At 43.2% G+C, this 288,358-nt stretch overlaps 2 protein-coding genes across 3 annotated transcripts; both read left to right on the forward strand.

Moving 5' to 3' along the window:
• The first annotated feature begins 38,484 nt into the window (after positions 1 to 38,484).
• On the forward strand, positions 38,485 to 163,983 carry RAC2 (Rac family small GTPase 2). Its single transcript, XM_089681938.1, has 7 exons — positions 38,485 to 38,638; positions 92,195 to 92,266; positions 98,279 to 98,396; positions 112,943 to 113,005; positions 114,295 to 114,454; positions 132,625 to 132,758; positions 163,735 to 163,983. Exons 1-6 carry the CDS (start codon positions 38,604 to 38,606, stop codon positions 132,753 to 132,755), a joined length of 579 nt encoding a protein of 192 aa, XP_089538064.1. The 5' UTR covers positions 38,485 to 38,603; the 3' UTR covers positions 132,756 to 132,758; positions 163,735 to 163,983.
• Positions 163,984 to 164,621: 638 nt separating this feature from the next.
• On the forward strand, positions 164,622 to 197,252 carry SSTR3 (somatostatin receptor 3). Of its 2 annotated transcripts, none has more exons than XM_089681939.1 (2): positions 164,622 to 165,033; positions 192,177 to 197,252. In XM_089681939.1, the coding sequence occupies exon 2, from the start codon at positions 192,703 to 192,705 to the stop codon at positions 193,912 to 193,914; it is 1,212 nt and encodes a 403-aa protein (XP_089538065.1). In that variant the 5' UTR covers positions 164,622 to 165,033; positions 192,177 to 192,702; the 3' UTR covers positions 193,915 to 197,252. The 2 variants fall into 2 exon arrangements, with proteins under 2 accessions (XP_089538065.1, XP_089538067.1); XM_089681941.1 differs by having other exon boundaries at positions 164,622 to 164,908.
• The last annotated feature ends 91,106 nt before the right edge of the window (positions 197,253 to 288,358 follow it).

Genomic DNA, 288,358 nt, shown 5'->3' on the forward strand with positions numbered 1-288,358 from the left:
ACTAATGCAGATGTATCCCAACAAGGGGGCTGGGAGAACTAGGCTGCAAACTGGGGCAACAATGTGTAATGTCCACAACTATGTGCAGGTAGATAGCTGATATGATGGAACTGTCAGTGTTCACTCAGTCAATGGGTGTATGGGACTTTCTAACCCGATCAATGATGTCCGGCAGATTGTAGCCGTCCGTCTTTCTCTGCAGATGGGGTCCCCACAGACTTTCTGGTCCTGTTTGGGTGTCACATCTGGTCTCCTGCTAACAGATTGGCTCACTGGGCAGCATTGCAAGACTGATGATCAGGAGGCTCTTTCCACTCTTCCTCTCCTCTCTCCAACTCCGGCTCCGTGGTCTTGTTCAGCACTCCAGCAGTCAGCACACTTCCTTCTCTCTTGATCTCCCTTCTCACACTTCCTCCTCTGCAGGGCTTTCTTTTTCCAGCCGGAATGTTGTTCCAGTACCTTTGGTAGCCCTCTCCTCTTCAACCTATCATGTAGCACATTAGCAAGTAGAGGAAGTTTTCTGCACAGCTCACTTCCTCTACCGGCTTCTCTGTACTAGTGAACCATCTTGAGTCCTAGCATTGCAGCTGCTTGTGGCGATTCAGGAGGCAGTTTCCAACCCTGCCTGCCGCCGCTCCACTGACATTGTTGCATGAAGCCAACAGTTCTGATAGGCAGAGCGCTCCAATCGTCACACTGCTGAATTAAAAAAAAAAAGAGCCCGCTCACACCAAATACAGCGGTGGTGGCTTTCCTGAAGAGGTGAGAGAGCTGTGATGGGAGTGAGGGGCAGAGCACTTCAGAGAGTAAATGTTGACAGAGAGGAGAACTGTGAAAGTGGGGGTTTGAGGAATTTGTGCAGAGGAGAACTGGGAAAGTGGAGGGGAATCTGTGCAATGAAGAGAGCTGTGGGGGATCTGTGCAGAGAGGAGATCTGGGGGAAAATGTTAGCATAGAGGAGAGGTGGGGGGTTAAAGGGAGCAAAGAGGAGAGCTTGAGGGGGGGGAGGCTTTGGGGGAATTTCAGCAGAAATCCTGGGGGAGGGGGATTTTAGCAGAGAAGAGAGTTGGGGGGAGGGGGATTTTGCAAAGAGGGGAACTGGGAAAGTGTGTGTGTGGTACTTTGAGGAGAGGAGAGGTGAGGGAAGGGAAATTGCAGCTGATAGGACAGCTGGGGGGCTTTGGGGAAATTCGAGCAGAGAAGAGAGCTGTATGTGAGAGAGAGAGGGGGGGGGCGGGTAGCAGAGAGGAGAACTAGGAAAGTGTGTGTGTGTGTGTGGTGTGTGTGTGTGTGTGTGTGTGTGGGGGGGGGGGGGGCGGGTAGCAGAGAGGAGAACTAGGAAAGTGTGTGTGTGTGTGGTGTGTGTGTGTGTGTGTGTGTGTGTGGGGGGGGGGGGGTAGCAGAGAGGAGAACTAGGAAAGTGTGTGTGTGTGTGTGTGTGTGTGGGGGGGGGGGGGGGATTTATACAGAGAGGGGAGCTGGGGGGAATTTTAGCATAGAGGAGAACTGGAGGGGAATTTGTGCAGAGAGGGAAGCTGGGGGGAATTTTAGCAGAGAGGAATTCTGGGGGAGGGAAATTTTTTGCGTTCGATACTCCTGTGCCCTGCACTCAATAGCACCATTGAGCTATATGTTACATATTCCTGACCCCTTCTCTCTGTATACACAGCATTAGGTTGCATATTCCTCAGCAAAAGGGATGCTTAGCATTGAATCTAAATACTGTCTCTTTTGCTGATTTTTTTTTTTTTTCTGCTCCCCACTTGATACAAATTTCTCACAACTGCACAATACACACTCTTGAGCCCTATACTTTGTGTGTTACATATTCCTGAACCATGTGCCGTGTGTGATATGCAGTTCTAAGCTTTAACTTACTTTTATTTGGTGCCGCTATACTTCTCTCCCTTAAGGAAGGTGTGGCTGGGGGAGAGTGTGGCTGGGTGGGCTGGTTTGAGTGTGGTTGGGCAGGGAGTTGGCCAGGGAGGGTGAGTTCCTACACCTACTTTTTGACAAAAAAAAAGCCCTGCTCCTCTTTCTCCCGGAGTTCGATATTTATATGCACCCAGCCCACACGCTACCTCCCCTAGGAAATGCAGTCCCTGGGTGATCTGCTCTCCAGTTAAGTCCTGCTGTTCAGCATACAAGTTCCAGAGGGCTGTTCTGCCAAGTGTGAGTGACCCTAAATGGCAGGCCGTCATCTAATGTCCATTTTAATATACTACATCTAAACACCATTTCAATAGGATACATTAGTCCACGGCAGTATGCAGTTCAATCTTGATAGTAGTGTCTGAAAAAAAAGAGAAATGTAAAAAAGGGGAAAAACTCCTGAAGAGGAGAAGTTCACTGCCTTAGGACACTAGCAAAAAAGGAATTTTCACAAAATGAGTAGGTTTATATGAGCATGCCCCTTAAGGGTGGCCTTAGCAAAGCTTTTGTCAGTGTTCTGTCAACTGAAGGTAGCTTATATCTAACATATCTAGGAATACAAGTCCTGTGCCCTGTACTGTATGATTAAGATGCAATATTTAACCAGCATGAACAAGGATTGTGCTGTGTGGTGCCCAAAGCTGTCACACAGAGTGGTGATACCGCCTAACTAGGTGACAGCATTGTGAGTGAGGCAGCAATCTGCTGATCCCCTCACTCATTTCCAGCTTAGTGCCAGAAGTAAACACTGCATTCATGTGATCACTAGGGAAACCTTACAGAGGGCTAACTTGTCCTCTGTGTTGGGCTTCCAGCAACTGCACAATGAGGTCTTCCAAGATTTAGGCAACCATTTCAGACCCAGGGAGTCCATAAATAGTCCCTGCTGGTTCCCCTAGTATGCCCACAATGTGTGAGGTATCCAGACAGGGCCAGTGCGCATGCTGCCTATGAAAAGATAGGCCCCGTGCAGAGAAAGTGCCCGTTCACATCGTAACATTTGAAATAACTTTGCTTCCTATGGTGCCTGTTCACATACAGTCAGGTCCATAAATATTGGGACATCAACACAATTCTAACATTTTTGGCTCTATACACCACTACAATGGATCTGAAATGAAACAAACAAGATGTGCTTTAACTGCAGACTGTCGGCTTTAATTTGAGGGTATTTACATCCAAATAAGGTGAACGGTGTAGGAATTACAACAGTTTGCATATGTGCCTCCTACTTGTTAAGAGATCAAAAGTAATGGGACAATAGGCTTCTCAGCTGTTCCATGGCCAGGTGTGTGTTATTCCCTCATTATCCCAATTACAATGAGCAGATAAAAGGTCCAGAGTTAATTTCAAGTGTGCTATTTGCATTTGGAATCTGTTGCTGTCAACTCTCAAGATGAGATCCAAAGAGCTGTCACTATCAGTGAAGCAAGCCATCATTAGGCTGAAAAAAACAAAACAAACCCATCACAGAGATAGCAAAAACATTAGGCGTGGCCAAAACAACTGTTTGGAACATTCTTAAAAAGAAGGAATGCACCAGTGAGCTCAGCAACATCAAAAGACCCGGAAGACCACGGAAAACAACTGTGGTGGATGACCGAAGAATTCTTTCCCTGGTGAAGAAAACACCCTTCACAACAGTTGGCCAGATCAAGAACACTCTCCAGGAGGTAGGTGTATGTGTGTCAAAGTCAACAATCAGGAGAAGACTTCACCAGAGTGAATACAGAGGGTTCACCACAAGATGTAAACCATTGGTGAACCTCAAAAACAGGAAGGCCAGATTAGAGTTTGCCAAAAGACATCTGAAAAAGCTTTCACAGTTCTGGAACAACATCCTATGGACAGATGAGACCAAGATCAACTTGTACCAGAGTGATTGGAAGAGAAGAGTATGGAGAAGGAAAGGAACTGCTCATGATCCTAAGCATACCACCTCATCAGTGAAGCATGGTGGTGGTAGTGTCATGGCGTGGGCATGTATGGCTGCCAATGGAACTGGTTCTCTTGTATTTATTGATGATGTGACTGCTGACAAAAGCAGCAGGATGAATTCTGAAGTGTTTCGGGCAATATCTGCTCATATTCAGCCAAATGCTTCAGAACTCATTGGACGCCGCTTCACAGTGCAGATGGACAATGACCCAAAGCATACTGCAAAAGCAACCAAAGAGTTTTTTAAGGGAAAGAAGTGGAATGTTATGCAATGGCCAAGTCAATCACCTGACCTGAATCCGATTGAGCATGCATTTCACTTGCTGAAGACAAAACTGAAGGGAAAATGCCCCAAGAACAAGCAGGAACTGAAGACAGCTGCCGTAGAGGCCTGGCAGAGCATCATCAGGGATGAAACCCAGCGTCTGGTGATGTCTATGCGTTCCAGACTTCAGGCTGTAATTGACTGCAAAGGATTTGCAACCAAGTATTAAAAAGTGAAAGTTTGATTTATGATTATTATTCTGTCCTATTACTTTTGGTGCCTTAACAAGTGGGAGGCACATATGCAAACTGTTGTAATTCCTACACCGTTCACCTTATTTGGATGTAAATACCCTCAAATTAAAGCTGACAGTCTGCAGTTAAAGCACATCTTGTTCGTTTCATTTCAAATCCATTGTGGTGGTGTATAGAGCCAAAAATGTTAGAATTGTGTCGATGTCCCAATATTTATGGACCTGACTGTATGTCCGGTGCACTGGTGGTGAGGATTCAGTGAGGGTTGAAAAAGAGTCCTGTCCGATTTCTGAGCAGTGCGGTCCAGTTCAGGTGCAGATTACAGGCTATTGACGTCTATGAGAACCGGTTCTAAACCACATATATGTGAACAGGATAAAATCCTGACTTAATCCTGTCCTGAACCTAATGTAAACCTGACATAAACCACTGAACAACTACTGTGCCAATTAGCTGTGAAACCTGAGCTTCAATCCACACCGTACATGTGTAAATCAGCTCAAAGGTTCCTGAAGAGTAGGGATGTAGGAACAGTTCAGAAAACCACTGGAAACTGCTGTAAGGGTGTGTGTGTGTGTGTGTGTGTGTGTGTGGGGGGGGGGGGCTGTTCTAGCCTGCTTCTGGTCTTGGTGCAACCTGTAGAGCCATAATAGCACTCTAATTAGAGGCTAAGGGATGTTTATCCAGTTGGCGACCGCCTCCTGTAGGTTTAGTGCTACAGGGCAACCACCCTGTGCAAAAATCACATACTGTATATACTGTACATGATCTGCACTCCCGCCATGTGCCCTCCAGTCCAGCGGTGCTGTGATGCAGTGCAGCACCAATCAATCATCAGATCCAGGTCAATGATGTTTGTCCTGGACCTGCTGATCAGTTGTACCTAACCAGAAATCATCCTGTGCCTGTGTACAGAACATAGGCACAGGAAATAATGCAATCTTCTCTCCCGGAGCCCTTTTTGGTTCCAGAGAGAGAAGAGAGAACATCTATGCGAGTAAAAGCATCACACCTTATAATAAAACAACTAGTTAATCAAATTTAACCTGCTGATCGCCCCCCCAGTTAAACCTTTCACTGCCCCATGTCATTAGTACAGTGTACAGATTATTTTACTGATCACTGTATTAGTGTCATGGCGACTTCAGATAGCATTAGTGTCAATTAGCATCCCTCCCAGATAGCGTCAGATTGCCTGCCACACTATCACCATCAGATTTTACCCTTTGATTGTTAGGAACACTCTCATGTACACACTATAAACCTCCATTAGTAGTATAATGTCTGAACGAATTAATAAGATCTTTAATTAGATCAGAACTATACAAGCCAATACCAATAGTATAGTGTCCCCAAAAATGCAGTGTTAGCAGGATCAGCCCCAACACCTGCGTTTAGCCCATACACCCCCCCCCCAACAAGCGCAGTGTCAGTAGATCACTGTCACTTCTGATACATTGCGCACAGAAATGCAGCATTAGCAAGATGAGGGCTGATCTCTGCTAGCACTAGCAGGTACTTTTTTTGTAGCTGTTCAAGCAGTCCCTAGCAGCCAGGTTTTTTTTTTTCATGAGTCGCACTAGGTACCTGTAAAGATTAGTGGTCAAAATGTTCGAAGAAAAGTACACTAGTGAAGAGGCCTACAGAATTCTGAGTATGTCAGATGAGAGTGAAGGGGAAGCCTCCTTGACAGAATCAGGCTCAGAATATGAACCTGTAGAGAGCAGCGGCACCCCAACAGATAGCTCAGATGGAGAAGAGCTCCCTGCAAAGGTCAGACATACCCAACCCCATGCCCAGGTTGCTGAGGTGTTAGAAATGCACAAGGATTCTCATCAAGTAGTTAAAGAACACTGCTCAAGTTCACTGCCACTTGTAAGGACTGAATATTTGTACTGTTTTGTCACAGAACTGTAACATGCCTTACTGTACATTATTATTATACAGTATTTATAAAGTGCCAACAGTTCACTCAGCGCTGTACATTACAAAGCGGGACAGAACATGCGACAGTACAGTAACAATACAATGCGATACACGAGGGGTTCGAGGGCCCTGCTCTTTCAGGCTTACAATCTAGGAGGGATAGTGGTACAGGAGGAGATAGCTGTGGGGGATGGAGTGGTAGGAAGAGTGGAGGAGGTCTGCAAAAAGGGGGTGGGGTAGGCTTCCTTGAAGAGGTGAGTTTTCATGGTACGCCCAAAGGAGAGGAGAGTAGGTGATAGTCTGATGGGTTGGGGAAGGGAGTTCCAGAGGATGGGTGACACCCAGGAGAAATCCTGGAGGCGGGCATGGGAGGAGGAGACCAGGGAACTAGAGAGAAGGAGGTCTTGTGAGGAGCGGAGAGTGCGTGTTGGGTGGCACTTGGATATTAGGTCGGTGATGTAAATTGGGGCAGTATGATGGACAGCTTTGTACGTCAGTGTTAGGATTTTGAATTTGATCCGTTGCGCAATCGGAAGCCAGTGGAGGGATTGGCAGAGGGGGGTGGCGGAAACGGAGCGGTTGGTGAGGTGAATGAGTCTGGCTGCCGTATTCAGGATCGACTGAAGTGGGGATAGCCTGTGGCGAGGCAGGCCAGTGAGGAGAGAGTTGCAGTAATCGAGTCGTGATATGAGGGAGTGGATGAGCTGTTTAGTGGTTTCTGGGGTTAGGAACGTGCAAATTTTGGCGATGTTGCGGAGGTGGAGTCTGCATGAGTTTGTTAATGATTGGACTTGGGGCTGGAAGGATAGGTTGGAGTCCAGAATGACACCAAGTACTCTGGCCTGCGGGGCGGGCCTGATAGTGGCATTGTTGGACGTGATGGAGAAGTCAATGGGGGGGGTGGTGTGCGGGCTGGGGGGGAAGACTAGGAGCTCGGTTTTGAAGAGGTTCAGTTTAAGGAAGTGGAGCGACATCCAGTCTGATATGTCGTTCAGTAGGTTTGTGATTCGGGGGGTGAGGCGAGGGGTTGAGAGATAGATTTGTGTGTCGTCAGCATAGAGGTGGTAGTTGAAGCCGTGAGAGTGTATGAGTTGGCCAAGGGAGGAGGTGTAGATGGAGAAGAGAAGGGGCCCGAGGATGGAGCTTTGAGGGACCTCAACAGAGAGGGGGAGTGAGGGGGAGGTGGTAGCGTTATAGGTAACGCTGAAAGAGAGTTATGATAGGTAGGATGAGAGCCAGGAGAGAGCGGAATCTCTGAGGCAGAGGGAGTGTAGTTTTTTGAGGAGGAGGGGGTGGCCGACTGTTTCGAAGGCCGCGGAGAGGTTAAGGAGTAGGAGCACTGAATAGTGGCCATTAGCTTTGGCAGATAGAAGGTCATTGGAGAGTTTGAGCAAGTTTCGGTGGAGTGTAGGGGACGGAAGCCAGACTGTAGGGTATCAAGGAGGTTGTTATCGTTGAGGTGAGAGCTTAGGCGAGTGTAGACTAAGTGCTCGAGGAGTTTGGATGTGAATGGGAGCAGGGAGATGGGTCTGAGGTTGTTCGGGTCATTGGGGTCCAGGGAGGGCTTTTTAAGTATGGGGGTGATGTTTGCATGCTTCAGAGGGGAGGGGAATGCACCGGAAGAGAGGGAGAGATTAAAGATGTGGGTGAGGGAGCATAGGATGGAGGGGGAGGGAGGTCGTAGGAGTTAAGAGATAGGGTCGAGGGGGCAGGTGGTGAGGCGGGCATCAGAGAAGACCTTGGAGACCTCCTCGATAGTAGTAAGGTCGAAAGTGTGGAGTGTTGAGGGGGCTTCAGTGTGAGTAATGTTGGGTGGGGTGGAGGTCCGAGCAGTGGTGGGGCCGTGGGAGAGGGGACGGGGTTGGAGGGAGTTTGAGCAGCGATGAAGTCTCTGCGGATTGTGTCGAGGGAGAGAGTTGATGAGGGGGTAGTTGTGTGAGAGGAGATGGGTTTGGAGGGAGTGTGAGCTGCGGCGATGTCCTTGCGAATTGTGTCAATCTTATTTTTGAAGTGATTGGCAATCTCAAGGGCGGTGAGTGAGGTGCTGGGTGGAGGTGGGGGTGGAGAGAGTAGAGAGTTAAAGGTGGAGAAGAGTTGGCGAGGATTGGAGGAGAGGGTCTTGATGAGGGTCAGGAAGTAGGCTTGCTTGGCGGCGTGGAGGGAGGAGGTGTAGGTGTGGAAGGCAGATTTATAGCGGGTGAAGGCTTGTTGGGATCTGGTTTTGTGCCATAGTCGCTCCAGGGCACGACTGTGTCGTTTGAGAGTTTTGGTGTGATCAGTCTGCCAGGTCTGGAGTGGTCGGGGTCTGATGTTTCGTGTGGTTAAAGGCACTAGTGAGTCAAGGGCTGTTGACAGCGCGTAGTTATAGGCAGTCATAGCCAGGTCAGGGCAGGACAGGGGGAGGATGCTGTCATGGAGTTGATCGGCTGCAGAGTGGAGGGGGCAGGGTTCAGGTTACGGAGGTTACGGCTGGTGGTAGTATGACATTTGGAGGGGTAGGCGTTAGAGGACGAGGAGATAGAGAAGGTAATAAGGTTGTGGTCAGAGAGAGGGAAGGGGGTGTTTGTGAGGTTGTGGGGAGCGCAGCGGTTGGAGAAGACAAGGTCTAGGATATTTCAGTCGGAGTGGGTGGTGGATTGTATGCACTGTGCAAGTGCAAAGGAGGAGGTTAAGTGGAGGAGTTGGGATGTACATATGATTACTTGGGATTATCATCACTTTGCCCTATTGTTTATCATCATATAAAATTAGAAAATTGCAAGAAGACGTTGTCTCGCCTAGTCCTTTTAAATTGCTGCCACCTAGTTAGCCCTGCCCACAAGCAGTAAAGTTGCAGAACTGAATTGTACTGAACAATGTACAACAGTAATCTGTTATAAGTTACCAGTAGTACAACTAGGGAAGTCAATGTGGAGTCTGTATGAAAGTCTCATACTTAACTTTGGCCTTTTGAGAGGAAAGAGTACTTAAATAGGCATCAGAACAAGGCAGAAATAGTCCCTTTGTTGCCTGGCCATTCCACTCTAAAGATACTGAAAGGTGTTTTCTAAGGTCACACAGTGTCAAACTGCCCAAAGACCTACACCTCTATAGTTTCTGGCATAGTTGTGGCAGGATCATTGGTGTTGCAAGGAATCCAAAGGACTTGGGGCACCACTGGGCAATTTTGCAGTGAGCGAAAATGGGCATGGTTAAATTGAGTTGAATATTGGGCATGGCTTAAAGAAGCATGGTTAAATAGTCTAAATCTGCATATGATATAAACAGTACAGTCTGCAGTGCTTGCACCTGCAACACACAGGGCTCGTGCCCACAGAGGTTTTACAGGCATTTGCCTAGCGTACTTTCCCTGTGCTCTCCTGCACCCAGGGAGCTGCACATGTCACATACAGCCTGCCATGCTGCCTGCATGGAGCTGGCGCTGCTACATGACAATGTTAGAACTTCTGATTGGCTGCAGTTCTAGAACTTCTAAATGGCTATAATTTAGATTGACAGAATACAATTACTAAACAGCTGACTGACTGCTGATTAATTGATGCTAGCTGTTTGGGGAGATAAAGGAAGATGTGTAGGAAGCTGAGACAGTTGTATTAAAAAGGAACATATGAACAATGCTTTCCTGCTATAGCTAGAGATGAGCGAAGTATTCAAAAATTCGATTCGACTGATTCGGCGAATTCGTAGAAAAATTTCGATTCGAGTCGAATATATTCGCTGTGAATTTAACTTAAAAAAGGGTGTTTCTAGGCTTCAGAGAGACTTAATATTAGTGCTGAACACTGTACCTTTAATTTAAATGCCCTTGGAGTCTGCTGGGGAAGAGAAATAATACTGTCAGGCAGTATGACATGCAGATGAGTGCCGTCGATCTTAGAATCACCGCACACTTCACTCATTTGGGCAGTCACGGGGCCAAAACCAGAGTGTGGAGCCACAGTGTGGCGGTGGAGCCAGCAGCAATGGGAGGCCATACAGCACCCTATGACAAAAATGGAAACCACCAGCAGTGTGAGGAGACCTGAAAGTGGCACATGGCAGAGTGTGGCGATAGAGACAGCAGCAATGGGAGGCCGTACAGGGACCCATGACACACTCTGGACCTGGCAGCAGCATGAGGAGGCGGTACAGGGGCCCATGGCAGATTACGGGCCTGGCAGCAGCATGAGGAGTCGGTACGGGGGCCCATGGCAGATTACAGGCCTGGCAGCAGCAATGGGAGGCCGTACAGGGACCCATGACACAATCTGGACGTGGCAGCAGCATGGGGAGGCGGTACAGGGGCCCATGACAGATTACGGGCCTGGCAGCAGCATTTGGAGTCGGTACGGGGGCCCATGACACACTCTGGACCTGGCAGCAGCATGAGGAGGCAGTACAGGGGCGCATGACAGATTACGAGCCTGGCAGCAGCAACTTGGACAGGAGGACGTTCAGTTTCTGCACCGTCTGGTGCGTGCTCGCAAACTGTTGTCTCTTGGAAACGGATTCCAAGAAAGACTGCTGACGGAATCCGTGAAGAGGAGTAGCAGGAGAAGGAGCATCTGAACGAGCGGAATATGCCAACAAGCGACAACAGGGGCCCATGGCAGATTAGGGGCCTGGCAGCAGCTATGGGAGGCCCGTAATCTGCCAGCACCCTATGACAAAAAATGGAACCCACCAGCAGTGTGAGGAGACCTGAAAGTGGCACATGGCAGAGTGTGGCGATGGAGACAGCAGCAATGGGAGGCCGTACAGGGACCCATGACACACTCTGGACCTGGCAGCAGCATGAGGAGGCGGTATATAGGGGCCTATGGCAGATTAGGGGCCTGGCAGCAGCTATGGGAGGCCCGTAATCTGCCAGCACCCTATGTCAAAAAATTCTACACACCAGCAGTGTGTGAGACCTGAAAGTGGCACATGGCAGAGTGTGGCGATGGAGACAGCAGCAATGGGAGGCCGTACAGGGACCCATGAGAGACTCTGGACTTGGCAGCAGCATGAGGAGGCGGTATAGGGGCCCATGGCAGATTAGGGGCCTGGCAGCAGCTATGGGAGGCCCGTAATCTGCCAGCACCCTATGCCAAAAAATGGAACACACCAGCAGTGTGAGGAGACCTGAAAGTGGCACATGTTTGGGGCATGATTCATGGCGGATTTAGTCAGTTGTGTCAGGAACTGGTGGTTTGAAATCCAGACTAATCCACGCCTGATTCATTTTCACAAACGTCAGTCTCTCCACACTTTGGGTGGACAGTCGTGTCCTCCGCGGAGTTGCAATACCTCCTGCCGCACTAAACACGCGCTCCGATGCCACGCTACTGGCCGGGCATGACAGCCTTTCAAGGGCAAATTCAGCTAGTTGGGGCCAAAGGTCAAGTTTCGTTGCCCAGTAGTCAAGGGGATTGTCTACCTCGGTTGGCAGGGTGCTGTCCAAGTAGGCCTAAGCCTGTTGTTTGAGGTCCTGCTCCAGGTCCACCTGATGCTGCTGCTGCTGCTGCTGCTGCGGCTGGTTAGTAGTTTCCTCACTAAGCTGGTGAAGAAAGCTACTCATCATCGACTGCAGACTGAGGCAGCCGCTGCTGGTGGAGCTGCCACTGCTCCTACCACCCCACCCCTCCCCTGCTGCCATGGCAGCGGAACGCGAGCGCACAGGGCCCACAGTGTCTGAGGATGGACGTTGGCGCAGACAGGCAGAGACCAGCTGACTACATAGGTGGTTTTTATAGTACGTTATTTTGGCCTCCCTCTCAGCAGGTGTGAAAAAGGCCACCATTTTTGAACGGTAGCGAGGGTCCAACAAGGTGGACAGCAAAAAGTCATCCCTCTGTCTGATGGTTATTATTCGGCTGTCGCTACGCAAGCAACCGAGCATGCTATGGGCCATTTGTGCCAAGGAATGCGAGGGACTCCCTGCCTCCATCTCCACAGCATACTGCCACGGTGCGTCTGGGTCCTCTGTCTCCTCCTCCTCCTCCTCCTCTACCAGATGCTCCTGCTCCTCCACTCCTGTCCGCTGAGTGGAAAAACCACCCATTTCACTCAATAATTCCTGAGCACCAATGTCCTCCTCTACCTCCTCCTCTTCTTCCTGTCCTGCCCCCACAGGGGTCATGTGGCGTTGAGATCTGTGCGCCACGTCTACCGCACCCTGACCAGCCATTGTTAACAGCATTTGTTCCAGGACGTGCAACAGAGGAATGACGTCGTTCATCCCATAGTCCTGCCGACTCACGAATAGCGTGGCCTCCTCAAAGGGCCTGAGCAAGCGCAGGTGTCACGCATGAGCTGCCAATGGCTGACATCTAAGTTACACAGGGAATACCTTTATCCGCTTTTAACATCAGGAAATCTGTGATGGCCTTTTGCTGTTCGTAAAGGCGGTCTAACATATGTAGGGTTGAATTCCACCTTGTTGCAACGTCACAGCATGAGGAGTCGGTATAGGGGCCCATGGCAGATTAGGGGCCTGGCAGCAGCTATGGGAGGCCCGTAATCTGCCAGCACCCTATGTCAAAAAAATTCTACACACCAGCAGTGTGAGGAGACCTGAAAGTGGCACATGGCAGAGTGTGGCGATGGAGACAGCAGCAATGGGAGGCCGTACAGGGACCCATGAGAGACTCTGGACCTGGCAGCAGCATGAGGAGGCGGTATATAGGGGCCTATGGCAGATTAGGGGCCTGGCAGCAGCTATGGGAGGCCCTTAATCTGCCAGCACCCTATGTCAAAAAATTCTACACACCAGCAGTGTGTGAGGAGACCTGAAAGTGGCACATGGCAGAGTGTGGCGATGGAGACAGCAGCAATGGGAGGCCGTACAGGGACCCATGACAGACTCTGGACCTGGCAGCAGCATGAGGAGGCGGTATATAGGGGCCTATGGCAGATTAGGGGCCTGGCAGCAGCTATGGGAGGCCCGTAATCTGCCAGCACCCTATGTCAAAAAATTCTACACACCAGCAGTGTGTGAGGAGACCTGAAAGTGGCACATGGCAGAGTGTGGCGATGGAGACAGCAGCAATGGGAGGCCGTACAGGGACCCATGACAGACTCTGGACCTGGCAGCAGCATGAGGAGGCGGTATATAGGGGCCCATGGCAGATTAGGGGCCTGGCAGCAGCTATGGGAGGCCCGTAATCTGCCAGCACCCTATGTCAAAAAATTCTACACACCAGCAGTGTGTGAGGAGACCTGAAAGTGGCACATGGCAGAGTGTGGCGATGGAGACAGCAGCAATGGGAGGCCGTACAGGGACCCATGACAGACTCTGGACCTGGCAGCAGCATGAGGAGGCGGTATATAGGGGCCCATGGCAGATTAGGGGCCTGGCAGCAGCAATGGGAGGCCCGTAATCTGCCAGCACCCTATGTCAAAAAATTCTACACACCAGCAGTGTGAGGAGACCTGAAAGTGGCACATGGCAGAGTGTGGCGATGGAGACAGCAGCAATGGGAGGCCGTACAGGGACCCATGACAGACTCTGGACCTGGCAGCAGCATGAGGAGGTGGTATATAGGGGCCTATGGCAGATTAGGGGCCTGGCAGCAGCTATGGGAGGCCCTTAATCTGCCAGCACCCTATGTCAAAAAATTCTACACACCAGCAGTGTGTGAGGAGACCTGAAAGTGGCACATGGCAGAGTGTGGCGATGGAGACAGCAGCAATGGGAGGCCGTACAGGGACCCATGAGAGACTCTGGACCTGGCAGCAGCATGAGGAGGCGGTATATAGGGGCCTATGGCAGATTAGGGGCCTGGCAGCAGCTATGGGAGGCCCATAATCTGCCAGCACCCTATGTCAAAAAATTCAACACACCAGCAGTGTGAGGAGACCTGAAAGTGGCACATGGCATGAGAGACTCTGGACCTGGCAGCAGCATGAGGAGGCGGTATATAGGGGCCCATGGCAGATTAGGGGCCTGGCAGCAGCAATGGGAGGCCCGTAATCTGCCAGCACCCTATGTCAAAAAATTCTACACACCAGCAGTGTGAGGAGACCTGAAAGTGGCACATGGCAGAGTGTGGCGATGGAGACAGCAGCAATGGGAGGCCGTACAGGGACCCATGACAGACTCTGGACCTGGCAGCAGCATGAGGAGGCGGTATATAGGGGCCCATGGCAGATTAGGGGCCTGGCAGCAGCAATGGGAGGCCCGTAATCTGCCAGCACCCTATGTCAAAAAATTCTACACACCAGCAGTGTGAGGAGACCTGAAAGTGGCACATGGCAGAGTGTGGCGATGGAGACAGCAGCAATGGGAGGCCGTACAGGGACCCATGACAGACTCTGGACCTGGCAGCAGCATGAGGAGGCGGTATATAGGGGCCTATGGCAGATTAGGGGCCTGGCAGCAGCTATGGGAGGCCCTTAATCTGCCAGCACCCTATGTCAAAAAATTCTACACACCAGCAGTGTGAGGAGACCTGAAAGTGGCACATGGCAGAGTGTGGCGATGGAGACAGCATCAATGGGAGGCCGTACAGGGACCCATGACAGACTCTGGACCTGGCAGCAGCATGAGGAGGCGGTATATAGGGGCCTATGGCAGATTAGGGGCCTGGCAGCAGCTATGGGAGGCCCTTAATCTGCCAGCACCCTATGTCAAAAAATTCTACACACCAGCAGTGTGTGAGGAGACCTGAAAGTGGCACATGGCAGAGTGTGGCGATGGAGACAGCAGCAATGGGAGGCCGTACAGGGACCCATGACAGACTCTGGACCTGGCAGCAGCATGAGGAGGCGGTATATAGGGGCCCATGGCAGATTAGGGGCCTGGCAGCAGCAATGGGAGGCCCGTAATCTGCCAGCACCCTATGTCAAAAAATTCTACACACCAGCAGTGTGAGGAGACCTGAAAGTGGCACATGGCAGAGTGTGGCGATGGAGACAGCAGCAATGGGAGGCCGTACAGGGACCCATGACAGACTCTGGACCTGGCAGCAGCATGAGGAGGCGGTATATAGGGGCCTATGGCAGATTAGGGGCCTGGCAGCAGCTATGGGAGGCCCATAATCTGCCAGCACCCTATGTCAAAAAATTCTACACACCAGCAGTGTGAGGAGACCTGAAAGTGGCACATGGCATGAGAGACTCTGGACCTGGCAGCAGCATGAGGAGGCGGTATATAGGGGCCCATGGCAGATTAGGGGCCTGGCAGCAGCAATGGGAGGCCCGTAATCTGCCAGCACCCTATGTCAAAAAATTCTACACACCAGCAGTGTGAGGAGACCTGAAAGTGGCACATGGCAGAGTGTGGCGATGGAGACAGCAGCAATGGGAGGCCGTACAGGGACCCATGACAGACTCTGGACCTGGCAGCAGCATGAGGAGGCGGTATATAGGGGCCTATGGCAGATTAGGGGCCTGGCAGCAGCTATGGGAGGCCCATAATCTGCCAGCACCCTATGTCAAAAAATTCTACACACCAGCAGTGTGTGAGGAGACCTGAAAGTGGCACATGGCAGAGTGTGGCGATGGAGACAGCAGCAATGGGAGGCCGTACAGGGACCCATGACAGACTCTGGACCTGGCAGCAGCATGAGGAGGCGGTATATAGGGGCCTATGGCAGATTAGGGGCCTGGCAGCAGCTATGGGAGGCCCTTAATCTGCCAGCACCCTATGTCAAAAAATTCTACACACCAGCAGTGTGTGAGGAGACCTGAAAGTGGCACATGGCAGAGTGTGGCGATGGAGACAGCAGCAATGGGAGGCCGTACAGGGACCCATGACAGACTCTGGACCTGGCAGCAGCATGAGGAGGCGGTATATAGGGGCCTATGGCAGATTAGGGGCCTGGCAGCAGCTATGGGAGGCCCTTAATCTGCCAGCACCCTATGTCAAAAAATTCTACACACCAGCAGTGTGTGAGGAGACCTGAAAGTGGCACATGGCAGAGTGTGGCGATGGAGACAGCAGCAATGGGAGGCCGTACAGGGACCCATGACAGACTCTGGACCTGGCAGCAGCATGAGGAGGCGGTATATAGGGGCCCATGGCAGATTAGGGGCCTGGCAGCAGCAATGGGAGGCCCGTAATCTGCCAGCACCCTATGTCAAAAAATTCTACACACCAGCAGTGTGAGGAGACCTGAAAGTGGCACATGGCAGAGTGTGGCGATGGAGACAGCAGCAATGGGAGGCCGTACAGGGACCCATGACAGACTCTGGACCTGGCAGCAGCATGAGGAGGCGGTATATAGGGGCCTATGGCAGATTAGGGGCCTGGCAGCAGCTATGGGAGGCCCATAATCTGCCAGCACCCTATGTCAAAAAATTCTACACACCAGCAGTGTGAGGAGACCTGAAAGTGGCACATGGCATGAGAGACTCTGGACCTGGCAGCAGCATGAGGAGGCGGTATATAGGGGCCCATGGCAGATTAGGGGCCTGGCAGCAGCAATGGGAGGCCCGTAATCTGCCAGCACCCTATGTCAAAAAATTCTACACACCAGCAGTGTGAGGAGACCTGAAAGTGGCACATGGCAGAGTGTGGCGATGGAGACAGCAGCAATGGGAGGCCGTACAGGGACCCATGACAGACTCTGGACCTGGCAGCAGCATGAGGAGGCGGTATATAGGGGCCTATGGCAGATTAGGGGCCTGGCAGCAGCTATGGGAGGCCCATAATCTGCCAGCACCCTATGTCAAAAAATTCTACACACCAGCAGTGTGTGAGGAGACCTGAAAGTGGCACATGGCAGAGTGTGGCGATGGAGACAGCAGCAATGGGAGGCCGTACAGGGACCCATGACAGACTCTGGACCTGGCAGCAGCATGAGGAGGCGGTATATAGGGGCCTATGGCAGATTAGGGGCCTGGCAGCAGCTATGGGAGGCCCATAATCTGCCAGCACCCTATGTCAAAAAATTCAACACACCAGCAGTGTGAGGAGACCTGAAAGTGGCACATGGCATGAGAGACTCTGGACCTGGCAGCAGCATGAGGAGGCGGTATATAGGGGCCCATGGCAGATTAGGGGCCTGGCAGCAGCAATGGGAGGCCCGTAATCTGCCAGCACCCTATGTCAAAAAATTCTACACACCAGCAGTGTGAGGAGACCTGAAAGTGGCACATGGCAGAGTGTGGCGATGGAGACAGCAGCAATGGGAGGCCGTACAGGGACCCATGACAGACTCTGGACCTGGCAGCAGCATGAGGAGGCGGTATATAGGGGCCTATGGCAGATTAGGGGCCTGGCAGCAGCTATGGGAGGCCTATAATCTGCCAGCACCCTATGTCAAAAAATTCAACACACCAGCAGTGTGAGGAGACCTGAAAGTGGCACATGGCAGAGTGTGGCGATGGAGACAGCAGCAATGGGAGGCCGTACAGGGACCCATGACAGACTCTGGACCTGGCAGCAGCATGAGGAGGCGGTATATAGGGGCCTATGGCAGATTAGGGGCCTGGCAGCAGCTATGGGAGGCCCATAATCTGCCAGCACCCTATGTCAAAAAATTCAACACACCAGCAGTGTGAGGAGACCTGAAAGTGGCACATGGCATGAGAGACTCTGGACCTGGCAGCAGCATGAGGAGGCGGTATATAGGGGCCCATGGCAGATTAGGGGCCTGGCAGCAGCAATGGGAGGCCCGTAATCTGCCAGCACCCTATGTCAAAAAATTCTACACACCAGCAGTGTGAGGAGACCTGAAAGTGGCACATGGCAGAGTGTGGCGATGGAGACAGCAGCAATGGGAGGCCGTACAGGGACCCATGACAGACTCTGGACCTGGCAGCAGCATGAGGAGGCGGTATATAGGGGCCTATGGCAGATTAGGGGCCTGGCAGCAGCTATGGGAGGCCCTTAATCTGCCAGCACCCTATGTCAAAAAATTCTACACACCAGCAGTGTGTGAGGAGACCTGAAAGTGGCACATGGCAGAGTGTGGCGATGGAGACAGCAGCAATGGGAGGCCGTACAGGGACCCATGACAGACTCTGGACCTGGCAGCAGCATGAGGAGGCGGTATATAGGGGCCTATGGCAGATTAGGGGCCTGGCAGCAGCTATGGGAGGCCCATAATCTGCCAGCACCCTATGTCAAAAAATTCAACACACCAGCAGTGTGAGGAGACCTGAAAGTGGCACATGGCATGAGAGACTCTGGACCTGGCAGCAGCATGAGGAGGCGGTATATAGGGGCCCATGGCAGATTAGGGGCCTGGCAGCAGCAATGGGAGGCCCGTAATCTGCCAGCACCCTATGTCAAAAAATTCTACACACCAGCAGTGTGAGGAGACCTGAAAGTGGCACATGGCAGAGTGTGGCGATGGAGACAGCAGCAATGGGAGGCCGTACAGGGACCCATGACAGACTCTGGACCTGGCAGCAGCATGAGGAGGCGGTATATAGGGGCCTATGGCAGATTAGGGGCCTGGCAGCAGCTATGGGAGGCCCATAATCTGCCAGCACCCTATGTCAAAAAATTCAACACACCAGCAGTGTGAGGAGACCTGAAAGTGGCACATGGCATGAGAGACTCTGGACCTGGCAGCAGCATGAGGAGGCGGTATATAGGGGCCCATGGCAGATTAGGGGCCTGGCAGCAGCAATGGGAGGCCCGTAATCTGCCAGCACCCTATGTCAAAAAATTCTACACACCAGCAGTGTGAGGAGACCTGAAAGTGGCACATGGCAGAGTGTGGCGATGGAGACAGCAGCAATGGGAGGCCGTACAGGGACCCATGACAGACTCTGGACCTGGCAGCAGCATGAGGAGGCGGTATATAGGGGCCTATGGCAGATTAGGGGCCTGGCAGCAGCTATGGGAGGCCCTTAATCTGCCAGCACCCTATGTCAAAAAATTCTACACACCAGCAGTGTGAGGAGACCTGAAAGTGGCACATGGCAGAGTGTGGCGAAGGAAACAGCAGCAATGGGAGGTCTCCCATTGTCCCAACATGGCCCAAATAGTCCCAACATGGGCCCCCTGGCCACGCTTGACTTTCTGGCCACATAGTCGACATACGGCTACGTTTACTTCCTCGGGCGGCTTGACGAAAAATTGCCACACCGCCGAGTAGGAAACTTTGCCCCCGATACTCCTCACTGGCTGACTGCTGCTTCCTCCGTGCACACCGGCACCACTACTGGCCGTGGTGGTAGGCTGCAGTGGAGCTGGTGCTCTACTCCGTGGCCGTTTGGCTCCACTGACACTGCTTCCACTGACACTGCTGCGACCCTCCTGCTGTCTCCTGGGCAACCCACCGACTGTTTCGCTCACTGCCAAGCTGCCACCCTCTTCTCCTGATGATGCGGAAGAAATTGCCTGATGACGACGAGGCTGCCAAGTGCGATCAACCTCCTCATCATCAAGTAGGGTCTCCGCCTCACTACTAGCCCCCTCGGCTGCGTCTGGGTCAGGAGACAGACCTGTCTCTAGACCGGCTACCGGGCCACTCTCCTCGCCACTACTTCTTCGCCTAGCTGCTGAAAAGGCGGATGTCTCCCCCCGTTCCTGACCGCCCTCTGTTAGCTCTTCCTCACTGTACAGTGGGGCTGAGCCCACAGCATGCGATACTTCGCTTGGTGAGGGAACACCAAAGGACAGGGGCAGGTAGAGGACACGTGATTTCAGTGGGCTAGGTCCCGGGCCATGCCAACTAACGGTTGTGTCTGACGTACCCACCGACCGTTGGCTGTAGGTGTCAGAGGTGACCTGGGAAGAGGAAGACGACCGAGCCAACCAATCGACGACGGCAGGGTTGTCGGTGGAGACACGACCGCTGGATGACACCGGGAGCACTGGCCTCTGGCTGCGAATAGTGCTGCCTCGACCCCTTCCTCTGCTGCCACGTCTGCTCGCTCCTAAAACATTGCCTCCTCTGCCACTCCTCTGCATGTTGTCTGACATACTCTTTAATTAAACGATTATGTGTCCCTGAGTAACAATTCTGTGTCCCTGAGTAACAATTCTGTGTCTGTGCGAGTAACAATTCTGTGGCCCCAAGTAACAGTTCTGTGGCCCTCAGTAACAATTCTGTGTCCCTGATTAACGTTTCTGTGGCCCCAAGTAACAGTTCTGTGGCCCTCAGTAACAATTCTGTGTCTGTGCGAGTAACAATTCTGTGGCCCTAAGTAAAGTTTCTGTGGCCCTAAGTAACAATTCTCTGGCACTCAGTAACAATTCTGTCTGTCCCTGAGTAACAATTCTCTGGCACTCAGTAACAATTCTGTCTGTCCCTGAGTAAAAATTCTGTGGCCCTAAGTAAAGTTTCTGGGGCCCTGAGTAACAATTATCTGGCACTCAGTAACAATTCTGTCTGTCCCTGAGTAACAATTCTCTGGCACTCAGTAACAATTCTGTCTGTCCCTGAGTAAAAATTCTCTGGCCCTAATTAAAGTTTCTGTGGCCCTAAGTAACAATTCTCTGGCACTCAGTAACAATTCTGTCTGTCCCTGAGTAACAATTCTCTGGCACTCGGTAACAATTCTGTCTGTCCCTGAGTAACAATTCTCTGGCACTCAGTAACAATTCTGTCTGTCCCTGAGTAAAAATTCTGTGGCCCTAATTAAAGTTTCTGTGGCCCTAAGTAACAATTCTCTGGCACTCAGTAACAATTCTGTCTGTCCCTGAGTAACAATTCTCTGGCACTCCGTAACAATTCTGTCTGTCCCTGAGTAAAAATTCTGTGGCCCTAAGTAAAGTTTCTGTGGCCCTGAGTAACAATTCTCTGGCACTCCGTAACAATTCTGTCTGTCCCTGAGTATGAATTCCGTGGCCCTAACTAGCGTTTCTTTGTCCCTAAGTAAAGTTTCTGTGGCCCTCAGTAACAGTTCTGTGTCTGTGCGAGTAACAATTCTGTGTCTGTGCGAGTAACAATTCTGTGGCCCTTAGTAACAGTTCTGTGGCCTTCAGTAACAATTCTGTGTCTGTGCGAGTAACAATTCTGTGTCTGTGCGAGTAACAATTCTGTGGCCCTAAGTAAAGTTTCTGTGGCCCTAAGTAACAATTCTCTGGCACTCAGTAACAATTCTGTCTGTCCCTGAGTAACAATTCTCTGGCACTCAGTAACAATTCTGTCTGTCCCTGAGTAAAAATTCTGTGGCCCTAAGTAAAGTTTCTGGGGCCCTGAGTAACAATTCTCTGGCACTCAGTAACAATTCTGTCTGTCCCTGAGTAACAATTCTCTGGCACTGAGTAACAATTCTGTCTGTCCCTGAGTAAAAATTCTGTGGCCCTAAGTAAAGTTTCTGTGGCCCTAAGTAACAATTCTCTGGCACTCAGTAACAATTCTGTCTGTCCCTGAGTAACAATTCTCTGGCACTCAGTAACAATTCTGTCTGTCCCTGAGTAAAAATTCTGTGGCCCTAAGTAAAGTTTCTGTGGCCCAGAGTAACAATTCTCTGGCACTCCGTAACAATTCTGTCTGTCCCTGAGTATGAATTCTGTGGCCCTAACTAGCGTTTCTTTGTCCCTAAGTAACAGTTCTGTGGCCCTGAGTAACAATTCTGTGTCTGTGCGAGTAACAATTCTGTGGCCCTAAGTAACAGTTCTGTGGCCCTCAGTAACAGTTCTGTGTCTGTGCGAGTAACAATTCTGTGTCTGTGCGAGTAACAATTCTGTGGCCCTAAGTAACAGTTCTGTGGCCTTCAGTAACAATTCTGTGTCTGTGCGAGTAACAATTCTGTGTCTGTGCGAGTAACAATTCTGTGGCCCTAAGTAAAGTTTCTGTGGCCCTAAGTAACAATTCTCTGGCACTCAGTAACAATTCTGTCTGTCCCTGAGTAACAATTCTCTGGCACTCAGTAACAATTCTGTCTGTCCCTGAGTAAAAATTCTGTGGCCCTAAGTAAAGTTTCTGGGGCCCTGAGTAACAATTCTCTGGCACTGAGTAACAATTCTGTCTGTCCCTGAGTAAAAATTCTGTGGCCCTAAGTAAAGTTTCTGTGGCCCTAAGTAACAATTCTCTGGCACTCAGTAACAATTCTGTCTGTCCCTGAGTAACAATTCTCTGGCACTCAGTAACAATTCTGTCTGTCCCTGAGTAAAAATTCTGTGGCCCTAATTAAAGTTTCTGTGGCCCTAAGTAACAATTCTCTGGCACTCAGTAACAATTCTGTCTGTCCCTGAGTAACAATTCTCTGACACTCCGTAACAATTCTGTCTGTCCCTGAGTAACAATTCTCTGGCACTCAGTAACAATTCTGTCTGTCCCTGAGTAAAAATTCTGTGGCCCCAAGTAAAGTTTCTGTGGCCCTGAGTAACAATTCTCTGGCACTCCGTAACAATTCTGTCTGTCCCTGAGTATGAATTCCGTGGCCCTAACTAGCGTTTCTTTGTCCCTAAGTAAAGTTTCTGTGGCCCTCAGTAACAGTTCTGTGTCTGTGCGAGTAACAATTCTGTGTCTGTGCGAGTAACAATTCTGTGGCCCTAAGTAAAGTTTCTGTGGCCCTAAGTAACAATTCTCTGGCACTCCGTAACAATTCTGTCTGTCCCTGAGTAACAATTCTCTGGCACTCAGTAACAATTCTGTCTGTCCCTGAGTAAAAATTCTGTGGCCCTAAGTAAAGTTTCTGTGGCCCTGAGTAACAATTCTCTGGCACTCCGTAACAATTCTGTCTGTCCCTGAGTAACAATTCTCTGGCACTCAGTAACAATTCTGTCTGTCCCTGAGTAAAAATTCTGTGGCCCAAAGTAAAGTTTCTGTGGCCCAGAGTAACAATTCTCTGGCACTCCGTAACAATTCTGTCTGTCCCTGAGTATGAATTCTGTGGTCCTAACTAGCGTTTCTTTGTCCCTAAGTAACAGTTCTGTGGCCCTGAGTAACAATTCTGTGTCTGTGCGAGTAACAATTCTGTGGCCCTAAGTAACAGTTCTGTGGCCCTCAGTAACAGTTCTGTGTCTGTGCGAGTAACAATTCTGTGTCTGTGCGAGTAACAATTCTGTGGCCCTAAGTAACAGTTCTGTGGCCTTCAGTAACAATTCTGTTTCTGTGCGAGTAACAATTCTGTGTCTGTGCGAGTAACAATTCTGTGGCCCTAAGTAAAGTTTCTGTGGCCCTAAGTAACAATTCTCTGGCACTCAGTAACAATTCTGTCTGTCCCTGAGTAACAATTCTCTGGCACTCAGTAACAATTCTGTCTGTCCCTGAGTAAAAATTCTGTGGCCCTAATTAAAGTTTCTGTGGCCCTAAGTAACAATTCTCTAGCACTCAGTAACAATTCTGTCTGTCCCTGAGTAACAATTCTCTGGCACTCAGTAACAATTCTGTCTGTCCCTGAGTAACAATTCTGTGGCCCTAATAACGTTTCTGTGGCCCTAAGTAACAATTCTCTGGCACTGAGTAACAATTCTGTCTGTCCCTGATTATGAATTCTGTGGCCCTAACTAGCGTTTCTTTGTCCCTAAATAACGATTCTGTGGCCCTCATTAACAAGTCTGTGTCCCTGAGTAATGGTTCTCTGTCCCTAAGTAACTTTTCTCTGTCCCCAATTATCGTTTCTGTGGCCCTAACTCTGTCCCTGTCCCTAGTACAGAGCGGTCTGCCTCTGTTCAATAACTGCAGGCAAATGAAGAATTCCAAAATGGCCGCTATTTATAGCTCGACCATTACACAGTGCTGGCTGGCTGGCTGCTGATAGGCTGATGCGATCACATGTAGTTGAGGAATGCATTATGGGTCAGCGCGCCTTGTCTGTGCGCCTTCCCAGACATCCCCGCTCCGTCGCCGCACATGTCAGCCGCCATTTTCTGAAAAATTTCGATTCGCGCGTCCGAATTAGGCTATTTTTCGGATTCGGCACGAATCGAAATTTTTCCGATATTCGACTCGAATTCCACTTCGGATACTTCGATTCGCTCATCTCTAGCTATAGCCTATTAAGTTTGACTGGAAATAAAATCACATGACAGGAAAATTGTGGAACAATGTCCCACTTCAAGCCTACAATCTGCTTGATAACAAGAAATTGCTTAGCACTCTACAATCTCTAAAGTACCCCTGATGGATTGTTGAAGGCATCAAAATACCAAGAAGATAATTGTAAGAGAGATGGCTTAGGAGTGAAGGTGTCTTCAAATTTTTCCTGGCCAGAGACTATGCCAGAAATCATGAATGAGGAGGCCAAAAGGAGTTCATGAGGTTCCTAAGAAGTCCCGGTCTAGAAGCAGATTCAGGACGTCTAAAAGAGACAGAATAAATGGTCAGGAATGTGAATAACCTGTTTCTTCTCAGATTTGTACAGTCATTAATATCTCTACAGCAGGAAATGGTCATTTGATTTACTACTATTGTTCTGAACCAATTGGGGGAATGGGAATGCCCTGTTTTTACAAGATTCTACCGGAAAAACTTCTCTTGCCCCCAAAAAAAAGTATTTCTTTAGTGAACACTTCATTTCGTTAGACGTAAATATGAGTTTGAACCTGAAGTGCCATTTACAGATTGACCAAAACTATATCAGACTGCCTCCCTTTAGATGACCAAAACTATATCAGACTGCCTCCCTTTAGATCAAGAGTAAAGCAAAGGCATCTGTGATATGAAGGGTTTTTCATATATTCACAAAGTTTATGTATGCGGATGAAACTTGCTATACTGTAACTGTGAATATGTTGCAACTGAGAGCCCTAAAGAGATATTTGTTGTATTGTAAATAGGGCGAATAGTACCAAAAGTACCTTTCCTCAGAACACTAGATTTAAGATCCCATCTCTGGTATAGTTCAGCACAGGAAACTTTGGTTTTTGGTGCAGAATATTTCGATGCAAGACAGTGAGTGTGCAAACAAAGGGTTTTAAGCTTACATTAGGGAGGGATAGTTTTATGGTCACAGTGAGGGTATGTGTGTGATCTGTATATGTGTGAACCTAGCCTAAAGAATCTCATGGGACACAGACAACAATAAAAGCTAGATCAGATGTTCTAAACTTTCCTTACTCTATGCTGAAGAAAAGAAACATGTTTTCACTGGTGTTCCACTTGAAGATTACTGGAATAATAGTATTTGTCAGCTCATGAAAATACTTCACATGAAGGAAAAAATTTGGTAGAACGTGCTGCATTATGCTCATGATGGGATCCACAGTGAATACAACCAGAAAAGACAGGTAATCTCAACACATACTGCTCTCTCCATTTCTCGCAAAATGTCTGAAATAGTTCATTATTTACTATTATTTTTCAGTGGGTCTCCTGAGGTTAGCTTTTAAAAATGCTTCTAAATATACTCATATACACCTCCAAGATGGCGGCGGGAGCAGACATGCGATAGGAGCTCCTGCGCTCCTAGCCCCAATCCGCTGCCATCCGGCCCGCAGCGGACCCCAGCGGGGCCCCTAAGACACTCCCGGCCCAGCCCGACCACCAGGGTAAGCTCCTGGACCTTTTCCCGGAGCTCCGGGAATCGCGGCCTACCCGCGCACCCGAAGCCGGGGCCTCAATTTTTGCCGCGACCGGACCGCATCGCCGGACACCCGCCCGGACCGTCTCCGCTCTGAATACCGGGTACCACCGACCTGCCTGCCTGCCCAGGGCCCTCCCCATCAGCCCTGGGTCCTCATTGACTACCCTAGACCACCAGGAACAGCAAGCAAGGACCACCAAGCTGACAGCAGCCCAGGACCACCCCCGGATACCTGCATGGCAGCACCACCAGAACGGGTAAGCTGCCAGCACCGATCCCCACAGACCTGCCAGCCTTCGCAGGGCCCTCCCCACTAGCCCTGTGTCCATCCCTGACCACCAGGAATCAGCTCAGGCCCACTGATCGCTGCTCCGCTGCCCAACCCATACGTCGGTTCTGGGCCCACCCCTGGTCACCCTGCACCCAGCTACCGGGCACCCAGCTACCGCCCCTGGACACCCACCGCCCAGCTACCGGGCACCCAGCTACCACCCAGCTACCGGGCACCCAGCTACCACCCCTGGTCACCCAGCTACCGGGCACCCTGCTACCACCCCTGGACACCCAGCACCCAGCTACCGGGCACCCAGCTACCACCCCTGGACACCCAGCACCCAGCTACCGGGCACCCAGCTATCACCTCTGGTCACCCAACACCCGGACCACCCAGCGAATCAAGATGTCGCCCAGCGAATCTCCCGGACCACCCAGCGAATCTCCAGCCACCGAGCCGCCAACATCACCAGACGCTGTGCCTACCAACACCCCCAGACATCGCACCCTACGACCCCTCCACTCGCCGATCCACTGGACCCACTGAAGACCCCTCGGACGCCAGCATACTGCACTCACAGATTGCAGCTACAGAAGGACTCTAATGGACTTCACGGTGATACTGACTCTCCACATCACCTCGCCCTGACCCGTATCCCTTCACCTCCCCCGACCCGAACAGCACTGCACTCACCCCAGCATGCCACCTGCACTTCTCCTCCTCGTCTTCCTCTCCTCCATCCCAAAAATCGCCTCCCTCTACCCGCCCACCCCCCCAAAACAGCTCTACATTGCCCCTTCACTTCTGCCCTCTCCACACTACGGCACTCACCACCTCCTCCTGGTACTCCACTCCCCGGTCGACCCACGTGCCACCACTACCAAACCCACACGCTCCTACACCTCCCATTCCCATGCCACCCTCCTCACCCTTCTCCTCCTCCTATCCGCTGGGGACATCTCCCCGAACCCTGGCCCCTCACCACCTCTCCCCCCCTCCAGGGACCCCCCTGCCCCCGCCAGCCGCCGCAACCCCCTCAACCTCATACCTGTGCGCCTCCTCCCCGCATCCATCCCCCCTCTCTCGGTTGCACTTCTGAACGCCCGTTCGGTTTGCAACAAACTAACTGCCATCCATGACCTCTTTATCTCCCGCTCCCTCAACCTCCTAGCCATCACCGAAACCTGGATACAGGCCACTGACACTACCTCCCCTGCGGCACTCTCCCATGGAGGTCTCATCTGGTCCCATTCACCAAGACTGAGCGGTCACAAAGGTGGTGGTGTCGGCCTGCTCTTATCACCGCTGAGCACCTTCCAGGTCCTCCCTAACCCCCCCTCCCTAACCTTCTCCTCCTTCGAAGCTCACTGCATCCGGCTCTTCTCACCCACCCCCCTAAGGATCGCAGTGATCTACAGGCCCCCTGGATCCATAGCCCGCTTCCTGGATGACTTCGCCGCCTGGCTTCCCTTCTTCCTCTCCTCTGAGCTACCGACCATCATCCTCGGGGACTTCAACATCCCCATCAATGACAACACCCCAGCTACCTCCCAACTCCTCCACCTAACCTCCTCCTTCGCGCTCACACAACACACCCAATCCTCCACCCACATCAATGGGAACACCCTGGACCTCGTCTTCTCCCACCTCTGTACCCTCAACCAGTTCTCTAACACACCCTTCCCTCTCTCCGACCACCACCTCCTCACGTTCTCCACCTCCCCTTCCCCCAACTCCCCCCCCCCAGTGCGCCAAACCATCACCAGCCGCAACCTCCGCAACCTGCACCCGGCCCCCCTCCACTCGGCTGCCGACCGCCTACACGACAGCATCCTTCCACTGTCATGTCCTGACCTAGCCACCTCCACGTACAACGACTCACTATCAGCTACACTAGACTCTCTGGCACCCCTAACCACACGCAACATCAAACCCAGACCACTCCAACCCTGGCAGAACGACCACACTAAACGCCTCAAACGCCGCAGTCGTGCGCTGGAGAGACTATGGCGCAAAACCAGGTCCCCTCATACATTCTCCCTCTACAAATCTGCCTTCCTCACCTACACCTCCTCCCTCCACGCCGCCAAGCAGGCCTACTTTGTTAACCTGATTAACACCCTCTCCACCTGCCCTCGCCGACTCTTCTCCACCTTCAACTCCCTGCTCTCTCCCCCCCTTCCTCCACTCAGTACCTCACTTACCGCCCGCGAGATTGCCACTCACCTCCACAGCAAGATTGACGCTATCCGCAAGGACATAGTCAACTTGCAATCTACCTCCCCATCTAGCCTCCCCCCTTCTATCACCCCCTCATCTCTCCCCTCCTCTGACCTCGCAACGGCACTGCCCCCCACCACACCCAAGGCCCTGCCTACCGTAACCCCCCCATCACTGCACTCCTTCAGCCCTACTACCACTGAGGAAGTCAGCAGAGTCTTCTCAGAAGCCCGTCTCACTACCTGCCCCCTGGACCCTATCCCCTCTCAACTCCTCCGGTCACCCCCCTCTTCCCTCATCCGCTCCCTTACCCACATCTTTAATCTCTCCCTCTCTACTGGCGTATTCCCCTCCCCCCTAAAACATGCGCACATCACCCCCATACTCAAAAAGCCCTCTCTGGACCCCACTGACCTCAACAACCTCAGACCAATTTCCCTGCTGCCACTCACTTCCAAGCTCCTTGAGCGCTTGGTCTTCGATCGCCTAAGCGCCCACCTAGATGACAACAACCTCCTTGACCCACTACAGTCCGGCTTCCGTCCCCTACACTCCACCGAAACTGCCCTCCTCAAAATCACCAACGATCTACTAACCGCCAAAGCCAAAGGCGACTACTCTGTCCTCCTCCTCCTAGACCTCTCTGCGGCCTTTGACACAGTCGACCACCCCCTCCTCCTTAATAAACTACTCTCCCTTGACATCAGAGACACCGCTCTCTCCTGGTTCTCGTCCTATCTATCCCAACGCTCCTTCAGTGTCACCTACAATGGTGCCACCTCCCCTTCTCTCCCCCTCTCTGTTGGGGTCCCCCAGGGCTCTGTCCTTGGACCCCTTCTCTTCTCCATCTACACCTCCTCCCTTGGCAAACTCATACACTCCCACGGCTTCAATTACCACCTCTATGCTGATGATACTCAAATCTACCTATCCACCCCTCACCTCACCCCCTCATTCTCCGCCCGCATCACTCACCTCCTAAACGACATCTCTGACTGGATGTCGCTCAATTTCCTCAAACTCAACCTCTAAAAAACCGAGCTTCTCATCTTCCCCCCAGCCCGCGCCCCCCCCCCCATCCTTTCCATCACTACCAACAACACCACCATCAATCCCGCCCAGCAAGCCAAGGTCCTTGGCGTCATTCTGGACTCAAACCTTTCCTTTCAACCTCATATCAAATCTCTCACAAACACATGCAGGCTCCACCTCCGGAACATCGCCAGGATACGTTCCTTCCTTACCCCAGACACCACTAAACTACTAGTACACTCCCTGATTATCTCACGCCTGGACTACTGCAACTCCATCCTCACCGGCCTACCCCAGTGCAGGCTCTCCCCGCTTCAGACCATCCTGAACTCAGCGGCCAGACTCATCCACCTCACCAGCCGCTCCACCTCTGCCACCCCCCTCTGCCTCTCCCTCCACTGGCTCCCCATTGCCCAACGCATTAAATTCAAATTGCTCACCCTGACCTATAAGGCCATTCACAACACTGCCCCTAACTACCTCACCGATCTGATCCCCAGGTACCACCCTACCCGTACCCTTCGCTCTTCACAGGACCTTCTTCTATCTTGCTCCCTGGTCTCCTCCTCCCACGCACGACTGCAAGACTTCTCCAGGTCCTCCCCCATCCTCTGGAACTCACTACCCCAATCCATCAGACTGTCACCGTCCCTCCTCACCTTCAGGCGCTCCCTGAAAACCCACCTCTTCAGGGAAGCCTACCCCACCCTCACCTAACAGCCGCTGCCCTTCCCTCCTCCTACCACTTCATCCCCCACAGCCGCTTCCTCCGGTGCCTCTACCCCCTCCCTCCTAGATTGTAAGCTCGAAAGAGTAGGGCCCTCTAACCCCTTGTGTACTGTTTGATGTTACTGTTCTGTTTCATGTATTGTCCCCCCCCATTGTACAGCGCTGAGCAAACCCTTTGGCGCTATATAAACACGATAAATAAATAAATAAATAAATAAATGCAAACATGTACATAAACGTGGCTATATGCGCTGTGATATGGGGTAGCTCGGGAACAACTGCCAGCCAGTTTGATAAAAGCAAAACAGTTCATTTATTTGGTTCATGAAAAACAAAAGACAGCTTACTTCAGCAAAAGTCTATAAACAGTCCCAAAAGCTGGTTTCAGAAGCTAAATCATAAGCTCACCACAATCTTCAGTCCCATACAGAGGATTAGGCTCCTCCATACAAGGGTACCAGGCAGGCCACATTAGAGGATCAAGAGCACGTGTCTCAGTTTGTCCGAGAGCTTCCACTTGCCTTACAGCCTGTGAGTCTCTCTCTAAGAGCACCGACCCCCTCACTATTCAGAGGTCCAATCATCTATGCCCAGTACCACCACACTCCCGCTAGCTGGCTGCTATAGAATTCCCACCAGTCTTAGTTACCCATAGCAACTATTTGTTAGACATGACCTCCCGTCAACTTCTCCTTATAGTTAACCCTTCTTTGGTGTCCCTCTTCATCCCCAGGTGTGTTTTACAGGTCCTGTTCTTTTGATACACTGTAATATCTTATTGCTCCCCTTTAGAAGAACTTCAGACTGGGCATCTCTCTCTCTCTCTCTCTCTGGGGCAGAGCAGCTCCTAAGGCTTCACTGGAGGCATCAGTCTGAACAATGAATTCTCTCAAGAAGTCTGGAGCAACCAGCACTGGATACTGACACAAGGCTGTTTTTAGCTCCTGGAAAGCCTTTTCAGCCTTGTCATTCCATTCACCATAACTGACTTTTTTCCCTTTGTCAGGTCCGTGAGAGGGACAGCAACGGTGGCGAAATTGGGGACAAACCTGCGGTAGTACCCCACGGTGCCCAAGAAAGCCCTCAACTGTTTCTTTGTTACTGGCCAGGGCCAAGCCTGGATAGCCTCTACTTTATTCATCTGTGGTTTTGCCAACCCTCTGCCTACAATGTACCCCAGGTACTTGGTCTCTTCCATAGCAATGGCACATTTTTCTAGGTTCACAGTAAATCCCTCCTTCTTTAGAGAGTCTAAGACCGTCTGCACTCAGGGAAGATGGGATTCCCAGTCAGTAGTAAAGATGACAATGTCATCTAAATACACTGAAGTGTATTTCTGATGTGGGCGAGAGGATCTATCCATAGCCCTCTGAAAAGTAGCTGGGGCGGAATGTAAGCCGAATGGCATTCTTTTATACTGGAAATGGCCATCTGGGATAGAAAAGGCAGTCTTTTCTCTGGCGTCTTTAGTTAAGGGTATTTGCCAGTTTCCTTGGTGAGATCTAAGGTGGTAATGTATCAGGCTGGTTCCAACCTCTCTATCAGTTTGTCTACTCTGGGCATCGGGTAGGCATCAAACTTCGATACCTCATTGAGTTTGGGGAAATCATTGCAAAATCGCAGAGTCCCATTAGGCTTCAGCACCAACACGATGGGGCTCGACCACTCACTCTACGATTCCTCAATGATATCGAGTTCAAGCATTTTCTGAACTTCCTGTGCCACTGCTTTTCTATGCATCCCGGGAATGCAATAGGGTTTCACTCGAATTTTCACATTAGGTTCCTTGACAATATCGTGTTAAATGACCCAGGTGAGACCTGGCAGTTCCCAGAACTTCTCTTTATTCCTCTGTAAGAACTCTTTTACCTGCTGTCTTTGTGGCTTTGATAGGGAGTCGGACACTAGGACTGAGTTTTCCCCTAATGGGGACTTAGAACTAACTTTATCCAGGGCAACTTCCTGCTCACGGTCTTTCCAGGGCTTTAGGAGATTTATGTGGTATATCTGATAGTTTCCTCTTCCCAGGTTTGTGTATCTTATAGTTAACCTCCCCAACTTTTTCTACCACCTCAAAGGGCCCCTGCCACCTGGCTAGGAACTTACTTTCTACTCTAGGTATGAGCACAGCCACCCTATCCCCAATCTGGAACTGTCTACGTTTGGCAGACTGGTTGTACACCTTTCTTTGTGCCTCCTGTGGTTTTTGCATGTGCTCCTTGATGAGAGGCATCACCTTAGCAATCCTCTCTCTCATTTGAGTTATATGTTCTACAACTGTCTTATGAGGAGAGGACTCACTTTCCCACGTTTCCTTCACTATGTCAAGAAGTCCCCGTGGTCTTCACCCATATACCAATTCAAACGGGGAAAATCCAGTGGACACCTGAGGCACTTCCCTAATTGCAAACATCAATGCCGGGAGTAGACAGTCCCAGTCCTTACCGTCTTGTTGCACAATCCTTTTAAGCATAGAGTTGAAAGTTTTATTGAACCGCTCTACCAGTCCATATATCTGTGTATGATAGACAGATGTGCGTAGCTGTTTAATTTGGAACAACTTGCACAGATCTGCCATCACCCGCGACATGAATGGGGTGCCCTGGCCTTTTAAGACCTCCTTCGGGAATCCTGTCCTTGTGAACATATTGAACAATTCCCTGGCAATTGCTTTTGAAGTAGTCTGCCTTAGGGGAACGGCCTCTGGATACCTGGTGGCATAATAGAGTACCACGAGGATGTATTAGTGGCCCCGAGCTGATTTCACCAAAGGGCCCACCAAATCCATTTCAATGCGCTCAAATGGTACCTCGATAATGGTCAACGGCACCAATGGGTTCCTAAAGTGGGGCATTGGCGCAGTCAGCTGGCAGGTGGGACATGAACTGCAATAATGTCTCACCTCTGCTGTCACCCATGGCCAGTTGAACTGGTCTGTTATTCGTGCCTCGGTCTTGTCAGCCCCCAGGTGACCCCCTAATGCGTCATTGTGAGCTAGGTCAAGTACTGTGCATCGGAAAGGCTGGGAAACCAGTAACTGGTCAACCACTTCTCCCCTAACCTCAGTAACCAGGTATAGCAGCTCATCAATGACCACAAAGCGGGGAAACCTTTTTTCAGCTTCAGGTACTTGTGACACTCCCTGAACTATGGTAACCTGTTCCCAGGCATTTTTCAATGTGGGATACCTCTTTTGGGCAGAATAGTATGCACCCCATGACACCTCGAGATCAGGATGGGCAAGACTAGAGGAGCTCTCTCCCTCATCCTCCTCGGACATAACCTGCAGAGGAGAGGCTTCCTCTATGTTCTCCCCAGCCATGACCTGCACCCCCCTCAGGGGTCTCATTAACTGGTGGACCATCTGCTCCAGGTGCAACTCTACCAGTGTCCTCTACAGTCTTGTTCTCCAGCAATCCTTGGCTCACATAGTACCAAAGTTCAACAAATAAAGGGCAGTCTCTTCCTATAATAACAGCATGGACGAGGTCAGATACTACCTCCACCTCCTGGACAATCGTGCCACAGGCCATAGTGATTGTCACTGACACCAGTGGGTATTCCTTGGTGTCCCCATGTATGCATTCCACCCTCAGAGTTCTTGCTGCCAGACCCATCTCAGCAGCTGCTCTGATACCCGCAAGAGTTACCATACTTCCGGAGTCCAACAGCGCTCTGGCATGAAGCTAGTTCACCCAAAAGGTCACATTCAAACCCCCCCCACGGTTAGTTCTAGGTGGGCAGCACAGACCATCTGGGCATAAAAGGACATCCTCCGTAGGGCACTACACTCCATGGGCTCCACCTGCAGGAGACAGTGGGCCTGGAGAGTGACACCGCCAGCACAGCACGCTCTCATTCCATCGAGCCAGAGCAAAGCTCTAGAACACTGGGGTGGTCGCTCCTTGGCTCTCAATGCATACCGATCCGTTGCATTACAATGCCCACGTGACTTACTCAGGGTATCGTCATGTGGGCATCGTGACGCAATGCGTCGGTACGCATTGACAGCACTTCTGGGGCGTGGTGACGTCATTTCCGGCGCGGACGCCATATTGGAACACCGAGAACCATGAGTATACACCCATAATATGGGCAAAAGCTGATAATGTTTTTCTGACATGTGAGTGGGCATTTTAATTGCTTTTTTGGAAATAAAATTACTGGTTTACACTATGGAGGATCTCTTCTGTCTTTTAATATGCTCCTGTGGTAGAGACGGCTGTTTGAGTACCTGGTAATTGGAGAGAGCCCAGGAGTATTGGGGTCACTGGCTTACCCAAGAAGGTCTTACTGATGACGTGGCAATTCCTGCAAATACGTGGGCTTCCCATAAAGCAAGCTGGCCCTTGTGGTCAATGTAAGGAGGTGAGGAGGCACTTTAGCCACTTATGGATATCATTACACAGTGTGTGGCACCATAATCACCCCACGTTACCGATTGAATCCACAAGCGTTTTATTTGCATTTTGCACATTACAAGTTGATTCAGTGGACTTTCATCTGGCATGAATTGTATATGTGTTGGACACTTGCACTTGTGTATTAGTTGAGTTCCCCTATAGGGAATCACTTGTCTCAGTTATTCGGTCCCCGTTTGGGGATATTCTTGTTGGGGGGGTTTGTGACAGTTTGTGACAGTTGACCTATATATTTCTACGTTTATATGTTTTATATGCTAATATGTGCTATTGATGCTTCTGTTTAGTTTTACTTACCGCTACACTATTTATTTTTAGATATTTACCTGCTTCCAAATGGCTTTTTTTGTGGCTACACTCTGCCCTGCATCCGCAACCAAATGTGATATGGGGTAGCTCGGCAACGACTGCCAGCCAGTTTGGTAAAAGCAAAACAGTTCATTTATTTGGTTCGTGAAAAACAAAAGACAGCTTACTTCAGCAAAATCTATAAACAGTACCAAAAGCTGGTTTCAGAAGCTAAATCGTAAGCTCACCACAATCTTCAGTCCCATACCGGGGGGTTAGGCTCCTCCATACAAGGGTACCAGTCAGACCACATTGGGGGCTCAACAGCTCATGTCTCAGTTTTCCTGAGAGCTTCCACTTTCCTCACAGCCTGTGAGTCTCTCTCTCTCTCTCTCTCTCTCTCTCCCCCTCTCCCTCTCTCTCTCTCTCTCCCTCTCCCTCTCCCTCTCCCTCCCTCTCCCTCTCCCCCCCCCCTCTCTCTCCCTCCCCCCCCTCTCTCTCTCTCTCTCTCTCTCTCTCCCTCTCTCCCCCTCTCTCTCTCCCTCCCCCTCTCCCTCCCCCCCTCTCTCCCCCCTCTCTCCCCCCCTCTCTCTCCCTCCCCCTCTCTCTCCCCCCCTCTCTCTCTCCCCCCCTCTCTCTCTCCCTCTCTCTCCCTCTCTCTCTCTCTCCCTCTCTCTCCCTCTCTCTCTCTCTCTCTCTCTCTCTCCCTCTCTCTCTCTCTCTCCTTCCTTGACACACCTGTTACTTTCCCTCTGCTGCCATTTAAGCCTCCCTCACCTGGGATTTAACCCCCTTGGGACCAAAGTCCTGGTAGTCTCTGCAACGATCACCCTAAAAAGGGGCAACACCACAAATATCGGGGAAATGTATCTACCATCCAGGACAAACTCCTGGTGTCCTGTACAGCGCATAAACATGGTATGCAAACGCCACTAAACTGACATTTTTTAACCTACGTTTTCTTGCAGTCAGTTTCCAGGGGCCAGAAAAGTTTTTCAAACGCCCTGTGTACATGAGCCCTAATAATGAAGAAATTTACCTCACTTCCTCTTCCAGTAACTGTGTTCACCAGAATGAGAAGAGGAATATCCCCAGTGGCGACACAGATACCAGTTAAACCCACTAGTGTTTTTTTTTATCAATACTTCATACTGGCTGTTCAAAAAATCAAAAGCACAACTTTAGAGGTTGAATGAAAGTTTCTAAAATAGTATAACACTTTTGGTAGACACATCAAAAATGTATTTTCCAGAGGCGTAACTGGAACCTTCAGTGCAAGAAACCATAGAGTTCCCTTGACCCCTAGCCGGGCCCCCCCATCCCCCACAGTGGTAGAATACGAGGGCCTGTTTGCAAGTGCGACCTTTGCAACCCTGGTAGTTCTGCTACTGGTGTCAGTAGTCTTTTCTTTTTATTAAATCTTACCATTTTATTTATTTATTTTACAATTTTATTTTTTATTGATTTTTTTTTTTTTTTTTACAAGCTTTGGCGAAATATCAGGGGTCTAAACACACCTCCTGATGTTTCACCTTTGAGATGGAGAAAAGAGATTAAGGACACAGTCTCAACAGTACAGAAAGAATGGACAGGATTAGCTCTGTACAGAGCTTCCCATTCATTCGTAAACTGAAGCATAGTAAACAGTTTACTATGCCTCAGTTATGAATGAACAGGGTCAGTGATCACTGACTCTATTCATTAAGACAAGGAAGGGGATAGTAAATGACACATTTACTGGCTCCTTCCCCACTACCAATCTTGACACATCCCCAACAGCAGTTGGTGGGAGAGGTGAGGCGGCTTCAGGAGGAAAATGGAGGGGATCGGTTCCTCTATATCCTGCCCTGCTGTCCCTCTTATGTACAAGGGGCATCATGGCCCATTTGGAGCATGGGGCCAGGTTGCAATTGTGACCCCTGTACGTACGCCCCTGGTATGTGCAAAAGATCTAAATAAAACATGTTTAAAGGCCCATTCACATATGCATATGCCTATTTTTTTGTGAACGCAGGTTCTGGCTAGCAGATCTGGCAGAAGTTCCTTCAGAAAATATGCATCTAAAGTACTTGCATTTAGACATATACAATTCTACTTTCATTCAGAGGAATGGCCACACATTTATGTGTATTGATGTGCATTTGCATGTAAACTCTGCAGATCTACAGACGCAGAGGTGGCCTACTTTTTTTTTGCGCTGCTAAATGCAGCACAGATATTCACAGATAGGCACATTCGCGGCTCAATAGTGTTGCGTTTAGATGCGTACAAAACTATGTGCAGTGCACATCTAAACGCAGCTTTTTTTCTGCCTGCGTGAATGAGCCCTTCTAGTCCTTTACTTTTTTGTCACTTGAAGTGGTTCTAAGGCTCCATGCACGCTGGTGTTTTAATAACACTGGTAACATTAGCTGTGTAAAGTCATGGTAAAAACGTGAGTTTTTCAACGTTTTTGCATTGGCGTTTTGGCACGTTTTTTCACGTCTGCGGTTTGTAGCATCTTTTTACCAAAAAAAAATTATTTTTGCTCAAAAAAGTCCAAAAAAGCTGGTTTGTCACATTTTGCAGCGTTTTTACAGCTAAAAAAAGTCCTCTAGAAAACCCACTAGTTCTGGATATTTTTTCCAGTTTTTTCCGGTTTCAAAAAACGCCCCTGCCAAAAAACGCTGATTACAGTATGTGTGCATGGACACATAGGATAACATGCTGGGGAGCTTACTGGCTGTAGAAAAACATGCCAAAAGCCAAAAACAGCCGCTGTAAAAACATGGAGTGTGCATGAGCACTAAGCCCTCATGCACACTTGACGTTTTTACAGCGGCTGTTTTTGGCGTTTTTTTCTACAGTCAGTAAACCCTCCAGCATGTTATCCTATGTGTCCATGCACACATAGACTATAATCAACGTTTTTTGGCAGGGGTGTTTTTTGGCTGGAAAAGAAACCCAGGACTAGTGAGTTTTTTAGCTGTAAAAACGCTCTAACGCTGAAAAATGTAAACGTGGAAAAGCGGGGGAAAACGATTTTAATCGAGACTAAACGCTAATGCAAAAACACTAAAAAAAAGCTGAAAAACGTTTTTTATCGTGACTTTACACAGCTAACATTACCAGTGTTATCAAAACGTCCAGTGTGCATGAGGGATAAAGTTTTAACATTTTTACCTTAATGGATCCCTTGCTCCCCCCCCCCCTTGAAAGGTCATTCACTTTGAATTGCTTTTCAGAAGACAGTGAAAAGAGGTTAGCAGGCATTCAGGAGGTGATGCTGCTACCTCCTGATGCCTTTTTTTTTTTTACTATATTTTTAAGGGATTATGTCGCAACTGTGAGACAAGTGTTTGGCTTGTGGTCACATCGCAGCCCCATTCACATATATGGGAGAGTTTGACGGCCAGTGCTGCCTGTCATATTTTGCATATAGTGTTACAATTGCCAAGTAGTGTTAAAAATGTGCCATGTAGTGTTAAAATTGCAGCACCATGTTGCTTGCAGGTGGGTGGTCGTGGGGATTGTGGTAAAAACGTGGACCACCTTTATTCACTGCCTCCCTGGCCGCCCATGTGGCCAGGGAGTGAACTAAGGCAAACTTGTTTTTTTAAGAATATGGAAATCAGTCATTGCTTTTACAATACTGTTTTTGCAATTGTTTTGTCAAGTGCTTTAAGCCCTCAACAAGAAAATGCTGTAAAAATGATTGTTAATGCTGCAAATATGCAAAAAAACGAAACAAAGTAACACTGTGTTCTGGTGTTTGGACTATTGCTAATGATTTAGCATGATTGGTGCGGAAGTAAACATGAGATATATGTGGCACGCAGAGGGTTACAACTTTAGTTCCTCTATAGTTGAGTAAATATCTTTTCCGGTTTCATAGCATCTCACAGTTGTGGTCTGTGCTCTGTGTAGCCATCCTCCCATCTCCCTCTCGTTAGTTCCTTTTTTCAGTGACAAGTGCTCAAAGGACAAGATCACCACCATCTACAGCCATGCAGGCCATAAAGTGTGTCGTCGTTGGTGATGGGTGAGTAAAAGGTTTTTTTTACATAAATAATGAATGACGTTGAGGCTTTAGAAGGTACAATGATTTACAGTTGTCACACTTGAGAGCCAGGTAGCTTTTTTTCGCCATATTGATCTACTTCCTGTCTGAGTGGCGTATGCCGTGCTTTTTCGTGTTTGCAGATTTTTTTTACTTCTAAGTATGCCTTTTTGTAAATGAGTTACTAATACCATCCAGATGAATGCCTCTAAATGTCTCCATATCTGTCCAACACTTGAAATAATCACTTTACATTCATCATGAAGCTAAGAGTAGCTTTCTGTTCTGTATAGTCAGCCATTTTAAGCCAAAGGTTGCTCACAAGGAGCTTCACAAAGTGTCTTTCAGAAAGCAAACAGTGTGCATACATCTGTATGTTTTTCACATGACCCAAACCATAATTTTGGGCTTACTGTCCCATTGACAATTGAGTTAGAATAAAATCAATAGGTTGCTTCAATTATTTAGTTAATTTAGATGTGTTTCTTAATAAACTCCCTAAATAAGTGCAACTCAGTGCTCTCACACTGCACTGTTGGAAAAACAAGGTAAAACGCATGTGATTTTGGTGCACTTCTGGATGTCTGACTTCAATCATGTACCAGTAAAACATGGACATGACACTCAAAGGGAGCAGCAAAAATGTAACCACAGTGCGTTTGATGGTTTTTGGATGCATTTTCCAATAATTTCAATGGGGAGCTGTGTTTTCATTGTGCTTTTTAAAAAGGCATTAAAAATTCAGCATGCAGGACTTTTAAAAATGGACTGCACCTGCAGCGCATTGGTGCGAAGAGTTCTCTAGGATTTAAAGGGATATATTCTTCTTGTTCTGCTTCTTAAACACCAAATGCACATCAAAATAATCTAATCAGTGTGAACACACAAGGTGACTGTCAATCACATGTGTAGAAGGAATGTAAAATTATAAACACCTTTTTACTATACACAGTGCTCTAGGCCAGTGGTCTCCAAACTGCAGCCCTGAGGCCGCATGCAGCCCCTTGGTTGCCTTTATCTGGCCTTTGGGGCACCTGCAACTGACACCAACAATAGAGCACTATTCCTCCCATTGACACTAGCAGTGGGGCACTATTCCTTCCACTAACACCAACAGTGGTGCACTATTCCTTTCACTGATACCAATGACGGGGCACTATTCTTCCCACTGACACCAATGATGGGGCACAGTTACTAACACCAGGTTATTTTCTACTCCTACTGGCCACTTTTCAGCCCCTCTAAAGTCTGAAGGATAATAATATGGCCCTTTGTTCAGAAAGTTAACTCATAGTAAAAACACATTTTTATGTATTAACCGTTTATTAACTTAATTATTTTAAATATATGGTATAGGAATTATTAAAGGATGATGTCGGATGTGGACGAAGATTATTAGTTACATTTGTTAGTAGATGTTTTGTGGGATATACATTTTGTGGTATTTGTAATATACTTTTTCTTTTTTTTTTTTTTCATTTTTCAGTTTATGTTGAAATGGTTAAGTATCATAATGCAAGAGTAACTGAAATGTTAGTTGTGGACATGTCTTGAAATTGTATCATTTAGGAAATGGAAAATAAAAATATAAAAAAATAAAAATAAGTTTTGAAACTCCTGCTTTAGGCTTACTGGTTAGTATTAAAGTGATTCTAAAGGCTAGACATTGTTTTACCTTAATGCGTCTCCTGTATTAAGGTAAAAAATGTCCGAGTGTTTGTATCACCCCCTCACCTCTTCCTATCGCAATCAAGCGCTGTGCCCAACTGCAGCGGCTCTCTTCTCTCTCTGCTCACAGAGGACACAGAGGCAGCAGTGAGAGCCATTGGCCTCTGCTGCTGTCAATGAAATCCTGTGAGCAGAGAAGGGTGATGGGGCTAAGCTGCACTGTGTGTGTGTCTATATATGCAGACAGCCCAGCTCAGGAGTGAGCCTGTAGGTTCTATGGGGGCACATGCAGAAGAGAAGGAGCCAAGAGTGCCAGTGGGGGACACCAGAAGAGGAAGTTCTAGGATGCTCTCTGCAATACCATTGCACAGTGCAGGTAAGTATAACATGGTTATTATTTTAGAGAAAAAAAGAAAAAACACTTTAAGCTGGGCATAGAAAGATCCCTGTTGAACCACTTGAATTTTGATCTGTGTGGGGCCCTCCCTGTTCAACAGAAGTTGATCAACTTCTGTCAATTGGACATGCTTTGCAGCCACTAATCGGTTTATACTGTACACGGTGTATACTGTTATAATTCAATGTCCCCATGAGAAGGATTCCTCCATCTACCTCGCTTGTGTGGATCGAGGAATCTGGTAGTTTTTTTTTCAGCCCATTAGCTGAACACAATAAAAACAATCCATCTAAGGCCAGCTTTAGTGCTAACTTTAAACCCTTTAGAGTACAGGTAGAAATAGGTAAGTGCAAATACTCCTTTATAGATACTGCATAATGAATACATCAATCCTTAGGCTGGCCATAGATTATGCAATTTTCTTTCCTTCAATGGGGGGAAGGCTCAATTCCTCCATCCATACAGTGAGTAATGATGCGGGAATCCCTCCTGCTGCACTATTGTATTCTGACAGCAGGAGGTTTCCCCGCCATCAGAATACAATGGACACCACCAGCATTGTCAGCTGTCCCTATTCTACACTAAATGTGTTGCTGAGACCCAATCATGAGATCAAACCGAAGCGACTTCAGAATAGGTAAGTATAGACATCTTTCCTTTTACAGATGGAATAGGCTTGTAATGGAGATGGGAGTAGATTTAAACTTAACTTTTGACTTGCCTTCCACTTTAATTAGGCCTGTCCCTGCTGCTTGAAATTAGGAGGAAGTATGACCCAACATGAGTTTTACCTGTCTGGCAATGAAAACGTTAGATAAATGACATGGAGAAATAAGCATTCAGCAGCATACTTTTGGTCTTTAGTAACATGATGATGTAACTGCAGTCAACACGTGTCACTTTTGCAACTTCCACTTGTCCTTTTCTATGCTGCAAGATAGCTCAGGACACATTGACCACATTTGCTTAAGTATGCCAAATTTTATTGTGTCCATACTGGGATTGCCTACAACTTTATTTATAAGTCAATAAGGGTTGGAGTTAAGTAATTCACTGACTTACAGTTTAAAGAGACTGATGAAAACCCTGTAAAACAACAGGAACTATACTTATCTTCCCTGATGGCCCATATGTTGATTCCCCCAACCCCCCTGCCCCTGCACTGCAAGGGGTAAATGCTTGTTAAGGTTAGGGTGTTGCAGAAGAGCCTCTATGATTTATCTACCTCCTCACTAAGGCAGGCTCTGGCATACCATCTTCTCCTGTCTGTGGGTCATCATGTACGATGCAGGGCTATTAACCTTGTACTTTACGTGGTGGAGGAGGGCGGACAAGGCTGGGAGCCGCTTACAGAGGAGGCTGCAGAGGACCTGTCACACAAATTGAAGGAGTCTGCTGGAGCAGGTAAGTAAAAGGTAAATACCAGAGTGTTATGATCCGCCAGGTGGTGCCTCAGGCTGCCAACTGACAGACCTACTCAGAGCGTGGGGTCTAAGCCCGGGCTGTGCTTTCACCAGGGCCCCTGATGGTGGGGATGGACTTGAAACAGTCCCGGGCCAGGTCACGACCTCCGAGCAGGCCCACCAGTGGCTGAGGAGACCTCCGGGGACAGGTACCGGGAGAGCCAGATGTGAAGAGGATGGCGGCCCCAGCAGAATAGTAACGGATCGTGGGCCCGTGAGGGTAAGCGGGGTACAGAATCGGTGGGCAAAGAGTAGTCGGGTCACACGCAGGGTCAGCAGGGTAAGTCAGTCCGTAGAATGGTCAGGGCAATCCGGGTCAAACGCAGGAGCAGGCAGAATAGTCAGGACAATCCGGGTCAATCACAGGAGCAGGCAGCGTAGTCAGGGCATCCGGGTCAATCACAGGGGCAGGCAGCGTAGTCAGGGTCAATCAGGGTCACTAGACGGGTGCAGGAACTCAGGATCACAGAAAGACCTTGCGGCAATCTGTGACAGTGCAGGGCATCTTTAAATAGTGCGCCCTGCACTGTCATTGGCCGGCCAGGACGCGCCCCCGGCTGTCATTGGACGCCTGAGGCGCGCCCGCGGCTCCTACTGCGCATGCGCGGCATCCTGTCAGCTGCGGCTCGCCGGGACCTAGTGCCTGTGTCCCGGCGCGATCTGCCGCCAATGCGCATGCGCGGGGGACGGCGCCGCGATCCAGGGCTACGGAGCCGCAATCCCTGACACAGAGCTTCTTCAGAAGTCTTAAACTATCCTTTGCAGTGCAAGAGGGGCCTACTGCAAAAGCGAATTTTTTGTTGTGCCCTTAGTTGGACTTTAAAGCCTACCTGAAGTCTGAGAAAATACCAATCTAGATTACCATGGTGTGAACAAAAACTTAGGTTAATTCATTTTTTGTGCTCCAGCACTGCCCACTCAAGTCTTTTTCTGGTGACACACTGACGCTGAAGTGGTAGTAAAGTCAGACTTTTCACTTACCTACAGGTAAGCCTATAATAACCTGCAGTCACAAGTTTGAATATCTCCTTGTGCCATTTAGAGGATGCCGATGTGAATATTTCCTAAATGGCACAAGTTTAGGAGATATGCACATCAGCAGGAGCCAATTATGTTACTGTACATACACAGTGCGCTCTGCATTCAGGGCACACTGAGACAAGGGAGTGACATCATTGCAACCCAGTCAGTCAAATGGCGCAAACCCCAAAGGAAGACTAGGTGAAGATGGAAGCACTCGGAGCAGAGATAGCATGCAGCCGGAGGGCTCTGCTTGACAGGTAAGCAGGGGCGGACTGACTATTTGAGCACTCGGGCACTGCCCGAGGGCCCGGGGTCAGTAGGGGGCCCCATGAGATGCCTCTGGTACCTTTCATTGGCTATTACATAGGCTTTTTTGGGTGTGGGCGAGGACACAGGGGCCCCATGGTCCCCTATTGCCCGGGGGCCCCATGAGTTGTCAGTCCGCCCCTGCAGGTAAGTCTGCCATAATGTGCTAGTATTGTATAACACTGCAGGGGGACCATTTAATCAAACTTTGTTAGCGGAGTTTACTACTGCTTTATGGACCACTGTCCTCTGTTGAACAGCAGAGGTCAATCTCTAGTAGTCTGACACAACCCTTGCACAATCACAACTACTGATCTCCAATCGGCAATGCTCACATTGCTGATTACAGGGCAGTAGTTGTAACTGTGCAGCATGAGTGTCAGACCACTGAAGGTAAGCCATTACTCTCCTACTGAGGGCAACAGGCCTTATCTTCAGTATACTGCAGGGAAACTGACTTTTGGAGTCAGTTCTGGAGCAAACCAAATTGCTTAACAAAGGAAATGTCAAAACCTATGTTTTTGACCCCTTGTTAATCTAGCTTTTTTTCAGTCTTCAATGCGGCTTTAAACAGCACTTGTTGATTCTGCAGTATTTGTATAGGCACTTCCTGTCATAGGGTGACAATGCTTTTTCCATGTCTTAGAATTGTGCTCCGGTTTTGTCACCATATCACATGGACTTTCAATATAAACTACACATGGTTTTCTCAACACATTTTTCAAACAATGTCCCCCATTGTCACAATCAGGAAACCACTTCTAGGAAATTTAATGTAGCCGTCACTGAAGTGCATGCATGTAGACAGGAAGTGGTTGCAAAGAGTCTTCAGGAGATAAGCAGCATCAAAGAATAAAAAAAATGGCAAAAAACAGTATTTTATTTAATAAATAGTGCAAACTTGCTGTCCTTCAGTTAGGGTTTACATCTTCTTTAAATGGTCCCCAACCAAATTACTAACATCAGTACCTCATCTTCTCTGCAGCGGGCATCTCTGCCAATTCACCAGATAGGGCCAAGCTAAAGATGAGCTGGTCATTAAGTTGTGTTCTACCTGACCATATAGAATGTGACCTGCATGGCAAGTGCCAGAGGTTATGGAACAGCACAGGTGTTGGTTTCACAGCTCTAATGATATATTGTTGGCACACTGTATGCACAGGACAAACAGTACTAGTAGCTGCCATAGGTATGTAAAAATCCCATTGAGCAAGTGTTACTATCAAAGAGCACAAAGAAACTAAATTAATAAAGAGATTGCATTTAGGTGTGATGTGAACCCTAACAGTGAACTTGCTCCCTTTCGGCCTATTAAATATACCATTCAAATTGTTATCACTGTTTAAAAAGTGCAGAAAATAGTTGTTGGTCCAGTGAAAAATAAAGTGAGGTGAAAACTTCCTGTGGTGTCTGTCTTTGCTGCGCTGTTATCAGTTATTATTGTTCTCAGTTCTCTCTGTGGACTACAGGAAACCTCATATTTTATGGAAACAGGGAGGTGGTAAGAGAGAGAGGGGGGGTTCTGTTGTCCACAGAGACAACTGGGAACAACAATAACCAATAGCAGTGCAGCAAATACCTGATGTGGCCATTTCTGCAGCACTGCCATACTTTAAATTTCTTCTGTCATTTTTATAAGCACACTCTAAAAAGATATTGTATTTTTCAGTTTAAATTAAAAAAAAATATTTTTTGGAGTCAGAAAGTTTTCAAATCTAACTGGTTCCAGGTGAAGTGCAATGTGCCATCATGCTTTTTCCATTTAGGCCCCCTTCCTACCTGTGAGGACCAATGCTGTGAGCTATGTTGCGCGTTAACATGCGTTGCATTAAAAATGTCCATTCATTTGAATGGGCTGGCAACTCACCACATGGTTCTAGAATCGGACAGGAACCTTTTCTGGCTATAGAACTGAACAGGAACCTTTTCTGTTGACACAGAGCACAAGAGCATTGTGGTGTGCCGCATTGTAGGTATGTCGGTGCATTGCATTCCTTGAGGTGTCATTCTAAAAGCTGTGTGCGATTAACCATGCATTTTGGCAATGGCATGAAAATGTGTATTAGTGCAGCAAATAAGTGAGTAGCCAGCTTAGAGATTCAGGTTTTGATGCAAAGGCTTAAAAACAAATGGGTCTCCTTTTGAATCTTTTGTTTGATTTCTGTGGCACAGGGAAAGGTTGAATAACATGTACACCTTTTAAATCTAAACTCCATGCTAAACAAATGTCCAAATATAAGAGGTGTGTGTGTTTATTGTGAATTTCACCGCAACACACGGAATGCAATGCACCTGCTCTGCAGCGCACTACAACACATATTGGTGGTGCAATACGTTCCTGTAAGAGGTTCATGTGCACTTTTTGTCATGCTTATATGTATTGGCAGCCGATATAAAATGATTGTAAGATTGTGAACCTGGCCTTATAACTGCATATATTTATTTGCAAAGCCTATACAAATTTGAAAAAATGTAAACTTGAAAGTTGCATTTTCATACCAGTATTTTTTTTCAGGATTATGCGATTGTACTTAATTGCAATGGTCTGTAACTGCAAATGACTTTGGCTACATGATGAGCACTCTGATTGGTGTGAAAGTCACAACCATATTAGTCGATGAGGATGGGTTGGTGGAGGACATGAGCGACACCAGAGCACCACACCCCGCCTAAGAGAGGAAGCTGCTCATGGCTTGTTCTCTTTCGGTTAGAATTATACTAAGCAATAATATGAGCTGGCCTGCAGCAATAATAGGCTTCTTTATGGGTGAATATTTTTACTTTTCAACAACATATTAACAAAATGTGTAGATTTGATGAAAGTGCCCTAAAGTAGAACTCCCGTTTACATTATTTTACTTCTTTGGACTACTTATCTGGACTAGTAGATGGTGATGAGACTACTATCCTTGATCTTCTTTTTCGCTTATGCTTTGTTTTGCTCATCCACTGATGTCATCCAATCCTTTCCCCTGTAATTCCTGTAATTGCATTAGATTGTACAACTCATTAACACCCATCATACCATAACAACATACCTAAATAATAAAGTAAACACACAACAACGTTTGTACAAAACTTTAAACTGTAGGGTTTAAATAATTCAATACCGGGCAATTTTACACCTTCCTGCCCAGGCCATTTTTCAGGTTTCAGCGCTCTCACACTTTGAATGACAATTGCACGGTCATACAACATTGAAGAAAATGATAAAATTTTAGTTTGGGTACACACAACTAGAGCTTTCTTTTGGTGGTATTTAATCATCGCTGGGGTTTTTATATTTTGCTAAATTAACAAAAAAAGACTGAACATTTTGGAAAAAAAACACGTTTTTCTTTGTTTCTGTTATAAAAGTTTGCAAATAAATAATTGTTCTTCATAAATTTAGGCCAATATGTATTCTGCTACATGTCTTTGGTGAAAATAACTCAAATTAGGATGTATTTTTTAGTTTATAGGAAGGGTATAGAGTTCACAAACTATGGTATAGATCTGAATATTGATCAATCCTGAAGTACTGACGGCCAATCTAATTTCTTGAGGTCCAAGAATGTCAGAACAGTACAGATATCCCCCAAATGACTCCTTTTTGCAGAGTAGACAGTCCGACGAACTTCATAAGAGGCATGGCGAGTTTTTTGAAGTTGTATTTTTTTGTCATAATTTTTCGGAAAATGAAAAAATAAAAAAAATTATTTTCACTAATTTTTTTTTTACATACTGTCATCAGTGCAGTACAGCGTCATCATATATCTGGCATGGCGGTGATCAGGGACACTGACTGGTGACAGTGTGAAAAAAAAAATATATATATATTTTTTTAAATCTTTTATTACATTTTTTTTCTTTTTTTTAAGATTTTTTTTCATATTTCACTATGTCCAAAGTAGTACAATGTTACCATAGTAAGATTGTACTACTTTGGGGAAGTGATTTTTTTTTTTTTTTTTACACAATTTGCTTATAGCAAAGAATTACTTTGCTATAAGCAAGCATTTACCTGAATGACATTGATTCATTCAGGGTTTTTTTTTTGTGCTTAGCTGTGATTTGGCCACAGCTAATAACATGACATGTGCATGTGATTAGCTGTGACCATTCACAGCTAGACACTAGTATACAATGGATGGCATGAAGGAAGCCATCCATTGTATGTAACTGTCATGTGACCTGCTGTGATTGGTCACAGCAGGTCACATGGTACCGGCAATGGGGGCCGGTACTCAAATCTGTCATCGGCCGTGTCCGAGGTACACGGCCGGTGACAGATTGCGCCGCTGCGTGGCTCTGCAAGCGAACAAACTGCACATGTGCGGGAGGACGCCATATGGTGGCCTCCCGGTAGCTAGTACATTTTTCCGGACGCCATTCGGCCATAGGCCGGGCGTCAAATGGTTAAATACATTTTAGCTATGATGTAAATGTTAAACTTTATTACCAAACAGCACAACTGTTTAAAGAGAAGTGCAAAATTAAAAAAAAAAACTATCATACTCACCTAGATGGATGGAGCATTGGTCCTCCGCTGCCTCTTTACCAAGAACTGAGTGATCAAAGACTGATTGCTCAATTCTTGGTCTTCAGTCTGCAGAGCCTGGGATCATCAGTCACTTGCTCTCTGCTCTGCCCCTCCAGAGCTCACTGGAGCACTGGGCTGTGGAGGGGACTGGAGTAGCTAGCTCAGGCTCTCACCCACACACTGAGAGGCTCAGCTGGCTGCTGGTCCAGGCACCTGGGTGGACCCTGACATTAAGGTCAGGATCTCTGCAGAGCTTGTACTGGCTCAGTGATGTAAGCCAAGAGTGGACTTTAGCCTGCTGTTGGCTGAAAATGGATCACAGGAATGCAGATTGAAGTTCACTCCTGTGACCCACAGGAAAAGTAGGGCCAAAAGAGCTTTTGCTTGACTTCTTCCTTAACCATTAACAGACCAATATGCTTGGTCAACAAGACTCAAGTAGCAATATCTTACACCAAACAAATTGCAGTTTAGTAACCACTGCCCATCCACAAAATGTGCAACATTACGTAAAAGCTAGCTTCCAACCTAGCCCTACCTCACCATCATGGCCTAAGCAATCATTTTTACAACCAGAACTGAAATTGTTGATGCAATCTCTGAGAAAATGTACCAAAACCCTGCTAAAGAGACTTCTCATGAAATCCTCCTGTTCGCCATCATAAATCAGCACATTAAATTCACATTTTATTGTGACCTAATCATGAACTGCAGCCAAGTCAAGAAAAACTATGGCACCAGTTATGAGAAAACATAGACGTTGGTGGCAGTTGCAGCTTATTTGTGGACAGAACAGTTTTAATGTATTTATAAGGTCCAAGGTTTTGAACCTGTTCAAATCATTTCCTTCCAGGTGAAGAACAAGGATAATGGGCATAGCCCACAACTTGCAACAAATAGGATATAACATTAACCATCTGTTCCCAATACATAAACCATGCTAGGGAACTTGAATTTAATCAGAATGAAAACCCAGATTTGCTTTGCCAAGAAGATATATGAATGCCTGAGTACCCATACTATTTTCTTTGAACCATAAAAGTGGTTGTAAACCCTTGCATATACCTAGTGAAGTAATTAGCCTCAGATGATACACAGAGATGAAACAAATCCTCCAACAAAATGTATACCTGTTGAACTGCAGTCATGTATTTTCTACAGCCATACAAAGTTCAGAATTTATACAGCTTGTCTGAGCTTTCAGAAAGCAGGGGGCAGGGAGCTGAAGTTACTCTGCAGAGCTCAGTGAGAGCTGATTGGAGGGAAGGAACACCCCCCCCTTCGCACAGCACACAGAAACAAAGCTGAGGCTGTTAATCATGGGTTGTGTGTTGGAGCTCCCTCCCCTGTTGCATTTTTACCTCTTGGGGTCAGGAAAACTGGTCATAAAAGACTCATGTAAATAGCAGAGGCAGAAGAGAGAAATCACACTCGCTGCTTTGGATTGAGACAAGCACACACAATAGAAGAATACATTTTGTTCATATTTCATGGCAGAGGTTTACAACCTCTGACGTGTGTAATACAGTTGTGCTCAAACGTCTGCATACCCTTGGAGATTTTGTAATTTATGTACCATTTTTAAATAAAAGATGAATGAGCAGGCAAAACACATTTCTTTTATTTCTTATGTGATTCATATTCAGCTGTAGGTCACAACAGAAAGGCCCAATCATAAAACAAAACCTGGCAACAGGTAAACAAATTAAATGACCCCTGTTCAAGTCTGCATACCCTTAGTTCTTATTATGGTGCATTGCCCCCTTTAGCATCAATAAAGTCTTTTGTAATAGTTATCTATGAAGCCCCAAATTCTTGCAAGTGGTATAGCTGCCCATTCATCTTGGAAAAATGCCTCCAGGTCATGCAGTCTTAGTTGTCTTGCATGAACTGCACGTTAGAGATCTCCCCAGAGTAGCTCGATGATATTAAGGTCAGGAGACTGATGTCCTCTCCAGAACCTTCATCTTTTTCTGCTGTAACCACTGGAGAGTCAACTTGGCCTTGTGCTTAGGGTCGTTGTTGTGCTGGAAAGTCCAAGAGCATCCCATGTGCAGCTTTCATGCAGAAGAATGCAAATTGTCTGCCAGTATTTTCTGATAACATGCTGCATTCATCTTGCCATCAATTTTTACAGGATTCCCCTTGCATTTAGTGCTCACACACACCCAAACCATCAGTGAGCCACCCCCCTGCTTCACAGTGAGGATGTTATTCTTGTCGCTCCAAACATAGCACTTATGGTTGTGACCAGAAAGCTCTATTTTGGTCCTGTCTCTCCAGAATACAGTGTGCCAGAAGCTATGAGGTGTGTCAAGGTGTAGTTGGGCATATTGTAACCCCGCTTTTTTGTGGCATTGGCACAGCAAAGGCTTCTTTCTGGCAATTCGACTATGTAGTTAATTTCTGCTTAAGTATCATCATATTGTGCTCCCTGAAACAACCACGCCATCTTTTTCTTGTATTTTTCCTGAGGTTACCTGTGGGTTTTTCTTTGTATCTCAAACAATTCTGCTGGCAGTTGTGGCTGCAATCTTTCTTGGTTTACCTGACCGTGGTTTGGTATCAAGAGATTCCCGAATGTTCCACTTTTTTAATAGGTGATTGAATGGTATTGACTGGCATGCTGAAGGCTTTGGATATCTTTTTTATAACCTTTTATATCTTTAAAAGTTCCATTACCTTGTTACACAGTACTTTGACGGTTCTTTTCTGCTCCCCATGGCTCAGCCTGCTCAGTGCATCCATATGAGAGCTAACAAACTCATTGACTATTTATACACAGACACTAATTGCAATTTAAAATCCACAGATGTGGGAAATTACGTTTAATTGCTATTTTAACCCATGTGTGTCAAGTTGTGTGCCTGTACCAAGGCCAAACATTCCAGGTTATGCAAACTTTTGATAAGGGCTATTTGGGTGGTTTCTGTTATCAATATGATTTAAAAAGAAGCCAAAAAACTATGTGATAATAAATGGCTTCATATGATCACTATCCTTAAATAAAAGACAGTTTTTTTGGCATGCTCAGTCATATTTTCAATATCAAAGCCAAAATTTCAATTTGCAAAGAGCAAGATGGATATAAAGCTTGAATCTTGCAACTACCCAAACACTGTTTGCAGGCCTTATGTATTTCCAAATTAGCAGCTGCATATGTTGCACCAATTTTAAAAGAATGAGAAGTATTATTTTGCAGAGCTAAGCCCTAAAGGAGCCAAAGATTTTTTTTAAGGACATATTTAAATTAGGATGCTGATAAAGAATAGCCATCAACATGACAGAAAAAGAAGGGAAAGCCTTACAAATAGTTAAAATTGCTCAATTAGCTCAACTGGGCAATGTAGATGTCATAAGGCAAGAAATTTATAACCACCTGTTATTAAGCTGGCCATACACTGGTAAATGTTCATACGAACATTCGTACAAAAATTCTCAGTACATTAAGTGACGTGATGAATGTTGCTGGAAGGTACTAAATGTAATTTGCTTTCAACATTCAATTTTGGAACAAATGGACTTTACCAAATGAAAACCACATACACTGTAAAAAATGTCAGTTCAAGAAAAAATCTTTCATCTGCTCCTTTTGAATTTTCTGAGCATCACAGTCAAAACGAACGTCAATTTGACTTTCTTAACGATTAGAAAACCAAATGAATGTTCTTAAAACAAACAAAAAAATATCAAACAAAATTCTACTAGTATATACCAAGCTTTCCCTCGCTGATCCAAGTTTAACCTTCCAACACTTCCGTTAAGCAAGTTAATATCTTACCACAAACTGAAATGAACTGAGTGGGAAGACAGTTTTGAATAAAGTGTTTCATATGCAGAATAACAGATTGATTCTGTATCAGTAGTATAACACATGACATGTTGAATGTAATATGGAATCCATTAACAATGTGTAATATGGAAACAAGGCCTTTCAGGAACTGTTCAACCAAAAGTAAGAAATTTATGCAAGATGATTGTGTATTTTTCTAACAAGAAACTCTTGTTAACAGCTTTGACAATGAGTGTGAAAACAACCAATTTGATATATTTCATATAATAACCAAAACCCAACAGCAGAAATACCCAGTTGCATAGGTAATGCTAGTTGTTTAAGGTAGCCTTTTCAACCTGGGTGCCTTCAGGTTTTTTCAGGGGTGTATTGGAAAACTTGCAAAAATATTGTAAACAAGCCAGTGGATGGATCAAGCCCGCTTTTTCATTGTGCACCTTTATAAACATCCAGCCGCTGATTTTCTAACCACCAATTACATGATCGGTTGATTAGGAGGATGTCTGGAGCCTGTACAGTATCCTTGTTTGCCCCTCTGACATGAACAATCTACAACCAAATATGCCTAAGTAACAGAAGCCTTTCAAACTATATACAAAATGTACAAATATATACAATATGGGACAATATCGGAAGCAAGGATAACAGGGACAATGCAAGAAAGAGGGGGAATCAGGACTGGGTACATGAACAAGGCGAGCAGCAGTAAGGGAACAGGATGCAAGGATAGTTCAAGAGCAGGATGGCTCTGGCAGCAAGCAAGGCAATCAAAAGTACAAAAAAATGGCCATTGCTCCAGTGTATAACTGGCCTTCACAGCAAGGAGCACATGGAAGGGTGATGCATGTCAAACAACAAAAGAGAAAAATTCCCATCTCAGATTGCCAACCAGCCTGCAAACAAACTGAATTAACCTGTCTAACAGTATGCATTAAAAACAGGGGTTTAGTTAGCACACATTTGCAAATACATGTGTAAGCCACAGAGCCTCGTCATGGCACCCAGATATTCTGTAGTTCCTAACTCTACAAATTTTGAGAGACCCCATAGTAGAGGCACATATATTTAATGGATAGACCAAGGGCAGGTGGTCCTGAGGGAGTCCACCCCTTGTTAAAGGTATAGCAGTGCACTGGACACCCAGCATGTAGTACAATGGCAGCTAAGGTGTCCAGTGCGCCCCTTCACCAACAATTCAACAGTACAAAAAATGGCCACTGCCCCAGTCTATAACTGGCCTTCACAGCAAGGAGCAAATGGAAGGGCAACGCATGCCAAACAACAAAAGAGAAAAATTCCCAGCTCAGCTTTCTGAACATTCAAAACACTGATGCAAGGTATGTTAGTAGAGACAGGCTTAAATACCCTCCCAGGGGGAAGCTGGGGCCAGGTGGAGCTGATTGCAGGAACCTACTGGCTGCTAAGAGACACCCACTGGTGGGCACCAGAACTGAAGCTTTTCACACAGGGAAGCAGAGTGCCACCAGCAGGTGAGCCAGGTCCTGACAGTTCCAGTACCTTAAGGAGCAGCCTCTGTATGCTCCACCGTGCCCCATTACTGAAGTTTGGAAGCTGATTGAGAACCAGTCTGCCGGGGTCTGGAGGCTGGCTGAATACCCCGCTGCCGGGGTCTGAAAACTGGTTAGGTTCCCTGTTGGTCAGATCCATGAGGAGGCACACCACCGAAAATGTACAATTCATTAGTGCAGCATACATCCCAATGCTGGAATTCTGAAGACAACCGAAGACTTAACACCGGAGTCCTTGGTCCAAAAAGGTACCCTGACACCAAGGTGTCCCATCACTACTGGACCTTCCCCATTCAGGTAGCTAGAGACTGCCACACATTTTAACTGTTACCCACCTCGGGTTCATGAATGCACCTGGGATTACAGAGATATCGTCCAGGTCAGGACAAGGTTCAAATGGAACTCTGTCCTTCCCTAGAAAACCTCTACTACTGGGGCTGTAATAGCGGGTGCAGCTCTCACATGCCAAGTGGGTATTTGGATCTCCCAGAGCTGCAAAAGAAACTCCGGACAGGCAACAGTAGGGATCGTAGAACAGATAGATAACCCAAGCAAGCTATATGACAAAGGAAACCCAGAAGGCTCGAACACATCAGCAAGCAGGAGCTTAATCTAGTCAAAAAAGTCCAGCTGAGCAGCAAGCAGTGAATCAGTATAGTCTGGCTGGGCAGAAGGTAGAGAATCAGCATATTCCAGCTTGGTCTCGGCCACCTGGAAATCAGCATAGTCTGGCTGGGCAGCAGGTAAAGAATTAGCATTATTCAGCTGGGGGGGCAGCCACTTGAGAATCCGCATAGTCCCGCTGAGCAGAGGAGAGTGGGCACCAGCAGCAGACTTGACAGTGGATAGTGGGGTACCAGCTTCAGGCTTGACAGCAGGGCACCAGTGGAAGGCGGAACCCCATCAGCAGGCATAGAGGCAGGCTGAACCCCATTGGCAGGCATAGAGGCAGGCTGAACCCCATCTGCAAGAACAGAGGCAGGCTCAACCCCATCAGCAAGAATAGAGGCAGGCTGAACCCCATCAGCAGGCAGCATGGAGGAGGAATGGACCCCATTAGGATGCATCGTGGAGGAGGAATGGACTCCATTAGCATGCATCGTGGAGGAGGAATGGATCTCATCAGCAGGCAGCATGGAGGAGGAATGGATCTCATCAGCAGGCAGCATGGAGGAGGAATAGATCTCATCAGCAGGCAGCACGGAGGAGGAGTGGATTGAATCACCAGGAGAAAATGTCTTTCTTTTTTTGGTTTAGATGACTGGAGTCTTGCAATTAGTTGCATGGTGCTGACTAGGGTGTACTGGTGATGGAAAAGTAGTGACAGTACTGGGGACCATAGAGCAAAAGGGTAACAGAAGCAGAGGAAGAAGTCTGAGAGATTGCAATGGGTAAAGACACTTCAGGGGGAGCCTTCAATAGGGTTATAATCAGGGGAATTGTGGTTAATAATGGCAGGGATTTGGTATGCAGGAGGTTAAAAACACTCAGTAGAAGCTGTGGTTGCTAAGGGTAACAAGGGAATGATTCTTGATATTTAGTGGAACATCTAACTTTGTGTGAATCATCTAACACTGGGGATAGGATCTCTGACTAGGCTTAGAGCAGAGGCTAAACTTCGGTCAGTTTGCATTTCCTTTGCTGAACAAAAAAGTGCACAGCAGCAACACAATTCAACAGCACTTGTTGTGTACAAGTTGAAAAGTATGTTACAAAGTAAGCTGTGTATTTTTCCAACAGCTATGCTAAAGACTCAACCTGAGGCATATTAGCAGAAAAACACATCATGGCCATGAGATGTAGTAGGTGAAGATAATTCAGAACAAATATGAACCACTAGATGAAAAACTGCCATGATCAACTAAAGTATGTGCTACCTGAATGTATTCCAACACCATTTCACTGGTGTATTCTTTCAAAATCTGCCAGCAAAGATCTATACTCTCCATTGCCAACTTCACATGACAAATAATCTTTACGAGAAGCATCTTGACAAAATACTCAGAGCAAATGGCTCCCAGTTCCCAAGTGCAGCTTATCTGATCATAAGGCTCCATGCACACTGGGTGGTTTAATAACGCTGGTAACGTTAGTTGTGTAAAGTCATGTTAAAAATGTGAGTTTTCCAGCATTTTTGCATTAGTGTTTAGCAGTGTTTTGCCGTGTTTTGTCACGTTTGCATTTGTTTAGCGTTTTTGTTACCAAAAAAAGTCCAAAACAACTGGTTTCCACATTTTACCACATTTTTCAGCGTTAGAGGGTTTTTACAGCTAAAAAAACTCTAGAAACCCACTAGTTCTGGGTTTTTTCTCCAGCCAAAAAACACCCCTGCCAAAAAACGCTGATTACAGTCTATGTGTGCATGGACACATAGGTACATAGGATAACATGCTAAAGTTTATTGGCTGTAGAAAAAAACGCCAAAAGCCAAAAACAGCAGTTTTAAAAACATCCAGTGTGCATGTGGACTTAGTGGGCGTCAGTGTTACATCAGGAGTCACTACAGGAGATGACCAGATAAAAGTAGTTACACAAAGAAACTGGGACCAAACAATGTCTAATGAAGTAAATTTATTATCAATAAGCAAAAAGACATGCACACACCAGCAAATAGTGAACATAAACAAGTGACTGACAACCAAAAATGCCAAAATGTAACAGAAATCTTGCAAAGTAACTGTATACAATATGTACAAATATATACAATATAGTAAGCAAGGATAACAGGAGCAATGCAAAAAAAAGAGGACTGGGTACAGGAACAAGGGGAGCAGTGGTAAGGAAACAAAATGCAAAGATAGTTCAAGAGCAGGCAAGGCAATCAAAACACTGACACAAGGTGTGTTAGTAGAGAAAGGCTTAAAGCGGAGCTCCACCAAAAAGGGAAAGAAGTACTGGTCCCCTGCTCCCCATGAGGAATTGGCGCCTTTGGGGAGCGGGTATGCAATTTTGGCAGGTACCTGCTCCCACTTCCACTGCGACCGCCTAGGCAATCAGAAGCAAAAGTTATCCTCCCTCCCTGTAGTCTTCTGGGGCACGTGACAGGTCCCAGAAGAGTTTGGGAACAATCATAAGGTGCAGCGCTACTCGCGCATGCACAGTGGGCACCTGGCCGTGAAGCCACACTTAGGATGTGAAACCGGCTGGGACAGGTAAGTGGCTGTTTTTTAAAAGCCAGTAGCGACAGTTTTTGTAGCTGATGTTTATTTTTTTTAGATTTGACTGGAGCTCCACTTTAAGTACCCCCCCCCCCCCCCCCCGCTGGGGCCAGGTGGAGCTGATTGCAGGAACCTGCTGACTGCTGGGAGACACACGCTGGTGGGCACCAGAACTGCAGCTTTTCACCCAGGGAAGCCCAGTGCCACCAGCAGGTGAGTCAGGTCCTGACACTTCCAGTACTTCACCAGTAAATCTTTCTCCTGCTGAAACACAAAATATATTTGGGATGAAGTATGAGAATGGCTACACAATCTCCCCTAGAGCCCAATTAACACTTGTGAATGGGATCGTTTGCAACTAGATATGGGAGACCAAATAGGTATTGGAAAGCATTTATTTGCAGCCACTCATGTAATTACTCATGGAACAATTATCTGTGAATGATCAGCCCGGGGCACAGACTGTCTGCAATTACAGTGCATCCAGAAAGTATTCACGGCGCTTAACTTTTGCCACATTTTGTTATGTTATAGCCTTATTTCAAAATGGATTAAATTAATTGAAAATGGCTGTGCGCTGACACTCCTCATCCAACCTGATGGAGCTTGAGAGGTACTGCAAAGAAGAATGGGAGAAATTGCCCAAAAATAGGTGTGCCAAGCTTGTAGCATCATACTCAAAACGACTTGAGGCTGTAATTGGTGCTAAAGGTGCTTCAACAAAGTATTGAGCAAAGGCTGTGAATAGTTATGTACGTGGTTTTTTTTTTTTTTTTTTTCATTTTTTATTTTTAATAAATTATACAAATAAAAGGTGCAGTGCTAAAAAATGTAGATTCGTGAATATGTATCATAAATATAGAGCTTAAAAAATGGTAATACTCAATAAATGATAATTTAATTAAGAGTTCATAAAAACCTCTGGGCAAAACACACCGTAATTATACCTGCGCTTATGTCATAAAATAAACTTTGATAAGCATATAAATAAACAGTTCATCAAACAGGTCTCCTGATGACACTAATACTCCCAATGGACTTGATATTCTCAGATGGTGCAGGAAATGAATAAAATGCGCACTCACCGGTACACTTAGAATAAGCGTGCTGTATCATATACAGGTTGCTTTATCTGGTGTCCCTTGACTGAGCAGATCTGGATACAGCCTGGGGGTAGTCAGCACTCCATTTAGTCACAGGAAAGGGCAGTCAGCCGGGGTTCTCTTTAAGGAGATGCGTGGGTCACCCTCTTCCAGATATTGGGATGGTCATTAGGGTATAGCTGGGAAATTTAAAGTGCTCGGTGCAGAGCAAAATAAAGGGGGATACCCATAGTGCAGTATTTCAAATCATAAATACTTTAATGGTATAGATAAAAGTAAAGGTAAAACATACACTATGGTTCATATAGTGCACAGTAGATATAGCAGTAAAATTGCTTGAGAAAACACTGACCAGTTGGTACCAAAAGGTGACCGCCGGACCTCCGTGATCCGGCGGTATAACGTCTGGGCGTACAGGGCTTCCTTCTTTTATATATTTTTAATAAATTGCAAAGATTTCAAAATTAACTACTTTCACATTGTCATTATGGGGTATTGTTTGTAGAATGTTGAGGAAAAAAATGAATTTAATCTATTTTGGAATAAGGCTGTAACATAACAAAATGTGGAAAAAGTTATGCGTTGTGAATACTTTCTGGATGCACTGTACATGTGAGTGGCCGCAAATAGCTGTGGGAGCTGCCAGCCTTCCATTGCTTTCAATAAGGCCTCCTGCCCGCAGCTAATTACATAATGGTGCAACATCCTTAATAAAGAACACAATAAATCCTCTGTCAGTTGAATGCCGTGGTGCTCAAAGCTGTTCATGGCAAGGATGACTCCATTAGGTGAAATAAGAGAAAGCAAATACCAAGGTTCCACTGAGGGGTCACTCCAGCATAAGGAAATATTAACTCTTTATGTACAAAATATGATTAATCATTTTGGCACCTGCCTACATACCTGCATCCAGCCACAGTCACTACAGGTAGTCACTGACTGCATGAACAGTCACAAATAGCTGTCAGCCTGTCATTGTTTTGCGGTTCTATTCTTACACACCTGTCATTTCAGAGGCAGCAATCCGCAGAATCCTGCCACTGGAAATCGCAGGGTGTACCAATCACCTGTGTAATTCTTAAGCTGGCCATAGATAGTTCGAAGTTCAGCCAGTTCAGCAGGAACCAGCTGAATTTCAATCCATCTATGGCCAGGCTGGTTGGACTGAAGTCAATCTATCCATCAACTTCAGTACAACTATCCTGTTGAGTTTTTTCTTAGGATTACTGTTGCTGGCTATATCTGGAAGCAGTAATCATTGTACTGAACTGCTGGTGACAGCCTGGTCCTGGTGGTGATGTTATGTTCAGGCACTTCTAGGTCAGTCTCACAATCCTTTGCATCTGCCTGGAAGTTACTTAGACAGCGATGTGCCAGTGCAGAGGGGACATCTTGAACACACAGTAACACAAAGACCCAATCCTCCCTGGACACAGATACAGCTCCTGAAGGTCTCTCTGCAGCTCCTGAAAGCTGGAGAAAGAAGACAAGTTCCCTGGCTGACTTCAGGCTCCTACTCGGTACACAAAGTGGCACTAGCACTAATACAGACACAGGGCTCACAGATGTAAATGGAGGTGCAGCTGTTGTCACTGAAAAATGAGAGGAGAATATTTAAAAAATGTTTGAACTGTTCCATCCTCCAGAAGAATTAGCCCTTTGAAGTAGTTCATGAAGAAGATGATCTATTCTGGGTTGGGAGCAGGTGATAAGATTCAAAAGAATGGCTGAAAATAATCCAGAGGTGAGTCCAGAGGACAGATCTAAGGTACCTGCTGACTCCGCCCAGGGACAGGTTGAGGATATACAAGTGAAAAGTTACACCCATTAGCCAGTTGTTATCCCACCAAAAGATTTGTCACCAATCCAGTACCCAGCTGACTGTAGCTCTGCCCAGCAGTTGAGGTAAATCCTCCTAGCAACAGCAAATAGCTTGTACCTGAAACACAAAACAGAAAGGGCCAGAGAAGCCACCCTAGAAAGACTTAACAGTCACCATGGCTCCCTATAAATATTTTAATTAATTAAAAACAAATGGGTGATAGGGGTGACCATCTAATGGGGCCAGGGCCGTCTTTGGGGCAAAAGGGGCAGCTTCCCAGGGCCCAGTCATTGTTGTGAGCCCAAAGCAGCTGCCCCTTCAGCCTGCGATGATAAGTCAAGTGCATTTGGATGTTTTCCCTTCCCGGTAACTTTGTATCCAGCATGGGTTAAGTGTCCATGCAGTGTGCCCTCTACTAGCCCCACCCCATCCCAGACTGGCTCCACCCTCCCTCCTTAGCTCAGTCTGAGTGCACTCTTCCTCGGAGATGTGCTGCACCCCCTCCCCGGGCACCTCTCCTCTCCTGCTGCCGGGTAACTCCACTCTGCAAAGTGAGTTGTGTGTGTGTCACTCAATGACACACTGTTTCCTTCCCTGAGCCTGGCTCTACCTCCTCTGACAACTTTCCTTTCCTTCAGCTGCTGCAGAACGTCTTAGAGGGGGCAGGGATGCTGGGTGTTGTAGTGCGGGGCAGCGATTGTGATCTTTCTACCCTCAATTACCCCCCTTTCTGCCTCTCTCCACCCTCAGCAATACCCACCTCCCACCTCTCCACCCTCAGCAATACCCACCTCCCACCTCTCCACCCTCAATAATACCCCTCAACATCTCCAACCTAAATAATACCCCCTCCTCTCCACCCTAACCCAACAGTTTCCCCTCCCACATCTTCACCCTCAACAATACCCCCCTCCCACCTTTCCACCCTTAACAATGCCCCCTCCCATCTCTCCACCCTCAACAATTCCCCTCATCTCTCCACCTTCAACAATAACCCCCACCTCTCCACTCTAAACATTGCCCCCCACCTCTTCACCCTAAATAATAACCCCCTTCCCACCTGTACACCCTCAACAGTACCCCCTCCACACACCTCTCCACCCTCAACAATACCCCCCCACACACACACATCCACCTCTCCACCCTAAACAATAACTGCATTACTAAAGAAAGAGGGGGGAGAGGGAGGCCTAGGATAAGGTCTCACCCCTTGTTAACAGATTTTACTGGTGCCACACCCCTTATTAACAAGACACTGAAAAACATATGGACCCTAACTAGAAAAAGCTAATGGGGCTTTTTTATAGGCACCACATCAAAATGAAAATATATAAAAAAAATCCACAGAATCCTGCCACTGGAAATCGCAGGGTGTACCAATCACCTGTGTAATTCTTAAGCTGGCCATAGATAGTTCGAAGTTCAGCCAGTTCAGCAGGAACCAGCTGAATTTCAATCCATCTATGGCCAGGCTGGTTGGACTGAAGTCAATCTATCCATCAACTTCAGTACAACTATCCTGTTGAGTTTTTTCTTAGGATTACTGTTGCTGGCTATATCTGGAAGCAGTAATCATTGTACTCATCTAAAAAAAAAAAAAAGCCCCATTGTCATGACGCTCGATGTCACGCTACTGCACCCATATTGAAAAGGTCAATCAAGTAAGAAAAATAGAGCGCCCAACAACACCATCCACCTCTGGGGCCAAAAAGCACAGCAGCCACATAGCTCATCAAAAAAAGCATGTATAGCTTGTAACAAACAGGCTTATTACGTAACATTACAAGGCATATCCTTGGATAGCATAAGAACCATAGTTGACATAATTGCTCCAAAATTGTGCTTCAATCATTTGCCAACACATTTCGCAGGACAATAGCCCGCTTCCGCAGGGAGATATAACATACAATTCTAAAATTATATAAACAAGGCCAAAAATAAGCATACAACATACAACATTAGCATACAAGCTACACCCCTACTCCCCAAACTGGTTATACACACCCAGACTAATAATTAGGGACAAAAGAAAAATATTATATATATATATATATATATATATATATATATATATATATAAAATTGGTCATTTCCAAAGCTAATTTGCTCCAAAGCACTGTACATTTAATTACAACTTCCCAACAAGAGAAATTATATATATGTATATAGATGTCAATAGTATACACACTATGACCAAAAGTAATCCACAGCCAAAGAGTTCCAATCTAGGTAAATATGTTGCATATTGATAAAAGTAAAGGTGCTCTCCAGAGGCATAGCCATTAACTCACCGCCTCTACTAATAGCCTTATATAGCAGACAAGGAGCTCCAAATGATGGCGTAGCAACTGTAGGGTGCATGCGCAACATCAGCACACATGCGTGACGTCACAACGTCCGACGTCATCCCAGCCGACATCATGGTGTCTGACGTCATGACGCTCGATGTCACGCTACTGCGCCCATATTGAAAAGGTCAATCAAGGACGAAAAATAGAGTGCCCAACAACACCATCCACCTCTGGGGCCAAAAAGCACAGCAGCCAAAGAACACCAACCGCTTGGATCCAAAGTAAAAGATACATATATAAACCACATACAACAAAAGTATAAAATGATCATGGTACATAATAATAAAGTAAAAATAACAATACATCAAATAGCAATACATAACACAGGGTACAGGTGGGTGGCACTGCTGGGCACTGATCATCAGTGCCCTGATGATCAGTGCAGATCTGTTTTCTGACAATTGCCGGTTCACGGCAGGACTTTCCTGCAGCCGATAACCGGCAACTGCATTTACTCTGTAATTTGCTGTGTTATTGGACACAGCTGACCATGTGGTAAAAGGCCTCTGTGATTGGCCTTTTACGACATCACGTGATCAGCTGTGTCCATAGGACACATCACAGAGATCGCCGGGTGTGCGCTGCTGAGGGCACGCAGGAGGGTGCGTTCTGGGAGGATGTCATATCACACCCTCCCAGAACTGGACAACCACGCTGTAGATGTCATTCAGCTATAGCACATTTGCCAAGTGGTTAAATATTGATAGGCCACGTCTCCCCACTTTCTATGCCCTTCCTAAGGTGCATAAAAACCTAACAAAACCCCCAGGTAGGCCTATTATATCAGTGTGTGGTGGGCTTACAGAAATGCAATGATGGACATGCATCTAAGACTGCATGTCACTTATTTACCATCTTATACCAAAGATACCATTCATCTGCTGCAAATAATTGAAGATATGCAAGTCCCTGTCAATACCCTATTGGTGGCACTAGATGTGGAAGCTCTGTATAGTAGTATACCGCTTAGTAAGGGCCTAAATGTGGTCAATATGTTCTTGCAGGAAAGAAGTAGTGAGCAGACTGAATTCAACATGTTTGTTCTTGAGATCTTGAATACATACTTAGGAACAACTATTTTAATTTTGATGGTTCCCGCTTCCTTTAGGTACAGGGCGTAGTGATGGGGACATGTTGTGCCCCATCCTATGCCAATCTGTACCTGGGGGGCTGGGAACATCAAATATTTGGGGATGAGTCTCTATCAACCTGTGCCATGTTTTATCTTGGCATAGGTGCATTGATGACATACTCATCCTTTGGGACGGCACTAAGGAACTTCTGGATGCTTTCATTACATATCCAAGGACAAATTAATTCAATCTGTCCTTCAAGATGACGTGTGATTCTGAACGTATTCCATTTTTTGATGTGGAGATCTTTATACAGGAAGATCATACCATTTTGTTAGGACAGGAAGGACGGAACCATGCCTCTACACAGTTCATCTGTGGTGGATGTGTATACTGCCAGTACATTTCCCAGGGCAAAAAACATATGTTGCCAATGGGTAATTCCATGAAGCACGTCACTATGTGAACTGCCAAACTGCAGGCGTTGTGACATCGGCCGTGATGCACCCTATGGTCAGGATGCCGGCATTTGCCGCTCCTTGTCTGCTGCATGAGGCTGTTAGTAGAGGCAGTGAGTTAATGGCTATGCCTCTGGAGAGCACCTTTACTTTTATCCAACATATTTTCCTAAATTAGAACTCTTTGGCTAGGGATTACTTTTGGTCATGGTATGTATGCTATTGACATCAATACACATATATATAATTTCTCTTGTTTGGAAGTTTGGAATTAAATGTATGATGCTTTGGCGCATATTAGCTTTGGGAATGACCAATTTGATTTACCCAGCCTACATTTTTCTTTAAATATTGAATATTTTTCTGTTGTCCCAAATTATTAATCTGGGTGTGTATAACCAGTTTGCGGAGCAGGGGCATAGCTTGTATCTTTTGTGACACAATAAACATTTGGATGATTTGATTTTTTCAGCTTTAAATATGGATATGTGGTTTTGTCCACTTGGCTCACCTTTGCATCTTTGATGGAGGGACCCTCCCCTCTTGGATCCAATGATCATGGTTCCTGTTGGCTTTCTATAAACTTTATGATGCCATCACCAGCTAAATGTAATATATTTAGTCGCTATAGACGTTAAGCTTCTTCAGTATGTTGTATGCTTATTTTTGGCTTTGTTTATTTAATTTTAGAATCATATGTTTTATCTCCCTGAGGAAGTGGGCTATTGTCCTGCGAAACGCGTTGGCAAATGATTGAAGCAAAATTTTGGAGCAATTATGTCAACTGTGGTTCTTATGCTATCCAAGGATATGCCTTGTAATGTTACGTAATAAGCCTGTTTGTTACAAGCTATACATGCTTTTTATGATAAGCTATGTGCCTGCTCAAATATCATTACCACAACTGTGATTTTAATTTTGTTCAATAAAGTTGTATTTTTTACATTTTTGATTATATTTTCATTTTGGTATGGTGCCTATAAAAAAGCCCCATTAGCTTTTCTAGTTAGGGTCCATATGTTTTCCTAAACAATAACTCCCTTCCCTGCCTCTCCACCCCTGGGGTACTGTGTAATGATGGTGGTAGTATGGGGGAGGGGGGACCTGTGTAATAATGGGGGCAGTATGGGGGAGGGGGGACCTGTGTAATGATGGTGGTAGTATGGGAGAGGGGAGACCTGTGTAATAATGGGGGCAATTTGGGGGAAGGGGGACCTGCGTAATAATGGGGGCAGTATGGCGGACGGTTCCTGTGTAATGTTGAGCATAGTATTGGGTAGAGGGTCTTGTGTGATTGGGAATTTATGGGGAGGCCCAAAGAAATTTTTTGCCTAGGGTCCAATCAATTATAAAGACGGCCTTTCATGGGGCCACTGTCCTAGATTTTTCATGGCCTTAACGTTACTGGAACGGGGGTTCTAACTCTTCTCTGCTCGATTCAAAGCTAGAAAAAAAACTTTTGGAAGAACTTACAGTTCAAAGCAGCTGTAAACTCAGACATTGCCAAGCAAGAACCACTCTTTACAATGCAATGAAAGTTTTATTCTCAAAATTGCTTAAAAAAAATAACTTTTTTCAGATTTATTTGGAGTTAGGTGGCTACTTTTGGTCCTCTGTTTCTCTGAGTACAAAAGGCTGGGGGTGAAGCCCTGTTATAGAATGGAACAGAAGAGGGTGCCAGTCTAAGTGCAGTAGCAAGAGCAGTTTATTAAAAGGCAATTGGTAACTCACTTTTAGCTGTAAGAACAAAGCATGGCTCCATGATATAGATCACTTCTGTCCGTAGGCTCGTAAGGTGGATGGTCGGGATGCTGCTGTAGGATGAACACACAGGGGCACTGCACAGAAGTGATGTAATCATGGGCGGAGCAGGAAGCAGAGTGGCATTGCTATGAATTTCAAAGCCCTGCGGCTTCTTCCTCAAACCATCAATATTTAAGCTGCTGTCAGTCATTCGCCTTTAAACTCGTTCTAAAGGCTCAAGGTTTTTTTACTTTCATGCATTCTATACATGAAGGTAAAAAAACTTCTGTGTGCAGTGACCCCTTGAATTTTGCACATCACTGCTGTCTGTGACATAAAATGCTCAATACAATATGCTTACATACAATGAGTGGCATTAAAAAAGAGTGGTGCAAGTACCACTCTTCTACAAAAAAAAATGGAGGAGATGCTGCTCCTAATTAACGGGGGGGGGGAAGCTCCTTTGTTAGTTAGGAGTGATCTGTTCTCTGTTCTATGACTGGGCCCAAGCAGCAGGGTGCTGCAAATAAAGAAAAACTGGGAGACCCTGGAGAACCGAGGGGGAGCTGGGTGAGCTCAGAAAGGGGCATAGGATCACAGAGGTTCTATGCGAGACAGTCTGAGGGACCAATCAAAAGCCAAGGTTATGGGCCTAAGCAGTAGAGAAGAGCCATGTGGCTTAGTATTATTTTTACTGTGCCTCTTTTTGATGAAAACTCCCTGCGTGGCCAACTGTTTTTTTGTTGAACCTTGATTTTGTTTAATAAAAGTGGGCCGACAAGCCCTAAAACACAGTTAGGACTGGCATGGGCTCACTAAAAATGCTTCCACCACTCAGCTAACAGCAGTGCATTCTCTTCATTAAGGTGAAAAACTCTCCACTACTCATTCCGTCCCCCCATCCCCAAACACTTACCTGAGTCCTCTCACGATCCATCTCTGTCCTGGATTCAGCTCTTCTCCCTTCATTTCCTGGTCTCATAGAAGACTCTGAGAGCAGCGGAAGTCACTGGTTACTGCTACTGTCTGTCAAATCCTGTGAGGAGGTGGGGGTGTGGCCAAGCTGCTCTGAGTGTGTCTATGGATGCACATAGCCCAACTTGGAAGCGTGCTCACAAGATGGTCTCCTCAGCACATGGCTTGCTGAGAGGGCACCCACAGGAATGGATGAGCAGACAGCACTGGCGGGGGGCTCCAGAAGAGGAGGTAAGGGGCCGCTCTGTGCAATACCATTGCACAGAGCAGGCAAGTATAACCTTTTTAATTTTAATTATGTAGCACTCCCCCCGTAGGAGTTGTTGAGTATTTGGGTCCCCCTATAGTCCTGTACTATATGCAATGCACATTTCCTTCAGACTTACATCAGGAGACAGTAACCAGCCCTTGAGCTTTGTTTTAGGGGAATTAGAACTTGGATGGGGTGAGGGGTGTATGGGATGCCCAAGGACATTGCCAACAGAGGAAAAGCTCCTTAGCAACTATGTACAAGTCTTTACAGCAAAAAATTCTTCTGGAGAGGTATCCAGCATCTCCTACAGTACCACCCCAGAACGCAAAAGAATCCCCTCCTCATCCAGCTGTACTGGTGAATCCCTGAGCAGGGGATCCAGTACCTGCTATCACAGTGTGAACATTCACATGTAAAAAAATAATCCAAGTTCCCACCAGAGTCCCTCTTTCCCCTTGCTGGCCCAGGGGGTGCAGGTCTACTCACTTGGTCCTTCTCCTGTGTTGCCAGTGGGTCGGTGGCTGCTACTAGGCCTTCTAGCTGGGCCGCTCCTTCCCTGCCACACAGGTGGTCCTCTCTCAGGGGGCTGACAAAGTCTGAAGCTTTCCTCCTTCCAAGGTCTCTCTGCCTGGAGATGAGCTCCCTTCCCATCTGGGCCCCCTTCACAGGCACCTCCATTGCTTCCTCTCTCACATCTTCCACCTGACTCTCTCTCTCTCTCTCTCTCTCTCTCTCTCTCTCTCTCTCCAACTCTCCTCCTTCTGAGCAGGCTCAGTTACTCTGAAAGGTTGTTCTGGCCCCTTGCCAAGCATCCTGTTGGGGATTGGCCAGAATAATTTAAAAGTACAGACCATCTCCTAAGTTCCACCCACTGCTTCTAGGCCGGTCTCCAAAGTGCTAGAGCAGGGGAAAATTCCAGAGGGTTGGTCTGCAGAGCCTCTCAGCTCTGACCAAAAGTTGACCCCTGCTATCTATCACACCCAGGCTGTTACTCAGCCCTAACTAACAACTGGAGTCTAGCCCCCCTAGCTAACTAGGAGGGCATTACAATTAAATAAAAATTGCCTTTACAATCACTTTAAGCAGTATGGAAGGAACAGGGTGGATTTGATTTAAATCAAACTGATTTAAATCACGATTTAAATCACGATTTTAATCACTAGTCAGTAAGGCTTGATTTAAATCATAGTTTTCTACATAAAGACTAATTCTTGCTGGTATAACTTTAATATGAAAGTAGATGAAGATTTTTAGAATAACAATTTTTCATATTAGTTTTTTTTATCCCCAGTTTAATAGGTTAATCATTCATATTTGGACAACTTTTCTGTTGTACTTAGGAAGGAGAAAAATAATCATTACCTTAATAATAACAATTTAAATAGATTTATTCAACTGAAACAATAACATTACAGCATATGTTATTTGCTTAAACAAACATCCATGTTTGTTAACTAATTTGGCTAAACAAAATATATATATTTTAAGAAACTTAGACTGTCAGCCCCTTCCTCCTCACACTTAGTTTCACTTTCTTCTTGTGCAGATCTATTCCACTCCAAACAATCAGAAAAATATTGTTTCTATTCTATTCACTGAACTTCTTGAAATTTAGCACTGAAGGGGTTGATTCTGTATTCATAGGTTTGTAGAAGTTAGGATTAAGGTCTTTTTCTTAACTCTGTTCATGTTATAACATTTTTGCTGTGAAGAGGCATGTGATCTCCGCTGAGTCAAATTCAGTTTTGAGAACTGCAAAAGTAAACCAAGCATCTGTGATAATATCTTGTAGGCAGAGAAACTGCCCAATAATCTTACAAAAACCTCTGGAAGAGCATGACATTGTGAATGGATTAATGGAATTTATTTACCAAAAAAATTCAACATATACAGCCTTATTCTACATAATTAAAAAACTAATCTTTATTTCATGATGGAATAACCTTTGGATGGTAATATATTTTCCTAAAAAAGCATTTTAATCAAAAAAATCCGATTTAAATTAAAAAAAATCAGATTTTTTTGATTTTTAAAAAAAAATCATTGATTTTTATCCACCCTGGGAAGGAATGATTATCTTTAAGCAGCTCTCATAGGAATGGTGGCTGAAGGTTGGCTGTTGTTTGAGTAGAGACAGGGTATGCAAGGAGAAAAGCACCAAAAGCAAAACGTCCAGATTTAATTTTATTCTGACTCTTGTATCATAAAAGGGGCAATTACTATGACCTTTTGAACCATGAAAATGTGATTAGAACATTCTAAATAAAATAAATTCTGGACTTCTTACATTAAAGCCGGCCATAGATGGTTTGAATCTTGGCCAGTTCAACAGGGACTAGCCGAGATTCTAACCATTTATGGGCAGGCTGATTGCACCCAAGTCGACTGTTTTACAACTTGGTACAACCAGCCTGCTGTCTTTTTCATGCAATTAATTCCAGCAGTGATTATAGCTGCTAGCAGTAATTACTGTGTTCTCCTGTCGTAGATGTTTCCCCTCACCCCCCTCACCGCCGGGAGAACACTATAAGGCTAGGTTCACATATGTGCAGGTAGTGCCGCTGCTGATCCGCACAAAAATCTATGCAGCCGCACCACCCGCACAGAAGAATGTGGAGCCGCAGGTGGGTGCTATTAATTCTAATGGCACGCCGCCCGCAAAGGAAATTGCAACCGTACTGGGAACCGAGGTTCCTGTGCAGGGTGCGTTTTCAGAAGAAGTGCAGGGACTTCTTCCCTGCATGTCCCGGGGCACGGGAGTCCATTCAAATGAATGGGCTCTCGTGCCCGCGCAAAACGCGGACCGCAGGAACGCAGATATGTGAGCCAGGGGTAACTGTCTGTGTTGATGTAGGAATCTAGCAATTTTCTTTCCTGCAAACTGTGGTTGCAGGAAAGAAAATCACATTATGCATGGCCTGCCTAACAAAGGCATGTGAGTAATTTTTCCACTTCCAGTTTTGTAAAGGCCTGTGACCAGTTTGCAAATGTCTGCCTGTTTTTGCACATTTGTCACAAGTGTTTTAAACTACATGGCAGCAGAAAAGGCATCAGATTACACCTTACGCCCTAAATATGGTTATAACATGTAACATGGTAAAAAAGAGGGGTTAGCATTTAACAAATGCATAATTAAAGTACATCCAAAGATTGTTTAGCTGTAATTCTCCTGTGGATCATAGGATTGCAGCTCGTTCGCTGTCAGCTGTTGGCTCTTGTCACTCTAAAGTCGGCTGATGTCAAGTCACTTTAAAGTCGGGATCCACCCAGATGTCTGGACAGGCACCTGGCTCAGCCTTTCAGCGAGCCGCTGAGAGCCTGGTCCAGTCACTCCAGCCTCCTCCACAGTTCAGCGCTCAGTTAGCGTGGGGGGAGGGGGCAAAGCAGACAGCGGTCACCGACCTTCACCGCTCTCTACTCAGAGCAGCAGGGAGAATTAAACAGTCAGTGGAATCTGATCGCTCAGTTCTCACCCTTAGAGCCAGCGGAGAACAGATGCAGCATCGGATCGATGCTGCATCCACCTAAGTAAGTATGATTTAAAAGAAAAAAAGATCACTTCTCTTTTATTGAGAAATGTGAACCACAGTAATTGGTATCACTTTTGTCTGATAAAGGGCTCATACACACCAGTGCTGTTGGACTTAATTAGGATTAATCATAAACAAACCTTTGACACGTTAACAGACACAACTGGTGTGATTTTAGTGTAGCACTACCAGCATAGGAGTTGCTGAGTTTTGGGTCCCCCCATAGTCTTGCACAGCCAGGCAACATGCAGTTTCCATATACAGCCTTACATCCAGGAGACAGTAAGCAGTTTTTGAGCTAGATTTTGGGGGATTTTATTAGGCAAGAGGGAACGCCAACTCAGGACAATATTCCTGGAACTATGAGACTGTCTCTTTAGACAGCAAAATTCTCTTTTGGAGAGCTAGCCAGTATCTCCTGGTGTACCATTCCAGATACTCCTTTATCCAGATGTACTGGGTGAATCCCTGGGCAGGGGATCCAGTCTCTTAAACGTTAAATAGAAGACAGTTTCAGGTAGCAAGTTAACCCAGTTTCCCACTAGAGTGCTCCTTCCCCTTTCTGGCCCAGGGGGTGTTGGTCTACTCAGTCAGTCCTCTGCCTGTGAGCTGATGGGTTGGTGGCTGCTCTCAGGCCTTTTGCTGGGCAGCTCCTTCCCTGCTCCACAGATGGTCCTCGCTCTGAAGACCGATAAGGTCATGAGCTTTACTCCTTCCCAGTTCCTCTGCCTGTATGTGGGCCTCATTCCATCTGAGCCCTCCAAGGCTCCTGCTCTCGAGCCTCTCACTGCATCTTCCACCTGAACTCTTCTGCTGCAGAGCAGGCTCTGTCACAGTCCCTCCTCACCCCCGCCCACTGCTTCTAGAATCTTCTCCAAGATTCTAAAGCTGGGGGAGGTATCAGGGAACTGGCCTGCAGAGCCTCTCAGCTCTGACCCAAATTCAATCTCCCTCTGATTATCACCACAGGCTGCTACTCAGCCTCTGACTAACAATTGAACACTAGCTTCCCCTAGCTTTCTAGGAGGGTGTTACATTAGTGATAAATTTCCCTGCAGTATAACTTACAATAGAATAATTCACTGAAAAAAAGGGGAAGTGGAGGTGTTGCTAGATGCAAAACAATTGTTTAGAGAGCATGCAGCTCCTTCATGGCTATTGACTAAAGATGTGTTTAGAATTGATAAGTTAAACTTTTCATGTCCCTCAATTGTTCCAGTTCTGCATTTGACTAGTAACTGGAATTTCCCTTTACAAAGTCTTGCAGTCTAATTAGGTCCTTGTGGAGATGCACAAGTGCAGCATGATTTAATTTGCATTTAAGAGACCCTGTCATCTTGCCTATGTAAAAGCTTTAAAGCCCAAACCCCAACCACTTTACACTTACAGTTGTGTTCAAAATAATAGCAGTCAGACATCACTAACCTGATCAATCACTGTTTTTGGTAGAAATAATATTTCTACATGGCAAATAATTTACTAGCAAGTGTAGTAGAGTAATAGAAATCCAACAGACCCAACAGTCATGACATGAATGCTGCTGATTCTGTGTAATTGAATCACTAATTGAAAGGAGCATGTTCAAAATAATAGCAGTGTGGAGTTCTATTACTGTGGCCATTCATTCTTTGAAAAACAGGTGGCAATTATTGCCCTTATTTAAGGAAGGAAGGCAGCAAATGATGTACATGCTGGTTACAGTGCATTTCTCTCTGAAATTCTGAGGAAAATGGGTCGTTCCAGACATTGTTCAGAAGAACAGCGTACCTTGATTAAAAAGTTGATTGGAGAGGGGAAAACATATAAAGAAGTGCAGAAAATGATAGGCTGCTCAGATAAAATGATCGCAAATGCTTTAAAATGGCAACCAAAACCTGAAAGACGTGGAAGAAAGCGAAATACTACCATTCGAATGGATAGAAGAATAGCCAAAATGGCAAGGACTCAGCCAACAATCAGCTCCAGGAAGATCAAAGAAGGTCTAAAGTTCCCTGTGATTACTGTTACAATTAGAAGACGCCTATGTGAAGCCAAGATATCTGCAAGAAGCCCCCGCAAAGTCCCACTGTTGAAAAAAAGACATGCTGAAGAGGTTACAATTTGCCAAAGAGCACATTAACTGGCCTAAAGAGAAATGGCGCAACATTTTGTGGACTGATGAAAGTAAGATTGTTCTTTTTGGGTCTAGTGGCCGGAGACAGTTTGTCAGATGACCCCCAAACACTGAATTCAAGCCACAGTACACTGTGAAGACAGTGAAGCATGGTGGTGCAAGCATCATGATATGGGGATGTTTCTCATACTACAGTGTTGGGCCTATTTATCGCATACCAGGGATCATGGATCAGTTTGAATACATCAGAATACTTGAAGAGGTCATGTTGCCTTATGCTAAAGAGGAAATGCCCTTGAAATGGGTGTTCCAACAAGACAACGACCCCAAACACACCAGTAAACGTGCAACATCTTGGTTCCAGACCAACAAGATTGACATTATGGAGTAGCCAGCCCAATTCCCGGATCTTAATCCAATAGAAAACTTGTGGGGTGACATAAAAAAATGCAGTTTCTGAGGTAAAACCAAGAAATAGAGAAGAACTGTGGAATGTAGTCCAATCATCCTGAGCTGGAATACCTGTTCACAGGTGCCAAAAGTTGGTTGACTCCATGCAACACAGATGTCCAGCAGTTCTCAGAAATAGTGCTTATACAACTAAATATTAATTAAGTGATTCAAAGGAAAGCAAAATCTTCAAACATTTTTCAGTTTATATAGTGAATGTTTGAGCTTGTAAAGAAGAATACAAACACTGCTATTTTTTTTGAACAGTCTAATATTAACTTTACTTCATTTTTTTTTTAGAGGAACAACACACATTTGATATATTTTTCTTCATGTTTTGATTTGGAATAGAATGTGCAGTGTTCCCAATGCATTTGTGTGTATGGAAATAAAAGCTATTAGAAGGATTTTGAGCTTTATTCACTTTTTTCAACACACTGCTATTATTTTGAACACAACTGTACCTTTGTAGTTCTCCCCCTGTTGGAAGGCTGCTGCAGATATGACTGTTAAAAGTCAAGATCTTACTAAACACAAGGCTGAACCTTTCTTGTTTATGGGAAAACAACAGGAACACAGAGAGACAGGAAAAGACATCATACCCCATGTAGTTTCACAAGAAAGAAGATTCATTCAAACAAAACACCACCACCTAGAGGCAGAACCACTAATTAATTGTATCATATATGAAAATGGTCTTCACACCTATGTTTATATAAACAGCATGCTAAGACCCCCACTCAGCAACTACTTTTCATATAAATTCCATCTTATTTTTGAGTACTGGGCCACCTTGTAGGGTGTACTTACCCAACTGGAATGAAGTGACATGGCAGCTCGTATATTTGAACATGTAGTGGCTGCCACTGATTGTTCATTGTTAGGTAGAAGATCTTTATGTAAGCTATTTCCATGGGTTTGCTTACTCCTTTGCATTCTTTACAAAACATCTGGTGTTAGCTGTTGGGATCTTGGGCAGAATCGATCCCAAATCCCAAATCGCACTGCAGTTGTGGCAAAACGCACCACACGTGTTCGGGTGGCATTCATTTTCAATGGCACCTAAACGTGGTGTGGTTCTGCTGTGATTGTGGTGTGATAAATCGCAGCAAACCACATCGAGTGAAGCTTAAAGCCCAAAAGAAGCTCCCGATCCTTTTTATACAACAAGCTTCGCATGATGTGCTATATCATGATTTATTGGAAGATTCGCGTTCAGGAGAGGAGTGTTTTGACAGCAAAACGGCAAATGCAGCAAAAACGCATGTAAACCTGCGTTAATGCTTGGTATGTTTGGCATTTAGGCATTTTTTCATTACAATGGCCAGAATAACTTATTTATTCTGGCCAATTATATGAATAGACACCCAAGCACTTGATGAGAGTAAAGGTGTGTAAACACAGGTAAACCTGGTACACACATCAGAAGAAAAATGTTTAGAGCAGCTGTTAGAGTCCATTGTGCATGTGCCCTGAGGCCACGAAGCTGGAAGCTCAAGAATGCTCAACAAGCAAAAACCTATTGTAAACCTTGTTCACAGCTGAGGCCCCATTCCAAGCTCAAGAATGCTCAACAAGTAAAAATCTATTGTAAACCTTGTTAACAGCTGAGGCCCCATTCACACTAGGTTGTTTTGAATTGTGGGCAGAATTAAAAACAGTGGCACCTGAATACACAGCTCAGCGATTTGTCATTATAGAAAAGTGTTTTGAAATTGCAGGCAGAAACAGGGTGATTCTGCCCACAATTTTAACATGCCCTAGTGTGAAAGGGGCCTAAATGTGCCACTTGGAGGTCCTACCCATACATAGAGATAAAATATTCACAATCTTTATTGTACAATGATAAAAATCATTAAAAAAATCCAATTTTTATATATAGATCGTATGCAGAACAACACTTATATCTGAGACTGTTTTGCTGTATCTCTGAGCTGTATATATATCTGCAGTGTTTAATATTTTTACTGTTTATGACTCCAGCGGAGGCTCCAGACAATATTTTGAGGGGTGCTGTACTGGTGCTGGGAGTCTTAGTGGGGGAAATCTCTTCGATCCAAAACCCATGTTGTAATAAAAGCAGACATAACATAATGAAAAATGCTTAGTGAGAATAAATACAACCATTCATAGTGAATAGACTAGATTCAAGAATAAATTTTCTTCCCCAAGAAAAATGTCTAATTCTTTGATCTCAGATTTGGAATCTACAGTATAGTGCTTGTCCAACTCTGCAATCCTTCCTGAAATTTCTGGGCTTAATGGGCTTAATGGAAGCCTCTTTCAAGTCAGTTCCATTTGCTCAGGTCTACTTCAGATCGCTAAAGAACAACATTCTGTCATTCTGGAACAAATTGATTGAGTGTCTAGACAAATTCGCCTGCCACCAAACACCAGATTGTCTCTGGGCTGGTGGCTCAGGAATTCGGCTCTGGAAATCCTTTCTCCCACTGTCTTGGAAAATCCTAACAATGAATGCCATCCTGAGGGGCTGGAGAGGGGTCCTAGACATCTTGTTGGTGCAGGGGAATTGGATGAAGTAGGAATCCTGTCTTCCTACATTCTATTGCTCCAAGCGATTTAGTTGTCCACTTGATGCTGGACAACGTGACTTGATGGTCTCCGATCCAAATTCAGTTAGACGATGCCACAACAGAGGTGTACACAGTGCCACCAATGGGGAAGGGGGCACAGGTGGTCCTCTCTTACTGGGCTTGGACTCCATAGAGTAAGCAGCTGGTACCAGCAGGGGCCTCCTGTAGCTCTCTCCTCTCTCCAGTGTAAAGTGTCTCGCCTCAGTCTCCTGTATACAGTATATCCTCCTTGTCAGTGCCCCGTGCAGATCTGCCTGGGGCTTGGAGCCAGTAAGCACTTTCTCAGATCTCAGTATCCTCTCCTTCAGTGGGCAGATGTGGTAGGTCAGGTTGGATTTGTGACCATCTCCTCTCTCCTCATAAAGGTGGCTGCTTTACTTTGAAGATTGGGTGACAGTGAAGAAAAACAAAGATCACAGCCCGGCAAGTGTTCCACCTCCAGCCATGCAGTAGGAGGCTAAAAAGGAAAAAGAGGTTTCCCCCTGCAGGAATATTGTTGCCCTGTCACTACACACTGCTCTTTGCCCTTCCAGTACATATTTCTCATTGCCCTGCCACTACATACTAATCATTGCCCTGCCACTGCATACTGTTCACTGCCCTGCCACTACATACTGTTCACTGCCCTGCCACTACATACTGTTCACTGCTCTGCTCTGCCACTATATACTGCTCACTTCCTTGCCACTACATACTGTTCACTGCCCTGCCACTACATACTGTTCACTGCCCTGCCACTACATACTGCTCATTGCCTATCCACTGTATACTGCTCACTGCCCTGCCACTACATTCTGCTCACTGTCCTACTACTACATATTGCTCATTCCCCGGCCACTGTATACTGTTCACTGCTCTGCCACTAAATACTGTTCACCCCTCTGCCCTACCACTATGTACTGCTCACTTCCCCGTAACTACATACTATTACTGCCCTGCCACTACATACTGCTCACTGCCCTGCCACTGCATACTGCTCACTGCCCTGCCACTGTATACTACTGACTGCATGCCACTGTATACTACTCATTGCCCTGCCACTGCATACTGCTCACTGCCCTGCCACTGTATACTGCTGACTGCCATGCCACTGTATACTACTCATTGCCCTGCCACTACCTACTGCTCACTGCCCTGTTACTGTATACTTCTCACTGCTCTGCCACTACATACTGCTCGCTACACTGCCACTACATACTGCTCACTGCCCTGCTACTGTATACTGCTCACTGCCCTGCTACTGTATACTGCTCACTTCCCTGCCACTACATACTGCTCACTGCCCTGCCACTATATACTGCTTACTAATACCCTTCCACTGTATACCGCTCACTGCCCAGCCACTACATACTACTCCCTTCCCTACCACTACATACTGTTCAATGCCTTGCCATTAAATAGTGTTCACTGCTCTGCCCTGCAGTACATACTGTTCATTGCCCTGCCACTGTATACTGTTCACTGCCATGCCACTGCATACTGTTCACTGCTTTGCCACTAAATACTGTTCACTGCTCTGCCCTGCCACTACATACTGCTCATTGCCCTGCCACTGTATATTGTTCACTGCCCTGCTACTAAATACTGTTCCCTGTTCTGCCCTGCCACTAGATACTGCTCACTACCTTGCCCAGCCACTGTATACTGTTCACTTCCCTGCCACTAAATACTGTTCACTGCTCCGCCCTGCCACTATATACTGCTCACTGTGCTGCCCTGCAACTACATGCTGCTCAATTCCCTGTAACTACATACTGTTACTGCCCTGCCACTACATACTGCTCACTGCCCTGCCACTGTATACAGCTCACTGCCCTGCCACTACATACTACTCACTACCCTGTCACTGTATACTGCTCACTTCCCTGCCTCTACATACTGCTCACTGCCCTGCCATTACAGCCCTGCCACTGCATACTGCTCACCTTCCTACCACTACATACTGCTCACTTCCCTGCCACTACCTACTGCTCACTGTTATGCCACTGTATATCACTCACTGTCCTGCAACTACATACTGCTCACTTCCCAGCCACTACATACTGTTCACTGCCTTGCCACTACATACTGCTCATTGCTCTTTTCTGCCACTACATACTACTCACTGCCCTACCACTATACACTGCTCACTTTCCTGCCACTACATACTACTCACTTTCCTGCCACTGCATACTGCTCACTGTCCTGCCGCTGTATACTGCTTACTGCCCTGCCACTACATACTGCTCACTTCCCTGCCACTACATACTGTTCACTGCCTTGCCACTACATACTGCTCACTTCCCTGCCACTACATACTGCTCAATGCCCTGCCACTGTATACCGCTCACTGCCTTGCCACTATATACTGCTCAATGCACTGCCTCTGTAAACCGCTCACTGCCTTGCCACTACATACTGCTCCCTTCCCTGTCACTATATTGCTTACTGCCCTGCTCTGCCACTACATACTGCTCACCTCTCTGCTATTACATACTGCTCACTGCCCTGCCCTGACACAACATACTGCATACAGATCACTGCCCTGCCATTATACTGGTCATGCCCTACCAATGCATGCTGCTCACTTCCCTGTCCTGCCATTACATACTGTTCACTGCCCTGCCTTGCCACTACATACTGCTCACAGCCATGTGATTACATACTGCTTACTTCACCGCCATGCTAATACATACTGATCTCTCCTCTCTTAGTACATACTGTTACTGACCTGCCACTGAAAATTGTTCACTGCCTTGCTACTGCATACTGCTCACTATTTCACCCTGTCACTACATACTGCTCATTGCCCTGCCACTATATACTGCTCACCGCTCTGCCACTGTATACTGTTCACTGCCTTGCTACTGCATATTGCTCAATGTCCTGCCATTACATTCTGCCCCGCCGCTTCCTACTGCCCCACTCTGCTACTACATGCTGCTCACTGCCCTTCCATTACATACTGCTCCCTTTTTCACCCTGCCACTACATACTGCTCACTGCCCTGCCACTGTATACAGCTCACTGCCCTACCAATATATATTGCTCACTCTCCTACCCTGTCACTGCATAGTGATCAATGCACTGCCACTACATTCTGCCCTGCTGCTCCCCACTGCACCACTTTGCCATTACATACTGCTCACTTCTCTGCTGCTACATACTGCTTATTGCCCTGTCACTGCATACTGCTCACTGCTTTGCCACTACATATTGCTCATTGCCCTGCCACTGCATACTGCTCACTGCCCTGCTCCTCAACTATATATTGTTCACTTTTCTGCCACTACATACTGCTCAATGCCCTGCCACTACATACTGCTCACTGCACTATGATTGCATGCTGCTCACTGCCCTGCCCTGCCCCTACATACTGTTCCCTGCTTTGCCTAAAGGGGAACCAGTTTCTCAGATTCACCATTTCTCAGTGGCTCAGACAGACCATTATACAAGTTTATAATCTTAGGGTCAAAGTTCCTCCTCTTCCTGTCAAATAACACTCTACTAAATCTGTGAGTCCTTCTTTGGCTTTTCTACATTAGCCAACTGTTTCTCAAATAGATTTGCGAGGCTGCCACTTGGTCTTCTGTTTACACGTTCTCTAAATGATACTAGCTGGGTTGAGGCCTTATCTGATGCCAGCTTCAGGCATTAGGTCCTTCATGCAGCTCTGAGCTGCAGGCTACCCGTTTTACTGTATATGTTATGAAGGCTTGTTAATGTTTTATTACTATTGCACACTGCTTAATTGGACTGACTTTGGACATCTCAATTGTCTCTGAATGTATGAATCTTGTGTCCCATAATGAACAAGAAAGAAAGCAGGACTTTTGTAATCGCCGTAAAATCTTTCTTGGATTTCATTAGGGTCTCAACCCTCTGTTTGTGATCCACTTCTACTATTGATTTTGTCTGCAAAATTGAAGCATGCTAGAATTCGGAGGGATTAAACCTGGCTGGCCAACAGGTTTTTGCTTGCCAGTGTCCGAATCCTCCTGTAACCAGCAATATACCCCAATGTCTGAATCCTGTTTCCCTTAAAAAGATCGTTCAGTAAGTACAAAACCTTTTTGTTGTTGTGGGGTTTTTTTTGCTATGTTGTTTTACTGTGTGTTATGTATACAGTAAGCATTTACAGTATGTGTTTTAACCAGACAGGAGCCTAGGTCTTAATTGAAGACAGATATGAAAAATCTCAAGAAGCTTATCATTTTACAGTGAGAGTATCACAAGGGACACCTGCTTAGACATACAGTATATATGGTTTCAACCTAGGAAAGCACATGCTTCAGTTCATTAAGCTATGAAGTGTTATTTGCCATAGCTATAGCTATTTTCAGCCACTTAATTGTTATTTTCAGCTCTCATTTTCTCTCACTGCTGAAAATAACAGATGTTAAGGCAAATTACAGCTTAGTGAATTAAGACTATCCAATAGGATATCTCTGTTAGTCACTGACAAGACTGAAAGGGACACAAACACTTACAGATCAAGACAGAATTTCCAGCACTTCCCTACTTTGTCCAACACTAAAAAATGTTATTAGTTGATTATTAGAAAACCAAAATGTTTCAGAGTTAATCCTGATAACCACTTAAGAGATTGAGACGTAGAAAGATTTTCAAATTAGGTTATCTAGTTCCCTGAATAAGATTGCAGCATATTTAATGATAATTTAAAAGTAAATTCTGGCTAAACTCAAAAATGTTCTGTCTGGCAACCTACCTGCTGAATGCCTCTCATTTTCTTCTTGGCATCCATTATCTGTGCTTGAATTTCCCTTACGTCCTCATGCACACTTGAAGTTTTTACATCGGCTGTTTTTGGCTTTTGACGTTTTTTTCTCCAGCTAGTAAACTACCCAACATGTTACCCTATGTGTCCATAGACTGTAATGAATGTTTTTTGGCTGAAAAAAAAACTCAGGACTAGTGGGTTTCTAGAGGAGTTTTTTAGCTGTAAAACTGCTCTAATGCTGAAAAACGTGTCAAAACGTGGTAAAACACTGGTGTTTTTAGATGTTTTTTTGACCAAAAAATTTTATTTTTTTGGTTAAAAAAATGCTGAAAAACGCAAATGCGTAAAAACACGGCTAAACACAGAAAAACGCTGCTAAACGCTAGTGCAGAAATGCTAATAAAGCTGAAAACTCACGTTTTTAACGTGATTTTACACAGCTAACGTTACCAGCGTTATCAAAACGTCAAGTGTGCATGAGGACTGAGTTTCAAAAATTGTCAGTAAGCACATTTTATGTTCCAAATTTCAACCTGCAAACAAAACATATCAGCATATTCTATGGCCATACATGTGGAGATGAAGAGTTGCACCAAGAGCGAGGGGACCCTGAGATGGGACTAAGTTGAATCCAAACTACTACTGATTGAAAACTAACACAACCTAAAGGTATGAGTACTGCAGCACAGCCCAAATATAACACTGAATGAGAAGGAAATTGGAATTGCACTGTAAGTTGGAGCTTGTACTTTACTGTGCAACTTTATTAAATTTACTAGGAATATATGACAACTAATCCTACAGTAAAAGAAATTGCTGGTTAAGTGAATTGTCTTGTCTGAACTACTTTAGGAATAGAGAATTAGAGTACACTCATACAGTGAATGGGAACTAAATGTAAACCTTCATGTTAACCATCTGGGTGATGAAGAGTAAGAAGAAAAGGGAAGAAGGAGCAGCCAGCTCAGGAAAGGAGATGGTGGCGGTTGGTGACCTAGGTTCTATCGGAGGGATAGATTGGTGCCTGTATGATCTGCTCTTCTAAGCAGCAAGGTCCCTAGGTTAGGGCCCGCTGCATAAGAGAACTCTCCTAAGGACTAGACCTGGACCACAGGTGAGCAATGTCTCCAAAAGTATACAGCAGCTTCCCTTTGTGGCTGAACAAGTAAAGTGATTGTGTAACTTGTGTAAATGAGCTGGTGAAGATAATCTGCACTCAACACGGTATTTCTCAAAATGTCTCTGTAATCCGTTTTGGGACAGATGTCACTGACAACTGAAAAAGACTTTATCCTTCAGGTATGGGACCCCGTGAAGTAATTTTTGCCTCTTGCCATGAGGGGCACTAATGCAGAAAGTAATACCAACATGCTAATACTTTGACAACAGAAATTTTAATATGTCATCAGCATGTGGGTTCCCCATGCATACAGCAAGTGTTCCCAAGCATCTCTCAGAATATTCCTTAAAGCTATATGGAATCTGAAGGCATAATTGATATGGGGCAGCAGCAACGTCATAACATTGTGCCATCAATGAGCAGGAAATATACTACCTGTGTCAGTAGGTAGGGGATTCCTTACAAATATAGAACATTTAAAAGCACTAGCAGGTTTTGCATTTTAGATATGTATAATTTTGGCTTGTGCATTGTAATGATGGCAGTGATTATGAAAGCAATCAATGTTCTGTGAATGACTAGCAGACCATCACTACAATTACTACAAGCTAATGATGTTTTATTAGAGAAGTCTGCCTATCTTCCATTCTACCACCATTAGTAAAAAGACATATTTCACACACCTCAGCTTTGCAGTATGAACATAATGTAAATAATGCAAAAGCTTCATTTTTATGCAAATTACATATATGTAGGTGGATTTTTGTATTGTTTATACTGTTTGCATCAGTTTTGACACTGATGCCATTACCATGTTGTGTCTGTCTGGTCACAATTTGGCACAGAATGAAGACAATGTACACCTAATTATAGTGATCATAAAAGCGGAGATAAAATAAATTATGCTGTGACAGATTGTCTTTGTGGAATGTGCTTTATATACCTGCATAAAAGTGATGGGATAAAATAGAGAGAGCAGCTATAATGACAACACTTAGTGATAAATTTGCATGAAATTGCATTTGGACGCTATTTTAAGGTTTGCACTAGTTTTTCAGTAATACTTCTTGACAATAAGATTATAGAAAGCCTCCCATTCTTTTGTAAGAATTCAATGAACTTCACTGTAATGCAGGCCCCAACTCCCTCACTGGCACCACCATCTTTGAAGATCCATGCGCAAATGTGCCAACGGATTCTGCCTTCAGGACTTGGCAGAGACCTGTGGCAGATCTGCACATGCACTGAGTTTCTTCATGCATGTGTAGGCAATCTGAGATCCAGGAACTTTCACGCATGGGAAGGTGTACAGAAAGTCCCCGCTGGGTCGTATAGGTCTGGCAGAGCCCTTCAGCGCATCTGCACATGCACAGACTCTGGCAGCAAACATACGCTTTTGAGGCACCACAGGCACAGGTGAAAATAACTTGTTTTTTGGGTTGAAGGTCCACTTTAAAACCTTCCAGCTCACCTTAGGGTTATTAAGCCTGAGGAGCAGGAAGGTCTGCCTAATTATGTGACCACTGTGATTGGCTGTCACAGTGGACTCCTGATTTGGAGCCAGTCCTGCTGTTTCACAATCATTAGTATGGACAAAGAGCCGTTTTGATAGTTCATTCTCTGGGAGCACGCTGCAAGTGTACTTTCAGCACAGAAACCACTGCTGCCCATAGCACATATGAATGGTGTATGGGCATTAAAGACCACCCTCTTTTTTGCCACATATATGCATTACGTGGGCAGCAAGAGGTTAAAGTAAATCTCAATCATATTTAAATGACGTTGTTTGATTAAGAATTGTGTATTCTTTTAACAACTACCATTTTTTAAATAAAATACTATTTTCACCTTTTTTTCATCCTTTTTTTTTTTTATTTCAGTGCTGCTGATCTCTTCCAGCACCTTTTTTCAACCACAAAAGTGGTGGTGACTGTGACGGGCATGGTGTCAGAACCCCAGCCTTCTCACCAACTTGTGATCGAAGCACTAGCAAATCTAAAACCGCCCTGCCACTTGCGAAACAATGCCGCTCTCAGCTGCACCATGCACAAAGATTTTCCAGCTCACTGGACCCCAATCTAGGTGCCAACAGCCTGAGAGCGATTGTTACTGGGTCAGGTTAATTACGCAATTAACCCTTCACACTGCCACCACCACCTTTTTACAGAGAAGGAGGAAACTCACAAATCTTAGCAGTAACACTATGATGTTTGAATAAGCGTCTGTATACATACTGTCACCGCAGACAGATGTATCCAGAGGTTTTAAAACACACAGTAGCACTCTTCAGAGACAGGGATTCTTATTTGGCATTAAAGAGTTTAAGAAACAATTCAACACTTTTCAGGATAGGATTTATTACTAAAAAGGTCAAAATGTTACAATAAAAATATTTACAAAAAAGATGTAACCAATATATATATATATAGAGAGAGAGAGCAATAACACAACAGAGAGATAAAAGAAAGAAGTTTAACCACTTGCCTACTGGGCACTTATACCCCCTTCCTGCCCAGCCCAATTTCCAGCTTTCAGCGCTGTTGCACTTTGAATGACAATTGCGCAGTCATGCAACACTGTACCTATATGAAATTTTTATAATTTTTTTGTGACAGATAGAGCTTTATTGTGGTGGTATTTAATCACCTCTGGGTTTTTTATTTTTTCTTAAACAAACCCAAAACCACTAAAAATTTTGAAAAAAAAATGTTTTTTCTTAGTTTTTGTTATAATATTTTGTAAATAAGTGATTTTTCTCCTTCACTGATGAGCGCTAATGAGGCTGCAGTGATGGGCACTGATAGGCTGCACTGATGGACACTGATAAGTGGCACAGATGGGCACTGATAGGCATTGACAGGCATCACTGATGGGCACTGAAAGGCAGCACTGATACATGGCACTGATAGGCGGCACTGACTGGCACCGTTAGGTGGCACTGACTGGCACTGTTAGGCGGCACTGACTGGCACTGTTAGGCAGCACTGACTGGCACTGATAGGCGGCACTGATGTGCACTGATATGCAGCACTGACTGGCACTGATAGGTGGCACTGACTGGCACTGATAGGTGGCACTGATTGGCAGCACTGATAGGTGGCACTGATTGGCATTGATAGGTGGCACTGACTGGCACTGATGGGTGACACTGAAAGGCAGCTCAGATGGGCACTGATATGTGGCATTGATGTTCACTGGTAGGCACTGATGGGCACTGGCACGAGGCACTGATGAGCACTGACTGCTGGCACTGATGGACACTGACAGGTCGCACTTCTGGGGCCACACTGATCATCAGGGCACACTGATCATCAGTGCCCTGATGATCAGTGTACATGTCCCCTCCGTGGAAAGCTGATCATCGGCTCTCCTCTCCTCCTGAGCTGTCAGCGTGACAGCTCAAGAGGAGAGAAATGCCGATAACCGGCATTTCCCTGTTTACATGTGATCAGCTGTGATTGGACACAGCTGATCACATGACCGAGCCGCCATCTTCGGCTCTTTCCACGATTGGTGATCCGCTGTGTCCGAGGGACACAGCACGCCGTCGATCGCCGCGCTGCGCGCTTCCTGAGCCGCGCATGTGCAGTGAGAATGGGAGGACGTCATATGACGTCCTCCCAGAACAAGAGAGCCACCTTGCGCACATCATATTACTATATGGCGGGCAGTAGGTGGTTAAGAAGGTAGAATACTTGCAGAAGTCTTGGTTTTAGCAGAGTTCAAGTGTCCTGAACAAAAGGGTACCTTTCTCCCGAATGTTGGTTCCTGATGTTAAAAGGGAGAATCTCTTCATCCCTCTCTCTCCAGGCATGACAGCTTTTCTAGTGTCCCAGCAGGGGGTGTCTACTAAAGCAAAGGGCCAATCGTCTAATTTGGGGATGGGGGGGGTTAGGCGGAGACCCAGGCTGTGACCCAAATCCCTCCCAAGTTTATACCATGGTCAATAACCTTCCATAGGTGCATGCAGCATCCTAGCCACTGGCAGGTTAATATGCAAAATGATACTTTGAACTTCCAGACACCAAATATGATATATCCGGCTGTGACGGATAACAAAATATCCCTTTCTACTCTCTGGTAGATGTTATCTAGGGGTGTAAGGTATCAGGTGACTCACATTTAAACTGACCTATCTGAATATATGCTTTGTTTTAATGTACCTTGTTCCTGCCGGGATTTATGAAATTGTATGAAAAAGTGGTTTCAAGTGGGATGTATGTTTTACTGCCACTCTGGAATACTTTCATGTACAGTGACTGACAGATTTATAGCTTTACGACCAGGCCAAGGCAAGCTTCTGACAGACATCATGGAACCAGCTAATTGGGTTTACAACCATGAAGTGTATCCAGCTGTGCCCGATGCCCTTGTGACCCCAGCATACACACACCACATGCCAGTCAAAAAAAAGGGAGGGGCACTGATTTGGAGTAAGAATGACATTTGCAGCGCATGATCCAAATTATGGTTGTCATTGTCCATATCTGTGCGCACAATTATCACAGTGACTACACTTTCTCTTTAGGCTACAGACCTAAAGAACTTTGCTAGCTACCATCACCAGGAATCTCCAGGGCCATACAACTCAGTGTGGTCAAGCTCACATGCAGCACTCAGGGGTTCTCTGAGTGGGGATGCTGAAGCTTCAACCCTTCTGGATGACACATGCTATCTGCATGTAAGCAGTTGATTACAGGGGTTTGGGCATAAAACGAAGTTTTTATGCCTTTGAGTTACCCGTGTTAAATCTATTCATGCCATGGGGATTGTTGTATGCAATGTGTAGTCCATTAACAGGCTGCTCAAAGGAAGGGGTTAAGGTTGCTCATTTTGTTCATGGTCCTGCCCCTTTACCCGGGCCCATAAATACAAGAGGAAGTAACCTGCTGAGAGAAACTCTTCCACATTTAGGAGAGGTGCTGTAAGATGTGAGCTCTACTGAGTGGTGTCCATCTCCCCCTTGAAAGAGTATCCAGGTTGGAGTACTGAAGAGAACTAAAGAACTTATGGACTTTGCTCTATTTGAGGAATGAGATGGCGGCCTGAGTGGGAATAGAGAGAGAGAGATAGAGAGAGAGAAAGAATCAATTGTATAGGGACTGTGTTATATCAACTGAATGCTTAGTAAAGGTTCCAAGTTAACTGTAAAGTGCCTGGTCTGAAGTTCTTCTAAAGGGGTGCAATAAGATATTACAGCATATCAAAAGAACAGGACCTGTAAAACACACCTGGGGATGAAGAGGGCCACCAAATAAGGGTTAACTATACGGGGAAGTTGATGAGAAGTCGTGTCTAACAAATGGTTGCTATGGGTAACCAAGACTGGTGGGAATGCTATAGCAGCCAACCAGCGGGAGAATGGTACTGGGCATAGATGACAGGACCTCTGAATAGTGAGGGGGTCGGTGCTCTGACTCTCTTCCTAGCAGTCGGTGCCCCACAACAATTGGAACTGAGTCTGTGGCATGGAGACCCTATGGACCTAGCTGCAGGCATGGGACAGTCAAAGAGTTAACTTGTACACGTGTAGAGATCCATGCTCAGTGCATGGCGGGATCTCAAACTGCCCACTGGTCGTGAGGTGGTAGGATAGCTGGGCTGGTAGAGCAGGATACATGCTCTGTGGTGTCCCCCTCAAAATGCTGCATTTGGTTTTAAGGGGTACACTGTCACAGGAGAAGAGTGTCTTACAACAAGGAGCTTCAAGTTTAATGTGTAACTGTGTAAGGTGAACGGCTCACTTTTAAGTATGGGGTGCCGCATTAATGCTGATCTTTGCATTACCACAGCCCCACCTGGTCCCGGGCACTAGTAACCGTGTGCATAAAGTGTTCCCCATCTACAGGGTGAGTAGGTCCTGCCCACATGCATAATGAACTTGCATTCACCCTTCAGTTTCCAGACTCACTAGAAGAGGTGGCTCACATCTTCTTCTGGTCTGGTCTGAGGTGGCTCACATCTTCTTCTCCTTGAAACTATTTCTCAGGGAACTCTAGCAAAAATTATTATAATGGTAGAATAAAGTACAGTATAAAAACATGTTTGCTTAACTCTGTATTATTAATTAATTCCAAGCAAGAACTGAAATACACCATGCTTCCCCTTTAAAGCTTGTAAATAACCATTCATTTCACAACTATCTTATCTAAAATAGAGGAAATGTCATATCTTTATATCTCATCCACGTGTTCTTTGTTTGTTAGAACTTCCATGTGAGACCAACTGCCATCTTTTATCACACATTCAGTTTAATGCCAACTTTGTGCAGCAGCATAGTGGCTAAATATTAGAGCTCGTGTCTTTCTGTAATGTGGCTCTGGGTTTGATCCCATTCACCATGTGTTTGTGTCTGCCAAGATTTTTATCATGGAGGTTTCTCCTTGAAACTATTTCTCAGGGAACTCTAGCAAAAATTATTATACATATAGCACATGGTATGTTTGAATGATCAGTAAGTGGTAGGATTAATAATAAAAGAATAAATGATGTGGCAAACATACAGTAGCATAATTGGTGCCCATAGCTAATTATCCACTAGGAAGGTCTGGAGGAACCCTGGAATTTTATAGAAACCTGGTTAAGGCTTGGTTCACATCTCTGCAGTTTGCTTTTGAGCTGTTTCTGCAGTGCATTTTGTATTTTTGTACATGTGTTTTTGACACAATTTTCATGCTTTTGTTATGCTTTTTTTGGCCAATTTGGGAAGATTAAAAAACCCAAATTGTATCAAAAATGCAGAAAAAATGCACTGCATGCTTTTCTGCACCATCTTCTTTGAAGTCCAACCAAAAAAATGCACCATTTTGCATTTTAAAAAGTCCCTGACCCTTTCAAAAAATGCAGCAGCTGAAAAAAGCACAGACGTGAGCATGTTCCGTAGGAAACCATGTTAAATGGACTGTAGTGCTTTTCTGCAAAAAGCACTAAAAAATGCATAGGTGTGAACCAAGCCTTAGAAAGACTGCTCTAGGTATCCCAATTTTCTTTACAATCCATAAGCATGTTGGTGTTGCCCATAGTTTACTGTATGTCTACGTTACTGTAACCTAGAGACACTACACTGTATACTTTTTTGTGGCAAAAACGAATGTAATTTTTTATTCTCAATAAGGTGCTGAAATAAAATAAGAACAACACACATCCAGGGTTGTATTCAGACATCAAGCTGCACTAGTCACATTTATATCACACCCAATGCATTAAATTTAAAATACTAACAACCCATCCACAATTCGCCCCCCAGCTACTGTACATCAATAACCTACTCTCAAAATACAAACCAAATCATTCTTCCGATTCCTCCCAAGACCTCCTGCTCTCTAGCTCCCTTGTCAACTCCACCCATGCTCAATTCCTGGAGTTCTCCCAAGCCTCTCCCATCCTATGGAACTCCCTACCTTAATCTGTCAGACCTCATACTCTGTCCACTTTTTTGACGATCCCTAAAAATCCTTCTCTTAAGAGAAGCCTGTCCTGCCCCCACCTTACAACTGTACTTTTATTTTCTCCTTTAGCTCATCCCCCACAGTTATTACCTTTTGTATCATTTGACCCTTCCTTTTAGATTGCAAGTTCTAATGAGCAGGGCCTTCTGTATTGAATTGTACTGTAACTGTACTGTCTGCCATCATGTTGTAAAGCATTGCACAAACTGTTTGTGCTATATACATCTTGTATAATAATAATAATTTCTTTTGTAGATTTGACTTGTGACATGAAAACATTTTAGTAAAAACATATCCTACAGTAGCATGTTGTCTTATTTACGAGGTGGTATCAAAAAGTTTAAAAACTAGTTTTGTAACACGCCAACAGATGGCAGCACAAGGCTGCATGCACAGTCAAGGAGCAGCAACCTTCATAAGTCAGTATGCCAAAAGACATTGTCCTGTGTACATCGGGAGCTGTACAACTGGTGCTATTCTGACCACGTGCATTACCACATCTGCTATTTAATCATGGACTGCAATTTAGAACGAAAAGCAAATGTGAAATTCTGCGTGAAACTGGGCAAAATCGCTGCATCTCCGCAATTATGTCAAAAGGGTGATCTTTGAGCTGGATGTTCATCTTCGGGAAGAGGGCATTTTCGGGCCGCCATTTGTGGGTGCTAAAACTTTCACATAAACCAATTAACTTGCATGTATTGGGATTTTTTTTTTAGTAAAGACTATTTTTTACTGGATATGTTTTATAGCAAAAAGTTACAAAAATGGTCTAGTCAGAAAGGGCGGTAAATCCTCTGGAGGGCAAGTGGTTAATGTTCATCTTTGATGTAAACTCACAAATACCCTGTGCACTGTGATTCATATGTAAGCCTTTGTGAAATATACCATTTCTTTGATGGCTGTACAACTACTTTTCAAAAAACATTAATAAAAACTATTGAAACAGAAATTTTTAAACAAAAGTTACAAATTGAAAATAAGGCCAATTGTGGATAATATTAATAATAATAGTCATAATAATGGTAATACTAATAACAATAATAATGTTTTATTTCTATATTGCCCTTTGCCCTCATTTCTAATATTCCTACTCCTTGTTAATTTACTCCTGTAAATATCATATAAATGACTCATTGCCGTTATGAGCTGTAAATATATCAATGATTCATCACTGTTATCAGTTGTGAATAAACTGTTAGAAAAAATTGCTTTTAGTTACACTGTAAGAATGATATCAGTATCATTCTTCTGGCAAAATCCTAGAAAATGCTTAGTATCCCATATCTCAATGTTGGGAATATTGGGGTGCTCAGGGTTCAGTCAAAAGAATGGTGACATCACTCCCTTTAATACAGACTCATTTTTTTGTACTAATTTTTTTTTTTTTACATGCTTGTTCTTCCTTATTTTTGGTTATTATACTTAAAGTGTCGCTAAACTCTGGTTAAAAAATGTACTCATGTATGTATGCTTCACTTCAAGAACGTTCCATTGCTTTCAGTCCCTTTTTTGCTGGGTTATGCCCCATGGTCTCTCTGTATGTAGGAATGTAGCCACCCTCTCTTACCTACTTCCAAGATGGACCAGGGACTATGGCCAATGAACTCTGAGAAACAATTTCAAGAAAAATAGATTACAGGGCCACTAAGTAGTGGATGTGTATGAATTATTTTGAAGAAGAATATAGTTTAACCCCCTGGCAGTATTCCCGAGTGTAGCTCGGGGTTAACTTTCAGTACCAGAAGCGGTAACCCCGAGCTACACTCGGGATTACACTGCAGCGTTGCTCTGGGATCCCTTCAGCACTTACCATGTCCTCCAGCCGATGTCGGCATCCGTCTTCCGGGTTCTGTTCCCTGTGAGCGTCGGGACAAACTGGGGACAGAACTGGCGGGAAATTCAAAAATGTAAAAATTTGACATTCACTCAATACACTAAAATCTGATAATATTACATTACTGTATCAAAGCATTTAACATACATTTTGTCCCTAGTTTTTTGTCCAGTGCCCTGCCTGCATTTTTACTGTTCTTTCCGCCTAGAAACTGAGAAACGTCCATGGCATCCAAAAAGCGTCCCTTTATGTCAAAAGTGGTTTTAGACCAGCTAGAGAACTGCGGTAGTAAGTTAGAACCACTTGCAGAATTGAATGATAATGATTTGTGGGGAAATTCGTCATCAAACACTGAAAACAATTTTGCAACTAAGCTCAGTGATGTGCGAACTTGGCGCTCTATTTCAAATTTCAGTGTTTTTGGTTTGATTACATTATTGAATGAAATTTATTATTATTAAATAATTATTTTTTATGAATATTTATGATTATTTATTATATTATAATTTATGATTTCGTGTTTCAAATTTTATTGTTTACTAGACTCTTGTTCAGACAGATTTCAGTGTATTATTCCTAAGAATTACAGGCCTACAATAACAAAACAACATATTTCCATGTAAAAAAAAGTACTGCTTTGAGCATAGAAATACTGACATAATGAGACCACTAGGGAGGTTAATGTCGCTTTAATTTACCTCTAAGTGGGGAGTGTGTACAAAGGTTCTCTCTAATGCCTAGAGGCAGGACTACAAGTTCCATGAGCCCTTGTGTGCATTGGTAATGCAAATGGTTGGGTGGATGGCTGGCTGAATGCAAAAATAAACTGAACCATGCTTGGCCAGCTTTAAGAATGCATACATTTGATAAACATTTTCCACCATGCTAGTTCAAATTTTCTTGGCATTGCGGTTGAAAATGAATGTCGATTTGACCCCACTAAAGAATAGAATAATGAATTAACTTTCTAACAACATTCTTATAATGAAGTTCTACTATTGTATACCTAGCTTTAATCCAAAGAACAAAGGTATACCATGCAGGCAAACAATCCAGATCAATCCACAACAGGTGCAGGCTCTGGCTCGCCACCACACACGATGCAATAGGAAGAACGGTCAGCCACACACTGGAGGATAGATGAATATAGTGTGTATTTATTAATCCAAAGGACACACAAAACACCAGGACATGAATACAGGACCTGTTAACGCGTTTCACACAATATCATGCTTAATCATAACGATCGTGTGAAATGCGTTAACAGGTCCTGTATTCATATCCTGGTGTTTTGTGTGTCCTTTGGATTAATAAATACACACTATATTCATCTATCCTCCAGTGTGCGGCTGACCCTTCTTCCTATTGCATACCTAGCTTTAAGCTGGCCATAGACGATTCAAACCATGTATGGGCAGGCTGAATGTACCAAGTTGATCAATCAATTTGGGTACAACCATCTTGCCGGGTTTTACATGTGTTTATTGCTAGTGGCTATTATAGTGTTCTCCTATATGTGTTCTAATATAGTGTTCTCCTGGCTCCCCCCGCCCTCCTGCTGGGAGAACACAATGCCTCTACAGGAAAGATTCCCCATCAACACTGACTGTTGATGTGTTGTGTGTTGTGTTGATGGGGGAATTGAGTGGTTTTCTTTCCTTCAACCACCATAAAATTGTAATGTCTGTTGCTGGATTTAGTATTGACTAAGGCCCTTCTCCTTGCTTAAAAAATGTTGAGATAAGATATCAACCACATCCGTTGCATGCATTGTTTTCAATGGACTAGTAGACCCTTGTGTAGAATTGAGAAGCAAGAAGCAGAGCCCACATAGAGTATACGATAACTAAATATGGCTGCACTTGTGTTCATATATATTTACACACTGTACATAAAAATAAGATGTTTAATATGTAAATCAACACTGAAAAGATAATTTGCATCCATGTGATCACTTTTATATGTGTATATAAATTTTTCCTTTATAAAGATTCCCTTTAAACCTCAAAAACATGCTAAGCCCAACTTTACTGGAGGTCCAAGGTACAAATATACCTAATATTGTTTTCTTTTTTTTTGTCTTTAACAGAGCTGTTGGTAAGACATGTCTGCTGATCAGTTACACAACTAATGCCTTTCCAGGGGAATATATCCCGACTGTGTGAGTATAAAGCCATCTAGTGTCTCTATTATGAACCCCAATTCTTTTCTTGTTCAAACATTTTATTGGGTTATAAGGGTATAAGGCAGATGAGAACATATGGCCCAAGGCCTTATAGCAACAATATGATTAATGCAAACTTAATAGAGCAACCAGTGTAAAGAGGGGGGGAGGAAGAAAGAGGAGAGAGAGAAAAAAAAAGAAAGGGGGGAGGGGAGGAGGAGGTAGGTAAGGTGTGTGACTTCCAGGGTAGGGAGGAGGGTGCGGGGCCGGACCAGTGCTCCAGAGTGTCTTCCAAGGGGGAAGGTATTAGGGAAGAAGCAGCGATTCATCAAAACCTTGAGGGAGGAAGTGATCGACCCAGGGAGACCAGATTGACAAAAATTTGAGGACTGTGTCTGTGATGGTAGCTTTCACTTTGGCATGTATCATAGCCTGTGTCACCTTATTCCGAACCGCCAATATGCTAAGAGAAGGGGTTTTCCAGGATTTTGCTATAATTTGCTTAGCGTAGGTTGTGACCTGCAAGAGGAGCTTAAACTGGAGTTTAGGAATCGAGGGGGGTCGTAAATTGAGTAAGGCGATGTCCAGAGTTGGCGCTAGCGGTTTTTTTGAGAAGGGTAGATAGCATGTGGAAGATACCAACCCAGAAGGTGTGGGCTACTGGGCAGGACCACCAAGTGTGAAGGTATGTGCCCCTCATCGCACAGCCTCAAAAACAGTCTGGAGAAAACCCCGGAGTATATTTAGCAACCCTAGCCGGAACCAAGTACCACCGGGAGAGGACCTTGTAATTCGTCTCAACCGCTACTACATTCTGTGAGGAGGATTTAGTTGCTTGTCATATGTGGTCCCAATCCTCTGGGTTCAGCTGGGGGCCTAGATCCCTCTCCCACTTGGAGACCTATGAGGGGCCAGGGGAGGACTCAGATGTCGAGAGTAGGGCGTAGAAGATAGAGAAGATAGAGATAAGGCAACGTCTGTGCAGGCGCTTTCAAAGGAGGTCATAGACCTAATGGAGCATGAAGTAGCGCAGAGGAGGGAATAAAAGTGTGTTAGTTGGAGGTAACGAAAGATTTCTGAAGCAGGAAGGGAGTGGGATTCTCGAAGAGATGGGAAGGATTTGACACCGGAGTTAGTCAAGAAACGATGGGCTCTAAGGAGGTTAGCTGAGGACCAAAGTGCGAAAGAGCGTGGAGAAAGCCAGGCAGGGGGGAAATCCGGGTTGCGAAAGTGAGAGAGAAGGGGGTTGTGGGGGGATTGAAGGGGGTATCGGGATTTGAGTCTATCCCAAAGCACTACAAAGTGGGAGGTGACTGGGTTCTGGATTGCACGACGGTCAGAAGGATGAAGCCAAAGTACGTTAGCTAAGGAGAGGGGGTCAATATTAACTGACTCTAAAATCACTAATTGCGGAATCTCATGAGATGCATGATACTTTGGGAGTTGCGCTAAGTGGGCTGCTAGGTAATATTTTGCTAAATCCGGGAGACCCAGACCTCCCTTTAACTTTGGCATGTGGATGGTAGTACGGGGGACTCTAGGACGAACAGGACCCCAGATGTATGTGTGGGCCCGGTGCTGGAGCACTCAGGGATAATAAGCCGGGACAGGTATGGGGAGAACCCTGAAAAGATAGAGGATCTTAGGTAAGATGGACATTTTCACTACTGCAATTCTATCCAACCACGCCAGTGGAAAAGAAGACCAATTGTGATCGAACCAGTGGAGAAAACACCAGACGGAAAAAAGGATGCAAGGATGAAAAGATAAAACAAATGTGATCAGGCTCAAGACTGTCAGCTGGCTAAAAGGGGCTACAATAAGCAAAGCCTCCAATATCAAGTGACCTGAGAGGGGAGGTAACAACGGTAATAGATAATACATAACATGGTAAGGGTAACTATAGGTTGAAGGACAAAATGACCTTAGCAACAACAAATGCAAAATTAAAGGCTCAGGCTCAAGGGTAGGCCCCAACAGGGGGAGGTGGGTTGGACCGGGAGACCAACGGAGTAAAGAGGTACTAGAAAGAAAGAGGGCCTGGAGGGCCAAACAGCAGGAAGGTGGTCGTAGAGATGGCCCCCAGGAGGGGGAGGGCCAGAGGTAGGGATCTCAGACAGTGTACACGGAGGAGGTGGGGGTCCATGGTGGAGTATAGTGAAGAAGGCTGATGTGATCAAGTCACGGAAACCAACAATGAGCCAGGCGAGGCTGGAGAAGGATGAAGGTGACTGGAGCAGGGTTCAGTCCATGGAATCCTGTGGGGCAGGTGCCGGAGAAATATAATGCCTGCGTTTGTGGGTATTGGATGGACCTGTTGCTGAAGCGGAGTGGTGGGCTTTCTGGGGCGAGCAGGAAGCAGACCTTCTCCGTGATCCCTCAGGGATGTCTGGGGGAAGGTGGAGCTGGAGGTGATGGAGAGTGTCCAGTAGTTCCTCGGTAGATCTACAAATATAATTGCGGGATTGGTGGGAGAAACGAACAGCAAATGGAAAGTTCAAATGATACGTAATTCCGTGTTGTTGAAGGATTTGCAGGTGGGGTTTCATGGCCCTGCGTTTGGCAATGGTGGCGGGGCATAGATCTTGAAATAATTTGTAGGTATGTCCCTGGAAGGTTAGGGTGCCTGCGTTTCGAGCCGCTTGAAGGATCTGTTCCTTGGTGTAGAAATAGTGGAATTTAACAATGATGTCGCGGGGAGGGCCGTTCAGTCTGGGTGGGGCTAAGGCACGGTGCACCCTATCCAGCTCTAGGCGTTCAATCGGGATAGCATCAGAGAGTTCTTGGAGTAGCGCAGTAGTCATGGAGAGGACGTCAGTGATGTTTTCAGGAAGTCTGCGGATGCGAATGTTTGAGTGGCGGGCCCTGTTTTCAAAATACTCAAGGTGGGAGTGGAGCGTTAGGTTTTCATCACGCAACGCCTCAAGTTCATCTGAGTATGTGTGAACAGCTGCATCCAGGTTGTCCACCTTATGTTCTAGCCCAGATGCGCGGACCCCTAGGTCACGGATTTTTTTAGATAATTTGTCCGTGATATGGTCGGAGGTCTGCTTTAGGGCTCTATGCAGCGTTTTCTCAAATTGTTTGAGAAGGTCATGAGGTACAAGATTAGTGGGGTCAGCAGTAGGTGGAGCGTTAGGTGTCTCCTGGTCAGTGTCATCGTTAGACTCACACTCCATGATGCTGTGGTCTGGATCAGGCTGCAGAGCTGAGAGGGAGAGGGAGCGTGCCTGCTTTTTGGAGCTGGAGCCGGCGCCATTTTGGAGGAGGCACGAGCCAGGGCTTCCTTTATGGGCTACACCTGTGGCTGGTGTTTTGTGGCTCCCCGGACCATTGTGGCCGGTTCCCGGGGTGCTGCTTATGTTGCGGAGGCGTTAGTGAGGCTGGGGTGAGCCGGGAGCAGCAGCAATGAGGTTTTCTCCTGCTGTGGTTCGGAGCCTCAGGCGGACATGTGACCTCTAACCCCAATTCTTTTATTCCTCTTTTCTTAAATGTTAGGTTTGGTCCCTGATTATTTTAAGGCCTCATGCACACTGAGCGTTTGGCCAGCTTTTCTGAATGCCTTTTCCCCTGGCAGGAGAAAACCAGCTTAAAAAAAAACACCTAAAGCCTCATTTTGTAATTGTGTTTAGGCGCATTTAAGGCATCAAGCATTATAGTGTTCAATAATTTCATTGGCCAGAATAATAGTTTATTCTGTCCATTGCAATTAATGAGTGCTCAAGCGCTAAAAGCACCTAGCGTTTAGCCTTGTTACACATGTTTAAATGCGCCTGACCTTTTTCTACTTAAATGCTTTTCTCCTGAATGCGTTGCTGGTTTTTTTTTTGGCCTCTAAACTCTCCTCTTCAAATACACCTATAAACACCTATGTGTGCATGGACACCTAGGCCAACATGGAGGGGCGTTTAGCAGAAAAAAAAATGCTAAATGCCTCTTAAGGCAGCATTTTTTATGCCCATTGTGCACGAGACCTAAAAGTCTAAAGGAAAAGTATTGATCCTGTAAAAAACAAAATGAATTGTGATTTCTAGACCCAAAATGTTAGATGTCCCTGGGTATATAACCTATGCAAACAACAATAGAAAGAAAAAGAAAAACAATTGGGGCTGCTACAACGTGCATAAAAACATAAAATAAAAATGCATTATAAAAGTTTACCTTTATTATATATAATAATACAAAATATAAGAAAATAAAAAAACAATAAAGTCAGTAATAAATACACCTGTATACCACTAATGAGATGATAAACTAATCCAGGTATTGATAAACAAGATAATGCTCTGTCATTGTGTTAGTCTCCGTTTTTAAACTTGGTAGTGGTATAGTCATATACTGTAGGTAATAGGTGCTTTTATTATCAATCTTATTATTTCTCTGGTCTAATAAAGGAATATTTTTATGTTTTCCTATTCATGTTTTTATGCAAATCAAAGCAGACCCAAATTGTATACTCTCTTTTGTTGTTTGCATTAGTGATCCTGTAATTGGATATTAGTTATTTGTTTGATTTATAACAACTGCATCTGATTACCAAGGGCAACACACCAATTTTTAATGTATTACCTTCAAAACAGACCAGAACTAGCAAATTTGTTAAAAGGTTGTTTTTTTTTTTTTTAAGTCTTGCCGAAATATTAAAAGTAATTGAAGTTCTGAAAAATATTTCTGTCACAGGAGGTACGAAGGGCTTTCAATAAGTTTCTGCATACATATATAAAATTAATACCTTAAAAAAAGTATGGAAACTTTTTGAAGAACCCTCGTAGTATTTCTTTTGGTGTCTTGTGATACTGTATGACCAGTACTTTGTTTTAATCTCCACACTGGAGGAACTGCACAGTTCCTTTTTTATGAGTGGAGGGCATATTTGTTTTTCCATCATAAGCAAAACACACTGTTTATATTTTAGAGCGTAGTTGGGCTTTATTTTTTTAATATTTCAGAGCAAAATCTCTGTGTTGGTTTCTTGGGTATGCACTTCTGCAGCAGGCACGAGGGGGCAAATTCTTTGCCTTAGGGTTTTTATTCATTTTATATTGTAAAACAAAGAAAATCAAATAGAAGAGTGGAATTACTCCAAGGTGGGAGGAAACACTTACAGCTCCAAGGTGGGCAGGAACAGAGCCCTGACAATGACAGGAAGATTCCATTGCTGGAGTCCTAAAGAAAATTAATTAAACCAACAGATGACCCAGCTCACCAGACTCTATCTAGATATGCAACACCATGTTTGAATTTTAAAAATTCTTTCTACTGGTGACCCTGATCCATATTTTGATCCAGTGGGTTTTACATACTCTCTGCTACCTTTTTTTCTTTTCCATTCAAACAACTTTTCATATGGCTTTTTATGTACATGTTCATGGTGACAGTACTTAAAATTAATATTTCGCCATTTATGGAAAATGTTTATATAATCTAAAAATTACAAAATGATGTAACCAAAGAGGTCTGGGATTACAGGTGGCACAAATAAAGTGGCCTAGTGGGCATGTATTTAATGTTTCCTCTGGAGAACTCTGCTTGTGGTAAGGGCCATAGTTAGACATCATGCTGCCCTAGAAATACCTGATTGGTGACACCTTTTTTTTTAAACCTGCATCCCGTGTGTCATATAATAATAGCAAAAACTAAGAGTAGATTATGCTGTTGGAGGCAGCATACTGTCTGCATTATATTCACAGCTACATTTAAACTGTACAAACAATAGGAGAGACGATTTCAATTTTCTTAAACAACGAGGAGCCTTCTTAGGTCACTTTTACATGGGTCTAGCTGCTGACCCCCGATCCTCGGTGGATCACACTGTCAGCAGCAGTTAGCTGATTGTCTTTTTTTATAGACCAGGGCAGGGCCTAGAAGAAAGGCCTTCCCTGAATTTCTTTTTCTTTGGAAGGTTTTCATGGACAACCTAAACATACAGTATGACAGGTATAAAATGTAAGAATTTTTTTTGTGGACATCATTGTTATTACAACATTGTACAATCTATGTATTTTTCAGATTTGATAACTATTCGGCTAATGTGATGGTGGACAGTAAACCTGTGAACCTAGGATTATGGGATACAGCTGGACAGGAGGACTATGACCGTCTGAGACCACTTTCCTACCCACAGACTGTATGTATTAGATAAGTAGTATCAAGATTAATTAACAGGGTTATGATTTACTGGATGTTTTGGTTCAGTCTAAGCAATAGCAGCTTGACAAGATGTACCATAGTTGGGTTATCTGGTGACGTAAAATGAACCTGTGCACTGTCTTTGCACATCTCCACTCAGCTGCCAAGAGTGAAAGGAAAATCCAGTGTAAGCTATAAATCATTAGGGTTGTAGTTTACACAGGCCTATGGACTTCATGTATTGGCCCAGCACTGTCTCGTGATTAAAGTATATGTGAACCCTTAAAATAGAATTAAAAGCTAAACAATTGTGTACAGCTATAAAAAATAAATATTGATGTCACATAATCTCTGTTGTCAGCTGCATAAGGAAGCAATGCAAAGAGAACAGAATACCTTTAACATAAGTACATGGCACAACAGGCACATATCATGAATATGAAATATTGGGGTAACATATTCTTTAATTAGAATGTGCACTAAAATGTGCAGGCTTACTATGGGTTAAGTCCAGTGAGATGCATGCCAGCGCTTATCTTTTTTATTTACATCTCACAGTTTTATGGAGCTCTGGGAGGATAGCTATCACTCCATTCCAGGACTTTGAGGCCTCATTCACATTAGGTGATTTGGAATTACAGGCTGAATTGCCACAATTCTGTCTGCGATTCCACATTTCGACAATGTGCAATGTAGGTTTGGATGGCATTATTCTTCTTGGCATCCCAAAAACAGTGCAATTCCACTCTGATTATCATGTGTCAGAATCATATGGCAATTGTGGAAAAGTGCGTTTAAAAATTGCGCTAAACCTGTGACCCAAAAATGAGCAGGAGCTTTTTTTGGGTGACAAACGTATCTAAACACAACACGTGGAATGCATGTAAATCAGCAGCTTTGGCCACCCCTCCCCTCTGCTATTTATTTGCATAAGCCTTTGTATTTTGTGAATGAGTCCACATAAGATATTCATGAATTACGCAGAGGCTATTTTAAAGGGCCATACTGCCAGAAAAGTGTTGTGACGTATTTATTGAAGTCCTCTGGTTAAGTTCTGACCCCACTTTGGTGGGGTCAGAACTTAACCAGCTTTGACAAGTCACACTTCTGGACAAGTTCCCTTGGCATCAGAGACACCGCTCTCTCTTGGTTCTCGTCCTATCTATCCCAACGCTCCTTCAGCGTTTCCTACAATGATGCCACCTCCTCTTCCCTCCCCCTCTCTGTTGGGGTCCCCCAGGGCTCTGTCCTTGGACCCCTTCTCTTCTCCATCTACACCTCCTCCCTTGGCAAACTCATACACTCCCACGGCTTCAATTACCACCTCTACGCTGATGATACTCAAATCTACCTATCCACCCCTCACCTCACCCCCACATTCTCCGCTCGCATCACTCACCTCCTAAACGACATCTCTGACTGGATGTTGCTCCATTTCCTCAAGCTCAACCTCTCCAAAACCGAGCTTCTCGTCTTCCCCCCAGCCCGTGCCCCCCCTCCCATCCTTTCCATCACTACCAACAACACCACCATCAATCCCGCCCAGCAAGCCAAGGTCCTTGGCGTCATTCTGGACTCAAACCTTTCCTTTCAACCTCATATCAAATCACTTACAAACACATGCAGGCTCCACCTCCGGAACATCGCCAAGATACGCTCCTTCCTTACCCCAGACACCACTAAACTACTCGTACACTCCCTGATTATCTCACGCCTTGACTACTGCAACTCCCTCCTCACCGGCCTACCCCAGTGCAAACTCTCCCCGCTCCAGACCATCCTGAACTCAGCGGCCAGACTCATCCACCTCACCAGCCGCTCCACCTCTGCCACCCCTCTCTGCCTCTCCCTCCACTGGCTCCCCATTGCCCAACGCATTAAATTCAAATTGCTCACCCTGACCTATAAGGCCATTCACAACATTGCCCCTAACTACCTCACCGACCTGATTCCCAGGTACCACCCTACCCGTACCCTTCGCTCTTCACAGGACCTCCTTCTATCTTGCTCCCTGGTCTCCTCCTCCCACGCACGACTGCAAGACTTCTCCAGGTCCTCCCCCATCCTCTGGAACGCACTACCCCAATCCATCAGACTGTCACCTTCCCTCCTCACCTTCAGGCGCTCCCTGAAAACCCACCTCTTCAGGGAAGCCTACCCCACCCTCACCTAACAGCCGCTGCCCTTCCCTCCTCCTACCACTCCATCCCCCACAGCCGTTTCCTCCTGTGCCTCTACCCCCTCCCTCCTAGATTGTAAGCTCGAAAGAGTAGGGCCCTCTTACCCCTTGTGTACTGTTTGATGTTACTGTTCTGTTTCATGTATTGTCCCCCCCTCTATTGTACAGCGCTGAGCAAACCCTTTGGCGCTATATAAACTCGATAAATAAATAAATAAGTTCTGGGCACACAATTCTGGGCAAGTCATTTTTAACCACTTGCCGCCCAGCCACCGCATTAAAACGGTGGCAGGGCGGCACGGGCAGGCAAAACCACGTTTTAAAACGTGGTTTTGCAAAACAGGTAGGGGGCGCGCGCCTCACGCGCGCCCCCCCTACCTGTCCCACGGGTGTCAGCAGCGGGTCTCCGCTGCCGGGTCACGGCCGGTCTTTACCGGCGTTTTCCCGCGATGACCGGTGATCGCTGACACAGAGCAGGGCTGCATTGTTTACACACAGCCCTGGTCTGTGTCAGTTCTCTGACAGCTCATGAAAGCTGAAGAGGGAGAGAAGAGTTTCTCTCCCTCGATCAGCCTCCCCCCCCCCCCCCCGTCCAGCACACACCCCCGCCCCCTAGTAAAACACTCCCCTCACACACTAAACTCTAAAAATGTTAACCCCTTCCTCCCCAATGCCATTAGTACAGTGTCAGTGATTTTTTTTTTTACTGATCACTGTATTGGTGTCACTGGGGATGTCTGTGACCCCAAGTCAGTTCCCCCCCAGTGTCAAAATGTCCGTCGCAGTCCCGCAGTCCTGCCATAAGTCGCTGATCGCCGCCATATGTTGCTGATCGCTGCAATATGTCGCTGATTGCCACCATTATTAGTATAAATAAAAATTAAAAATCCCAGTATCTTTCCCGCCATTTGGAAACACTATAACTTTCATGTAAACCAATTAATTTACACGTATTGGGATTTTTTTTTGCAAAGACATGTCGCAGAATGCATTTTGGATGAAATTTGTGCCAAAATTAGATTTTTTAATTTTTTTTACTGGACATGTTTTATAGCAAAAAGTCCAAAATATTGTTTTTTTTCTCAAAATTGTCAGCTTTTTTTTTATAGCGCAAAAAATTAAAAACGCACAGGCGATCAAATACCACCAAAAGAAAGCTCAATTTGTGGGAAAAAAAAGGATGTAAATTTCATTTGGGTGCAGTGTTGCATGACCGCGCAATTGTCAGTTAAAGTAACGCAGCAACGTAACACAAACCTCTTCTGTAACCGCTTCCTGACCACCCTACAGCAGAAATACTGCTACAGGGCGGCATGGGTATGCAAAATCACATATATATATATATATATATACGTGATTCGCACTCCCGTGGTTTTCACGCCCCTCCCAGATAGCGTCAGATTGCCCGTCAGTACACCAGTCATCACATTTAACCCCTTGATTGCCAGGAGCACGCTCATGTACAATAAACCTCCATTGCTAGTATAGTTTCTGAACGGGTCAATATCTTTGATCAGATCAGCACTATACCAGCGTTCACATTAGTATAGTGTCCCCAAAAACGCAGCGTTAGTGGGATCAGCCCTGACACCTGCCAACACCTGTGTTTAGGGCCTACGCTTACCCTACCTTCTCCCCCAGCAAGTGCAGTGTCAGTAGGTCACTGTCACTTGATACATTGCACACAAAACCGCAGTGTTCGCAGAATCAGGCCTGATCTCTGTTAGCACTTGCCGATAAATTTTGATGACTCTCATATGCAGCAGAGTGCCAGTACTAGTGCTGCTCTACCTTTTGGTGAACTGGCGAGTACCAGCAGTCTAGTACATCTTGGTCTTTCACATACCTCCTTGATTTTTGGAGCTGTTTTTCACGAAATATCTGTATTGTGGATCAAAGCAGTTTATATGCACAACAGTTTATTGCCGCCAACCCAAATTCAAACTTTGCCAGACCATTCGCATGGAAACTCATTACGGTTTTCAAATTTACATTTTTTTGGGGCCTAACCCTCAACATGGGCATTACTAAAAGAAATGAATTGAGGTTGTATTGGTCCGCAGACCCGATTCATCATATGCCCGTGTTCTCTGCTGCCATGGCCAGGCATAGATATGAGAGTATAATGTGTTTTATGCATTTCAGCGACAATACACTCTGTCATCCTCGGGGTAACCCTGAATTTGACCCGCTCCACAAAATTCAGCCCCTCGCAAATCACCTTAACCTAAAATTTGCAGATGTCTATACTGCCCAGCAAAACATCTGCGTTGATGAGTCCCTGATTAATTTTTCTGGCCGCCTTGCATTCAAACAATTTCTCCCCAGCAAGCGTGCCAGATATGGGGTCAATCTGTAGAATACCTGTGAGAGGACAACAGGCTTTACTTATAAGTTTCGGATTTGCGAGGGAAAAGATAGTCACGTAGAGCCCGCCCGGATGCCCAGACTACATGGGGAGCAGTGGCAAGATAGTTTGGGACTTGGTGTTATCATTTCTCCATATGGGGTACCACTTATACGTGGACAATTTTTATTGAAGCGTGCCACTATTTAGACATTTATTCAATCTTGGAACTGGCACTTGTGGCAAAGTGTGACCTAATGTGTGCCCACCATTAGAAGTGGGTGGATGCAGGACGGTATATTCTAATGGTGGGCATACCACACACTTTTTCTGGCAGAGATTTCTTCTCATTTTTTCATTCAGTCCACAGGCTGCATACAAAAAAAAAAAAGAACATAGCATATATAACAACAAGACCAGCGATGTACTAGTACATCACTGGATTTGAATGGTTATACCAGGATGATGCCTACAGCTGCAGGCATCATCCTGGTGTCGTTTTTTTCAGCCAGTGATTGGCTTTCATGTAAAAGTAATCCTAGTGGCTAATTAGCTGCAAGATTTCTTTTACAAGCAGTGGGAGATGATGTCCCCCCTCCCCCGCTGCCTTCCACGGCCTTCTCAGGCAGTCCCGTGCCATCAGGGGAACCTGAGAATGCAGCCAGTGTTTCTGCCAGCTGACTATAGAGCTGATTGGAGACCAGAATGGTGCCAATCATCTCTATAGTCTAAGAATTCGGAAGCTACAAGCATTTCATCACTTCAGTTTCGGAGGATATAAACAGCGCCATTTGTAAATTGGGAAAGCATTTGATCACACCGATTTTGGTTTGATTAGATAATGTAAGGGCAGAGGAGATATCTAGAGCCTGATAGACCCCAGATTTCTCAAAAAAGAATATATGACAACGCCCATTGAAGTTATAGGGGCTATTTGCATTCCCTGTTATAGCATTAAAAGTGATAAAAAAAAAATGAAATGTACAATGTAAAAATAATTAAAAAAAAAATCAAAAAAAAAAAAATTGCCTCTCCCATACGCGCACACCTGTGTGCACAAGCCTTGACCCTGTGATGTTATGTAAACAGCGGTTGCACCATGCATGTGAGGTATTGCCATGAACGTCAGATCAAGGGCAGTAATTCTAACACTAGACCTCCTCTGTAAATCTAAAATGGTGGCGTTTAAAGTGCTGCCTATGGATATTAAAAATGTTTGCAGTTTGTCGCCATTGAACGGGGCAATGCTCAGTTTTAAAGCATGTCATGTTTGGTATCTATTTACTCGGCATACCATTATCTTTCATATTTTACCAAACAATTGGCCAATATATTGTGGTTTTGTGCATTAAAAGTAAAAAAAGTGTATTTTTTTTAAAAAAATTGCTTTTGAAAAATCGCTGCGCGAGTACTATGTGCCATAAAAAATTGTTGTACCCACCATTTTATTCACTAGGGTGTCTGCTTTAAAAAAACATATAATGTTTGGGGGTTTAAATTAATTTCCTAGCAAAAAAATACTGATTTCTTTCATGTGAACAAAAAGGCTTGGTCTTCAGGTGGTTAGAAGAGTGAATGATGTGTGGCATAAACTTCTCATGCTTTTGCATAAAACGCCCCCACCCCCCCAAAATTACCCCTTTTTGGAAAGTAGTCACCCCAAACTATTTGCTGAGAGGCATGTTGAATCAATAGAAGAATTTATTTTTTTACCACATGTTTTTGGAAAATGACAAAAATAAATATATATATATTTTTTTACACAAAATTGTCACTTAAATGATTTACTGCTCACACATGCCATGGTTATATGTGGAATTACTCCCCAAAATACATTTTGCTACTTCTCCCGAGTATGGGGGTACCACATGTGAGAGACTTTTTGGCAGTCTAGCCAAGTACAGGACCCCAAAATCCAATAAGCACCTTCAGGCTTTTGAAGGGCTTTATTTCCTCATTACACTTCCAGACTACCTATCACAGTTTCGGAGGCCCTGAAATGCCAGGATAGCACCTAACCCCCCCCCCCCAAATTACCCCTTTTTGGAAAGTAGACGCCCCAAGGAATTTGATAAAAAGCACGGTAAGTATTTTTCAGATCTCATTTGTTGCCACAAGTTTTTGGAAAATGAAGAAAAAAAACAAAAACATATTTTTTCTATTTTTTTTATATTTCAAAACCTTGTGAGAAAAAATGAGATCTGCAAAATACTCCCCATGCCTCTTTTTAAATTCCTTGGGGTATCTACTTTCTAGAAAGGGGTCATTTGGGGGGGTTTGGGGCTATCCTGGCATGTCAGGGCCTTCGAAACTGTGATAGGTAGTGAGGAAGTGTAATGAGGAAGTTACGCACCTTCAGGCTTTCAAAGTGGTCATTGGATTTCAGGCTCCTGTATTTGGCTAGGCTCCCAAAAAGTCTCACACATGTGGTATCCCCATACTCAGTAGAAGTAGCAGAATGTATTTTGGGGTGTAATTCCACATATACCCATGGCTTGTGCGAGAAATAAATAATTTAAATGACAACTTCCTGTAAAAAAAAAAAAAAACGTTTTTGTCATTTTCCAGAAACTTGTGGAAAAAAAATAAATCTTCCATGGACTTAATATGCCTCTCAGCAGATAGCTTAGGGTGTCTACTTTCCGAAAAGGGGTAATTTGGGGGTGTTTGTACTATTCTGGTATTTTAGCACCTCAAGAAATGTGATGGGCAGTCAGAAAGTAAAAGTAAAATTCCATTATCTATACCATAGTTTGTAGATGCTATAACTTTCACAAAAAGCAATCAATATACACTTATTGGGATTTTTTTAACCAAAAACATGTAGCAGAATACATAATTCGGCCTAAATTTATGACGAAATTTTAGTTTTTTTAGATATTTTTTATGACCAAAATGAGAAAATATTGTTTTTTTTTCAAAAAAAAATTTTTTTCTTCAAAACTTTTTCTGGTTATAGCGCCAAAAATAAAACGTGCACAGGTAATCAAATACCACAAAAAGAATGCTCTATTTGTGTTAAAAGAAAGGACATAAATTTCATTTATGTACCATATTGCATGACCGCGCAATTTTCCAGTAAAAATGTCGTAAATTGCAGTATCTATACCATAGTTTGTAGACACTATAACTTTCACACAAAGCAATCAATATACACTTATTGGGATTTTTTTTACCAAAATCATGTAGCAGAATACATTTTGGCCTAAATTTATAACTAACTTTGAGTTTACTATATATTTTTTATAGCTGAAAGTAAAAAATATTTGGTCTTTTTTTGTTTATAGCGTGAAAAATAAAAAGCACACAGGTGATCAAATACCACCGAAAGAAAGCTCTATTTGTGTGAAAAAAGGACATAAATTTCATTTAGGTGCAGCATTGCATGACTGCGCAATTATCAGTTGAAGTAGTGCAGCGCCGAGTAGCAAAAAGAGGCCTGGTCATTAAGGGGGGTAAATCCTCAGGAGCTCAAGTGGTTAAGAATCCCACCTATTCTGGGAATCAGATTTAGAACTGCTGGGAAGTAGGGCTATGCCAAATGTCCACTTATTGCAAAACAGGTTACCATCGGGAAACTAATAACAATAAATTCTAGTTTTTAAAAAGTCTCTTAGAACATTCCTGCATATAGCAGGAAAAGCAACACAAGCAACACAATGCATATGTTGATACATTTTTAATAGATAACAGTATATTTTGTATCATCTAAAAAATACTACAATGCTGGGAATAAACTTTTATCTAGATGCTAAATGTAACCAGATATTGCTAAGAGGGTTTCCCACTGTTGTATCTTTCAGCTGGGAAATATCCTGAAGGTTTCATTTTAATGATGTGAACAGCTAAATTTAATTGAGCTTTTCAGTCGTCGAGTTCAGAAAAAAATGCATATTTTTAATTAGATTGTGCAGGTAGTCATTAATAATTTGAGTTGTCGCTTTCTGCATTCAGTAATTGTCTCTTTTCCTAGTTGATAATTCACCCCACTGCTTATGTGCCCGCTGTGCCTGGTTTAAACCCTTTGCATTGATTTGCACAATGAGAGATTGTAATTCGTGTAGGAGCAATTTATTATTCTTTATAATGGCTAGCCAGCCTGTTGTTAAGAAACTCCCTTACACATAACTATTGTCACTATCACATGTACTTGGTTACATGCCTTAATCAGTAAAATGAGATTCTGTTTGGAGCCAAGATAATAAAAGGAGGTGCAGATAATAAAGTAAGAGCAAAGAGGCTAGTTTAGAACATGGTTCAATGACTCGGTTTTGCTGCATATGCTAAATTAAGCACTTTTTTGAATAAGGCTCATGTATCTTATTCTGTATGAATAGATTATAGAACCTTTTACTGTTCGTAATCAGTGGTTTTACAAAGAGGTTTGAAATAGTATAAAATTCATTAACATGCTGCTCCATGTTCAGCAACTATTAAAGGAAAAGTAGCAATGCTATCTTAAATGTATTTTTATTGTGATTTTCACATTTCTTCAAACCTACTCTGCCATATTTTTGCTTTTGTATTAAATGTATAGAGATACAAGGATTATCTATTGGGTGGAGCTCTTTCTGCAGTTACTGTGAACTCCAGGCAAACAGCTAAATGCATAGAAAAATATACATATACTGTACAAAGCTTGACATATCTGAAATGAGCCCAAGCTTCAGACAGATGTCCCTTTGCTAAAGGCATGCTGATGCTGGTCTCCGAATTCTGTTCCCCCTCCATGTACACACCATGTATTAAAATAAAGGGTCGTACAACAATATCACTTCCTTGATTGAACTTTATTTGACCAACAGCATGTACATAGTACCTCATGTTTCACATTCACAAACAATAGCAAATAAACACACATTAAAAACACTGTAGAGATAAAAGCCTCACAATGTAAACCCATCATCAATCATGTTGCCCAGGAATGTAAATCCATTGTAAATCACCATGAGTGATGCTCTGATAACCTGTTGACCCACTGATTTTCTCCTGTTGCTGTCAGAAAGATCTTGGGCATTGCTGGATTGTCAACACAGCACTAGGGAACATGGTGACACCATTGATCAAATATTTGGTCAAGGCAATAATGTTGGCTTTCTTATAATGTGAAACAAGTCAGAGGGCTGGTAGCTGTACTTAAGTGGTGGTAATGAAACCGTCACTCAGTGATGAGCGAATGCGCTTGGGTTCAATATGCAGGCCTCTTGTTGAACTCATTGTTAATTTCAGAAATGTCAAACAGTGGGTTCAGTGGGTCGCGGGTCTTCCTTTTTATGGGACCTTTCCATTCAATCATTTCAATTACATGATTGTGTGCGAGAAGCACTTTAATAAGAGAAATAGGCAGCAAAAGGCCTGTTCCCATCATCTGGACAAGGTTCTTGAGCACCCCAAAGTCTATACAAGATCTTAGGCAAAAAGCTTCTATGCTGTCTATTCCTGGGGGACAGGTGCAACACTGGGTCATAGACTCTGGAGGCTCTTTAGATATGGGCAAGCTGAGAGGTGGCTAGCTCTAACACGCAATCTAGCCAGCTTGTGCCAGGACAGATTGTGTGTGCAGCCACATTAGAAAGTCATAGACATCAAATGTTCTTCTGCCGAAAATGCACCATATCACCATAAGCTGTCTTGCAACCGCCTGATATACAATACACTCATGTGGCATACCTTTATGCTGGTCATACTGCATCAGCTCTATCAGCAGCATTGGTCCTTCACCACACATGTGGCTCATTATTCAGGATTTGTGTAACATTGTGTCACCATTTGAAAAGGCAACCAAAATGGTTAGCCTCGATGAGGTGGGGATTGGTGACACTGATGTCTTTGCTGGAGAACACATTGCATGGTGTAATAGACTAGGCACTCAAGGCACAGCAGTATTAGAAAAGAGAAAGCTTCCTGCTGCTTCAGGACCAAGATCCCTTGCCTATTCCCTCCATTAATGAGTGGCAGAGGCAGCAGGAAGCACAGGAGGACTAGGATTTGCAAGAGTAGGTACTGCTGGTAAGGAGGAGTATGGTTGTGGTGCTACCAGTGAAGAGGAGGGAGGAGGGTTTGCAGTGCAGTGAGGAGGAGGAAATCTGAGGCAGCTTCAAGTGTAACGTTTTACCCCTCCCTGACTGAAGAAAATAATTTTATGGAGATCTATCAAACTACCACCCTAGAGGGAGCACAACGTCCCACACTCCGAGATAAAGAGTGATAGAGTGATAAAGCACCTCTGCTGCATTTCTTGATGGCGCCTGAAACCACCGTCCTGTAGCAAAGATGAACAAGAACAACTAATGGGAAAAGGCTGTCTGTTCTTCCAAAAAGGTTGCCCTGGTTTTAAACTTTTTGCCTAAACAGGCAAAGCTGCCCTTTGTGGCACATCACTGCACACTTCTGCGTAACACAGATTGGTGCTAAAGCAGTCTTCTTTTTTCTCCCTCATTTGTCATAGCTGCCTACAGCATTTATTTAAAGCATATTTCTACTTTTGCAGCCTAATTGGGATTACACCTTCTTTATATTTGTTACGAATTCCCATTCACATAGCATAACTTAAAAAAACAAACAAAAAAAATCACAGCTTAGCTTTTTAGATGCTCTTTTCTGGAAACACTGAAAAATCCTACTTAGTTCTCTTTGTTTATGAGGGTGCAAGGGAGCTGTGTTTGTGATAATTAAAGTGATTCTAAACATTTCTTTTTTTTTTTTAATCAAAAACATTTTTATTGAGAAATTGGTAAGTACAGCATTCTGAGATTCAGGAACACATGTTCAAACATATCCTGTACAGCGCTGAGCATACCCTTTGGCGCTATATAAATACTGTATAATAATAATAATAATAATAATATCCAAAAATACAGCATCCGACAAATCTCTGCATAAGATCTACAAATAATATATGATAATTGAGATCAATCACATCAGTTCTGGTTCCTAGTGTCAACTTGTTTGCAGTTACCAGTATTTAAACCAAGTTTTGACATCAAGTGGTCAGACTTAAAACCGGCAAGCCACATAGATCTCCGAAAGACAGTTTCTGACATAGTGGATCACATTAATTCATTAATTTTTTGTAAACAAGACAAATAAAATGGATAATAAATTAGTAAAGATGGAATAAAATGTAGAAAGAGGCAGAGGCAAAGGAAAGCATATCATATAAATTGGTGGTTCAGTTTTAAGGTGGGCTTCTAGATTATGATATGTAGTAAGTCAGGGTACAGATCAACCTGAATCACATGGTACACAAGAGGCAAATCAATCTATGGATATACTCTTATGTTATAAAAAGTAACAATAGAAAATCGATGGGGCATCAACCTGTTGTCAACTTTGTATAATGTGCTCAGCTGTGTTCAAATATCTAAAAAATAAGCCACGGGGGTCCACATTTTGTGCAATTTTTCAGTAGATTCTTTGGCAATAGTTTTTTCCATGTCATAAATGTCTTCTACCAAATGTAGCCATTCAGTAATTGTCGGAGTTCGGGTAGGCTTCCAGTGTCTAGCTCTCATTTTTGGCAGCATTTAAAAAGTGTCTAGTCAGAGACTGTTTATACCTTGTCATGGAACAATTGGATATGTGCAGTAGACAACAGGCCGGAGTAAGTGGTATTTTTTGTTTCAGTAAAATGGACAATTAGCTCACATATTTTGTGCCAAAAGGGAGCTATCAATGAATGCTCCCTCCAAATGTGCAGCATGTTTTCAAGAGCCTGCTCACATCACTAGTAGAGATTGGAAGACAGTGTGTACCACAATTTCAGATTTGCAGGGGTAGCGTACCAGTTTGTCAGCACTTCCTTTTTTTTAATTAAAAAACATGTCATACTTGCCTGCTCTGTGCAATGGTTTTGCACAGAGCAGTCCTGATCTTCCTTTTCTCGGGTACCCTGCCAGTGCTCCTGGCTTCTCTTCCCTGCTGAGTGCCCACCATCGCAGGCTGCTGTTCAGATGAGCTAGCCAGAAGGGTCAAATTCTGGTCAGGACAGAGAGACTCTGCAGGCTAGCCCTTCTGGAATTTCCCCCTGCTCTGAGGCTTTGGAGGAGGGCCTTTTATGCAGTGGGTGGATCTGAGGAGTGGTTGACTGTACTTTTGAGGGACCTCAGCCAATCCCCAGCAGGGGGCTTGGCAAGGGGCTGGACTCTCTTAAAAAGTATAAGAGCTTGCTCAGTAGCAGGAGTGTGGTGGTAGGAGAAGAGTGAGAAACAGGAAGATGTGAGGTTGGAGGAGGAAGGCTGCCAGGAGGCCTAGTGGGATGGGGCCTGTCGTCGAACCTGGAGCTGTAAAGGAGGAAACTCAGGACTCACTGGTTCCCTGAGAGAGGACCACCTGTATAGCAGGGAAGGAGCAGCCCAACTGATAGGCTTGGTAGCAGTAGCCATTCCGCAAGCGGTACAGGAGAGGATTTGAGTGAGTACACCTGCATCCCCTGGGCGGATAAGGGAAAGAGCACTCTGATTGGAAACCAGATTAACCCCCTGCTAGTGACTGTTACCCATTTAAAGGAACAGGAGCCAGATCCCCTGCTCAGGAAAAAAGTCTCCAGGTAGCTAGGTGAAGAAGAGTTCATCTAGGGTCTGGGGTAGAACAGCTAGAACTGCCTGTTAGCACTCCAACAGAGACTGTGTCAGAGAAGATAAGCTGTGAATAATTAAGGAAGTTGTCCTCGGATTTCAGTTCCCTTGGGCATTCTATATACCCTTTACCCCATCCAAGTTTAATCCCTGCAATTAAATCACAAAACCAATGCTCAAGGCCTGATTTCTGTCTACAGATGAAAGCTTGTGTGACAAATGCTAATTGACTGGTTGTGCAGGACTATAGGGACTCATCAGCATTCCCTGGGGGGTAGTGCTACACATGTCTATTAAAAAATAAACAAGGGACATTTCTTATATTTTATGTGAAGAGTCCATGCTGGTGATCGTCCAAGGAGGTCCACTGTTCACAAAGGTTGAATCATATACAGGTGCTAAACTTTCTTGATCACTGCTAGCTGCATGTGCAAAGTATGTATTGTACTGAATCACTTGTTGCAGGCCCCATTTTGAATGGGACCCCCCAACATCCATTATACTAGCTAAACCTCAACATTATAGTGACCTTTACTTACAGAAGAAAATCCACAAAATAATGTAGTACCTATGTGCACATTATTAAATCACTTTTTCTAGGACCCCATTTAGAAAAAGACCTTCTACATCAATCTTAAAATCAAGAAATCAACTTTACAGTTTAATTTTTTTGCTCCTCTCAGAGGCACCATCACCACTGCGCCTGCAACTACCTCTCTCACCACTACTGCGGCAGTACCCCCCAGCCCCCCTATCACCACTATGTCTGTGCCCCCCAACTCTCCACCACCATGCCCTCACTTCACACCTGCTCCACGGCTATCACCACCGCAGCTGACCCCCCTGAAGTGACATGCTGTTCCATATTCAGCACATTCACTGATGGGCACACTTTTGCTAATAAATAAACGCAAATCTAACTCTAAGATAATTTTATACAGGATACTGAATCTGCTCCAAATGATCAGATATGGCAAGATGATACCCAGTTTTTTTTTTCTTTACGTGTGAGGTTAAAACAAGCTACTAGAAAGAAATGTGTAGGAACAGTAGGAATGTGGCAGCATATTTTTTTCTCTCTCAGTTGTTTTTCTCTATAACTGATTTATGAATTACCAACTTTGACAGATGCAACCACCATATCTCAAGGCTATTATATTGTTGTGCAACGTATATCCCGGCTGAAAGACCATCTTAATTTTGCCGAGCCAAATGTTTGCGTTTAAGGGTGCACTAATACTGATGCCTGCAGTTGTTCACATTGTGTATACATGTGCAGAGCACTCCCAAGTCTATAAGCAGCTTCAGTGGACCCACATGAAAGGTTCCAATTTGTCATAACCTGTATTAAGATGTCCTGATTTCTGAAGCTGTCTTTTCCATCTTTACTTTGGACAAAATGATTATTGCAGAATTACAGCAAATGTTTTTTTCCCTTTCAGGATGTTTTCCTGATTTGCTTTTCCTTGGTGAGCCCAGCATCCTATGAAAATGTTCGAGCAAAGGTAAGAATGGACATCCAGGAATTAATGAACCAGCCTTCAATTAAAATACCTGTTTGGTGCATTCTTTTACAATAATGACTCTAGATCAGACACCTTTTAGATGGAGGTGGAGATGCATAGAACAGAGGTCTCCAAACTGCGGCCTGTGGGCCAGATGTGGCCCTTTGCTTACCTTTACCCAGCCCTTGGGGCACTGTTCCTTTCACTGCTGCAAGGCACTATTCCTTACACTGGCACTAACAATGGAGTGCTATATGCATACATTTTAAGTTATTTTTCCTTCAGCCATTGATGTAGTGCTTCAGTCTACCCCAATGCTTCTAAATAAGAGATACTTTTTTGAGATAATGCAAGAGAAATAGTCCCCAACACAACCACTGCAGTGTAAGAGTGTTACGAGTGTTAAGATGTTTTCGTAGCTACTAGTCAGATTTGAATCTCCCTTGGTAGGCAATACACCAAGCAGAGAAAGTTACACGGCACAAGTTTAAGTCTTCTTGACAAAGGTGGCTGAGGGGTGATAAAAATATACAGTTGAGCCATGGTTTATTGCCCCTTGACTGTACAGCTACAAGGTAACATAGCCACTGGCTATGTTAGTTTATATTGCCACAGTTGTGGTGTGGAGTGGCATGGCACAAATTAGACCACAGAATGCATACAGCAGGCAGTTCACTAGAAAATGCAACCTGTTCTAGTAATACATGCAGTGGAGGTGCACTGCTGTAGTCTTTCAAAGGTCATATCACCTCTAAATCTCCTGTGAAATGCCCCTTAAAAGCTATCCACCACAGATCACTTTTCAGAGGGGTGGTAATGATGGGCACTAGTGTAAATAAATCCTAATTGATGAGTTGAGAATTTTGGAATTTGACTGCAGTGGATTACATTGAAGTTGTACTACACTGTCTTTAGCGTAGTTGCGATCTTTCCCGGCTAGCCTCAACAGATCACTAATTGATTCCACTTTTTCTCAAAAGGCTATTTAAAGACCGTATGGTCTTAAACCTTGTTCACCTGTGCATTTTTTTCACTTTGTACTTACCTAACCTGTTTCGTAACATTCTTACCTATGGCTCTGTCTGTATAACTGAATGATAATAAAATTTTAGTAAAAGGATTTCTGTGAGGATTTTTCAGTAAACTTATATAATTTGTATTCATATTTTGTTTGTTAGTGGTTCCCAGAGGTGAGGCACCATTGAATGATAATAAAATTTTAGTAAAAGGATTTCTGTGAGGATTTTTCAGTAAACTTATATAATTTGTATTCATATTTTGTTTGTTAGTGGTTCCCAGAGGTGAGGCACCATTGTCCCAGCACCCCTATAATTCTTGTGGGCACCAAGTTGGACTTGCGTGATGACAAGGAAACCATTGAGAAGCTTAAAGAGAAGAAGTTGGCACCAATTTCTTACCCCCAGGGTCTGGCATTGGCCAAAGAGATTGGTGAGTATGGGTACTAAAATATTGTTTAATTACCAGAGTGAATACCCAAAGGCCATTACAGTATTTGTTAGTATGCACTCAACAAATAAATGCAAAAAAAAGTTAAATTCTCGGAATGCCAGGCATGCTAACTCACGTTTGTTTGTGTTCTTAACCAAACTGTCAATTGCTGGTGTCATAACTGATCACATGTGCTGCACAATGGCAGCTGCAGATCAAACAGAGGCTAAGATGGCAGCTTTCTTGACTGAAAAGAATAGAAGGGTTTAGTTCCACCTTAAACTGGTCGCCTAACCCTAATGCAATTTCAGCTATATGTAGAATTATAGGCAAACATTTTAGTCTGATTATAATGTGGAATTGTTTGAACCTTAGCTTTTGTGTTCCCATTGGAAAGATTACTCTTCACTTCCTGTCTTTATAATAGTTGACCTTAAAGAGTGTTTCCTATCTTTTCCTGGCATGTTGCCAGGATAAAAAAGAAGGATAATTCTCACCAACAGAAACATAACCAAGCAATAAAAATCCATTTCTACTATATTCAAAACATGCAGTAGATTGTCCATATAAGTGGACAATTTGTACAGAGAGTGTCTTAAACCTTCTTTGTTATTAATAAGCCTACTGATTGCCATCAGTTTTTGAGCACAAAAGATGTCTGATTGGATATCAAATGGCTGATATGGAAGGTAAGATCATTTGAAGGCTGCTTTATTATGTATATGCTGCTGTTATATGGTCAGACTCCTGCATAATATGTCACTAATATATCTCATTGTAACTCCATTTCAACCACTTCCAACCATGAGTATATGAATCAAGGCAACCTATCACCAATTGTTTCTTTTAAAAGTATGAAGCAATCTAAACTGTTATTAGTAGGTTTAACTTTCTTTATTGTTTTTGTGATTAAAAGCTTATTGAAATTTCCAGAAAATAGCAATGTAGAAGAATGTGGAAAAATGTGACACTCTGTTTCTTCTAAAGTCATAGCGGAAAAAATTATGATACAGCAGAACTGTTCCTTCAATTTTGTTTGGTCTATGTAAGCCGTGTTTCCAATCAGCACCATCTAGTGAAGGGGTAGGCATAGACACAGTGTTAAGGTTAACAGTGGTTGTAAACCTCTGACTTGAAAAACATAGAAAGTATATCCTTTAATAGTGTGTACTGGCCTCAATCCAAAGCTCTGAGTGTCATTTCTGTCTGTAGTGTGGTTCATCTGTTATCTGCATTCATAACATCTGTCATTTGTGACAGCTGGTGCTGAATCCAAGGGATTGAGCAGGACAAGGAAGGGCGCTCCAGCACACAGCCTGTGATAGACAGCTGTGCATATTTTCCTATAATACTATGTAGAGGAGGTGTGTTCTTTCCCTTCACTCAGGTCTCAGATTACACTCAGCTTTCCTCTATGAGCTGTGCAGTGTGTGACATCAAGTCCTTGCCCTCTGCCTCTGGAAGGTCAGAGAAGCTGTGTAAATTCTGGACTTTAAACAGATGTAGAGAAGATTGGGCTGTAGATAAATAGAGAAAACGTTTGCAGGAAGATTTGTTTCATCTCTCACTTCAGTGGGTATAGTAAGGGGTTACAACCACTTTAAGGGTCTGGGTTGCATATGAACTTCTATGCCAGTGCAAGGTAGATAGTAAAAGTGTCAATACTCTATTACATCTAGTGATTACAGCAGTGCTCTTTTTAATAGGCAAAGGAGAAACAAGTAAAAAGCAGTACTCCACAGAAAACAATTATCCATCATCTTTCATTCTCCAGGCGACCCCAAACTGATGAAAGTGACATGTGCCTTTGAAATTCACATAATCATTGCTCTGTGGACTGCCTTATTAGATAAGTCTGCTAGCCTCGTACATACTGCCTGATTGTCTGCTTTGTGTACAGATAGAATTGAATTACTCTCATCAGTCTTACCATGCCCAGCAGTTCAGAAACATTAGAAGCACACTAAGCACTCAATCAATTGGGGCAACCATACATATCAGTTTTACATCAAATGTTACAAATTTGTAATTGTATTTTTGATCATATTTGAAAGCCATTTCTTCCAATATGAAGCACGCATGTTTGCATTTGGTTAGGTTTGACCCAAACTGTGGACAGAGTTAGGATCTAAAATAGGATGATTTTCAAAAAAACTTTGCAATCCTATTTACCATTCTAAGCTTCATGACACACTCTAACCATAGGCAGCAGTCAAACCTTGGGCCTTTTTCCTTTCGCTTGCATAACTTTATTTTTGCAAGTAGTAGAGACACTCCATCCATTTGCTCCCTTCTGCAGCTTAATCCAAGTTTAAGACCCAGCAGGGTACAATATATCAGAGATAAGGTACATTTGGCATATCTCTGTGTCTGTAGCAATAAATGTTGATATTCAGAGGTGTGTGTGGCTCTACAGTTCTTTGTTTTTTTGTTTTTTTTTTTACTGTGTAATTAAGTATTGCACATGCTACCTCATAGGAAACTAAACATTTTCCATCATGTCTGATCATTTGCTTTTTTTTTAAAATTATTTAAACCTCGAGAGCATTGCTTGAAAGCAATTGAAAAGTGCTCACATAGGCCAATTTTTGATAGGAGCAATTGGAGTATTGGATTAAAACATAAGAGTGCCTATTTTTCGCAAGCAAGTGTCCTCAGTAATAATAGTAATACACTAGCCTAAAAACACATAAAGCCACACATAAACATGTATATAATTTGCTATGCAGGCTTTGAAAGATTAAAGAAGCTAAATAAATGTTCTTTGAGCTTATGACTTCAAGATAGTTATAGGGACAACCAGTTATTAAACCCCTTATAAAATATATATATCATGATTGCCTGAGGGTCTGTAAATTCATAAAATAAGAAGACATAACCTGGAATAAATATCTACTTGAATCAACAGATTAATTAATATATGCATGGGAGGATAAGCGTGCAGTTTCATGAAGCAGAAATAAAGAAAAATCTTGTCTATCTACCCCTTAGGCAAAACCATGGGACTGCCATCCCAGGGATTAGAATTACAAACCATTTTCAAAAATAAACTCAGCAGGACTTTGAAAGATACATAATAACCAACCTCCAAAGCTGTGACATATGCAGACAGCAGGACATAAGGGTATAGATGAACCTTCAAAAGAGGGAGGAAAGAACAAAGAGAGGGCGCACAGGCCTAGTGCATTGCCATAAAAAATGTTTAATAAGAAATAAAATAGGTGTTGTACTCACAAACCAGAATAAAGTCAAGGCACATCATAAAAGAACAGCTAGGTCAACACCGCACTGAGTCACAGTCCGCAATGGGGAGTGTAGACATCCAATATCTGACGCGTTTCGAGGACTTGCCTCTTCAAGTCCTCGAAACGCGTCAGCCTATTGGATGTCTACACTCCCCATTGCGGACTGTGACTCAGCGCGGTGTTGACCCAGCTGTTCTTTTATGATGTGCCTTGACTTTATTCTCGTTTGTGAGTACAACACCTATTTTATTTCTTATTAAACATTTTTTATGGTAATGCACTAGGCCTGTGCGCACTCTCTTTGTTCTTTCCTCATTCAGTATATTTGGATTCCCCGGTCCATTTGAGGGCAGCAAGGTGTGCATGTTCCAAGATATTCTTAATGTGGTTGTAGCCTGCATTGAGTCCATCCCCAAGCGCAGGAGCATTTGTGTTTGCTGGTTCATTGTTCAAAAGAGGGAGAACTGGGGACACAAGCTGCTGACCCCTTCATTACAACGTATAATCAGATAATCAGTACTTACTGAGAAGTTGCAACATGGCATCCATAGCATACACTGCCCTTACTCTCTTAATCGGTCATTGTAATCACTGTGTTTAGTAAGGAAAGGACAGTAACAATAGATCTGTCAATTAATTGATCAGCATAGATTAAAAATAGACAGTTATGTGGTAGATTTAATCAGCTAAAAAAGCTATAAATCTATTGTTAAAAAGATCTTATTCTGTAAATTGTTCACATTCTAATAAATATGGGCTTGATTTCCCTAAAATGAAAGCCAGATAGATATTAAGTACAATTACCATACTTAATCATTTTGTATGACATTTATAAACACATTCATGGAGTATTTGTCCTTAGACAGCTTGGCTGAGTTATACTTAGAGAATTACATATAAAATACTAGATCATTTTTAGATGAGAAAATGACTAATTGAAAACCATTACAGAAAAAGTAATATGATTTAACTTTTACAAATGCCCATGTAGTAAAATTAAAATCTGCCAAAACTATTTTAATAAGACATTGAGTTTTATTTCTTCCTTTGCAAGATAAGTAGAAAAGCAATAGATAGATTGCAGTTGGTTCAATGTCTACACCAGTGGTTACCATCTTTCTTGATATGTGGGGCCTCAAATGCGGCCATCACCATAGGGCCGCACATAACACTCAGTGAATATTCGTTATCAGAGTCAAAGACTGTGGACATGACACCAGAGATGGTTGGAGACTGTGGATATAAAAAAAAGATGGTTAGAGATTGCAGACATGATATAAGAGAGTCAGAGACTAAGGATATACTGCAATACAAAAGATGGTCAGAGACTGTAGACATGTAATACAAGAAATGGTCAGAGATGGCAGACATAATACAAGAGATGGTCAGAGTTTATAGACATAATACATGGTCAAAGACTGCGGACGTGCTGCAATAGACTGTCAGAGACTGTGAACATGCTATAGGAGTTGTTGCAGAAATTGCTTTAGGAGACAGTCATACACTGGAGACATATTGCATGAGGGTGCTAGAAATCACTACTTTAACAGGGCAACAGGAAAATACAGATTAGTTTCTGCAGGGGCCCCAAGGGCCACACAAAAAGTACCAATGGATCACAGGTTGGGCACTAGGTGTCTACACCAATGGATCAGTGTCTACAGTCTTTACAAAGGTCTGCATAGCAAAAAGATCCATTGATTTTTAGCTCTTAGGAGTTTAGTAAGGTCAGAACAAGTCCACTGTTTGGTTTATTTTTTTATTGTCATGTATCATAGGCTATCACACCAAGTGGTCCATTTATAAAAATGTACTATGTATGTGCATCATCCTATCCCTTTTTAACATGTGCGAAACATTGTTTTCTGATATTTATATTATCTTTCGCAAGGCGATTATGACATTCAATTGTTGAATTCTGTTTGATCCAATGTTTTCAAATCAAATGTAATTAGAATGTGTTATCTATTATACCTGTTATTGTATGGATTTTTCAGTTGAATATAAGCAGTACAAGATGCAGCATATTCTAAGAACATTCTCTCCTAAGAGAAAATGTTCCTTTTGATCCCAAGGAAACATACTGTAGCCTAAGCCTATTTGATTAGAAAAGAAAATACCCTAAGACCACTCAATTCTAATCTTTCAATAAGAGAAAATATCCTAAGAGCATTCAGTTAGAACAGAGTATAACCTAGGAACTTTCAATCAGAAAAGAAAATAACCTAGGAACATTTGATCCTAACAGAAAATAGCTTAAGAACATTCAAGATCAGAAGAGGTAATAGCCTAATTACATTTGTTTGCCCCATTCGCAGAACAGCCACAGCTTTATACAAGCTGTGAAAAATCCCCAAAATGAATGAGCAAATGCTGGTTAAATCACACAGAACAAATGTACATGTAGTTGGCTGAATAGCTGTGCATTGTTTTTCTTCTAAATAGTCCCCTAAGGCTAGCCATACATTACATTACATATTAACCATACAATTATCCTTTAGATTTACCAAAACCATATAATATGAGGTCAAACCTAAACAATTTCAATTTGTATGCATGCAGGCAGGCCCTTGCACTACATAGCTGAAGGTAAATCTAAGGCTCCATTCACACTAGGTTTTTTTCAAACAGAGGGTGGAATCGCAGTGATTCTTCCCGCGATTTGAAAATGCACTGTAAAAGTGTGAAAATGCACACTTTAATTTCAATGACATCTGAAAACGCAGGGCATTTTTGCAGCAATTTTTCTGCTCGCCAAACGCACTGCAATCGCCAAAAAAAATGGTGGGACACGCAATGCCCAAGAAAGGTTCCAGAAAAACTTGGTGTGAATGGAACCTCAAGGAAATTGAATAAGAAAAGCATATAATGTATGACCAGCTTAAGTATCTATGTTGTAAATGTTTGTGATTGTTCAGAAATTAATGTGCCCAGACCAAAAGATATCTAAATTTCAGCTCTTTGGTAAGAGGAGCCTAACAAGGTAAATATCCTGTGAGCTGCATGAATTAGCAAATACAGATAGGAACATCATAAAAGCTTGATGTCTGCCATTGATATAAACATTCTGTCTACTGTCACAGAAGGCAGATCTACTATTGGATGTGTTCACATAAATGCTTGATTAGCAATATCTTGAGTTGTAGTAACACCTACTGACCTACAAGTGGTGCCACAGGATTTACTATGAGCATTGGGATGGCATTAAAGGGAAGATACACCTTAGAAAGTGCTGACCTGCCATGGATAAGTGAATTAGGGAAATGTTTATCAAGTAAAAGCATTCAGTTTAGCATAATCTGCAAATTAAATTGGAGAACAGAATAGATAGATAGATAGATAGATAGATTAAAATGATAGCATCTCCAAAAAGAGTACCAGACCATATATTTGACAACCTTCATAGCAGTATAGTGATTGCTACATCTGCAGAGATTGTGACAGCATGGAATTACCTGCTGTAAAAGTAGCCAAATATGCATATGGACTGCAAGAATGACAGGGCCCAAGCAGCCCATGAACACTTAGATAAATCCACTACAGTGTTTATAATTAAAGAGGAGCTCCAGGCTCCCCCCAAAAAATGAGAAATCAGCAGGTACAAATAATGTAGCCTTGCAGCTTCAAAGCCAGTTTCCTACTGCACATGCACAAGTCGTTGCTGCACCTTGTGATTGGTCCCACAGTCTTCTGGAACCTGTGAAGTTGGGGAGAGGAGGGGGACCAAACTCAAAATCAAAACCAGGTACCCACTCCCCCAAAAAAGTGCCAAATGTAGCAGTGGAGGGTGCAAACAGCGGAGATTCCTCTATTGGGTGGAGCTCCGCTTCAACTGTTTTTCAGGAAATTATCAGGATTGCCAGACTGCCTATCCTGACCTACAAAATACATATTTTTTTCTATTTATGCATTACTCAGCAGCTGCAATATAAAATGACATGTAGCTTATACAACAAACAAACACTACTATTAATATTTATTTTAAAATATTGATTCATACATGTTTTTGTCCAAATGAGTTTATTCTAATGTGTATTTTATTAAAAGATGCTGCTAAACCAATGAGAAAGACCATGGATCTTAATTTGCTATGGAGTTGTTAATAAAAGTCACGTAAGAATTGCAAATACAAAAAGCACTCTATTATAATAGCAGCTGAAAAGTCCACATGGAAAATGCCAGCCATCCTCTATGTGACATTTTAACAGATTTTAACATTTAACAGATTTTGTCCTTGCCCAAACTCAAAAAAGCCTATGAAAAAGGTACCAGGGGCATCTCATGGGGCCCCCTACTGACCCCGGGCCCTCGGGCAGTTCCCGAATTTCCAAATGGTCAGTCTGCCCCTGGTCTAAGGTGTTTGTTATTTTTAAAAAAAGATCCTTTATAATCACTTTAAGTTACCTATGATACTTTGTTAAAAGGAATATTTTCTCTTCCATCAGGCACATATTTTAGAGAGACTTAAGTTGACTGTGAAATCCATACCCTTTAAAGTCCTGCTCTGTATATACTATATGCTCCATATCAGCCTTTTTCAACCAGGGTGCCCAGACACCCTGGGGTGCCTTAAAGTTTCTGCAGGGTGACTTGGCAAAAGGGTTAAAATTGTAAAACACTACACGCAAGCTTGCGGGTAGATCAAGCTTGCCTTTTAGTTACAGAAAGCCACAGGTTTTCATTGTGCACCATTACGACCTTGTAGCCGCCAGCGTCCTAACAACCAATGACATCATCAGTTCATAAAGAGAACATCGGGCTTCTGCATAACACCTCTAACATTGGGTGTCCTACGTCTGTGGATGTTGCTGTGTGCGGTGCCTCAAGATTGTGCATAATGTTAAAGGGTGCCTTGAGTGAAAAAAGGTTGAGAAATACTGCTGTATATATTGAAAAGAGGTAGAGCTAGCCTGCTTGGCATGACTGGTCCTGTCTGATTGTTCTCAGGTATCTAGTGCCAGGGAAGGTCCCTATGGTCTACGCATCATGTCATAAAGTTGTTTCTTTTGTTATTGACATTTCAGCAGCAGCTAAATCACAGAAATTCAGTTCTCACTAGTGAAAGTCACAGGCAGCCTAAAATAAAACTTGTGCAGCAAAACTCAGTAGCTAGAGAGTGACATATTTCTCGTTGGGGCAGTGTGAGAATAATTCCAAAGGAAGTCGTGAGTTGATCCTCTGCTGCGTGAGCTACAGCTTATTTAGCATGGCTACATTACACACATCTGTTTTATCACAATGCAAATTTTTTTTTTAAAAAAAGCAGGATGCATCTTAGGAGCAGTTTGCAGCACACCTCACAGTAATAAAGTGCCATGCATTTAAAGTGCATAGCAGGAGTTTTAATGTACACAGTTGTTTACAGAGCTCAATAGCCGGAGCTCTACCTCATGTCCTCCCATCTCTGTGTATTGAGTTTCAGTTAAAGGAATACAGTCACAAAAGAGGAGGCTACTGGAGTACCCTCTTATTACCTGGGGTTGGTTTCAGCTGGATTGAGCAAACACTGCAGAGGTTCAGGGGTTAAAGCCAATGGGAGCTGAATGGTAAAAATTAGTTCTGGTCATTTTCTATGCTAATAGGCCAAACATGTTAAACAAATGACAGGGTCTGGGTTATGCATTGGGGGGGACATGTATCAAAACAAAAAAAAGTTTTAAAAAAATTCCATTTGGCAGAGAGCAGCAATTTTAATATTGTTGAAAGGGAAAGGATGTGAACAAAAAAAAAATACTGCTAAAACTGACACTTTAGTTCTGTTTGGAAACAAATGGCTGGAACAGGGCCCTTGACCCCCTCGTGTTTTGTTTTGTTACTGTATTGTCTCATGTTCTGTCCCCCACTATAATGTACAGCGCCGAGCAAACCTTTTAGCGCTATATAAATACTGTATAATAATAATTATAATATTCCCTTGATCTAAACCAAGACCTTATCCTAGCTAACTTCTGGCATAGTGCTAATTGAGGACCCCACAATAAAAAAAAAAGGCATGGGTTCCCTCAATGATTTATACCAAAGCCTTCAGATATGCTATGCTTTAAAGGGGCCCCACACAAAAGAAACAAGAAAAATAAAATTTGGTGTTCTACCCATGTGAATGGATTTTAAATAGAAAAGTCACAGAAACATCAAAGAAAAATGTGTGGGGTCTCCTCAAAAATCCAAACATTTATTCACTGGCCCTGTCAGTAAATGAATGGGGCTTGATGACATCACTGGTTAATGACATGGCTGGTGCTGGCACCAGCCACTTCCTTAACGACCTTGACAGTGGAAGAAGGATGCTGTCATTTATAGTAGTAGGAGAAACACCCACTGTTTCATATGATGTTTGGCTCCTGCCAAACAGGCTGAGAATTTGGCATTTTGAAGAAATGCCCAAACAAGAAAAGTTTGGTCTGAACCTGTGTTTGGACTGAACTGGGAGCTCATCCCTAATTTCCATGCCTTATTCAACATGACAAAGGGCATTAACAGCCTGGTTGTCTTGCAAATAGAATTTATACTGAAAATGAAAATGCTTACCTTTTCTTTTGCTACTGTAAAGGAAGAATCAGCATTATAGTATAGTAGAGAAGCCTCTGACTGAAGCAACCCTCTCTCACCCATGGGCCATGTATCAGTCTTGTGACAGTCACAGTGAATCTAAAACAGCAGCTTTTTTTTCAAAGGCTTTTCTGTCAAGGTGGCTGACTTCCTTTAGTGCTAGGTTGTTTTAGAACGTTTTTACAGGGCTGGGAATCCACAAGTACAGAAACTAACTTACTATGGCCTGTCTCCAACCTTATAAAGCTATACATTACATATTTCTGTTCTGTTTCCTTTGATCCCTTGCATAGTCAGTGGTGGATCCTTAACCATTTATCTTTAGCTTTGTGGCCAAAACAAAAAAAAAACAAAGACCATCTTCAACTAAAACTGCCGTTTTCATCAATAGAGATTTTCAGTTTTTATGGTTACTAGCACATTCAATTACATATGCACACAGAGTTCTTTAGGGCCCATTTACACCTAGGATAGCTCCCAAGTATCCCTCATTGGAGGGACTGTCTCTCTTTTGGAACCAAATTCCTTCATTTCTCTCTCTTCCTCAGTTGTCTCTCTTTTAAGTCTAGTGCGTATACCTCAGAAAAATGTATTATATAACTACTAAAAGTGTTATATTACTGTAACACCCTGCTATAAATGTCTAAGGCAGGATGTTGAAGCCAACACAAGATGGCAGAGTTCTGTAGAAGAGAAACAGCCACATGTTGAAGAATAGCCATGTGGAACTTGTATGCTGAATTGAACAGTGCATTGGGAAACTACATCTCCCAGAGGAGCTTGCATGTGGGCAGGGGCATATAAATATCAAAACCTGGGAGAATGAGAAGGAAGTGTGAGGGGAGAGATCAAGAGAAAAGGAAGTGTGCTGACGGCTGGAGTGCTGAACCAGGGCATGGAGCCAGAGATGGAGAGCTGGGGGAAGAACGAAAAAGAGCCTGCAGATCCTCAGTCTTGCCACGCTGTGCAGCGAGCCAATCTGTTAGCAGAAGACCAGATGGGATGCCATATCAGGACTGGAGAGTCTGTGGGGGCCCCCATCTGCAGAGAAAGATGAATCGCTATGATCTGCTGGACATCATTGATCAGTGAGAAAGTCCCACACACCCACTGACTAAGTGAACACTGACAGTTTCATCACATCAGCTATCTATCTGCACATTGTTGTGGACATTACATATAGTTGCCCCAGTTTGCAGCCTAGTTCTTGCAGCCGCCATCGTTGGGATACATCTGCGGTACAGTTTCATCATCTAAGCTGATCGCAGGACACACAGCTGCACACCAGATTACAGAAGTGCCAACTGAAACAACCATTTACCCTTCCCAGCAGTATGGGATTTCTACTACTGTTGCCTTTGGCTCTTGACACCCAGAGAGAGTTGTTCTTGCTACATAGACACTTATGCCAGTTGTTACACCTCGCTATTTAAAATCTGCCTTTATTTAGTGCCTTAAAGAGGACCTTGTATTAATTCACTACGATCAAATGAAGAAGTAACAAATCTTTCCCTTTTCCCTCATTATCCTTTGTGTTATCATCCTGAGGAACTATCATCTACACCTAAGTTCAACTTCATACCAAGTGGGCCCCAACAAGCATGCAGAAGACCCATAGTATTCTTAAAGAGACATTGGTGAATTATAAACGAGAGCTCTTTACACTTCATATCTAATCATTTCCATCAGGTTCTGAGGACGCACAGCGAGCTTACTTGTTTTGATAGTTGTTCTTGCTCACTGGGGATTCAGTAGTCTCTTCATGTTGGAGGCATTGCATTATTTCTGAAAGCAGGCCTGCTATCAGTTATGGGTATTTCACTGCTAATGCTGTTAACTTTACTTAAAATTGATAAGAGTGATTATCTTTGCTACATATACCCATATTATTCTGCTCTTTATGACCAAGTCACATTCAATGCCAATATAACCTTCATACTGGTTTATACTACCTTCTGTGTGAGTCCATTTTACAGTTGTGGTTTATATGGGTCACAAGAGTACGGTGGTGTCAGCAAAGGTTGGGTTTTCAAGGAGGTCCAGATTGACAGGAAAGCCAAAAATTACTAAGCAACCCTTAAAGGGGTAGTGGTACATTACAGTAAACCTTTGATCTAACCTATAAACTATTACAGTTGTTTTGAAAATTATAAAGGAAAAGTGGTGGTCTAGGCTCCTTTTCTTTTGTGTGCACCACCATAGCAAGCCACCTGCTATGGGGGCACATGTCGCGTTCATAAACACACACTGTGCAACTCCACCCCCCACTCCTTTATGACAGGGTTTGATTGATGACAGCAGAAGCCAATGGCTCCCACTGTTGAATCTATGTTCTTTGATTGCAGGGAGAGAGAAGAGAGCCAGCAGAGATGAGCACAGCGCTGGATCGAGTGAGCACTCGAGGAGGGGAATACAAATACTGGGACATTTTTACCCTTATGCAAGGAATGCATTAAGGTAAAAAATGTCTTGCTTTTACAACCACTTTACTTTTTTCTGAACTTCATAATTGGGGGTATGGCAGCAGTGTATCATTTGCTTCAGTACTTTGTGCTAAAAGGTGTCCCTCTTTCCCATCACAGAAAGTTGGGAGGTGTAGGGGAGTGAAGGAGGGATTGTACTTACTGTAAACTATGATATAAGAAAAAGAAGTGGGAAAAAAGGGAGCATGACAATGTAGCAGGCACAGAAAGGAGCAAAAAAAAAAAAGGTGTGGGGTAGGCGTGAAAGGGGGAAGGCAAGGTAGGTAGGAAGGGAAAAGGGAGGAGAAGCACAGAATGACAGCGGAAAACTCAAAAGTACCAAATAGGGAGGGAAGGGTAGGCAATAGCTCCAGTCTCCCCACCTTTTCCACCACCCCCCCCAGCAAAGTAAGCGGGAACGAGTCCGATCATTCTACTCTGCCTGCAGAAAGAAGAGCATGTTAGAGCTCAGTTACACTTCAATACCTGCCACAACTACCAAATTAAAGGTAGGCTTTGTACTGCTCGGTAGTTTTGAAGTGGGTCCAGTAGGCCCATGTATCAACAAATTTGGTGAGACGGTCTTGCAAGATATGAATACGTTCTACCATTTCTTCATATTAATAAGTCTTTTAAATCATTCCCCTACTGTTGGAGGGTGTGTGGAGCGCCAGTGTACAGGGATGCAAAGTCTGGTGGCGTTCACCATGTCTAAGGACTCATACTAGGATTTCCTGGATAAGAGAGCAGTGTAGAAGATATTGAGCTGGTGTATAATCCAAGACCAGTGTGGAAACCTCGGTGGTAAGCTGGTGAACTTCTTTTCAAAAGAGCTGGAGCAATTCACATGACAGATGTGTAGCAATGTGCCTTCCCTCTGACCGCATCTCCAGCATGTGTCTGGCACAGTAGGGGCAAATGTGTGTAGCAAGAATGAGGTACAATACCACCAGGTCTTTATTTTATTGCTATTGGATGACTACATTGATTGAGCCTTTATGAGCGTACTCATTGAAGGTGGCCCAATCATCGTCAGACAGGCCATGCTTGTTGTGGTGAATCCAGGGTGGACTGGTTTTCATGAAGCAAAAAAGAATAGATAGTTGAAACAAAATGGCACTGGGGTTTTGTTTTTCTACATACCGAATCAAAAGTCATAGGGGGTCTCGCCCACATGCTGTCTGAAGGGTAATATGAAAGAAAGTGTTTGAGTTGGATGTTTGAACCAGACGTTGAGAGGGTGTTAGAGGCCCCAAGACTTAACAATTTGTCTTTGGAGAAGAATTGGGATGCGTACACTTCTGCATGAGGCCAAACAGTTGTTAGAAATAAGCTTGACATTCTGGAAATAAAGTCAGGGTTTAACCGGATGAAAGTTAAAGGGCTAGGTGACAAGGAAAGGGAGGTTAGTTTGCAGGCTGTATGGAAAATTTGGAGAGTAGACCCTAAAAGGGGATGCGTTAGAATTAGGGGCGGACTGACAACTCATGGGGCCCCGGGCAATAGGGGATCATGGGGCCCCTGTGTCCTTGCCCAAACTCAAAAAAGCCTATGAAAAAGGAACCAGGGGCATCTTATGGGGCCCCCTACTGACCCCGGGCCCTCGGGCAGTGCCCGTGTTTCCAAATAGTCAGTCCATCCCTGGTTAGAATCGATTTATCCAGCCAGTGAAAGGGAAGCTAAGGAAGCTCCGCCAGAGTGTAGAACCCCACACTTTCAGCCTGCTATGAACTTTCCAATCTACAGTCCTCTTTTAACTGGCACACTAAGAAGTATTTCCAGAGGTCAGAAAGACCAATGTGCCTATGCATTTTATTTTGTGTTGTGTTTTAATTAATTTATTGACCTACCAAAAATCAGACAAATATTTTTTCTAATATATTACCATGTGTTATGATGCGTTGCAAACCATGTCAATCGGAAATGCATTGCCTTAGTGCATTGGGTTGGCAATGAAAATGAACGTCATGGCAGTACTAATGCATGTATGGTGCATTATGTTAATTCAGGTGTTACAGGAAATAACAAAATAGATAGGTGTGAAGTTCTGCACAGCTGACACAGTCCAAACAAAGTCAAATGATGGTGTTACTCTCCCCATGCAGATTCATAAGCAAATGCTAGAGATTAAGATACATGTCAGGAGATGATTATCACCCATCCACATCTTTAATAATGTATAAGTAAACAAAATAATAATTACAGCGAGTATAATGCTTTACAGTTTGTCATTGAATGGAAGCCTCTCTAAAACAATATGACTATTTAAAATATTTAAAAAGTCATACTGGTTATTTCTCCAGTTGAGCTTTCCAAGATATTTTATATAAGGCACCAATCACACATATCTACTGTATTTTATTATGTTGCTATAACACATGAATTAACACAGCGCATCATACACACATTAGCCAAGGTGACTATTAGCCGAGAACACCGCGGCACATTCATAAGGTAAAGAATATTGATAAATGGCAATGTACCACATTACAGTATCAAGTACATTGCAGAGCTGCTTTAGGTTCTGACTCCATTTTCCACTCTTGCAGAATTCTGTGGGTGTAGGTAGAGAAGAAAATCAATATTAACAAAATTCATTAATATTTGCAGTATGCTTCTGTAACACAGGAAAGTCCAGGAGGTAGCGCATGGGGGCTAGATGCAGCAACTGCATGACCAGATGGTCCTTACTGGTGTAAGGGATCCCTTTCATTGTATTTAAAACATGTCCTGCTGTTAGTTCTATTATGGCTCATCTTTTTATGCATCATTCAGTCAAATATTTTAACCACATGTGATGCTTCTGTTTTATCTGTAATAAGTTAGTCCACTACCTGCCTTGTTATATCTGTAAAGGTAAAGACAGGCATCATGTGAATTTTCAGCTGCTGTGGAACTGTCATTGCCAGCGTGCCCTATCAGCTCCCCAACTGATGAAGGCACAGCGTGGTTGGCTAGATATGCTTGTAATACTGCAAAGCATGAGAACCCAATAATTGCCTGTTATTGCCTGGGGTGGCACAGTGGCTAAGTGGTTTGCCCTTCCACCTGGCACTTGGGTCATAGGTTCATAATCCCAACCACGGCACCATCTGCCTGGAATATGCATGTTCTCCCTGTGTCTGTTTCCTCCCACACTCCAAAGACATGCTGGTAGGTACATGGCTTCTGTCTACACTGGCCCTAGTATGTTTATGAATGAATATGAGTTAGGGGCATTGTATTGTAGAATATATATGTAAAGTGCTGTGTAAATGGATGGTGCTATATAAATACCTGTAATAAATAATTATAGTTAGGGTCTCGGGGGACAGAAGGTGGAAAAATGCAGAAAGAGAGAGAGATCCCGGCACCTGATAGATTTTCATAAACTGTAGATAATGGAAAATGCAGCAGCTCCGAAGAAACTCCAAAGGTGTTGGGGAAATAAATGATGGGTAAAAACCCACTGCTGGAGCCCCCAAGAGCTACAAAAAGGTAATAATTCTAACAGCTGTTTTGGGTATACCTCTTCATGACCACCTGCCCGCATTGTACTGTGGAAAGGCGGCCGCTGTAGGCAAAGTGGCATATGGGTACTTTACCGTCTACTTCTGGGTTTCAGATGCGCTAGCCCCCCCCACTGGCACCGGCTGTGATTGTGCACAGTCTGTGTCTGTCAGCAAGTCCCGACCAATGATTCATGCCCAGGATCTGCTGATTGGCTCTGTACGATCACAGCCCAGAGCTCTCTGCTGAAATTTAACACAGAGCTCTGTACACAGGGAGAGATCTGTCAGTTTCTCATCCCTGCTAAACAGGGATGAAAAACTGATTGATCTAGTAGTAAAAGCATCACACTTTCCACACATTACACATACTTAAGCACACATTTAACTCGCTACACTCCTGCCACATTCCCACAGCCCCATTAAAAATTGCTGATTGCCGCCATTAGTAGTAATAAAAAAAATGCCAGTATACTGTATATCCCATAGTTTGTATGCGTTATAACTCTCAGACAAACCATTCATTATATACTTATTGAGATTTTTTTTAATCAAAGACATGCAGCAGAATACATTTTGGCCAAAATTTATGAAGACACTTTTTTTAATTGGATATGTTTTATAGCAGAAAGTAAAAAACTTTACTTCAAAAAATAAAAAAAAAATAGTGGTGATCAAATACCACAAAAAGAAAGCTCTATTTGTTTGGGTATAGTGTTGCATGACTGCGCAATTGACATTTAAAGTAGTACAGTGCCATATAGCAAAAAATGGCCTGGTCATGAAGGGGGTAAAATCTTCTGGAGCTGAAGTGGTTAAGCATACAGTTTCATCCCTACTGTATTAACCTGAAACATAACTGAAGGTAATATTGTATTCTGAAATGGCATCAACTTCAAATGTGTTAGGGAAAGAAACGATGGGGATAAAAACTCACTGCCGGAGTCTCCAAGAGCTACAAAATAGTCACAATTGTAACAGCTGTTTGGGTAGATTGAGCGTTTAAAATGGTGGTAAACCCCTGGACAAAGGACAAAATATTGGACCCCCTGCAGGTTTAGGTGATAATGCACACACTGTATACTAGTACATTATGACAGACTTACCTGTACACCGAGCCTTCCAGCACTGCACTGTCACAGCTCCCCAGCGCCTCCATCTTCACCTGGTCTTCCTTCCAGGTTAACGGGCTCTGGCAGTATGAATGCCCAGAGCCACTGTGCTGTCCCTTCAGAACGCATGTGTTGGTGACATCAGCGGCTGCATGCTTTGTGAAAATCTCTTAAACGGTGCAAGTTTAGGAGATATTCACTTTTCCTACAGGTAAGCCTTAATATACAGTAGGCTTGCCTGTATGAACAACTTTTATATTTTTAATCCTTATGCTGCTAGCATTCGTAAATAGTTAGGAAACTATATAATTTTTACTTGTTTTAAACTATTTTTGTATGTTTCTTCAGTTTCTTCCTGGTTTCTTGCCTAAGCAAATGATGTCATATATACCAGGAGTCTTATGGAGGGGTTTTCTCAGCTAAGCACACCCTCCTGCTTGTATGCCTGAACTAAGGGCAGATGGATTCCAGGAAGTCAATGCTACATGAATCATCTGCCCTTACTCAAGATGGCTATAGACAGAAATACTAGGGGGTGTTTTCAAAGTGATTACTTAGCAAAATAAACCATGAAGACAAGGATGGATGGGGGACTGTACTTTGAATATTAAAAATAAATTAAATAGCAATTTTGCTTTGTGGTGCTGATATACAGTATAGTTCTGCTTAAAGGCATGCAGTGTAAACTTTTCTGTATTAACCTGAAACATAAGTAAAGGTGATATTGTATTCTGAAATGTCATCAATTCCCCAACTAGAAAAGCAGAAAAAGTCAAGATGTGTGGTGGGATATCTCGTGGCTGCATAAACATCTATATTGAGAGGACCTGAGTCCACCTGTAAATGGAATATCAACTGAGGGCTGAGCTTTTACACATACAGTTTAGGACATCTAGTGTTAACCTAAAATTGAAACAATAAGGATATCAAGGAGATAATATTGTTTATTTGTTACATGTATTCAATCGTTAGCTAACATCAAGGACAAGCAAGAAAGGTGACAGAAAACCTATTGTGAACATTAGAAATTGAGAGAGCAATGATGTTGCTGAGAAGAATGGTTAATGATCTTATTTTGGGTTCAGTAAAGACAAGGATTGAATACAAATACGCCAACAAACAACCCTGCTTCCATAATAAATGACTGAAAGCAACCAGACTGCTTCTATCCTGATCACGTATCTGCTTCTTTCTTTCTTGACACCCTCCTTGTATCGCTTTCTGTTTTTGTCTTTTGTATTGTCTCCCAGCTTTCTATTCATGATCCAACAGCTTTGCTGCTCTTTTATTAACATTTTTTCCCTGTCTCTGCAGAGGCTGTGAAGTATTTAGAGTGTTCAGCTCTCACACAACGTGGACTAAAGACAGTGTTTGATGAGGCAATTAGAGCTGTACTATGTCCACCACCCACCCGGACCAAAAGCCCCAAGTGTGTCTTGGTGTAAAAGGTGAGCTATAGATTGCATTTTACATGGAATGTCTGCTCTGTTGCTGCCTTTATTTTTTGTTTGACCTTTCTGCTCAATTATTCTTGTTCGAGGTGTGTTATCTAGATTATTTAATTCATATGTGAGCCTAATCACTAAAATCTCATCTAAGCCTTAACATGTCAGGTTAATTTTCATTATTTTTAGATCTAGAGCTTTCATTAAAATATTACCTGGTGATCCTGCCATGAATGTCCTTATTCGGGCACTTCCTGTTATTGGTGGAGCCAGTGCTCTATTGTTTTCTCCTAATTGTGCCCCTGGTTTGCCACCATGTCACATGGGCTTCCAATGAGGATTACAAGTGGCCATTTAAACAAACACTATGCAAGCATGGCCCACTGTTGCCCTCACAAGGAATTTGCCTGGATTGCCAATAAATGCATATTGAAGGTGAAAAAGAGTATTTTATTTTAAAAAAATTAAAATAGTTTGTGATACAGTGATTTAGCCTACTAAATCCCATTCATACTTTAACAGGCATTGAGATTAGAAGAAAATATGCATGATTGTTTAGCAAATTTACTTATGGGCAAAGTTTCATATTGTTGTGAGACATCAAGAGGGAGAAGTAGTTTCTGAGTTTTGATATTGCATACACTTGCACTTAAATAAACCTATATGGTTGTTTTTTCTCTTTTATATATAGTAAGTTTTATTATTTTATCCCTATTCGAAAATGTTTTTAATTATCTCCATGTAAATGAATAGTGGTTATCCTTACTTGTTCAATTGCCTATTGGATGGCTTACTCTGTTTAAGAGCTAAGAAATCAGGCAGAATCACCAGTATCTGACACTTCCAAGTATTGTTGGATGTCTGTATCTCTCTGGCCATAAAGGTACACTAGTCCATTTTCTCTAGCCCTCTAACAACACCTATCAGCAGCTTACCTAAGCTTGACAGTCATGGCCTCCATCACCATATACATACTAGGGAAAGAAACCTTTAGTGTTGGGCTCTTTGCACTCATGTGGAAAAAAAATATATTTGAAATATATTTTTAAAATATTCTTCCCAAATATATGCCATATATTTGAAATGCTACAATTTTGGCCATATTCAATAGATTTTAAAATATATTTCAATATATATATATATATATATATATATATATATATATATATTGCATGTTAAAATGTGTTTTTTTATATATTCTTCAGATTGTTTTTTAAAAGAAAAATTAAGTCATTTTAACATATATTTTTACATATATTTATAAATGCATTCCAAAAATGTAAATTTGTATTTTTAGGCATACAGTATATTTGAAATATATTTTTAAAAATATTTTTCATATATTTTGTAATAAAAACACATTTCAACATGCAGTATATATATATAGCCATATTCCCAAAGACACTTACAGTAGAGTACCATTTACGTCCTCTTGGGCTCACTGCCCACATGGAAGAAAAATATATTTTTAAAATATTCTTCCCAAATGTATTGTCATATATATGAAATGCTACAATGCTACAATTTTGGTCATATGCAATATATTTCAAAATATATTTCAATACATATATATATATATATATACAGTTGCAAGAAAAAGTATGTGAACCCCTTGGGATTACGTGGAGTTTTGCATGAATTGGGCATAAAATGTGCTCTGAACGTCATCTAAGTCACAACAATCGAAGAACACAGTCTGCTGAACATAATACTACACAAACATTAGATGTTGCCATGGTTTAATTGCACATAACATGTAAACATTCACATTGCAGGGAGGAAAAAGTATGTGAGGCCCTAGCTTAATGACTTCTCCCAGAGCTAATTGGAGCCAGGAGTGAGCCAACCTTGACTCCAATCAGTGTGATGATATTGGATGTGTTGCTGACAGCTGTCCTGCCCTTAAAAAACACACACCTGTTTTGGGTTTACTGGTTTCAAGAAGCACTGTCTAATGTGAACCATGCCTCGCAGAAAAGAGCTCTCAGAAGACCTACGATCAAGAATTGTTGACTTGCATGAAGCTGGAAAGGGTTACAAAAGTATCTCCAAAAGCCTTGATGTTCATCTGTCCACAGTAAGACAGACTGTCTACAAATGGAGAAAGTTTAGCACTGTTGCTACTCTCCCTAGGCGTGGACGTCCCGTAAAAATGACTGCAAGAGCACAGCGCAGAATGCTGCATGAGGTAAAGAAGAATCTCAGAGTGCCAGCTAAAGACCTACAGAAATCTCTGGCACATGCTAACATTTTTGTTGACACATCTACAATAAGGAAAACATTAAACAAGAATGGAGTACATGGGAGGACACCACGAAGGAAGCCATTGCTGTCCAAAAAGAATATTGCAGCACATTTTAAGTTTGCAAAAAGCACCTGGATGTTCCACAGCACTACTGGCAAAATATACTATGGACAGATGAAACCAAGATTGAGTTGTTTGGGAAAAACACACAACACTGTGTGGAGAAAAAGAAAACAGCACACCAACATCAAAACCTCATCCCCACTGTAAAACATGGCGGAGGGAGCATCATGGTTTGGGGCTGCTTTGCTGCCTCAGGGCCTGGACGGATTGTTGTCATTGATGGGAAAATGAATTCCAGAGTTTATCAAGACATTTTGCAGGAAAACATACAACCATCTGTCCGCCAACTGAAGCTCAGCAGAGGATGGGTGATGCAACAGGACAATGACCCAAAGCATGCAAGTAATTCAACAAAACAATGGCTGCAACAGCACAGAATACGCCTTCTGGAGTGGCCCAGTCAGAGTCCTGACCTCAACCCGATTGAAATGCTGTGGCATGACCTTAAGAGAGCGATTTACACAAGACATCCCAAGAATATTGCTACACTGAAACAGTTTTGTGAAGAGGAGTGGTCCAAAATGACTCCAGATCGTTGTGCAGGTCTGATCTGCAACTACAGGAAACGTTTGGTTGAGGTTATTGCTGCCAAAGGAGGGTCAACCAGTTATTAAGTCCAAAGGTTCACATACTTTTTCCTCCCTGCACTGTGACTGTTTACATGTTATGTGCAATTAAACCATGGCAACATCTAATGTTTGTGTAGTATTATGTTCAGCAGACTGTGTTCTTCTATTGTTGTGACTTAGATGATGTTCAGAGCACATTTTATGCCCAATTCATGCAAAACTCCACGTAATCCCAAGGGGTTCACATACTTTTTCTTGCAACTGTATATATATGTATATATATATATATATATATATATATATATATATATATAAATATATATATATATATATATATATATATAAATATATTTTGAAATGTATTGCATATGACCAAAATTGTAGCATTTCATATATATGACAATATATTTGGGAAGAATATTTTAAAAATATATTTCAAATATATTTTTCTTCCATGTGGGCAGTGAGCCCAAAAAAAATGTAAATGGTACTCTACTGTAAGTGTCTTTGGGAATATGGTTCCACGCAAGTCAATGACATACAGTATATCTCAATCTAGTTTGAAGTGGAGGAGAGTTTATTTGTCACCCTAGCCTATTTGCTATCATGAAAAGCCAAGATACTGTTGTCTTTCAACTAAGTGGTATCTCCATAGATTCCTATGGAGAGATAAAATAGACAGAAATACCATCTCATCATTTATTTAGCACACTGTACATTGAAATATATTATGCATATACAGTAATTATTTGTCAAGAAGGTTGCCAGATAGGGTGAGTATGCAGAATAGGAATTGATTAGTGTAAGGTCTTTAAAAAAAGAGTTAAGTTATATTGGTATTAGGATTAGCTTGTAGGAGCCACTTTAAGAGTTGAATGTTGAGGGCAGGCTAGTGTTAAATTCCAAAGCAACCTCCACAGTATTTTTTCCCAACATTTTCAGTATAGATACCTTGGTCATTGTACATGGTTACATTGTTAGTCTGGTTGAAAAAAGTCCACCTAGTTCAACCAACAATAATTATCAGGAATGGTGCTGGACTATGGAACAGAGAATCTGCAAGAACAGTGCTAGAGAAAGGGTGAGTATGGCAGCAAAAATCAGCATTTTTATTATTTATATTATAAATGTTATTTTTAAATAAATCTTGGAGTTGGTCTTTAAGGGTTCACTTCAAGTATTAGGGCTAAGTGTTTAATCTTGGTAAAGTTAAGTGTTAGGGGCCTACTGTATGTTATGTGTTGGATTAGGTGTTAAGTATTCAGGAAGAGAAATAGCAGTGGATGTAATTGCAATGTGTTATGCTATGTCTTGCTAAAGGCAGTTATTTTTTATACCCATATTGCCCTTTAGTGGCAAAATAACATAGTATCATGGAAAAAAAATAATTCCATTCACTGATGCTGTTAAAAAATTGCGTCAAAGCAACAAGTAATATTTCATGCTTTATTTTTCCAATTGGGATAAGCGAGCATGACAAGAGTGGTTGCTATGGACAACAGTATTTTTTTACAGTGAGCCAGAATTGCATTGGTGTCGCAATATAATATATTCTTTTCTTGTGAAGATATACCTGAAGCAGCGACTACAATCATTCCCTACTCTCAAGGAATTTCTGATCCTTAATCTTTTTTCTTGACCAAATATAGAATCGTCAGAATTAAAAAGTCGCCATCTCCTTCCCTCATCCGCAGTGGAGTCTATGCATTCGCTTTCTTTCTGAGCTTGATCTTCTTTCCTTTTATAAGAATATCTTCCAGGCAGATTTATGAAAAGAGAAATCAAACCCGCTAATATTCTTTTTGGTGGGATATTGTTTGTGATGTTTGGGAAGCTTTTTAATTTGGCACATAAGAATAACTTATTAATAATGAGAGAATACATGGGGAATAATTTAAAGCTAGTATATGAAGCATCATCCCAGCACATTTTATCACCTGCTTAAGCCTGGTGAGATGACCTAGAAAAGGCCGTAAATGAGCTATCGTCTTCTCAGTACACCCTTCTTATAGGACAGCAATTACAAATACTGTATTTAAAGTGGAGTTTCTAGGCTGATTAACTATTCATTGTCATATCATAAACTACATATTATTCTAAAGACTTTTTTTTCCAGATAAATCCACAAGAGAATGCAGTACATTGAAGATTTCAGTAGAATAATTTGATTAAGATTCAGAAATGATTCAAGGGCTCTAACATAGCTGTATGGATCCAAGTAATGTTTTGCTGCATAATACCATTTCACTTATATTGCAAATATAATTAATAATTTGTGTGTTGGGGTTCATAGTTGATGGGGAATCCCAATGCTCTTAATTGGTGCAATATATGAATTTCAACAAATGAAGAGAAAGAAGAGTTACATTTTTTTGAAGATGACTATGATAAGGTGGGCAGATGAGAAGAGGGTAGTTGTGGAGAAATATGGGAAACCTATAGCTGGGAATTCATTATTGCATGCCAGGTGTTGCCACCTAAAAATGGAATTAGGGCCATACCACAGTGACAATTTATAAGCATAAGACAGAATTGTACATATTTTAGGACCTTACAATTTTTGGATAGTGGTTACAACAATGACCATGTAAAATACACATATCAACATGCTAAAAAAAAAACAATTGGAGGATCTATTGAGTTTTGGGAGAGGCAGGGATGATGTAATTATTAAAAAAATGAATAAAATGTTGTATATTTAATATATTTTTATTCATTTTGAATGTAATACAAATACATTTTCAAAAAATACATATAAAGAAAAAATTTAAACTAAAACATGAAAATGTATTTTCTATCAAACACATGGCCAAGATTAAACTAATAAAGGGATTATAAGAAGATACATTTTTATATTGGGTAAGGATGCTTGCTATCAAGCTACATAGAGAATGGAATGGCGTTTTGAAAACGAAACTACTTTAGGGATCTATTTATTACCCAGCTTACTTGAATCTAGGACCAATAAGACTACCTAGCATAGTACAGGAGGGTCTTTAAATGTGAGGCTATTAGGTGTCCAAGTTGTCATTTTAAGAGATCCCCATTGAATGACATCATGCAACACAGATAAAACATAAAGGCTACGTAAAATAACAGAGCGGGGTCAGTGCATGCTGAAGCGCACGGTGCGCAGAAGTCTCCAACTGTCTGCAGAATCAATAGCTAAAGACCTTGAAACTTCATGTGGCCTTCAGATTTGCACAGCAACAGTGGCCTCTTCCTGTTCCAACATGACTGCATACTAGTGCACAAAGCAAGGTCCTTAGAGACATGGATGAGCGAGTTTGGGGTGGAAGAACTTGACTGGCCTGCACAGTGTCCTGACCTCAACCCGATAGAACACATTTGGGATGAATTACAGCAGAGACTGCGAGCCAGGCTTCGCAAATGCACTTCTGGAAGAATGGTCAAACATTCCTATAGACACACTCCTAAACCTTGTGGCTAGCCTTCCCAGAAGAATGGAAGCTGTTATAGCTGCAAAGGTGGGCCAACTCAATATGGAACCCTATGGACTAAGACTAGGATGCCATTAAAGTTCATGTGTGTGTAAAGGCAGGCGTGTGTGTATGAACATAATTCCAGAGTTGACACACTTCAAGTTCAGATCATAAAACATATTTATACCCCAGTGAGGGATGGGGCCCACGTCTCTCTGCTTGCTAGGAGAGAAAAGTGTTGTGAATCATGCCCTAGAGCTTTGAATAGGTATGTTTTCCATTTTTATTTCCACATTTACTTCTTCTAGGTATATTACCTCCTTCTTCCCCCTTCCTTTTCTTCGCCTTTTAATCCCCCCTTTCCTTCTTTTACTTACTTATTTATTCTTTATTTATTACTAATCTTTCTATTTTATTTGTGGTTTTGATTACTTCTTTTTTAACAAAAAAAATTCTTACTGTGAACCTATGAATCTTCCGATCTTAAAAACTTTGCTCCGTTCAGTCCTATTCCTATACATTTTAAGGCATAGTTACTTTGAGGACTTTCTGTGGATTTTGCCTTCTACTTATATCTTTATACATGGTGGATTAGTTTTGTGAAACTGGCAATTTACCTTTAAGTGTCACCAGTCAACCAAGACTGTTGAAAAAGTGAGCAGTGGTAGTGGAGCCTGCTACTTTGGGTTGAATACTGGGGTGTTATTGTTTTACAATGTAGCACCCTCCTAGGTAGGTGCTAGAATTAGTTAAATTTAGTGCTGGCTCACTGTGTTCAGCTGTGTGGAGCTGTGTGTATTTTTGTCAGGTAAATTTAGCTTGCCTTACTGTACTCAGTGGGAATGTAGTTGATTAGTTAGGTCTGTTCAGTGTTCTCTGCTGCTATCAGTCTGGTAGCTCCCTCTGCTTTCCAGAAATCAGTAGAACTTTCTGGATTATAGGTGTGGAGCTAAGCGGAGGGCATCATGAATATCTATACAGCCCTGGCCAATCCCTGGAGGGATGCAGGGTATCTGTATATATTCTCTGAGCAAACTAAGCTCTGGGTCTTTTCCTGTAGGAGAGGAACACAGCCTAAGGGGGGCTGCTTGCTGCCTTGGGCTATCCTGCCATGTTCTTACTGTTCGGAAGGTCTCAGGTGGGCAACCTAAGGGCCTAGATGATGAATCTGGTGAGAACTGATTGAGGGGATGTCCACTGAAGATCTAGTCTGGTATCACTGGAGGAAAGTGTCACTTCGAAGTTGGAAGGAGGCAACCAGCTGTCCCTGGACCTCTTGTGAGTACAGACTGCTGAGAGATCTTAGAGACTCTTGGGCTGCTACTACCCTATACCCCTCTGGTGCTAGAGAGTCAGCTGTGCGTTTGCTACAGATGCCATAGGCTGGTGTCTGAAGAGCTTAATCTGCCTAGTTCACTGTGAAGGGACTCTGCTCTTGTTTGCTCTCAAGAAAGAAATCTGTGTGCTGTTACGGATCTTGTTGCTCTAAAGAAGGAAGCATGTGTGCTTTTACTGTACTACTACAAGCCAAAAGCACAGTTAGCTATATGCAAGGAGTTCTGCTTCAACCTTACAGAAAGGAGTTTGCTGTCCTCAATTTGTGCATAGTTTCTGTTTTTGGAGTATCCTACTCCATTCCCTCATCTCTATCCAAGTTCTCCAAAAAAAAAAAAACAACAAAAACAACACTCCTAGACTGGTAATTGTGGAAAAGAGTGACTTGGTTCATGTGCCTGGCTGTGGGGCAATTCACTGGGAAAAAACCTGGGCAAATTTACAGTGGCTCCTACGGGAGTAAGCGCTACAATAGTAATAGTTATTTTCTAGTGTGATTGTATTGAGAAGCAGCTTGACCATCTAGGAAAGTGTATATTTAAATTTCTTAGGAGCCCCTCCATAAATTGTTATTACCCAGAGACAACTAGAGCCATGACATCACACAGGGGCAGCAACTCTCCCCTTAAATTAGTGGATGGCAACAGAGTTCATGGGCATTGACAGCTTATCACACACAGAGGTAAGTACACCTTTTTTTTTCTAAAAGGTGAACCTACGGTCAGTGGAGTACCTAGCATATCTGGAGCCTGGGACCAGTCATTTTTTTACGTCCTCCCTCAAAAAACATGGCCTGAAAATATAAAACGGCATGATCAGCATGCCACGGCAAATTATGGATGTGGTCAAATTGCGTTAACAGTGGGAAAGACCGCTCAATACAGACACCCTACTCCCCAATACAGATTCCTAAGTACATTAATTCATGCCCCCATCCCCAGTACAGACATTCCCATCTCCTGCAGGTACACAACCCTCAGTACAGACACCCTCCCACCAAATACACAACCCTTAGTACAGACAACCCCCCCCCACACACACACACACACACACACACACAGAAACCTCAGTACAGAATCAGATAACCCTACAGATACATAATTTTCAGAACAAACTTTCCCCCTCTCTAAACTTATTAATTAGGAGATCATATACAGCAGGAGCTTAGACTGAGGGTAAGTCCAGAGTAGGGAAGGAGAGTGATGGGCAAAGCAAAGAAGGGGACCTCCTCTCACTTTGATCTGCTGCTGTTACTGAAGACTGAAGCAGTAGATGCAGATTTACTGAAGGTGCTGCGGATGTCTCATATTTATTTTTTGTGTTGAATAAAAATTGTGAACGAGCGCTGGGTAGAGCAAATGATGGTAAATGATAAGAAGCTGCTAGCATAAAAGGCAATACCTCAAAAACCTCCTCCTAAATATATAAACGTAAAATATGCAGCGCTAAGGGTTAAATATTAAGATAGATGATAAAATGTACATAATATACATGTGCAAAAAAGACAAAATTACTTGGTGCTAAAACCGGTAATGTGTAGCTATAACCAAAGTCCTGAAGATAAGGTGCATATAGTGACAATGGTGTCAAAGTCAGTCTAGCCCATGGTGTCAGACAATATTAAAAAACAATCCGTGACATCTGTGGCTGGAAAAGTAAATGCTGATTGCACTAACCAGATAGCGCAATTTATTGCGCATTGGAGTAAATAGGACCTACTCCTGGTTGTCTGGATCTGGAACACTGCAACGTGAATGATCACCAGGTCAACAGCATCCAGGTACTATGCGTCCAATGATAGAGAGCTCGTATCCAGGTATTCCGTCATAGGGTGCTCTCTACCATTTTACACAAGTCCTCAACATTATTGATACATTTATATCCACAAAGGTTTAAACCTTGATACACCATGGATATCTTTGAATATAGATCTAAAAGGTCTGCAATATCTGACGATGTATTTATCTATGAAAAAGAACCTAATAATCTCCATGGTCTTTTTGCACATCTATCGAATCACATCACCTCTGAGATTCGCACCCTATGGGATATCTCTTTCTTAGAGAAATACATCAAAGAGGGGATGGTACCCAGATCAGTAAGGTGGGAGGTACCACCAGAAACAGATGATACCAATAGTGAAACTGAATGGTATCTATTTTTTAACAACATGGGGTTGGAACTATTAAAATTTCTTATCCTCAGAAAAAAGCAAAAGCTTGCCCGTTTAGATAAAGAAATTAATAAAACAAGGGAAACACTTGATCCTTTCATGGACAAGGATGAATATAAACAAGAATCAGATAAACTCAAATTACTTGTTGAGAAAACAGAAAAAGGACAAAAATTTAAGAAAAAGAAGAAATATACTAGAGATTTTAATGATTATAAGGAAAAATCTGTTTTCAAGTGGGAAGCTAAGAATTATGATTTTGTCTCTACAGCCAATTTGGAAGTTAATAACGCACACCCACCCACTAACAATACAAGTAACGGTATTTTACCGAGAAGAGGATTTAAACCTCTAAATACCCCTGTTGATAAACATAGGAAATTCTCATACGCCACACCCAAACCGGATTTTCATATACCCACCTATAACAGGTTTGGGGCGTTAGAAGATGGATATAGTCCCTATAAGGATGATAGGAATAACCACCCCCAATCTGAATATAGACAATATTACAGGATTGAGAGATCATCCAGGCCCTACCATTTCAAATCCCATAGACTAAATTTTAGACCTAGATCATCATCCAGGAACAATAGATGGAGAGATCCCAGGGAACAGAATGGTTTCCCTAATCAACATTATGACTATCGTCCACAGGATTTTCACAACAGGCCTTACCACCAAACCCCCTCAAGGAATGGTTATCACAACAATATACAACAAAGAAGTACACGTCCTGATACGAGGTACCCACAATAGCAAAACCCCCCCTATCCTTATAATAGGAACACTAATCAGAACTACAGAGATCCAAGTAACAATAACTCATCTAGATCTCATAAACATGCTGAACCCAATCCTTTTTTAGGAAAAGGCCCAGGGATAAAACGAGGCATAAGACAAGAGGAAAGAGAGGAGGAATATGGATCAACAGACAAAAGAAGAAAGATGTAAACAATACAGGAATTTTCAATTTGAATAGTAAAACACTAACAGATCCAGAATTAAATCTACTAAATAAAGGTTTGTAGTTTGCTCCACCAGCCAAACTTAATAAGTTCAATACCTTTATTGATGTTCACAGGTTTACAAGAAGGTTATCCTTTAAGAGGTACTTCTTGAATAACCCCCGGCCCACGAAATTAACCCTAACCTAGGTGGGTTTAAGACCTCGAATTTAAAAAATGCCTCGCTCTTCAACCCTCCAGCACATTCCCATATTAACATTTTTAAAAATATGGTCCTCAAAGATTTCGAGAATATTTGTCAGGGCTCCGGGTATGACCAGAGGTGTGTGGACTGACACAGGGAAATGCAGGCTTCAGGTATAGAGTAAACAAGACAATTTATTAAAAGACTAAACAACACAAACGCAGTACAAGGTAAACATAACACAGTGCAAACAACCCAACCTTCAACAGATAACCATATATACAATCAAACGTAGTCGGGCAGGCCGGGTCGGTAGCAAACGGGCAAAGAGGGTACCAGGAGCGAGCGGAAGAGTGGTCAGGAATAGCCGAGGTCAGGACAGGCGGAGTTCGTTCAGAGTCAGGATCAAAGCAGAATCAGGAAGCAGACAGAATGCAGGTACAGGGGCTCATGGGAAACATACACCAAGGCACTGATCACAGGCCTGGTCCTGCTTAAATACACCTCCAGCAATCAGCCTCAGGTGATGGCCTGATTGCAGGAGTGAGATTCTGGCTGCTGAGAGCACCTGCTGGCCAGCCTTGGTACTGCAGCCCACAAGGCAGGTGAGTCCCACCACCATTGGCGAGTCCATTCCTGACAATATTAAAATCAAGACTAGATATAATCAGCATTACAATCAAAAACAGACTGACATAATGGTAAAGAATTTATTAGAAAATAATGATTTGGTAATCCGACCTAAAGGCAATATTGAAAAGAGGGTTTGACACTGGTATTCTTAATAAAAAGGAGAAGGACTATCTCTGCCCTATGGTTCCTAAGTTACCTATACACTACTGTTTGCCCAAAGCCCATAAAGACCCTGTCAACCCCCCAGGCCGCCCAATAGTAAGCGGTATAGGCTCTCTCTGCTCCCGTGTGGGGGAATATATAGATTTTTTCCTCCAACCCCTAGTTTGCACTACCCCATCTTTCCTCAAAGACACTAAACAAGTCTTGACGGACATAAGAGAAGTTAAACTAAGACACCCTACTTTTCTAGTTACAGCAGATGTTGCTGCTCTATACAGTAACATCAATCATGCTGATGGATTGGCCACCACTGCATATTACCTCAATACTGCTGAGGATCTACCTAATCTACAAAAAAACTTCATATTGGAATTATTAAATTTTGCCATGAATCATAATTATTTTTGGTTTAGCAAAAAGTATTATTTACAGATCACTGGCGTCGCCATGGGAGCCAAGTTTGCACCCAGTCTAGCTAACCTATTCATGGCACGTTGGGAGGTAGGACTTAATATACTCTTGGGATTTGCCACACCTACCATTTTATCGTCGATACATCGATGATATTTTGCTTTTTTGGAAGGGAGATGAGCTTATATTTAAACATTTTTTTACTACTCTGAATTACAACAACCTCAACATCAAACTTACCTTCCAGTACGATCATTATGAAATTAACTTTTTGGACCTAACACTTTATAGTGACGGTTCCAGAATTTTAACCAAAAGCTATTTTAAGACAACTGATAGAAGTAGCTTTATCCCGAAAGATAGTTGTCACCACCCTAGTTGGTTGGATAACATTCCGAGAGGCCAATTTTTATATACATACAGGAACTGTGACAAGAAGGAGGATTATGTGTTCCAATCCAACATCCTTAAACAGAGGTTCATTGAAAAAGGGTATGATGCGACCATCCTTGAAACTGAGATTAAAAGAGTTGGTAGTATCAACAGAGCAGATCTTCTCATTCCCAAAAAAAGAGTCCAAACGGAGAGATGCTGTCCATTTATCACTAATTTCTCAACCCAGCATAAAGACATAGCTAAAATTATCAAGAAGAACTGGATTATTTTAAAAAATGATCCAGTTCTAGGCAGTTTTTTACCTGACTCCCCTGAAATCACTTACTGTAAAGCACCTTCCTTGAGAAACAAACTGGCTCCCAATATAGTTAACCCTCCGAAGCAAATATCATTCTTCTTTAACCGCAAGGGATTCTTTCCATGTAACAGATGCATGCTATGTGTATGTAACAGCATTCACAAGAGCCCAGTTATGACTTTCCGTTCTAATATAACAGGCAGGTTTTATGATATACAGTCTACTATCACATGCAATAGCACACATGTGGTCTACCTGTTGGAATGTTTGTGCGGCAAACAGTGTATTGGTAGAACAACCAGGAGACTTAGAGATCGACTACGCGAACACTTAACATAAAAAAGGGTTTCAGGGAACATTTTCTGTCTATGCATTTTTGCCAAACACACATTCCCTAAGGTTCACGGGTATTAATATAATAAAGAAACATTGGAGAGGAACATATAAACGGAGAGCTGTCTCTATGTTGGAAACAAAATGGATATTTATATTACAAACACTTTCCCCACAAGGGCTAAACATAGATTTGGACATTAACTGCTTTATAGATACTAGCTGATCTCTTCTTTGTTTTTAGGTTGCACATTTTAGTTATCTCTTTTTATTTTTATTTTTATATACAACTTTCAACATATTTATCACACCCCCTCATGGAATTACGCTTATGATCGAACATCCCCCATCTTAACCTTATAAGGGATGTTTTTCCTTTCTAATGTATGACATAAGGTTAATATGGATATTTATATTATTCTGATGTTTTTGATACAACCGCTCAGGTTTTATTATCTATTATTTTTTATTTTTACACGCTGCTATATCTTGGCACCATCGCTCAGACTATATTGGAAAAATGTATTTTAGGATGCCTCTTTTAATATTCATTTTTTAGGCACTAGCCATATATATTTTATATATTTTCCATATTTCTACATGCTTATGTACTAATGTTCTAATTTTTATTTTTATTGGGTCGATTAATTTGAAATTATGTGACCCAATTGGAATGGTTATGGCACTTCTTTTGTATTATATCTCACCATCTGCATATCTTATCTCCTATATCGTTGCCTATAGTTATCTATATATTTTATGATTTAAATAGATATTATTATTATTTATAGGCAGATCTCTGTATATCTGTTTTCAGTTTTATATATTGATTGTACCTATTTCCACCTTTTACGCAGCAGTATAGAGCCATCTGGCGAGAGGTTCCTTTTTCACCTGTAGATCCACAAGAAAATCCAGCTTAAACCCCTCTGGTACTAGTTCTTACACTTTAGCTTTAGTTGTTCATTCCAACTTCTATTACTTCACAGCTCTTATTTATCCTCTGGATCGCTAGATTCATACAGCATATATACATTATTGAATATTCAATGTTGATTGGGGATTGCTTCTCATTAAGTATATCCTAAATGGAACCTTCTCCTCGAGATGTCCTCTATCCATGCTAGCGGTGGACGGACTTCGGCAAAATGGCTGGCGTGCACATACTGCCCATGCGCGAGAGGCCAGCGATAACGCGGGAACATCACACGGTGCAGTATTCATCCTGCGCATGCGCAGTAGCATCTAAATGACACGAAAGCATCATACAGCATTCCGCGCATGCGCAGTAAGATTTAAATGACGCCAACACCTCATACAGACTAGGAGCACCACTCACTATAAATAGGAGGCTTCAGTAGTAGGCACACTCCCTTTGAAAAAGTGTATTCACACGAAACTCGTTAGGGAGGTGCTCCTACACAGTGACCTTAGCCCGCATGGTCCCTTTGACTGACCGGTGGCCATCTTGGAATTTTATGTAAGTTGTTTACCTGTCTTTATATTACATTTTAATAAAATACTACACTATCGGAGACTCCTCTTCTGGGGTTGTTTTGTCCTGTGAGCCCCTCCCTTAAAGTGATTCCTGGCATATGAGAGCATATAACATCCCTCTGATGGCTGACGATGGAATACCTGGAGACGAGCTCTCTATCATTGGATGCATAGTACCTGGATGCTGTTGACCTGGTGATCATTCACGTTGCAGTGTTCCAGATCCAGACGACCAGGAGTAGGTCCTATTTACTCCAATGCGCAATAAATTGCGCTATCTGGTTAGTGCAATCAACATTTACTTTTCCAGCCACAGATGTCACAGATTGTTTTTTAATATTGTCTGACACCACGGGCTAGACTGACTTTGGCACCATTGTCACTATATGCACCTTATCTTCAGGACTTTGGTTATAGCTACACATTACCGATTTTAGCACCAAGTAATTTTGCCTTTTTTGCACATGTATATTATGTACATTTTATCATCTATCTTAATATTTAACTCTTAGCGCTGCATAATTTATGTTTATTTATTTTTTTGTTGCACAACACTGCATACCCTCAATGTGTATTCACCCTGCTCAGTACTGTTTACACTTTAAAACATATCTAAACCCCACAAAATCATTTAATATGTTACAGCATAACAATGCCTATATGTGGTGGCTACACTAGTTTTCTTTCTTAGAACTTTTCTTCCTTCACCTGGTAATGCTGGAAATAACACACTTTCTGTTTTTTACAGTGAAGATAAAGTAGTTTTTATAATAATGAGCATGCATCCTCCTAGATGTAAGAGAATCATATTCAGCTTAAAGGCTAGATCAGCACAGTCAGAAGTGCCATTTCTGACATGCATTGTGGACCAGGACACTTATTGTTGGCGTTTTATCTTTACCGAAAAATAAATCTCCACTCACAGGCTCCTCTCTACAGTTCTTATAACTACAGTATAATAGCAGATAGGCAGGGATAGGCGAGTGGCTATTTACATCTCATTTAAACAGAACTAAGCTCTCTCAATCAACTTTGACTATTTTAATCCTTATGCTGCTAACCTCAGTAAGTAGATAGGAAAGTATATTATATTTACTTGTTTTAAACCTTTTTTATATTTCTTCAGTTGCTTCCTGGTTTTTGGCCTAGCCCAAAATGATGCCATACATCCTATGAGTCTTCATGGGCATTTTTTTTTCATCTGGAGAGGTGCTTTCTCAGCTAAGCACTTACTCCTCCCTGAGTCCTGCCTGATTTCAGGATGTAAATGCTGCACAAATCATCTGTCCTTACTCAAGAAGCTGGCAGCTAGAAATGCTAGGGGTGTGTTTTTCAAAGTGATTTCTCAACAAAATAAAGCATGGAGACACAAATGGATGGGTGAGTTTGCCTTGAGTATTAAAAATGAATTAAATAGCGTTTTCAGTTTGTAGTGCTCAGCTACAGTTTAATTCTTTAACCACTTCCCGTCCGGCCGCTGTTTATAAACGGCAGGACGGGACACCTACAGGAGCGGGTTGCCGTCTCTAAACGGCATCTTGCATCTGAGGCTCGTGCGCGGCTCCTAGAGCGCGCACCCGCGAGCCCGATGATCGCCGAGTCCGACGGACACGGTGGATTACGTGACATGGTATGGGACCAATGAAATCGGTCCCATACCATGTGATCAGCTGTGTCCAATAAGGACACAGCTTAAGTGTAAACAAAAGCCGCATGGTGCGGCTTCCGCCTCCTTCTCCTCTCACGGAGTTGTCTGTGAGAGGAGAAACAGCGAAGAAAAGGGCTGTAGCTAACTGCCCTCCACGTCAGTGACACCTGATCGCCCCTAAAGTGTCCCTGATCGCCCCTAAAGTGGCCCTGATTGCCCCACGTGTCCCTGATCACCTCAATAAGTGGCCCTGATTGCCCCAACAAGTGGCCCTGATCGCCCCCACAAGTGTCCCTGATTGCCCCAAGTGTCCCTGATTGCCCCAAGTGTCCCTGATTGCCCCAAGTGGCCCTGATCGCCCACAAGTGGTCCTGATCGCCCACAAGTGGCCCTGATTGCCCACAAGTGGCCCTGATCGCCCAACAAGTGGCCCAGCAGTGTCCCTGATTGTCAGTGTCCCTGATCACCACATAGTGGCCCAGCAGTGTTCCTGATCGCCACAGTGTCCCTGATCGTCACAGTGTCCCTGATCGCCGCAGTGGCCAAGCAGTGTCCCTGATCATCACACAAGTGGCCCAGCAGTATCGCCGCAGTGGCCAAGCAGTGTCCCTGATTGCCACACAAGTGGCCCAGAAGTGTCCCTGATTGCCGCAGTGGCCCAGCAGTGTCCCTGATCACCGCAGTGTCCCTGATTGCTGCACAAGTGGTCCAGCAGTGTCCCTGATCGCCGCAGTGGCCCAGCAGTGTCCCTGATCACCGCAGTGTCCCTGATTGCCGCACAAGTGGTCCAGCAGTGTTCCTGATCGCCACAGTGTCCCTGATTGCCGCACAAGTGGTCCAGCAGTGTCCCTGGTTGCCGCAGTGGCCCAGCAGTGTCCCTGATCGCCACACAAGTGGCCCAGCAGTGTCCCTGATCGCCGCACAAGTAACTCAGCATTGTCCCCGATTGCCGCATAAGTGGTCCAGCAGTGTCCCTGATCACCGCAGTGTCCCTGATTGCCGCACAAGTGGTCCAGCAGTGTCCCTGATCGCCGCAGTGGCCGTGATTGCCGCAATGGCCCAGCAGTGTCCCTGACCACCACACAAGTGGCCCAGCAGTGTCCCTGATCACCGCATTGGCCCAGCAGTGTTCCTGATCACCACACAAGTGGCCCATCAGTGTCCCTGATCACCGCATTTGCCCAGCAGTGTTCCTGATCACCACACAATTGGCCCAGCAGTGTCCCTGATCCCCACATTGGCCCAGCAGTGTTCCTGATCACCACACAAGTGGCCCAGCAGTGTCCCTGATCGCCGGATAAGTGGTCCAGCAGTGCCCCTGATCACCGAAGTGTCCCTGATCACCGCAGTAGTCCAGCAGTGTTTCTGATTGCCACACAAGTGGCCCAGCAGTGTCCTGATCATCGCAGTGGCCCAGCAGTGTCCCTGATCATCGCAGAAGTGGTCCAGCAGTGTCCCTGATCACCGCAGTGTCCCCGATTGCTGCATAAGTGGTCCAGCAGTGTCCCTGATCACCGCAGTGTCCCTGATTGCTGCAGTGGCCCAGATCACCACACAAGTGGCCCAGCAGTGTCCCTGATCACCACACAAGTGGCCAGCAGTGTCCCTGATTGCCGGACAAGTGGTCCAGCAGTGCCCCTGATCACCGCAGTGTCCCTGATCACCGCAGTTGCCCAGCAGTGTTTCTGATCGCCACACAAGTGGCCCAGCAGTGTCCTAATCATCTCAGTGGCCCAGCAGTGTCCATGGTCGCCGCACAAGTGGTCCAGCAGTGTCCCTGATCGCCACAGTGTCCCTGATTGCCACACAAGTGGCCCAGCAGTGTCCCTGATCACTGCAGTGGCCCAGCAGTGTCCCTGATCACCATACAGTGGCCCAATCAGTGTCCCTGATCACCTTACAGTGTGCCTGTTCATAAAGTGTCCCTGATCTCTGCCACACCAGTGGATCCTGTTCACTGCCATCGTCTGTGAGGAGAGAGATCCAGTACAGCTAACTGTGAGTAATTTTCAGCCTTTGCACAGAGTTTACACACACTCACAAAACATTGCCAGCCACCTCACTGTATCTCTGATTTTTGCCCAACAGTGACTAGTGTGAACCAACTGCAGCCAGATATCTGTCCCTCACTGCAACACCATCCTGATCACTGCCATACCAGTGGGTCCTGATCAGTGTCAAAAATATGGCCAAAAGATCATATACAAGCGAGGAGGCATTTCAAATTCTGAGTATGACAGATGAGAGTGACGGAGAACTTAAAACATACCTTGGGGTGTTTGCTTTCCAAAATGGGGTCTTTTTGTGGATAATTCCATTGTCCTGATACTCCAGGACCTCCAAAACAGCAATAGGTAGTTAAGAAATTAGATGTGCGATCTTTGCCCTTAGAACGCTAACAGGTGCTTATTGGATGTGGAACCCCTCTATGTGGCCAGACTGTGAAAAAGTCTCACACATTTGGTATCACCATATTCAGGAAGAGTTAGAGAATGTGTTTTGGGGTGTAATTTTAAGTATGCCTATGCAGTGTATTAGAAATATCTCATAGATTGACAACTTTGTGTAGAAAAAAATACATTTTCATTTTCTTTTCGCATTTTCCAAAAACTTGTGGCAAAAAATGAAGTCTTCAGAAGACTCTGCATGCCTCTTAAAACATACCTTGGGGTGTTTGCTTTCCAAAATGGGGTCATTTTGTGGATAATTCCATTGCCCTGATGCTCCAGGACCTCCAAAACGGCAATAGGTAGTCAAGAAATTAGATGTGTAATTTTTGCCCTTAGAACGCTAACAGGTGCTTATTGGATGTGGAACCCCTCTATGTGGCCAGACTGTGAAAAAGTCTCACACATTTGGTATCGCCATATTCAGCAGGAGTTAAAGAATGCGTTTTGAGGTATCATTTTAAGTATGCCTATGCTGTGTAATAGAAATATCTCATAGATTGACAACTTTGCGTAAAAAAAAATACATTTTCATTTTCTTTTCACATTTTCCAAAAACATGTGGCAAAAAATGAAGTCTTCAGAGGACTCCCCATGCCTCTTAAAACATACCTTGAGGTGTTTTCTTTCGAAAATGGGGTCATTTTGTGGGTAATTCAATTGTCCTGGTGCTCCAGGACCTCCAAAACTGTGATAGACAGTCAAGAAATTAGATGTGTAATTTTTGCCCCTAGAACGCCTAAGGGTGCTTATTGGATGTGGGGCCCTTCTATGTGGTTAGGCTGTGAAAAAGTTTTACACATGTGGTATCGCCATACTCAGGATGAGTAGCAGAATGTGTTTTGGGGTGTAATTGCAAGTATGCCTATGCCGTGTGAGAGAAAGAACTTGTTAAATGACAACTTTGTGGGAAAAAAAAATAAAATTTTTTTTACTTTCATCATTTCCTTAAAAAATTGGCAAAAAATGACAACTTCAAAAAACTCCCCATGCCTCTCATTAAATACCTCAGACTGTCTACTTTCCTAAAAGGGGTCGTTTGGGGGGTATTTGTACTGTCCTGGCATTTTAGGACCCCAAGAAATTATATAGGTAGTCCGTGCATCAGGATTGATACATTTTCAAATATATCAAATATATATACCGTGGTCTGTGGACTCTATAACTTTCACAAAGACTAAATAATACACACTGATTTGGGTTATGTCTACCAACAAAATGTAGCACAATGGATTTTGGCCTAAATTTATGAAGAAAGTATATTTATTTGCAAAATTTATTATCAAATACTAAGAAAAACATGTTTTTTTTCAAAATTTTCAGTCTTTTTTCATTTTTCTAGCAAAGAATAAAAACCCCAGTAATGATTAAATACCACCAAATTAAAGCTCTATTTGTTTGAAAAAAATGATAATAATTTCATTTAGATACAGTGTTGTATGCCTGAGTAATTGTCATTCACAATGTGAGAGCGCCGAAAGCTGAAAATTGGCCTGGACAGGAAGTGGTTAATTCAGTTAAATCTGTGGACAGCCTGGCATTTAGAGTTTCCATCTGGCTGGTGTTTTGCTGGTCCAGCTCATAAAAAATGAAGAACACGTTAACAAGCATAGAAAGATACAGGTTTTTTTGTTTTGTTTTTTTTTCAAAAGTGTAAGAGCCATAGATACATTATCACTGTGCTGCTGTTCACCATAATATTATGTCAAATGTAAAAATGGAACAAGAACCTAACTTTAAATTGTATCTATATCCATGACCTGGAAATTCCAGATTTTATGGCCTTTCCATACTCTATCTGAAAAAAAGGTGTAGGCTATAGTTGTCTATTTAATTTTGCTCATTTATATAACATGAACATATTCTCCTGTGCTTAACAGAGAATATAAACCCTTCACATCAGTGAACAGCTTGAAGAGCAACTTATAATATACTATAGCAATAATTTTCTTATGCACAGTCACACCTGTAACATGGTTGGACCAGTTTTAGGCCACCAGTTACCTCACCACAATGGTAATATGCTTTTGAGCCAAATAAGAACTACTGTAAAACCTATTCCTTTCTTGATGGACTAGGCAAGGTTTGATAGTCTAAAAGAACTCTGGAAGATCTCAACTCCTATTTTACCTGGATTGTAGTAGATTTTCCATAGGACCACATGAAAACACGTGAAACATGAATTGAGGAGGAAAAATGTCACTACAACCTAGCATAAAGCTAAAAATGTGGTCTTTCAGAGCCATGATATGGGTAAGAGGGATTCATACTGCAGCTTTCATGTTTTAACAACTTAGGCAGGCCACAGATTATACACTTTTTTTTCCTTCCACCTAAGGATATTGCTTGATGCCCCCATCAACATAGTCAGTGTCGATGAGGGGAAACCCTCCTGCATCGCTATTGTGTTCTGCTGGCAGAACACAATGATTAGTATGGCAGAAGCCCTCGGTGCCGGCAGAACACAATGATTAGTATTCCCAGTTATAGCCAGTGGCACTAATTGTTTGGGAACAACCCGACAGGTTGGTTATACACAAGTCGATCGATAGATATATCGATAGCTTAGAAAGATTTACCTTTTTGTAAAGATGAGTAACTTCTTAAAACATGCTTAGGTATTCACATGCTAATCCACCAGTAATTCATAAAGGTTATTTTCCAAAAATGATCATTAAAGTATAAAACTCCTCCTAGGTGAAAATGATGAACCCAGCCTGCAGGCACAGAGGTATCTTCATATCAATAAGCTATGAAAGTTTTGGCCCCATTCTATGCTGAAATCAGCTCAACTACTTTTCAGAATCAGAACAATGCTTAAGTACAGACTTACAAATGGGGCTTCTGTCTCACAACACCAATCTGCGAAGCGTTGAAAGATACCACTCTTTTGATGCCCTCCCCCCACCCAGAAAGGCATTGCAGGAATGAGGTAAGGGAGAGTCTGTGCAATCTTTCTTCCTGCAGCAGTGGTAAGTTTCCCCTTTAAATCTGGTGATCCAATAACAGTTACCCATTAACGGATTTCCCGCCTCCCTATAGCAGATATACTGCTACAGGGCGGCAGGGGTGCACAATATTATTATTATTATTATACAGTATTTATAAAGCGCTAATAGTTCGCTCAGCGCTGTACATTACAAAGGGGGACAGAACATGTGACAGAACAATACCAATACAATGCAAAACATGAGGGGATTGAGGGCCCTGCTCTTTGGAGCTTACAATCTAGGAGGGAGGGGATAGGGGTACAGGAGGAGATAGCTGTGGGGGATGGAGTGGTAGGAAGAGTGGAGGAGGTCGGTCAAGTTAGCAGGGGGTAGGGTAGGCTTCCCTGAAGAGATGGGTTTTCAGGGTGCGCCTAAAGGAGAGGAGAGGAGGTTATAATCTGATGGGTTGGGGCAGGGAGTTCCAGAGGATGGGTGAAACCCTGGAGAAGTCCTGGAGGCGGGCATGGGAGGAGGAGACCAGGGAACTAGAGAGAAGGAGGTCTTGTGAGGAGGGGAGTGTGCATGCTGGGCGGTACTTGGATATTAGGTCAGTGATGTAGTACGGGGCAGTATGGTGGATGGCTTTGTACGTCAATGTTAGGATTTTGAATTTGATCCCTTGCGCAATCGGAAGCCAGTGGAGGGATTGGCAGAGGGGGGTGGCGGAAACGGAGCGGTTGGAAAGGTGAATGAGTCTGGCAGCCATATTCAGGATCGACTGAAGCGGGGATAGCCAGCGGCGAGGCAGGCCAGTGAGGAGGGAGTTGCAGTAGTCAAGTCGTGATACGATGAGGGAGTGGATGAGCTGTTTAGTGGTTTCTGGGGTTAGGAACGTGCGGATTTTGGCGATGTTGCGGAGGTGGAGTCTGCACGAGTTTGTTAAAGATTGGACTTGGGGCTGGAAGGATAGGTTGGAGTCCAGAATGACACCAAGTACTCTGGCCTGCAGGGCGGGTTTGATATTGGCGTTGTTGGATGTGATGGAGAAGTCATGTATATATACGTGATTTTGCATTTCTGGGTAAGGGGTACGCGCGGCTTCAGCTGTCAATCACCGGGTCCCGGTAGTAGTGATTGAGTAGCATTGCTGACAGAAGGAAAGAACTGTATGTAAACAATACAGTTCTCTCCCCTGTCAGCTCCTGCATTGCATGACTCCACATGTTAACCCCTCCCTGCCCAGTGCTATTAGTACAGTGTCAGCGCTTTTTATTAGCACTGATCACTGTAGTGGTGTCACTGGGGATGTCAGTGACACCAAGTCAGTTCCCCCCAGTGTCAGAATGCCCGCTGCAGTCCTGCTATAAGTTGCTGATCAAGAACTGGAAAACTGAAATCCTCCTGTGCTTGGGGAGTTGGCCCAAGAAGAGTTAATAGGCTGCAGTCAAAACTTGGCCTTCATGGGGTGCACAAGGGAGCACCATGCTGCCTTCACAAGACTGGGGGCGTCTAGAAGCACTGCAATAACAATAAACAAACTGGCCTAGTGCATTATCCTTTAAAGTATTTAATTTGTAAAAAGGTAAGCATTATACTCACAAAGTAATTAAAAGTACAAGTTCATCTCATGAGTACAGTGCATACAGTCCGCAAACATCAAGATGTAACAGAACGCTGGAAACACATCAGCCTGTGGATGTTCCATCATTCTGTTACATTTTGTTTTTTGCGGACTGTTTGCGCTGTACTCATGAGATGAACTTGTACTTTTAATTACTTTGTGAGTATGATACTTACCTTTTTACACATTAAATACCTTAAAGGATAATGCACTAGGCCAGTGTGCCCTCTGTTTGTTTATTGTTATATAAGTCGCTGATCACCACCATTACTAGTAAAAATTAGAAAAAAAAATTTCAAAATCCCAGTATATATACCACCATTTGTAAATGCTATTCACGTAAACCAATTAATTTATACATTTTTGGGATTTTTTTAAGCAAAGACATGTCATGGAATACATTTCGGTCTAAATGTATGATGAAATTTGTTTTTTAAATTTTTTTACTGGATAATTTTTAATTTTTGACTTGAGGGCCGCAATGGGTTCATATATTGGACCCGGGGGCCGGACCAAGAGTAGATGAATGATGTGTATGTGTCATCCATAGTAAGTATAGTAATATTCCCCCATAGTAAGCATAGTAATTAATCCCCCATATAGTAATTCATCCCCCATATAGTAATTCATCCCCCATATAGTAATTCATCCCCCATATAGTAATTCATCCCCCATAGTAATTCATCCCCCTTAGTATATCATCCCCCATAGTATATCATCCCCCATAGTATATCATCCCCCATATAGTAATTCATCCCCCATATAGTAATTCATCCCCCATAGTAATTCATCCCCCATATTAATTCATCCCCCATATTAAGTCCCCAGTCCCCCCTGTGTCAATTCACTTACCTTTGCTCTGCGCGTTCCTCTCGCCGTGTTCCCTCGCCGTTCCGGTGTAGCATGAAAATCTGTCTCCTATGAGGATCTGTCCCCCTCGACGTATCTGCGCATGTGCCAGTTTCAGGCATTAGCAGCCGATCGACGATCCCCGACACATGCGCAGATACGTCGAGGGGGGACAGATCCTCATAGGAGACAGATTTTCATGCTACACCGGTCTTCAGGGCGGACTGTGAGAGGAGCCTAGCGGGAGCCTAGCTCCGCGGGACAGATTAAAAGGTCCGCCGGGCCGTATACGGCCCGCGGGCCGTAGTTTGCCCATTGCTGGGTTAGACAGAGATTCATTAAATAAAACTGGAGCACAGTGTTTGTATATTATTTTACTCCTACTATACTGTACCTTAGGGAAAACAATACACTCCAGAGGAGCTCACACTATAAAGTCATACACATGTACCCTTACTACCCACTACCTTTCTGGATAGTGCCAGGAGGCCAGAATTCTCAACTGAAACCTAAGTAGGCACAAAGTTAATTTACAAACTCCATGCAATTAGTGTCCTTAATGGTGATTTCCATGCTTTAGTCCCTGCACTGTTGTTTGACCCTGTCAAGAAAAAACCTGCTGCAAGTATAAACCTACTGCATACCTGCAGCAGAATCTACAACCTTCCTTTTACAGCTAAATGCAGGGCTGTATTGGCAGCCAAAGCTCTGACATGTTTATCCTGTATGTCTGATGTGCTGGTTATTATTATTATTATTATACAGTATTTATAAAGCGCCAATAGTTTGCTTAGCGCTGTACCTTGTTACCTTCATATTATTATAAAGATTATAAAAATTGAAAAAAACAGCCTTGCTGGTGAATCATGAGATATTTGTAGATATCATCTGGCTGTGATTTAGGTCAGTTCACCATGGATCTCAAATGTGGCAGAACTATTCACTCCTCACAGGTGTACCTAACTGCCTTCAAAGTTAAAATGTCTTTTTCACAACTTGTGCACCCTGCTGTCCAACCATGGTTAAATATTTTGGAAGGATGTATAGGTCACAATTCAAAGCTATTTTGACTCTTTTTCTTCATTTACATTGACACCTGTTTTATAAAGCTATTGGATGTATTTATGAAACCGTTAAAAAATTCTGACATTTAATTATGCTGGACTATACTATCTTTTTGACATTTTGAAAGTTACCTCCAGCTTCCATTCAATAAAAATAGTGGTGGCATGTACATGCTTGTTCCAGTTCTATTATGTAGAAAGTAGTAAAACAAAGATAAGAATGACAGACCCAAAGCTTCCTACTGCATGCTGGTACCCATGTTTCTGATCTTACAGGTTCCTTTTAATTCTGATCTGTCTCCAGGTAGACAGAGGAAGACACCAATTATTGCAGTTACGTGTCTAATAAAAATTGCAATGTACATGTGCTGACAAGTAGCATGCTGACAGAAGGGGAGGTAAACTCAGTAATCTTCTGCTGCTCCACTACTGTCAAAATCCAAGGCTGGGGACAGGTATGTGACCAAGCTGTATTGCTTAACTGCAGTATAGAAAGGTCAAGTCAAACAGATCCCATATATGTATTTCAGTCTTGTATGCCATTGGAGTGCAAACATGTTTATAGAGCCATTTTAATCATTTTTATGATATGATTTTAAGAAGAGAAAAATATAGCATATTGTTAGAGAGCACATTTTTTGAGTCATTATTGTAACATTTACCTGTAATTTGACATAATATTCACATTATTACTTGTTTGCTATTCCTCAATTTGACAACTGTATTGCAATGGGGCAGCACAGCACAGATTGTAAGCTCTAACGAGCAGGGCCCTCTGTTTCCTCTTCTACCAAATTGTATTGTAACTGAAATGTCTACCTTCATTTTGTAAAGCGCTGCGCAAATGGTTGGCGCTATATAAATCCTGTATAATAATAATAAATGGTTAGCACTTCCACCTGGCAGTACTAGGGTCATTGGTTCAAATCCTAACAATGGCACCACCTGCCTGGAGTTTGCATGTTCTCCCTGTGCCTGCGTGGGTTTCCTCTAGGTACTCCAGTTTCCTCCCACACTCCAAAGACGTGCTGGTAGGTTAATTGGATTCTGTTTAAATGAATGTAAGTTAGGAACCTTAGATAGCATGCCTCTTGAGGGTTAGGTACTGATGTGAATGTACTGTATATATATGTAAAGTGCTGTGTAAATTGACAGCGCTATATAAGTCCCTGAAATAAATAAATAATGAACAGGTTTGAAGACTCTCCCTCTTGCACAGCCTTTCTCAGCTCTTTTACCCCTAAGGAACCTTTGATAATTTTCAGGCTCTCGGGGAACCCCTGTTAAAAAAGGATTATGTCTACAGCTCATGATACATTAGCATTATTAAAAAAAACCCTAAAATACACTTGCACACCACCCTTCAATCAAAACAAATATATGTGATAGGCCGATGGTAGCACAAAAAAGGTGATCTCATACTACCTTAAACAAATAACCCAAATAGTGCAGCGCTACCAAGAAAACACAATATAACTGATAATAAATAGCATCAATGACCAAATATCAATAGTGAAATATGCTCATATAAAATACAATAATTGCCAGAAAAAGGAAAATAGTGTAAATAAAGTCTATACATAAGTGCATCCAATAATAAAACTTCAGCTAAAGTGCATCCAATATTACAGTCCAACAGTGTCATAAAAGTCTGCGATCAACACCAACATTGTGCACTTATAGAAAAAAACATAAAAACATTACGGTGAGTAGTCCTTCTGGTGTGATAATAGCAAACCTCCTCCTTGTGCATACACCCTTGTTCATTCACCCAAGTGCTAAAACTGATCGCTCACCTTCTGTCCAGACCTTAAACTGTAGGAGAGGTCAGATGGGCTTGTGTCCCCTTAAGAGAAAACAAGGAAACCAATGCAGCCTTCTCAACGATCTTCCAGAACCATTCAACACTCAGAGATGGATATGAGTCATGTGCAGTACATACAAAATATATAAGTTTGACATAGCTCACTATTGCTTTCTTTCAGTAAAGGAAGGGTTATAAACACTCACATGTAATCAAGGACATTGCAAAAAAAAGAATCAAAAAGCCAATCTTTCAGCTTCTCAGTCATACAATATATAGCTCACAGCTCTCCTTGACTCCCAGTGGCACTTAGCTATCATGATGACGCCATTGCCCCCCCCCCCCTTGTGTATTGTCCATTCCCAGACTTCCTCAGAAAGGACGTTAGCATGATTAATACATCAAAGAAAAGTTTAAAAATAATGATTAATACATCAAAGAGAAGTTTAAAAATAAGAGTAAGTGATGTGGTCTCCGCTCTAATATTATTATTATTATACAGTATTTATAAAGCGCCAATAGTTCACTCAGCGCTGTACATTACAAAGGGGGACAGAACATGTGACAGAACAATACCAATACAATGTGATACACGAGGGGTTCAAGGGCCCTGCTCTTTCGAGCTTACAATCTAGAAGATTAGTGGTCAGTTTAGAAGTAGTGGAAAATTACCCCTTTGCATCTGTGATCAGTGAAGGTGGGAGATCAATCCACTATTGCTCTAAACTCAGGGAACCACTGGAACTCCAGAAGGAACCCTGGGGTTCCACAGAACCCTGGTTGAGAAACACTGTAGCTACTCATGTATCAATTAATACAATTAGCATCCCAGCTGAAGGAGTACAGACACAAGAGCAGCTAACCACAGAAAGTATCTGATCAGACTGATAACCTTAATTGAGAGAGGAACAGCAAGTCACAATCACTAGTCAGCATTACATTCAAATGTATGTAGGCAAGTGCAGTCTGTTTTCTCCACTGTAGGTGGCACTCGACTGGAGTGGTACTGCAGCTGGGGAGAAGTCAAGAGAAACTTGGTTTCTTTATGGTTCCTTTGATCCCCTGGAGCACTGTTCTGGTTGGCTACACTGAGTCTTTTTATGTTCCTGCCCTGGGTTTTTGCACGCATTTACGAAGTGTAGAGAGAGTTTACCCGTCTGTCAGGAATAGCATTAGCGGTAAAGAGAGGTTTTGGAGGAGTAGGGAAAGCTCAGACACTAAGTCTATGCTTCTACAAGCAGGAGCGGACTAACAACTCATGGGGCCCCCGGGCAATAGGGGATCCTGGGGCCCCTTTGTCCTTGCCAAAACTCAAAAAAAGCCTATGAAAAAGGTACCAGGGGCATCTCATGGGGCCCCCTACTGACCCCAGGCCCTTGGGCAGTGCCCGAGTTTCCAAATGGTCAGTCCACCCCATCCACAAGCTTCCTCTTGGGTTGAACTGGCCACGCCTCACTCCACCTCCCTCAGCAAGTGCTGTCTTCAGCTTGGGCCTACTACCGCTGACTCTCACTGCATTGACTGTGAGTTCCCAGATGGATGACCTCCCCGCCAGGCTGTCGCACTGTTTTGCAAGTTCTTTATCACACTGGTTTCTGCATTCTGGCCCTCAGTCTGCTGCCACACTGCTGCACCGAACCCACACTTTTATCTAAAAAAATATAATAAAAAGGCTATAGATGCTATAGGCAATACATTTGATGTGTCATTTTGATAACTGCATTGTGTTTAGCAATACATAATATGAGCAATTGCATTTATAGAAGCAGACATTAAATTCTGTAACATTCTTGATATCATCTGGTACATTATTTGAAGATAGACATAGAGTGGATGTTCATACTAATATTTAGGGTCAGCTGGAAGAGGAACACTCAGGCTTCTACCTTCTAATTACACGTGCAGAAAACTCAACCTTCTAAATCTTTGAACTCCAGTCAGCACCAATTATGCCTCTAAATACAGTAGAGGAAAATATACCATTAAATATGCAGATGCAATTCTCAGAGGGAGCTGTGTAGCTTTCCAAATAATGAAAATGTGATCAATACAGTGCATCATCAATACAGTGCATCCACCTAAACACGTGTGGCATCCATGTAGATGAATCCTTCACCCGCAATGGAGTTGCATATAACAGGACAGTCAGCTGGCCCATTTTTGTCCCCTTAGCAGTTGGAGTAGTTCTGGTTACCAGAGTGGATTTATCTGTTCACAGAGATAGAGACAAAATAATGTAAATGTAAAGTAGTGGAGAAATACTGGGCAAAATGTCAGGGCCTGGGTCTGAACCTGCAACCTCTGCTATGTCTGGCAATGTCTTATCTTGCAGAGCTACCTGAGATGCTGGACCCTGTCTAATCTCTTAAGAGAACCTGGCCTTGTGTCTTGTTCTTGAACCTTGAATCCTTTGCTCCTATGAACTTCCTATTAAAGCCATGCCTTTGCACTCCCTGTTTGCCAGATTATTGTGCTCTATCTAGCCAATATCTTGCTCTTGTCACTGCTGCTGCCATCTGTATCTTCTCTGCCACTCGTTAATGGACCTTTGGCTTGTTCCTAGACTACGCTTCTGCTTGATCCCAACCTGCAACTACTTGTTGTCAACCTTTGGCTTGTTTACTAACTATGCTTGTTTGATTTCTATCTATTATTTATCCACTACTGGACCCTTGCTTGTTCACCTCCTGGTGGGGTGATCCTGAGGACAGCGACCTGATACCAACATGCAGCAAAACCATCTCCACCATTAGGAGCTCTGGTGAATATTGGTTAGTACCTAGACCCCGTACCATGGATGAGTCCACGTTGTCTGCCATGGTGACGTGCTGGTATACGTATCGGTGGGATTCTGTACTGCTATAGCTTCTGGTCTCTGAACCTGACCATTCCAAGCTGTGAAAACACATTTTATGGCACTGAGCCCATTGTCAGGAATAAAACATTACAAAGATGAAACATGTTGGAGAAGGTCCACATACTGCACAGTTGGTTATTCCAGCAATGTAATGTGATATAAACTTTGGGGTGCCATAAATATTTCGTGACATAGGGTATTGAATGCAAGAAAAAATTGTTTGTTTCACTGGTTATCCATCCATTATCCACTGCAATCCTTACATATATGCATGTCATTAGCAATGTCCTACACTGATTTTTTATATATCGGAAAGATAACAATCTGTCTAAGTAAGGTATACATTATTATCCAATACAGTGAAAGCTCTCTCTTGTCTGTTGGTATAATGATGATTATACAATCACCCCTCCAACTTTGACAGCATTCCACTCACCCTTAAAGAGATCTAACTACTGCCTCCATCTAGTCACACAGCAGACTATCGTGGCTTACAGTTGCGATAAAACTCTCAACTGTGGCAAAATGACCACAGGGATATAACTGATTTCTAACCCAGTTACTCATCATCCTATTTAGGATCAATTTGACAATTCTCGTGTCCCTGAAACATCAGTATTGCATATGATGAATTTTTTGTGTGTGCAAGTTCTGTTCAATAATATTCCTGGTTCCTAATAAAAATAAGCTGCATTCTGAGGAGAAACGGTAGTCCTGGATATGTTCAGTGACAAATTCCTTTTAATCACACATCCGTAAGTCTTTTCTAGCTTTTTTTCTATTAAAACCATCTCTTCTATTCCTTTCATCACATTATTCAAAAACGCTAACAAAAGACTGTCAATATGCAAATGGCTTAGAATGCATGTCATGGCATCATTTCTAGTTTGACAAGAGGTGAAAGGGGCTTGGATACTGCTGTGTACAGTACAGCGTCTCACTGTTTCTATTCTTCCTGTGCCTGATTGTCTGTCTTTTGTTTTATACAGGATCTTGAATGAGGAATCCCCAGCCTGCTACCGCAGACACTCGCAAGCCCTCTGCCACCAACCCGTTCCTCAACCACGATATTGTTCTTTCCGTCACCTAGGGATATCTGACTTCCTGGATTTACCATATTCCTAGTTGCTTAACATTTTTCATTGCTATCCTCGCTGTCGAGTTGGAAAAAAAAAAATCTATTGTTCTTTTTTAAGCCTGTATACGGTTTGGAATATAAATAAATATTTTTTAATTACTGTGCGGCTGCTAATCTAAAATACTTTGTATGACTTTTCTGGATGCACATGTATATATTATAGGCTATTTTTGGAAAGACAAAGGCTTGCAGCATTTTATGCAGCAAGTGTTTGTTGGACCATGTAATAGATATGTAATTAATTATATAGGATGATATGTCTGTATCTCCCCCCTAGATGGCTGCTGCGTAAGTACAAGCTATGGGTGCGTTGGTATGTGTATGTGTCTCAGTGAGCAGAGGTTAGCAGAGGAGAGAGATATGAATGGGGCAGGATGGATGCATGCGGAAAAATGAATGAGGTAGAGAGGGGGAGAATGAGTGTGAGGAATGACGCAGTGAAGTGGGGGAGGTCACTCCATGACTCCCATTAACTCACTATCTGCCACTTAACAGGGAACCTCTCTTTGCATTAACTGCTTAGTGCTGCAGTGGAAAGGGTTACAGACGGAATTTTTTTTTCCAATGCCCCTGGTCCCTTTGGGGAAATAACATTTCCCCTGTCTCAATAATGAATGATTTGAAATAATACATGATGTATCCACTGATGGCATCAGTGCAGGGATGTACACAATATACTGCACAGCCAGGGAAAGAGTTCATGCATTTCTCTTCTTCATTCTTCACCTTTTTCTCAATTTCCTTTTTTTAAATGTTCACTCTTTCTTTGTGTCCATCCCTCTCTCTCCCTATGTATTTATAGCTTTCTCTCCCTCACTCCCACTCACTCCCCCTCTCTCCACCTTCTCAGCCCCTGATTGGTTTGCAACCTGTGTGCCACTGTCAGACAAATCCTTGATACGGGGAGATAGAGACACAGGGAGACTGAAACAGAGCGAACAGGTTAAAAGCACAGAAAGAAGGAGCGTGAAATTGTAAAGGAGAAGGAGAGCCAGTAGAGGCACCTGGGTGATGCACCTGTACAGGTGAGACTGACCCAAACAAGTCATCAGGGGCTTCAAGGAACACCTCTGCCTACTTGCAAGAGGCACCCAACTGTTTTTATTCTTAATTAGTGAGCCACATCTGATATAGGAGAGACCTTGCACAGGTATGTGGAAGTCATATATAAAATTCTCACACTATATTGATGCACTTGCCTGTACTTAAATATTTAGGATCCTTTATAAAACAGAGTATAATTAAGCTCATAAGCTTGCAGCAATTAAGTTCATTGAGCTGATCAGGGATTGGTTGCCTTGGGTTACTGCACGTCATTAGATACATCAGTTACTATATTAGCCAGTCTTTAAATAATCGTTGTATTCCTATGATTTCCACGATTTGTAAGCGTTTGTTTTGGTCTATCCTTGTATTTGTCAGGCAACACACTTCTGCATCTGCATTGAAAAGTCAAGTTGAATATATGAGATATTAATCTGTGGCTGCATCTTGTATCTGCAGCCTGCTCATAGAATGAGATTGGGGGCGCTTAGAGTGCTGCACTTTGACCCATATGATTTAAGTGACCCTGTTTTTCTTATATGTGCTATGATTCACCGCATAAATATCTCTCATGACTTTTTATATTATATCAGACTTTGTAAGGCAGTGCAAAAAGCAGGGATGATGCTGGTGTAACCATTAGCAACCCATCAGATTTTAGGAAGCTCATTAAAATATTATTGATGACCATTTTGTTGGGATGAAGGTACTTTTTGTACTGTTCTTTACTGTATATTTAATAATCCTGTATATATGAACATATACTCCCCATTTAGGTCTTTATTGTAGCATTCCATCCCTTTACTCTGTATAAGACTTTGATTTTTCTGTAGCGGTTAATCTTATTATATGGACACTTATTTTCTTCTGATAGTTGTCATAGGGAACGGCATGTACTTTCTGCCTTTTATCATTACAATACTGTATGTGCTTTTGTACATTCATCCTATGCCACTTTGTGCCTTTGCATACATTGCTTGTTCAGCCTGCGTCACTGAATGTGTCACCGTCCTTGAGTCTTCTTTGGTATATAAATATCTCTTTTGCCTTTTTTATGTAATATTGTACATTTTATTAACCTGCCTATGTCCCTTTGTATGACATTGGATTGCCTTCCTTGTGAATTTTCCTATGCCTCTATGAGTACATTAGGTACTTTTACATCTAATCTAGTTGTGTTAGAGTTAAAAGCAGTCAGGAAGTTAATTATCAGTGTCCGGTCACACAGTGACACAAACCATGGGGCACACATACATGTGAAATGACTGATAAAGATTGGGAAGAAAAAAATAACCCTTGAAATGCCAGTCCACAGCTACAATTGATGAGATTAAACTTTTGTTTTTGTTACCTATGGTATGTCATGCTGACAAAAAATAATTAGCATTGATTAGACCAGACTGAGTTACACATACAAGGACTTTGATTCTTTCTTTTAGTTATGCAGTTTTACACTACAAAGAGCCGTAATGGAGATTCTTGAGTGACTGCCATCATATACGAAAGAGCTGCATCAGATTTGGACCATCTTTTAAAGTGGTTGTAAACCTTAGACATGAAATATGAACAAAGCATTTCTGTGTAGACTAGTGTCTCAATCCAGAGCACTAAGTGTCATTTCTGTCCACTGCCTCATTCCTCTGCTATTTACATTGAGTCACATCTGATGAATTTTGATTACACCAAGAAAAAAATGGTGACAGGAGAGGGCACAGCCTGTGTTTGACTGCTTCACCTCTGTTCCTGTGTGCTGTTTAATGGGGGGGGGGGGGGGTGGCCCTTCCCTCCAATCAGCTCTGAAAGCTCTCCTCACTGGTGTAACTTCAGTTCTCCATCCCCTGCTTTTAATAGCTAAGAGATCTGGTATACATTCTGCACTTTGGATGTAGGGGACAGATGGCTATAGATAAACAGGTACAACTTATGTAGGAGGATTTGTTTCATCTCTGTGTATCACATAAGACCACTTCACTGGGTATATGTAAGAGTTTACAACCACTTTAAGTTCTCCATTGTTCCCTACTCACTGTGTAGAAAAATTTCAGAACCACTTTTGGCAGTTGGGGAAATCTTTTGACATGCTTTAAAAAAATAATGCATGTTAAAAGAAAAGGGGTCTTGCAAACAGGTATTTAAAATTAATTAATTAATTCATTCATTAATGGGACTTCCTTTGTCTAAAGCAGGCATGTGAAGCACCAGGCCAACTACAGTGGGACAAACCTAAACTAGAATTTCAGCCTAAACCTAACTAGTATTCAAAATGCCCCCCTCCTCCAATACTTATATATGCTCACCTATTTTCAGCCCACTCTGATCCAGTCATGTGATCCAGCTCCCCTGTTTAAGCCAGTAGCAGCTGCAGAGGAGAGGAGGGACATCACCGCTCCCAGAAACTGCAGCCATTGTCGAGCTCTCTCTCCTAGTCCCTGCTGTCTGACACATGACCGGACTGGAGCAGGCTGAACATAGGTAACCATATATATTTCTTTTTTTACACAGGTTAGTCAGCATAAATGTTTGTAAGATTAGTTAGGTTTAGGCTATAATTCTTCTTTAATTCTATGGAAAAAAAATTGTGGCACTTTTACCAGAATTTAACATAAGTAAAGACTGCAACTTACCATATTTAAATGTGTTACCCCAACATTTCATATTCATGATATGTGTATCTTGTACCATGTACTTGTGCTAAAAAGTATCCTGTTCTCTTTGTATTGGTTTCTTTGTGTGAAATTCCTGGTGTTCCTTCCAGTCCCCATGCTTTCCTATTTCAAACTGACCACACTAGACATAGAAGCAGATCCTTCCCAGCATTGTCAGTTTTCTGGTTGTATTGGGTGCACAGCCTGCCTGTCCTCCAATGGCCAAGATTTTTGCTGACACCCCCCCCCCCCCTCCCCTTCCCACACAGCCATTCACTGGAAAATCAGTGTACGTTTTTTTCTTCACCCCACCAAGGACTTTATGCAGCTGAGAACAGTGATTATGTGATTACATAAAAAAAGGAAACAAAAAATATTTATAATTTATATTTTATATAAATATATATATATATACACACACACACACACACACACACACATACATGTTTTGCTTTGCTTTTTTATTATAAACTGAACGGGTTGTTTTACAAAATGAAGGTTCACATATACTCTAATTCCAGAGAGAAAAGAGCCATGAAACATTTACTGATGTATTTAGCTGCAAAATTCATGGAAGTGTAATTCTTTAACTAAAGAACAGCTGGGGTGCATTCTATTTTATGTTTAAACCCCCGAAGGCTGTAAAGAAAGAGGAAGATGACCAAATGTAGCCCATAAAACTCCAGTTTGGCATGCCTGGCCTAAAGCTGGCTATACACTATTATTTTTTTTGTTCAGTCTGCAGAATTCATCCAAAAGATAGACCATTGCCCTCATGGGCTATTTTATGCTGGAAGTGGCTGTAAGAATACCACATTGGATGCAGCCACTGTTCAGCAGACATATGTCCACTCAGCTCCTTTGATTTTTCAATTGATAGGGTTATCCACTAAGCAACATTCGAACAGTGTATGGCCAGCTTAAAGTGGTTGTAAAGGCTCAAGGTTTTTTACCTTCATGCATTATATGCATGAAGGTAAAAACTTTCTGTGTGCAGCAGTGCCCACAGCCCCCTCATTACTTACTTGAGCCCCATCGTGATTTATCAATGTGCACAACAGCCTCAGCTGTTCCAGGTCTCTGCCTCCTCATTGGCTGAGACAGCAAGCAGGAGCCATTGGCTCCCGCTGCTATCAATCACAGCCAATGAGGAGAGAGAGGGGGTGGGGCCAAGCTGTGGCTCTGTGTGTGAATGGACACACAAAGCAGAGGCCTGGGAACAGCACTCCTGCTTTCTGTTGGGTGCCCCCATAGCAAGCAGCTTGCTATGGGGGCACCCAACAGAAAGCAGGAGTGCAGACCAGGGCCCCTAGAAGAAGAGGATCAAGGCTGCACTGTGCAAAACCACTGCACAGAGCAGGACAGTATAACATGTTTGTTATTTAAAAAAAAAAAAAAAAACCTTTAGAATCGCTTTAAAGTAGAACGTTATCCATAACAGCTTGATAAAAAATTTATGTTTTTTTGGCAAGAAAAATACATTCCACATTGCTACTAAAATTAATGTGTGCTTTATATTGCCTCCAGCTTTGCTCCTGTTTCTTATTGCTGGAGGCTTCCATTTTGCTGAAGCCTGGAGCCCCTGAACAGCAGTAAATCTTAAGACTGTCAACAGATCAACCTCTACAAATTGGGCACAGTGCTGAAAAATAGAGAGCAACTGAGCATGTGCAGAGTAGGGTGAGACAGTGTATTACTGGATTTTAAACAGTACAGGCATTTATTTTTTATTTTTTACATAACTATATGTGCAGTAGGGGCCAGCGTGAAGTGCTCTAGCTGAACTTAATTTTCTGACTAAAGTTCCACTTTTAGCTAAACTGAGCTAAAAAGTAAATTTTTGTATACTACATACATATTAAGGATGCAGTAAAAACACCAAAGACAAGTATGCTATTCCAAAGCTTTCAATTTCACATTTATTCAGTCAGAACACTGAAATTACACCTATTTATTTTCCTAAAGGAGAAAGAGCTGGTACAGGCTCTGAAATAATCTGGACCATATGGTAAAGATCCACCCAGAAGCCTGGACGAACACCTGGCTCAGCTTCTCAACAAGCCTGAACCATCCCCTCCCACCCCCTCCACAGCCCAGTGATCCAGTGAGCACTGGAGGGGCAGAGCAGAGAGCTGGAGACTAACAGTCATGGCTCTCTGCTCAGGACAGAGGGGAGAAATGAGTGATCAGCAGTGTTTGATCTTTCAGTTCTCAATGCGGATCTGGCGGGGGGCAGATGCAGCATTGGATCGATGCTGCATCCACCTAGATGAGTATAATTTTTTTTTTCATAAAGTCCATACTTCTCTTTTAAGATTACTGCCCTTAATTTCATAGAGGTGCTAGACCAACCACCACTAACATGATTGCTATAGTGTGGACATACATCGTTCAGATTTTGCTTAGTGGGTCCCCCTGTTGGTCCCCTTCGGCACAACACTCTTTGATTGAAAAATCAAAAAAGCCAAGCGGAGAACTGTTTGCTGCAAATCGGCTGCATCAAATTAGATGCTGTCCCTGTTCAAGTATTCTAAAAGCCGCTATCAGAGACTGCCAGCATAAAATAGCCCAGCAGAGGAATTCTGCAGGCTGAACAAAAAAATATAGTATTGTGGGCTCCCCAGGATACAGTGAAGTCACGAATGAGGAAAGCAACCCCAACACCAGCTTTTGCCACAACAGAATTTTACTTAGATGTGGCAAATAAACACAACCACAAATGCTGGGAACATACAATAAATTTACATACACCCAGCCCAAAGGCTGAGACCCTTGTGCTGCACAGCACGGCGCCTTCTGATGGATGAAGGTTGACAGTGAAGTCATTTACCTACTGGCGGGCACAACTAAGCTGCCACACCTTACCTGTTATTACCCTAAAAGAGCAGGAATCAGTGTATGGGTGTATGGTATGGGCTAGCCTGCAGTGCAGCACAACAGCTTACAATCTTACACAAATGTACAGTATTCCCTCTCCCATAACTGGTCCTGTAGCACATGCCTGAGTATTCCTTCTGAGCAAAACGCCAGTCTGGCTTGAGTTTGTAGGATTTTATCAGCTCTCCAATGTGAAATGTCACTTTAAGTTGTGGAGTCCTTCCAATGATCAGTAACAACACTTGTGGCCTGACACAAACAGAGACCCTAACTAACTGTAGGCCAGGACTCAGTCTCATGGCACCAACACTGAAATGGGGTGCGTGCACGATCTTACCGACCCGGGTCTGCTTTTCATCCACTGGTGACTCTGAACAGAACAAATGTCTCTCCAACAAGCATGCGGTCTCGCCGTATATGTTGCTTAGTTCCTCTGCTCTCATCAGCCTTCCTGGCAGCAATCTCATCAGCATTCCTGGCAGCAGTCTCATCAGCTTCCGAGCAGCAATCTCATCAGCTTCACCCAGCTGCAGCTCTGGCCACGGAGGGACGCCTCCATACCTGGATGTCATCAGATTCTCAGCTCACAGGGCCCCTTATTCACCATGCTCTAAAACATGGCTTCTCTCCCTCCTTCCTGTTCTCTCCAACTCTGAGTGCAAAACCCCACCTCTTCATGAATATACAAACATCTATGCAGTCTGAGGCTGTGTTAGAAAAACAGTGACATCTTGTGGCTAAACCGCAGAATGTCAGTCAAAACATTCATTTACTTAAACACAAACAGTGTTCAAACAATGAGAGCTGTTTCCCCATCTCACAGTATAGCCGGCTTTAGTCCAGGCAAGCCAAACTGTTGTCTTATGTACTGCGTTTGGCCCTCTTGCTCCTTCTTGAGGTCCTCAGTGGCTTAAACATAAAGAAGAATGCATTCCAGCTGTTTTAAATTTAATAAATGACACTTCCTTACACATATTGTGCAGCTAAATACATCAAGAAATTGTTTATGGTTCATTTCTCTAGAATTAAATATGGCAAGTTGCAGTTTTTAATGTAAAGTTCTGAAGTGCTACATTTTCTCTAGTGCAGCCAAGTGCTGGGCTACAGCAACATGAAGAAGGAGACAATGTCCTCTGTTACTCTACTTTTTACTGTAATGCTGTTGTTATTCTTTATATCCCCTCCAACCAGCAGGTGGAGAGCCATAGTCAAGCCAGCCCATAAACTTCTATGCAGAGCTCTGTGAATCATGGTTTTAGTTTGTGACGGTACCCATACAATGGGACCAATGGGCTCCACAATTCTCAGGAGGCCCTGGAAGCAGGTGAAGTGGTGAGATGGCTTTTTTGAACTGCCTAGGAAAACAGTGCTCTCATAATGTCATGGACTCAGGGAATGCATACCTGCAACAGCTGAAAGACTGTAGCAAGGGAAACCCAGGGAGGGGGGGAAGGGTGGAGATGGATCGGAGGCCCAGGAAGAGAGATGCCCTTGCTGCACATCACCAACCCCAGTGCTCGCACAACACCATTGCCACAAGGTGACCGTAGTGTCGTCTCACTCACTGCTTAGCACCACTGGATTCTGAAGGCATTTTCGAGCAAGATAGAGGGGTGCCTCATTCTTCAGCAAAGCTCACCACCACATTGCAAGGGTTGATGAGAGGACTCATTGCTAATTATTCGCACTGTTAGCAGGAACTAAGTTATTGGAGGTAAGACATTGAGGCAAGGCATCTGTGCCATATACTTTTACACCATTACCACCCTGTACTGTATGTTGGCTGATTGGTTAGGATGAATGATAATTGCACCAATGCTTCTTAAAGGGCCCAATGATAGCCAGCAGAAGAATGGGTTAAAGGGCTGACCCTCCTGTTAAATAATCCCACCAGCACCTTTATGTTCCCCTTGTCCCTTTCTACCATTTTCTCATGGACAGTGCATACTAGTCAGTCCAGGCCTAGCATACCGCCATTAATGCACTCTGGAAGTATAGTTCCTGTATTTGATAGCTTAAGATTTATTACTGCTCACTGCTGGCCTTGTTACTGTTTATGCTGCTCTGGACACCAAACATCTTAGTATGCAGGGGCGGACTGAAAACTCATGAGGCTCCCGGGCAATAGGGGATCATGGGACCCCTGTGTCCTTGCCCACACTCACAAAAACCTGTAAAAATGGTACCAGGGACATTTCATGGGGCCCCCCACTGACCCCGGGCCCTCGGGCAGTGCCCAAGTGCTCAAATGGTCAGTCCGCCCCTGTTAGTATGCTTAGTCCTTTCAACTCGTCATTCTGTATACTAAAAGGTGTTACTACCATTGTTGGTTCAAGTTACTGCTTTCTTTGTTACCAAGATTGTTTTGTGACAATATACCAAGTCTGCTTTTACTAACTTGCTTAGTGCCTGCTTTTTTGACAAGGTATTACTGCTGAGTGCTAAGTGCTATTTTCAGTGATTTTCTGTGTTATTGTACAGTATGTTTATACATATAATCTAGCATGTCTGCGGTTCCTGAGGAGGTCAAGGCAAGGAACAAGGGACCTATTCTATCTAGTGGCTCCTACGGGGGTAGAATTACACTAGTATTAAGAACATTTGACCTTCAGTAGACTTAATTCTACCCTCTTGAAGATTTGGCCTGGTGTTTTAATTTTGAAGACTGTTTTTCTTTTGTCAAGCATAGGTTGTAGAAAAATCCTAAAACGTAGAAGAATCCTAAAATAGCAACAGTGATAGTGTCACGTACCTGATTGGAGACTGAAATGACGAAGTCGGCCTCACTTGTGTCACCAGCCCTGACCCCACTGGAAGTGGAACAGAGGGTGTCTAGGGTCCAGGGGGACAAGAGCGCCAGCAGATGTTGTTTGCAGCTCTTGCAGTTGGAGACTTTGGAAGACTGATGAACCTCCGATTCAGGCACAGTAGTAATATGAAGAGCTGGTATGGTAGATCGCCAGGTGTGCACCAGAGCAAGGCAGGAAGCAGGGATGGGAGACAGGAGCAGTGTCAAAGGAATAAATGGGTGGACAGCGAGGTACCAAATCATAAGCAAGCCAAAGTCAGGAGCAGAGCCGAAGTCAGGAACAAGTATCAAGCAGGAGAGTAATCAGAGTCAGGTCAGGAACAAGCTGGGTCAGCAACAAGGAAATCACACAGGAACGAGCAGGAAACGGGGAACAGCTGAAGACCAGTCAGCACTCAGCACAGGCAGAGGCACCTTTTAAATAGTCCGCCAATCTTCACTGTGCGTGTGCGTGATCATGCATTTCTGTGCACATGCGCACGTCTATTAACCAGTCGTCTCATGGGAATTCCCTTACAGATAGTCTTGTCTATACCAACTAACCAGATTAATGGTTACATTTTTCAACCTCTGCTAGTAAACTACACCTATCAAATAGTTGTTTAGAAATGACGCATATGCATTTCAATTTCTCTAGTTGTTTTAGAACAGCTTTGAACATTCCCATTTGTGTGAAGAAACATATATCTAATGCTGATTATACACTCATCATTTTTTTTTATCCAGTTGACTATTTGATTTAACCATTAAGTGATCCGTTGCAGTGAATAATTGCTCAATCTGAACATTTTAATAATGAAAGCCAATTGAAAAACCAGGTTTTGTTCCTGTGAAGCAGATTTTGTGTTTTGATTAAAATATATGTTTGACCAGAAATTGCACAAATGATGTTTCTGTTGAGTGGAAATTGATCAAAATTATACTGGGATAAATGATCTCCTAAACAGAAAAAAATTACCTAGAGGGAAAAAATAGCTTGATATTAATAACACTGTTCAACAGGTAAAAAGTTTTGGGCATAAAATTAGCTAATCTTACATAATTTTGGGGTGCTGAAAACGAAAATGACCCTAAAAAATGTTGATTGGCTCTAGTTTCCATGATATATTCACCCATCTAATGACGTAAGCCATTCAAAATTATGATGCAACTTCAGCTGCATATTGCGCAATTGATATTGGTGACCAATAGAAAATTGCATGTATACTGAGATGATGCAATATTAGCCTTTAATTGCATCACTTCACTGCATAAAAGCTGCAGTATCTGTAGCTGATTGTAGTTCGACAGCGTCTTTACATTTCGTTTTATGCTTATATAGGCTACTCAGTAATGCCTCGAACTTGTGTGAATAAAGCAGATAATTTCTGCTATATCTGCGGTGAAATAACTTTTATCTCACAAAAAAGGAGGATAACAGGAATGATTAAGAAAGCCTACAACTTGTATTTTGGCTGCAAGATAGGAGACCAGGACAAGAGCTGGGCACCACATATATGCTGCAATTCTTGTGGGATGGCACTGGAGCAATGGTTGAATGGAAAAAAGGCATCTATGCCTTTCGCTGTGCCAATGATTTGGAGAGAGCCAACAGATCATGTTAGTAATTGTTACTTTTGTATGGTGCCTCCAATTGTAAAAGGGCTAAATAAGAAGAAAAAGTGATCTGTGCACTATCCAAATATTCCATCGGCAATACGTCCAGTTCCTCATGGAGAGGGGCTACCAATTCCTAAAGCACCAGAATCCTTCGTGGTTGAGTCAAGTGAGGAAGAACCTGAAGCGTGTAGTCACGTGCAGTTGTAAGAGATAGCCCTTTCCTCGAATACAAGAGAAAAGCCAAGAGAAGCAAAACCGACACAAACTGAAGACAAAACTAGTGAGAATCCTAAGTATTAAAATGATTCAACTTAGCTTATGGCTATAATTTTTCTTGGTAATCCTATGCAATATATTATGCCATTTAGGCTTTGTTATGTAGTCAATATCACTTGCTTTATATTTGTGGAAAGACATCTATCTATATAATTATTGTGCATTATGTAGTCATTACGCCTATAGTAGAAAACTTTCCGTTTACAGAAAAACTAGAGCCAATTGACAAATTTCATTGTTATATTTGAACTCAGAATGTGAAATTCATTAAGAAATGGATCCTTTTGTTTCCAAAACTGGCAAAAAATAAAAATTTGTTGAACAGTGTAATAATTGATATTTGCTTGATTTATCTGAAATAGTGAAAGACTGGTTTCTTGTACCATTGGTTTGATAAGTTCATACAAGGATAAGAAGGGTGGTTCAGCATATCATCTTATGTAGATGATACCTGCCTAGAAAATCAATCTTTAAATTGGATTTTAGCCAATTTTTCACTGGTGATCAATTTTGTATGTTATGTTATTTTTCCATTTTAATATGACTAAAGAGTTGTAGGCATTACTCATGTTTAACTTCTATACCTGGAAGCATGGTTTCACTAATATCTGGCACTGTTTTGTATCTAATTAGGGAATGTATGCATACTTTTTAGTACAGAAGGTCATTAAGGTATATGTAAACCCTAATAATGAACTCTTATTTGCTTCCTTTTTGATCTGTTAAAAAAGCTTTAAAAGCATTTTGTTATATCTGAAAAATTCAAAAGAAATCTGTTAATCCCGAAATCTAAGTGAGTTAGCAAGTTTCTGTACGCTCTGCGTGAGTTGATTGTTATCAGTTAGTATTTTTCCCAGCTGTAGGCTGGCTAGTAGGCTGCAGAACACCTCCTCTCCTGGTGATTTTGACAGTAATAGATTTCCTGCCCTAGGTTGAGAAAGCTGTTTCTCCATTGAATAGGTATGGTGTGCTTTGTCCCCCTTCAATAAGACGTGTTATTTGTAGGATCAAAATAGAAATGTGGCACTACTACTCAGCATTGTTTCTTCTAAGAGTGATACAGATTAGTGCTCAGGGAGGTTTCAGTGAGTGATCCCACTGTGTTGTCACTGCAGAATGCAACATGGGTCTCGGTACTTTACTTGCTCCAATATTTGTCTTCATTGTAATCCAACACAAGATACTTCAAAGGCCATCACAGCATACCACTATCTTTATTGAAATTTAAATAGTGTCCGGCCAGTTTTTAAATGTTTTAATTTTTGCCACTTGTGGGCTGGGCTTAAGGGGCCCTAAAGGGGAGCTCAGAGATCTTCGCTCACTAATACCCAACTAAGCAGGTGGAGCCGCAGTCATGCGAAATCTACATTTAGGTGGCACTCCAACTTAGAAGCAAGCACAACTTCATAGCACAATTAGCTCTTCATGTCTCATTCACTTCACGGTGTTGGTACACTTGAATAACTATGCACAAACTTCCTTACGTGGTACAGCACTCTCTGAGAGAATACTGCAGAGCCTGTATCCCTGCTCTCCAGCCTAGCTTTGATATCATCTCACTCCCAGTGACATACTTGGGACTTTTCATTAGCATGAAACATAAGCTTGCTGAGCTTTGTACTTCTGAGGATCATCTCTCATTATCTTCACTGTGACATACGGGCTAGATATATAGGGGCTCCATGCCGTGGTTCCAGTCCCCGGTATAGAGCTGTAGTCTCCAGGGAGGTGGGTTGTGCTTAGAAATCCCCTCACTACCAGAGCACTACATCATATCTGTCAAGTCACAATGTGTACTTCCAGCTGGCGGCTTTAGCACCAAACACTCCTCTGGTTACTCATAGGACTTTTACAATGATCTGTCTTTGCAGCATCCACCATGCTTTAGCCCTTGGTAGTGTGCATCCCCTGTTGTAAGCCCTGTTGTTTTATAAGCCCTGTATACACCTCTTTGTAGGAACTTTAGACCAGACCTTTGTCACTTTTAAGAACATTTATGTGAGCTTTTTGAAAATACTGAGTTAATATGGCACAGTCTGTCACAGTTCCTTACATACACAGTTCCAGTTCATTCTAACTTAGGCTGTCCATGTCATACCTCTGAGAAGAAGATCCCCTTTTATAAGGTCCATATTCTGTTTTAGGCACCTGGCTGGGTACCCCAATAGGGAGGACATATGCTCCTTGCAAATTTACATCTTGCTGCACCGCTTCCTGTCAGTTCCCATGTGAAAGGCTCAAAAAGCCCAACTGCCTCCCCTTGTACAGTAGTTATAGCCCACCACAATGAGGCAGAGCCATGAACACCTTAGCAGCCTTAACCCCTTAGCAGCCTTAACCCCTACGTAATCTCCAAGGCAGCCTACTATACAGAGGACTTACTAGCACATACACAATACAATATAACAGCAAACGGTAAAGTGTGCCCCTACAATAGGCACCTGCCTACATGTTTTTAAAAATTTGCATAAAGAGAGTTGTATGCTGCAAGTGCCCTTCAATTGTCCGCTTTGGTAGGATCACCAGGTGAATATAAAGCAAAAAATTATTTAAATGAAAATAATTGCAGTTACCACAGCTAAGGATTGTAAACTTCAATATATAATTTTTTTGTTCTTTGGTTTAGATAAGCCTTAATATTTTCAGCACTTTTGTTGGTATGAAAGATCCTTCAGTAGACTGACAAGTACAACTTTATGTCTATGCCCAGCCAAGTATGCCTGGTGTTTGATCTAAGCCAATGTCAAGGAGGTGGTGCAAAGCAAAGGGGAAAATGTCTATTTATCTCCTGAATGAGTAATTAATCACCAAACCCATTTAGGTCTATACATGTGATTAATTGTATAAAGGTTTCTCAAGACAACTAAATTTCAGGACTCTACAAGATCAATTCTGGATTCCAGTAATTAAAATCTGCTGACTGCAAAGTCTCTCAAGGCAGAATGATCATTGTTAGAAGCTTTTAAGACTGCAATCATCAGAATTATTAAGTTGTAAAAATATGTACTAAAAACAAACTCACGGGTGACCCATTTTCAAAATTTCAAGTAGCATTGTATTTGGATGAATAGAGGCAGCAGAGAGTGTTGACTGAAACACAGCAGCGGAAACCCATTGGCTCCCACTGCTGTCAATTACAGCTGGTGGGGAGGGAGTGGGAGGCTGGGCCAAGCCATACTCTGTGTGTCTTATAGAAACAAAGAGCTGGCTCAGGAGTGAATATGCACAAGTGCCCCCAGAGCAAACAGCTTGCTCTTGGGGCACTCAGCAGGGGAGAAGAGCCAGGAGTGCCAGCAGTGGACCTAAGAAGAGGAGAATAGGAGCTGCTCTATGCAAAACCACAGAGTAGGTAAGTATGACATGTTTGTTTGTTTTTTAAATCTGAACTTTTAGTATCACTTTAACTAGCAAGGCCTAACTAAATAGTAAGGAAAAAAACTATAATAACACAAATGTCACTGTAAAAATATAAATTTAGCGTACCTTTAAAGTGGACAGTGTCAGTCAGTGGGGCAGTGGATGGTGTGTGGACAGTGTCAGTAGGGCAGTGGACAGTATCAGTGGACAGTGTCATTAGGGCAGTGGACAGTGTCCGTGGACTGAGGATGGTGTCAGAAGGGCAGTTGATGGTGTGTGGATGGTGTTGGTAGGACAGTGGATATTGTCAGTAGATCAGAGGACTATATATAAGAGGTTGGTGTCAATAGGGCACTGGAAGGTGTCAGTGTTTTTTTTTTTGTAATTTTGTGAAAATATTATTATTATTCTTTTCAATGTTTAAAATTATTTTTTCCAATATTATTATTATTTTTTTTGAGGGGGGGTCTAAACAGATCCTTGATTTCTTTCTTTTGGGACAGATAAGGGGATTGAGGAGATTCCTCAGTCTCTTTCTCTGTAGCCTCAGCTGCAATGGACGTTGAATGAATGGGAAATGCTCTGTACTGAGCAGCCTCCCATTCATTCACAAAATGAAGCATAGTAAACACAGATTACTATGCTACATATATGATTGGACACAGTAGCGATCGGTACCATTCACTGACTGCATTCATTCAGAATAAGAAAGGGTCGGTAAATTACATATTTACTGACCCCTTCCCTGCTCTTCACCCTGAAACATCCCCTGCAGAGCCTGGCAGCGGTGCTGGGTTGGTCCAACGTAGTACACGGTCACTGGGCAACACAAAGAAGAGGAACCTAGAGAGAAGGGGTGGCAGGAATGGCATTTAGTAAAACCAATGGGTTGTATTTTCCTCCCTGCTGCATGGAGGAATTGCTGACATTCAACTGCTGGAGGAAAAAAAATACAGCCCATCAGTTCCACGTTCTTGGGTCAACTACCAAGGAATGAGATCTACCTATAACTTGTCCGCAATCGATGGGTTGCCAATCCATGCGCTAGATGGTGTTGACCCCCAACACAAAGCCGATTTCCATCAACATAAGCTGTCGGCACACAACCTTTGGTGCTAGGAGATTAACTCCTCTGTTACAGAGATCTCTTTTAATGTGGGGGTCTATTTGTTTTATTTGTCCAAGGCTAGAATACTATATAGTAACGATAGTTAAAGTTAAATTCCAGGTATGGCAGTTTGGACCAATAAAGGTATGTACAGTGGGGCAAAAAAGTATTTAGTCAGCCACCAATTGTGCAAGTTCTCCCACTTAAAAAGATGAGAGAGGCCTGTAATTGGCATCATAGCTAGACCTCAACTATGAGAGACAAAATGAGAAAAAAAATCCAGACAATCACATTGGCTGATTTGGAAAGAATTAATTCGCAAATTATGGTGGAAAATAAGTATTTGGTCAATATCAAAAGTTCATCTCAATACTTTGTTATATATCCTTTGTTGGCAATGACAGAGGTCAAACCTTCCTGTAAGTCTTCACAGGGTTGGCACACACTGTTGCTGGTATATTGGTCCATTCCTCCATGCAGATCTCCTCTAGAGCAGTGATGTTTTGGGGCTGTCGCTGGGCAACAGGGACTTTCAACTCCCTCCAAAGGTTTTCTATGGGGTTGAGATCTGGAGACTGGCTAGGCCACTCCAGGACCTTGAAATGCTTCTTACGAAGCCACTCCTTCGTTGCCCGGGCGGTATGTTTGGGATCATTGTCATGTTGGAAGACCCAGACACGTTTCATCTTCAATGCCCTTGCTGATGGAAGGAGGTTTGCACTCAAAATCTCACGATACATGGCCCCATTCATTCTGTCCTGTACATGGATCAGTCGTCCTGGTCCCTTTGCAGAGAAACAGCCCCAAAGCATGATGTTGCCACCCCCATGCTTCACAGTAGGTATGGTGTTCTTTGGATGCAACTCAGCATTCTCTCTCCTCCAAACACGACGAGTTGTGTTTCTAGCAAACAGTTCTATTTTGGTTTCATCTGACCATATGACATTCTCCCAATCCTCTTCTGGATCATCCAAATGCTCTCTAGCAAACTTCAGACAGGCCAGGACATGTACTGGCTTAAGCAGGGGGACACGTCTGGCACTGCAGGATCTGAGTCCCTGGCAGCGTAGTGTGTTACTGATGGTAGCCTTTGTTACGTTGGTCCCAGCTCTCTGCAGGTCATTCACTAGGTCCCCCGTGTGGTCCTGGGATTTTTGCTTACCGTTCTTGTGATCATTTTGACCCCACACGGTGAGATCGTGCATGGAGCCCAAGATCGAGGGAGATTATCAGCGGTCTTGTATGTCTTCCATTTTCTAATTATTGCTCCCACAGTTGATTTGTTCACACCAAGCTGCTTGCCTATTGCAGATTCAGTCTTCCCAGCCTGGTGCAGGTCTACAATTTTGTTTCTGGTATCCTTCGACAGCTCTTTGGTCTCCACCATAGTGGAGTTTGGAGTGTGACTGTTTGAGGTTGTGGACAGGTGTCTTTTATACTGATAACAAATTCAAACAGGTGCCATTGATACAGGTAATGAGTGCAGGACAGAGGAGCCTCTTAAAGAAGAAGGTACAGGTCTGTGAGAGCCAGAAATCTTGCTTGTTTGTAGGTGACCAAATACTTATTTTCCACCATAATTTGCAAATAAATTCTTTCTAAATCAGCCAATGCGATTGTCTGGATTTTTTTTTCTCATTTTGTCTCTCATAGTTGAGGTCTACCTATGATGCCAATTACAGGCCTCTCTCATCTTTTTAAGTGGGAGAACTGACTAAATACTTTTTTGCCCCACTGTATGTGCCTTACCTGTGAAATCCCCGTGGAAGCTGGAAATCACTTTAACAGGTATCTCTACCACAGTAATCTGCACTAGATTCCCAGGTCATATGCCATGTAGACGCCCTGCTGTATTAGTTGCACTGGCACCATTCAGAGAAAATGTTGCATTTTCTGACTGAATGCAAGGTGTTCTCTGATTGGAGATTGAGACATCACCATGCAATGTCATCAACATCCACCTCGTCCAGTCAGATAATGCTTTGAATTCATTTAGAGGTTTGAAAAGTGTTCTCTGAAGAGCTCCCATGCTGAACGAGTGTCCAGTGGAGTAGGGCAATCTCTCAGTGTGGGACCCAGAGTCTAGTGGAGATCACTGCAGTAGTGCCTCTTACAGTGATAAATGGCTTCCAGGGGGATCTCACAGGTATGGCAAATACATATTTACATTGATATGAACTGGACCAATGCAACTGTAAAAATTGCCATACCTGGAACATAGCTTTAAATAATTTGGTATCAATTAAAAGTGTGTCTACTGAAGATGGGAAAAATGTATGGCAGATAACTATACAGGTAAACGCTGCCTTTCTTTCACTGATCCTATAGGCATACTATTGTATCAAATGGTAAATTTGGCCCTGCTCATACATATACAGTATATGGGGATCCGTTGATGCTTCAACACTCCTTTTTTGTGCAGCTCGTTCTTTGTATGGGTATCCCACTGGTTAGAAGCACATTCTTCTCCATTTCTTAAACACTGCACCAATATGACAACAGCAAGCGAACATATACGAACCAATACAACAACAGTGAGAAAACCAAAAACACCTTCTCTGTTGTGGTATATTTATTTAAAATCTTACAAAAATTTCACAAACCACTTGCATCTCTTGAACCTCCACCAAATATGGTTCATCCCCATAGACTTTGTCAAAAACTCCGAGGGTGGAGACGGAAGGGGATTCTAACCAGCATTATATTGATATGTAGGATCCCCTGATGATTAGAGCAGAGCAGTCCGATGACCCATCCATGACCGCTCAGTTTCTGCAGAGTGAATTTGTTTTGCTTCGGATCTATTTAAGTTACTAAGTTCTTTTTGCTGCATTCGCAACAAGATTTAATTTGTTTAATTTTATTAGTTTTTGACCGGATTTGGATTTTTTCAATGGATTCAATGTATTTGAGTTGAATTCTAAATATTCAAAAATATCCAATATTGATCCAAAGTCATTGTGAAGAGTGAGAGAATAAATAGGTGGTGCACACGCCTAGTGCATTATCCAAGGTTTATTGAAAGGTATCAAAGGTAAAAACATACTCACAGAAGAAGCATGTATCTAAAAAGCATTTGCATAATGATGATGGCCACAATGGCAAGCAACGTGTTCCAACTGTCAGTGCGGTCAAATGGCTGACGCGTTTCGGGGACAAATCCCTTTCCTCAGAGCTACTGACCAGCCTCTGGTGCAGATGTGTAGTGGATGGATGATGGGAGCCTTGCTGGTGATGCCACATTCACCAGCAAGGCTCCCATCATCCATCCACTACACATCTGCAACAGAGGCCATCATCATTATGCAAATGCTTTTTAGATACATGCTTCGTCTGTGAGTATGTTTTTACCTTTTATACCTTTCAATAAACCTTGGATAATGCACTAGGTGTGTGTGCCACCTGTTTATTCTCTATCTAGTGGCTGATCTCCCCGTCTGAGGGGGGCTGCACCCCTGAAGCATTTCCTTTGGTTGTCGCTGTCCTGATTCCCTTGGCTTCCCTTTTGGCTGTGCATTTCCTGACGCGCTGGAGAGTACATATGATATGCGGTTCATTGTGAAGAGTAGCTGGTTCAATTCTATCTGAAATTCGAATTTCAGAAGATGGTTATATTCTTTCTACTTTGTTCTATTCTATTTTAATCTAGTCTATTTTTTCTATTCCTTTCCATCCTAATCTTTTGTATTCTATTCTATCCTGCTCTGCTGTACTCTACCTCTTTCTATTCCATTATGTTTTATTCTATTCATTTTGAAATTCGAATTTTGGAAGATGGTTAAATTCTTTCTCTTCTGTTATTTTCTTTTCTCTTTCTATTCGGAACAAAACGAACCACACATGTCTACCTGGCTTAAAAAATTCCCAGTTAGCCATCAGCTCATCCTGTCTTGTTGCTAGTATGCACAAATTTGGCTTAATGTGTACTTCCACATTACCTGCCAAATTGGAATAACATCTTCAATTGAAAAAGTGAAACTCATATATTATTTAGATTCATTCCACACAGAGTGATATATCTCAAACATTTCTTTCTTTTAATTTTGATGATTATGGCTTACAGCTAGTGAAAACCCAAAATTCGGTATCTCAGAAAATTAGAATATTACATAAGGCCAATAAATAAAGGGTTTTTAATATAGAAATGTTGGCTTACTGAAAAGTATGTCCATGTACAGTGTAATATGCACTCAATACTTGGTCAGGGCTCCTTTTGCATGAATTATTACATCAAGGTGGCGTGGCATGGAAGCAATCAGCCTGTGGCACTGCTAAGGTGTTATGGAAGCCCAGGTTTCTTTAATAGCAGCCTTCAGCTCATCTGCATTGTTGGGTCTGGTGTCTCTCAACTTCCTTGACAATACTCCTTAGATTCTCTATGGGGTTTAGGTCAGGCGAGTTTGCTGGCAAATCAAGCACAGTGATACCATGATCATTAAACCAGGTATTGGTACTTTTGGCATATGAAGTCAGCATCTCCATAAAGCTAGTCAGCAAAGGGAAGCATGAAGTGCTCTAGAATATTTTGGTAGAGGGCTGCACTGACTTTGGACTTGATAAAACACAGTGAGTATTTTGGGGAGCCATGTCATCTGTTGGTGTTGGTCCACTAACTGTGGAAACTTCACACTGGACTGCAACTTGGATTCTGTACCTCTCCACTCTTCCTCCAGACTTTGGGACCTTGATTTCCAAACGATATGCAAACTGAGCAACAGTTCAGTCCTTTTTCTCCTTAGCCCAGGTAAGACGCTTCTGACATTGTCTCTGGTTCAGGAGTGGCTTGACACAAGGAATATGACAGTTGTAGCCCATGTTCTGGATACGTCTGTGTGGTGGCTCTTGAAGCACTGACACCAGTTGTAGTCCACTCCATCTGAATCTCCCCCACATTCTTGAATGGCCTCGCAATCCTCTCAAGGCTGCGGTTTTACCTGATGCTTGTGCACCTTTTTCTACCACACTTTCACTCAACTTTCCATTAATATGCTTGAATACAGCAATCTCTGAACAGCCAGCTTCTTTAGCAATGACCTTTTGTGACTTACTTTCCTTGTGGAGGGTGTCATGACCGTCTTCTGGACAACTGTCAAGTCAGCAGTCTTCCCCATGATTGTGCAACCTACTAAACCAGACTGAGAGACCATTTAAAGGCTCAGGAAACCTTTGCAGGTGTTTTGAGTTAATTAACTGATTAGAGTGTGACACAACAAGTCTACAATATTGAACTTTTTCACAATATTCTAATTTCTGAGATACAGAATTTTGGATTTTCAATAGCTGTAAGCCATAACCATCAAAATTAAAAAACAGAAATGCTTGAAATATATCATTCTGTTTTTAATGAATCTATATAATATATGAGTTTCAGTTTTTGAATTGAATTACTGAAATAAATGAACTTTTTGAAGATATTCTAATTTATTGAGATGCACCTGTAATAGTTTTTTCTCACATTTACCTGCAAAAGTGGAAATGCACCTTAACCCTTTATGTCCATGTGTACAATGCCTGATGGTAATCCAGGAAGTAGCAAAGAGACCTTCCCAACCATTTGAGGTGTTTGAATCACAAGGAAGACTATCCAAAATCAGAGAAAACAGCAGACATGCAGTCAGCTGTTCGCTTGGAGTTCTAATTTAATCTAACACACCTATAAAATGAGTTTATAACACCAGAAAAGCAATGAAAGCTTTGCCACTTACTTACCAAGCATCAAATGTAGGTGCTAAAAACCCTGCACCTAATTCTGTGTGCCAAAACCCAATAATTCAGTGTTGTTCAATTTAGAATAGTCCAATGCACAAAGTGCAATAACTGGAGCAATTAGAGTTCATGCGTCACCGATGTGTCAAGTGACTAAAATGTGACTGGTTGCCGTGAAATACTGCGCTTACATATTTTGCAGGTTTATTGTTTGCTATGTCAAGCAAACCTAACACAAAAAGTTGAGAATTTTCACACAATAAATTGTATGACTATTTGCTTCAATTACCCAGTCACATGCAAATGAAATAATAAGCAGAAATGTGTTTTGCATGACATGAAAATAAAAGTGGTATTAAACCCAAAACCTAGAATGTAATATATTGCAGTTTATTAATCATTAGATGTGATGGCTGCATTAATTTTCTTTTTAGGCTTTTTTCCCCCCTGTTTTCACCTGGTGATCTGGCCAGTAACACACCTTCTGCATTAGAGTGCCCCCACTCTGGATGCATGAGCGCAGGGGCACTTTTGGTCAGCAGTACTGTCAGTCTGAAAGGAGGGCAGTTAGACTGACTAGATTTCGATACATTAACAAATTAAAGGCAAACGCCAGCTAACACTTTATAAGTAGTTACAGAAAACAGTTTTTTTTTCTTTTAGAGTAAAGGTTTTACATAAATAAAAGCTGACCATTTGTCGGGGACATTTCATATTTCCTTAGTATTATTGACTCACAATATCTAAGAATGAATTATAAGCCTGGTTGCTTTAGATAACCTAATGCTATTGGAATGTTAATGTAAACTTACCAAAATGTGCTATCTTCCCTAGAAGGTAATGCTGCTTATGACTGGCCAACTATTCCTGTATATAATACAGCCAAAACGTGTAATAATTGTCTTAAACATCACCATAAGCACCCCTGTCAGTGGCCAATGGTTTGTCTCAGGTTTCCAACAGCTACATCTGCAGAACAGCTTGGTCTGATGAAAAACAGATCAGATCACCAGGTGAAAATAAAGTAAAGGAAGCCTAAAGAAAAGAATTGGTAAACTGCCATATAAAATGTTTGCTTTTGGGTATAATACTACTTTAGGGTGAATATTCACACAATTTATCCTGTGAAAATTCTCAACTCCTGAGCTTGTTTCACTAAGGGTCCTTGCACACAGTATTGATGTATGAACACCAGAACTTCCTGGCAGAAAGTTGCTATGGAAAAAATGAGTATGGGCCATATGGTACATGTTTAAATGTGTATATACACCTATATTTGCGAAAAAAAATTCATCTAGCTCCCACAATGCCAAATTGTCAATTATTATAATCTACTATTGAAGGGGGAAGGTATGATTTACATGTGTACGCACAAAAAATACTGACCAGTAACGCAGCTTTTTATTTTACTAGTAGTTTACTACTATTTAGACACCTGCATGTACAGGCCCTTTAAAAGCAATGGGCTGCATTCAGATCAGTAAAAAGAAAATGCCAGAATGCCTGAAAATATGACTTTTATGGTGCCTGCGTGCAAGAGCCCTAAGAAGTTAAGCTTTTCCTACAGTCTGATACATCTAAAAAGCAGCTACACAATGTAAGGCTCTCTGAAATTATATCTGCAGTTGAAAACATAGCGCAATACCTCCTTTGCAGCACCAGAGATTGCATTATATTATCAGTATGACTTTCATGGAGCACTTCATACTAAGTATGCTTATAGCTGATGTCATTAAGTTATAACCAATTCTATTTTCTCATATTTGTTCAACAGCAGTAGAAGCTGCTAAAAATATTACGGAAAATAGAACCCGCATCATTATCATTAAAGAAAGCGGTTTGGGAACAGTTGGCAGCCGTTTCCTCAGCCAAAGCTATTGCGTTTGCAACACTTATCTTTTTAATTATTTACTGTTGAAATACACGAGGCCTCAGTTCAACAACTAACATCATCACTATGGCAACGTCCAAAGCCCCAGAATGAAGCCATATTTGAGGTGTCAGATCTTGCCCCACTGAGCCATCGAATGTCTTTAATTATAAGGGTGAGCTGTGTTTTACATTCAGTGGTAATGCCTGAAATGTTAAACTAATATCAGGAAAGGTAAAGGTTTTAAAATGACCCATTACTATTTAAAACTGCAAGGCATGGCTAACTGGTACAGGTAAGGATAGTATAAATAAAGTTAATAAAAAGAAACCTTACTGTGGGAAAAAGCGTTGAACAAAGCAAGCAAAAAGAAAAGAAAAAAAAGGTTAACAAAAAGATCCATTCTGACCAAGTTTTAGATAGTCTTTGAAACTTTAAAGTCCAATTGTTGCCTAATGGCAACCACACACACTTCGATTTTGTTATGCAAACGGAATACGAAATCTGACTATTTTTTATCAAATTGCTGTTGGTTTTCACTTTTTCACTTCCCTCTGAATATAATTTTTCAATAACTGTAATAAAGTTTCAAACTATCTTACTCAGTTAGGATTTTACAATTGATTGAATTCTGGTAGTAAATCAAACCTGTGCATGGTAGATTTTTTAGTTTTTGGCAATTACTTGTTATTAAATGTGCCATAGCGGTGGCAGCTAACCTTGTCACATATATGGCCAGGGTAAAACTCTTCTATGGTTAATGAGTTGCATATGGTGTTCTTTTTCCTAGCATGACATTCAAGCCTTCATATAGCATTTGCCCCACTGCCCAGTCATGGAATAGGAACATACTTTTAGACTATGCAGTTGGAGGACATGTAGCATGATTCAGATCTGCCCGGCTATGCATCCAAACACGAACATGGACATGAACCATTTTGGAAATAACATGATGAGCTAACCATTTTTTTTCAGAAGAATGAAAGGTACAAAAATATAATGATTTTTGTAAAATACCTATAATGTAAATAATTGCCCTTTAGGAATTTTCTTTTCTCAACAAAACTAAGGAGGTGCTTTTCAGATTAAAGAAATTATTTGGTGGTTCATGGTCAAATTGGGGAGCTTTATATTTCTGCATCCCTTACCCTAACATTGTAGACATCTGAACTTCCATTGACCTTTTTAGGGGTAAGAAATTCACTACAGGTGAACTTTAACATAATGCAGTAATCAGCTAATGGTCAAACAAGGTGCAAAGTGTCAAAAGGTGCAAGGTGTCAAAAATGCATAAACTGTAGAATAATGAAAGACAAACAAACATGGACTTTTTACAGCAATATCTCTATGACTCAATCAGGGTAATGCAGCTGCATAGCAAAGTCTCTATAAGGCTCTATAACAACAGAAAGGCAAGCCGAGAATCACTACTTCAGTAAAACCAGTCTGGACTCAAGCTGCTATATGTAATTGTCCTTATAGACAGTGTCCCTCATAGAAAAGTCCATGATAGTTTCAATAACACTGTTGAACATCTGAAATCCAAGGCCCAAAGAAAAAAGTGACACCCTACTGGAATTGCGGTACTCTTTGGGGAGATGCTTTCCACAGTAGCTTGGTCTTTTGGAGAAGCTGTATCTATTAGGCTTCTGCCCAGCTGCTGGTATGCCAGTTCTGTCAGTGGAGAGCCCCTCACTTGGTTGTAGATCATTTGCCCAGCTACCTCTGCCTCATCCAGTGTGGCCTCCCTGAGCTGTTGAGGGAGTAAGGCAGAGAAACCTATCTTCTCTGGACATATCCAGGAACCCAGGTAGTTGTAGGAAAAGAGGACGAAAGGGCCCTCATCTGAGCATGGTGAGAAAATGGGCAATCTGCTACAGAACTACTGTATATACATTGCAAGGATTTTAGAAACCTTTATTGTGGATTTATACCTTCACCCATTAGATTGCATATAGTCTAACTTGCATATCAGCCTCACATGCCTGATTACCCAATATTGACATTGCCAATCACAGCAATGGTACACCAGAGAAACAGAACAGTTTGGGACTCCTGGGACAGTAGCAAAAAATCTGAAGCTAAGGGTATAGACCTGGAAGCACACGTTATTGCATTAATGTGCACATTTACAAAGGCTGCAATTGCTACAAGTACATTTTAAAATAAATGTGTTGTGTTTTCCATATATGTTGACTTAAAAAAAATTCCTTTTAGCCAGATATATAAATATTGCATATTCCTTACTTGCATCCCGCAGGGGACAAACGTGAGGCCATTAATCTAGGCTTTTAGAAGATCTGTGTATTACTTTGCTGTAAATAGTTCTAAATACCAGGAAATCAGAATTTACATATGCAGGTCAAAGACTCAGAGGAAAGATACATCTTTTCCTCTCTGCAAGCCAAGGAGGTACCTACATTATATGGAATTGTAATTTGTAGGAGCAACAAACACATGCAAAGGCAGTTATGGACTTTGCTATTAGAAAACCCAGTATGATCTGCAAATATTGTTTCATAGTTGCATAAATGTTTATTATAACATGGATTTTCTGTAAATATAGCAATGAAAATGTAACTGTATCAAGTTAACCCTAGCAAACAGGTTCTTGTATAGAAAAGCAGATTGCAAATTTTGGCCTGCCTCTTTCCTCTTGCTGTGCATCACTCTTGGTTGGCCATGCCACCCATCACACTAATGTGCCAATATGGATGCATGGAGGGCAGGAAAAACATTTGGATCTGTGGCTGAAATTGGTGTGCATAACAGAGCTCCCAAGAATTTGGGGCTCTTGCAGTGCTCTGAAATGAAGGCCACCTGAATTAGTCTCTATTCTATTCAGGTTGTAAAGGTAAACTTTGATATTGGCATAATATAACTGAAAAAAAATATAGTTCATATAGTCTAAAAGTTCTGATTTTAATTTTATACAAGCATTACGCATGGGTCTAATTTACACACTAAAACCCAAAACCTGCTCTTGATCTTGAACCTAACTTGTGATCTAAACACACCAAGAAGTAAAAAAACATGCTTTGTGTATTTAACTGATAGCTTTAATCAAATGAGTGCAGGCTTATATTTCACAGTTCATGAGGAGGCATATCAAGGTAGGGCAATGAGTTTTAGTGGAACCTGTTATCCCAACTGCACCAAGTCTGAGAACACATCACATATAATTAAACACTACTGATTGTATTGGCAGATAAAAATATAAGCAAATACTCATGATAAGGTTGTAAGTTAATATCCTGGTACAGAGTGCCTTACTCCACTTGAATGAAACAATCTTTGTACTTACATCCAATAGGTTTATTTTAACGTGGTTTTTCTCATGGCTAGTACAGAACCTTCTGTTGATCTGTGACAAGTCTGGTATAAAGCATGCTTGCTGTGCATCTAAGGACCTAAAGAAGTGTCTCAAGTTACAACAGAAACTCCTGATTGACAATGAGCAGTCATGCAGATTAGTGTAATACTTCTTACAATGATATTGTGAAAACATTTGCTGAAGAATAATTTTATCAAAGTTATAGCAATATTAATTATAGAATATACAGTATTTTCTGGCATATAAGAGTACTTTTTATACTTAAAAATATACCCCAAAAATTGGGGGTCGTCTTTTACGCGGGTATAAAATGTGAACCTTGAGTTTGTTTGGGTCAAGCTGGCTGGATGTGGGGTAATACTGTACATACAGTTTACCGTGCTGAGCCAAGCTGGCTCAAAACACATGTCCCTATGACAGATTAATCTGTCAGCCCGCTGGATGTGTGGTATATACAGTATACTGCGCTGAGCCAAGCGGTTTCAAAACGTACCGGTACGTCCCTACTGTAATCAGCCCGCTGGATGCGTGTATGTACGGTAGCTGCAGCTACATACAGTATACACTGGGCCAATCACGGCGAGTGATGTATTCTACTAATGAATACAAAGCCTGCTCGGATTGGCTGAGTCAGAGAGGTGGGCTGATGATGTCACAACCTCAGCCAATCCGAACAGGCTTTGTATTCATTAGTAGAATACATCGCTCACCATGATTGGCCCAGCGTATACTGTATGTAGCCTCAGCTACTGTACATACACACATCCAGCGGTCTGATTACCGTACGTTTTGAAACAGCTTGGCTCAGTATACTGTATATACTACACATCCAGCGGGCTGACAGATTAATCTGTCATAGGGACATTTGTTTTGAGCCAGCTTGGCTCAGCGCGGTATACTATATGTACATTATTGCACATCCAGCGGGCTGTATATATACTGTATGTAGCCAAAGCTACCATATTACCGCACATCCAGTGGTCTGTATATATACTGTATGTAGCCGAAGCTACCGTATTACTGCACATCCAGCGGTAACCATCTGATTTGGAATTTGATCCATATGATGACTGTCTTAAAAATGTATCACAAGATGTCATTCATGAACTTATGATGTCAGAGGATGAACATGAGGATTTTGAAGGATTTTAGGTGCCAGTAAGTCATAACCATTTCAATTAAAAAATCTGATGTTTTTAAATGGTGTTGCCTCGGAAGGGGGTTAGTCTTATACGGCGAGTATAGCCCAAAACCTATGTTTTAACTGGAAAATTAGTGGGTCGTCTTATACACCCAGTCGCCATATACGCCGGAAAATACGGTAATTCTATAATTAATGTTTAGTCTACTGATTTATTAAAGGAGTAGAGGCTGGTTAATCCAGAACATAAATATTCACTTAATTAAGTAAGGAGAAACTGTGTACATTTTAGATACCCAATCATGTGCAAGTGAAAAAAAACATATTTATCTATAAATAAAAACTTGACTTTTGTTTGCACATGCACATAGTTGGGTAAATGAAGTACACAGGTCTTTGCTTTATTCTGTGAACAATGACTTTGCTCGGAGAACAGTTTCTACTTTTTTGGTAAAAATAAATTGTAATGGTTTTATTATTATGTGATAGGTTTGCAATAACATGATTTGCTTTCATTGTCTTGTCAGAATATCGACAGCTAAATTCTTGGCCTACTGGTGATGCAGCCTATTTGAAGAGAATCATTCACCTTCTGTGAAGAAGACATGACATAAAATGGACAACCTGCACAGCCACAGACCCCTATGGCAGTATACTGCTCAGAAGAAATAAAACTTATTGATGCATGTTTTAGCATGCTGTTCAGTCAAGAAATACACTAAAAAAAACAGTTATCCACATTGTTCCTCACTACAGTTAGATTTGCAACAACACAAAGTCAATATATTAAAATTTAAAACAGATGACAAGGGCCAACCAAGCGGATTTGGAAAGAACAGTTGTGAATCCAAGAGAAATTGTTCAGGATCTACTGAAAGCTGGCATTATTTAATTTTGTAGGATGCACAATCGTATACCTATTTTTTTCAAAAGACAAAAATAGAATATTGCTATTATTATTAATAAAAAAAAGGTTTACAAATAAGGAAAGACATTATTCATGAAAAAAATAATAATCACCAAAAACAACCATGTTCTGACGTGTTTTCAAAAATGACACCAACATCTCCGACTAGCCTTCTTCCAAGTTCTTATGCAGACATTAACACAACTCTATTTGCCAATGTTTCATCTACTCCAAATGTGGCTGCCCCAGGGCTCCTCATTCCACTGATATACCTAGTTGTATGTGCAGTAGGATTATGGGGTAACACCTTGGTTATCTACTTAGCATGGCGAAGTCCTGCTGGACAAAACTCTGTCACTGCTCTCTACATTCTGAACTTGGCAATGGCTGATGACCTTTTCATGTTGGGTTTGCCCTTTCTTGCTGCCCAGAGTGCTTTGTCCTACTGGCCATTTGGATCACCAGTATGCACAATAGTAATGACTCTAGATGCTGTCAATCAATTCACAAGCATTTTCTGCTTAACTGTACTCAGCATAGACAGATATTTAGCTGTGGTTCGTCCCATCAAGTCCGTAAAATGGAGAAGACCCAAAGTGGCTAAAATTGTGAATGTAACTGTTTGGATTGCTTCTTTCTTGGTTGTACTACCAGTAGTTTTCTTTGCTGGTGTTCCAAAGGATTCAGGAACATGTCATATTGCTTGGCCTGAACCACAGCAGGCCTGGAGGACTGGTTTTATCTTGTATACTGCTGCACTTGGGTTCTTCTGCCCATTGCTTGTAATCTGCATATGCCATATACTTATTGTGGCTGAGCTAAGAACATCTGGAAATCGGGTTAGGGTGGCTCCAACCCGACGACAGGGTCCTGAGCGCAAGGTAACTAAGATGGTGGCCCTTGCAGTGACTGCCTTCATCCTGTGTTGGCTGCCTTTTTATGCCTTGAACATTATCAATCTGTTGTGGCCTCTGCCTGCAGGTCCAAGGCTGTATGGACTTTACTCCTTTGTGGTAGCTCTCTCCTATGCTAACAGCTGCTTGAATCCTATTATTTATGCTCTTCTAGCTCGTCCATTTCAAAGGGGCTTGAGACGTGTTCTCTGTAGGACATCTGTTAGAGTGGCTGATGGAGGAATGAATGGACCCAATGAAACAGCGCAAGGAGAGCTCAGCAGAGTTAGTGGCATTTCCCAAGACAGAAGAAGTCCAAGAGTGGACAGAGTGGATGAAAATGGACAGAGAGCTGGAGCTGAAGAATCTCTGCAGCAGGAAGTTGGACCATCATCACAAAATGCTCTACCGGAGGAGCTTGGAGCATCTGAAAAAGAAAATATGCTAGGCATAAGCTATTTATAGCATGAAAAAAACTCTGAGGAAAAACATTTCATTCTAAATAAGAAATGAAAATCACTTTTCACTATCCATTATAAAATGCCTTGTCTATTTGATTCTGTGGGACCTGTTTTCTGGAATATATGTTAGCTTTTTTTTTAAAACAAAGAACTTCAGTTTCCCTTGACTTTGACAAAAGCTTCTGAAAGAACTGTATATAGGTAGTTTTATGGAAAAAATATTGAAAGGAGTTGGTCAAAAATATTTATCACTTATTTTAATAACACTTCAGACTTGTAATTACCACAGCTAAGGTTTTGAGTGACAGATCATCTGATTTGAAAAGATGAAAGTTACCTAGGCACGATGACTGTCTTAGATTGTAACCTCTGCAGGCCAGAGCTTCAATGAGCCAAAGAACTGCAACTTAAATAACATAATCAAGTACTGTAATAATATTTATCATAAAGATGTCCTAGTCTTTTCCTTTCCAGCCGTGGAGAAACTAAAATCAGAACTCACTGCTAAATGCATTGTTTAGTATGTCATGCTGCAGCTTAAAAACTAACGTGCCAAAAAATGCTTACATTTAAAGGGTCAGTCCACTCAAATGTAATATTTAGTTATGGGAGGAGTCTAGTGAGCTAAGTCATATGTCTTGGATATTCCAGCAGTAAAATGTCCTTGCCACTTTCTGTCCACTTGGGAATCTTAGTTGTTTCCACCTACCTTTTTGTATTTCAATATTTATTCTTTATGATATAAATGTAGCAAAAATTTTCCCCATTCATGGAAAGGACTTAGATGCCTGATTTCAAAAGTAACATCTATTGGTATGAATATACATATATAGCACAATGTACATAATGCAGCATTTTGGTGTACATATTGCATAGCATAGCAAACAGATTATTGCATACTGTGGAGTATGGCAAACAGCACAGCATACAGAAATAAAAAGTGCAGACAACGTAACATAACTGACTTTGTATACAGAGGCAATGGTCTTCTAAATGCAACATACAATGCAAGATGCAAGTGCAGCACAATGTACAGAGTGAAGCCGTTCAGAGTATACAACATACAGCACAGTATATGCAGGAATAAGTAGAATGTAACATATAACAGAGCATACAGCAGTTTGGAGAAAGTATGGAATAACATGTTGTACAGAGTGAAGTGGCTCAGAGTATTTTATGTATAGCACAGTCATACCTCCCAACAGTCCTGAATACCGTGGGACTGTCCCAGAATTTGAACAACAGTTTTTTGTTGCTGTGTACAGTAGTTTGCAGCTAATGAAGTTCTTCTTTAAGGTAGGCTCAGACAAAGTGATATTACTCTGTGTATATTATTTTTTTAATCCTTTAGGCTTATGTTAAACTCTCACTATATAATTATAATTGTAGCACTACCCCCTTAGGAGCCACTAGAGATTTGGGTCTCTATATAGTCCTGTACAGCCAGGCAACACACATTTCCTTCCTGCCTTGCACTCCAGAGACAGTAAACAGTCCTTGAACTTGTTTATTTATTTAATTAATTAATTAGGGGATTTAAACTTGGATGGGGATGAGGGATACATGGGATGCCCAAAAAACTGTTGAACTGAGGACAACTTCCTATAACTAATGTACAAGTGCTCAGAAGGGTTTTCTCTTCTTGGAGAGCTGTCTAGCCTCTCCTGGGGTACCAACTCAGGCCCAAGATGAATTCTGCTCTTCACCCGGCTGCCTGAGAGAATCACTGGGCAAGAGGACACAGAATCTGTTACTTTAAGATCAGCAGTCCCAGATGGGGACTAATCAGGTTGCCGACCCGAATGCCCTTTCTCCTTGTCTGGCCAGGGGGTGTGGGATTACTCCCCCAGTTTCTCCTGCAAGCTTGTGGGTTGGTGGCTGCCTTCAGGCCTTATGCTGGGCTGGCTGCTTCCCTGCTTCCCAGGCTGTCCTCTCTCAGGGGACGATGAGGCTGAGAGTCCACCCTTCCAGTTCCTCCACCTGAAGGTAGGCTCCTCTCCGAGGCTCCATACTACATCCTGCTCACTCCATTTTCCACCCAATCTGCCCTGCTACTGAGCAGGCTCAGTCACTCTTAAGGACTGTCCTGGCCCCATGCCAAGCCTCCTGCTTTGGGATTGGCCAGGATCCCATAAGTGTGCAGACCAGCTCCTCCTCACCTCCATCCACTGAGTTCTAGAGACTTCTCCAAGTCTCTAAATCAGGGGAGGTTTCATAAAGCTGATCTGCAGAGCCTTTCAGCCCTGACCAAATTTTGACTCTCTGATTACTCAGCCTCTAACTAAAAAAAAAATTATCTAGCTCCCCTAGCTAACAAGGAGGGTGCTACATTATTATGGAGAATTTTGGTGATAGAAGGGCTGCAAACTGTGTATTGTATATACAGTATGTAGACTCTCTTTAACTATGCTCCTTTAAACAATGCATAATGTTCAGTGTTATTGGCACACTGCATATCTTTAGTATTCAAAAGTATCACTCTTTCTCAATTTCCAAAGTTCCAGAATGTAGAGAGTACAATGGCCCAAAATGTAACACGTAGCATGGTGTACAGAGTGCAGGGCCTAAAGTAATTCACATACAACACAGTGTATAGGGTTCAGTAGTCCGTAGTATATAACATATAACCTGGTGTACAAAAGTGCAAGGCCCAGAGTTTTTCACATATACAGTAGTTCAGTGTACGGGGGCAGCAGTCCACAGTGTGCAACCGTTAGCACAGTATACTTTGTGCAGAAACCCAGAGTATTTAATATATAGCAAAGTGTACAGAGTACAATGGTAGAGTATTTAATGTATGCTGTACAACATGGTGTACAGAGTGCAGCAGTACACAGTATTCCATTTATAGTACTGTATACAGGGGAAAGTGGTTTCAAATATTTAATGTATAGAATTGTATACATAATGAAGTTCAGAGTGTGTAACATAAAGCATAAAATACAGGGTGCAGATTATGTAATGTACAACACAACATGTATAGTGGAGCAGTCTGGAGTATATAAGGTACAGCAGGGCATGTAGCAGCAAAATTATAGAGCATGGCATACAGAATGTAGCAGTGCAATTTATGAAATGTACCATCAGATGATTTATTCTGCAACATGTCCCAAATGTGTAATATCAGTTTTGGGTGGACTGACCAATTTTAAAGAGAATTCATCATTTATCTGCACAAAACCTCAATCATATTCACACGTCACATGCACTATAATGTTCATTTATCCTTTGTTTTGCCACTTACTATTTTTACTAAAATATTTTCAGCAATGAAATATTATATGATGTAAGTTCTGTAACTAAATAAAAGTTTACCATGCAATAAATAATTTGTGCTTTAAAGTAGGCAGTCACACCTGCATATTATATTGAATAAAAAAATTATGTTGACATGCAGCTACTTCTTCTTTAATCCAAAAAAGGTTAGCGGTAACCGAGGATCAAGGCTACTAGTAATATACAGCTCATGTGATCTATCAGTAGAACGACCTGTGACATTTCCCTTTGGCCTTGAGCGAGCCAGTTTTTCTCCTTGTGATTGGAAAAGTAAATAGGGGATGTCAAGCATGCACACATGGTCTTTGTGTTCTTATCAATTTTCTCCTTACTATGATGTTCTAGGGAATCTAGGCATTCAGTTTAGTAAAATAAGGCTTGGTTCATTGTCATCCATCTAAGTACAGCTACATGAAAGAAAATCATTGCATATGTAAATGTTAATCAACATAATAAGTCTGCGTTTTAACAGGGATCTGCTAATTCTATCCAGGAAGCATCATAATTACGCTTAAGTGAAAACGTTCATTCAATTTTCTCTATGGCATATGTAATAAATTGCAGCTACTTTCAGCAGCATTGTAACCTAGTGCAATGTGTAGATTATACTGTAGGCTCAAAGGAAGGCAGTGTATGCTAGAACCATAGAACATCCTGTCTTGCAATTGTTTGCCTAAGATTGGGAACGTTTTAGTCCCAAAAAGGAAATCCTTTAGATTAACTTTATTCACCAGGTGGATATACCTCAAGCAGTGGAACATGTCCTAATGCAAACCAAGGTGGATAAATTCAGCAAACATTTATACTACATAGTCTTTCTTTGAACAAGCTTTTTGCCCTTAGAAGATCAACCCCATTTGATTGTCCTGCTTAAAGGGGACCTGTACAATGGAAGTCTTGTCCAGAAAATGACTAGACACTAGATTTGCCTGTAGGCTCCTTGCAGCTGATGTTTTTCCTATTGTTGACTTACCATTTCTTGTTCTGCACTGTACCTCTGTTTGAGGGCAGAAACTTTGCTTGTTCAGATGTTAGTCCAAACACCAGACTTTCAGCTGTTTGATGGTAGCTGAACTGCGTAAGTCATCAAAACTGCATGTCAGGTGCTCTTACACTTACATCCAACGTTGAAGAGGATACCACAAATCCAGTGCCTGACTTCTGCCTCTACAAGCTGTCTGCAAAAATGACCAAAACCGAAGATACAGTTTACAATCTGGTAAATGAGCAGCGTAAAAGTCCTTTATTAAGTACCAGGGGTTAAAGGTTCCAAGATACCAGGGAAAACACTGGTGCGTTTCTTCCACGCTGGCCTTAGTCACAGTTATGACCATGTCAGCTATGACTAAGGCCCCCCGGGGGACATATTTCTGCCCCTGGGGGCTTTAGTCATAGCTGATATAGTCATAGCTAAACTATATTACCAATAGTAGTGGGACGCCTGCCTTTACACTCACATGAACTTTAATGGCATCCCAGTTTTAGTCCGTAGGGTTCAATATTGAGTTGCCCACCCTTTGCAACTATAACAGCTTCAACTCTTCTGGGAAGGATGTCCACAAGGTCTAGGAGTGTGTCTATGGGAATGTTTGACCATTCTTCCAAAAGCGCATTTGTGAGGACAGGCACTGATGAAGTATGAGAAGGCCTGGCTTGCAGTCTCTGCTCTAATTCATCCCAAAGGTGTTCTATCAGGTTGAGGTCAAGATTCTGTGCAAGCCAGTCAAGTTCCTCCACCCCAAACTCACTCATCCATGTGTTTACGGACCTTGCTTTGTGCACTGGTGTGTAGTCATGTTGGAACAGGAAGGGGCCATCCCCAAACTGTTCCCACAACGTTGGGAGCATGAAACCAAAATATCTTGGTATGCTGACACCTTAAGAGTTCCCTTCACTAGAACTAAGGGGCCAAGCCCAACCCGTGAAAAACAACCCCACACCTTAATCCCCCTTCACCAAACTTTACACTTGGTACAATTCAGACAGGCAAGTAGCGTTCTTCCGGCAACTGCCAAACCCAGACATGTCCATCGGATTGTCAGACAGAGAAGAGTGATTCATCCCTCTAGAGAACAAATCTCCACTGCTCTAGGGTCCAGTGGTGGTGTGCTTTACACCTTTGCATCCCATGCTTTGCATTGCTCTTGGTGATGTAAGGCTTGGATGCAGCAAGCTCTCTATGCACTGTTGTTGTCTTTAGCTATTGACTGCATACAGTTGGTGACTTCTGCGCACTGTACACTTCTGCGCTGACCCTGCTCTGTCATTTAACATGGCCTACCACTTTGTGGCTGAGTTGCTGTTGTGCCCAGTTGTTTCTACGTTGTTATAATACCACTAACAGTTGACCGTGAAATATTTAGTAGCAAGAAAATTTCACAGATGGATTTGCACAGGTGGCAACCTATCACAGTACCATGCTTGAACTCACTGAGCTCCTCAGTGCGACCCATTCTTTCATAAATGTTTGTAGAAGCAGTATACATGCCTAGGTGCTTGATTTTATACACCTGTGGCCATGGAGGTGATTGGAACAACCGAATCCAATGATTTGGAGGGCTGTTCCAATACTTATGGCAATATAGTGGCCCCCAGGCGCAGAAACACGTAAGTATTTTTCTTGTATCTTGTATCTTGGAACCTTTTAACCTGTAGCACTCAATAAAGACCTTATACTGTATGCTGTTCATTTCATGGATTTCTGACTGTATCTTTGGTTTTGAACTTCATAAGTGGTAGATTTTTTTCTTGCTACCATATAGGACAGCTTCCTTCTGCAGTCAAGGTTCAAGGTTGCTGTTAAAGTGGTATTAAATGCCACAATTAAAAAAAATGGCCCTTCTGTAGGTTTATGTCATAATGTGCTAGTATGCACTGCACATTAAAACAGATTTACCTGTCAAACTAAGCCCTCCAATGCTGCACTATCACTGCTCTTGTTGGTCCCTGGTGCTTCCATCTTTGCCCATCTCCTTCTGGGTTCTTTTTCTTAAGCCACTTGAATGGCTGGGCCGCAATGACGTCACTCCCACACATGTGTATGGGAGTCCCATCACTATAGCATCATCAGACCCCATTCATTTACTGGTCTGGAATATAGCCAGCCAGGTAAACAAATTGTCCAGTATAGTTTAATTAAAAAAAGGTGTGGAATTCCCCCCATAATTTTCTCAACACCCTTCATGCCTGGTACGAATTTTAAGGGGGACCCAACACAAAGCAAAAAAAAAAAAAATGTATGGTTCTTCCTTCCAAATTCTATACCAGACCCTTCAGGTGGGAACCCCATACAAAAGTCAACAAAAGAAAAAGGCATGGGTTTCCAATCAAACCTCCAGTACCCCTACTTATTAATTAAAAACAAAAAGTGACGTGTATGCAGCACTACCCCCATAGGAGCCGCTTGTATCTTGCCCAGGCTTTCCCTTAGATCTTCTCCTGCAGCCAAGTACACAGCATTTCCTATAGTGAGGTGCACACAACTTCTGCATGTTACTTGAATGATAAGTCTATGGGCTGTAGTTTTTTTTTTTGTTGTTTTTATTTTTTTTAGAACTTGGAAAGGGAATGGATTAAGTGGGATACTCATAATTGAACTATGCACAATTGAGGACAGTGTTCTCCAAGTGGATCTGTGGGTTTCCTTAGTGGATCTGTGTAGCAAACTATACAAAGAATGGAGCAAAGTCCCTCTGTAGAAGTGCAGAACTTAGTGGACAGTTGCTCTTCTGGACACCAGCCGGAGTCCCCTCTAGCTTACACCCAACAGCTAACTATGTAGGTCCCAAGGGGGTTAAACAGCACAAGTCCCAGTATCCCTTTAGAACAGTCTGTACTCACAAGCCCCTTGCCACAGGTTGCCTTCCTCTGTGATACCAGACAGGATCTGTAGACTTCCCCCTCAGCCAGCTCTCAAAGCAGCCTGGGTTTCAGCCAGGGGCATATCTACTACAAGACAAACAAGAGGTCTGCCTAGGGCGGCAATTTGTAGGGGAGCAGCACCGACCCTCAGAAAAAGGGACCTTTCAAGCAGCGGCGGACAGCAGGAAGATTGATGTGGTGGGCGTGGTGGAGGGCAGTTGCAGAGCGACAATCGTGTACCTCTCCCTTCAGCAGCTGACAAGCCAGGACCAGGGGACAGCCTGGAGCAGGAGAGGAGAAGTGTCAGAGATGAAAGAGCCCGAAGGAGGTGAGCTGTGGTGTCTTCTGTGGGCAACTCCCCCCCTCCTGCTGCCAGGAGATCAGCAGCCCTTGGAGAGGTGTGTGTTTGTGTGTGGTCCCATACGATCTGAGGAAGAGGGGGGGGGAGAGGGAGAGAGAGAGAAAGGGAAGAGAGAGAGAGAATGGAAGAGAGAGAAGGAAAGAGGGAAGAGAGAGAAGGAAAGAGGGAAGAGAGAGAGAGAGAGAAAAAGGAAGAGAGAGAAGGGGAAGAGAGGGGGAGAGGGAAGAGAGAGAGGGAGAGGTGAGAGGGAAGAGATAGAGGGGGGAGAGAGGAAAAGAGAGAGGGAGAGAGAGGGGGGAAAGGAAGAGAGAAGGGGAAGGGAGAGAGGGGGGAGAGGAGAGAGAGAAGGGAAGAGAGGGAGAAGGGGAAGAGAGAGGGGGGGAAGAGAGAGAGGGGAAGAGGAAGAGAGAAGGGAAGAGAAAGAGAAGGGGGAGAGAGAGAGAGAGAGGGGGGAGAAAGAGAGGGGGGAAGAGAGAGAGGGAAGGGGGAAGGGGGAGAGGTGAGAGGGAAGAGAGGGGGGGTAGAGGAGGAAGAGAGAGGGGGGGAGAGGGAAGAGAGAAGGATAGGGAAGAGAGAGAAAGGGAAGAGAGAGACAGGGAAGAGAGATAGAGAGAAAGGGGGAAGAGAGAGAGAAAAGGGGAAGAGAGAGAAAAGGGGAAGAGAGAGAGGGAAATGGAAGAGAGAGAGGGAAAAGAGAGAGAGAGGGGCGAGGAAAGAGAGAGAAAGGGAACAGAGGGGGGGGGGATGGGAGAGAGGGAGGGAAAAGAGAGATGGGGGGAAGAGAGAGAAGGGGGGAGGGAAGAGAGAGAGGGAAGAGAGAGAGGGAAAAGAGAGAGGGAAGGCGAGAGGGAAGAGAGAGAGAGAGAGAGAGAGCAGGAAGAGAGAGAGGGAGAGAGAGAGGGAGAAAGAAAGAGATGGGGAAGGGGGGAGAGAGAGAGATTAGAGAGAGGGTAGAGAGAGGGGGGAATAGAGAGGGAAGAGAGAAAGTAAGAGGGGGAGAGAGGGGGAAAGAGAGAGAGGGAGGAAGAGATATAGAGAGGGAGGAAGAGAGAGAGGGGGGTATAGAGAGGGAGGAAAGAGAGAGAGAAGGGGGAGGGAAGAGAGAGAAGGGACGAGTGAGAGAAGAGGAAGAGAGGAAGAGATAGAAGAGAGAGGGGGGGAGGGAAGAGAGAGAGACAGGAAGAGGGGGAGAGGGGGGAGGGAAGAGAGAGAGGGAGAGAGGGGAGAGAGAGAGGGAAGAGAGAGAGGGGAGAGGTGAGAGGGAAGAGATAGAGGGGGGGAGAGGAAGAGAGAGAGAGGGGGGGAGAAAGGAAGAGAGAAGGGGGGAGGAGGGGGGGGGAGAGAGAAGGGAAGAGGGGGAGAAGGGGAGGAGAGAGAGAGAGGGAAGAGAGAGAGGGGAAGAGGAAGAGAGAAGGGAAGAGAAAGAGAGAGAGAGAAAGAGGGAAGAAAGGGGAGGGGGAGAGAGAGGGGGGGAGAGGGAAGAGAGAGGGGGAGAGGTGTGAGGGAAGAGAGGGGGGTAGAGGAGGAAGAGAGGGGGGTAGAGGGAAGAGAGAGGGATAGGGAAGAGAGAGAAAGAGAAGAGAGAGAGAGAGAGGGGGAGGGAGGGAGGGAGGGAGAAGAGAGAGAGGGAGGGAGAAGAGAGAGAGAAAGGGAAGAGAGAGAGAGAGAGAGAGAGGGAGAAGAGAGAGAGAAAGGGAAGAGAGAGAGAAAGGGAAAGAGAGGGAGAAAGGGAAGAGAGAGAGAAAAGGGGAGGAGAGAGAGAGCGAGAGAAAGGGAAGAGAGGGGAAAGGGAAGAGAGAGAGAGGGGGAAAAGAGAGAGAGACAGAGAAAAGAGAGAGAGAGGGGGTGGGGTAAAGAGAGAGAAAGGGAACAGAGAGGGGGAGAGGGAAGAGAGGGAGGGAAAAGAGAGAGAGAGGGGAGAGAGAGAAAGGGGAGGGAAGAGAGGGAGGGAAGAGAGAGCGGGAAAAGAGAGAGGGGAGAGGCGAGAGGGAAGAGAGAGAGAGAGAAGGAAGAGAGAGGGGAGAGAGGGGGAGAAAGAAAGAGATGGGGAAAGGGGGAGGGGGGAAAGAGAGAGAGAGAGAGAGAGAGAGAGAGAGAGAATAGAGAGAGGGAAGAGAGGGGAAATAGAGAGGGAAGAGAGAGACTGAGAGGGGGAGAGAGGGGGAAAGAGAGAGAGGGAGGAAGAGATATAGAGAGGGAGGAAGAGAGAGAGGGGGGTATAGAGAGGGAGGAAGAGAGAGAGAGAGGGGGAGGGAAGAGAGAGGGAAGGGACAAGCGAGAGAAGGGACAAGCGAGAGAAGAGGAAGAGATAGGAGAGATAGGAGAGAAAGGGAAGAGGGGGGGGAAGAGAGAGGGAAGAGGGAGATTGAAGAGAGAGAGGGGGGAGATGGAGAGAAAGAAAGGCAAGGGAGCGAGGGGGAGAGAGAGAGAAAGGGAAGAGAGATAGAAGAGAGAGAGAGGGAGGGGGAGGAAAGAGAGATAAAGGGGAGAGAGGGGGAGAGGGTTGAGAGAGGGGGGAGGGAGAGAGAGAGAAAGGGAAGAGAAAGGGAAGAGAGATGGGGAAAAGAGAGAGACAGAGAAAGAGAGAGAGGAGGATGGGGGAAAGAGAGAGAAGGGGAAGATGGGGAAGAAAGGGAGAGGGAAGAAAGAGAGGGGAGAGGTGAGAGGGAAGAGAGAGGGGAGAAAGAGAGAGGGAGGGGGTAGAGAGGGAAGAGAGAGAAAGGGGGGGGGGAGATGGAAAAGAGAGAGGGAAGAGAGAGGGAGAGGGACGAGAGAGAGAAGAGAAATAGGGGGGGTGAAAGGGAAGAGAGATAGGGAGAGAGAAGAGAGGGGGGGGAGAAAGGGAAGAGAGAAAGGGAAGAGAGAGAGGGAAAAGAGAGAGACAGAGAAAGAGAGAGAGGGGGGAAAAGGAAAGAGAGAGAAAGGGAAAAGAGAGGGGGAGAGGAAAGAGAGAGGGGGGGAGAGAGAGAGGGGAGAGAGAGAGGGACAAGAGAGAAAGGGGAGACAGACAGGGAAGAGTGAGAAAGGGGGGAGAGATGGAAAAGAGAGAGAGGGAAAAGAGAGAGGGAAGAGAGGGAGAGGGAAGCGAGAGAGGGGAGAGGTGAGAGGGAAGAGAGAGAGGGGAAGAGAGAGAGGGGGAGAGAGCGGGAGAAAGGGAGAGGGGGGAAAGAGAGAGAGGGAATAGAGAGAGGGAAGAGAGAGTGGGAAAGAGAGGGGGAAGCGAGAGAGGAGGTAGAGAGGGGGGAAGAGAGAGAGGAAGAGAGGGAGAAAGAAAGAGAGGGAGAAAGAAAGAGAGAGAGAGAAAAGGGAGGAAGGGAAAGAGGGAGAAAGAGAGAGGGGGAGAGAGAGTCGGAAGGGAGGGGGGGAGCGGAGAGAGAAAGGGGGGAGGGAGGAAGAGAGAGAGAGAGGGAGGAATAGAGAGAGGGGGGAGGGCAGGCAGAGAGGGGGGTGGAAGAGAGAGAGAGAATGGAAGAGAGAGAGAGCATGGGAGGGGGGGGAGAGGGGGGGGAGAGAGAGAAAGAGAGAGAGGGGAAGAGAGAGAAGGGGAAGAGAGGGGGAGAGGGAAGAGAGATAGAAAGAGGGAAGAGCGAGGGAAGAGAGAGGAGGAGGAGGGAAGAGAGAGAAAGGGAAGAGAGAGGGAGGAGAGAGGGGGGGCGGGGGGAGAGAGAGGGGGAAACAAGAGAGAGAAGAGAGGGGGGAGGGGAGACAGGGAAGAGAGAGAAAGGGGGGGGACGAGAGAGAGAGAGAGAGAGAGAATGAAAAGAGAGAGGGAAGAGAGAGAGGGGGGAAGAGGGAATAGAGAGAGGGGAGAGAGAGGGGGAGAAAGAGAGAGAGGGAGAAAGGGAGAAAGAGAACAGAGAGGGAAGAGAGAGTGAAGAGAGAGAGGGGGGAAGAGGGAGAGGAAGGAGGAGAGGGAGAAAGAAAGAGAGGGAGGAAGGGAGAGAGGGAGAAGGGGAGAGAGGGAGAGAGGGAGAAGGGGAGAGAGGGAGAAGGGGAGAGAGGGAGGAAGGGAGAGAGGGAGAAAACGAGAGAGGGAGTAAGAGAGAGAGAGGGAGAGGGAGGAAGAGAGAGGGGGAAGAGAGGGAGAAAGGGAGAGAACGAGACAGAGAGAGAGGGAGGAAGAGAGAGGAAGAGAGTTAGAGTTAGAGGGGGGAGAGGGAGGGAGGAAGAGAGAGAGGGAGGAAGAGAGAGAGAGGGAGGAAGAGAGATAGAAAGAGAGGAAGAGAGGGAGGAAGAGAGAGGGGGGGAAGAGAGAGAAGGGGGAAGGGAGAGGGAGAGAAAGAGAGAGGGATGGAAAAGAGAGGGAAGAGAGGGGGGAGAGAGAGAGAAGAGAAAGAAAGGGAGAAAGGGAGAGAGAATCATATATACTGTACATACACACACTTATTGAACTCTCTCGCTCTCTCATTGGGGAGAGGGGCAGGAGGGAGCAATATTTTGGTGTTGCCTTGGGCAGCACAAAATCTAAATACACTACTGGTTTCAGCATTCTGACCCTCAGGTTGCCCAACCGAGGCCTCCTGGCAGCATGATCCAGAGGAAGCAGTTGCCTCCCTTGCTGAAACTCCCTTCTCAAAGGAAGAGGGAACGGCAGAAGAACCCAGATCCCATGTGCTCACTAAAAATAAATGCCAGCACCCAGCATGCAAAGGGGCACAACTCCATGTAATGGGCTGAGATGGTATTCATATTCATTATGCTGATCTGCGTGGGTCATTCCTGTTCACCCAGAAACTTCCAAAATCACATGGATACAGAGGAGTCAATCACAGCAGCAGCACTGTTAGCCACACAGGATAAACTCACTAAACAATACTGCCTTTTCTGTTAAGCAGAAAAGCTGCTATGCTTTGTCTATCAGTCTCCTGTTAAGCAGGAGACCACACTATGCTAAACTAAATTAAATACATCCTAGCAACTGACCTAAGAGGGTGATACATATATAAAACACAAATACTGTTTTTAACAAGTACTTTATAAAAAACAAAAAAAAAAAATCACACTCACTATCATTTAGGAATTAACATGTACACTCTACGACCTTGGCAAAAATGGAACTTCTTGGCTAGATGAAAGCTGCCTACAAACATTTGTTATCAGCCAGCTGTTCATACATGACCTGGCCACTAAACAGTCTTTCTATGGAAAAGTTTACTAATGGTAAAATCTACTAACAAGCAAATTTACATAGGGCACACTTGTATCTTTGCTGTGCCTTTGGAGGTTGGGATGGTGAGGACTTCAGGTGTTGGCCCAAGTAAGGTAAACACTACTGACTGGCCAGAAAAATGCAGGCTTATGTACAATCATACAAACATTTCCTATAAATAATTTTCTAAAGTCTGTAGGCACTTTTAGGGCCTATGCACAACAGTGCGTAGGATAACACATATGCTTATCATTAAAAATGCATAAAACATTTTTAATACACAGATAAATGCACACCACAAAAAGGGTTTCATGTACATTGTTCAAGTAATGCCCTGTGTTATAAACACAGAAGGCATCATGACTGAGGACGGTCCCTTTGGACTAGTCTGTAGGGTGATAAAGGGGTTAAGCGATGGCAGGATGGTGAAGGTGAGGTGATTTGGATTATGATGGCAGATTATCGGTATGAAGAAGAAAAAGGAGGGGATTCCTGCATCATGTTAAATCCCATGACATACTGGTCACTCAGTTGGCGTCCTTCCATGAAAAAAGAAGTCCCCCTCGCTCAGCTTTTTTGCACTTCTGCCCCCCCCCCCCCCCTCATCTCATCCCATTCCCTCTCCTACATTGGCATGGAGCAATTCCTCGCTCATGTCTGCCTGGCAGCTGAACAGCGTGGAGAAGACTGGCTGCGGAGTCCGGTCGATGGACTCCCTCAACCGGCTCCTGAGGTCCGGCCACGCCGTATCGGTTGCCCTGATTCTCACCTCAGTCCAATCCCTCTTCAGGCTGTGCAGCGTTTAGGCAGTAGGAGCCCCGCCCTGGTATTGGGCATCAGAGGAGAGCTGTTGCTGCTCAGCAATCCCCCCCTGGCCATGGGGATCCTGCTGCTGGGTCTTCTGTGCATGTGGAGTGGGCCAGAGTTACAGGGGGTAGAGCTCCCACCCTGTTAGTGCCGTGCTCGGGCATCCAGACTTCTCCCCCTGATCGTCACAGGCTATTGGGAGAGAAGAGAGCCACACCAGATCCTGCCATCTTAACCCCTGCAGGTCCACAGTTGAGTGCTTCTAATGTCCTGCCCTTGCCTCCTATTTCCTCCACTCTGTCTCAGTCATCTCCCGTTTTTCCCATTGGATCCCTCTTGTGGCTGGTTATGGAACAGCAGCTGCTATCTACTGCTGTCTGCCTACACAGCCCAGCTCTCTCCTGCTTCCTGTCCTCCAGCCCTTTCTCTCCCCTTCCTCACAGGTCCCTGATGGCAGGTTGGCTCCCCCACCCCCTCCTTCCCTCTGATCACTTGGGGTGGCCAACTTGGGGGGGTTCTGCATCTCTCCCAGTTGTTCTGCCCTCTGCTTTATCTTCACAGGTACCACAGTGAGGTGGGATTTGCAACGAGCTCCAGTCTACACCTCCGTGGCTTCTTCGATGGACTTCCAGAGTGGCATGGTGGTGGCCTTGGGATCATTGGGCACTGATGGGCCAAATTCCATTCGTCTGGTCGGGGGGAGTGAAGTGCCTGCACCTCCCACAGGTAAACTCTCACACTCCATTGCTTGTACATCCATTCACAGGTTTGTGCAAGGTATCAGGGCTTTGCTGGAGAATTTGGAGGCCGAGTCTGCCGGCTAGCCTGCGAACCCTAACGTGGTCTGGGATTCGTCGTGGCGCAGTTCATAACTGCAGGTTCCCTTATCCACAATGCTTGCAGTAGGGATTTCATCTGCAGTGGTTTCTCATTAGGTCAGGGTGCTGGCGGCTATGGTGTCCTCCACATTGGCGATTGATACCACTGCACTAGGTACTGTTAAGCTGCCTGATAAGCCTGTCCCAATTTCAGATTCGGGGAAGGGGCACTCCTATGTCTGTTATGAGGGTTCCCCGGGTGATCATCTTAAGCAGGACATTAGGGAAAAAATCTGGAAAAGAGAATATATCGACATTTTCACCTTACTCACATTGGAATGTTTCCCAATCGAAAAATGGGAAAAAGGAAAGGAGCACTGTAAGGAGGAAGAAGAGAACCGGAGCCATTTTTGGTTTATCCCTCGTACCTTTGGGAATTGGCTTCAGGCATTTACGATCTTGGGCAGTGTGGTAGAGGAAAAGCAGCCAGAGCTCTGTTCAGCTCTTTTTTGTTATCTTAATTCCATTTGGAAGCCCACAGGATTTAAGGGGGTACAGCTTGGCTTCGGTATGCTGAACAATTCTGGCAGCTCATGTCTGATGGCCCGGATCTTAGCTGGGATCATAGGGACATTGGAGTTTGTATGCGGGTCATGAATTCAAAAGGGCGAGTGTATACCAATACGTCTGCACATTCTCCCTTTCCGTTGGGCGTCACCTCTGCAGGAGCAGGGGCTCCAGGACACGGTAAAAAGAACATGAGTTGGTCTTTTCAACAATTCCCACTGCAAGTGGGGTTCCGCTTGCCATTTCTAGCATGAGTGTTCAGGCTGTGGGGGAAACCACCTCGTTAGTCGTTGTTTCAAAAAAGGCAAGGGTTTGTCTCTGGGAAAGAGGTGGTCACCGGTGAACATAGAGGACCCTGGCTCGATATATACCAAGACGAGTGGGCAGTTGGAGGAGGGTTTTCTTCTTGACTTTGTTATATCTTGCAACCTCCCTCCTATGTTGCGACCTCTCGCAACTTAAAGTCGGCTCGTCAACACCTGGAGGTTATATGGAAAAAGTTGGCAAAAGAGGTCACCTTGGGCCGCATGGTGGGCCCTTTTTCTGAGCTGCCTATTCCTAACCTAGTGGTGTCCCCTTTGGGGCTGGTCCCCGAGAAGGAAATAGGTAATTTTCACATGATTCATCATCTGTCTTTAGTTAAATCATTTGGGCCTGGTGCTCTTATAGCAAAGAATGATATTGAACTGCCTTCCGCCTATTACTAGTTCATCCCAATAGTTTGTTTCTTCTGGGGTTTTGCTTTGACGGGGCTTATTATTTTGACCAGTGCCTTCCCATGGGCTTCTTTTCAGCTCATTCCTAGAATGGGTTGTCAGAACTCATACGGGATTTGACTATGCAGTCCATTACATTGATGACTTTCTCTGTGTCGGACCCTGTGGTTCCTGGGTTTGCAAAATCGTGCTCCATAGTCTTGCGTGCATTTCTGGGCAATTTGGTGTGCCTATTGCCCCTGACAAGATGGAGGGTCCTTCTACAGTCATCAAATTTCTGGGCATCAAAATTGACTCTGTACAGGGGTCTGTAGACTGCCTGCTGACAAAATCGCTGACCTGCATTCTAACATTGACTTAGCCCTGCAGGGAAAGAAGATTACCCTTCGGCAGTTGTAATCACTGCTCGGAAAACTCAACTTTGCGTGCACAGTGTTGCCAATTGCCTGGATTTTCTCACTGCATTTGTCTTTGGCCACTTCTGGGGTTCGCGAGCCTCATTTAAGGATCTGGTGAGAGTTTCTGGGCTCTTGCCGGTACTTCCTACTAGTTAGAGTCGTCCAGAACCAATACAGATTTTGATTTGTACACCGACGCGGCTGGTTCATTTGGTTTTGGAGCCTTTTTTGCAGGTAGGTGGTGTGCTGCTGCCTGGCCCCAGTGTTGGGTTGATGCCGGATTTACAAAGAAATCTTTCCATTGTTGGTGGCAGTTGAGCTTTGGGGTCCTTGGCTCCACAATAAATCTGTGCTCTTTCACATTGAGAATATGAGGGTGGTTAATACTCTGTCTGCTTCTTCTCCTCCTGTTGTCACACTTCTGAGACAGTTTTTGCTTTTATGTTTGCGCTATAACTTGCTCTTTAGGGCAATTCATGTTTCTGGGTTGTTTAATGACATTGCCGACTCTTTCTCTTGCTTCCAGTGGAACTGGTTCAGGATGTTGGTGCCAGAGGTGCAGGAGGAGAGCGATTCCTGTCTGGACTGGCTATGGACCCCCATTTAACAGGTATGTGGCCATTTATTCAGGGTTCCTTAGCTCCATCTACATGGTCAGTGTACGTCACGGTGTGGTCACGGTGGTTTCAAATGGAGCGATTGGCTGGTGAGTTGCACTGTGGTTACAGTCAGCATGATCTGTTCCTTTGGTTTGCTGGTGGACTATTTCAACGTGGTGAATCACCTGGAGCAATTGACAGAAAGCTGGCAGCATTGCCCTTTCTGTTTAAATTGGTGGGATGGCCTGACTACACTAAGTTGTTTGTAGTTCACCAGACATTAAAAGGGTGTAGGAGGCTGCGGACATGTGCAGATTGCCAACAGCCGGTTTGCTGGGACATTTTGCATAATATGATAAAGGTTCTAACTCAGTTATGTTATTCCACTTATGAAGTGTCTCTCTTTGTGTTGGTTTTTTCCCTGGCATTCTTAGGTGCCTTCCACATTAGTGAATTGGTTAGCCCCTAACAAATGAACAGCTGTGGGGGCTCCTAGTAGAGGACGTCCAACGGAAGGACGATAGTATTGAAATCGTCCTGCGTTCTTGAAGACTGATCAGCTGCATCATTTATTTGCATTGGTTGGCTGTGTAACGTGTCCTGTTACTTATTTGATGGCATTTTTGGCGCTTCGACCTTGAGTTGAGGGGCCCCTCCTGTTGCATGAGGATGGTGTTTTCCTCTCTCGCTTCCAATTCATGCGTGTCCTTCATCGTTGCCTATCTGCACTTGGGCTGTCGAAGTCCAATTATGGGACGCACCCATTCCATATTAGTGCTGCCATGGAGGCCGCCAAGTTGGGTTTGTCGAGGGATGCGGTTCAGAGGATTGGCAGGTGGGAGTCAAGTCGCTATCGCACATTTATGAGACCTCACAGATTGGAAATCTGACCTAGGCATGGGACAGCTTGCTACATTTCTGATGTGTTGGGTTTTTGACCTCTTGCGGGTTGCATTGTTTACACTTCTGCTGCTATGTTGGTTTCTTCTTTTTTTTGTCTTATTTCTTTTAGGTCAGCAGTGGCTTGTGGCCTGGACTGTCCATCATTCCTCTATTTTCTGGGCGGCTCATAGAGCGGAGCTTTGCCCCAGCGGTCTGCAACTAGGTTTCTCGGTGGTCCAACTCAAATTGGTGTGGTTGGGATTTCGAGGACTGCTTTGGACTGAGGTACCAAAATCGCGTGGCACTGGAGGGACCACTGGACATTTTGCTTCTACATATCGGGGGAAATGACCTTGGGGTTGCGCCCTTATTTTGGCTATGCAACGTGATTTGAAAGCCTTTTTGGATGACCATCCTAATGTTCTTCTGATATAGTCAGAGATTATCCTGCATTTTTTTTCTGGCATCAGGCCAGGGATGTCAGGTCCCTTGACAAGGTGTGTATTAAGGTTAACAGGGCTATCTCTAAGTTTGCTGCTTCCCAGAATGGCTTGGTGGTTCTTCCTGTGGAGTTGGAAGGCAGGCATTGTTATTTTCGGTCGGATGGGGTCCATCTTAATGAGGTGGGTCTTGACATGTTCAACCTGTTATTACAGGATCAGATTGAATGGGCTCTTTCCTTGTGGCAGTCAGGGAGTCGATGAGGAAATCATCATTCTCCTGACAGTGGCAGGTGACTGGTAGAGGCAGTGGAATTGGTAGCAGGAAGCCCAAGTAAGCCACTGAGCCTAACCTGGATGGCTGGGTGCTGAGTAAGCACCTGCTAAGGAAGAAAAGTGGAGATACGCCACTCAGCACTGCTAAAAGGTATTTTGGGGTTAGATATGTTTTATTGGTCGATTGTTCATTATTTACAAATATAAAGCTGTGGCCGATACTTAAATAATAAAAGTATCAATGCACTTAAAATTATCTTTGTTGTCAGTGTGGTTATTTAAGTGAACGGTGTATCAGTCATGCATTTTCCCACATTTTTAAAATATGTTTCACTCTGCAAGCATGGGCACGTGACTGAAAGTACACTAATTAAATTGTGTATTGCATGTTTATTTGTTTTTTGAGTGTGACTATAATGTAACTCACGTCTTCCTGAACTGCAAAAAAGATGTAGCTAGCAGATTTATTAAAAAACGCCCTTCCCTGCACTATAACGTAACGCACTAATGTGAAATGATTCATAGAATATATTGAAAACTATTTCCTCTGTGGTGTTGGGGTGTTATGAACGTACATTTCAGAGTAGTTACAATGCAATAGTATAACAGGTCCCTTAGAGAAGGAATATGCAGGAACCCCTCTCTGTGCTGTCACAGTGTTTAATATCAACACAGTGTATACATTCAGAATAATGAAATTAGTGTTAGTATCCTGATTTAGCTGTCATGCTGTTTAACATGACAGCAAAGTATAATGTCATTATAAAACTGGCTTAGTACCAAAATATTATTGAGTTATTTATTCAGGGATGAATATATATTTTATGACCTAGCACTGATATAATATAATGGCATACAAAAAATGAAATAAACAAAAAAAAAAATGTTATCTTGCAGCTGATTTCCAAAAAGATATAAAAGATCACCATTTTATCCAGCCATGCATTCGTTAAACATCATGACTAGGGTATAAAAGATGAAGTTAGACCTACCAAGCTGCCAGTCACACACCACCCAACCTTGCCATCAAATAACACACACTGACACCAACTGGGATTTAAAATGGCCAGAGCAGCCACTTTATTTTAACAAAATATGAAAAACAAAATAAATAGCCAATATAAAATTCCCAATATATACACAACAGATAACCAACAACAGACTGAATACAGTGTATATTGGAATCTCAAGGTCCGTGTAGGCAACCAAACTTATACTTGTGACCTGTAAAGTAGGCCTCCAGCCGCACCCAGTACAAAAAGGTACTATAAAGATACCAAATTAGGTGGAATCGTACCAAAGACAGGTCCCAGCCTATTCACCTTAACTTCAGGGCTTTGAACCCCGCCAACCGCTATAACATAACACACAATCCCCAGAAGTGCACAACCCACAATGGGAAGGAAACAAAATCAAGGAATACAGGGGAGGAAGGGCAGGAAGATTCCTTGATGTCTACTGTCTTCCAACTGAATTCTCCTGGGACTGTCCTGCCTACAACCCCCTGCAGACCCCTCCTGTCCAGCCTCACCAATCAGGTCAGTACCCCCACCTCTCTGCATCCTTTAAATTTTAAGAACTCCACCCATGTGCACCACTCCCCTTTTAACCCCAGTTATGCTATCCCTCCGTCCATGTCTTAGGGTCTGTTCCTTTGGTCCTGACTTTAGATATATTTACTCATACAGACAATTAAAGTAACTGAATTTGAATTTATATTACCTTTACAATAGATTGCACAGCAGGGCTCAAACTGAGAGAGGGGGCAGTAATGTGAGCATGGCAGGCTCAGATGTATTGTGCATTTAACAGTGGGAATTTGCTGTTAAGAAGAGATAGCAAACTGAGAAGACTGATATACTCATCATTATGGTGATGTTCCTTTCCATCATTACCCCATGTGCAAGCTGGAAGAGGGATAGTGACCAGGCTGTATTGCTTAAGAGTGGAGGAACGTGAGCTCACCACATCAGGTAATCTGTCTTGTGGGGACTCTTGGATAACAAGGCTGGCTGAACAGAATGGCAAATCTTTTGACAGTTGACATATATTTCTACTCTGTATTAAGCTGTTTGCCTGGAGTGGCTTTACAATATGTATGCCATAAGGCAACGTTATGTTAATTATATCTCATCAACTCCTGTCAGAGCTGGCAGATGTGATTTGTATTTGTACTCACACACTGATCTGGCGTCAGGGCATTTCAATCACAAGCTCTATAACAGGCAGGCAGATGTGTGTGTTGTAGTAACTAGCAGGAGACGAGCATGCTATTATGCTGAGGAGTTGTCATCTCTTATGAGGAGTGGGACATGATGCTTCAAAAATACTTAGATTGAAATTGTTAAGATTTGTATGGCACTTCATGTAGAATACACAGAGGGTTTTCTACTGGAACATTGAGGTTTGAAATTTATAAATACTTAATAAACCAGCAAAACTATTTTGCAGATGGAATAATATATTATTGAACCATCTGTATCCTTATGTACTACCGCAATGGATATCCAAGTATACTTACCAGTCAAAAATGTTTACTGGGACTTTGGATTCATTTATCAGCTTTCAGTAAATGTGTTAACTTTCTACAAAACCACTGGAAGAATAAGAAAGCTTTAAAGGACATGTTTCCTTGAAGATTAATAGATGCCTATGTAGTCCTCGTTTTTTGTGGGGGGCTAAGTTACGAGAAATGGCCCTCTCAAAAACAGAATACTGCGCTAAACCTGTAGGTAAATAAGAGTACCAGAACCTTCGCTAATTGGGAAGAGTGAGTTTGATAATAAAGTTGGCAGTGCCTCCACCCAAGACAGAGCCTCTGAACAGAGGGAATTCCCTTGCTGGGAAATTAATCAGTAATTTAATCAAAGTAATTGGGAGCAAAGGAACTACAGCAACCCACATATAACATTAATATGTATATATAGTAGATGAACACTAGCATAGAAATAATACAAGCCTTATATAAGAAAAGATTAATAACAGTGCATATATCCAATGCACAGACAGGTACAGTATTATCAGCAAAGAGGCCAACAAGAGTCCTGGTGGAATTGTGCACATATACCCGGGAAAACACTGTATATTATTAGTATTATACAGTATTTATATAGCGCTAAAAGGTTTGCTCAGCGCTGTACATTATAGTGGGGGACAGAACATGAGACAATACAGTAACAAAACAAAACACGAGGGGTTCAAGGGCCCTGCTCTTTCAAGCTTACAATCTAGGAGGGAGGGGAGAGTGGTACAGGAGGAAGTGGCTGTGGGGGATGGAGTGGTAGGAGGAGTGGAGGAGATCGGCTGTTAGGTGAGGGTGGGGTAGGCTTCCCTGAAGAGATGGGTTTTCAGGGTGCGCCTAAAGGTGAGGAGGGTAGGTGACAGTCTGACGGATTGGGGTAGTGAGTTCCAGAGGATGGGGGAAGTCCTGGAGAAGTCCTGCAGTCGGGCGTGGGAGGTGGAGACCAGGGAGCTAAAAAGTAGGAGGTCTTGTGAGGAGCGAAGACTACGGGTAGGGTGGTATTTGGGTATCAGGTCGGTGAGGTAGTTTGGGGCAGCGTTATGAATGGCTTTGTACGTCTGTGTTAGCAGTTTGAATTTAATGCGTTGGGCAATCGTATATAGTTATTTATAGAGATACTTCCAGATAAATGTTGCAGCAAAGTCCATTAGCAGTGGCCCCTAAAGATGATCATGATGCAGCATCCATCTTTGTGTAGGACCTAAAGACAAGATCCAACAAGCTGTCCAACAAGCCTGGAATGCAGCTTTTCACCAGTGGAAACTGTGGCATGGTACTGAAACTTAAGAGTCAGCCTATTTACTCTGCTCTTATCCCTAGTAGCATCTAATCTGTCATGCAACCAGACCTTAGCTACCTGATGTGGTCGTTGGATGTCTAATTTGGATCTAACCTTTGATGGTTATTGAACCCTAAGCTAAAAATAGCTATAGAATCCCAGAGCAAAAGGGAGAGGGTTAACTAAAATAACAGGTGCAGCATATAAACTCTATTGAGATAATCAGGTTTACCTATGAATGGATGTCCTCTACAAACATACAGTAGCACAGACCTAGCTATCTGGCACTGTGCATGAGAGATAATAATAATATGACAGAGATACTCTGTCACAAGGATTCAGATACACACTCAAGAAGCTATGGGGTGCTGCAGTTAAACGATTAGAACATTAGAAATACTTGCCTAATGGTCTCTGCTTCTGGTCTCGATGAGAGTGCAGCAGTGTGTGGACATGTGCTCTCCAAAAACCACTCTATCTACGTCTTTCCTTCTGGACTTTTATCCCAGCCTCCCAGATACAGAAAGTGCAAACATATTCAATTGTGTAAAATTAAGAGCACCAGTATTCACAAACACAGACAGTAAAGGATAGCATATCCTTACACCTACAGTACTAGTTTCTGTCTGACAATGCTAATTACCTAGCTGTGTCTTACTTTCATTTTCAGCTTCCTCTGGGTCAATATCAGAAACATTAAAGTCAGAGAAATATCATTTCAGAGTTGCATAGGGTCGGTTTTACTAAAGGCAAATAGATGAGCACTTTGCAAGTGCCACTATTTGACATCTATGAATTGCAAATATTGCAACAAAAGCTACTGTATGTTGAATATATTGATAAACTACTTTCAAATACCTTATTTAAGTCTTTGTAAATGGAGGCCATGCAACACTTTTTTCTTTGCTCCACACCACACTGTGTGGATGTCAGGTGGAGCAAGCAGGAAGCCTGAGTCATCCTTCACACATCACTGCAGGAAGCTTTCTGTGTTTCTCCTTGTCCACTCAGTACTGCAATTGTCACATGGTTTAACCACTTCAATACTGGGCACTTTCACCCCCTTCCTGCCAGGCCAGTTTTCAGCTTTGAGCACAATCGCACTTTGAATGACAATTGCAAGGTCATACAACGCTGTACTATATTACATTTTTTTCACACAAACAGAGCTTTCTTTCCATGGTATGTAATCACCACTGGGTTTTTTTGTTTTATAAACAAACAAAAACACCCAAAATTTTGAAAAAAATGCGTTTTTCTTTGTTTCTGTTATAACATTTAGTAAATAAATAATTGTCTTCATAAATTTAGGCCAAAATATATTCTGCTACATTTCTTTGGTGAAAATAATCAAAATCAGTGTATATTATTAATCTAAAGTTTAAAGGTCTTAAATTTGCCCATTTGCAATTTGAATACGTTTCAGACATATATCAATATCCAAAAATATGTTAGAAGTCTTAATATCAAAAAGTACTTCCTGTCTAATCCATGTAATAGGGTCTTCTCCATATCTGAGGGTACTTATTCCAATCATAATAATAAGTCCACTTTCAATCCTTCTAATGTGTTCATTAATAACCGAGATGGTATGAAAATTAAGAGGGTGAAGGACCCTGTTTCCATTAACCTCCCTAGCGGTATTCCCGAGTGTAGCTCGGGGTAAAATTTCTATACCAAAAGCGGTAACCCCGAGCTACACTCGGGCTTACCATGCGGCGCTGCATAGGGAGTCCCTGCAGCACTTACCTTGTCCTTCGCTCCCGCGATGTGTCCCCTGCAGCGTCCCCGGCCATCTCCTCCGGCAGATGCCGGCATCTGGCTCCTGTGTTCCGGTCCCTGTGACGTCGGGACGTACGGGCGCCGCCGGCGGCGGGAAATTTGAAAATTTAAAAAAAAGTCATTTTTTTCAACACGATTTTTCATAGTAAAACATTGCTGTTTCAACCCATTTCACATACATTTTGTCCCTAAAGCTCTGTCCTGTCCCGTCTGCATTTTGAATGTTCTTTCTGCCTGGAAACTGAGAAAAGTCCATGGCGTCCAAAAAGCGTCCCTTTAGATCAAAAGCGGGTTTAGATCAGCTAGAGAACAGCGATAGTAAATCAGAACCACTTGCAGAATTGAGTGATAATGATTCGTCGAGAAATTCGTCATCAGACACTGAAAACAATTTTGCGACTTTGCTCAGCAATGTGCGAACTTGGCGCTATATTTCAAATTTCAGTGTTTTTGGTTTGATTATATTATTGAATTAAATGTAATATTATTATTTTTTATGATTATTTATTAAATTATAATTTATGATTTTGTGTTTCAAATTTTATCATACCCGGGATGTTTAATAGACTCTTGTTCGGACAGATTTCAGTGAGTTATTCCTAAATATTACAGCCTACAATAAAAAAACTACATATTTCCATGCAGAATAATGGTACCGCTTTCAGCACCAAAAATCGGAAATAATCATACCGCTAGGGAGGTTAAAGGGGAATCAAGGCACTGGAAAATAAAAAGATGTGATCATTTGCCCTGCTGATAAGGGAGTGGGTTTAGTAATTATGAGTAAAATATACTATAAGGAAGAAATTAATTGCTTGTTGGGGGATGTAGACATATATCAGATGTTGAGAAGTAATCTTGTGCTACAATGCAAAGAAAAATTACATAGATTAATCATAGGAGGTAAGAAGAAAATGATTCTTAATAATAAAGAGGCTCCTTTTTGGATCCTGTATCTTGCCGGACTCCGATCATTTATTTTTTGCCAAAAATTCATAAGAATGTTCAGAGCACTCCTGGTAGACTGTTAATGGTATTTAATTGATTACTGCCCGGTTAGGTCAGTACATAGATTTCTTCTTGCAGCCTTGTATCAGACACTTGTGCATTTCTGAAGGATACTAAACATATTATTGGATTCTCAATACCTTAGAGAGCACTCCGCCAAGTATTTTAATTACGGCAGATGTTAGCTGGTTATACACAATTATTAGCCATCAGGATGCTCTAACCTTGGTTGAACGGGCCCTATCGGGATCTAGTATTACTAGGACACACAGGAGGCATATTGTGGACTGTTTAGACTTTTGTCTTTGCAAGAATTACTTTGGCATGACCAACAGTTTTTCTTGCAAGTATGGGGAGTGGCTATGGGCACTTGCTTTGCCCCCAGTGTTGCCAATCTTTTTATGGCACATTGGGAGGAGGAAATTGTGTTTGCAGAATGCCCTGTCAAGCTTAAGTGTTACAAAAGATATATTGACGATCTTTTCATGATCTTGGAAGGTAACATCACTAGTTTGGAAATGTTTATGTATAGGCTTAATAGTAACAATAAAAATATTACCCTTACTTGAAATGTTGACATTAACTGTATGGTCTTTTTGGATTTGGAAATATATAAAGAGTCTTTTTACAAATCGCAATTATTTCAAGCCAACTGACCATAACGTGTATATACCTTTAGACAGCTGTCATCATGGTTGTGTAACATCCCAAGAGGTCAATTTATACGACTCAGGCGCAATTGTTCATCAGAAAAGGATTTTCTCTCTCAATCACAGATCCTAGCGAACAGATTTCAATAGAAAGGTTATTCTAAATCAATCATAGAAGGTGAAATTAATAAAGTCAGAGGGATGGATAGGAGTTCTTTGTTCTCTGATACTCAAACTAGTAACCTGGGTGCTTCTAATGAGTTTGAAATGATCCTTGATTATAGCGTACAAAATAAAAAGTATGAGAAGATTGTTGCTAAACATTTGAGTATACTGAGGAATGATAGATTGTTGGGACCTGTTCTTCCATCTTATCCACAATTCATTTATAGGAAGGCCCCCTCCTTAAGAGATATGTTAGCACCAGGAGTGGTGGATCCCCCCATAAATAAGAAGATTTGGATTTTTTCCTTCTTGTCTGGGTTTTATGCTTGTGGATGTTGTACAGTGTAAACACTCCAAGAATAATTTTAAAAAAATGTAAATAGTTTTCATCCATGGTTACTGGTAGAAATGATAACATACAGGACCTAATAACTTGTAGTACACAAGGGGTGGTTGATATGTTAGACTATAGTTGTGGTCTCCTATATGTGGGGAGGATACCTAGGTCCTTGCATATTAGATTGGGAGAGCTTGTTATTAATATTAAAAAAGGGCTCAAAACGCATAGTGTCTCTAAGCATTTTAGCGTTTCCCATAATAGGGATCCTGCAGGATTGAAGTTTTGGGGCATTGAGAAGGTCAGCAAACATTGGTGGTTAGGTAATAATATCAGATAATTAAGCGGTAGAGAATCCTACTGGATTTTTGAGACTAAAGTTCTTACTCCTGCAGGTTTAAATGTTGACTTCGATTTAAATTGTTTTATTTCTGATCGCTAACATTTTATATATTTATAGGTTATTATGTATTTTCTTATTCCTTTTGTGAAAGATAGCTGTGGGTGGTTTTTACATTAATTTTTTTTATACTTATATTTGTTTTCTTTCCGTGCCCCCAAATGGGGATGTTCCAATATTCAAACTTTGGAGTCACATTGAGCCACTTCTCATTTTCATCAAAATTTAGGCATTAAGTAGTTATTTCATTATGTAATTATTTTAGATATTGTTTCACTAAGCGCAGATTCACTGCAAGATATACTTGTATTTGTAAATGGTAAAACTGCTTCGGCTTTTGATCTCCTGGTGTCCCTGTCTCTATGGCAATGGCTCTGGTATATGTGTACACCGGTGCATGATGCGACTGAAGTCCCGCCCAGGATGTACCACATATGGGAGGAGGAGTCACAGCCGCTAAAGTCACCCACAGATATCTTGCTGTTTCGTACATGCTGTTTGATCTTAGCACTTTCATTTAAGTGCCAGTTTTGTGAGTGCAATTTTATTCCATTTTGCTAAAGAGTATCTTTTATCAGAAAGCACTCTCTTTCTTTGTTTTTTTTGCTTCCGGTGCCTTTTGATACATCCTGAGACTTGTCCGGACCATTGGCGTTTCCTACAAGTCAATGTCCGTGATGGGAAAAAGCAATATATGACCATCTGTTAGTTCAGGGGTCATATTCTTAAGGTGAGCAGCCACAATTGCATTTGGTGATGGGAGCAAGCACTGTATCAGCACGAGAATTAACAATTTATCTTCGTATAACACAATTTGATCTATCTGCTTTTGTTGGTGGTTGGTTACTTGTGGACTGTTGATATCTACCATGCTCTGCACTGTTATTACTTCTCGTATTATTTAGTCTGCAGGAAAGTTATAGAGTCCACAAACTATGGAATATATGTCTAAAAATTGATCAGTCCTAATGTACTGGCCTATCTCATTTCTTGAGGCCCAAAAACACGAGGACAGTAAAAATATCCCCCAAATTACCCCTTTTTGGAAATTATACCAGTGAATTTCACATAAGCAACTGTTTTTACTGAATAAAATTGATTCATTCAGTATTCACTGCTGTTATTATTGGACACAGCTAATCAAAAGGTATAGACTGGCTGTGATTGGACCTGCCTGTACCATGTGATCACTGTGACCAATCACAGAGATCAACACAATATTACACAATAGATGGCATGAATGAACATCGTCCATTGTGTACAAGTGTCATGTGATTTGTTGTAACTGGTCACAGCGATTACATGGTACTGGCAGCGGTCGGTACACTAATCGGTCATCCACTGTATCCAGCAGACATGGGGGGATGACCGATTGCGCTGCAGTGCAGCCCATGGGGTGTACACAGACTTTGAACAATAAGTGTCCTGTACGGCCGTCATTTGGCAATAGATCTAGTGGGAACTGGTTAATAAAGAGTAAAAATAACTTTTACAAATATACACCTGCATACAAATTATACGAAGTTCATGCTGCTTTATTCTGAAAATAAACTTGAAGCGTGCTCAATAGAAAAAGAGAAACAATGTCAATCATTTTTCCAGGCCCTGCTTCACAATGAAGTATTATGATGTTGGGCGGGTTGCGAGAAAGTTGTGCATTGTCAATCAAAGAACTGTAGTTCCCCTTCATGCAGATGATAAAAGTCACATGAGGCATCTACAAGAGGAAAAATGAAGTAGTCAACAGGTGAATGGCAGAGCATGTGCACTGTCAACTCAGCAGACAGAGAATCGGTTGCTATTGTGTTGACACCACCAATAGGGAATTACATGGAGACAGCAGGATTAACCTGGCTTTTACAAAAACACAAAGGATGCAAGAAAGAAAGGTTCTGCAAACTGCAAACAAAGAAAGGTTCTGCAAACATTTTGTTGCACTTCCTGAACTCTTTCTAATTCAACAACACCTTTCCCGAGGACTGATGACCAAAACTGAACTGCATATTCAAGATATGGTGCACTGGTGGTTTGTAAGGGGTAAGGGGTAGAATTACTGATTAATCTCTGAAATGTATGCCCTTTTTTAATTTTACCAGCTTTGTTAACCGCGGCTTAGCATATAAATCTGTGATATACAAGCACCCCCAGTTCCAGATCACTGATTCTTTCTCCCAGTGAAGCCCTCTGAATGTGCATTTTTCATGTGTATTTTTAGCTCCCAACTTTACATTTCTCAATATTGAACCTCTATATCATTAAGAAACAAACTTAACAGCATTGGCCCCAAGACAGGATTCCGGGGCACACACTCAAACCTTTTGTTTATTTAGATAATGACTCATGTATCACTACTCTCTCGACCAGTTCATGAAACTTTTTCAGGTCAGAGGTTCAGAAAGGATGGAAGCCACAACATCAGCATTATACCCAGACAATTAGTATTCTATGAAATATATCAGCAATGGTGGACTAAACCCAAGAACAAAAATGTAATATATGGAAGCTTAGCAATCATTGGATCATCCATTTTCAACCAGGCTGCCATGCCACCCTGGGGTGACACAAAGCCACAGGTTTTTACTGTGTAGTATGTCAACCTTGGATACCACGAGGGCCAGCCAATTGTTTCCTAACAACCGATGCCATCTTAGGTTGATAAGAAGAACATTAGGCACCTGAGGGTGTTCTTGTTTGCCCCTACCCTGGTCCTCTCCATCAGTGTTGGGGTCACGTGAGCTGAATGAGGAAGAGAAATTGAGGGAGAAGAGACGCTGAAATTTATCAGTACCAGTGTGCAAAAGTGTATTTGGAATGAAAAAGAAATCACCACTAATGTTGGGTATCCTACATGTGTAGAGACTGCTGCATTATGTAAAACAATTAGTTTAGTTATTTACATTTTAGAATGGGGTACCTTGAAATTGTGCAGAATTTAAAAGGATGCTTTGACTGAAAAAAGGTTGAGAAACACTGCTTTAGATAACATACTGGGGAGGAGGGAGAAAGAAGAACAATATCCGTGGTATAAACTTTGAGGGATTTGGTCATAACCTGGGTCCCCGTCTAACACCCCTCCCCAAGTGTGGCGATTGGCCCTTGGCTTCAGGAGACACCCCCTGCTGGGATACTAGAAAAAAGGCTGACATACCTGGAGAGAAAAAAAAAAGAGATACCTCCCTTTTAACATCAGGAACATCTTTGGGAGAAAGTCAACCCTTTTGTTCGGACGTTTGGACTCTGCTTAAACCAAGGACTTTTTGTGAGTATCCTACCTTCTAAAACTTTTTATTTCTCTGTTGTTTTATTGCTCTCTCTCTCTATATATATATATATATATATATATTTGTTACATCTTTTTCTGTAAATATATTAATTGCACCAATTTGACCTTTTTAGTAATAAATCCTATTTTCTGAAAAGTGTTGACACGGTCTCTAAAGTTTCTAGTGCAAACTAAAAGAATCCCTGTCTCTGAGGCGTGCTACTGTATGTGATAATCCTCTGAAATACATCTGTCTGTGGTGGCAGTGTGTATTACAGACACTTATATTAATATCATAGTGTTACTGCTAAGAGTTGTGAGTAGAGATGAGCGAATCGAACTAGGCGAACCGGAATTCGAGTCGAATTTCAGGAAATATTCGATTCGTGTCGAAACCGAAATTTTGCCTACTTCGGGTGCGCGAATCGAACATTTCCCGATCAGCCGGCAAAAGTGTCCCTGCAGTGAGCTCCGCTATTTCTGACAGTTCTCTGACAGAAGGAACACATGTTTAGCGGTTGAAACATTGTATCTATTAGTTTACATTTAGGATACAGATGTTTCAACCACTGTACATGTGAAGAAGTTGTGAGAGAACTGTCAGAAATAGAGGAACTCTGCACATACACTTTTTGCCGGCTTGGAATTATTCTTCTTTTCATCCTACTTCTTCTTCTTCTTCATCCTCAGAAGAAGAGGATGAGGATGAGGATGAAGAAGAAGAAGAAGAAGAAGAAGAAGAAGAAGAAGAAGTAGGATGAAAAGAAGAATAATTCCAAGCCGGCAAAAAGTGTATGTGCAGAGTTCCTCTATTTCTGACAGTTCTCTCACAGCTTCTTCACATGTACAGCGGTTGAAACATCTGTATCCTAAATGGAAACTAATAGATACAATTTGTATCTATTAGTTTCCATTTAGGATACAGATATTTCAACCGCTGTACATGTGAAGAAGCTGTGAGAGAACTGTCAGAAATAGAGGAACTCTGCACATACACTTTTTGCCGGCTTGGAATTATTCTTCTTTTCATTCTTCTTCTTCTTCCTCATCCTCATCCTCATCCTCATCCTCTTCTTCTGAGGATGAGGATGATGAAGAAGAAGAAGAAGAAGTAGGATGAAAAGAAGAATAATTCCAAGCCGGCAAAAAGTGTATGTGCAGAGTTCCTCTATTCTGCAGATACACTTAGAGGAGCTCTGCAGATACACTTAGAGGAGCTCTGCACATACACTTTTTGCCGGCTTGGAATTAATCTTATTTTCATCCTACTTCTTCTTCTTCTTCTTCTTCTTCTTCATCCTCATCCTCAGAAGAAGAAGAGGATGAGGATGAGGATGAAGAAGAAGAAGAAGTAGGATGAAAATAAGAATAATTCCAAACCGGAAAAAAGTGTATGTGCAGAGCTCCTCTAAGTGTATCTGCAGAGCTCCTCTAAGTGTATCTGCAGAATAGAGGAACTCTGCACATACACTTTTTGCCGGAAACCGCTGTATGGAGTGAATGTCCCAGAACTGTCAGAAATAGACTATTTATGACAGTTCTGGGACATTCACTGCATACAGCTGTTTTAACCGCTGTATGGAGGGAATGTCATGGAACTGTCAGAAATAGACTATTAATGACAGTTCTGGGACTGTCCTTCAATGCAGCGGTTGAAACATTGTATGTATTTGTTTCCATAAATGGATCCATTTATGGAAACAAATACATACAATGTTTCAACCGCTGTATGGAAGGACAGTCCCACAACTGTCATTAATAGTCTATTTCTGACAGTTCCATGACATTCCCTCCATACAGCGGTTAAAACAGCTGTATGGAGTGAATGTCCCAGATCTATCAGAAATAGACTATTTATGACAGTTCTGGGACATTCACTGCATACAGCTGTTTTAACCGCTGTATGGAGGGAATGTCATGGAACTGTCAGAAATAGACTATTAATGACAGTTCTGGGACTGTCCTTCAATGCAGCGGTTGAAACATTGTATGTATTTGTTTCCATAAATGGATCCATTTATGGAAACAAATACATACAATGTTTCAACCGCTGCATGGAAGGACAGTCCCAGAACTGTCATTAATAGTCTATTTCTGACAGTTCCATGACATTCCCTCCATACAGCGGTTAAAACAGCTGTATGGAGTGAATGTCCCAGATCTATCAGAAATAGACTATTTATGACAGTTCTGGGACATTCACTGCATACAGCTGTTTTAACCGCTGTATGGAGGGAATGTCATGGAACTGTCAGAAATAGACTATTAATGACAGTTCTGGGACTGTCCTTCCATGCAGCGGTTGAAACATTGTATGTATTTGTTTCCATAAATGGATCCATTTATGGAAACAAATACATACAATGTTTCAACCGCTGTATGGAAGGACAGTCCCACAACTGTCATTAATAGTCTATTTCTGACAGTTCCATGACATTCCCTCCATACAGCGGTTAAAACAGCTGTATGGAGTGAATGTCCCAGATCTATCAGAAATAGACTATTTATGACAGTTCTGGGACATTCACTGCATACAGCTGTTTTAACCGCTGTATGGAGGGAATGTCATGGAACTGTCAGAAATAGACTATTAATGACAGTTCTGGGACTGTCCTTCAATGCAGCGGTTGAAACATTGTATGTATTTGTTTCCATAAATGGATCCATTTATGGAAACAAATACATACAATGTTTCAACCGCTGCATGGAAGGACAGTCCCAGAACTGTCATTAATAGTCTATTTCTGACAGTTCCATGACATTCCCTCCATACAGCGGTTAAAACAGCTGTATGGAGTGAATGTCCCAGATCTATCAGAAATAGACTATTTATGACAGTTCTGGGACATTCACTGCATACAGCTGTTTTAACCGCTGTATGGAGGGAATGTCATGGAACTGTCAGAAATAGACTATTAATGACAGTTCTGGGACTGTCCTTCAATGCAGCGGTTGAAACATTGTATGTATTTGTTTCCATAAATGGATCCATTTATGGAAACAAATACATACAATGTTTCAACCGCTGCATGGAAGGACAGTCCCAGAACTGTCATTAATAGTCTATTTCTGACAGTTCCATGACATTCCCTCCATACAGCGGTTAAAACAGCTGTATGGAGTGAATGTCCCAGATCTATCAGAAATAGACTATTTATGACAGTTCTGGGACATTCACTGCATACAGCTGTTTTAACCGCTGTATGGAGGGAATGTCATGGAACTGTCAGAAATAGACTATTAATGACAGTTCTGGGACTGTCCTTCAATGCAGCGGTTGAAACATTGTATGTATTTGTTTCCATAAATGGATCCATTTATGGAAACAAATACATACAATGTTTCAACCGCTGCATGGAAGGACAGTCCCAGAACTGTCATTAATAGTCTATTTCTGACAGTTCCATGACATTCCCTCCATACAGCGGTTAAAACAGCTGTATGGAGTGAATGTCCCAGATCTATCAGAAATAGACTATTTATGACAGTTCTGGGACATTCACTGCATACAGCTGTTTTAACCGCTGTATGGAGGGAATGTCATGGAACTGTCAGAAATAGACTATTAATGACAGTTCTGGGACTGTCCTTCAATGCAGCGGTTGAAACATTGTATGTATTTGTTTCCATAAATGGATCCATTTATGGAAACAAATACATACAATGTTTCAACCGCTGCATGGAAGGACAGTCCCAGAACTGTCATTAATAGTCTATTTCTGACAGTTCTATGACATTCCCTCCATACAGCGGTTGAAACCGCTGTATGGAGTGAATGTCCCAGAACTGTCAGAAATAGACAGAAACTGTCACAGAACTGTCCTTCTTCTCATCCTTCTCCTTCTTCTCATCCTTCTTCTCATCCTTCTTCTCATCCTTCTCCTTCTTCTCATCCTTCTCCTTCTTCTCATCCTTCTCCTTCTGCTCATCCTTCTTCTCATCCTTCTCCTTCTTCTCATCCTTCTCCTTCTCCTTCTTCTCATCCTTCTCCTTCTCCTTCTTCTCATCCTTCTCCTTCTCATCCTTCTCCTTCTCCTTCTCATCCTTCTCCTTCTTCTCATCCTTCTCCTTCTTCTCATCCTTCTCCTTCTCCTTCTTCTCATCCTTCTCCTTCTCCTTCTCATCCTTCTCCTTCTTCTCATCCTTCTCCTTCTCCTCATCCTTTTTCTTCTCATCCTTCTCCTTCTCCTTCTTCTCATCCTTCTCCTTCTTCTCATCCTTCTCCTTCTTCTCATCCTTCTCCTTCTTCTCATCCTTCTCCTTCTTCTCCTTCTTCTCATCATTCTCCTTCTTCTCATCCTTCTCCTTCTTCTCATCCTTCTCATCCTTCTTCTCATCCTTCTTCTTCTCATCCTTCTCCTTCTTCTCATCCTTCTCCTTCTCCTTCTTCTCATCCTTCTCCTTCTTCTCATCCTTCTCCTTCTTCTCATCCTTCTCCTTCTCATCCTTCTCCTTCTCCTTCTTCTCTTCCTTCTCCTTCTTCTCATCCTTCTCCTTCTTCTCATCCTTCTTCTTCTCATCCTTCTCCTCCTTCTTCTCATCCTTCTTCTCATCCTTCTTCTTCTCATCCTTCTCCTTCTTCTCATCCTTCTCCTTCTCCTTCTTCTCATCCTTCTCCTTCTTCTCATCCTTCTCCTTCTTCTCATCCTTCTCCTTCTTCTCATCCTTCTCCTTCTTCTCATCCTTCTCCTTCTCCTTCTTCTCTTCCTTCTCCTTCTTATCATCCTTCTCCTTCTTCTCATCATTCTCCTTCTTCTCATCCTTCTCCTTCTTCTCATCCTTCTTCTTCTCATCCTTTTCCTTCTTCTCATCCTTCTTCTTCTCATCCTTCTTCTTCTCATCCTTCTCCTTCTCATCCTTCTCTTTCTTCTCATCCTTCTCCTTCTCCTTCTTCTCATCCTTCTCCTTCTTCTCATCCTTCTCCTTCTCCTTCTTCTCATCCTTCTCCTTATTCTCAGCCTTCTTCTTCTCATCCTTCTCCTTCTCATCCTTCTCCTTCTCATCCTTCTCCTTCTTCTCATCCTTCTCCTTCTTCTCATCCTTCTCCTTCTCCTTCTTCTCATCCTTCTCCTTCTCCTTCTTCTCATCCTTCTCCTTCTCCTTCTTCTCATCCTTCTCCTTCTTCTCATCCTTCTCCTTCTTCTCATCCTTCTCCTTCTCCTTCTTCTCATCCTTCTCCTTCTCCTCATCCTTTTTCTTCTCATCCTTCTCCTTCTCCTTCTTCTCATCCTTCTCCTTCTTCTCATCCTTCTCCTTCTTCTCATCCTTCTCCTTCTTCTCATCCTTCTCCTTCTTCTCCTTCTTCTCATCATTCTCCTTCTTCTCATCCTTCTCCTTCTTCTCATCCTTCTCATCCTTCTTCTCATCCTTCTTCTTCTCATCCTTCTCCTTCTTCTCATCCTTCTCCTTCTCCTTCTTCTCATCCTTCTCCTTCTTCTCATCCTTCTCCTTCTCATCCTTCTCCTTCTCCTTCTTCTCTTCCTTCTCCTTCTTCTCATCCTTCTCCTTCTTCTCATCCTTCTTCTTCTCATCCTTCTCCTCCTTCTTCTCATCCTTCTTCTCATCCTTCTTCTTCTCATCCTTCTCCTTCTTCTCATCCTTCTCCTTCTCCTTCTTCTCATCCTTCTCCTTCTTCTCATCCTTCTCCTTCTTCTCATCCTTCTCCTTCTTCTCATCCTTCTCCTTCTTCTCATCCTTCTCCTTCTCCTTCTTCTCTTCCTTCTCCTTCTTCTCTTCCTTCTCCTTCTTCTCATCCTTCTCCTTCTTCTCATCCTTCTTCTTCTCATCCTTTTCCTTCTTCTCATCCTTCTTCTTCTCATCCTTCTTCTTCTCATCCTTCTCCTTCTCATCCTTCTCTTTCTTCTCATCCTTCTCCTTCTCCTTCTTCTCATCCTTCTCCTTCTTCTCATCCTTCTCCTTCTCCTTCTTCTCATCCTTCTCCTTATTCTCAGCCTTCTTCTTCTCATCCTTCTCCTTCTCATCCTTCTCCTTCTCATCCTTCTCCTTCTTCTCATCCTTCTCCTTCTTCTCATCCTTCTCCTTCTCCTTCTTCTCATCCTTCTCCTTCTCCTTCTTCTCATCCTTCTCCTTCTCCTTCTTCTCATCCTTCTCCTTCTTCTCATCCTTCTCCTTCTTCTCATCCTTCTCCTTCTCCTTCTTCTCATCCTTCTCCTTCTCCTTCTTCTCATCCTTCTCCTTCTCCTTCTCCTTCCTCATCTCCAAGGGCATTTAAATTAAAGGTACAGTGTTCTGCACTAATTTAAAGGCTCTCTGAAGCCTAGAAACCCTTTAAATAAGTCATCTTCGTAGCGGAGAAATTCGCATCGAATCGAATTTCACACTGGAATTCGCCGAATCAGCCGAATCGAATTTTTCATTTCTTCGCTCATCTCTAGTTGTGAGTTTCCTCCTTCTCTGTAAAAATGTGGTGGTGGCAGTGTGAAGGGTTAATTGCGTAATTAACCTGACCCAGTAACAATCGCTCTCAGGTGGCTGGCACATAGATTGTCATCCTGCGAGCTGGAAAATATTTGTGTAGGGTGCAGCCGAGAGTGGCATTGTTACGCAAGTGACAGCGCGGTCTGGGATCGGCTGGTCCTTTGGTCACAAGTTGGTGAGAAGGGCTGGGGTCTGACGCCGCACACCGTTACAGATGGTCTTCACTATTCTATGTAATACATGTTCCAGGTGCATTTAAAAAGTGCCCCCCCAAAAAGACCCAAAGAAAAATAGAAACTCTACATGTTTCACTCCAAAAAACAGAGCTTCGTCAGGAGTATAAAAAATTAAAATAGGTCACATAGTATCTGGAAGTTGTGCCATTTTGCCACCATGTGAAGCTAAGCACAACTTCCAGCCACTATGTGACCTGCTTTAATTCTTTATACTCCTGACAAAGCTCTGTTTGTTGGAGCGAAACGTTTTTTTTGGAAGCACTTTTTGAATGCACAAGGTATATATTCCTCCCCCCCCCTTTTTTTGGAGAGGTCTGTACTGCATTTTACAGTGCATCATTTGCATTCCTCAAGACAGTGAGGTATTTTTGTCTGGATATGGTGATGTAAGGGGCTTGCCATGAAAGGCTAACATTTAGGCCTATGGATGAGTGTACCCATATTACATATCTGTAGGAAAACAGATTATACTATCTAATTAGTTTTGTCCATGGGGTAACTCCATTTCCTTAATAGGGATTATATATTCAAGCTGATAGGCTTATGATCAAATTACAGTATCTCTTTTTATGCCACCACTTTATCTAAAACAGTATGGTATTTGATTTGGTCTGGTGTTATTAACCATTTGGATGTAAGGTAAATAATTGCAATGGTATCCAGTCATATTGTTGTGTGCAGTACATTCCACTCCAATAGGCATTAATTACAGTTGAGCATACATTTTATATTTGAATACCGGTTATATTTTAGATTAATCAATTGGCCAGATGGTTCGCAGGGACACGCACTCTCGTCCGGCATAGATTCGTTATTTGCCAAAGATGATGATTTACAATTAGAGCTTAGTTCAATAAGTGCATTTTTAAGTGAATATCCTTTAAAATAATGCACTCTTTGCATGGATCTTGTTTTGGCTGTTATTAGGCAGGAAGGCACAGTGACTACAGTAAAATAAAGAGAAATGTTTAGTGCCCAGCTTACAAGCCTCTAGATTTACTTTACTAACAAAAAGGAAAGTAAAAATATAAAAGGTCAGATAAAAATTATTTTAAATAACTATGACAGAAAGAACACAATGTTGGAGCTCACCAAAAATACACGGTTATTTGTCTTTAAGGAATTTTTTTAAAAATGGACATAATACCCCTTAAAAACAGGATTTAAATGATCCAAGGAATTAGGCTTCACTTAGCTATGTCTGGCTATGTAGAATGTCAGTTTATTATATTTTCATGTCCTAGAAAAAATATAACACAAAATGGCCCTTATTTATCCAGCTGCAAAACACTTTAGGCGTGGTTCAATGATATGAAAAAACTAGCTGAATGTCTACTCTACATCAATGTGCTTACTGCAGTATGTTGAATGAGGAACAGTGTAACTATGAGTCAATGGAAGTAAAAATTTATAACAATGATAAGCACATATACAGTGGGGATCGAAAGTTTGGGCACCCCAGCTAAAAATTTGTATTAATGTGCATAAAGAACCAAGGAAAGATGGAAAAAGCTCCAAAAGGCATCAAATTACAGATTAGACATTCTTATAATATGTCAACAAAAGTTAGATTTTATTTCCATCATTTACACTTTCAAAATAACAGAAAACAAAAAAATGGCGTCTGCAAAAGTTTGGGCACCCTGCAGAATTTATAGCATGCACTGCCCCCTTTGCAAAGCTGAGACCTGCCAGTGTCATGGATTGTTCTCAATCATCGTCTGGGAAGATCAGGTGATGTCAATCTCAAAGGTTTTAAATGCCCAGACTCATCTGACCTTGCCCCAACAATCAGCACCATGGGTTCTTCTAAGCAGTTGTCTAGAAAACTGAAACTGAAAATAGTTGACGCTCACAAAGCTGGAGAAGGCTATAAGAAGATAGCAAAGCGTTTTCAGATGTCAATATCCTCTGTTCGGAATGTAATTAAGAAATGGCAGTCATCAGGAACAGTGGAAGTTAAAGCAACATCTGGAAGACCAAGAAAAATATCAGACAGAACAGCTCGCAGGATTGTGAGAAAAACAATTCAAAACCCACGTTTGACTGCACGATCCCTCCAGAAAGATCAGGCAGACAATGGAGTTGTGGTACACTATTCCACTATAAAGAGATACTTGTACAAATATGGTCTTCATGGAAGAGTCATCAAAAGAAAACCTCTTCTACGTCCTCACCACAAAAATCATCGTTTGAACTTTGCAAATGAACATATAGACAAGCCTGATGCATTTTGGAAACAAGTTCTGTGGACCGATGAGGTTAAAATTGAACTTTTTGGCCAGAATGAGCAAAGGTACGTTTGAGAAGAAGGGGCACAGAATTTAATGAAAAGAACCTCTGTCCAACTGTTAAGCATGGGGTTGGATCAATCATGCTTTGGGGTTGTGTTGCAGCCAGTGGCACAGGGAACATCTCACGAGTAGAAGGAAAAATGGATTCAATAAAATTTCAGCAAATTTTGGATGGTAACTTGATGCCATCTGTGAAAAAGCTGAAGTTAAAGAGAGGATGGCTTCTACAAATGGATAATGATCCTAAACACACCTTGAAATCCGCGGGGGATTAAATCAATGGCGTAAACTGAAGGTTTTGCCATGGCCTTCACAATCTCCTGACCTCAACATAATTGAAAATCTATGGATAGACCTTAAAAGAGCAGTGCGTGACAGACAGCCCAGAAATCTCAAAGAACTGGAAGACGTTTGTAAGGAAGAATGGGCAAAGATACCTCAAACAAGAATTGAAAGACTCTTGGCTGGCTACAAAAAGCGTTTACAAGCTGTGATACTTGCCAAAGGAGGCAGTGCATACTATAAATTCTGCAGGGTGCCCAAACTTTTGCAGACGCCATTTTTTTGTTTTCTGTTATTTTGAAAGTGTAAATGATGGAAATAAAATCTAAATTTTGTTGACATATTATAAAAATGTCTAATCTATAATTTGATGCCTTTTGGAGATTTTTCCATCTTTCCTTGGCTTCTTTATGCACATTAATACAAATTTTTAGCTGGGGTGCCCAAACTTTCGATCCCCACTGTACTTCTTCAGAAGAAAAGAGGACTTTGGGGTAAATTAGTATAATACATGACAGTACTGTAAGTACATGTCCCATTTTATAAAGCATCATGAAGAACACCAACCCAATAACTAATTTTAGCCTATCGGGTCTTGCTCCCATAGGGCATTCATACACAAGCATCTGTGTAGTAGTCATCCCCAGCAGTAATCTTATCTTTGGGAACAATAATTCTACCAGTCTTTCCCCAGGATTTATCATCCAGAGATAAAAAGGCAGGCTTGGGTCATGGTCATCTACTGGGCATGGCTAGTTTTACCTTTGCACAATATACAAATAAATAAAAAAGTATATCCAATGTAACATCCTCCAAGTGCAGCTAGGGGGAGCTAGACCCTAATGGTTAGTCAGGAGCTGGTTAGCAGCTCAGCTGTGATAGCCAGAGGGGTCAAAATTATGGTCAGGGCTGAGAGACTCTTCAGGCCAGCCCCTCTGGAATTTCCCCTTGCTCTGAAGCTTTTGGAGGAGGGCCTTGGAGGCAGTGGGTGGATCTGAGGAGTGGATGGCTGCACTCTTGATGGACCTCAGCCAATCCCCAACAGAAGGTTGGCAAGGGGTTGGGACTTCCTTAAAAGTGTAAGAGCCTACTCAGTAGCAGAAGTGTGTTGGTGGGAGAGGAGTATGGAGCAGAAAGATTTTAGGCTGGAGGAGGAAGGCTGCCAGGAGATCTAGTGGGATGGGGCCTGCCTGCGAGCCTGGATCTTGAAAGGAGGAAAACTCGGGACTCACTGGCCCCCGAGCTAGGACCACCTGTATGGCAGGGAATGAGTGGCCCAGCTGATAGGACTGGTAGCAGCAGCCATCCTGCAAGTGGTATAGGAGAGGATCTGAGGAGTGAGTACACCTGCACCCCTTGGGCAGATAGGGGAAGGAGCACTCTGGTGGGAAACCAGATTAGCCCCCTGCTAGTGACTGTGCATTTTATTTAAATGAACAGGAGCCAGATCCCCTGCTCAGGAAGAAGCTCTCCAGCTTGCTGGGTGAGTTAATCTAGGGTCTGTGGTGGTACAACTAGGAGCTGCTGGCTAGCACTCCACTACACACTGTGTTGCTGAAGGAGGGAAGCTTGTGACCAGTTCAGAAAAGTTGTCCTCAGATATTGGTTCCCTTGGACAGTCTACACCCCCCCTTACCCTATCCAAGTTCTAATCCCTGCAATAAATACCAAACCCAAAGCTCAAGGACTGGTTTCTATCTCCAGATGAAAGTGTGTTTGGAAAATGCTGAATAACTGGCTGTGCAGGACTATAGGGGTACCCAAATTCATCAGCTATCCCTAAGGGGGCAGTGCTATATCAACATAGCTTAATGACCAGATAAGCATTATGGTCAGATAATGCTGAGGGGTTATTAGTGCAAGTCAGTAAGATACCTTATTAGTTTCCATTAAGCATTCACTTTGAATTCCGTTCATATTGAATGCACTTTAACAAAATCGATGGTCATAGATGTCACCTGTCGAAAATGTGCCAGGACACTCCCTTATCTTGGCCATCTGTCCTGCAGGTGCCGTGACCAGGGTAATGTCCTTGGATCACAGCATGAACCTCAACAGTGCCTGCTGCCTGGGAACACCAAACTCTTTGTGTGTGGAGATGCCCACCATGCTGGAAGGATGTCACCCACGCCTGTCCACCATATTTACTGCGTTTCTGCCACTGCAGACATCGCAAATGTGTGCAGACAGCAGCAGGGAAACATAAGGAAAGCGTGTATTCTCCATAGGCAGCACACAGTACACATCATATTTTCTCAGTCCCTTTATGCTGTCCCTCCAAATAATTTTCAAATGAAGTGGGCTGCTGGGAAGATCATATCACTGGACCAAAGCACCCAGGGAACAGTTAAGTCTTTCCTCTACAGGGTAGTTAGTCTAGTGTTTAGATTGAGCTTGGGAGCAGGTTTAGGTTTAGATAGGATTTGACTGCACTTCTACGTTAATGCATTATCTGCCCACCCCACTCCCTAAACACTTACTTGACTGGGTAATTGATCCAATACTGTTCAAGCTGCAGCACTGCTCCCCTCACTTCCTGCTTTCACAGGAGACACTAAGAGTAGAGGGAACCATAGGCTTCTGCTGTGGTTAGTCAAACTCCTGGCAGCGAGTGGGGAGAAACCCTGAAGAAGTTATGTGACTCACGGCTTAACGCATAGGAAGGAAGCTTGTGATGTCTTTTCTGGTGAGTGCGGGAGCCACCATCTAGGTTCACCCCTGCTTTTCCCTTAAATGCTTGTAATAGGTACTGTGAACCTTGTACCTATGTGAGTGGTATTTTTTATACATTTTTATAGTAATAAAGCCTTACTATACTATGACGAGTTCTGTGTTCCTTATCTTTTGAGCACCTATCCATCGGAGTGCAGATGTAAAGGATTGTTCCTGAGTGTGCCTGCAGAGACCTGTGGAAGCAGAGGATCCAGTGGGATTCATATTAAGCGCATGTTGACCTAAATTTTCTATTGGTCAGCTGTTAAAGTGAACGTACATGCCTGAAGGTGGAGGAGCACGATAGATTCCCACATCTGTTGAAGTCACTGGTGCATTACTTTAAATATTTGAAGAAAGAAACTGTTTTATCACTTTTGGACTGCATTTTGCACTTTATTGAGTGTTATCTGTCATTCACCATTCATCTGTTGTTTGTGTTACAATTATTTAATACAGTTTTTGTTGTTTTTCACACTTTATGTTTCATTTCAGCTGGTGTTTATTATAGCTCGGCCAGGTGTTTACTGCTACTGTGATCGTGTTTTATTTCTGATATACATTTCACATATTTATTGCTGTTCTTGTTGTTTTTTTACACTATATTCTTCAGCTCAGCCGGGTGTTTATTATAGGTTGGCCAGGTGTTTTTTGCTACTTGGTTGTCGTTTACTTTGTACAGTTGTGTTCAAAATAATAGCAGTGTGTTGAAGAGTGAATAAAGCTCAAAATCCTTCTAATAGCTTTTATTTCCATAAACACAAATGCATTGGGAACACTACACATTCTATTCCAAATCAGAACATGAAGAAAAATATCAAATTTGTGTTGTTCCTCTAAAACAATTGAAGAAAAGTGAATATTAGACTATTCAAAAAAATAGCAGTGTTTGTATTCTTCTTTACAAACTCAAACATTCACTATATAAACAGAAAAATGTTTGAAGATTTTGCTTTCCTTTGAATCACTTAATGAATATTTAGTTGTATAAGCACTGTTTCTGAGAACTGCTGTACATCTGTGTTGCATGGAGTCAACCAACTTCTGGCACCTGTGAACAGGTATTCCAGCCCAGGATGATTGGACTACATGCCACAGTTCTTCTCTATTTCTTGGTTTTGCCTCAGAAACTGCATTTTTTATGTCACCCCACAAGTTTTCTATTGGTTTCAAGATCTGGGGATTGGGCTGGCCACTCCATAACGTCAATCTTGTTGGTCTGGAACCAAGATGTTGCACGTTTACTGGTGTGTTTGGGGTGGTTGTCTTGTTGGAACACCCATTTCAAGGGCATTTCCTCTTCAGCATAAGGCAGCATGACCTCTTCAAGTATTCTGATGTATTCAAACTGATCCATGATCCCTGGTATGTGATACATAGGCCCAACACAGTAGTATGAGAAACATCCCCATATCATGATGCTTGTGCAACCATGCTTCACTGTCTCCACAGTGTACTGTGGCTTGAATTCAGTGTTTGGGGGTCATCTGACAAACTGTCTCCGGCCACTAGACCCAAAAAGAACAATCTTACTTTCATCAGTCCACAAAATGTTGCGCCATTTCTCTTTAGGCCAGTCAATGTGCTCTTTGGCAAATTGTAACCTCTTCAGCACGTCTTTTTTTCCACAGTGGGACTTTGCGGGGGGCTTCTTGCAGATAGCTTGGCTTCACATAGGCGTCTTCTAATTGTAACAGTACTCACAGGTAACTTTAGACCTTATCTTCCTGTAGCTGATTGTTGGCTGAGTCCTTGCCATTTTGGCTATTCTTCTATCCATTCGAATGGTAGTCTTTCGCTTTCTTCCATGTCTTTCAGGTTTTGGTTGCCATTTTAAAGCATTTGCGATCATTTTAGCTGAGCAGCCTATCATTTTCTGCACTTCTTTATATGTTTTCCCTTCTCCAATCAACTTTTTAATCAAGGTACGCTGTTCTTCTGAACAATGTTTGGAACGACCCATTTTCCTCAGAATTTTAGAGAGAAATGCACTGTAACCAGCATGTACAAAATTTGCTGCCTTCCTTCCTTAAATAAGGGCAATAATTGCCACCTGTTTTTCAAAGAATGAATGACCTCACTAATAGAACTCCACACTGCTATTATTTTGAACATGCCCCTTTCAATTAGTGATTCAGTTACACAGAATCAGCAGCATGCATGTCATGACTGTTGGGTCTGTTGGATTTCTATTACTCTACTACACCTGCTAATAAATTATTTGCCATGTAGAAATATAATTTCTACCAAAAACAGTGATTGATCAGGTTAGTGATGTCTGACTGCTATTATTTTGAACACAACTGTATATATGTTTCATATATCATTTGGATTTAGTGGCTCAGCCAGTTTTCTCATTTACTATTGACTTTATTTTTTTCACAGATTTATTTATTTACGCATTGAGTTTGATGCACAGGAGGGTGTTTATTTATTATTAGTTTATTTTTGGGTCACTAGGGGGTAGCGCAGCATTATTCTTAGGGAATTTTGTTGATGTGGGAACACATTTACAGTAGGTGCTTGCAGTAGCTTATCATTAATTTGTGGCAGTGCATGAGTTTTATATCCTTATTTCAATCTCATTGTTTGCTGATGATACAAAGTGAAGCAGGGCAATAACTTTACAGCATGTTGTAGAAACTTTACAAGAAGACCTCAATAAAATAAAGGGATGGGAAACTACATGGCAGATGAGGTTTATATTTGAAAAAATGTAAAGTAATGCACTTGGCGGTTAAAAGTATGAGCACAAGTTACTGGCCAGGGGGCAAGCCTTGAGGGGAATTCAGGATGGAAAAAGATCTGGGGTCCTAGTAGATCACGGGCTCAGCAATAGCATGCAATACCAAGCTGCAGAAAGCAAAGCTAGCAGACTATTAGCATGCATTAAAAAGAGTGTTTATTGAAGAGATAAGACTATAATTCTACCACAAAGCTCTTGTCTGGCCACATCTTGAGTATGCTGTCCAGCTTTGATCACCATTCCTGAGGAAGGATGTACTGGAACTGGAGAGAGTCCAGAGAAGGGCAACAAAGCTATTAAGTCGACTTGAGGACATCAGTTGGGAGGAATGACTAAAATCATTAAACATATTCTCCCTGGAAAAGAGATGACATATGATAGCGATATACAGTTATTTTTTAATGGTGAGTCTAGCATAGGTAGGGAACTATTCAGTCTCAGGTCACTCAGGACATGTAGCCACACAGTGAAGTTGGAGAAGTGGTTTAACTTTAATCTATGTAAGGAGTTCTTTACTGTCAGAGTATGAAGGATGTGAAACTCCCACTGGGTGGTGTCTGCAGGGAGTATCTCAAATAAAAACAAAACAAAACTCTTAGATGGGTATCTTAGGAAACACAATATACAGGGATGTGGAAAATAGTATTGAGATAAACACTCACAGACATCCACACAGGCTGAATTAGATGGACTGATGTCTTTATTCAACCTTACCAACTATGCAAATTCATATTAAAGTATAGAACAGATCTCAAGGCGCCCTCCTTCCCCATATTTTATGTCCTTGTCCATGGTTTTTGGTGATGGGAGCTTTATATATTTATATTTTCTATATTTAGAAATACATTAAGGTTTTTTTTCCCGATGTATCATTGAATATGGAGCTTTGAGAATGTACCAGATGATTTTAGGGATTTTGTATATTTTATTATGTTGTTTTTAACTTTGTATATCAATTTATATCAGGAATACTCCTTTAAGGGGTATCTGAAAGCTTTATAATATGGAAGTTTACTTGCAGTATGAAAAGAATCAGTTTGCCAACTCCTCCCATCTCTATGGCTAAACCCTAACAGGTGAAACACGTTAGGGAGGGAGATGTTGTGATTATGTGGAATAAGAGTGTGGCTGTTTGTTTCTTGGCATTAATGAGTGCCTATTGATAATGATGATTTTTTTTTTTATAATGGACAACAGTTTTAGAACTACCACTTTAGCATTACACATGCCCATTGTGAGCTAAATAAGCCTGCTGTAAACACAGCAAAAGCTGACACAACCATTCTAATATCAGCATAGCCCTGCATACATCCATGTACAGCCTTTCATGTCTATGGGGAGACTGTACACAGCACCTGAGGCTTATGGGCAGGGAAATACACCCAGACTTTACATTTTATGGTCCCAGGTGGCTGTGTACATGAGCCCTAGGACCAACGCTACTAGTTTTGGCTAGTATAAACGATAGTTTATAAACATGATTTTGTATAGGATATGCATGTTTCAGATATAAATAGGATGGGAGTAGGCAGCACAAATTGCACAAAATACAGGGCATTTACCGAACACAGTGCTGACTAACCAAATTACATTGTACACTTCTTATCCATGGTGGTTAAAAATCGGACTATGGGAGAAGGGGGGAGGGATTTCTTAGATGAAGGTCCAAATATTGCTTATTCTGCCCCATCTATTACTTACTGAGATACATGTTGTACTGCAGAATCATATCTTTCTGATGGCTATGTTTAGCTAAAACAAAGGAATATAATAAAATAGGAGAACAAAGAAGATGAGATAAAGCAACAAAATACAACAATCCCAAAATGTGCAGAAGAAAAGAGGACACACTTATATGAGATTTGAATTACTCTGATGTATGTATCTTCTTTTAACAGTATGTGTAGTGGCGAACTCTATTCTCACTGCACTATACTGTAAGTCTTGGATTTATTTAATTTGTATTTTTGCATTTTTAAACTCAGTGGCATTGATCTTATATCAAGTTGTGTATCAAGTTTCTTGAATTGATGGGTGCTGCTGTCATGGCAAGCTATGAAACATTTAGATTTTATTGCTCAACACATATGTTTTCTGACATCCAGTATATTAATTACTGAAGTGAGCATGGCTTAGTGATGCCTGCAAGATTGTTGATGAATAAAGGTGGTGACATCTTGTAAATCACTTACCACGTTGATCCTACATCAGAGACAGGTCATCAGGTAACAGATCTCAGCACTAGAAGTTAGAATGCCCTGGTGTGTTGATTGATATTGACTGTACCGGTCAGAACAAACAGAAACTTTAATGTACAGTACATTAGCAGTAAATCTACTCAAAACTGATTCATATGTTGTGGTCAGATGAGGGGTAGGGGAGCTGAAAATAATTATAATCCTGTGAGTGTTAACTGTGATACCAGTTGCTGAGCAACCACCGGCAAGTTTTAGAGAGACAGACTTTTTTTCCCTGCCCGTGTAGGTCTCCAGAAAATCTGTAGCAGGGTGATGCATATTGAGCAAAGACAAATAAAATATATAATGAATGGGTATGGATCCAAATACATACATAAATATATGTATAAAAAAGTTCAAATGATAATGTGATCCAAAATAAAGTGACTCTTGTGCTCTGGTGACTCTAGGGTCCGGTATCCGTGCAATAGTGGTGAAGGTAATGTGCACTCACCGGACGCGCATGGTAAAAACATGTTAGCTGTCTGAGCTTTTCCAGAAGTTAGATATGGAACCTCTGAAAATATTACTCCTTAGTTCACACTGCCATTCACAGCAGCCCTCCTGTGCTCCACGGAATCTCTCCTATCCCTATCCAAGCCTCACTCCCAGTTCAGTCCATTCCCAGGCCTCGATCTGACACCTGTCCTCCACAGTGGAGGATCGAGGCCTGGGAATGGACTGAACTGGGAGCGAGGCTTGGATAGGGATAGGAGAGATTCCGTGGAGCACAGGGGGGCTGCTGTGAATGGCAGTGTGAATTAAGGAGTAATATTTTCAGGAGGTTCCATATCTACCTTCTGGAAAAGCTCAGACAGCCAACGTGCTGAAACTTTTGCAAGGTCAGAATGGCCAATTGGTTGATCTGGGATCAGGAGATGGAAGATTGCGCTCTCATAGTCATTTACATACAGGAAGTGAGTCCATAGGTTTGGGCAGTCCTAACTATACCAGGACCTTCCACTATCTGATGACATCTGGATTATTTTACACAAAGCGCTTTTAACATGCACGTCCGGTGAGTGCGCATTACCTTCACCACTATTGCACGGATACCGGACCCTAGAGTCACCAGAGCACAAGAGTCACTTTATTTTGGATCATATTATCATTTGAACTTTTTTATACATATATTTATGTATGTATTTGGATTGGTTAAGGCATATTTATCCATACCCATTCATTATATATTTTATTTGTCATTGCTCAATTTAGCACTGCACTTTTATATATATTGATGTTCTAGGGTGATATTGGTTACCTTTTTGTGCATAGCAGCTTTTATTTATTTATATCAAGGCGCTTATACTTATATTTTACACAGGGTGATGCATATGACTTTCTGCGAGGAGGAGCCTGCAAAGAAGAGGGCACGTGGCCCATGAGGTGCGAACTGGAAGCTTTCTGTGTAGCAGCTGATCTCCATATTGCATCTGCTGACTGTGCTCCACTGACCATGGGAGATGCTTACAAGCAATTGCAGCTATGAGTATTCACTATAGTTTTTAAAACTTATAAACGTCACTATAGTTATACATTCATGGCCAAAAATATTGGCACCCCTGCATTTCTGTATATAATGCACCCACTTTGCCCAGAAAAGTGTTGCAATTACAAATGTTTAGGCATTCTCATGTTCATTTATTTTGTTTGTATTGGTATGACACAAAAAAGTGGAGAAAAAAAAAAAGGCAAAACTGACACATTCCACCCAAAACTCCGAAAATGGACTGGCCAAAATTATTGGCACCCTCAATTTAATATTTGGTAGCACACCCCTTGGAAAAAATTACTGAAATCAATAGCTTCCTGCAACCATCAATGAGTTTCTTACACATTTGTACTGGAATTTTGGACCACTTTCACCAACTGCTCCAGGTCTCTCAGATTGGAAGGGTTCCTTTCCCAACTGCTATTTTGAGATCTCTCCACAGGTGCTCTATGGGATTGAGATCTGGTATTTGGGAAGGATTGCTGTCCTCATATTAATATTGATCAGCGTTGCTACTCCAATGAGGGTATTTTTGTTCAAAATATGTATGCCTACTTTCCCTAGCCCTCAAGTAAACCAGACGATCCCCCTAAACCAAACTAATGCTGAAACTGCAACCTAGGTACTTACTTGCTAAGCATGATAGCCATAGCCTCATCCACTGTTTACACCCTCAAAAATCCTTTTCAGCTCTGGCCACACCTGTGCAGTAAGCCCTCATAGACTTGATAAAGCCAGAAGCCTCCAAGACACTAGATTATGATACCTAGATTATGACCACACATGCAAACAAGAGAGGAACATGTACACCCCACATAGATAGTGTCCCAAGCTAGAAGTGCTAAACACCTAACCACCATGCTACTTATGCACAATGTCTGCATGAATGTGATAAAGATGTTTAATTGTATGGTCCTTCAGACAAGGACTAATGTCAATGCTCTATGCACTTTGTAGCATGTATTTGTTTGCAAAATATAGATAAATCAAATCACATACTGTAGATACTTGTTTTAGATAGATATAAAGAGTAAAAAAAAAATTCAAATACAAAAAAATTGTATATCATATACAACTGCGACACAAGCCAAAGTGTATTTTAATGTTAATGCCTGGAGACATTTTGTACACAGTTGGTGTACAGATATTCCCCAGAAATGTCACTTCCTGCATGTGTGATTGACACTGGGTTTCCAAGAAGTTTGTACTAAGACACAAGAAAAATTTTAGGGAGTTTCTCTTCAAAAATATAATTGCTTTTGCAGGAGATTCCTAAGTGGTAATTTCTTCTAAAGGGATACAAACACTACAACTTTCCCCATTAGAAGATTGCAAGTGCATCAGTTAATTAGATTGAACACAGATATTCCCATTCAGAAACCAGATGTCCAAGGACAAAGTTGAACGAACAGCTTTTTCTTGTGAACAGAAACTGGTAGGCTCTGCTACAAAGTTTGTTAAAACCCATATGTATCTACCACTACAGGGGCCGCTTGATAATGCTTGTCCCCAGTAGTTTCCCTGACCTTGCAAGCCTCCCGACATCTGACACTCTGGGGTCAGACATATTTCAACAGTACAGAATAATAATTCAAGAGACACAATTCTTTAGTAACATGAGTTTAGGATATACAACTCCAGCTAACACATAAAAGCAGAACACTGGTAAAAAAGGAATAATCAATTAGCAACGTTTAACAGATTATACAGTCATGAGTAGTAAGCTTCAACCATTTAATTGCAACACTAGCAGCAACAGAGAGAATTTAGACTTGTTGATTTATCAGCTCCCTCTGGACCTGTGGCTCTGCAATGGAGAATGCAGGGAATTATGTAGTCGTATACTCTGCTAGGTACCCCAATTTGGATAGTAATTGCCTTAAAAGAGAAGATTTTAACTGGGGATTGCAACTTGAATTCTGTGATGTTTAAATTTCCTGATATGATGGTATCTTTTGTTTTGTGCTAGAAATGGTAGGGGCTCATAAACATTAGTGAATACTGGTAATTCAGTGAATGTAAACACAAAGACTGTGGTGCTGTTCAAAACAAAGATCTCCTGGAACTGAGGTGTAACAGTGTCTGCATGCAGTGTCTCTAGAGTGATGACAGAAAGATGTTGAGCATCCACCTGCTCACCAATCCTATGGACAGCATGGCCTCTGAGGAACAGAGTTCTTACTCAGGCTCTTGGCTGGTTGCAGGGATATGCAGAGTTACTTGCATAAAAGTGGCCACCCGCCCAAGTCTATAACTGGCTTATGAAGCAAGGACACATAAACAGGCATCACATAGTGAATAAAGGGGAGAGAACAATGTTCTTGGACAATTTGCCAGCCAGCTTGCTAACAACCAAATTAACCTGTCTAACAGTATGCGTTTATAACAGGGGTTTAGTTAGCACACATTTGCAAATACATACGTAAGCCACAGAGCCACGACACGGCACCCTGGTAATCTGTGGTCCTAACTCTAAAATTTGTGAGTCCCCATAGTAGAGGCACATGCATTTAATGGATAGATCATGGGCAGGTGGACCTGAGGGAGCCACCTGCCCATGGTTCCCTCAGGTCCACCTGCCCATGATCTATCCATTAAATGCATGTGCCTCTACTATGGGGACTCACAAATTTTAGAGTTAGGACCACAGATTACCAGGGTGCCGTGTCGTGGCTCTGTGGCTTACGTATGTATTTGCAAATGTGTGCTAACTAAACCCCTGTTATAAACGCATACTGTTAGACAGGTTAATTTGGTTGTTAGCAAGCTGGCTGGCAAGTTGTCCAAGAACATTGTTCTCTCCCCTTTATTCACTATGTGATGCCTGTTTATGTGTCCTTGCTTCATAAGCCAGTTATAGACTTGGGCGGGTGGCCACTTTTATGCATGTTTGAGTTTTTGGTACGTGGGTGCACTAGGGCCCTGGTTGCCATTGTGCTACATGCTGGGGTCCAGTGCACTCCTTTGCCTTTAAGAGGGGTGGCTCCCTCAGGTCCACCTGCCCATGATCTATACATTAAATGCATGTGCCTCTACTATGGGGACTCACAAATTTTAGAGTTAGGACCACAGATTACCAGGGTGCCGTGTCGTGGCTCTGTGGCTTACGTATGTATTTGCAAATGTGTGCTAACTAAACCCCTGTTATAAACGCATACTGTTAGACAGGTTAATTTGGTTGTTAGCAAGCTGGCTGGCAAGTTGTCCAAGAACATTGTTCTCTCCCCTTTATTCAATATGCAGAGTTACTGCCTGCCAGCCTGTCAGCGAGCAGAGATGTCTGTGAGAAAAACAAATGACAGTCTCGATGCAGAGACACTGATGCAATCCCAATGTCGCAATCTGTGTCACTGCTGTGCTGAACTGATGTGTAGAGTCCAGCAGCAGTAGGCCAGCAATCTGTCTCTGGAGGAGGCTGGCAGTGTTCAGCTCTGAATCTGAAGAGAGAGTCAGTACCTTGCTGTAGAATGTATATGCTTTTCCAGCATCCTCCTCGTTCACCAGCTCTCTGGTAGTTGTAGTTCAGGAATACAGGAAGTATTGGCTATAAGACTACAGGTCCCAAGATCATCTGCTGCCAAAAAATCTGAATCTACTCTTCTAACAGGGGTGATGTAGCAGTCGCAGTACTGGTCAATAGGGGGAAAAGGATTAACCATAGTCTCATCTTTAAATGTCCCAGAATGGCATAATGATATACAGTTGCAAGAAAAAGTATGTGAACCCCTTGGGATTACGTGGAGCTTTGCATGAATTGGGCATAAAATGTGCTCTGAACGTCATCTAAGTCACAACAATAGAAGAGCACAGTCTGCTGAATATAATACTACACAAACATTAGATGTTGCCATGGTTTAATTGCACATAACATGTAAACATTCACAGTGCAGGGAGGAAAAAGTATGTGAACCTTTGGACTTAACTGGTTGACCCTCCTTTGGCAGCAATAACCTCAAACGTTTCCTGTAGTTGCAGATCAGACCTGCACAATGATCTGGAGTAATTTTGGACCACTCCTCTTCACAAAACTGTTTCAGTGTAGCAATATTCTTGGGATGTCTGGTGTGAATCGCTCTCTTAAGGTCATGCCACAGCATTTCAATCGGGTTGAGGTCAGGACTCTGACTGGGCCACTCCAGAAGGCGTATTCTGTGCTGTTGCAGCCATTGTTTTGTTGAATTACTTGTATGCTTTGGGTCATTGTCCTGTTGCATCACCCATCCTCTGCGGAGCTTCAGTTGGCAGACAGATGGTCGTACGTTTTCCTGAAAAATGTCTTGATAAACTCTGGAATTCATTTTCCCATCAATGACAACAATCCGTCCAGGCCCTGAGGCAGCAAAGCAGCCCCAAACCATGATGCTCCCTCCGCCATGTTTTACAGTGGGGATGAGGGTTTGATGTTGGTGTGCTGTGCCTTTTTTTCTCCACACATTGTGTTGTGTGTTCTTCCCAAACAACTCAATCTTGGTTTCATCTGTCCACAGTATATTTTGCCAGTAGTGCTGTGGAACATCCAGGTGCTCTTTTGCAAACTTCAAACGTGCTGCAATATTCTTTTTGGACAGCAATGGCTTCCTCCGTGGTGTCCTCCCATGTACTCCATTCTTGTTTAATGTTTTCCTTATTGTAGATGTGTCAACAAAAATGTTAGCATGTGCCAGAGATTTCTGTAGGTCTTTAGCTGACACTCTGGGATTCTTCTTTACCTCATGCAGCATTCTGTGCTGTGCTCTTGCAGTAATTTTTACAGGATGACCACGCCTAGGTAGAGTAGAAACAGTGCTAAACTTTCTCCATTTGTAGACAGTCTGTCTTACCGTGGACACATGAACATCAAGGCTTTTGGAGATACTTTTGTAACCCTTTCCAGCTTCATGCAAGTCAACAATTCTTGATCGTAGGTCTTCTGAGAGCTCTTTTCTGCAAGGCATGGTTCACATCAGACAGTGCTTCTTGAAACCAGTAAACCCAAAACAGGTGTGTGTTTTTTAAGGGCAGGATAGCTGTCAGCAACACATCCAATATCAAACTGATTGGAGTCAAGGTTGGCTCACTCCTGGCTCCAATTAGCTCTGGGAGAAGTCATTAAGCTAGGGCCTCACATACTTATTCCTCCCTGCACTGTGAATGTTTACATGTTATGTGCAATTAAACCATGGCAACATCTAATGTTTGTGTAATATGTTCAGCAGACTGTGTTCTTCTATTGTTGTGACTTAGATGATGTTCAGAGCACATTTTCTGCCCAATTCATGCAAAACACCATGTAATCCCAAGGGGTTCACATACTTTTTCTTGCAACTGTAGCTAGCACCTGGCTACACTTACAATGTATATAGATAATCCAGAATGGATTTTTTTTCTCAAAATGTTCATTTCAAGAACATTTGTTGAAATTGTTTTGTCCCTACAGTTGAAAACAAACATTGACACCACTAAAACTTAAAAAATTGAAGTATGGAAAATCTTTCATTGGGGCTCAGGAATAGGGATACTCATAAGGACATTTAAGATGACAATTATTACTGTTCTTTGTTACAGGTGTACCTCTGGCTGGTGGTCCCGTTAATGCAGAGCCACACAGCCTGGGTATTCTTGGCCACACTGCAGCCTATTCTTCTGTCTTCCACCACTAGATTGGACAGTGTGGCAGAGGGAATTTAGAGCTAGAAAGATGTAGGATTTTGACTGGCAGAAGCAGTGTCTAGATTTCAGGAAGACCAGGGAGAGAGGAGATGGGATGGATCAACCTGCCTTATTTGTCTCCATCCAGCCTACAGGAGTGATCATTAGGGAATAGACCAGGGGTGGGCAAACTTTTTAACTTGAGGGCCGCAATGGGTTCATATATTGGACCCGGGGGCCGGACCAAGAGTAGATGAATGATGTGTATGTGTCATCCATAGTAAGTATAGTAATATTCCCCCATAGTAAGCATAGTAATTAATCCCCCATATAGTAATTCATCCCCCATAGTAATTCATCCCCCATAGTAATTCATCCCCCATATAGTAATTCATCCCCCATAGTAATTCATCCCCCATAGTAATTCATCCCCCATATAGTAATTCATCCCCCATATAGTAATTCATCCCCCATAGTAATTCATCCCCCATAGTAATTCATCCCCCATATAGTAATTCATCACCCATAGTAATTCATGCCCCATATAGTAATTCATCCCCCATAGTAATTCATCCCCCATATAGTAATTCATCCCCCATAGTAATTCATCCCCCATAGTAATTCATCCCCCATATAGTAATTCATTCCCCATAGTAATTCATCCCCCATATAGTAATTCATCCCCCATAGTAATTCATCCCCCATATAGTAATTCATCCCCCATAGTAATTCATCCCCCATATAGTAATTCATCCCCCATAGTAATTCATCCCCCATATAGTAATTCATCCCCCATAGTAATACATCCCCCATATAGTAATTCATCCCCCCTATAGTAATTCATCCCCCATATTAATTCATCCCTCATATAGTATTTCATTCCCCACAGTACTATTCCCCCCCAAGTAGTAAGCCAAGTCCCCCCTGTGTCAATTCACTTACCTTTGCTCCGTGCTTTCCTCTCGCCGTGTTCCCGCGCCGTTCCGGTCTTCAGGGCGGACTGTGAGAGGAGCCTAGCTCCCCTCCGCTCACGTTCGTCACGCTGCCCCGCCTACACACATCCTGACAGCCACATCCGTGGGCCGGGCCGTAGTTTGCCCATTGCTGGAATAGACTGTTGAAGACACCTATACAGCGTTGGTGAAGAGAGGCCACCGTTATTTATATTAAAAGTTGATTCTTCTCTTTGGAACCATGCTGTCACCAGTAGAGATCTGCCCATGACACTGGGAGAATCCCTTCCATAGCTCATGAATTACAAATACCTAAGCCTTTAGGATGAGTGTTCCAATGCAAGTTTATAGTCCCCAGCACTGGCAGACTTGTTTATTCCTGGCCAGTGGTTAATCAGGGCCCATACGCAGTAGTTAGGCTGCACTGTTATTTGTATTACCTTACATTACAAGTAGGGATAACCCGAACATATCTGGGTTTGGTTCGAGGTAGTTCAGGTTCGAATGTGATCCCCATTGAGGCCTAGGAGGCAAATATAAATAACATCCCTGGAGGATACCTTGACCCTGCCTGTAAAATTGTGCATTTGTGTGATGTATACACCCTACTACAGAAAAACTGAAATTTACAAAGAAAAAAAAATGTGTTTAAAGTGGAATTCCAGATAAAATTTAAATTCTACAATTTATTTATTTGAAGAATATAGTACACTTTTATTTTAAGCACTATTTGGATTGCTAAATGTCTGATTAGAAACAACTGGCTAATCTAAAAATTCAGCAAACTTCCTGTATGGAAGTGACTCTGCTAGCCCTCATTAAACACTCCCACTAACCACCTTTATGCCTAGTACACACAATGAGAAAATCGAATGAAAAAAAATTCTTTTGGAGTGATTATCCAATCATCTAATCGTCAGTATACAGATTCCGAGAGCTGATCGCGACAGTTCATGCAAAAATATTCAAGAGGACAAGCACAAAAAATGATCTTGGAATATAACAGAACAAATTATTTTCGTGTAATTAGTATAGCATTTTATGAGAAACACTGAGTGACCAAGACCATGCATGATTGGAAACAAAAGAATACAATATAATACATTACACCACATCGGAAGTTGTATTCTGTCTATCTGGAATTTTTGTAAGTTTAGTAACCCATTAGTTTTCGATACGAAACTAACATGCAAATGAAAATGGACGATCATTCATTCATGTGTACGAAACTTGGAAAAGAGCAGGATTACTGTTACTTGACAAGCAGGGAATACTGCAAAATAAAAACTGCAATGTTTTCATTTTGGGACTTAACATTTTTATATTTGGGTATAAGACTTTCCTTCCACTGTAAATAAATAGAATTTCATAGATTGAACGGACTACTGGGATTGCAAAGAAGAGAAGGGCAGTAAGGTGCCTCCCCGAAATATGTATCTCATATGTATATTGCCATATACAGACTATTTCTTTGTGTATGGAAGATTAGCCAATTCGGGGTACGTTAGGTTATTCCACATAGGGCTAAAGTGCATAAAACCACCCTCCGCCTGCATCTGTTTCACCTTCCCCCACACCCATTTATAAGTGCAGAATAATCTATTAGACTCAGCAAAGTAATGAGACTCCAAGTCCTCCTGAAAGGAAGGTTAGTGAGTGAAATGCAATACTATAGGCAGGGAAGAATCCCAAACCTTTTGCTCCCGTTCAGTACTCTGACCCAGGCCAACCACCATACGTTGTAATTGGACTGCCAAATAATAGAGCCAGGGGTTTGGAAATGCAATGCCCCCATTGCTCTTTGGCCTCTATAATTATTCAAGCATATTCTACTGGGGCCGTGTTGCAAAAGCGAAAGATAGAAAAAAAGGTGTGGAACAGTTTAAAAGACAGTACTATAGGGGTGTTATGGAGGAAGTGAAGCAACCGTCCCTATCAACATCAATAACCCGGCTACATCCCAACTCCTCCACATAACCTCTTCTTTTGCACTAGCACAGTGCATACAGTTCTCCACCCACTCTGACGGGAACACTCTTGACCTTGTCTTCTCTCACCTTTGCACTCCCTGCAAACTCACTAACACCCCCTTTCCTCTCTCCAATCACATCCTCGTCACCTTCTCCGTCTCCTCGTCCTCAAACACCTATCCCTCCAAACGGCAAACATTTACCAGCAGAAACCTCTCTGCAACTGACCAACTTTATGACAGCATCCATCCCCTGTCCTGCCCTGACCTGGCCACTGCTGTCTACAACAACTCGCTTTCAGCCTCTCTAGACTCTCTCACACCCCCAACAACACGAAGCAAAAGACCCTGACCGCTACAACCCTGGCAGACCGACCACACCAGAAACCTCAAATGACATAGTCATGCGCTGGAGCGACTATGGCATAAAACCAAATCCCAACAAGCGTTCACCCGCTTTAAATCTGCCTTAATGTACACTTCCTCCCTTCACGCTGCCAAACAAGCCTACTTTATTACCCTCATTAGTACCTTCTCCTCCAGTCCTCGCCGGCTCTTCTCCACTTTTAACTCTCTACTTTATCCGCCTCCGCCTCCACCCAGTACCTCACTTACAGCCCACGAGATTGCCAACCACTTCAAAAACAAGATTGACGCAATTGTAGGGACTTCGCCACTGCTTAGACACCCACCCCACTTAGCACTCCTCACACAATAACCTCCTCAACACTTTGCTCCCTTGACCTCACTACCACCGTAGAGGTCACTAAGATTTTCTCCAAAGCCCGCCTCACCACCTGCCCCCCGGGCCCTGTCCCCTCATAACTCCTGCGGTCCCCCTCCTCTTCCATCCTATGCTCCCCCACTCCTTCCCCTCCTCTCTCAAGCACGCGCACATCACTCCCATACTTAAGAAACCCTCCCTGGACCCCTCCGACCTGAACAACCTAAGACCCATCTCCCTACTGCCATTTCCCTCTAAACTCCTAGAACGCTTAGTCTACAATCGCCTGAGCTCCCATCTCACTGACAACAACCTTTTTCGACCCTTTACAGTCCGGCTTCCACCCCCTACACTCCACCGACACTGCCCTACTCAAACTCACCAATGACTTACTAACCGCCAAAACCAATGGCCACTATACTATACTCCTACTACTTGACCTCTCTGCGGCTTTTGACACAGTTGACCACCCCCTCCTCCTCAAAAACCTGCACTCTTGGCCTCAGAGACTCCGCGCTCTCCTGGTTCTCCTCCTATCTATTGCAGCGCTTCTTCAGTGTTACCTATGATGCTGCCTCCTCCCCTTCACTCCCTCTCTTTGTCGGGGTCCCTCAAGGCTCTGTCCTCAGACCCCTCCTCTTCTCCATCTACACCTCCTCCCTTGGCCAATTAATAAACTCCCATGGCTTCAACCACCATCTCTATGCCGATGACACACAAATCTATCTCTCTACCCCTCACCTCACCCTTCAGTCTCCAATCACATCACCAGCCTTGATTGATAAACTCCCATGGCTTCAACTACCATCTCTATGCCGATGACACACAAATCTATCTCTCTACCCCTCACCTCACCCCCTCAGTCTCCAATCGCATCACCAACCTACTAAGTGACATATTGGACTGGATGTCACTCCACTTCCTCAAACTCACCTTTCCAAAACTGAGCTTCTAGTATTCCCCCAAGCCCGTGCCCCCCCCCCCCGACTTCTCCATCAAGATCAACAACACTACCATCAGCCCCACCACTCACGCCAGGGTACTAGGTGTAATCCTAGACTCCAATCTGTCTTTTCAGCCCCAGGTCCAATCACTGACAAACTCATGTAGACTTCACCTCCGCAACATCTCCAAGATACGACCGTTCCTAACCTCGGAAACCACTAAGCAACTCGTCACTCGCTTATTATATCACGCCTTGACTACTGTAACTCCCTCCTCACTGGCCTACCTCACCGCAGGCTATCCCCACTACAGTCCATCATGAATGCTGCTGCCAGACTCATTCACCTTACTAACCGCTCTATATCTGCCACCCCTCTCTGCCAGTCCCTCCACTGGCTCCCAATTGCCCAACGGATAAAATTCAAAACACTAACACTGATGTATAAAGCCGTTCATAACACTGCCCCTAATTACATCACCGACCTTGTCTCTAAATACCACCCAAACCGTACTCTCCGTTCCTCGCAAGACCTCCTACTCTCTAGCTCCCTTGTCTCCTCCTCCCATGTTCGTCTCCAGGATGTCTCAAGGGCTTCACCCATCCTCTGGAACTCCCTACCCCAAGCTATCAGGCTATCGCCTACTCTGCTCACCTTTAGGCGCACTCTGAAAACCCATCTCTTCACGGAAGCCTACCCTGCCCCCAGCTAATACTGGAATCAACTACTCCTCCTACCACTCCATCCCCCACAGCTAATTACCTCTTGTACCACTACCCCCTCCCTCCTAGATTGTAAGCTCCAAGGAGCAGGGCCCTCTAATCCCTCTTGTATTGAACTGTATTGTTACTGTATTGTCTCCCGCTCTAATGTAAAGTGCTGAGCAAACTGTTGGCGCTATACAAGTCCTGTATAATAATAATAATAATAATAACTGTGGCATCATAATAAACTTTACCAAATTAGCACGTCCCTCCATAGAGATCTTCAATTTTTGCCAGAGTTTGATTTTGTCCCGGAATCTGGTGAGCAAGGGAGAGATGTTCAATTGAGAGTACACTGATCTCAGAGGAGATGGCTACTCCTAAATATTTAAAAGTGGTGACACTGGGGACTGGGCAGAAGGAATGTAGTTGTGAGTTAATCCTCCCATCTAAAGACAAAAATGCAGAATTGGACCAGTTAATGGTTAAACAAGAATAAAGACCAAATTCTGTAATAATGGACATAGCTGCTCTCAAAAAAGAATCAGTGTCCCCTAGAAGAAGTAACATGTCATCAGCATACATCATACGCTTTTCATGTACCTTCCACTGTAAATTACTGGCTCCCAGCTCCTGGCTAGAGATTCCCTTAATCTGTACCAGAATCTTATCCTAGGTGAGGGTCTCATATTTTATTTTTATTTATTTATTATTACAGGTACTTCTATAGCGCTGTCAATATATGCAGGGCTTTACATATATACTGCATATTGTTCATTCACATCAGTCCCTAACCCTCAAAGTGCATATAATCTAAGGTCCCTAACTCACATTCATACATTTACATACTAGAGCCAATTTAGATAGGAGCCAATTAACCTGCCAGCATGTCTTTGGAGTGTGGGAGGCAACCAGAGTACCCGGAGAAAACCCATGCAGCCACAGGGAGAACACATAGATATTAATTAGAAATAAAAATTACCTGGATCCCCCCCCCCATAATCGATACCATACCAGATACCAAACTCTTCAGCTCTGGCATGAATTTTAAGGGGGACTCAAGACAAAAAATATCCCCCACAAAAATCCACACTAGACCCTTATTCAAAAAAAAAAAAAGAAAAAAAACAAAAAAAGACGACATCTGACACACATCTGGTCCTATAACTTCACTCCTGCCCACTGACAGGTCTGGAGGATGACAGCTGATTTAAACAAAAGGGCAGGATCTTCAGGGTGACTCTATTGGCCATATATGAACATGAAGAGGTTGAGGCCTAGTCTCAATCTACTTTTCAGCCGTCTTGAGTCCACTGAGATCCTGAATTTGGTAGCAAAAGTGGACGAGAATGAAAAAGGAATGCAAATCCCTGATGGATGTGCAGACGGCTGTGATTACCCTAAAGTAAGGTCTCAGGAGCTAAACTCGAAACCACTTGGCAACTTGCTGGAAAGAAATGTTATAGATGTGGGGAAGGTGGATACTTTAAAGCACAATGCCCCCAAAAAGTCCACATACAGTAGAGGAAATGATAAAGGCCTTGAAGGAATCACACAGTCAGAAGCTGTCAGGAAACTTCAGAGGGCTCCAGTAAAGGAGCCAACCTGGAGCCTGATATTATTAGCTATCTCCAACCCAAAAAAGTGAAACTAAGAAAAAGGGAACTCCTGAGCCTTTAAGAAGAGCCTTAACTGACTCCTCAAAGACACAGTAAAAAAACACCTCCCTCTCCAATGGGTTCTGCCTTACGGGGAATGCATACCAATCTCCCAAATGTAGTCTGGAGTATCACTTAGAACTTTACAGATAAAAGAGGAGGGTACAAGTTCAGTCAGCTTGATCTCCAGCTGTTTCCTGTAAATTTCCAAATTAACTGGTAGGCCCCTCTTTTGTGGTGCATGTTTAAGTAGAAGGCATTTATACAAGACCATCTTGATTCAAGTGCCAATTAACTCTGCTACACTAAGACTTCTATGACAGACACCTAAAACAACACCTGCCTCTAAAAGAGTTGAAGGATTTAGAAATGTGGAGCATCAGGCAGAAAAGCCCCACTAATGACAGTTACCTGTAGATTAGGCTTTTGTTTGATCCAATGATCATTGGACAACCAGGAACCTTCGACATGTTGGCCATTGTTTTTCCCAAACTTTAACAAGGTGATATTGTTGTTCATTTTGAAGCATAATCACACAGAAACATTTACGTTTGGAGAAAAATGTTTAAATCATATGAAAAAGAGCTCACTGTTTTAAGCACTCCAGCCAGTGTTCCATGGCATGTCAAAACCATGTAACTGACACTTTTGATGGACAGCTTGCTCTGGTAAAGGAAGTGGAAAATTGTGTATCTACTGGCAGGATCAACAGGTAATGAAACCATAATTTGGGGGCTCGGAAGAAAAAACTGTGTCAATACTAGTAATTGACTGTATTTTATATGTTACTTTGTTCCTAGTTCCACATTGAAATTATAGCAATTTTTACATAGCTACATTGGTCCAGCTAGGCACCCCTACTACAGTGACTGCTGCTACCTTCCGGGACCCAGGCAGCAGTAAGCTGCTCTACTGCTTAATGAACACAGGAGATGGTTTGCTCGACATGGGCCCCATTTAAAGAACACTTTGCATCTTCTCAATGAATGCAAAGTGTTCTCTGATTGGAAGAGGTGTGATGTTATTGCCCTACTAATCACAGAATGCTTTGCATTCATTAAGAAAATGAAAAGCGTTCTCTAAATGTTGCCTGTGATGAGCGAGGACTAATGTAACTATGCAAAAACTGCCATACCTAAAATTCAGAGTTTAGTATTCAAGGGTGCATTAGAGAAGAGGAAATTTTTAGAAGTGAGTCATGTACTGGGTACATGACTATATATGACACACTATATATATGCACACCACTTTTTGGTGTGAGGGGCATTGCGCTGAAAACTACCACACTTCCTGCACTGCATTTATGTTACAGAACCTCTCTTTTAATTGACAATAACCTAAAACAGGTTAAAAAAAAGAATAATTGTATAGATTTAGAGATCAAAGTATGTGATATGGTAAGATATACCTTCCCGGCTATAAAGTGTCCTTGTAATTGTAAATTATATTAAAATCTTGGCAGCAATGAACATTGCACATACTCTGTGCTATCACTAAACAGCTGCCCTTGCTGGGTGACACAATTATTCCGCACTACTTGTGTTGCTGTGTACACACATTTGTTTGCACGAGCATTGCTGTGTCAATAAGTGGCTTTTAGCGGCTGGTATTTATTACCATTCTGTACAGTAATTCACGTACCAACCCCCAACAAGATTATAGATACAGATAGATTAAATATGCTTGAGAGCGCTGCACATCATGAATAAAAACACCTGCTGACATCAAAACTGGAGGTCTACAGGTAATATCAGGAATTGTTTGTGCTGTACCAGAGCCAATCTGACATTTCCCATACTGATATTGAGATCATTGTCGGTGTTTTGAACATTGGAGCCAAAAGAAGTAACAAACAGACTTCAGATAGTCCATATGCAGAAGAAAGGGTTGATTTCTATTTGATGCCATTAACTAATGACGAGTGAAAGTGCAGAACTTGTTGTAAATCTGCTGCTTGACATTATCTGCCCTGGCAAAGTGAATGGGAACCCATGCCACTTTTACAATCCATTTTATGGCTGCCCATAGGCTTTAAAGAATGGCCAAATTTGCAGGAAGTATCAGACAACTCTCAGAAAGTGATCCAACTGCTGCAGAGCCAGGCATGTTGCTAGATCCTGTAAACCAGGGCATGTGATTCAAATCTTTCACTGAGTGTCCCAGGTCACCTTTGCAGTAAATGTAACTCAACCCAAGAATTCCAACATCAATTTCAGCCATGGCATCATATTGATAAAAAATACTTTTAGGATTAAGATAAATTCATTTTTTTAGCAAAATGGATTTTTAGACCAAGTTTTTTTCTAATGAAAGGCTTTCCATAGTATAAGCTTTATTCTAGGAATTTGGTGTATAATACAAGGTGTGATGGAAGCAGTGGCATTTCATATATGAATATGGGTTCCTTCATTAAGAATTCTGTAAATAAAAGGCAAGGAACTAATGGCAAAATGCAATGAGAAAGGAAATATACAGACCAAAGAGAGAAAAAGAAAAAAAAAAAAAAAGGAGGAAGAAAGAACGAAGGAAATGGGAACAACAAAAAGTTGCACCCACTTTTTTCATGTTGCAAGCCCCACAGCTTTTCAGTCTAAATGTTTAAACTTTTAGTCTTAGTCTGGATCACTCCATTTACTGGCATGATAGCAGTTTTCTTTATCGTTGTAGTTGGTAGGCTTTTTTTGTCACTTTAAGAAATTAGACCATCACATGATCTAGCTATAGAGCTGGTTCATTATTTCTATAGGCTACTTAAATAGACATTGTCACTTTGCTAATCCAGGGCAAAGTGGCAATGTCTCTGCAAAGTGCATCCTGATCCCTCTGGGTACTTCTGGGTATGGGAGAGCAAGTGATCTTCTCCCCAATGATAGTACTCATCACTAGCCCCCAGGCTTGTCACATAAACTGTGGAGTAACAACCACACTCCGGGTTCACCGGCACTGCTGGCTAGAGGTAATGGCTGCAAAAAAGGAAGGAGTTAGGAGGTTAGGATAGTATAAGGAGTTGGGGATTGTCCTTTGTAAAAAATGTTGCCTCTTTTCCCTGCATTGAATAACATGCCTATTTAAGTGTAGCACACTGCACTGTTACTGTTTGCAGGATGTTGATATACCACAAGATGGTGGTATTCGGCAGTTTAGCTATCACGGACTTAAGTATAGCAAGGTATTGGACTTCTATGCTGAAGGCAGGACTGTTGTGAATGGACATACTGGAAGCAGCCTACTTTTCCCAGAGGAGCAGGAGAAGGGGTGGAAGCCTTTACAACTGAAAGCCTGGGAACTTCGTGGAGGGAGGAGAGAGACTATGTGAGAGGAAGGGCATGGGCTGGATGCTGGTGCAGGAATCGGTGGGCCCAGACCAGATTGGGTTGCATCGGAGAACTGGACAGAAGGATAACAGATAGCTAGCATTGCTGACAAGCAGGAGAGCTGAATCTGCAGGCCTACAGATCATAGAATTGTGCCCAGTATCATCCCGTTCTCAGAGGGACCAAGAGGAGAAGGGGGCCCCCCAACTAAAAGACCTTTCCTCACTCTGCCCAGACTGCAGATTTGGTGAAAGGGTTTCACATCCCAAACTGTCTTCAGTTAACGGATATCCTATTCTTTTCTAAGTTATATTAGTGCAGCACACTTTGTATCACAGTTTACCACCTGCAACACAGACTTGTTTGCCCAATTCAGTACTGAGGCCTACAGCTTCTGTGCCTGCTCCTATTGCTCTGAACGTAGGTCTATTCTTGAAGCACATATGTCTTTGTGGACAGTGACACACAGTTGATGCCTCATTTCCCACATATTATAGCCATAAAGGAGCTTGGTTCAACAAGTCAATTCCCTATCTATTGGAATACAAATTCTGTTGGAGTCCACTCCTGCCCTTTCTTCATCTATACTGATCCTTCCCCCATTTTCATTAAGGTAGTCTGTCTCGAACTTCGCTACCATCAGTCGGGGGAGGAGTTTTTCCTTCTACTGTGTTTTATTTCCTCAATAAATTTTGCTCTCAAGCAAAAAGGAGCTCAACCTTAATGTGCACCAACTAGGCCCCAACAAGTGCACAAAAGAGTCGTCTTCTTTTTCTTATTCTCGGGTGGTATCTAAGGGGACATAAACATCTGTATACTCATCTTCTAGTTAAACCCCATTCCCAGACAACTGAGAAGACAAAAGTGAGTTACACAAATTTTTGATAGCCTGCCACAGCTAATTTTAGTGAAGGATATCTCAGTGTAGGGATTGGTCTTTAAACTCGGATCCTGCAGGACATTTTGGGTTTGTTTTAAAGGGGTACTGTGTTTGATCATTTGACTGAGCCTAGCAGAGTGTCTAGCAGCTGTATAATATTACTGTTATTTCTTTTGTGTTTGCACCATTCCTTTGATCTCAATACAATCAAATCATTGGTTCATCTTAACCATTTGCCTACTGGGCACTTTCACCCACTTCCTGCCCAGGCCAATTTTCGTCTTTCAGCTCTGTCATACTTTGAATGACAATTGCGCAATCATGCAACACTGTACCCAAATGAAATTTGTATAATATTTTTGAGACAGATAGAGTTTTCTTTTGGTGGTATTTAATCACCACTGGGTTTTTTTATTTTTTGCTAAAAAAGTTTCTGTCTTTCTCCTTCCCTGATGTGCACTGATGAGGCTGAACTGATGGGCACTGTTAAGGCAGCAATGATGAGGAGGCACTGATGAGGCTGTACTGAAATTTGGCACTGATGGACACTGACAAAACAGATGGGCACTGATAGATGGCAAGAATGGGCACTAATTGGTGGCACTGATGGGCACTGATAAGCAGCATTGATGAGGAGGCACTGATAGGTGACACTGATGGGCACTGACAGGCATCACTGATGGGCACTGAAAGGCAGCACTGATGGGCACTGAGAGGCAGCACTGAAGGGCACTGAGAGGCAGCACTGAAGGGCACTGATGGGGCTGCACAGATAATCAGGACACTGATGATTAGTGCCCTGATTATCAGTGTAGATTTCCCCTGTGTGGATTGCCTCTTACCAAATCCCCTCTCATCATGCGCTGCCAGCTGTATATAACTGGCAAATCCTGTTTACAATGTGATCAGCTTTGATTGGACACAGCTGATCACAACGCAAAGGGCCGCTGTAATTGGCCCTTATGTTAATTTGTGGTCAATTCTGTCAATAGACACCCTCCAGGAACTGGACAACTGCGCTGTAGCTGTCATTCAGCTATAGTGCGGTCAGTAAGAGGTTAAACTGTCATTACATTGTATTCTAGGGCCAGGAGATTATCCTGATCAAGATTTGATGGTGGTGTCAGCAGTGGTTGTGCTTACAAATCAGGCTGAGAATAGACAGGGAACCCAAAAATACTCTTAAGGGAGTAGCGCTACATAAGAATGTTTAATTCCTAGTCAGCTAGGAGGAGCTCTAGCTCTAATTGTTAGTAAGGAGGGCTGAGTAGCAGCTTGGGTGTAATAGCCAGGTGGATAAAATTTAGGTTAGAGCTGAGAGGCTGTGCAGACCAGCTCTCTGGGATTTCCCCTTGCTCTAGAACTTTTGAGAAAGATCTAGAAGCAGTGCGCGAAGGTAAATAGTGGCTGGTCTGTATTCTTAGAGTATCCTGGCCAATCTCCAACAGGAGGCTTGGCAAGGGTCCAAGACAGCCTTTAAGAGTAATTGAACCTGCTCAGCAGCAGGAGAGTTGTAGGAGAGTTCTGGTGTAAGATGAGGAAGTGAGGCTGGAGAGCAGGACCCTGGGAGGGGGCCCAGATGAGAAAGGGGCTCACCTCTAGGCAGGAGGATCTTGGAAGGAGGAAAGCTTGGGACTTCACCGGCCCCCTGAGAGAGGACCACCTGTGTGGCAGGGAAGGAGCGGCCCAGTTAGAAGGCCTGATAGCAGCCACTAACCCACCAGGAATATAGGAGAAGGCCTAAGTGAGTAAACCTGCACCCCCTGGGCCAGATAGGGGAATGAGCACTCTAGTGGGAAATCAGATTAGAGCCTACCCAAGACTGTCTTACTTTAAAGTGACAGGCAATGGATCCCCTGCTCAGGGACTCACCCAGATTGGCTGGATTAGGAGAATCTAGGGTTTGAGATAGTACAACCATAGACCCTGGCCAGCTCTCCAAGAAGAGAATTTTCTGCTGTAAAAAAACTTGTATATAGTTCCAGGAAGTTGTCCTCGATTTATCAGTTCCATTGGGCATCCCATACACCCCTAACCATATCCAAGTTCAAATCCCCTAATAAAACTTCAAAACAAAGCTCAAGGACTGGTTACTGTTTCCTGGATGCAAGTTATTGTGAAAATGCGTGTTGCCTGGCTGTGCAGGACTATAGGGGGCCCAAAACTTCAGCAACTCCTAACAAGGTAGTGCTACATTGTCTTGAGACCTACTATGTCCTGACCTAAGAACACCGAGACTTTTATTCAGTGACTCAGAATTTTTAGATATGCCAGGTTTAGAGGTAGTACTAGAAAATACAAGTCCCACAGCTTTGTCTTTGGACACCGTTTCCAGTATATAGAAGTATTATTCAGAAGCCCAAGCATGTTTTTGCTATGGAGTGATGAGGGTAAATGTGGAAGCATAGCTAGCCACTGGCACCAGACTATTATGGGGAAACAAATGCCACCAGGCAAAGTTTTGAAATATGTCCAATTAATCTTTGTCTCTAGAACTAGACAGTTGGGGGTTTATTTACTAAAGCTGGAGAGTCCAAAATCAGACTCCCTTCTGCATATAAACCAATCAGCTTCTAAACTCAGCTTGTTCAATGAAGCTTTGGCAATGAAACCTGGAAGCTGATTGGTTTCTTTGCAGAAGGGAGTCTGATTTTGGACTCTCCAGCTTTAGTAAATAAACCCCTTGACGTCTAGACATAAGGCTGTAGCCTGTCTGGCTGAAAGTTGCTGGACTGGGTGAGAATCTTCTGATGTCTATGGTTATCTAAAAATAATCTATTACATTTATATGGTAGAAAGAGCACCTGGTCAGCCATTTCTATAAATAAAAGAACGGTTTCTCAAAAGGTAAACCCCATGAATAAGAGTTGAGCCCTGAATACTGCAACCTTTGAGAATCAAGGCAAAATACATGGGATATGTAATAGCTGCCTATAGTTGGATATTTTGGTTCATTTTATTGCTTTTCATCTTTCTTCACCTTCTAACAACTATGCTCTCTCATTTTGGAAGAATTCATGTACGTAGATCAGGTGTTGTAATGTGATATTTTTGAACTGTGTTCTTATGCTTGGCATCTGAAGACAGCTATGGCAGGGGTATGGGGTGGGGGAAAAACTGAGCAACTGTCCAGTGCTCCAACCCTCTGCAGGGCCCCAGTCATGTTCCTGCTTCATGGCATGGACTGAGTTTTGGGGGTGTATGCTATGTTGTGATAAGTGTAATGCAGTGTATAGTGAAGAATGCTAATACACTCATGGAATGAGTGTAGTAGGATATAATGTGAAGTGAGCTCTTTCCTGCCCTATTTGTGTGATATCACTCCACAACTGGTTTAAAAGACCACTACCCTACACGCCATTCCAGAGAACCAGTGCACCTACCAAGGCAATTGATATTAAGCACTTGCAATGGACACAACATGGCAGCTGCTTACAACCCAATTATGCAGACTATGTTGTAAAGCTTTGTGGGATTCGTAGGCTGACTGCTTGCCTTTACTGGTTTAAAAGCTGGCTAGAAAACTACATTCCCCAGAGGAGCTGGTGTGTGGGCAGAGGCAGATAAATACAGAAACCTGGTAACCCGGGGTAGGAAGTGAAGGGTGAAAGCTGAAGAACAGAGGTGGAGGAGAAGACCAGGGGGGTGCCAGAGGCAAAGCTATGCTGCAGAGAGAATGAACGGAGAAGGAGAAGCTGCTGATTGCTGACACCGCTGACGAGTCTGGTAAGCTATCCCATGGGCTGAATCAGGAACTACTGTAATGCTGGGGTCCCCCATCTACAGAGAGATCACCAGCTACCTGATTGGTGCCACAGATCGGGTGAGAGAGCTCCATTCTTAAGTTATTTAAATTGCTAATGACATTATTCAAGTTGCTGCTTTATGCCTAAATTCAGCTGACACTGTTCACAACTGAAACATGTTAAGACTTAGTTCACTTGGCCTACCGGTTACTACACTTTCAGTATAATCCAATTGCAAGAGCCCACTGCTGTGTCTTGCCAACCGCAAGTTAAGCCACACCATTGCTTCCACAGCAGTCGGCCCACATTTACCACAGAGTTCCTACATTGCTGCAGTGTGCCACTGGGGTCGCAAGAGGAATTAATCCCTACAAAGAGGGTTTCTGCTCATCCTTTAATCCCTGTCTAAATTTACATTTTACCCTGTGTATGTTAAAGGGGTAGTCCCTTTCCTCTGTGTGACGGATGTGGCGTCAGACCCCCAGCCCTTCTCACCAACTCGTGACCGAGGGACTAGCCAATCTAAAACCGCGCTGTCACGTGCGTAACAATGCCACGCTCAGCTGCACCCTGCCCCAATATTTTCCAGCTAATGGACCACAATCTATGTACTGCAGCCTGAGAGCGATTGTTACTGGGTCAGGTTAATTACGCAATTAACTCTTCACACTGCCACCACCGCCTTTTGTACAGAGAAGGAGGAAACTCACCAATGTTAGCAGTAACACTATGATGTTTGAATAATCGTCTGTATACACACTGTCACCACAGGCAGATGTATATAGAGGTTTAAAACACACAGTAGCACTCTTCAGAGACAGGGATTCTTAGTTTGCATTATGGAGCTTTAGAAACAGTTCAACACTTTTCAGAAAATAAGATTTATTACTAAAAAGGTCAAAATGGTGCAATAAAAAAGTATTTATATAAATACAGAGAGCAATAACACAGCAGAGAGATAACAAAAAGATGTTTATAGAGGTAGAATACTTGCCGTCAGCCTTGGTTTAAGCAGATTCAAGTGTCCTGAGCAAAAGGGTGCCTTTTCTACCAAAGTTGGTTCCTGGTGTTAAAAGGGAGATCTCTTCAACTTACTGCTCCAAGCATAACAGCCTCTTTTCTAGGAACTGAGCAGGGTGTCTCCTTAAAGCAGAGAACCAATCGCCTCATTTGGGGAGGGGTGTTTTAGGCTGGGAACTCAGGCTAAAGGGACAGTGTCTTACTCAATTCAAGATTTTCTTTTCCTTTACCTCAGAATTGAACCCTGTCACCTGCTTCTGAGAGCCCAGAGTGAGCTAGCTACTCTAATTGGTAGTTTCTTGCTCACTGGGGAAAGACATCTCAGGACCGAGGTTACTGTCTAAGCTCTGAATTGCAGGATGCCCATAACTGATTGAGATTTTGCTGTGTGTGATTTTTGCTTGAAATTACTCCAAGTGATAACTATTATTTCATGCAAAAAAGTTTCTGATGTTTTACTGTGCCTACATTTAATCTTAATACAGCCAAGATTTCAGTTCACTCTAAACTGTCTGAGTCTAATTTTTGGTTGCAGCCAGAGGGTCCCTCAGATTAGAGGTTTAAGATGGTGTCAGCAGGGGTTGGGCTTTCAGAGTGGGGTCAGACAAGACAGGGAACCAAAAAATTACTCAGTGACCCGTGAGAGGGTAGTGCTACCCACTTAAAGATTGTGATCATACCACATTTCTTTTTATCTAGTAAAGTATTCTTTCAGGTTGATGAATCTGTGTTAAACTGTTGATTATGGGAGAAAATATACTACTATTTTGGAAGGTATGCATGTTGCTATAGTAGCACTAACCCCTAAATGCCTGCTGGAAATATACAGGTCTCCCTTACCTGTTCAGATGTCACCAGCCAAGTTACCATTTTCAGCACACTGACAAACCTCAGGCTCAGTTTAGGGATGTCTTTTTGAAGATTTATTGCAGTATTTGAACACAGGCAGGTAGAGGGATGAGGGTGCAGGATACTCCAAAATCACAGGATGACAGATTCTCAAGAAAACTCCTTCAGTATGTAGCGCCCCTCAAGTTTAGCTAGGGGAGCTAGTTCATTTTTTTTAGGTAGAGGCTGAGTAGCAGCCTGGGATGAGTCACCCAGTTTTTTTTTTAGGTCAGGGCTGAGGGGCTCTGCAGGTCAGTTTCCTGATACATACCCCTGCTCTAGGAGCTGGAGAAGTTTCTAGAAGTCAGTGGGTGAGGGCGAGGAGGGGCTGACTTGCATTCTGCTTGGGGATTGGTCAAGATCCCTTAAGGAGGCTTGGCATGGGGCCAGGACAGGCCTTAAGTATGAAAGAGCCTGATTAGCAGGGAAGTAGTGTCGGGTGAAAGATGAAGTGTAGGCAGGAGTGTGAAGCCTGGGAAGAGGTCCAGGGAAGGGGCCTATCTATAAGCTGGTGCCGGATAAGGGAGTTTCCACTGTATCACCATCTTCCAGGAAGGAAAACCTGAAAAGCAGGGAAGGAGCCAGCCTAGCGAAAGGCCTGAAGGTAGCCACCAACCCACTGAGCGGTCCATGAAGGGCAGTGTGAGTAACCTTACACCCCCTGTGCCAGAGAAGAGGAGAGGGCAGTCAGGTGGAGAACCCAACTAGCTCCTTATCTGGGATTTTGTTTTTAAGTTGGCAGTTTCTGGGTCCCCTTGCCCAGGGAATACCCTCAGACATCTGGGTGAAAAGAAGGATTCATCTGGGGTTCATTACAGCAACTCAAAATGGTATTCGGTAGTTTGTATGGCCCCCACAAGCTTGTATGCATGCCTGACAACATGCTCCTAATGAGACAACAAATGGTGTCCTGGGGTATTTCCTCCCAGATCTGGACCAGGGCATCACTGAGATCCTGAGCAATCTGATGTGCAACCTGGCGGTGTCAGATGGACCAAAACCTGATATCGCAGAGGTGTTCTATTGGATTTAGGTCAGGCGAGCAGGGGGGCCATTCAATGGTATAAATTCCTTCATCCTCCAGGAATTGCCTGCATACTTTCACCACATGGGGCACCAGGAGGAATGCAGGACCCACTGCATCAGCGTAGGGTCTGACAATAGGTGCAAGGATTTCATCCCAATACCTAATGGCAGTCAGGGTGCCATTGTCCAGCCTGTAGAGGTCCGCGCGTCCCTCCATGGATATGCCTCCCCAGACAATCACTGACCCACCACCAAAACGGTCATGCTGAACCATGTTACAGGCAGCATAATGTTAACCACGGCTTCTCATGACCCTTTCACATCTGTCACATGTGCTCAAAGTGAACCTGCTCTCATCTGTGAAAAGCACAGGGCAAGCATCAACTCCATTCAAGTTCAAAACCCCCTAACAGAACATCAAAACCAAGCTCAAGGACTGTTTACTGACTCCAGTGTGCAGGTGTGGATGAAAATGCATGTTGATTGGTTGTACAGAGCTGTAGGGGGATCCAAAACTCAGTGACTCCTAAGGGGATAGTGCTACAAGTAGAAGCCTTAAGTAATGCTGGAGGTAAAAGGGGACAGCTAGCTAGTATAAGACCCTGTAAGAACAGTAACAGTCCTTGTAGAAACCTCTGGCATCTAATCCACAAAGCACAGGCACACCTGGAGAGCTAGGCAAAAGATCCTACACACAATGTCTAGAGACAGCTCCCGATCAGCTTCTCTGTGATACTCTTAAGTGAAAGGAGTTCTTCTCCAGCCCAGCTTCCTAAGGTAGCATTCTCCAGCAAATGCCTTTATGTCCTCCAGGTTCTCAACAAAGCACATGCTGAGACCTGCCAACAACAGCTGTCCAGTAACATAGGCTGCCTCCAAGGCACAGAGGACACAGGAGAGTGAGGGCAGAACAAACTGTACTGGGAGACATAGCAAACATTCTGGCAATGGCACATATTGATGGACTACCTGAGCAACCTATGTAGGCTCCCAAACATTTATATTCTCCCTAGCCATAGCTTCTAGGTGCTCCCTCCCTGGGATTGGTTGAGTTTAGATAAATATTCATAGCTCAAACATTGATTATCCTATTCTATTTCTGGAAGCTTCTTCCAGAAGCAGATAGGAGCAGTCAACCCGCAGGTTTAGAGGTAGATAGACCTGAAAAATAAATTGCTGCTCAACTGAGCACAGTAAAGCCAAACACTAGGATGTGGCGCTACACCATTATATAGGGGCTGAACGTTTTATCACTGTTTAACCATGTATTCTTTTGATTTCACTGTTTAAGACCCTTGTTTGTTTGAGATACACAGTGCAAACATTTAGTATATGGGGGCCCACTTAGATTTTTGCCCAGTTCCCCATTTTCTTTGAAACACGCCTTAAAGTCATGGTGTCTGCATTAAACTCTATATTCAGTCTCCAGAACTAAGACTGCTCCAGCCACACCCTAACCAACAACTCTAACAATAGCATTCATCACAATATGTTTAAGTAGCCATGTTTTGACAGATATTATATTATTATATGTTTCCTCTCTTGAATTTGTTCTGCTTCAAGCCTCAATTTATTCATCAACATACCTCCTTTAGACCTCAGTCTTAGACCTCAGTCTATCGAGCTGAAATGATCACATGCTGTATAAGTGTCCTCCAAAGACAGCTCAACTCTCTAATAAGACATGGCAGTTTAATCAAACGTAGTTTACTTGTCAAAATGCAATACATGAATGTCAAGTGGTCAAATTCAAGGATAAGTTCACCTTTATGCAAAAAATAATAAGTTTTGTTTTGGGAGCCTGTAAAGCATTGCACCAGCGATTAGCAGATCGCTGGTTTCATGCAGGATTTCTGCAGACCTGTCAGTGTATCTGTACCTCGTATGGGCAATCAGATACACACAGACAGGAAAAATCGATTAACTACCACAGCACTTAATAGCGCTGTGGTAGTTCATTGAGAACTACAAGCCGGCAGGCACAAAGGCTGTCGGAACGTAGTTTTCCCATTCACAGAATACTGTGAATGAGTGCTGCGGCTAGTCACAACTTGGGAACACGGGGTCTGGTCCTTTCATAACTTGTTACAAGTTCCCAGGGCTTTTTTTCTCAGAGAACAGGTGCAGGAACTCTCCGCTTTGGAGTCACTCCTGTCTTCGCCTCCTAGCATCATCCCTTGGTTCCACCTCCTACCCACCTCCCAGTATTGCCCTTTTTAGAGAATACAGAAGTATTATATTGACATGCTAATTATTTGGAATTTATTAAAGATAAAGCAGTAGAATAGATCCCCTGTAGCCAGCAACAATAGACCCACAGCAGCAATATCAAATCTCTAAACCCTCCAGCAGCCAGCAATAATAGACTCCCTACCCCACCAGTAGATCCCTGTCAGCAACAAATGACCCCCCAGAAAGATAAGAACTAGAGATGAGCGAATCGAACATGGCGAAGTGGAATACGTTTCGAATATTGGGAAATATTCGATTCGCGCCGAATCCGAAAATTGGCCAAACTTCGGATGCACGAATCGAATTTTCCCAAAAATGGCGGCGACATGTGTGGCGACGGAGCGGGGATCTCTGGGAAGGCGCACAGACAAGGCGCGCTGACCCATAATGCATTCATTCATGACATGTGATCGCATTAGCCAATCAGCAGCCAGCCAGCCAGCACTGTGTAATGGTGGAGCTATAAATTGCGGCCATCTTACAATTCTCCATTAGCCTCCGGTCATTCAAGAGAAACAGACCTGTCTGTATTAGGGACAGAGTTAGGGCCAAAGAGACTTTAGGGCCACAGAATCGTTACTTAGGGACACAGAATCGTTACTCAGGGACACAGAATCGTTACTCAGGGACACAGAATTGTTACTCAGGGACACAGAATTGTTACTCAGGGACAGACACAGAATTGTTACTGAGGGACACAGAATTGTTACTCAGGGACACAGAATTGTTACTCAGGGACACAGAATTGTTACTCAGGGACACAGAATTGTTACTCAGGGACAGACACAGAATTGTTACTGAGGGACAAAGAATTGTTACTGAGGGACACAGAATTGTTACTGAGGGACACAGAATTGTTACTCAGGGACACAGAATTGTTACTCAGGGACAGACACAGAATTGTTACTGAGGGACACAGAATTGTTACTGAGGGACACAGAATTGTTACTCAGGGACACAGAATTGTTACTCAGGGACACAGAATTGTTACTCAGGGACAGACACAGAATTGTTACTGAGGGACACAGAATTGTTACTGAGGGACACAGAATTGTTACTCAGGGACACAGAATTGTTACTCAGGGACACAGAATTGTTACTCAGGGACAGACACAGAATTGTTACTCAAGGACACAGAATTGTTACTGAGGGACACAGAATTGTTACTCAGGGACAGACACAGAATTGTTACTCAGGGACACAGAATTGTTACTCAGGGACACAGAATTGTTACTGAGGGACACAGAATTGTTACTCAGGGACACAGAATTGTTACTCAGGGACAGACACAGAATTGTTACTCAGGGACACAGAATTGTTACTCAGGGACACAGAATTGTTACTCAGGGACAGACACAGAATTGTTACTCAGGGACACAGAATTGTTACTGAGGGACACAGAATTGTTACTGAGGGACACAGAATTGTTACTCAGGGACAGACACAGAATTGTTACTCAGGGACACAGAATTGTTACTGAGGGACACAGAATTGTTACTCAGGGACAGACACAGAATTGTTACTCAGGGACACAGAATTGTTACTGAGGGACAGACACAGAATTGTTACTGAGGGACACAGAATTGTTACTGAGGGACACAGAATTGTTACTCAGGGACAGACACAGAATTGTTACTCAGGGACACAGAATTGTTACTCAGGGACAAAGAATTGTTACTGAGGGACACAAAATTGTTACTCAGGGACAGACACAGAATTGTTACTCAGGGACACAGAATTGTTACTCAGGGACACAGAATTGTTACTGAGGGACACAGAATTGTTACTCAGGGACAGACACAGAATTGTTACTGAGGGACACAGAATTGTTACTCAGGGACACAGAATTGTTACTCAGGGACACAGAATTGTTACTCAGGGACAGACACAGAATTGTTACTCAGGGACACAGAATTGTTACTCAGGGACACAGAATTGTTACTCAGGGACAGACACAGAATTGTTACTCAGGGACACAGAATTGTTACTCAGGGACACAGAATTGTTACTGAGGGACACAGAATTGTTACTCAGGGACACAGAATTGTTACTCAGGGACAGACACAGAATTGTTACTCAGGGACACAGAATTGTTACTCAGGGACACAGAATTGTTACTCAGGGACACAGAATTGTTACTCAGGGACACAGAATTGTTACTGAGGGACACAGAATTGTTACTGAGGGACACAGAATCGTTACTGAGGGACACAGAATCGTTACTCAGGGACACAGAATTGTTACTCAGGGACACAGAATTGTTACTCAGGGACACAGAATCGTTACTGAGGGACACAGAATTGTTACTCAGGGACACAGAATTGTTACTCAGGGACACAGAATCGTTGAATTAAAAAGTATGTCAGACAACACGCAGAGGAGTGGCAGAGGAGGCAATGTTTCAGGAGCGAGCAGACGTGGCAGCAGAGGAAGGGGTCGAGGCAGCACTAGTCGCAGCCAGAGGCCAGTGCTCCCGGTGTCATCCAGCGGTGAAATCACGTGTCCTCTACCTGCCCCTGTCCTTTGGTGTTCCCTCACCAAGCGAAGTATCGCATGCTGTGGGCTCAGCCCCACTGTACAGTGAGGAAGAGCTAACAGAGGGCGGTCAGGAACGGGGGGAGACATCCGCCTCTTCAGCAGCCAGGCGAAGAAGTACTGGCGAGGAGAGTGGCTCGGTAGCCGGTCTAGAGACAGGTCTGTCTCCTGACCCACACGCAGCCGAGGGGGCTAGTAGTGAGGCGGAGACCCTAATTGATGATGATGAGGCTGATCGCACTTGGCAGCCTCGTCGTCATCTGCCAGGCCCGTAATCTGCCATGGGCCCCCGTACCGACTCCTCATGCTGCTGCCAGGCCCGTAATCTGTCATGGGCCCCTGTACCGCCTCCTCATGCTGCTGCCAGGTCCAGAGTGTGTCATGGGTCCCTGTACGGCCTCCCATTGCTGCTGTCTCCATCGCCACACTCTGCCATGTGCCACTTTCAGGTCTCCTCACACTGCTGGTGGGTTCCATTTTGTCATAGGGTGCTGGCAGATTACGGGCCTAGCATTGCTGCTGCCAGGCCCGTAATCTGCCATGGGCCCCCGTACCGCCTCCTCATGCTGCTGCCAGGTCCAGAGTGTCTCATGGGTCCCTGTACGGCCTCCCATTGCTGCTGTCTCCATCGCCACACTATGCCATGTGCCACTTTCAGGTTTCCTCACACTGCTGGTGGGTTCCATTTTGTCATAGGGTGCTGGCAGATTACGGGCCTCCCATTGCTGCTGCCAGGCCCGTAATCTGCCATGGGCCCCCGTACCGCCTCCTCATGCTGCTGCCAGGTCCAGAGTGTCTCATGGGTCCCTGTACGGCCTCCCATTGCTGCTGTCTCCATCGCCACACTCTGCCATGTGCCACTTTCAGGTCTCCTCACACTGCTGGTGGGTTCCATTTTGTCATAGGGTGCTGGCAGATTATGGGCCTCCCATTGCTGCTGCCAGGCCCGTAATCTGCCATTGGCCCTCGTACCGCCTCCTCATGCTGCTGCCAGGTCCAGAGTGTCTCATGGGTCCCTGTACGGCCTCCCATTGCTGCTGTCTCCATCGCCACACTCTGCCATGTGCCACTTTCAGGTCTCCTCACACTGCTGGTGGGTTCCATTTTGTCATAGGGTGCTGGCAGATTACGGGCCTCCCATTGCTGCTGCCAGGCCCGTAATCTGTCATGGGCCCCTGTACCGCCTCCTCATGCTGCTGCCAGGTCCAGAGTGTGTCATGGGTCCCTATACCGCCTCCTCATACTGCTGCCAGGTCCAGAGTGTCTCATGGGTCCCTGTACGGCCTCCCATTGCTGCTGTCTCCATCGCCACACTATGCCATGTGCCACTTTCAGGTCTCCTCACACTGCTGGTGGGTTCCATTTTGTCATAGGGTGCTGGCAGTTTACGGGCCTCCCATTGCTGCTGCCAGGCCCGTAATCTGTCATGGGCCCCTGTACCACCTCCTCATGCTGCTGCCAGGTCCAGAGTGTGTCATGGGTCCCTGTACGGCCTCCCATTGCTGCTGTCTCCATCGCCACACTCTGCCATGTGCCACTTTCAGGTCTCCTCACACTGCTGGTGGGTTCCATTTTGTCATAGGGTGCTGGCAGATTACGGGCCTCCCATTGCTGCTGCCAGGCCCGTAATCTGCAATGGGCCCCCGTACCGCCTCCTCATGCTGCTGCCAGGTCCAGAGTGTGTCATGGGTCCCTGTACGGCCTCCCATTGCTGCTGTCTCCATCGCCACACTCTGCCATCTGCCACTTTCAGGTCTCCTCACACTGCTGGTGGGTTCCATTTTGTCATAGGGTGCTGGCAGATTACGGGCCTCCCATTGCTGCTGCCAGGCCCGTAATCTGTCATGGGCCCCTGTACCGCCTCCTCATGCTGCTGCTAGGTCCAGAGTGTGTCATGGGTCCCTGTACCGCCTCCTCATACTGCTGCCAGGTCCAGAGTGTCTCATGGGTCCCTGTACGGCCTCCCATTGCTGCTGTCTCTATCGCCACACTCTGCCATGTGCCACTTTCAGGTCTCCTCACACTGCTGGTGGGTTCCATTTTGTCATAGGGTGCTGGCAGATTACGGGCCTCCCATTGCTGCTGCCAGGCCCGTAATCTGCCATGGGCCCCCGTACCGACTCCTCATGCTGTGACGTTGCAACAAGGTGGAATTCAACCCTACATATGTTAGACCGCCTTTACGAACAGCGAAAGGCCATCACCGATTTCCTGATGTTACAAGCGGATAAAGGTACTCCCCTGTGTAACTTAGATGTCAGCCATTGGCAGCTCTTGCGTGACACCTGCCGCTTGCTCAGGCCCTTTGAGGAGGCCACGCTATTCGTGAGTCGGCAGGACTATGGGATGAACGACGTCATTCCTCTGTTGCACGTCCTGGAACAAATGCTGTTAACAATGGCTGGTCAGGGTGCGGTAGACGTGGCGCACAGATCTCAACGCCACATGACCCCTGTGGGGGCAGGACAGGAAGAAGAGGAGGAGGTAGAGGAGGACATTGGTGCTCAGGAATTATTGAGTGAAATGGGTGGTTTTTCCACTCAGCGGACAGGAGTGGAGGAGCAGGAGCATCTGGTAGAGGAGGAGGAGGAGACAGAGGACCCAGACGCACCGTGGCAGTATGCTGTGGAGATGGAGGCAGGGAGTCCCTCGCATTCCTTGGCACAAATGGCCCATTGCATGCTCGGTTGCTTGCGTAGCGACAGCCGAATAATAACCATCAGACAGAGGGATGACTTTTGGCTGCCCACCTTGTTGGACCCTCGCTACCGTTCAAAAATGGTGGCCTTTTTCACACCTGCTGAGAGGGAGGCCAAAATAACGTACTATAAAAACCACCTATGTAGTCAGTTGGTCTCTGCCTTTCTGCGCCAACGTCCATCCTCAGACACTGTGGTCCCTGTGCGCTCGCGTTCCGCTGCCATGGCAGCAGGGGAGGGGTGGGGTGGTAGGAGCAGTGGCAGCTCCACCAGCAGCGGCTGCCTCAGTCTGCAGTCGATGATGAGTAGCTTTCTTCACCAGCGCAGTGAGGAAACTACTAACCAGCCGCAGCAGCAGCAGCATCAGGTGGACCTGGAGCAGGACCTCAAACAACAGGCTTGGGCCTACTTGGACAGCACCCTGCCAACCGAGGTAGGCAATCCCCTTGACTACTGGGCAACGAAACTTGACTTTTGGCCCCAACTAGCTGAATTTGCCCTTGAAAGGCTGTCATGCCCGGCCAGTAGCGTGGCATCGGAGCGCGTGTTTAGTGCGGCAGGAGGTATTGTAACTCCGCGGAGGACACGACTGTCCACCCAAAGTGTGGAGAGACTCACGTTTGTGAAAATGAATCAGGCGTGGATTAGTCTGGATTTCAAATCACCAGTTCCTGACACAACTGACTAAATCCGCCATGAATCATGCCCCAAACATGTTATTATTTTTAACATAGGCCTCTGTATGGCCTTCAATTTAAGCTGCTTACGCTTCGCCACTCTGCCATGGGCCCCTGTACCGCCTCCTCATGCTGCTGCCAGGTCCAGAGTGTTTCATGGGTCCCTGTACCGCCTCCCATTGCTGCTGTCTCCATCGCCACACTCTACCATGTGCCACTTTCAGGTCTCCTCACACTGCTGGTGGGTTCCATTTTGTCATAGGGTGCTGGCAGATTACGGGCCTCCCATTGCTGCTGCCAGGCCCGTAATCTGCCATGGGCCCCCGTACCGCCTCCTCATGCTGCTGCCAGGTCCAGAGTGTCTCATGGGTCCCTGTACGGCCTCCCATTGCTGCTGTCTCCATCGCCACACTCTGCCATGTGCCACTTTCAGGTCTCCTCACACTGCTGGTGGGTTCCATTTTGTCATAGGGTGCTGGCAGATTACGGGCCTCCCATTGCTGCTGCCAGGCCCGTAATCTGCCATGGGCCCCCGTACCGCCTCCTCATGCTGCTGCCAGGTCCAGAGTGTCTCATGGGTCCCTGTACGGCCTCCCATTGCTGCTGTCTCCATCGCCACACTCTGCCATGTGCCACTTTCAGGTCTCCTCACACTGCTGGTGGGTTCCATTTTGTCATAGGGTGCTGGCAGATTACGGGCCTCCCATTGCTGCTGCCAGGCCCGTAATCTGTCATGGGCCCCTGTACCGCCTCCTCATGCTGCTGCCAGGTCCAGAGTGTGTCATGGGTCCCTGTACGGCCTCCCATTGCTGCTGTCTCCATCGCCACACTCTGCCATGTGCCACTTTCAGGTCTCCTCACACTGCTGGTGGGTTCCATTTTGTCATAGGGTGCTGGCAGATTACGGGCCTCCCATTGCTGCTGCCAGGCCCGTAATCTGCCATGGGCCCCCGTACCGCCTCCTCATGCTGCTGCCAGGTCCAGAGTGTCTCATGGGTCCCTGTACGGCCTCCCATTGCTGCTGTCTCCATCGCCACACTTTGCCATGTGCCACTTTCAGGTCTCCTCACACTGCTGGTGGGTTCCATTTTGTCATAGGGTGCTGGCAGATTACGGGCCTCCCATTGCTGCTGCCAGGCCCGTAATCTGCCATGGGCCCCCGTACCGCCTCCTCATGCTGCTGCCAGGTCCAGAGTGTCTCATGGGTCCCTGTACGGCCTCCCATTGCTGCTGTCTCCATCGCCACACTCTGCCATGTGCCACTTTCAGGTCTCCTCACACTGCTGGTGGGTTCCATTTTGTCATAGGGTGCTGGCAGATTACGGGCCTCCCATTGCTGCTGCCAGGCCTGTAATCTGTCATGGGCCCCTGTACCGCCTCCTCATGCTGCTGCCAGGTCCAGAGTGTGTCATGGGTCCCTGTACGGCCTCCCATTGCTGCTGTCTCCATCGCCACACTCTGCCATGTGCCACTTTCAGGTCTCCTCACACTGCTGGTGGGTTCCATTTTGTCATAGGGTGCTGGCAGATTACGGGCCTCCCATTGCTGCTGCCAGGCCCGTAATCTGCCATGGGCCCCCGTACCGACTCCTCATGCTGCTGCCAGGCCCGTAATCTGTCATGGGCCCCTGTACCGCCTCCTCATGCTGCTGCCAGGTCCAGAGTGTCTCATGGGTCCCTGTACGGCCTCCCATTGCTGCTGTCTCCATCGCCACACTCTGCCATGTGCCACTTTCAGGTCTCCTCACACTGCTGGTGGGTTCCATTTTGTCATAGGGTGCTGGCAGATTACGGGCCTCCCATTGCTGCTGCCAGGCCCGTAATCTGCCATGGGCCCCCGTACCGCCTCCTCATGCTGCTGCCAGGTCCAGAGTGTCTCATGGGTCCCTGTACGGCCTCCCATTGCTGCTGTCTCCATCGCCACACTCTGCCATGTGCCACTTTCAGGTCTCCTCACACTGCTGGTGGGTTCCATTTTGTCATAGGGTGCTGTATGGCCTCCCATTGCTGCTGCCTCCACCGCCACACTGTGGCTCCACACTCTGGTTTTGGCCCCGTGACTGCCTAAATGAGTGAAGTGTGCGGTGATTCTAAGATCGACGGCACTCATCTGCATGTCATACTGACTGACAGTATTATTTCTCTTCCCCAGCAGACTCCAAGGGCATTTAAATTAAAGGTACAGTGTTCTGCACTAATATAAAGGCTCTCTGAAGCCTAGAAACACCCTTTTTATAAGTTAAATTCGCAGCGAATATATTCGACTCGAATCGAATTTATTCCGCGAATTCGCCGAATCAGCCGAATCGAGTTTTTGAATACTTCGCTCATCTCTAATAAGAACCCCTTACCAAGAACAGATTTCCCTACCAGAAACAACAGACCCCACTCAAAAATAGATCCACTCCAGCAATAATAGATCCCCTAGAAGCAAGCATCAACAGACCCTCCAGCACACCCCAACATCCCTTGCAAATATATACATCCATTGGTGGAAGTGCTGTAGGTGCCGGAATTGCATTCCCCATGTTCCAAAAAAGCTGAAAAAAAGCTGAAAAAAGCCCTGTATGTTACACTCTGAAAATGGGTGTGACATGTTACTAAAGGTGAACTTATAATTTAAAGTGTAAGTGGACAATGATCTTCTACACCTTGTACACACTATGAAGGCTAAAAACTAAGGGAGGGAACAAGAAGAAGAAGGGAGGGGTCTAGATAAGGACTAAACCAACCAATGCAAACATGTAAGTAGCCTGAATTGTACCAATTACAGACATTACATTAAAATTTGTAGTTATACTGGATTACCACTAGGTGTCAGCACAAAGGTCTTTATTCATTATAATGAAGTTCAATGTACAGTGATGGATGCATAATAAGTGTTCCAGAACAGAAGAACATACAGTTTGCCTTCAGAAAGACATGATATTTGTCACTGTTAACATCCAAGAATTTTATCCTTTTGAATTGTAAAGAATATATCAACCCAAATTTTCATATTCCCGATATGTGCCTGCTGTGCCATGTACTTGTATGAAGACATATCCTGTTCTTCATACTGTATTGCTTCCTTTGTGTGAAATCCCTGGTATTCCTACCAGTCCCTCTGCTTTCCTATTAAAAACTAACCACACTAGGTATGAGAGCCCAGCAAGGTCAGTTTTCTAGTTGTGCTGACAACTCAGCCTGCTCTGCTCAAATATAACCAGACCTGTGCTGACACCTTCCCCACCCCCCGCACAACCATTCAGTGGGAAGTTCAGAATGTTACCTTTTTCTCCTTCCCTAGCTCGCCAAGATCCTTATGCAGCTGAGAACAGAGGTCACGTGATTACTTAAAATAAAGGGGAAAAATATATGTATAATGTTTTTTATATGTATACACAAATGTTTAGCCTTTCATTTCTATTTTAAACTGAATGGGTGGACATAATTCAATGGTACTTACAGTGTAACAACTTTCATGAAAAAATCTAGCAAATAATATATCAATATATACAATTTCTGCACAAACCAATTTAATGTTGTTTAAAATTACTTTCAACCTGCAGTCACTGTAGTTTTCTACAAAATTCAATGCAATATGGCAACCTGGAGGGTGATCTACATACTGCTACTTTACAGAACGCCTCTGGAAATATAATTTCCTGCTTGTGTGAATGGCTGACTGTTTTTCTCCATTTTTTTCCATTGAAAAGTTTCCATTAGAGGTATTTAGTGAATAATGATGATTGGAGTGATTTTGGAGAAAAAAAATGATTTGGCTGCAAATTAACCAATTTTACCCTCAAGGAATTTTTGAAAGGAAAATTAATTTTGCTCAATGAGCTGCTTAGGTGAAATGTGCTTGAAAATAAAGACCCAATATACTTTTTTTTATCCATTTTTTAGAGAATGCTGTTTTGTGAGGTGATTTTAGGACAGTTTAGTTTATTTAATTTAGTGTTCTTTGTAATTGTGTGTTTTCCTTTGTATATACTGTTGCTTTACAGGTTTTATTTTAGTCTGCTGTCTGTTTTTTTTTTTGGTTCTGTAGAAAAATAAGGGTAACGAGGAGCTGTTTGTTGGCATAAGAATAGGCCCACATTAAAGAACCTTCTGTAAAGAGTGGAAAAAATATAGTTTTTTTTTTTACATTCAACCCAGCAGGCTACACAGAAAAAAAAAAACTGAGGAGCTTGCCAGCAGCTTGCTGTACTAACTAACTATGCAATGTTAGTACAGCAATCTCCCCGCAGAGCTATTGTGTTCTGCCAGAACACACCAGTCAGCACCCACAGGCCTTGGCTGTGAGGTCTGATTGGATACTGGTTGACTGCTGGTTTTCCAGCATACCTATTCAACAGAAGCTGGATGTGAAAGGCAAAACATTTGTGTTTAGATATAAAAAACATTCTGAAAATCCTTTTTCCTCCTTTTATATAAGTGATCACACACCCTCTGTTCTCTTCTGCTTAACAGTTGGTGGAGGAGAAGCAGCAGTATACTGATCAGTGAATGGCTATGCAGGGTGTGTCAGGAGAAGTCTGGTCATTGGAGGAGAGCACACTGAATTCCCAGCACAGCTAGAGAACTGACCACAGTGTGTTCTTCTGCTTGGTGTGGTCGGTGTTTAATAGGAGATCAGAGGAACTGGCAGGAACACCACGGAATTCCCCCCCCAAGAAAAACGCTATACAAAGAGAACAGGAAACTTTTTCATACAGGTACATGGTACAGCAGGCACATACCAGGAATATGAAATTTTAGGTTTACATATTCTTTAACAACCACCCATATTCTGAACCAACCCACTGAAATTCATAGCAATAGACCTTTAAATATTTCTAGCAAATTTGCATAAAAACAGGGATTTGTGGTTCACATACATTGCAATGCATGTACAAGCTGGCCAACTTCGTCAAAGTAATCCATCTCTGGCCAATCCCTACTCTACTCTGCAAAATGTAAAATAATTAAGTGCTTATAGCATATTTCACTGGATATAATGCCAATATTAGGCAGATAGATACAGTTGAACCAACACTGCAACTAATGCATTTAGCCAAAATGGCAAAATTTTGACAAAATATCCAGGTTTTCAGTTAAATATTTTAGAAGTGACAACTCTCAGGTGATGTACTATTCCAAGAACGGTTTCCAGTTTGACCAGTTTCAGATGGTCTTATATCTGCAGTTTTATATAAATCTGGTTTCTGATTTACAAACATATTGACAAAATATTTAGCTTTCTTTGCAGTTTGCATTTTCTGCATTGAAACTTATTTCCATTTATTTCGATCTTTTAAACTAGAGTGACCTTAACAATGCAGGCAAAACATAATATCATTCACATTATAGACTCCTTCTTTGAGTTGTTTATAATTTTATTTGCTTTCCTTTGGGAAATTCACTTATTCACTTAAAATTGTATTTGGATTCCCAAACAAGTCTACAGAATGCAAAACCTGCCTAAAGCAGTTCAAATGCAGTTAAGAAAGAGGTCAACTGCAGGTTAAATGTGCCTATCCATATATTCTGAAAGATCTCAGTAGCAAACTGATATTAACCACTTCCCCGCCGTCCTATAGCAGAAATACTGCTAGAGGGTGGCAGCGGTGTGCAAAATCACGTATATATACACGATTTTGCATTTCCGGGTAGGAGCGCGCGCACCCTACCCGTGCCTTCATTGGTGGCCTTGGCTGTCAATCACCAGGTCCTGGCCGATGATTCCCTACCGGCACTCGGTGATCACAGTGTATCACGGACAGGGGAGAGACCTGTATGTAAACAATACAGATCTCTTCCCTGTCAGCTCCTGCACTCTGCTTTGTATGGCTCTGCAGTGTAAAACACACAGCACATAGTGAAACAGCACACAGTTAACCTTTTAATCCCCCAGATGCTAACCCCTTCCTGCCCAGTGTCATTAGTACACTGTAGTGCTGTTTATTAGCACTGATCACTGTATTGGTGTCACTGACAGTTAGTCACTGACAGTTAGTCAGTTCCCCTCAGTGTCAGAATGTCCGCCTCAGTCTCGCAGTCCCACTGTAAGTCACTGATTACTGCCATTACTAGTATAAACAAAATTAGAAATAAAAATTCCAGTATATATACACACCATCATTTGTAGACGCTATAACTTTCATGTAAACAAATTAATTTACATGTATTGGGATTTTTTTTTTAGCAGACATGTAGCAGAATACATTTTGGCCTTAAATTTATAATGAATTGTAATTTCTTGAATTTTTTTACTGGACATGTTTAATAGCAGAAAGTAAAAAATATTGGGTTTTTTTCTCAAAATTGGTGGTCTTTTTTATTATAGCAAAAAAATTAAAAATACCACCAAAAAAAGGACATACATTTCATTTGAGTGCAGCGTTGCATGATCGCGCAATTCTCAGTTAAAGTAATGCAGCGCCGTATAATGGCCTGGTCAGTAAGGGGGATACATTCTCTGGAGGGCAAGTAGTTAAATTGATGACACCGACACAACCTCTAAAAATTAAAATCTGCACACTTACCATTTTTGCAGGAGTTTTTGGCTGGGTCAGATTAAGTCACAGGTCCTCTTTGCCCTCTTCTCTTGTGGAAAATAAAAAAGTGGAAAATATTGGATTTACTGGCAGGATCAACTGGTAAAACAACCATATACAAACTCTCCAATGACTTCTATGCCCAACAAAAATCACGTTAAATTACAATCTTTACAATGGATGTGGAAGTCTTTCAATTAACTGTCCACTACATTTGCATTCTCGTAGTTCTTTTTCAAAATTTTCAACAAGGGCTCGCAGTCTGCCTTTGACTTGGGAAGAGACACTAAATGCATACACAAAAACACCACAAACATGCAGTATCATCATGAAGTACATAGGTACTACTTTAATATAAGAATTAGAAACTACTTTTCCATCTATGTCATAGCTGTTCTGCCACGTTGCATGAAGTCCCACAAGGTCCTTCACTTCAAACCGGAGTACTACTTTGCTGCTTCCTTTCTCATACATGGTGCTTTGCAAGCCAATGGCATACTGTATTAGTCTGTTTTGGAGTGAAGGACCTTGTGGAACTTCATGAGATGTGGCAGGATGGTTATGAAATGGATTGATAAGTTGTTTATACTTTAGACTTTTGTTTTTAATCCTTATATTAAGGTAGGACTTTACAAGGTCAGTGTACCGTTTTTGATGTTTTGTGTGGGTAAAACAATTATGTTACGTTACAAGGACCAAGGCCTTCAAATCATTTGCCTCTCTCAAAGTGTGTACAGTTGGTCTTCAAGAGATGCCCTGTACCTCCCGCTCAACCGCCAAAATTTTTTAGCTCCTATTATCCTTAAGTCTATTTAGTATCCGCTCATGCTAAACACAGGGGTGTTACTATAGCCCCCCATCTTAATTCTCCATTCACCCTTTGTACAGAATACAAAGACCTCAAAGGACTGTACTACATTTTAACCTGCTACTTCCATGACTCTGAGGTTACAGTGGTTTCCTATTATGCTCCTAATAAATACCCCACCGGCTTTCTCTCACACTTCCTTCAAGTAGTAGACACTCAACAAAGTGTGTTGCTCCTTTGTGGAGACTCCAGTCAAGTTATACAGTATATCCTTTAGATAAATTCCCTTTTTAAACTCCATTGCACCCCCTTTTGCCTTCAGAACTGCCCTAATTCTTCATGGCATAGATTCATCAAGGTGTTGGAAACATCCCTCAGAGATTTTGGACTATATTGACATGATAGCATTACACAGTTGCAGATTTGTCGGCTGCACATACATTATGTGAATTTCCCATTCCACCACATCCCAAATGGTGCTCTATTGGTTTGAGATCTGGTGACTGTGGAGGCCATTGGAGTACAGTGAACTCATTGTCATGTTCAAGAAACCAGTTTGAGATGATTTGAGCTTTGGGACATGGCACATTATCCTGCTGGAAGTAGCCATCAGAAGATGGGTATGCTGTGGTCATAAAGGGATGGACATGGTCAGCAACAATACTCAGGTAGGCCATGATGTTTAAACGATGCTCAGTTGGTACCAAGGAGCCCAAAGTGTGCCAGGAAAATATCCCCCATATCATTACACCACCACCACCAGCCTGAACCATTGATACAAGGCAGGATGGATTCTTGCTTTAATGTTGTTTACACCAAATTCTAACCCTACCATCTGAATGTCAGAGCTGAAATTGAGACTCAGTCAAGGCAACATTTTTCCAGTCTTCTATTCAATTTTGGTGAGCCTGTGCGAATTGAAACCCTGTTTCCTGTTTCTTTCATTCGCCACAAGCGCTTTGATCTTTTATATATTTCCTATTCTTAGCTGACAGGAGTTGCACCCGGTGTGCTCTTCTGCTGCTGTAGCCCATCTGCTTCAAGATTCGATGTGTTGTGCATTCAGAAATGGTATTCTGCATACCTTGGTTGTAATGAGCGGTTATTTCAGTTACTGTTACCTTTTTATCATATCGAACCAGTCTTCTCATTCTCCTCTGGCATTTTCATCCACACAACTGATGCTCACTGGATATTTTCTTTTTCAGACCATTCTCTGTAAACCCTAGAGGTGGTTGTGCGTGAAATTCCCAGTAGATCAGCAGTTTTTTAAGTACTCAGACCAGCCCATCTGCCACCAACAACCATGCTACGTTCAAAGTCTCTTAAATATCCTTTCTTCCTCATTCTGATGCTTGGTTTGAACTTCAGCAATTTGTCTTCACTACGTCTAGATGCCTAAATGCATTGAGTTGCTGCCATGTGATTGGCTGATTAGCAATTTATGTTACCAAGCAATTGAACAGGCATACCTAATAAAGAGGCTGGTGAGTGTATTTGTGTCACAGTATGTCAGGGCAGGAAAGATGGAATGGGCAGGCAGGCCTATGGTACGGTCATGCCACGACTGACGACAGCCACTACCCACAGACCAGAGTCCCTCAGGGCGCGGAGTCTAAGCCCCAGGCTACCCTTCACCAGGGCCCCTAATGGTGGGGATGGACTTGACGCAGCCTGAGACCAGGTCGCGGCCCCCGTGTTACCCCAGCTGTGGTAACGACTTCCGCCAATGGCGTACAGCTGGTGGGAGCTAGATGGGAAGACGTGTAGCGTAGTCAGACAGGCCGGGTCAATAACATCGGAGCAGACAGTACTAGACGGTAAGCAAAGAATACTCAGGTCATGGGCTGGGTTCAGCAACGGGAGGTCAGGTAAAGGGTTAAAGCAACGAATAGTCTTGTCCAAGCCGAGTCGGTTACCAGGAGAGCAACGAGAACAGAACAAGAGCTTGCAACAAGGAAACATACAGGACACTAATGCAGAGAGCACTTGCAGACAGCAGGTTTAAATGTGCTCAACCACACCCCTCTGAGGAGGAGCCGCAGAAGCCTGAAGGCATAAAGGTTTCCACCATGCTTTGCAGAAACCCAAGGTGGATGCCAGCACATGGAGATGCACAAGCTCTGAAGAAAGGTAGGACCTTGACACAGTAGTGCTCCCCAGTCCTAGTTCTCAACATTTGTGTAGAAAAAACCAACATACTGCAAGTTACACAAAGTACATGTAATCAGATTACAAAACTGGTGCCACACTTAATGTACTGTCGTATTGAAAATTCCTCACCCGATGATGCTGAAGAAAAATAATTAACTGGCATACTAAGATGGCAATACCTGCAAGTTTTATTACTGCAAAAATAACTACCTGGATATGATAGCCAGGTGGGCTCGCATTTTCTAAAGGATGAAAGAAAAAGACTAAGATAAGCGAGCACCTAAAGTAGCTGCTCAGCAGCTAGAGAAACGACAACCTGTTTGAAGCACCATGTTACTGGTGCAGCTTCCTGCTTGTATACAATGTCTTTAGTTAATGTGCTATAAGGAAATGGCCGCTGGAAGCTCCGCCCAATACTCCTGATTGGTGCAGCTCCCGGCCTTTATAAGGAAGTGCGGTCAACCAATCACGATGTCCTGATGAAGTCACGAGGTCACGTGACGCAACTCGTCGACGGCACTAACGTGTGACGCACTTCTGGCGTGGCGCCATCTTTGTAGACCCAACAAGCGCTTTTTCTTCATGCAGTACACCCGGCATATTGTATTCCATTTGGTTACAAGCTGTATACTGTGCTCATTGGATTCTACCTTGATACATACTGGACTTTATTCCATGCAAGCTATGCCCATGTGAGTGCATTTCTGGCTTATTTTATCTTTATGCCATTAAACAGTATTACACTATGGAGATTTGTTCTCTGTTATGTGAGCATATGATTTATGGTACCTATGGGAGTGCTAAGCTGCCTACAAACCGGTCCAGTGGAATGGTGAATAGTCATCACCTGTTGGCGTCAACCTAGTGATAGAGTGGCTACTCTGAGGATCTAGAGGAGCTTTCTTGCTTTGTGGTCCTGCAGGGTCATGAAGTGGAGGTGAGAGGCCATTCTAGCCATTCCGTTGGAGATCACATCAGGGGTGTTTTTGACATCCACAACGTGCATGAATGGGATGATCACCACACTTATTTATGGACTTATTAGTAACTTTATGTGTAAAGTGTGTTTCACATAGTGTGCTGTTCTGATCCCTATTAGGGATTCACATCATCTTTTTATTACTGTGCCCCATCAGGGATTTGGGGGTCACGTTTAATATATCCACTATTGGATTGGGGTCACTCTTGTTGTGTGATCACTTTTATGTTTGGCTTCTAGATTATATTTTGAATATCTGATCTGTGTATTATTATTATTATACATGTTTTTTGCTATATTAGCGCTGCATCATTATTATATTATAACCATGTGTAAATTCTTGTCTGTATAAAATATAGGTACATTCTTTTTTATTATTTGGATAATATAATTTAGAATATGTAATGAAAAACTTAACAGAGGTTTTATCGCTGGACTGATTCTTTGGTCAAGAGACCAATAGATTGTCTCTGTCTCTATTTCTCATCCTGGCTCTAGATAAGCCTTGTTGTATAATAGAGCTACTATAGCTTCTTTCTGAGATGTAGAAATAGTCTGCAACTCTATCAAAGGCAGATTTAATAGAACAGTTTAGTCTAGCCCAGATACATTTGCCAAATGGGATGGCATTGATGGTGTGGGATGGATGGCAGCTGGTAGCTTACAAAGTAGTATAAACTACGAATCTTCGCAGATGATGTCTTATATTTATGTGATCACCTCTCATATACGCTCCTAATCTACTGCAAATGCTCGACTGTTTCATTAGTATTTTAGGCCTCTCAGTCAATCCTTAGAAGTCTCTGGCTGTAACTGCTTGACCTCCAGAAGATTTACCCCCCTTCCTGACCAGGCCATTTTTTGCATCACAGCACTGCATTATTTAACTGACAATTGCGCGGTCATGCAACACTTCACCCAAATTAAATTTACGTCCTTTTTCCCACAAATTGAGCTTTCTTTCAGTGGTGGATGATCGCCTGTGCATTTTTTATTTTTATGTGCTATAAAAAAAAAATACCAACAATTGTAAGAAAAAAACAATATTTTTCACTTTTTGCTAATAAAAATGTCCAGTAAAAAAATTTTAAAAAATTAAATAAAAAAAAAATAAAATTTTGCCATAAATTTAGGCCAAAATGTATTCTGCCACATGCCTTTGCAAAAAAAATCCCAATACGTGTAAATGAAATGGTTTACGTGAAAGTTTTAGCGTTTACAAATGGCAGTATAGATACTGGAATTTTTTTTTTAATTTTTACTGATAATGGTGGCGATCAGTGACCTATAGTGGGACTGCGGCACGCATTCTGACACTGACAGAAACTGACTTGGTGTCAATGACATTCCCAGTGACACCAATACAGTGATCGGTGATAAAAAAAAGCACTGACACTGTGCTAATGGCACTGGGCAGGAAGGGGTTAACATGAGGGGTGATCAAAGGGTTAACTGTGTGCTGTTTTAGTTGTGTATGTGTATCTCTGCTTCACTGTAATCACACAGCACAGCCATCCAAAACAGTGTGTACGAGCTGACAGGGAGGAGAACTGTATTGTTTACATACAGTTCTCCCGATCGGAGATGCTCCACAATCACCAGGCGTGGATGAGTAACCACTGGACCCAGTGATTGACAGCAGCAGCCGTGAATGGCTTTGACTGTGCCCCCTACCCAGAAATGCAAAATCATGTATATACGTGATTTTGCGCACCCATGCTGCCCTGTAGCAGTATATCTGCTATAGGGCGGTCAGTAAGTGGTTAAACCTTTCTCTACCTCCCTCCGACCTTTCATAACTACAAGCAACCCTGCCATTTTCAGGACTCCCCTTGGTATAAAACTCTGGTATAAAATCTTCTGACCCCTATATCCTTATTTATCCACCAGTGATGACCAACCTCTCCACCCTGTTGACCTAATGCTACTGACTAGGCAGGAGTATGGCAGTCAAAATGACAATCTTCCTGAAAATACTTTATTTATTCTGGGTCCTTCTGATCCCAGTCCCATAATAATATTTACACATTTTTCAACACTGAGTTTCATCTGGGGTCCTATGAAGCCCCAACTTCCTAGACATGTCTTGAAAATCCTAGACTCCATGGTGGTCTAGGACTTCCAAATTTCACAAAATAGTATTATGCAGCTCTTCTGACCCAATTGCCAAAATACCACACTGTATACAAGACACCCCTCTGGGTGAGCCTCGAATCGGTAGACTGTGATCCACTCTGTCGCAGACCTCTGATTGGTTGAAACCCTCAGATAGGAATACTATTGCTAACCCAGTCACAAAACATTCTCTTTCCACTTGGGACAAGCATAAAACCTGATTTGGCCGTATCTCGACCCATGCTCCCCTTTCATCCTCAAAAATCCTTTGTTTTACCCAGCGTGAGTCTCCCCCTCCTCCTTCAAGCCTGGATGCCAGCAAATGTGATTAGACTATGCAAACTGACCACTGCCAATGCATTCAAGTCATTCAAAACCCTACAAGAATGCCATGGACTTCCTACCTCTAAAATCTTCCAATATTTTCAGCTCAAACATTTTGCTGCACTGTATATCCAAATTGGCTCTCCCTTAAACTGTATAACTCAGATTAAATGCACTTATAAACGTGATAACCATACCTCTGGTCTTATCCCTCTCCTTTATGTACAATTACACACCCAATCCTGCTCCCCCAGCCTATGGGTATCGATGTGAGGCGGACTTAGGAATGACGCTGGGACCAGAGTCCCTATTTTCGATTAATATATGCACTGACCCTCTTGTGGCACTACTCAACATCTGACCCCTAAATGTGACTGCCAAGCAATTCAAATTATTATTGCAGATAACTATTGCAGCCAAGCAAACTATACATTCCTGTGTATTCCTGTAGAGAAGGCCTTGAAAATCCTGTCACGCAGGTCACGATTCTTGGCAATATTGAAGCAACCTATCTTGATAGGTTTCAGAAATAAGAAAAAATCTGGCGACCATGATTAACATGATTTGTGCACCCCCCTACTTTGACAAGTCCCTGTTACTGGCTTACTGGCCCTATTCTTTTCAACTTCTGCATTTACTCCACAGAGACCATCAGCTGAACTATCCCCTGGAACTACCCTCTTTCCCTTCCTCCATCCTTATGCCATCCCCTTACCCCCCCCCCCCCTTCTACTCTTGCCCCCTATTCCTGTTTGGGCACTCATTACTTACAGTATACTCACTTGTGCATGCTCAACTCTCCTGTGTTGAAACCGTTCACCCACTGCTTTGCCTGTGTTAAGTTGCCAATGCCCCATCTCTCCATCCATGTATACTTTATACTTTTTCATTATGTTGGGTGACCTCTACTTAAATTTTTTCATCTTATACACTGCCGCCTGGGTTGGACGCTTCCAAGGTTACCTTTTGTCTGTAACTATTTTATACCTTTGTTTGCTCTATTTTTTAATGTATCATCTGAAAATGTTCAATAAATGTTTTGAACAAAAAAAAAAAACAATTGTTACATGGGAAACTGAGAGAAACATAGTTCTACGTCAAACATATGCCAATAGAGATTTTATCTTGTAAATGCAGAAATTTAACATAAGTTGTTTGGCAAGTTAAACATCATTAATTGGTTTTGGATAAAATATTGAACACATTGCACTGATATTTGGCTGTGTACTACATTGCTCATGCTTTCTTGTATCTGAGATAACGTCTCTGTCATTCCAAAACTTGACTTCTTTTGTCAATATCTTTTTTTTCCTGAAAAATGTCTAATAAAAATCAATTTAACTCTAAAATCTAGTTTTACAGAGAGCTTTGTAAGCTCTGAAGGAAACAAATCTCAGAAATATCTGCAGATGTCAAATTTTCAGTGATTTTTTGCACTACTCAAACCTATGATTCCAAAACGAGATATAAAAGAAATTCTTTTCATACAAAGCTCTCTTACAATTGCTAGCATCTATGAGATCATTGAGCATCTGAAATATGTATTAAGTAAAGGCAATTCAAGTCATAATTTCTGAAATATGCAAGTAAAATTCAAACTGTATATTTTTTTTTGGCTTCTTCATATCAGTAAGGTTTTTTAGTGTGGCAATTTCAGTATCTAAAGCTTTTATACAAAAACTTTCAGATATGCTAAATCATATGCAAACACATTTTTAGTGGCTATAGAATTCATCACTGACAAAGAAATCTCATGAGGTTTGAAGCACATGTATCACGTAAAGAGTACACCTGTTTCCAGATCATGGCCTTAAAGTATTTATGGATTCTTAGAAAGCATTAAAAATACTTAAAAACAATCCTTTACTGACCTCTGTAGGAGCACATTCAGTGGAGCAAAATACCCTCAAAGACTACAGAGACTTGAGGTTGGAATTAGCCAGTTTACAGCACC

The sequence above is a fragment of the Staurois parvus genome, unplaced genomic scaffold (assembly GCF_062004578.1).
Source record: "Staurois parvus isolate SC_StPar_1 unplaced genomic scaffold, SC_StPar_1.0 ptg000282l, whole genome shotgun sequence".
NCBI classification, from domain to species: domain Eukaryota; kingdom Metazoa; phylum Chordata; class Amphibia; order Anura; family Ranidae; genus Staurois; species Staurois parvus.

Bases quoted from the DNA above. Each gene is read 5' to 3' on its own strand.
- RAC2 (XM_089681938.1), top strand. From the start codon at position 38,604: ATGCAGGCCATAAAGTGTGTCGTCGTTGGTGATGG. The intron at 98,397-112,942 runs GTATGTATTAGA...TTTCCCTTTCAG, and splicing joins CACTTTCCTACCCACAGACT to GATGTTTTCCTGATTTGCTT. The intron at 114,455-132,624 runs GTGAGTATGGGT...CTGTCTCTGCAG, and splicing joins GGCATTGGCCAAAGAGATTG to AGGCTGTGAAGTATTTAGAG.
- SSTR3 (XM_089681939.1), top strand. From the start codon at position 192,703: ATGACACCAACATCTCCGACTAGCCTTCTTCCAAGTTCTTATGCAGAC.